Source organism: Durio zibethinus, chromosome 12 (assembly GCF_047325235.1).
Source record: "Durio zibethinus cultivar Kanyao isolate XHJ-2024 chromosome 12, ASM4732523v1, whole genome shotgun sequence".
NCBI classification, from domain to species: domain Eukaryota; kingdom Viridiplantae; phylum Streptophyta; class Magnoliopsida; order Malvales; family Malvaceae; genus Durio; species Durio zibethinus.
This window is the reverse complement of record NC_143173.1, coordinates 488023-721911: the sequence shown is the minus strand read 5'-3', so window position 1 is coordinate 721911 and position 233889 is coordinate 488023. Positions and strand designations below refer to the sequence as shown.

The window sequence follows — 233889 nt, the reverse complement described above, 5'->3', positions numbered from 1 at the left end:
GGGTGACTACATGAACCAATTGAGTCAGATTGCAAGTTTAGTTGGATTAAGCCTTTGCTGAATGATTGATGATTGATTAGCATGAACACCTAAGAAAACAATATCTGCCAAATTTCACTCCCCAGAAGATAATTTTGAGACAACAGAATGAGGAATAAAAAACGTGCAACCATTTCATCCATTAAATCCAGCCAGGGCAAAAGGGTATCCAGGACACTTTGATAAATGATTGGAAGAAAATTCTGCTAGTCTATTTTTTGCCCATGGATTGAAATTGATTTTGATGCATTCTTGTCATTTCTTGAATGCTTGTAATGGAGGAGTAATTTGAAGCTTGAAGCTGAAGAAAGTACAGAAATTGGCTTGTTTTTAAAGGGGAAAACTTGTATCGTATAAATGGTGGTTGCAATTTGGATGCATATAAGGGGGACCACCTTGAGAAGCACATTCCGTCCTTTTTGTAAGCTGTTAGGATTTGCTTTCATAATGCTAAAAGAATATTAGCACAATGTTAAGGAACAGCTAACTTTTGATAAAGACACAAGCCTTGTCTAATTGACTTTTGATGAAGACTAGCTAGCATAAATTACTCGGCTGGAACTGAACTTGGTTTTGTTTTGTCCACAATTTGTTATATGTTCTGCATTTTTCTTAATCTATTCTCATTTTTTCTCACAAATTCAACCATTTGCTCTGACTAGGATTGCATCTGCAGCATGTGAATTTCAGCTGATAAATTTTCAACTCGATTGTTGATGGTTTAAGAGTTAAATCTTCAAGTTTTAGGATTTGAATCTCGAATGTATTAGATGTTACGGTTTCAACTAATTGAGATAACTTTGGGTTAAAAACCCTTTTTTTTTTTTTTCCAACTTGAAACATTTTAAAAACTTGCTCAACATTCAAAAGTTTTTTCACCTCTTTACCTGGAAGATACCATACCATGTATCAGAATATAAAAATGTTAGATCTTCAGGATAATAATCTCCATTCCCATTCCCAAATTGCATTTTTCACTGTTTACATTGAGAGATTTACAGAACTATGGTTTTGAATCTGAAAAAAATGAAAGGATTGACTGCTGGATGATGTCCAGTCAAATTATTACAGAATTATGCCTTTATGATGGCCATAGAAGAAATTGAAATGAAAAGAAAAAAAAAAAAAACTATAGCAATGCACATGAATCAGATGGCATTTGTGGCAGTGGCTTTTGCAGGATAGCTGCATTTTCTCTCCTTTTTAAGATATAGATGGCATCTTTTGAGATTGCTGCAAAAAAAAAAGGGTGTTGGATAAAATCAGAATTCCACCAACTTTCTATTTGAAATCAATGTTACCACCAGAACTTACCTGCCATTTTTCAATATCCAGCTTATTCAAACAAATTTATATATATATGATCGATTCAAACAGATTTATTTACGAGAAATACAACGTAACATCCGATGATACACATGACTTGTTTTGAATGGCTGTACTCAGTCCTGTATTTTAGGCATCATTTGTTATAGCCAGAAAATGAAATAACAGCTACAATCTGCTCTGCAAATCATAAATTTGCATTTATTTTTAAACCAGATGGAATATTGGAATACGTGAAGCAATGTACAGAGGCAAGTTCATGAACCTTGAAATATTGAAATGAGAAGAAATGAAGTGAAAGATTGTTGTCTTCTATCTAATCAAATAGTTGAAACATCAGGGTTCAAAATTTGAGCACAATTAACAACTAAGTATTCTCTCCTTTGATCATAAAAATGAATCCATAAAATCCTAACTATAGATTCAGCATCAATTCCCCAGAAAAAGTTTTAACTACTTAGATGAACTATGAATAAATAAGATAATGAGTGTCGAGGCAATGAATGTTTTGTTCAAGTAGTAAAAAGAATGTGTTACTTTTTTAATTATTTCGGTTCAAATTTCTTTGGTTGCTTAGCTTTGATATCAACTAATGAGGATCGGTTGCCTTTCTCAAGGAGATAATAAATATAAACAGTTCATAGTTCATACATAAAATTAAGAACTTCTTTGGTATGATGTTGAGTTAATATCTTAATTTTTATGAAATTATATTTTTTTTATAATAACTTACTTTAAAAAATAAATTTTTATGAATTGATATAAATAAATTTATTTAAATTGGCTTGGAGAAATACTGAGCAAAATCTGAGAATCCGTTATAACTGCTGTGGCTTAAATTGTTCTTCCAGAGGGCGTTGAAACCTTATACAGCAGTTCAATTAGAGATTGCTGTAATGGCCTAAAGAGAACTAGCATTACTAAATACCAAATTATGGGAACTCATTAAAATTGCTGCTTAATTTTATTTTCCCCATTTGAAACAAATTTATACATATGATTTAGGTCATCTGTCTTGCCATATGATTGTCAAATACAATAATACTGGACCCTGGCGAAGAAGTTAATTAGAACAACTCATCAGGTTAGCAATTAGGTTGGTTTAAGGGCTGATGCTGGGGACCCTCTATGGCAAACTCAGTAGCCCATTCAAAGTGTGTTGGATTAAGACAATTCAAAGTTCAAGCCCTTAAAATGACAAAAAATGGACCCTCTCCAGGTGGACTGGACACAAAAAATGGCCCCAACCTCCATAGTTACAGGGGGCCTAAGTAGCTTGATGGTTGCCTTGTTGCTGAGAGCTGTGCAGAGTATCCAAAAACTTGCTTGATCTTGTTTGTTCAAAGCTTGTATAAAAGCAAATTCTTTTTCCCTGGAAAACCAAATGGATGATTGATGAAAACCTGCAGAATTTCTGCAACAGCAAGGCATGTAAGGAATATAGTGGCATCAACTGGTTTATAGAAACAGAATTTAAACAAAAAGAACTCACAGTATAGTATTTCATTTTCGTTTTTTTTTAATTACTTTTTCTTTTTCTTTGATGAATGAATAATGTTACACAGAATAGAAAGAACATGACCTCACAAATCATTTTTTGTATTTATCAGTATCAATTTACAACATGTACATTAAGAGTGAAGACACCAGAGATTTGCCCTGGTGGCACAGTGAGCCAGTAGTTATATTTGCTTGAATCAGTCAGGCAGTAGCTTTTTCACTTCAATTAGTAACAAGGGAACCTGAGGTTGACAATACAAAAAGTACATGAAGGTGGCAAGCGAGCATGAGGAAAGAAACACAAGATGACACAACTCAACCTGCCATAAAAGGAAATGATGATTTCAGCAAGGTTTTAGTCTAAATAGATGATACAGATTCTCAAGTTTCCAGATTAGTTTGCATCATATGTATGCAACATGGACAATTAAATAACACCTTCAGATACTTGCCCTCCTCAGAGAAGGCAAAAACAACCCCATCCTTGTCACCTTCTTCCTAGGATTTTTCTCTATCACAAGGACTGCTGCTGCGGTCAACATCGGTAACAACCTCTGCCGGTTCATGACATGCACTTAAGGGCAATGCTTTACAGTATTTCTAGAAAAAATTGCTCAAAATCCGGTGAGTCATTTACTTGTCCCTCATCTATCATGTTCATACTCAAGTCAGATCGGATAGAACTTGTGCTTGAAACATCACTGGTTCCACTAGATAGAGAGCCATATGTTAATGATGCAGACTATTAGTAGAGTTACTATCTTCATTGTAACGAACACCCACTTAGATTGATTAAAAGAAACTGAATAAGTATCTTTGTTAATGGTGCTCTGATTAAGCATGGGTGATGCCAAAACAGAGCTCTTTCCTTTTACAGATTGACTGCTAGATGGATAAGAATTCCTTGATGATCCTGGTAAAAACAGCAAGCATCAGATGAGTTAAATGAACATTCTATTTTGTTGAAAATTTTTCTTGCAAGTTTCACTCCAAACCTTACATGTACATTACAAACCAAGAGAAGTAACTTGGATACATAACAAAGGAAACAACTGTTGGGAATATTGACTCAAATCCCATAAGAGATTTGTTTGAGATTTGTTTGAGATTTGTCAGATATTGCTTGATGGACAAGAAGACTTGCAAACGAAAAATTCCAAGAGAAAGATGATTCTTAATAGGTAAGTTTGACTTGCAAGAGAAGAATTCTAAAAGGAAAAAGATTCTTAATAGGCAAGTTTGATTTACAGGAGAAGAATTCTAAGAAGAGAGGGATTCTTAATGGGCAAGTTTGTATGGTTATAAATAGGTGAAGTCTCTACAGGGTTAGGTATGAGAAAAAAGATGTAAGAGAGTTGTAGGATTTTGTGGGATAGACACCCCATAGGAGTATTGGGACTCTACGTCTTATGGGTGTGTATGTTTGTTTGTGAGTGGACTAGAGGAGACTGAGAGGGTCCACATAGGTATGATGTATGGGAGCATATGGGTATGTGTTTGGTTATGTTGAAAGAGAACACAAGGGTTTAGGTTTGTGTTTGTTTGGGTAGAGAATACTTTATAAGACTAGAGGAGATTGAGAATGTCTTATGAGTATTGATTATAGAGTGAGGTTGATGATATGATGTATGTTTGTAATTCTCTACAACTAGTGGATCTTGTTTCTCATCCGTGAATGTAGGTTAGTTAGATCGAACCACGTTAAATTGTTGTCTCTTGTGTGTTTGATTTATTATTTGATTTCGCTTCCACTGGTGTGATTGGATTGGAGGCTTTTAGCCCAACAAATGGTATCAGAGCTGTGGTGTTTCTCAACAAGTGATATCAGAGTTAAAGGTTCGAAACGTGAGAAGAATTGAAGATTCAAGATGTGGGAAGAGCCGATGATTCGAGACATGGGAAGAGTTGACAGTTCGAGATATAAGAAGAGTTTGGTTTGAGACATGGGAAGAAGTAAGCTTAGAGGAGCTCGATTCAAGAAAAGAGTTCGAGTTAGAATTTTGAAGATTGAAGATTGGTTTGTATGAAGCGTGAAAATACAAGAGAAGAGAAGATGATTGTAAGACTTTCATTGCAGGTGAAGCCAAGCATATCTAACATGAAGACAGATGATTGATGAAATTTGAGTCAAGGTGGAGATTGTTGGGAATATTGACTTAAATCTCATAAGAGATTTGTTAGAGATTTGTTTGAGATTTGTCAGATATTGCTTGATGGACAAGAAGACTTACAAAAAAAAAATTTTAAGAGAAAGAGGATTCTTAATAGGTAAGTTTGACTTGCAAGAGAAGAATTCTAAAAGGAAAGAGATTCTTAATAGGCAAGTTTGACTTACAGGAGAAGAATTTTAAGAGGAGAGGGATTCTTAATGGACAAGTTTGTGAAGAATTCTAAGAGGAGAGGGATTCTTAATGGGTAAGTTTGTATGGTTATAAATAAGTGAAGTCTCTACAGGGTTAGGTATGAGAAAAAAGATGTAAGAGAGTTGTAGGATTTTGTAGGATAGACACCCCATAGGAGTATTGAGACTCTACGTCTTATGGGTGTGTATGTTTGTTTGTTAATGGACTAGAGGAGACTGAGAGGGTTCACATAGGTATGATGTATGGGAACATATGGGTATGTGTTTGGTTATGTTGAAAGAGTGTACAAGGTTTGGGTTTGTGTTTGTTTGGGTAAAGAATACTTCATAGGACTAGAGGAGATTGAGAGTGTCTTATGAGTATTGATTGTTGAGTGAGGTTGATGATATGATGTATGTTTGTAATTCTCTACAACTAGTGGATCTTGTTTCTCATCCATGGATGTAGGTTAGTTGGACCGAACCACGTTAAATTGTTATCTCTTGTGTGTTTGATTTATTGTTTGATTTCGCTTCCGCTGGTGTGATTGGATTGGAGGCTTTTAGCCCAACAAATGGTATTAGAACTGTAGTGTTCTCCAACAAATAGTATCAGAGCTGTAGTGTTCTTTAACAAATGGTATCAGAGCTGAAGGTTCGAAACGTGAGAAGAGTTGAAGATTCAAGATGTGGAAAAAGTCGATGGTTCGAGACATGAAAAGAGTTGACAGTTCGAGATATAAGAAGAGCTTGGTTTGAGACATGAGAAGAAGTAAGCTTAGAGGAGCTCGATTCAAGAGAATAGTTCGAGTTCGAGTTTTAGTTTTGAAGATTGAGGATTGGTTTGTATGAAGCGTGAAAACACAAGAGAAGAGAAGATGATTATAAGACTTTCATTGCAGGTGGAGTCAAGCATATCTAACATGAAAATAGATGATTGATAGAATTTGAGTCAATGTGGAGATTGTTGGAAATATTGACTCAAATCTCATAAGAGATTTGTTAGAGATTTGTTTGAGATTTGTCAGATATTAGTTGATGGACAAGAAGACTTGCAAAAGAAGAATTCCAAGAGAAAGATGATTCTTAATAGGTAAGTTTGACTTGCAAGAGAAGAATTCTAAAAGAAAAGGGATTCTTAATAGGCAAGTTTGACTTACAGGAGAAGAATTCTAAGAAGAGAGGGATTCTTAATGGCCAAGTTTGTATGGTTATAAATAGGTGAAGTCTCTACAGGGTTAGGTATGAGAAAGTATGAAAAAAAAGATGTAAGAGAGTTTTAGGATTTTGTGGGATAGACACCCCATAGGAGTATTGAGACTCTACGTCTTATGGGTGTGTATGTTTGTTTGTGAGTGGATTAGAGGAGACTGAGAGGGTCCACATAGGTATGATGTATGTGAGCATATGGGTATGTGTTTGGTTATGTTGAAAGAGTGCACAAGGGTTTAGGTTTGTGTTTGTTTGGGTAGAGAATATTTCATAGGACTAGAGGAGATTGAGAGTGTCTTATGAGTATTGATTGTTGAGTGAGGTTGATGATATGATATATATTTGTAATTCTCTAAAACTAGTGGATCTTGTTTCTCATCCGTGGATGTAGGTTAGTTGGACCGAACTACGTTAAATTGTTGTCTCTTGTATATTTGATTTATTGTTTGATTTCGCTTCCGCTGATGTGATTGGATTGGAGGCTTTTAGCCCAACAACAACCTCATTTTGGAACACTGTTTCAATAGAAATTTGGAAGAACTTGGAAATGGTTTTGAAGGCAGTAGGAACCAATGCTTCTAAATGCCATCCACAACAGTATCGAATGGTTTTACTTCCATGACACTTCCAGCACACCTTCATACTCAAGTTAAGTAGCTTTCAAGAAGCTAAAGCAATCTTCCGAAGTCGATTGATATTGTTTAGATGTTTCGTTGAGTCTTGTGCGTCCAAGAGTTCGTTCGAGTAATGATCTCCTCTGGAAGGATCTACAAGCTCTTTAATATCATTCTCATCAAGCAGAGGCTTTGCCTACAAGAATTAAAAGGGTAATTAGGTAAGGATACTTTACAATTATGATCATATGGTCGGAGTGATCAAATTCTTCATGAGAAAATGAACCCATATTACAACGCTTTGCTGTTGATCATCTAAAGCTTTCCGTCCTTTAATGAGCTCCAAAAGAAGAACTCCAAAAGTCATTCTTTTATTAATTTCAATGAAAAGTTAAGGTTGAAGTTATGCTGTATTGTTGTTCAATGTCTATAACTCAGATTTGCAATGTCCCTATCTCAATCTCTATCCACTTTCTTTGCGTTAGTAACAGTTTTAACATTTTCTGAGATCAGTGTTTCAACCGCATATTGTCAAAAGATCTCAAATGAAATGGTTGGGAAGGCCTTTTGTCCATTAAACTTTGAGATCCTCCGAGCTGCAAGGCCTACATTTGCTAGCATTACCAGACAATGGCAAAACATTCTTAAAGGAATCCATTTGGTTCATTCTAAGTATCTCAGGACTAATGAGCACTTTATTCCACCTCCTGCCATTTCTGAGGCATGCTGGGAGTCCTACCAGGAGTTATAGGTGAGTTTGTACATGATTTTGATATCGAAACTTCTTATGGATACGATGCAGAATGGATTTCGAAAACCTGCATGAATATAACATCTAGAGCACACTTTTGTTTGTGGAATGTGTACTGATTAGTTGCTCAACTTGGGAAAATTTACCTTGATGACATCGATGGCATGGCCGGAATACGTCAGCCTGCCCAGGGTATCCTAGAATGTTAACCAGTTTGGTCCAACTGATTGAGCAATTACTTAGTGTTTGTTTTCCCTGGAATTTAAACCAGAGAATCCGGCGGTAGGCGACATCAAAGTATAATTGCTGTGGTTGTGGTTGGTTCTTTTGTTGGTCTACTTGGGGCCTTTTCTGCAATTTTATTCGTCCTGACGAGACGACACAAGAAAAATAAAAAAAGGAGAAGAGCAATGATTCTGTCAAAGATGACAATAGTTAATTTGGTTTTTGGAATTGGACTGTATAGTAGAAGCACTAGTTTCATTAAGTTCAAAACTGAGGAAATAAAAAATATTATTGGAAAGGGAGAATATGGGAATGTTTATAAGGGGGTATTACTAGATGGATCTGAAGTTACAATAAAAAGATTCAAAAATTGTTCTGTTGCTGGAGATGCAAGCTTTGTACATGAAGTAGAAGTCATTGCAAGCGTAAACCATATCAATCTTGTTGCGTTGAGAGGCTTCTGTACTGCAACACTTCCTTCGGAAGGTCATCAGAGAATCATTATTTGTAATTTGCTGCATAATGGAAGCCTTTACGATCATCTTTTCGGATCGGGGAGGAAGAAACTTAGCTGGCCTGTTCATCAGAAGAGTGCCCTTGGAAGTGCGAGAGGTTTAGCTTACTTGCATCACGATCTGCATCTTGCTATTATTCACAGTGACATCAAAGCTAGTAACCTACTTGCCAAAAGTTGCAGATTTTGGCCTGGCAAAGATCAAGTCAGAAGGAATGACACATTTAAGCACAAGGGTAGCTGGAACTCCAGGCTTTGTTGCTCCAGAATATGCCTTGTATGGTAAGTTAACCGAAAAAAGTGATGTTTACAGCTTTGGGGTTGTGCTTCTGGAGCTTTTGAGTGGCAAAAATGGATATGCCAACAAAGAGTGAAAGATTTTCCGGCTGAAAGATTTTGGGAGCTTGTGGAACAATGGAGGGCATTAGATGTTGTTGAACAAGACATGCCAAAGATTGAATTGCTAGAAATGATGGAGCAGTATGTTTTAATTGCTGTTCTTTGCACTCATCCGATATTACATGTTAGGCCAACAATGGATCGGACTCTGAAAATTTTGGAAACTGGTTTTCCAGCTCCTTCAGTTCCCGGGCCTTGCCTTGTCCCTTGTAACACTGAGGTTATTAGCGTATAACTCCTTCCAGAAAAAAGAAAATTCATTAGAGTTCAGAGCTTCTAGTGAAGACAGATTCTGCCCAAATCTTAGCCAGATTGTTTGGGGCTTGTTAGAACATACCATGGACATTTAGTTGTCAGGATGGGACAGGACAGGGCTAAAAGCCTCAACCACTACTGCATCGGTCCCTATCATTAGGCGAAGATCTGAACCCTGGCCCTGTTGCTCATGTTTTAGCTGCTTTTAATGTCTGAAGTCACCGAAATACAACATTGTTAGTGTTGGAGTTGATTTGGGCTACTACAAAACATGCCTAGAAGTAAACCTAATAATCAAATATTTTTTTAAAAAATGACATGAACCCAACTTTTCTTTGAGAACTACTAGCTTATGCCTCGTTGTTACCATAAATTTTCATGAAACTCGACGGTGCTGAGGTTGGGAGGATGGGAATGGTAATGGAGCTAAGACAGGGCCCCCCGTAAATAATGGTTGAAGATGACAACCACAAAGGATATTAGACGAGTTTATAATTCGATTTAATCGAATTAATCAACTGAGTTAATTCAATTTAATTAATTTATTGATTATTGAATTAATTTTGATTAATTAATAAAAATAATTTTTAAAAATTTTTTATTTTTAATTAATTTAGTTTAAAAATTAAATTAACTAAAATTTTAATCGAAATATAATAAAAATTAAATATAAAATAAAAAAATTGAAATGTATCATTTTATTTCATAAATTATTAGAGCTTTTAACATAATACATTGATATTTAAATATTTTGTTGGATTAATTTATTTAATTTATTTAAAATATGAAAATTTAAAAGTTAAAAATATAATTTAACTTAAATATATTTATTATTTAATTAATTAAAAAAATTAATTAAATCAAAATTTAATTGATTAATTTTTAAAATTAATAAATTTAATTCGATAAATAAAAATAAAATAAAATAAAATAAAATAATTTATTTATTTTTAAATAATTCAATTCAAAATTACCTAAATCAAATAAACAGCTTTAGTATCTATCATCAAATCCACCTCTGTAGATCCTTTGGAAATGGATAAAGGGAACAGAGGCATGGATTTTACATTGTCAACGAGTTGAGCCTAAAAGTGAGAATAAAAATCGAATTTTAATATTTGGTTCAGTTCGAATTTTTTTATTTATTTTAGATTAAATTTAAATATTAAATATATATATATATTAAATTTAAATGTAATTTTATATCAAAATGTGAAAAATAAAAAAAATCGACCTAAATTATATATTTTTATTAATTTTTATATATTTTTTAAATTTTTATAAAAGAAACATAATTATTTTATATATAAATTTATTCAAATATATTAAAAATTATATTAAAAAAATATATAAAAAATTAAAATTTAAAAATAAATGAATCAAATCGAATTTAAATCTGTAAAATTCAGTTTGAATTAAATTGATTTAAAAAATAATTAATTCGCTTCAAATTAAAATTTTAAATTTTTATAATATTATATATTATCTAAAAAATTAAATTTAATCTGAATATAAATTATTATCAACCTAACCAAATCTACCATTTATAATTTGGTTCTAGTTTAGATTCCGGTATGGGCCGAAAATCAGTGTGATGTTGTATTTGGTCCCAGTTTTCTTAAGGCAAAGTGAAATGGGGCACCCAAAGCAAAACCACAATTGAGAATGGGCTGCCCTGCCTCTGCCTTGCTACCATTTTCTAACCCCAAAAGCCACCACCTCTCTCTCCGTTGATTGGATCCCACATCGGTCTTGCAGTTATTATTATTAATTATCGTTGCATTCATATTAACTACTTTCTTTTTTCTTTAAGTTTATTTATTGCTAGCATTAATTAATAGCTATCCAAAAACAATAATTCCATTATTTCATATCTCCATTTGCAGGATTTTCTGGTTCGGTTCCATTAATTTCATTATTACATTTAAATATTTTGATTCAAATTTTATTTATTTAGTTCAATTTAATTTATTAATTTATTATTTTTATATATTATTTTAATAAAAATTTTAATATATTTAAATAAATTTATATATATAATAAATATTTTTATTTTATAAAATTTTAAAAAATATATAAAAATAGTAAAAATATATAATAAATTCGATTCATTTTTTTTTAAAATTTTTCATATTTTAATCTGAAATTCAATTCATACTTAATATATATCTCAATTTAAATCAAATAAGAAAAAAATTGATCCAATTTAAACTAATCAAATACTATAATTTTAAATCAATTTTTGATTTTTAAAATTTTTTTCACCTCTAATTTAAATAAAAAATATGTACCAGTCAATGAATTATATATGAGTGTTGCTAAATGCAACTCAATCTTTTTTCTTTATATCTCAATTCTTTTAGAAAATTTTTTATAAATTAAATTATTTTTTTATTTTTTTATTTATAAAAAATTAAAAAATACTGGAGCGTAAAAGAAAAAATGCGTGGGATGCATTTAGTTGGAGAATGGAATGATAGATTTATACTTATAGTGAACTTTTTTTTTTTTTTATTGGGAGCAACCAATTGATCCAGTTTAGACAGTAAGATTTCATTTCTTTTATCGAATGAAGCCACAGCCTGGTGATAGAATTGATTCAACAAACAATAAACAAATGTAGGAAGCCAATGAGAACATAACTGCCACTGTCACTCCTTGTTTTGGAAACCCAGACAGCTTATTTTATTATATTTTCACGTTGGGGGTTCAAATGGCCATGCCGCCAGGGCCATGTGAATTGTGTATCTATTATATTATTATTTTATGTTATCATGGTGGTCCGTGGTCCCTGGTAGCTGGTAATGGTAAAGTGATGTTAGTTCTTCAAGGCGGTGGTCGAGTTTTTTTTGGGTTTTCTTCTATAATGTAATTGGAGATGGATTCTGGGTTTACTTGCCGAGCTTGGGATTCTCATTTCCAAGCTCTTCTGCAAACTACTTCTTCTACTTGTCATTACAGTCACAGATAGCAGCTGCCCTTTTCCTTTCATCATCTCTTATCAAGAAAAGGTTAGTCCCTTTCTGAGTAAATTAAATGCTACTCTTTCAGGTTAACAGCCATGTGGATTAGTGTTTTACAATAGCTAGTTTGTTCTCTTACAATTTCACTACCATGTCTGATGAGTTATGATGATGGGAGCAATTCCTTTTAGCTTTGCAACTTTAATTTTTCCTTTCTTTAGGGAAGAGGGTGGGGGGGGGGGGGGGAGGTAATCATGATTAAGGTTACTGCAACTGCAAGTCTGGAACTTGAGTAATTGGTCTGCTTATATGCTGTAGTTATTGATAGCAAAGGACATAATTTCTATAGAACAAAATCCTTCATAGGGCTCTTCTTTGACTCTTTGAAATTTAATGCTATCCTACCCTTTCAAACACAAATGAAAAAAACATTGACGGGGCACCTTTCTTTCTCCAAGGCATTTAATGGCTCTGCTACAATTTCTATTGATAAAAGTAGCTATGAACTTATGATAATGTTCCTGATCACAATCACTAACAGTTGCAACCGTGTCAATATTTTTTTTTACTTTCCTAGTATAGAATTCTTTTCTGGTGGTTGTTGCTCATAGAGACCTCCTCCTTTGTTTTTTATTGATTGTCAGGAGAAAATGTCTTCATCAAGGCTAAGCCACTCATCTAACAACACTGGGAGATCAAGGCACAGTGCTCGGATTATTGCTCAAACCGCTGTAGATGCAAAACTCCATGCAGATTTCGAGGAGTCCGGTAGCTCCTTTGACTATTCAAGTTCAGTCCGTGTAAGTGGAGACCAGCAACCTAGGTCAGACAAGGTTACCACGGCGTATCTCCATAACATACAGAAAGGCAAGTTTATCCAACCCTTTGGGTGCTTGCTTGCCTTAGATGAGAAAACTTACAAGGTCATAGCATACAGTGAGAATGCCCCTGAAATGTTGACCATGGTTAGTCATGCAGTACCAAGTGTTGGGGACCACCCAGTTCTTGGCATTGGATCTGACATAAAAACTATTTTCACTGCCCCCAGTTCCTCTGCATTGCTAAAGGCCCTAGGAATTGGGGAGGTTTCTCTTTTGAATCCAATCTTGGTCCATTGCAAGACTTCCGGGAAGCCCTTTTATGCAGTAATCCATCGGGTAACAGGGAGCTTGATCGTTGATTGTGAACTTGTGAAGCCCTATGAAGTTCCCATGACTCCTGCTGGAGCCTTGCAGTCGTACAAGGTAGCAGCAAAGGCAATTACTCGCTTGCAGTCTCTGCCTAGTGGGAGCATGGAAAGGCTTTGTGATACAATGGTGCAGGAGGTTTTTGAACTCACTGGTTATGACAGGGTGATGACCTATAAATTCCACGATGATGACCATGGAGAAGTGGTTTCTGAGATAACAAAGCCAGGCCTAGAGCCATATTTAGGTTTGCATTATCCAGCCACTGATATCCCTCAGGCTGCTCGATTTTTGTTTATGAAAAATAAAGTCCGTATGATTGTTGATTGTCGAGCAAAACATGTAAAAGTAATTCAAGATGACAAGTTTCCTTTTGACCTAACCTTGTGTGGTTCAACCCTAAGGGCCCCGCTCAGCTGCCATTTACAATATATGAAGAACATGAATTCCATTGCTTCTCTGGTTATGGCTGTTATTGTCAATGACGGAGATGAAGAGGGTGATAGCACTGATTCTGCGCAGCCACAACAAAAGAGAAAGAGATTGTGGGGTTTGGTAGTATGCCACAACACCGCTTCTAGGTTTGTTCCATTCCCCCTCAGGTATGCCTGTGAGTTTCTAGCTCAAGTATTTGCCATCCATGTCAATAAAGAGTTAGAGTTGGAAAATCATATTATCGAGAAGAATATCCTGCGTACCCAGACCCTTTTGTGTGATATGCTTATTCGGGATGCACCTGTGGGTATTGTATCATAGAGCCCAAATATAATGAATTTGGTGAAATGTGATGGGGCTGCCTTATTATACAAGAGCAAAATATGGAAACTAGGAGTAACTCCAAGTGATTTCCAAATGCATGAGATAGCATCATGGCTTTATGAGTATCATATGGATTCCACAGGTCTGAGTACTGAGAGCTTGTATGGTGCTGGGTTCCCTCTGGCCTTGGATCTTGGTGATGTAGTATGTGGAATGGCAACTGTGAGGATAAACCCCAAGGACATGCTTTTCTGGTTCCGGTCTCATACTGCTGCAGAAATTCGATGGGGTGGTGCAAAGCATGAACCTGGTGAGAAGGATGATGATAGGAAGATGCACCCAAGGTCATCATTCAAGGCTTTCCTTGAAGTTGTCAAGACAGGGAGTTTGCCATGGAAAGACTATGAAATGGATGCAATCCATTCTTTACAGCTTATTCTAAGGAATGCGTTCAAAGATATTGAGCCCACAGATACTAACACCAATGCCATACATTCCAAGCTGAGTGACCTCAAAATAGAAGGGATGCAAGAGCTGGAGGCAGTGACAAGCGGGATGGTTCGTCTAATTGAAACAGCTACAGTTCCAATTTTGGCAGTTGATGCTGATGGCCTGGTTAATGGGTGGAATATGAAAATTGCCGAGTTGACCGGTCTGCATTGGAAAGCATTTACTCACACTTGTTGAAGATTCTTCAGTTGAAACAGTTAAGAAAATGTTAATCTTGGCTTTGCAGGGTATGTCATATTCCATTTCTTCTTATCTTCATGTACATGAGTGCTACAGCATGTTATTGCACTAATATTAATGCCAAATGCTGATCAGGCAAAGAAGAAAATAACATCCAATTTGAGATCAAAACTCATGGGTCGAGGACTGAGGCTGGCCCCATAAGTTTAGTTGTCAATGCTTGTGCAAACAGGGATCACCGTGAAAATGTTGTGGGTGTTTGTTTTGTGGCACAAGATATAACTGGTCAGAAGATTGTCATGGACAAGTTCACCCGGATCGAAGGTGATTACAAAGCAATTGTACATAATCCAAGACCGCTGATTCCTCCAATATTTGGTATGGATGAACTTGGCTGGTGCTCTGAGTGGAATCCAGCAATGACAAAGTTAACTGGGTGGAAGCGAGATGAAGTGGTAGATAAAATGCTGTTGGGGGAGGTTTTTGGGACCCACATTGCATTCTACCGTCTCAAGAATCAAGAATCTTTTGACAATCTTCGTGTTGTACTTAATAATGCAATGACTGGGCATGAGCCTGAAAACGTTCCTTTTGGTTTCTTTGCTCGCAGTGGAAAGTATGTGGAATGCTTGTTATGCGAGAATAAGAAATTGGACAGAGACGGTACTGTCTCTGGGGTCTTTTGTTTCTTGCAGCTTCCAAGCCATGAGCTGCAACAAGCACTTCATATCCAGCGATTGTCAGAGCGAACTGCCATGAAGAGATTGAAAGCATTAGCTTATCTGAAAAGGCAGATCCGTAATCCTCTCTCTGGTATTATTTTTTCTAGGAAAATGATGGAGGGCACAGAGTTGGGATCAGAACAAAAACGCCTTCTGTAGACTAGTACCCTGTGCCAGCGCCAGCTGAGCAAGATACTTGATGATTCTGACCTTCATAGCATGATTGATGCGCATGGAAACATCCTGCAAAAAATTACCTTTATTTTTTTAATCAGCGATAAACAGCGGCAGCATGCACTTTTGAAACATTATCTTACTCTAGAAGCCAGAGATAAGATCCTGTGTCAAAAAGCTTTATATAAAACTATTAACTTAAACCATGCATTTTATTAGCCTAGATTTTTTTTGCTTCTGGAATTAATTCTGCTTTGTCTCTTTAGGGGTTCTAAGCCCATGCATATAGTCTCATAATCCATTTGGTAATCCAAACTTCGCTACTGCTTTTCTAATATTCTAGACTTGTTCTTTCTTAATGCAGAATTTCTCTACATCTTTTCCCTTTTTTCCCTAGAGAACAATGATTCCTTCTAGCATAATGACATCACTTTCGTTTCACTTCTGAGCTATTGTTTCTCTCATCTTGCTCTCAGCCAGAATTGAAAACTGTATTGGAATTTCCTACGCTCTTTAGAACCCTCTCCATTTATATAAATCTTGGTTGTGTACCCCAATACCCCTCAATACTTTTGGTTGTGATATCTGTATTTTAGTGCTTTAACACTTCTCTTCTTTCTGTTTTCTAAATTCTTTACAGCTACTTGGATCTTGAAATGGTTGAATTCACCCTGCATGAAGTATTGGTTGCTTCTATTAGTCAAGTGATGATGAAGAGCAATGGGAAAGGTATCCGAATAGTCAATGATACAGCAGAAGAGGTCATGACTGAGACCTTGTATGGAGATAGTGTTAGACTGCAACAAGTCTTAGCTGATTTCTTGTTGATATCAGTTAATTTTACTCCAGATGGAGGCCAACTTCTTGTTGTAGCTAGCTTGACCAAAGATCAACTAGGACAGTCTGTTCATCTTGCACATTTGGAGCTCAGGTACTACATTCTTTTCATTAATATGCATTCATACTGATACTTGGCATACGTCATAAATATACATCAAAAAAGAGAAGAATGTGCCTGCACACCAATTTAAGAATCTTGTTTCCCTTTTAGATTGATTCATCAGTAGTAAGTATATGGAGCTGGTATATATGCCTTAGTTTTAGGCACAAGTGAACTCTTCCTTATGAAGTAAACCAAAAGTAAAAGGCTTTTGTATATATTTTGGGTCAGAATAATACATGCTGGTGGCGGAGCACCCGAATCATTGCTGAACCAAATGTTTGAAAGTGATGGAGACGCATCAGAGGAGGGTATCAGTTTGCTCATCGGCCGAAAGTTGCCAAAACTCATGAATGGAGATATCCAATATTTAAGGGAAGCAGGCAGGTCAGCTTTCATTGTCACGGTAGAACTTGCTGCAGCAAATAGGTCTAGAACCTAACTGATTTTCTTGGAAAGAATTAGCCAATGGTTTTGTACAGTTAACGAGAAATTTGGAGTTTAACAATGTATTTTGCCACAGCATGTGGTTTTTATTTGTTGATGAGTTGCACCGTAAAAAATGTCTGCTCTTCCGAAGCTGCATATACAGGTATTTTAATAAGTTTTGTAACCTTGTCATCCAAAGTTGCTGGGGGAGCTGTAGGAATTGTTTTCGCTTGTAGTAAGGGATTCAGTGCACAGTCACTGTAGGACTGAGATAGGATATTGTGACGGTTTCAATTTCACGGTGAAAAAGAATGTATGAATATGATATGAGATTTAAATCTAACTCTATAAAACGTTTATTGTGAGATAAAAATGTGAAACTTTTAAGTTAAAAGCGGATAATATTTCATATAATAGGTTGAATATAGGTTTCCACATATATTGCAGTACTTGGAAATTGTTATGTGATTGTTTCAGTAATGGCTGATATGTTATTCTGTTTTTTAAAGTAAAATATTGAGAATCATTAGAGATAGGCATGGGAATTATCATTTTTTCGGTATAGAAGGAGGCTAGCTAAAGTTAGGGGTGAGCAAAAATTGATTTGAATCGATTAGATCGATCGAAATTGAGTAAATTCGATTGATTTAAATTGATTTATTTGGTTTTGATTATAATTTATTTTTTTATTGATTAAATTAGTTAATTTGATCGATATATGATTTTTAAAATTAATAATCGAATTAATCGAATTAATTAATTTTTTAATAAATAATAATAAAAAAATTGATATAAGTATTTTTATTTTATTTTTATAAAATATTGTTAAAATTATTAAATTTTTTAGTGATTTAATTTAAATAATATTTGAGTTTAAATTTTACTAAATTAAATTTATAATTAAATAATTATTATTAATAGATAAAAAATATGATGAAAAGTTTATTTATTTAATCGAATCGATTGAATTAAATTGATTTTGATCAATTTGATTATAATCAATTATTTTAAAATTTTTAATCAATTCGATTATTTATTAAATAAAAATTAATTAATTAATTAATAATTTTTTCAAATCGCGTCAATTTGATTAGTCACTTTTAATTTGATTTGGTAGGAATTCGTGATTTATTATTTTTATTTTTAATAATTCGACAATAATGAAAGGTTGAAAATGTTTTAAATAAGAGAAATATCCGTTGAGAGTTGGAGCAATTCAAGCGCAGCATGAATTTGTCATCCCTTGCGTAAGCCCTTGTGATATATTTCCTGAAAGGTACTAGCTGGTCCAGATTTTTTTTTTTAACCAAAAGCCTGTTGTCCCATTATTGAAAGGATACTGTATAATCTCTTGTCTTCTTTCCTGAGTCCAGAGAATGAATGATTTCCTGTATCAGTCGCGGCCAATTATCAGTCTAGGCCAGAGAAATATCGAGTCAATCTTGGTCAACCTAATCCACTACTATTATTTTATGTCGTGATCTGAGAATAAAAGGGTTTGTAAAAATTACGGTTTAAAATTTAAATTTATTAGATATTAATACGAAATAATTGAATTAAATTTTAGGTTTAACTCGTGATTATTTTATAAACTTTATATAATTTACCTAAAACTTCATAAATCTACAGATTACATGGTTTAATTTTAATCTTTAGTGAATTGAAAATCTGAAATTTTTATTTTTGATAAATTTAAAATTTTAAAATAAGATTTTAAAGCATATAAATATTATTTTTTTAAAATTTTATTCGTCTTAATAAATGTAAAAAAAATTACAAACGATAAATGAGGATACAATGAAATCGAGTAGTTGATTGTGTTTTATATTAATAAAATTAATCTATTAAATATTTACTATATATTATAAGATCATCAAATTTTTATAATTTTTTTGCAACAAAATTTTACAAAAAAAAATGAAGTATAATGGGAGAGAGTTTCGAGAATTATTTTTATATATTTTTTAAAAAGATAAAAAAGTCTATATAAATAATTAAGTGTGTTTTTATCTTAAAAATATAATTATTTATTTTAAATAAATAAAAATTATTTGTTTTTGAACGATCATTTGATTTGAATAAATTTATCTATCTATTTTTGTACAAATTTAATTATATATATTTTTGAATAAACTTAATTAATTAGATATTTAATTAAACTTTAAATTAAAATAAATAATATTTTATTTACTAAAATTTAAATAAAATAATATTTTATTTACTAATATTTAATTAATGCAAGACCGACCACTATCATTAAGTGGACCTGAAAATTCTTACAAGCAGTTAAAGATGCTTGAAACGAGATTCCATCCAATCATTTACATGGTTTAACTTCCAAGCTGACCGACGAACAATCTATGGCGGAGCAAAGAAGGGCAGTAACTGAAACCTTGCTTCTCAGATCATTTTTAAGCAATGAAAATAATGGTGGTCTGACTGCTGCACCTTCAGAAGTCACCACCACTCTTGTTCTCAGTGCCTTTGTGACAGCTTGCATGGCCTTTGGTTTGGGAAATCTTGTAAACTGCATTTTTTATGACAAGTGAAAAGACTGGATCTCCTAACTTTTTGAAGGGCTCAACTTAGTTTCATGTGATTGTTTTGCAGATGGGTTATTCTTCACCTACGCAGTCTGGAATTATGGAAGACATGGATCTTTCTCTAAAAGAGGTAACATGGAATGCTCTACCATGTGAAAGAATTTAATTTTATTTGACAGTCCTTTTGAATTTGCGGTAAATACTCTTTGCTTTGCAGTTTTCCCTTTTTGGTTCAACACTAACAGTTGGAGCAATGCTAGGTGCAGCAATAGGTGGGAAGGTAACAGATCTCCTTGGTCGTAAAGGGGTAAGCTTTTGTTATTTGTCATGACTAAGAAAAATTCTGAAACCAACTGTTTTGTTCCAATTGCAAATTTTGACTAATACCATTTTTTTTTATGTCAGACTATGTGGATTTTGAATGTACTCTACATTGGTGGCTGGTTTGCCATAGCATTCGCTAAGGTTTCAACTCTTTCGCTAACTTTTCTGTATGACTTATGCTAGACTTAATTACTAAGCAATTTATATGATCAGGAAACTAGGAGTAAGACAGCTTAATTTATATGATCATGAAAGATATTAAAGAAGATTTTCGATAGTCTAACTAGCTATGGTTGAATTTTCATTTCTTTTCTTTCAGTTAATAAAAGTTAATTGCCTTGTGTTATGAAAAGGTTCCTTGGTTGCTGGACCTTGGAAGACTGTCATTGGGATCTGTAAGCGGGATAACTGGTTTTTTGGTAACATTTCTTAAGTTCCCAATGCAAATTTGATGCAGCTTTAGCCATTTGATGCTTTGGATGTCTGGAGATGGATAACATTATTTACGTTTCAATCTCAAACAGATGCCACTATACATTGCAGAAATAACACCCAAGGATCTCAGGGGAAGAATTTCCGCCATAGTACCGGTAAACTTAGATTAGAATGCACTTTATTTTACCTCACATTTCTGAATCCTACTTGTTTTGCAGTTGATGGTCTGTTGGGGCTTGTCATTCATATATCTGGTTGGTTCCTTTGTCAATTGGCGCACCTTGGCTCTAATAGGTATAACTTCTATGTCTTTCCATGCATAGGAAATTATGCTATCTAGGGGTTGTAACAATGTTGAATGATTTTACACACAGCAACTATTCCTGGTCTACTGCAACTTCCACTCCTCTACTTCATTCCAGAATCTCCTCGATGGCTGGTGATCCAACTTTTGAGATTCTTGAACCTTTGTCTACTAATATTCAAGAAAAGAAACAGCCATTGTCCTGCAGTTAATGAAAAAAGTTTCTCTGCAGGCAAAAGTTGGTCGAGAAAAAGAGGTCGAAGATGTCCTATTGTACCTCAGAGGAAAGAAAGTTGATATTTCTGAAGAAGCAACTGAAATCAAAGTAACTTTTCAACTTTAATTTATTAAAAAATAAAGCAAAGATTTTTAGTTTAACCCTCTTTTTGCTTCTTTTTCTTTTAATGTATTTAAATTAAACCTTAATTAATTTTCAGGATTACACTGAATCTCTTCGAAGTGTGTCAAAAGGTAGCACTTTAGATGTATTTCAGAGGACATATGCTCGTCCCTTGCTTGTAAGCCTTGTAACTTGGTTGAAAGTTTATTAATTTCTGTTTATATATATAAATGATTAATTCAATTCTGTTTATATATATATATATATATATATATATATGATTAATTCAATTCTATCACATTTGATATAGATAATGGCTGGACTAATGGCACTGCAGAGTTTGGGAGGGATTGGTGCATTTGCATTTTATTCTGGTGCTATTATAATTCAATCTGCTGGTAAATTACAGGCCATGATTCTCTTTATACAACTTTAAGGAAACCCCAAGAAAATTTATCTAATGAAACTCCTATCTATAACAGGTATATCAAGCTTGATTGGACTCATTACACTGGCTGCTGTTCAGGTTGTTTGCACTGTTATGTGAATTCAAAACCATATTTTTTATGGTATAGTATGTCGGAAAATAAAAAGCTTCTCTCTCTCGCTCTTTTTTTTTTTTTTGCAGACATTACTAGGCCTTTTGGGTGTGATGTTACTTGATAAAGCTGGAAGACGGCCACTTCTACTGGTTAGAAGATGTTCTTCGATTTTCTAATGGTTTGAAAGGTATTGCTTGGTTGAACAATGAGCCAATATTGGAATCTGTTTGCAGGTTTCTTTTGCTGGATTATGCTTTGGCAGCTTCCTCACAGGATTGTCATTCTTCTTAAAGGTTTTGAAAAGCTTACATTTCATAGCCTCCTTGATGTTGTTTGTTCATTAAAATGATAACCTGGAATCTCACTTGGATAAGCAGGACTTTAACTGGTGGGATGATGGTACTCCCATTTTGGCACTCATTGGCTTACTGGTAATACATTTTTGTTCAGAGTGAAAACCTTTGTGTTCTTTTTCAATTTTTATTTATTTTCGTTGTTTCTGTTTTCAGATGTATATGGGATCAAGTGTGTTAGGCGCAGGAATACCATGGCTTTTGATAGCAGAGGTCTGCGAAACTGTTGTCGCCTTCCTTTGCTTATTCATTCATCTGTTTTTGCAAAATTTGATCTGAAAAAGAGTTAACAATCCATACTGGGATTCTGTCTGTGACAGGTGTTTCCTGTAAATGTGAAGGGTTCAGCTGGAAGCATCTGTAATTTGATCAACAATGTTTTTGCTTGGGTTATTTCATACTACTTCAACTTCCTAATTCAATGGAGCTCAGCAGGTGATGCCCTCTCCTTCACTAATCATCCACAGTTTTCAAGCTCTTGACCTCAGAAATGATAATTTTTTGGGCACTCTTTCAGGGGTGTTCTTCATATTTTCAGCCTTTTGTGCTGCAAATTACATCCTGGTCGCAAAATTTATACCAGAAACTAAAGGGAAAAAGCTGGAAGAAATACAGGAATCAGTAACTCATTCTCTGCAATGAGGGAAATTTTACTAAGTAATTGCACATAATGTATTCTAATAATGAGTCAGGATCCCCTGTATGCTTCTGCAATTCTAATAATGAGTTATTATTTACCAGCATTGTTTATTCATTTCTTTTGATTCCATGTATCTTCATCAAATGTTACATCATTAAAATCATGGATTGAAAATGTGAAATGGATTAAAAAAGAACAGAAAATAAAAATGAGTGTGCTTTACTCATACCACATTTTCAAGGTGGAGCCATTTTTATTAGCAATTGATTGCCTTTTAACAAGCAAAGATTTTGTGGAACTGATGAATTTAGACCCTACATTAATACGTTAGATATTTAAAGTAGGTTCATGTCATCTATATTTTCAGTTTGATGAGACAATTATATAAAACAAAAAAAACATATTTGAGATTTATTCTAATTGATTCATGCTATTACCATTAAAAAGTGACATATGACCTGCTTAAGATTCTAACTTTTCGAATTTTGTAATTCTTTTCTTGATTATTTAAAAAAAAAAAAAAAAAAACAGAAGTGAAGAACATATGATACAATTGAGTTGTAACAGTATTTATGAGCTGGGATAGGCCAAGTTTAAGCCAGACTCATACTTAGTATTAAAAGCTTATATGTTTACTCAAATGACTTGACCCGAAATTTTAAGTTTTAAAATTTTTTCAAACCCGATCTAAATTAAAAAAAAAAATATCAAACTCACACATTAAATTTAATTTATATAATAAAAAATAAAAAATATGATTAAATTAAGTTTAATGAGATTATATTTAATTTATATATATATAAATTAAAAATAAAAATTAAGTTTAATAAAATATATATTTTTTTATTTTTAATTTATATATATGAATAAATAATTTATATATATATAAATAAATAATTTATATATATGCAAATTTGGGTTAAGTCAAACCCAACTTAAGATTTTAATCGTTTGTCTAAAACTCGATTTAAAATTTAAATGAATTTAAAAATTGTGTCTAAATCTATTTAATATATTTTAATTTTTTGTCTAAACACTCTCTAAACTTAGACGGACTTTTGGGCTTAGATAGATAGCCTGCCAATGAATATGTTTAGCTGTAGACTGCATTCTGCATAATCAAGAGCACTATGCAACTTGTTACCAAAAAAAAAAATAGCACCATGCAACTTGTTACCCTATGGACAGTAACCAACTACTAGTCTACTATTAATTTCTTATGAAATTACACGTACTTATAACTTAATTTTTGTTAATTTTAATCTTAATCCAAAGCTATCAGTGAAAAATTTCATGGTTTGCTATAAGTGAGGGGAGCCAACTACCTTCATGTGAAGTTCAAGGTCCTCTTTATGTTCTCATGTTAATATTCGCATATATTCTGTCCTTCAAGCTAACTATCTATGGCTAATCAGCAGGGCAGCATTAACTGAATCTTTTCTTTTTAGACAAAGACTTGATGACAACATTGTTTTCAGGAATGAAGATAGTAGCAGAAGTCGAAGTGGTGGTGCTGGTGGTGGAGGAGTTGTGCCTAATGTGGGCTGCTTCCAATGTTCTAACTCTTCAAGAGCTCAACTTACTTTTCTGTGATTGTTTGGCTGGTGGGATATTCATCACCTTCTCTGTTATGAATGAAATTCTAGGGAAGTCATTTCATCTAATGTATTCTGATCATTAATGTGTCAGGAAAACTGATGCACCCCTTCTCTTGTATGCTTCTTTATGGCAGTGGATTTCTATTGCAATTTATGATTACACATTACAAATTCAATCAAATTATAACAGTTTTTATGAAAGAAAGTTAGGTAATAGCCAGAGGACTTCTGTTTTACTGAACAACATTTTTTTCTTTTCAAAAACATTTTCATCAGAAATTGACTGACCTTGACCCCACTTCTTTTCTTGAACACTGATGGCAAAACCATCACCATAGAACTGGAACCAAGATTTGGTGTTTGCAATGTTCAAAGCCGGCTTGGAAGGTGTAGAAGCTTCAGCTAAAGATTCTGGAACTGGGTTTTGCAGGGCCAAAAAAATGAGGCAAAATGAAGTAGTATTAAGGATAAACAGTCTCGTCCATGTTTTAAAACTTACAGGAGGGCATTGTGGTCATTTTTCATGATTGAAAATGATATATGCCTCAGATAAGCTCTTTGGGATTAGTTCTGACAAACCATGAATAGACCAAGACACCCTTGTTCATCTACATGGCTGAGTGACTTTATCCTCCTGAAAAAATATGGCCAACCAATACAAAACAAGACAAAATCCTGACCACTCAAACATTCTCAACTCAACAGAAATCAGAAGCATATGGAAACGGCAATGAAAAAATTTTTCCTCTCTCTCTTTTGTTTCTTTCCAAAAATTTTCATTTCTCTCCTATCCACCAGCCGGTGAACAGTTAACATGGAAACTATTTTCTCTTCTCACTCTCTTTCTCCAATCTTGAATCCAAAAGCATACGCTTTTAAGAACCTTTTGTCGCCTTCACTTCAACCAAGATCAGCTTCTCTCTTTCTCTCAAAACCCTTTACCTGTAGCGTCAAGAAACACACTTCTCAGTCACTAAAACCATCTTTGGCAGAACCAAAAAACTGGTTTGTTCATGCACAGCAAGGGCTAGCAGCTCTAGCTATCTCTTTGGCACTCAATATTTCTCCTGTCTTGTACACTGGCAATGCATTGGCATCAGAGTTTGATGTAATTAATGAGGGGCCACCAAAGGATTCTTATGTAGTTGATGATGCTAATGTGCTTAGTAGAGTGACAAAATCTGATTTGAAGCAGCTTTTATCTGATGTGGAGTCAAGGAAGAACTTCCACATTAACTTTATTACTGTTAGAAAGCTCACCGTAAGATCCTATTTTCATGAATTGACTTGTTTACTTGCATAATTGTGAGTTTATCACTTCTATGAGATGCCCTTTTGCTGAATTTTAGGAATCTGGAATGAGAAGAAATAATAGAAACTTTAGTCATTAACTGTCTGTTGGGTCACTGGAAAACCAAGTAAAACGGAGATGATCAAATGAAAATTCTATGCAGTTTTGGATGTTTAGCATCATTAAATCTGAGTTTGTAGAGAAGCTGATTAATCAATGTGACATGGTTGTTACCGGGAACCATAATACAGAATATAGCTGAGGTCATAATGCCATTAATTCCTTTTCTTTTGCTTTAAGTTTCTCGGTGAACAGTGTGATAGGAAAATGGGGTTCAGTCCCATGTAAGTGGTTTTGGACGGACCAAGTAAAGGCCATGGGCCTTGATCTTTTATTTTACACAGAGCCCTAGCTACTTAATAAAAAAGGAGGTAGGGTTGTTTTATGTGTATGTCGAAAACCAAGCAGAGAAAGAAGAAAAGCCAGGAAAAGCAGAGAGAGAAAAAAGAGAAGGGAGAGTTGGTTGAACGGAAGTCGATCCGTGGTCGATTGAGTTGGAACCTTGTCAGGAGGTTTATGATTCAGAGTTCTACATTCTGAACGGTGAAAATCGGGTTTGAAGCTCTCTAGGAACAAATCCAGGGTGTATTTGTTGAGTCACTTATTTGATGAGATTTCTCCAATTGTTTCTCTAGTTGTTGATTAGCTCTAGTTTTAGCTAGAGAAGAACTTTATATAACTATTATTTGATAGTGAAGATTTTTCTGGTGGCCCGTGGTTCTTTTTTCCTCTACACTGGAGGGTTTTCCACGTAAATTTTGGTGTGCTTTATTTTTCCTACGTATTTGATTATTGATTGTTGTTTATTACTTCTGTATTGTTGTGATTATTGTTTCAGGCGCAACAAGTGGTATCAGAGCGAGGGTTATTTTGAGACATCGATACAGAAGCAACCCAGGATAGAAGTAAATTCTATTTGGGATCATGGAGGGTGATACAAGTTTCATGATAAAATTGACAGCATCGAATTATTCAATTTGGAAGCCTATGATGGAGGATCATCTATACTGCAAAGATTTGTATGAGCCAGTATTGGGTGATTTGACTAAACCAACAGATATGAAAGATGAAAGCTGGAAGAAGCTAGGTAGAAGGACGTTGGCTACAATCAGAAAATGGGTTGATATTAGCGTGTTCCATCATGTAGCACAGAAGTCAGATGCTCACATTGTTTGAGAAAAATTGGCAGCATTGTATGAGAGAAAAATAGGTATGAATAAAGTTATGCTTGTTAAAAAGCTTGCAACTTTACAGTACAGGGATTGACGATCTGTTACAGAGCACTTGAGTGATTTTCAAGATATATTTAATCGGATGACTACTATGGAGCTTAAATGGATGATGAAATGAAGGCATTATTTCTTTTGGGTTCATTGCCAAACAGCTGAAATACTCTAGTTGTGACGGTTCTTAATTCAGCTCCTGATTATAAGATGATATTGGAGATGACAAAGGACAGTATGCTTAATGAAGAAGCAAGGCGAAAATATGTAGACCTTGGGAATCAAGCTCTGGTTACAGAGAACAGGGGTAGAAACATCGATAGAGGTCAGGACCCAAAAGGTCGTGGTAAGTCTAAACATAGATCCAAGTCTAGAGGTAAAGTGAAGTGTTTCTATTGTGGTAAGGCAGGTCATATAAAACGAAATTATAAAATCCTGAAGCAAGAGCGAAAAGATGAGAAAGGCAAGAGTTCAGATGATGGCAATTTGCAGCAGTGAATTCAGATAGTGATTTGGTTACTTTGATTTATACACATGGTGATTGTAATCATGTTAGTGATCCCGGTATTGAGTGGATAGTTGACATAGGAGCGGCATATCATTGTATTCCTAAGAGAAAGTTATTTACAACTTACAAAATAGGAGACTTTGATTGTACCAAGATGAGAAACAAGAGTGTGTCGTAGATTGTTGGGATTGGTGATATTATTGTACAAACTAGTACCAGCTGCATGTTGACTTTGAAGGATGTCAGACACATTCCAGATATGAGAATGAACTTACTTGCTATTAATATCTTTGATAAGGAGGGATATGAAAGTCGATAAAAGAATGGACAGTGGAAGCTTCTCAAAAGATCTATGATAGTTGCAAGGAAAAAACTATGTTGCACAATGTATAAGACATGGATGCAATTGAATGGTAACCAGGTAAATACCATTGAAAATGATGCTTCAACAAATTTATGGCATAGGAGGCTGGCACACATGAGTGAAAAAAGGTTACGAGTTTTGGCAAGACAGTCTCTCATTCCTTTGATCAAATGTATGTCTCTCGATTCATGTGATTATTGTTTGTTTGGTAAGCATCATAGAGTTTCTTTTCGTAAAAATTCTGAGAGAAAAGAAAATAGATTGAAATTAATTTATTCTGACGTATGTGGTCTCATTGAAGTTGAGTCATTAGGTAGTAGCAGATATTTTATTACTTTTATTGATGATGCTTCACGTAAGACTTGGGTGTATATGTTGAAATACAAAAGTCAGGTACTATAGTATTTTTAAAAATTTCATGCCATGGTTGAAAAGATGATAGGGTTACCCTTGAAGTGTATTCGAACTGATAATGATGGGGAATACACATATAAAGGCTTTGAGGAGTATTGCTCAAAGCATGGGATTAGACATGAGAGGACAGAACTTGGAACACCGCAGCATAATGGTATAGCTGAAAGAATGAATCGCACCATTGTGAAAAAAGTCAAATGTATGTTGAGGATGGCAAAATTACCAAAACTATTCTAGGGTGAAGCAGTCAACACAACTTGTTATTTACTTAACAGGTCACCATCAGTTCTTTTGGGCTTTGACATTCCAGAAAGAGTGTGGACAGAAAAAGATACTTCATACTCTCATTTGAAAGTTTTTGGGTGTAAAGCATTCATGCATGTGTCGAAAAAGCAGAGATCAAAGCTTGATAGTAAAGCCACATAATGTGTGTTTGTAGGATATGGTGATGAAAAATTTGATTACAGGGTATAGGATCCAGTAAAGAGAAAGACAGTCAGAAGTAGAGATATGATCTTTCATAAAAAAAAACATAGCAGACCTTAAAAAAAATGAGAAGACTACATGAATTACAGTTGAGTGTGATGTTTCAACATCGATAGGGATTCCACAGGAAAGAGCCATGGATGGTGAAAATGAGCAAGAAACAGAACTTGGGGATATGAATGAGCCAGTCACAGTTGGTGATGAGCCAGATGCTATTAGTTTTGAGTAAGAGGATCAATCCTCTCTACCTGAGAGTGTTGAGCAGAGGGAGCTACCTTCGACATCAAGTGATATAGAGTCTCAGCTCAAGAGATCTATTAGAGAGCGCATGCCATTTACCAGGTATCCAAGTTCAGATTTTATTTTAGTTACCAGTGAAGGGGTGCCAGAAAGCTTTCAAGATGTGCAGGCTACTCCGGATAGAGAGCACTGGTTAAAAATAATAAAAAAAGAGATGGAGTCATTGCGAAAGAATTGTACTTATGATCTTGTTAAACTTTTAACAGGGAAGAGGCCATTAAAGAATAAATGGGTGTTTAAGTTGAAAAAGGATGGTGACAAACTAGTGAGATATAAAGCTCGATTGGTAGTAAAAGGTTTTTCTCAGAAACCAGGCATCGATTTTGATGAGATTTTTGCTCCAGTTGTAAAAATGAGTTCTATTTGAGTGGTACTGAGATTGGCAGCTAGTTTGAATCTTGAACTTGAGTAACTTGATGTTAAAACTGTATTTTTGCATGGTGATTTACAGGAGGACATTTATATGAATCAGCCTGAGGGTTTTGAAGTGAAAGGGAAAGAGCACTTAGTTTACAAATTAAAGAAAAGCTTGTATGGCTTGAAATAAGCTCCGCGACAGTGGTACAAAAAGTTTGATTCTTTTATGGTGAGTCATAACTATAAAAGAATAGTAGTGGATTCTTATGTGTATATTAAACAATTTCCTAATGGTAACTTTATTATCCTATTATTATATGTTGATGATATGTTGATTGTAGGACAAGATGCTAGTATGGTTTGCAGGTTGAAAGAATAATTATCTAAGTCTTTTGATATGAAGGATTTAGGTCCAGCAAAACAGATTCTTGGTATGGACATTATCCGGGATAGGAGAGCTAGAAAGCTGTGGTTGTCACAAGAAAAGTATGTTGAATGAGTGCTTGGTAGATTCAACATGTAACATGCTAAATTAGTTAGCAGTTCACTTGCCAACCATTTTCATCTAAGTAAGAAATCTTGTCCAGTATCTAAGGAAGAGCAACTAGCTATGTCTAGTATTCCTTATTCTTCTGCAGTCGGTTTTTTAATGTATCTTATAGTTTGTACAAGACCTGACATTGCTTATGCAGTTGGTGTAGTGAGCATATTTCTTTCTAATCCAGGGAAGGTTCACTGGAAAGCAGTGAAATGAATTTTTAGATATTTGAGGGGTACCTCAAAAATGTGCTTGACTTATGAAGTTTCACAACCAGTTCTAGAAGGGTTTACTGATGCTGACATGGCAGGCGATCTTGATGGTAGAAAATCTACTTCAGGGTATTTGTTTACTTTTGCAAGAGAAGTTGTATCTTGACAATCTAAGTTGCAGAAGTGTGTTGCTTTGTCAACTACAGAGGTTGAGTATATTACAGCAACTGAAGCATGTAAAGAAATGCTTTGGATGAAACGTTTTCTTCTTGAATTAGGGTTGAATCAGAAAGAGTATGTGATATTTTGTAATAGCTAGAGTGTTTTAGATTTGAGTAAGAATACCATGTACCATGCTAGAACAAAGCACATTGATGTTAGATATCATTGGTTACGTTTAGTGATTGAAGAACAGCAGATGTTATTGAAGAAAGTCTATACTGATAATAATGTAACAGATATGTTGACTAAGATACTTCCCAGGGAAAAGCTTGAGCTTTGCAGTAACTTGGCCGGAATGAGTTCCCTGGCCAAGGTAAGTTTCAAATGAAACTGCTATGGTGATGAATCTCCTACTAATGGGGCTGGAGGGGGAGATTGTTAGGAAAATGGGGTCCAGTCCTATGTAAGTAGTTTTGGACCAAGTAAAGGCCATGAGCCTTGATCTTTTATTTTACACAGAGCCCTAGCTACTTAATAAAAAAAGAGGTGGGGTTGTTTTAGGTGTGTGTCAAAAACCAAGCAGAGAAAGAAGAAAAGCCAAGAAAAGCAAAGAGAGAAAAAAGAGAAGGGAGAGTTGGTTGAATGAAAATCGATCCGTAGTCCGATTGAGTTGGAACCTTGTCAGGAGGTTTATGATTTAGAGTTCTACATTCTGAATGGTGAAGATCGGGTTTGAAGCTTTCTAAGAACAAATTCATGGTGTATTTGTTGAGTCACTTATTTGGTGAGATTTCTCCAATTGTTTCTCTAGTTGTTGATTAGCTCTAGTTTTAGCTAGAGAAGAACTTTGTATAACTATTATTTGATAGTGAAGATTTTTCTGGTGGCCCGTGGTTTTTTTTTCCTCTACACTGGAGGGTTTTTCACGTAAATCTTGGTGTGCTTTATTTTTCCTGCGTATTTGATTATTGATTATTGTCTATTGCTTCTGTGTTGTTGTGATTATTGCTTCAGGCGCAATACAGTGAGAGTTTAGGATTGGTTTTCACTTATGAAACAGATGCCAAGTTTGAGAATTATGGTTGAAGAAGAAAATTGAAGAAAAAAATCAACCAGGGTTTTTTCTATTTTTGATACCGAAGATAGATAAAATTTGACTGCAGAGCAAAGCTGATGCCTTCGAGTATGCTGACCAAGTTTTGGAGCGTTGGTATCCCACGCTTGAAGAGGGTAGTAATAGAGGTATTGTTGTGCTTGTTACAAGCCAAAAAGAAGGGGCAGTTACAGGTGGACCTGCATTTGTCGAAGCTGTCGGAGAAAATATTCTTGATGCTACTGTAACTGAGAACCTTCCTGGTAAGTATTCTTTTATTTTCTTGTGACTGAAACTGAAGTTGAAAACCTTCATATATTATTTAGTCCTGTACTTGGAAATGTTGAATATGATGGTTATTCGCAACCTGCAAATAAAGTTTTAGTAGAAACAATGACCCTAATAAGGACCTTGAAAACTTAAGAAACATAAGAAATCAAAGGTTATCGGGGAGAGGTTTCAAGGAATGAATCGTAAGTTCTTGCTGCAAAACCATCAATGGCATATCTTACAGTAAGAGATCAAACAACCAGAAGAAGAGAAAATAGCAGAAGTTTCATATGCTGGAACAATCTTTCTTTTCCTTTCATTTCTTTTGTTGCAGTTATACTTATCATACTATTCACTCAATTGCAGTTTTGGCTACGGAAGAGAAGTACAATGAAGCAATTTACAGCAGCGCCAAACGGCTAGTTGCTGCCATTGATGGACTTCCCGATCCTGGTGGCCCCAAATTTAAGGACAATAAGCGGGAGTCCAATTTTAAAACCAGGGAAGAGACAGAAGAGAAACGGGGACAATTCAGCCTTGTAGTTGGAGGTTTGTTGGTGATTGCTTTTGTTGTTCCCATGGCTCAATACTATGCTTATGTCTCCAAGAAGTAAAGGCTACCTGTACTATAGGATTTGTCTTTCAAATCCCTTCCCTTGGATGAGGAAACAGACATGCATAACACGTAGTTACACAATTGGTCATGTTAAAAGATGGTTGATGAGAAACTTACAATCCAAGCAATGGTACAGACTTTTTGTTCTTATTCAGAAAACCAGAACCGAATAATGTTTGATCTAATGTTATATGCTTGCTTGGCACCACACAAAGCTGTATTATAGCACATGATCTACTATAATCGGCATAATTAGAATGTAAATGGCCACAAATCAAATCAAGCAGTAATTATTCCAGTTTGAGAATGTAGCTACAATTTACTGCCTATGCCACGCATATACGGACACTTTACACAATATAATTTACCTTTGTGTCAATACAGTAATTAAACGGCAGCGTGCAATGTCTGGAAAACTTACTTCCAGTCACAAATTATAATTATTTACAGTAGGTTCTGATGAATAACACTTGCAATGACTGCTAGAAGTCAATAAAAAGAGTCGCAGCAATGAGTAAATTAGGCCTTCAGAACTTGATATTGAGAAGGAATGGCATTTTGTCTGAAAAGGGTGGATCAGAGTACTTTCCAGTTAGTAGTTGTGATGAAACATACTGATTTGCAGCCTCCGAGTAATGAATTCCATCCCAATTAACATATTCAGAACTATCATCGCATGCTTTGGCTGTCACTGAGGTTCCATTCAGGACTTTTGTTTTCCCACAAGAAATCCGGCTGTCATAATTCAAAGGCGGACCTCCATATCCACAGCAAGCCATTATAGGTTGCTCAAATCCTGCAAATCATAAGCATTCAAAATCATTTCTATTTCATACTTGTACCCCTCATTTATCTCTTAATGAAACATGACAATAGAGGGAAGGCATTAGTTTAATTCATTCTATTTGAAATCCCTGTAGGGCTAAAGAATGACAACCATGCTTATCCTGAAATTACTATATCATAACAAAAAGTACTACATCATACTTACCGAATTTAGAATAATTTGCTATAAGGTTAGATTTTATCGTGTAGATATCAACATATGTAAAATTCGAATCTGTATATTGGCCCTGCAATTTTTTAGAAAGTGCATGAAGCTGCAGATTGAAGACTTTAGTAGCTTGGTTATGCTTGCTGACACATCCTAGCTCATCAAGGCTAGATGGATCAGTTCCAAATTTGGCTACATTTTGAGCCAAGCATCCAAGAGGTCCTGTGTTATGTATCCAAAAATTCCTAGCTCCTTGATCATATAGTATCTACAAGGAAAACCAAAGAATTCAGTGATTAACATGCTCAATTGCTCATTCTGATAAAAAAAAATGTGTCTCTCAATATGGAGGAATTGCATGAGAAAACATGGAAACCTTGAAGACGAAAAAAACTAAGTGAATGAAGTCTTAATGTAATAAGTGTAGCGTTCTTGAAGCTGACCTTGATTCCATTTTCAAATTCTGTCAAGGCTGAAGGAATTAAGGCAAGTATTTGATCAAAAGTTTTAGAATAAAAGGCACCAGCAAGATCGTTCTGGCCTATATCGAACATGTGGAGTCCCTTCTGAAAATAATCTTCTGTTGGAAGGTACTTTTCAAGTTTTTTACCTGCAATTAAATGAAAAATGCTGTTATATATATTAAGATTTCTAACTGCTATTAGTTTAAGAATAATTTATGCTGTCAATGAAAATAATGCATCATTGCCAATGAAGATATATGCATTCTCTAGAAGATGATCTGTTTGTGCACCTTTTGCTAGCAATTCGAGAACGCGAGCTTTGAACCTTACAAACTGAGCCACTTGAATTCCAAAAGAAAATGGACTGACAGATTGTGCAGTAGCTGGTTGTATTGTTGATCCTGCAGCTGCAAAATTGCACCCTTTGCGGAAACTTGGAGTGCCAATTGAATCCAGATAAGCATTTAGAAATGGCAGATCCATTGCATCCACTACAACACATATCCCAATAAGCAAAGAACATATGAAAAAGATAGAAAAAAAATAGCCATAACATATGGAAAGAACAAGAAACAGAGAAGCTGGTTAACATGCAAATATGCAGAGATGAAGCAGAATCATGATGAACAAAACTGCATATGCAGAATTTGTAAATGCAATGCAAGTTGTGAAAACAGTTGGAAAGTTAACTGAGAAAATCAATGACGAGACGGCCATCACAGTATCTCCCGGCCGGTATTTGGAAGTAACTTTGACCATGAGGTGGCTCAAGGCTCTCAATTCCGGCAGCTACTAGCTCACCCGTATCAGAATTAGAATCACCAAAATTGAAAATAGCGGGAAATTGGAAGAGAATGGAGTTGGTTAGAGGCAAGAAGATGAACACCAAGGCAAAGATTTGGAGAATACAAGCCTTGGGAGCCATGGTTTACAGCAGGATCACCAGGGCTTGTAGCTTACACCTTTTTTATGTTGGTTGCGAACTATAAATAATAGTTGGTTTGGTGGATCACATATGTCCCAGCCAGTGGAAGTTTGCTTTCAATTGTGGTAAGCAAAAATTGCGTTTCTTTTTGTTCTCTCGTAAACTAGAGGGTTGGGAAATCGGGATGCCCCATTCGAACATGTTCCACACTTATTCACTTGTATCAAATAATCCATACCAGGAAATATAATGCAATTATTGTTAAGAATATAATGAATAGTAGTAGTTGTACCTATAAAGCCAACAAACTTTTGAAGATTGTATATAGCATTAGGGAATCAGTTATTTGTTATAAAGTAAGCCACAGTATGGAGATACAAGTTACATGTGTTGAGATTGAAATCCGGACTCCAGGATGCCACTTCTTAAAAGTGATCATTTAAGATTTAACCTGAGAAGGGTTCTTTAGAAATTGTTCATGGGCGCATGACCATTTAACCAATTGACATTGCCTGGTATTTCGTCAAGACTCAAGAATGCATTAGAAAGAGACAGCCTCCATATTATAATAGTACATGAAAATGCAAGTGCATAATATAGCATAATTATAGAATAGTTTGAAGTGGAGAAGAGAGATAGCATTACTTAGGAAATCAATGATAAGCCGACCATCACTAAATCTCCCTGATGGAGTCTTGAAGTAAGTCTGACCATTAGGAGGGTCCAGGATATCGCCCTTCGCAGCAACAAGTTCACCTGTGTCAGAGTTAGAGTCACCAAAGTTGAAAACAGCTGGGTAATTGAAGTCAACAGAATTTGCTAAAGAGAAAAGGATGGAAAACAAGGTTATACTTTGGATAAGAGAGGTGTTTTTGGCCATGGCAAATACTCAGAAAAAGGTTACAATGATGAGAGGAAAAACTTTTGATTGCTTTTATGGGCAATGGTTAGAGTTTGCTTTGAAGCCAAGAGGAGAGGGTCAAAAAGCAAAGTTTCAGCCCTGGTTTTGCTGTCCTCCCTGTAACCCTGTTGTCTTTTTATGTCAATCAAAGGACAAAAAGTGTTTTATCTTAAAAGAGCCCCGTGAACAGATTTTAACAGATTTAAACAAACAAAAAATAAAGTGATTATTCTGGTTTAAGACTATAATTTCAGTGCAAATTATGGGAATCCTGAGTTTGTTTCAGGGAAAAGATGTGGCAGGGAAATAAGCACCATTCTGTAAGCAAAGTGATGAATTTCCCTTCCACGGGTGGTTTTTAACATATTTACTTGATGACTCTTTTGTTGTGACTTGTATCCACGTTCTTACTCCATTAGTTTTCTTGTATTTCTAGCTCCAATATTCTTGATCAGCAAAACTTGTGTTGCTTTGGGGCAATTGAGGGGTCATCCTCATAAAGAACATGGGTTTGCCATAGATCTTCCATTTGAAGAACATCACCCATTGCAAGGTAGGACAAAAAAGAAATTAAAAAAAAAAACAAGTTGCAAAATCATGAGTTTTGCCAATATGGGATGGGGTGGGCCTTCTTTCCTCACACATTTCAAAGCTAGGCCTGGTTGGCTGACTCAAAACAAAACTCTGGTAGTGTTTTACTTCTACAACAACTGTGCATTTCACGGGTTGTGATCTTATCTTATCACAGGAATTCCAAGAATGGGATTTTAAGATCACTTTGGACACTTTCCTTGTTTGATGACAATCACAGAATAGCTCAGACCAAAATCAGAAACTCAATCAAGCTTAGGATAAATACAAGAAGTTTTAGATTGTTCACTATAGAGACCACCAATAACTCGACTTTTTTTTTTTGTCAACAATCATGTGATATGTAAATAGAGTATTAGATTCTTAATTTCAGTGATCAGAGATAAAATTCTAACAGCTTCAAATTGCAACAAAAAAAAAATTCAATATGACATATTAACATAGCAATTCAATTTCAACTACTAATGGAGCAACGGCAAGAGATTTCAGTATGAAATGCACATCTATCTTGTACACATGCAAGAGATTTTAGTATGAAATAGGCAGAGAAATTATCCTGGAAGGAAATCATTTAATATGATATAGAATTGCTTATACCAAAAAGTTGTACAACCTAAGAGATCAGAAACCAAGGAAAAGGGTTCATATTTCAGTTCTTACTCTGCATTTGATATCTCATGAACCTTACACCAAAACAAAGAGTGGACAGGCTTTTTTATGCATTTGAAGGACTTGGTTAGCAACAACAAAGCAATCTCCCCCTGGCAAAATCTATATGAAAACCAACGATCATCAAACTGTTTTGATGACAATACAGAGAGATGAAATTAGGAGGTAGAGAACTAAAACGAGCATCTTGCAAGATTGGAGTGAGCTTGTAATATGGTTTGCTTTGCCCGATGAACCGCAAGTCGGAGCTGGAAGGGACTTATTGATGGTTTTAGCTTCTTCAAGAACTCTTGCCCCAGTTCTCTGTAACCCTGCCAGGTTCACAAGAAATAACTTTTGAACATGGTAAGAGATGAGCTGCTACGAGTGAACCGCAACTCCAAATCCAACAACTAATAATATTTAAGGTGATACATGCCTGACTTTCTCCGTATAAATGTTTAGGGATTGCAAACGATACATCAGTGCTAGTAAGTTATTCCGTTCGACTCACATAAAACTCAAGTTTAGTTTGACCATTATTAAGTTAAGTTCAATTTATCCAATGAGTTAATTTTGAGTTTTTTGATATTACACTTGAGTAATTTACGAGTTTAACAAAATTTTTAAATTTTAATATATATTTTTATTATTTTAATTAATTTTTTTTTATTATAATATATATGAATTCAAACTCAAATTTAAATTTAAATACAAATAATTAAATTTAAAATTGAGTATCAAAATCAAGATTGATTTTTTATTTGATAAATAAATTTGATTGAATAAATTTAAGTAACTTAATTTTTATTTTAAATAGAATTTGAATTTAAAATTTATAGTTTGATCGATTTCAAATTAAATTTTAAAAAATGAATTTTGAATTTGACTCAAATTCGAATTTTTCATTATATCAACTTAATTCGATTCAATTATAGTCCTATAAAAATCTACCTATTCAAGAGCAAAAATTTTCATTACATGTTAAATCTTTTTAAAAAATAATTTTTTAAGTAAATCTTATAAGACATATAATAATTTGTTTCACTTGATACAATAACTATTAAATTATTAGTAGATCAATCGCTACGGATAAGGTTTTTTTTTTTAATTTTATATATAACATCATAATTTTTTAGTACAATTATCATTAGTCAATGATTTGTAAAAAATTTTGATTTTTTTTCATAACTATTTAAATTTATTTTTAATTCATCCATTCATCAAAATATAATTAAAATTTAATAAATTTTATGCAATTTAAACTTTAGTATAATATTATGGACATATAGATGAATTTAGAACAATAAACGATTGCACATGAAAAAATAATTTTTAAATTACGAATAAAATCCAAATATTAAATACAAATGATTGAAAGTGAAAAAAAAAATTGAAAAAATAAAAAGTTGAATTAAAATTTAAGTGCTCAATTCGTTTGTTTTATACAATTTGAATTAAATTTAAATATTAAATATAAATTAAAATTATATCAAATTTTAAATTAAAAAATTAAAAATTAAAAAAATTAAATCGAATTATATATATTTTAATTATATATTTTTTAAATTTTTATAAAATAAAATAATTATTTTATATATAAATTTATTTAAATATATTAAAAATAAAAATTTAAAATTTAATAAATCTAATCGAATTAATAAAATTTAATTTAAATTAAATTAAATGGTATGAAAATTGATTTGAATATAACTTAAATTTTAAAAATTAATTATTTTATACATTATTAAAAAATTTTAAATTAAATTCGGTCTTATCCATCATCCCGTTGATAAATATTAAAATCTGGTTTCATGAGACTTCCACAATTTCATTCTTTGGATCGTGTAGAAGCTTCGATCGGAGCCAAGACGACATGAGTGACGGTCCTAAATATGCAAATGTCATTTCTTACATCACAAATTTTTACGAGTCACCATTTTTTTTGGAACCTTCCTTCAGTATTTTCCGACGGAATGACTGACACCCAATCACATGTCTGAATTACGAAATTCCAACGAAATAAACTCCAACTATGGACCCCACTCTCAGTTTCTTCCTTTCTCCTTCCTCTCTCTTTTAACCCACCCCCACTTCCTTCGCTCTCTCATCCCTCCAAATGGTCCTTCTCTCGCCATGTCGTACGCCGCCAAGCATGGAATCATGTCTCTTCTTGTCTTCTTCTTGCTCCTCCTCTCTCCGCCTCCTTCCGCCGCCCAACCCACCGACCCAAACGACGAGCTTTACCCTTCCATGCGTTTTAGCCCTTCCATGGCCATAATCGTTGTCGTTTTGATAGCTGCTTTGTTCTTTATGGGTATTTTCGCAATTTACATTCGGAGCTGCTCCTCAGTCAACTCCAATGGAAGCAGCGTCATCCCTTTCACCGGCGGATTCATCCTTTCGAGTCGTGGGACCCGTGGACTCGAGGCGTCGGTGATCGAGACTTTCCCCACCATGGTTTACTCCGAAGTTAAGGTTCATAAGATCGGCAATGGAGCTCTGGAGTGCGCGGTTTGTTTAAATGAATTTCAAGACGACGAAACGCTGCGTTTAATACCCAAATGCGACCACGTTTTTCACCCTGAATGTATCGACATTTGGTTGGCTTCTCATACTACTTGCCCCGTTTGTAGAGCTAATCTCACTCCTCAACCAGGTGATCCTGTGAGTCAACTCACTGAGTTCAATAACAACGCCACCGAGTTGGACGTAGAGGCTCAGAACAACGGCGTTGACTCCGAAAGTCAAGAAGAAAGAAGAAACAATAATAATGTTAACTGTGACGTGGACGCTCGCGATGGTCCGGCGGTTGATGTAATTGATTTGAATCGAACTTTAAATAGGAATCGTACACGTGGATCAAGATCTAGCCGTACACGCAAACTCTCTTTCACACGGTCTCAATCAACCGGACATTCTTTGGTCCAGCCAGGTGAGAACACGGACCGTTTCACTTTGCGGTTACCAGATGGGGTTCGGAAGCAGTTAATGAACCGGAAATTGAACCGAGCAACAAGCTTGGTGATATTGCCTAGAGAAAGGAGTTCACGGCGGGGATACCGAGCCGAGGAAGATGGGGGGAGCAGTAGAGGGAAGTCCCTTGGGCAGCTCGAGAAGTCGGACCGGAGAGTTAAGTCCGACCGGTGGGTGTTTAGTATGACACGGTCATTTTTTAGTAGAGCATCTTCCATAAAGTCACCAAAGGTGGCGGCAAATGATGGTGAAGGGACCTCATCAAGTTTGCCGGTTGGACCGGTGGGTGACTCAAGCCGCCTTCCGGTTTAGTGGCTCTTGAATTTTTTTTTTTCAACAATTTAACCAAATTTTCGATCTAGGCTTCCGATTTTATGATTGAACCGATGTGGGATCATAAAAGCTAAGGCATTTTTGTAAATATGTACGTTAATCAAAGAAACGTTTTTTTCCTATTAATATTTGGTTTCTTGATTTTAATTTGGTCTTAGAGACCAATGTGTGCTAGAATCTTAAAATTCGGGTTTTCAATCCTTTTTATTCAATTCAGAATGAAATCAAATTCAATCTTAAATTGAACTGAACAATTTTTTAAATTTGATCAAATTTTATCATTTTTATTAGGAAAATTACAACCATGATACATCGAAGTCAATTGGAAAATGATATTTTCAAAAGTTGGTATTCATAAGGGTGCAATTTTTTTTTTTTGTTTTATTATTAAAATAATTATAAAATTTTTTAAAATAAAATATATCATATCCGATAACTTTAAAATAATAATTAAAATTATTCATTCAAAAAACTTCAATAAAATATTATCAATTGAATTTAAATCTAAGAGTTTTACATAAATATAAATAATTTGTTGCCAATTGAATCAACCCCTTAATAACAATTTTTTGTTTTATTATTAGGTCTTGATAATGCTAGCTCAAAAAATGGAAATGTTGTGAAGGAGACAAAGTCTTAAAAATAATTAGCCGAAGTGGAATTCCTTATTAAATTTGTATAGCCAGCTCTTAAATTGGATAATTGGAAGTTATATTTTCTATCAACGAGATCATTTTTTTTTAGTACAAAAGGAGATCGTAAAATTATAAGTATTAAGATGTAAATTTTAAATTTATTAAATATTATTTTTTAAAATAATTATATAAATTAATTGAATTAAAATTTGAATTTATCTTAAAAGTTAGATTGATTTTCATGATTTTGTATTTTAATCTAATCAAGATAGTGAAATGGTCAGATATTAAATAGTTATAAATTCAATCTTAAATTAAACTAAATAATTTTTCAAATTTCGATTAGATTTGACCATTTTTATTAGGAAAATCACAATCATGGTAGACCCGAATTGGAAAATGATATTTTCCTAAGTTTGTATTCATAAGGGTGTAAAATAATTTTTATTTTATTATCTAACTCCAAGTGGAAATGTTAGTGTATTAGTTTAGTGGCTAAAAATATTTTGAAAGACGTACAAAATGTGAATTCAAACTTTACCATCTCCTATCTTTTATGTAATGAAAAAAAAAAATTGTGAAAGAAACAAAGTCTTAAGAATGATTAACCGATATTGGATTACTTATTAAATTTGTAAGGTTAGTTCTTAAATGTTGAGTTAAAAGCTTCTAATTTAATCACATCAACGGAAGTAAAATCAAATAATAAATTAATCACATAAGAGACAATAATTTAACGTGATTCGATTCAATTAATCTACGTCTACGGATGAGAAACAAGATCCACTAGTTGTAGAAAATTACAAATATACATCAAATCATCAACCTCACGTAACAATCAATACTCATAAGACACTCTCAATATCCTCTAGTCTTATAGAGTATTCTCAATCCAAACAAACACAAACTCAAACCCTTGTGCACCCTTTTCAACATAACCAAACACATATCCATATGCTACCTTACATCATACCTATATGGATCCTCTCAGTCTCCTCTAGTTCACTCACAAACAAACATACATACCCATAAGTCGTAGAGCCCAAATACTCTTATGAGGTGTCTATCCCACAAAACTCTACAACTCTCTTACATCTTTTTCTCATACATAACTCTGTAGAGACTTCACATATTTATAATCATACAAACTTGCCCATTAAAAATCTCTTTCCTCTTAAAATTATTTTCTTGTAAGTCAAACTTACCTATTAAGAATCTATTCCCTCTTAGAATTCTTCTCTTGCAAATTAAACTTACCTATTAAGAATCTCATTTGTCTTAGAATTCTTCTTTTATAAGTCTTCTTGTACATCAAATAATCTTAAATAAATCTCTTATGAGATTTGAGTTAATATTCTCAACATTAAATTAGATCATTGGATTTTTTTTTATCATCTATAACATTTTTTTAATACAAAAAAATCATAAGATGTAAATTTTAAATTTATTAAATATCACATTTTGAAAAACAGTTATATAAAATTAATTGAATTATTAAGTTATGAATTCATCTTGAAAATTAGATGGATTTTCATGACGAGAACAATTTTTTTAATACAAAAGGAATTATAAAATTATAAATGTTAAGATATAAATTTGAAATTTATTAAATATTATATTTTAAAAATGATTATAGAAATTAAATGAATTAAGCTTTGGGATTGACTTGAAAATGATATTGATTTTTATGATTTTGTATTTTAGTCTAATTAAGGTAGTGAAATGGTCAGGTGTTAAATAGTTGTGAATATGACAGAAAAAGAAATCAAGATGTTTAAGATAAGTATTTTCTTGTATGGATTTTTCTTTGGTGATGGATCTGATTTGAATGATCAAAGGACTGTCACCTTATTTCTTTAATGTGTTTTGAAAATTTCCTTCAAATTCCTGAACACAGCAAAGGGAGCAATAGTCAAATTTTAATTGTAGGCAAAGGTTCTGATAGAGATCTCCATTAAAATTACCAATGGGATTGCAGTTGATGATTTTAGAATTGGATAAGAATCAAAAGAATGGAAATAGTGGTGAATAATTGTTGCTGGCAATTCTTGAATTTTGAATTCTAGATAGTACTTGTTGACAGAAATATTGATTAATCCACATGTTAAAAAATATGGAAATAGGACACTTTTAAAGATTAAAAAAATGAAAATAGGAAGAAAATTTTTTACTTAAATACTCCAAAAAAAAATTTTATATCATTTTTGTTTATAAAATTGATAAATTTATGAATAATTTTTATATATATTATAAATAGATATTTTAAAAAATAAAAATATTAAACTCTAATTTCATATCAAAATATTTTTAAAATCTATTATAATATATAAAGTTTCGTTTGTTTAATGAAAAATGACTTTCAAAAAATGATTTTTAAAAATTAATTTTTATATTTTCATATATTTGTTCGACAAAAAATTAACTGATCAATAGAAAATAAAGTCGTATTTTTAAAAATTACCTTATGAATTTGAAAAAGAAAGATATTTTTCGAAAAAAAATATTTATTAATACTTTTGTGCATAATTTTATTTATAAATAATATTATATGAATAAATAATATATTATCAATATAATATATTAATAAATAATATTAATAAATAATATTAGAATATATTAATAAATAATATAATAATAAATATTATTAATTTAATTAATAAATATTATTAATAAATAATACTATAATATATTAATAAATAATATAAAGAATAATAAATAGTTTTATTAGAAGTATTTTTTATATTAACTTAATATTTTAATTATTAAATATTATTATTAAAATATAATTATTTTTTAATATTAATAATTTTAATAATAAATAATTTCAATATATTTTAATAATAAATACTTTTTAATATTTTAATAGTTATATTAATATTATTTTAAAAAATAAATTTTTCAAAAAGCAATAGAACAATGAAAAATATTTTTTTAACTCATTCAAATAATAAAAATTTTCTTTCAATGCAAAAAATATAAATATTTTTCAAAAATTAGTTTACGAAATTTTTTTTTGTGAAATATATGAAGCTTAATTAGAAGTTTAAATTTAAACTTATAAAATGTTTTTATGAAATGAAATTATAAAAATTTTAAATTAAATAGATAATATTTCATAAATTAAATATAAATTTTCACGCAATTCAAAGAGATCGCTTTCGTAATTGAAAAAAATTGGATTTTCTTTGAAAATCCATTAACTTACAAAAGTTGTAATAAACTTGCTAGTGTGTAAGGCATCTATACATTCCAAACTTTAAAGTCTTTCACATGCTTTGACACGACAACTCGGTAGAAAAATTCTGATCTCATTGAAGAACAGCTTGCGTACATGAACTTCATGCAATAAAGGTGGCATTCGGAGTAAGGCAGTTACTGTTGGTATTTTGGAATGTTGTAACCTTCATTTCCTCCCCGATGAGTCTCCCTTGAAAGTGAGAGTTATGTCGAGTTTGAATAAATTTGATTATTTTGTAAAAAATTAAAATTTATATATTTATATTATATTTTATATTAAAATTACGTATTATAAATTATATCGATATAAAAATATAAAATATAAATTTTTATTTTATTAAATTTATATAATTATTGTTATAATTTTAAATTATATTATTTACATATTTTATTTTTATATTATATTTATATCATATTATTATATTATATTTTAAATTATTAGTCTACTTAATCATTTGTCTCTTCTTCTTGAATTGTAAAAGAGATTTATAATTTAAGATTTAAGATTTAAGATTTTGAAAAATTTAAAAGTCTTTTTATCTCTTTCAGCATCTTTCAAAGCATGAAAAAGCTACGAAATCCAGCCATCTTTTATAATACTATTCTTAGATCTCAACACTCAAGACTTCGTCTGAAACCCTGTTCTAAAATACGATCTAATCACATGCTATTGTTATCTCGTTAAATAGAAATGTAGACGAATTAAACAATTGACAAATAGTTCATAATAATTTTTATATTTTAGTATGAGTCATAGTGCTTAGTCACTGTATTTTAAGTAATGAGTCACTATATCATAATAATGGACCTTTGTATCCGAAGAACCCAGAATTAAAGTCGTGTCAGTTGCCAGAGTCTTGACCGTATTACTTGCAGTTGAAACTTTAATAAAATAAAATTTTAATTAAGTATTTAAATTTAATTTTCATATATTAAATTACTACAATCCTTTAACATCGTTAGAATAATACTTATTTAATATTTAAATATTGACATAAATAATATGTGATTGTCATGCGATTTAAAATATGATTATCATATAATATTTTTAAAAATAAAAAAATTTTAAAATAAATTTTTTTTATTTTTTAATTCTTTAAAAATAGCATGTAATGGCTACATCATTGTCATATAGTAGCCATATATCATTCGCGTTAGTATTAAAATATCATGTCGGTGTTATTTTAAAAGTATTAAGAGTTGTAACAATTTAATATACGAAATTAAAGTTTGGATTTGATTAAAAAAAATTTTTAATTTAGATATCATATTAAAAAATTATAATAATTTAAAGATTAAATGAGGTATTATCCTATTTATTTGTGTGCAGTTCGTGTATCACTTCAAAGTGTAAACGAAGATAAAATGTAATGAACAATTTGTGACCATGCTCAATTAATATTTATTTATTAAATTTAATAAATAATATTAAATAATATTTTAAAATTTATTAATTAAATGATAGATCACAAATATATAGGATTATCCCAAATAAAATATTTGGGTCATTGATTTACAGGCAAATTAGACTTAGGCCTAATACCCATATTCTACTGAGTGTTTGGTTAATGAGCTTTTTTTCTTCGGTCTAGAAACCTTAAACTGGTTGGATACATGGGCTCTTTCTATTGGGGCTAAACGAAAATCATAACCCATTTTCATAAACAGAAAGAACTCTGGTTTTATTTTTCACTTCATTCATCAATCAAAATTCAACGGGGGAAAGAGGCAGAAGAAGAAGAAGAAAATGGAGGAAGAAAGAGAAAACCAAGCGGAACAAAACCAAAGCAAGAAAAAAACACCAATAGTAATAGGAATTCCATCATACAAAGAAGTAATAGAAAGCTCACAAATGAAATCAACCCCACCTTCCCTTTTCACTCCTTCTCATTCTTTTTCTCAAGCCTTCAGTTTTATTAAATCCTCTGAGTTTTACTCTCCACCTCCCCAACCTCCTCCGGCCACCACCTCCACTGTTTCAACCCCAAGGTAATTGATTTTTGGTTGATTTTAACTGAAACCCAAGTTTCATTCGCTTTTCTTTTTCAGTTTTGATGTGGTTTTGTTGTGTTTGACTATAAAGTTTTGTTCTTTCTATCGAAATTGGCTGTATTTTTTGTGGGTTTCTTTTTTCTTTTATTTTGGTTGAACCCTTTTGATCAAAGCTTCAATTTTTCCACTTTTGATTTAGCTTGTTGAGTTTGTCATGATCAGGAAATGGAGTTCATAAAAGATTATTCTCTGAATTGAAATACCTTGTAATTTTTGTTTGTAACTTTGGTTTATTTTAGGCCAATTGGTGAGGCCAATGTGCCTTCTTCTTCTTCTTCAGCTGCTTCTACCTCAGCTTCACCTGCTGCTGCTGTTGCTTCATCATCATCAAATTCTGCTCAGAATCGCAATGCTATCCTTGTCAGCCATAGACAGGTGATGCTCTTTAATTTTGGCGGCATTAATAGTTACATTGTTTTTACTAATCTTTTTTTTTCTAAGTTTTTCATGAGGAAATTATCAGACATCCCCTTTTTATATTGTGACAACCTTTGCTAGGCAATATGGCGTAGTAGTTTAGCCTGCTTTGATTCAGGGAAATGTAAAGGGTGGCATGTGGTCTTGAAATTTTAGATGTCATGTACTGTCTCTTCGGTTTTGTTATTGTCATGCACTTTTGATTCATTTTAAATTTTAATATATCTTCATGTTCTTTTTTGAAAGTTTTCAATTCATTATCGACTTCGAAGATATGTGAACTGCTAAGACTGTCCTGAACTGTAGTACAGAGAAACCTATAATCCCAAACCTCCTAAGGAAGAATCTAGCTTCACCCAAAATCTGTTTTTTGGACTGAGATAGTTAGTCTTTAACAGATATAACTTTGATTCCTTTCATCTAACTTTTCTGAAGTAGCCTAAATATAGATGTACTTTCACCTCATGCAGAAGGGTAATCCCTTGCTCAAACATATCAGGAATGTGAGATGGGCTTTTGCAGATATTATTTGTGACTACTTGCTCGGTCAAAACTCATGTGCTCTCTATTTAAGGTTAGACTACTATCATAAGGCTTAATAGCTCAATATAACAGTTTGCGTGAGTTCAACAAGAAATGGTTATTTATTTGAATTTTTAACATTTCATGCTTATTTATGTGCCTCCTACATACTCTTCCAAGCTCTTGGTATATTTAATAAACTATAGGTTTTAAGGGACAAAGGTAATTTTTTTGTTTTCTAGTGAAGGGTATTTTTGGTCTTTTGTTTCATGGCCAATGTGCTCTTACACTTCCATTTCATTGAGTTGACTATTGATGCAGTCTTCGATATCATTTGCTGCACCCAGACTACCTATATTACCGCATCAGGGAACTGCAGAAAAACTTCAAGCTTCGTGTTGTGTTATGCCATGTTGATGTGGTAAAACTCCCTTCATTATGACAACATTTTTATGCCTTTCTAATTGCTTCCTATGATTTAAGATTTCAAACAAAGCTTGGGTGCATGCTGACATTATAAATACAGCAGTTAATTCCTTTCTGGCTTTGTGTGACAAAGGAACAATTACTCATCGTTACTTGCCCCTTTCTTTCTCACCCAAACAAACAAAAAACGGAAACTGGTTGCTCATTGTTCTGAGTTCTCTTTTATTGCAGGAGGATGTTGTTAAGCCTTTGCTTGAAGTTACTAAAACAGCTCTGCTTCATGATTGTACTTTATTATGTGGTTGGAGGTAAGGTGAAGATTGTTTGATGTATTAAATAATAAATGCTAAATGTTCTTTATGAATCTATATGGCAATCTGCGACTGCTTCCATTTGTTACAGTCTTCCAATCATTCTAAGTTCTGACCTTGTTAAATCATATCTATTCTGTAATGTTTATGTCAAAAGATAAGTTGCTGTGCTTTCTTTACCCTTTTTTTTAGATTCTAGCTTTGCATTTTTTTTTCTATTGAGTTGGAATAGTGCTATAGATGATTTAGTTGGAAATGATGGATACGATAGTTGCCTCAATATGGTTTTCTTGATAAAGCTTGCTATTATTTGCTGTAGCTTGGAGGAATGTGGTCGCTACTTGGAGACCATAAAAGTATATGAAAACAAACCTGCAGACCTCATCCAAGGCCAAATGGATACAGACTACCTATCAAGGGTATCATTTTGTATCTCTTTCAAAGCTTCAGTCTATGAATAAATGTACTTACTATGTCACACAGACCATTATGGTTCTTTTATAGACTAATTTACGAAATCCAAATGTGATGTGCAATTTTATTTCCGTTCTATTTGGTGTGATTGAGCTGAGACTAGTTTTCTTGTGATTATAGCTAAATCATGCTCTTACAACTATTCGACATGTTAACAAGACTGATGTGGTCACACTTGGTTCTACATTTGGGGTGCGTAAGCTGTTTTACACCTAAAATGTCAGTGTTTTATTTGTTGGTTTATCTGACCTAGTTATCATGTTTTGGCAGTCTCTGTCTAGTATCATGGATGCATCCATGGAAGATCTTGCTCGATGTCCGGGAATAGGAGAGCGGAAGGTAAAAATACTTTTTATTTTTATATTTTCAACAAGCCATTTTATAGGTGTTTGTTGTACTATTTGTTGACCCAAATTATTGCATACAAGATTATAAGCCTTTAATTTCCGTTTAACATCTCTGTTTAATATTGTTGTTGGATTCTTGATGGATCAGGTAAAACGCTTGTATGATGCTTTTCATGAACCATTCAAGCGTGTAGTTTCCAGCAACCCTCATGTTCCAGAAACTCTGGTCTGCAATGATGCTGAACCTTGCTCAGCAAGTGAAGTCATAGAAGCTGAAAATGATACTGAAAATACTAGCAAGCGTAGGAAAAAAGAACCTGAAATGAACGTTAAATCAGCTCTGACTGCTGCTTTTGCCAAGTATTCTGGTAAAATTAGTAAAAAGAACAATAAATCAGAGGGTAGTAAGGGAGGAGGAACCAGTGCTACTGTGGCATCCGAAGCTGCTACTAAGAATTCGAAGGAAGGGGTTTAAACTTGATCTAGTTTTGCTACTTCAATCGATCTCCAACATGCAATCCTGGTGAGATGCAAATGCTTGATGATTTGTTGAACTTATACAACCAGATAAGCAGTGCACACAGGATCTGAAGAAGTTGAAGTTTAAATTGCACATGGAATTCTGAATTCTCGGCGATCTTTTAGCAGAGGTTAGAGATTCATGTAGTCAAGAGCGTAATGTTCTAGCACGTATGTATTGCTTTGAAACAGGATGTAATTTTAGTCTGTCAATCTTGTTCTATAAGTAATACAGGAAGTTTAGAAAGCTACAGAATGAAATGCAGTGATAATTCCCCCTTGTATTTATTCTTTATGTAGCACATGCAACATATATACGTGTGCTACTTAATATCTTGTTCCTTTGTTCTTTGTCATTCTCCACATCTTGCTTTCAGACATTAATGTTCATGCCCTAAGCTATCTGTTTCATCCTTCCGGGCCAATATTGGATCAGTCTATACCATTCAAGTGATAATGATTTTGGTCGGATTTGATTTAATTTTTTTCAGATATTATATAATATTATGAAATTTTAAAATTTGATTAAAATTCGAATTAAATTCATTTGGTTTAGATTGAATTTTATTGGTATTTAATTTTTTAAAAAAAGTTTTATATATTATTTTAATATAAAATTTTAACATATTTAAGATTATATTGATATAAATTATTATTTTTATTTTAAAAAATTTAAAAAAATATATATAAAATAAGATATATAATTTGGTTCGATATAATTTTATTTTATTTTTCATCTTTTGATTCAAAATTTGATTTAAATTTAATATATATATATTTAATATTTAAATTTGATCTTACTCGAATAAAAAAAATTAAATCGAATCAAATTAAATATTATAATTTCGAATCATTTTTCGGATTTTTTTATTTTTTTTCTAACCAACATGATGTATGAAATGTTAAACATGGAAAGAAGCATAGAAAGAGAAAATTATCCATAGAACTATTCCCCAACAACTTGGTGTTGGCTAGTGGCTGTCAAATAATGTTTACTGATTCACTCTTATCTTTTTGTATGGGAGAGTAAATGCTATTGTTCTAAGGTTTTCTTGCCATGTCCCAGATTTACCATCGTTGAGACAAGCTAAAACAAAACCCAAGATTTCAGAATCAGAAAAATGGTGAATTACCGTGGGACACTTTGTTGTATTTTCGTGGCTTGTAAACTAAATTTCTCCATCAAAATTCTGTATGTTTTGGCACAGTCCTTTTTGCCGTCTCAGGTCTTGTCCTTTTCGAACAGAAGACTGGCTTGATTCACCAGCACTACATTCAAACATCAATAATTGGTCCCTATCTTCAGCAATCTGCAATCCTCCACTAACCCTCGTTTTGTCTCTTCCCTACGAGTCTTCTGGGCCGTCTAGATTCCCACTTTACTGGTTTCTCCACTGGCTTCACAGTGGCTGATAGGTAGCAATATTCTCTTTTCCAAGCTGTCATTCTCACTGAGAAAAAAAATCGAAAAAATAAAAAATTAATTCAAAATCTTATTGTTTGATTCAATATAAATCATTTTTTTTTTACTCATTTAAATTCAAATATTAAATATATATATTAAGTTTGATTTAAATTTCGGGTTAAAAAGTGAAAATAAAAAAATTTATTTTTTATTAATTTTTTTATATTTTAAATTCTTATAAAATACTAATTATTTTATATTTAAATTTATTTAAATATTTAAAATTATATTAAAATATTATATAAAAGTTGTAAAAAATTAAATTTAAAAAATCGATAAATCAAATCAAACTAAATCAATGAAATTTGATTTAAATCAATTCAAATTGTAAAAAAAAAATTAATTTAGATTCAGATAAAATTTTAAAAATTTATAATTCTATTCATCATTCAAAAAATTAAATTAAATCCGATTTAAACCATATCACTCTTAATTCTCACTTTATTTAAAAGAACTGTTAAGTTCTGCTCCTGTCAACCTACATAAAGGAAGATAGAAATTCATGATCCTAATCCTTTCATTGGACACATCTAGGATCAGAAGAAGTTACTCTCTCTGGCCTACATATCTAGGAAAAGAAACCTACAAGTAGTTACAATGCATCAGACAAATTGTACTGGTCTAAGATTCTGGTTTTTATGTGGAGCCAAGAAGGCATTGATGAACCTAGTATTATGCTGCATTTTTTTTTTCTTTCAATTCTTTTTATCTTTTAATAATATTCAAGCGAGTTTGATTTTGAGGTCAGGGTCACAACTCACTGAGTTCCTTGCCATTGCACCATGCATTGTTTGAGTACAATAAAGGTCCAGGTCACATTTACTTGCTTCCTAAGAAATCATATACTATTGCACTAACAAATGTTTTCCATAACAGAAGAAAAGCATCACTAATTTCCAAGACAAACTTTTGATTTCTGAAAAGAGAAAAATAATGTTGCATTTATTTATCCTTTGGCAACAAATTTATAGAAGAATATGATTGGAAAGAAGCTTGTCTGTGGCTGAAGCCAAAATCACAGTTATATGCCAGATATGAGCCCATCATTGCCTTCTGATTTGATTGCACAAGCATCAGCTGTTGTCTGAAATGCTTCTACTTTTAATGCATGGAAGCAACCGCAGTTGGTAACGCTGCTTTGTACATTGTAACAAGGTTGATTTTTTTTTTTTTATGCAATCAGAAGAGCAGGAAAGGAAATACTTGGATCTGCAATTCTCAAATGTATTACTAGTACTTGGAACTGGAGGTTTGACGATGAAATCTAGAGGAACCAGAGGAACTTATGGAATTGAAATTTTTAACTAAAGGGACCAGTGACTGTACAACATCTACCATTAAAGGTCGATAATTGGCTTCTGGTTGCACACACATAGCAGCAATAGCAGCTACCTGTGGAGCAAAGGGAGATAAATATAAGTTTAGTCACCAGCTGATGATATATTGATATGTGTCAAGCACAAAACTAATATCATAGAAGCAAACTTCACCTGAATTAGATCCTTCTTTGAATATTGTCCTTGTATAGCTGGATCAACCATTTCTTCTACTTTATCTCTGTTAGTTAGCCTTGGAAGTGCCTGTTAAAGTATCAAAAGTTGGAACATCATTAAACAATGTCCAAGCCAGTACTTGTATAGCTTATTGCTGGCATCTAGGAAAGAGAATAGTCGCTTTTGGCCACTAACCCATGAAACAAGGACATGTTCTCCAGGAGGCCTCTTGATATCAACTGGGACACGGCCTGTTAAAATCTGTAAAAGCACCACACCATAACTGAAGACATCTGATTTTGTGGTAAGTTTGCCTGTTGAAGCATATCTGCAGTGCCAAAATTCAAGGACAAAGAAAAATTCAGAAAACAGCTTACTCATTCTTGCCAATGCTGTACATATTTCACTAGACTCAACTATTGTTGTTTATTAAGATTTTTTGAATTTTGTTACTGGAAAGACATGTAATGTTTATTAAATGGGAAAATGACAGCAGCCTAATAAGGCCTTGGTAAATGCCCCATGTGCAAGTTTGTGCATAATATTGCATATTCATCGGTATGGCAGTGATAATCTGATAATGAAGTAGAGATGCATGAGCATGACACATGATGGAGAACTCACTCTGGAGCTAGATATCCCGTGGTTCCCAACACGCGTGTCGAAATCTGAGAGTTGATTTTGTCCGATCTCATTTTGGCCAATCCAAAATCAGACACCTTGGCTCGGAAGTTTTCATCTACTAATACATTGGTGCACTTAAAGTCACGGTGGATAACAGTAGGGATAGCATGCTCGTGGAGGAACTCAAGGGCTCTAGCACAATCAAGGGCTATCCTCAACCGGGTTCCCCAATCCAACACCCTATGTTGACTGCTGGGATGATGAAGATACTGATGGAGAGTACCATTGGGCATGAATTCAAATATTAGAAGCCTATGATGCTGGTCAGCACAGTAGCCTAATAGCTCCACCAAATAAGGAGAGTTCAAGCGGCTTAACAGATCCACCTGCAGAATAAAACGTGATACTACATTTCAACCCCATGTACAAGATTGAATAGAATTTATAAGTTTGAGTGTATTAAAGAAAGATATGAATATCAATGAGAGAAAACAAGTTGGTGACAAAAGCTAATAAATGAAGTAATTCACCTCCATCCTGAAAGCACGCTCCCATTGCTTTCCATCTCTGCGAAGCCTCTTAATTGCTGTCACAGTACCATCAGCAAGGACTCCTTTATACACCACACCAAAAGTTCCATTGCCTATCACATTTACCTCACTGAAGTTATCAGTTGCCAATTCCAGCTCCCTGTAAGTGAAAACTTGGACCCCTCTATTTCTACTTGGAGGTGCACGGATACTTCCTCCATTTAAACACCTTGCCTTCACATCTACTCCATTTTCAGCCATCCCAATATCAGATTTTGTATAAATTCCAGAAACACAATAATCAAATAAATAAGAAAAGGACAAAGATAAACTAAATGATGTGACAAATGTCAGGTTTGAGTCTAAACCATCATATACTCCATTTCAAAATACCAAATCGCCTTAAGGGTATGTTTCTTTATTCAAATTTGAAATGAGATGACAGCCAAAGAAACAATATTCAATTTTCTAAAAAAAAAATGAAATGATAATGAACTGTACTAGGAAAGTTAAATTTATTAAAATTACTTGAGTTTTGAAAATGGATACTTACCAGGACTAGAATTGAAGTCTATAGTAGTATGAGCAATGAACCTGCCGTTTGTGTTTTTGATGCCACTACTTTCTTTGCAACTGCCATGCTTTCTGAAATATTTAAGTCTACGGAGCATCACTATAATTAGAAATATGGCGAAAACTACGACAATTGAGATGATGGATACGATGATTATGATAATGGAGTTTAATTTAAGAAAAGGTTGTTGCTATGTTGATGGTTTTGAGATTTAGAATGGAAATGATGATGCTAGAGATGAGTATGGTTTATTGCAGTACGTACTAGGCCCCGGTGGCATTGCATGTGATGGTGCAGAAGCAGTAGTGTTGCTATCTTCCAAGAACAGAAAATGCAACGGTAACAAACAAGAAAGAAAAGGAGTGGAGAGACAAAAGAGAGAGGAGAGGATGGAGACTCGCAACCAACTTGCGAGTTACTATTTATTTTGATTCAAAAGTTTTATTATATATTTTTAGAAAAATAATCTCACAAATATAGATTCAAGTATTTAAATATATACTTTTACAGATATTCTGAGTATCCTAACATGAGATTAAATATTATAAATCACTTAACATCCCATCAAACTTAATACAAAAAACAAAATCAATATCACACAAGTGTTAGAAGTGATTCTTATTATATAATACTTAATTCTCACTTTTTGAGATTTTAAAATTGACTTTACGATATTACAACAGTTAGTTTCCTTAACATAAATTATGGAGATTTGCTCTTATCATATAAGATATTATTTACTTTAATTCGAATGTTTTATGATTTTATCTCATATAAAATATTTTACAAAAATGAATTCAAATCTTTATATATATATATATATATATATATATTGGACGTGAGATTGAGATGTCAAGCTGAGATTTATGGAGAAAGGAATATGTTGGGTAAGGGAGGGATGAGTTTTCCTTCTATGAGGTAAGATTAATCCGTACGGCCAAAAAAACAGCTCTTTATCTTCTCTTTTCTCTTTCCCACTCGTGATAAAACAAGTGTTATGTACTTCATTCGTCCATTCTTTTGTAATTTTCAAAGGAGTTGTTATTCTCTTTGTATCAGAAAACCTTGGAAGTTTTTGTTACCATTTCACATCAATTACTTATATTCCAATTATCTGCCAATAATTTACCAGTATTTGGCAAAATTTGTGTCATCCACGTCCTTAACTTTGGGCCCAAAATTCCTTCCTTTGATAAACCTTCCAAGTTCCAATTATAAGGAACAAGCCTTGCATAATCCGAGCCCAAACAATTTACTTTAATGCAACCAACCACAAGAAAAAATCATGGCTATATAGTGTAGAATGTGTCTCACTTTTTGTCCTTGGGTGGATTTTCTGATAAGTTGGAAAATGACTTGTTGGCCCTCAAGAAGGAGAGGCTATGGTGGAATTTGTCAGCACCAAACAAATTGTTGCTTGACCTATCTGTAGGAAAATTAACTGAGCCTTCTTTCCTAAATGGTCCTGTCAGATTGGACAGTGTCCAACTAAAGGTTATTACTAGGAACCTGAAATGGAACTGTTGGCTATCTTGCTGATATGATTTTTTTCCCCTTTGGGAACTGTAGAAGGAAAATGATACAAGATCACATAGCTTGTTTTTCATACATAATCCCAAGTTGCCTAATTGTTTCGTCTACAGTAAATAGTTATTGCATTGTCTTTTTGATGGGCTTCTCACTGACTCACATGTGCAAAACACCGAAACAAATCAGCAATGGCCGCATAGAATTCAGGGAAACCAGGATTCTAGCTTCCTCAGGTTGAAAACTCCAATCACAGATTCATGATTTTTATCTCAATTCTACATGCATTATATGAATCGCAAGTTATTATTGAATAATCATGACATGCTCAATTATCTTTAACAGTTCTCTAATGAATATTTTTCATACATTTTGCAAGTGAAATGCTACGATTACGATGCACCGTTTCATCATCTACTTTGCTTGGCTTTCTAGTACTCTCCAATGCCAACTTTAATTGCCAAGTTGTTATAATGTTCCAATTTCATTTCTTTGTTTGGTGGTTAATGTAATAGTACATGTTTTAGACAAACTACGACTTAGGTGACAATTTGTAAGAATATATGATATCGATCTATTGAAACTCAAGAGCCATTATTCTGCCAGGGAAGAAATATTGCAATATAAATCTGCCCATAGGGTATATATATTCAATGGAACACCAAAATGCCCATAACTGCATTGTTGGAACATAAAGTGCAGGCAAGAAGTTTCTCCAAGGCCTGCTAAACTTTCTTATATCACTCATCAATCTTGTGGAAAACCAAGAAACCTATTTATGGGTTTGGCGATGGTGTGGCATCTCCTGCAGTGTATGGAAGGAGAGACTTCAAATCCATACCAGCTTTTGTTTGGTGAAGTGTCTGAGGACAAGCACAACACATATGTTTTCTCTCTGCCAGTTCTTCTGCTAACTCACTCTGATGATTATCCATCAAGTCTTCATTGACTACCCCAATTAGAGGCTTGCCAAGCCTCAAGTTCTCAAATATGCTCCCAGAACCTGCACAATATTTGGAAGCAGCTCCTCATCATTTCGATAATTTACTGAATTAAGGTTTTTATGAATGGAAACAATAGCTGTTAATTCAATTTTTTATGAATCATTAAAGGGATTCTTGCTGGTGAAGATTAAGGTTTTCAAAGAATTAACATTTTGCTTTTGTTTATAGCTGAAATTTTGGTATAGTTTCACGTTGTTGGTACAGTTACATACACTGGCAAAGCAAAGAAAAACCATAGTTTTTATTTTGCTAGGAATTATACAAGAGTTGAATGTTTCCTACAAATATTGTCATATCACTTTAGAAGGAATACAAGCCTGTTGAGTTAAACCTGTAATATTTGTCTCATACTCTTTCTCCAGCGTTTTTATCTATCACCCTCTCTCTCAGGCTTGTGGAACAGAAAAGGCAGAGGGAATATTTGCTGTACAAGTAATCAACAAAAAGTTAAAAGATGTTGGAATGGCAAAGTTTAATTGAAGATTGTTTGTGTTGTGAAAAGAGGAAGGACAAGTTCCCAAGACTATGACCTAGTGGTTAAGGTGCTTTAAGGGGGACATAAAGGGCTTGATTTCTAACCAAATTCTCCCTTTTCTCAATGTATCCTTGAGAAAAAAAAAGGGATAAAAGTGAGGTCTCCTTCTTTGAATAGTACCTTAAAGTGAAAAAAGAATGGGTTTGTGCTTATTGTTTGAAGGATTTGAGTCTTTATTGGGATTATTCTTTACAGCAAAATGTTGGCCTCGATTTTCATGTCAGCTGCAGCATTTGAATGACATCCAAAAGTGAATAGAGGAACTAATGTATTATTTCTTTATTCCCATGCTTATTGCCCTTTAGATTGGAATGGTCCATGTTTAAGTTGCACTAGCTAGCAGAATTCCGCTTCCACCTAATATAATCCACGGTAAAAAGAACCCCAGTCAAGTGTCACGGATAAGGAGAAGTCTTGAATTTCACATCGAACATAATAAGAAGATTGTTGGGGTATAAAAGGGTTTATATCACTTCTGCCTCGTGAGATACCTTTTGTAGGATAAAACTGTGAGATCGGGGAGACCAGAACGAACAATACCTTATAAGGGTGTAAACCGTGACAAGAAGGCTGATTTGGGACGCCGGAAGGGTGAATGCCCGGATCTCGAAGCCGTGCGGGTGCGGAGCTTAAGTCATGACCCGTGACAAGTGATATCAGAGCCAGTCCTAAACCGTTCGATCTACGTCGAGCGCCTCAAGGGAGGTAGGCAGGGTGGCCAGCCTCCGTGATGAGGACGTCACGAGGTTGGGTGGGGGAGAATGTCACAGACCTAAGGAGGAATCATAAATCTCACATCGAACATAATAGGAAGGCACCTTTTGTAGGACAAAACTGTGAGGTCGGGAGGCTAGAGCGGAGAAAACTGTGAGGTCGAGAGGCTAGAGTGGACAATATCTCACAAGAGTGTAAATTGTGGCAAGAAGGCTAATCTGAGATCCTGAAAGGATGAATACTCAGGTCTTGAAGTCGCGCGAGTTCGAAACTTAAATTTCGACCCGTAACACAAGTACCAAGCTTTTGGCATTTGATTTTCAAATATATTTTGATGGGAGAATTTTTGGATTCAAATAAAATGATCTCTTTTTTTTACATTAGAGACTATCAATATACAGTTAAAGACATTTAAGATTTTTGAGCCTACTTAATATGTTAGTTCGATCTAACATATATGTTGTCTTATAAGCTTGAATGTTTCATCAACTTATGCAACGGATTTTTTTATATTGACTTGTCATTTCTTACGTAAATGATCAATGTCTGGATCAATTTTATCAAATCATTCTAACCTTAAGACTAACTATTGATTTAGCTAAAAATCTTTTTACCTTTAAATATAAATAAGATCATCCAAAGATATCTCTCATATTTTTCTACCTTCTTATTTCTTTTTCTTACTTTCTTTCTTAATTGACCTTTAATTTGAGTGTCCAAACGTAAACATTAAAAAAATTCCAATCTCTGGATTTAACCCTTTTTTTTTTATTTCTCATTCTCTTGTATTTTCATTTTTTTACCGCTCGGAACTCGTCACCTTAACAAATTTTGTACTTAAATGAAACTCAAAGTAGTGACTTCGGTGAGGTGGGTTTGAGCTTTTGTCCGATCCGCTTTTATTTCCGTTTTATATTGTGTTTGTGACTTTGCGAGCTTTCGATTAATTCTAAGGACATCAAGCTTCTGTTTCATCCTCAAGGTTTAACTTTCTTTCATGGCATGTCCTAATCTGCATGCATCACCAAAAGTCTTAGGTGTTGAAAACCTTCAAAATCAAAAACAAGTTGGTGTATGTGGTGTTGGTTTTAATAGTTTTAGTTTGAACATTTTGGCTAAGAAATTACTTATAAACTTGAAAGATTTGATTCAATATCGAAACTAAAACCTGTAGAAGTAACTCTTTCTTCATCTATAAATAAGTTTCTGAGTTCTGACTGTTAAACTAGTGGTGGTCTAGTGAGATTAATTGAGGTTTGATTAATATTTTATCTAACCAGACAAAATCCTGTTTATTAGCCTTGGTTTGACATGGTTCATGGTCATGGGTCCAATACAGGGCAGAACCACTGAACCACATCAGTTATCTGGTCAATTACTCACATTAGGCTGTCACGAGACCAACCATACCACAAATTATCAGATCTGAAACAAAACAGAGAGCCTGTGTCCTGAGGAGCTTGGGCTGACTGCCCAACAAAAAGGGTACTAGTATTGGCTCCTGTCTGGGGGGTTGGGGACCTTCCAGAGCTTGTCCAATAAGCCCATAAAGGCCACTGGCCTAAGTTGTTTCTCCCTGATTTAAGGGCTACTAGACGGTTATGTTGGGCAATTATCAGCCAGCTTGATTTCATGTCACTATCCTCTCAGTGCTCTTTTTTTTTTTTTTTTGAGCCCTTCTCCTTTTTTATGTGCAATAAAAATATCTTTGCCTTTGTTCTTGCTTGCTTTGCTCAAATTCCCTTTCTTTTTCCTTTTGTTTCATAGAGAAGCTGAAAATAAATTTGTTTCACATATGAAACCATAGTAAAAGTATTCAAATGAACCATCATAATTTATATATACCGAGCTCTAATTAAATAATAACTAATTTCAAATTACTTTGTTATTAAATTATAAAATAAAAAAAATTCAATTGATATATACAATTATTTTTAAGAGATAATATCTAATTTACTTAAGATTCAAATTTTAATATTTAAAACCTTTCTCTTATCTTCGAGTTGCGTTATTCTCTTTTATTCTAAAACAAAACAACATGTACTTTGATTAGTTCGAGAACAACTTAAAGTTTTGTCGACAAACTAAAACTATTGCTTTTTAATATCACATTAATATCACATCATCTGTCTAAAACAAGTTCTAATTAAGATTAATAAGAATGAAAATTTAGGGATTAATCATAGAGTTTGGGTGCCTTAAAGTTTTGCAATTGAATAATTGTTTATGGCCTTAACCTAACTTTAACCCTAATAAAGAATTTTGACAAAAAAAAAAAAAAAGAAACAGCTATATGCTACTAATTATGAGTATTTATTGTAGTCTATTGTTGCTTTATGAAATGACAATAACATTTAACTTACAAATTTTCTAGAAAGAGTTTCATAAGCTATTATCACGTGGGTTTTTTTTTTTTTTTTTTGTATAATTAGCAAAACACTATATGAATGCACTTGAATGCATTTTTTTTTTTTTTTTTGTAGATTTACTCCCCAATGACACAAGAAGTTAATTACCTTACTTTTCAATAAAGTATCAAATATTACTATTGCAACATCATTATTTATTTATATAACTTGAGCTAAAATTATAGTTTTTATATAATAAATTTTGTTTGAATCTAATTTTTTTTATTTATACGAATATTGTTATATCTCAATCTTATATTAAGAGATTTTGAATATCTGTTATAATATATAAATAAAAATTTAAGTTAAAACTTGTAAGATACCTTTTGTGAGATAAAATTATAAGACTTTTGGATCAAAATGAAAATGTCAGAGCAATTACCAATTAAATATGAACAAAATGCTATTCCGTAAGTGATATCTCTAAAATTTTACGAGAGCTAAGTGCTACATAATAAAAGTTACTTTTAGAATCCTCATCTCTTTTATGATTTTGTGATTTGTGTATTTTGTGTTGAGTTTGATAGAAACGTTAAAATTTAACGAGAGAGTTTGTAACACACTAAACCTATATTAGTAGATTTTGAATATCTATTATGATATATAAATAAAAGCTTAAATATAAATTTATGAGATAATTTTTGTAAAATAAAATTATAAAATTTTCGGATGAAAATGGATAATATCTAATAAATTAAGTGCGAATTTTCACAAATACGTAAATATAAAATTAAACAGCCTAACTTGCCTTGTGGAAATAATTTCAACGTCAACAACGTAAACTGCATTTTCTCTTTTATGTTTTCTACCGTTCACACAAATGAAAAAGTAGAAGTGACAAAAGCTTGTTATAAAGCTCTTGCTGATCACTTTTATCAGGTGAATAGCAAAATCCCACTGTTATTTTACCCCATCTCCGATCAACTTAAGTTAACTGTTATATGCAATCTGTGCAAATATCAGTCATGCTTTCCTTTGGTCTGCCATTTTTTTTCTTCAAAAAGCTTCCCAAAGCTCATATCACACTCTAGATATTGCCCAATAGTTACTCTTATGTAACAATTTTTTTACATGAAAGCTGCTATATGTACTCATTAGAAGTACCTAAGCCACTATATTCACAATATTTGGCATTTATTATTACTTTTTTAATATAATAAAGTATCTCAAATTTTATCTCAGATCTATTTTTTTTCGAACGATTACATCTATTTAATATATTTAAGATTTTATTTTCAAAATATTTTCAATAATAAATCCTTAGAACTGTTTAATTGTACATGAATTTCACTAATTGCCTAAAAGACTATTGAGATAAGATGTAAAAGTGAATTTACAATTGGAATGATTGAAAAGCATTTTATTTTAATCATGATATGAAAGCTCTCAAACCAACCTCTAATATGCTGATTTGTGTGGTAATCATGAAATTTGAGGTGTTGTAGGAATTAATATCCCTTTCTTTTACTAATAAATAAAACTTTATCCCCATCTTTTCAATGTAGAAAATACATCAAAATCCTATGTTTGCATAGATTAAATCTATTTAGATCAGACAAAAAAAAAAGAGACAAATCTATGCATTGTGCTGTTTAAATATTAAAAAAAAAGTGCTTAGAATGATTTTTTTTAAAACTAAAGCAATTTTTGTTTTAGTGCATATATGATCCAAAAGCATTTAATCATATGGCTAAAGTTATAAAACCAACTTTAGAAGAATATTTGCCACTTTGATAATGACAATCATGGATCATGGGGATTTGATCTGATCCAATTACTAAAGATATACCCTATATTGCTTTCAAGCTAGGTTTTCTTCAAAATCAAACACTGACATGAGAGATTTGCACAATTTACAAGTAAGATTGAAACATTTTTATGACCCATTTTTTCAAATAAATAAAGAAGGCTGATCAGTCAAAAGATTTAGAGTAGAAAAGCCATTTTTTAAGCTTAACCCCATGTCCAAAAAAGCATTTTGTTAAGGGTTATTTAGATTTTTTTTAGGGTATATATGTACCCTATGGTGGGGGAGATGGGTCTTTTTTGTCACCATATTCACACACCTTTCACAGAGTAAAGAAAATATAAAGAAGGCATGGGGACAGCACTTTTTTTTCTCTCATGGGTTAGGCTTTTAAGGTGGACAAAACTATTATTTTGGTTGCTAAAGAAGGCTCCAAACTCAGAGAAAATCATTGTTAGAACAACTTTAAATTGCTTTATGTAGTTTCTGACTCTAGTGCTTGTCTGTATCTAAGATCAACTTGATTTAAATTTCAGATTCTTTTGATCATCCCCTTGACCAAAATACAAAACCTTAAAAAATAACAATAATCTTGCTTGGATTTATTATTATTATTATTATTACTTCTTGTGTCTAATCTTTTTTCATCAAGAACTGTATGAACAATGCAGTTGATAAATCTCGCAATCAAAGTTAAATTTCTTTGTATATGTATCTTTCTGCATTTAAAAATATTTATTATTTTGAAAATCTAGTTATTTCCAAAAGAATGTTAATGTTTTATGGTTATTTCTTTTTATTTTGCTTTTATAAATGATGGCACTCTTGATCTTATCATATAGTTTTCTGATAAGATCATTTTTCTTTAATCTTTCGTACCACACATGCATTTCCCTGTGCTTTCCCATTTTTCAAAAGGTCAAACAAGCAAAGAATCACTGTAAAATTGTGAAACAAAAGCCTGCAGCATAAGCTCTGATCATGCCCTTTTGCCTACATTCATGTTTAAAAAAAAAAAAATCATATTTTAAAGATAAAAAAAAAAATTATAAATATTAAAATTTAAACTTTAAATTTATTAAATGTTATATATATAAATCAATTTAATTAAGTCTCGAACTCTATAATAATCAAAACCCGAGGCTCAATTAACCAGAAAGGTTACACAAAAACAATATATTACATATTTTCATAATTATTTCAATGGGAAATCTTAAGGATGATTAACATTGTTATACATATGGTTTCACCTACTGCTACAGGGAAAAAATGATTGTGTTTATGAAAAACATTGAAAACATATAATATGTCTTATAAATCTAATATTAGAAATAAGAATACAATGTCATTAGTCAAATCAAGCCAATGTCTAGTTGTTGTATTCATCATTTCACATCCTTTGAGGCAATGTTTTCTTCGTTAAACTTGCACGTCATATATTAATAATTAACAATTAATTATGTTAAGTTATAAAAAAAAAAATTAATTTATGTAATGAACTAATTGTTTTGTCCTACACTTCTATTTTCTCCTTTTGCTTCAATTGGGTAAAATTATAAAGGCAAGACATTAAGAGAGAAAGAAAAATGAAAAATGTGAGATGTAATGAAGAAAAAGAAAAAATAAATTTTAAATCCAACACTTAAAAATTTGATACATTAATTTTAAATAAAAATAATAAAATTTATAGAATAAGAAAGAGTTGTTTTTAATTATACAATTAAGTAAAGTTATTCATAATTTGATTTTAATCTAATTAATTAATCCAATCAATTTAATTTAATTAATTGATTGATCATCAAATTTATTTTGATCGGTTACCAAAAATAATTTTTAAAAAATTTTTATTTTTAATTAATTCGATTCAAAAATCGAATTAATCGAAATATAATATAATTCAAATATAAAATAAAAAATACATGAAATTCATCATTTTATTTAATAAGTTGTTAAAAGTTTAACATAATACTGTAATATTTGAATATGTTGTTATATAATTTAATTTAATTTATTTAAAATATAAAAAATTAAGAATTTAAAATATAATTTAATTTAAATATATTTATTATTTGATTTATCGAATTAATTGAATTAAATTTGATCTGTTAATTTTTAAAATTAATAAATTTTATTTGATTAACGAAAATAAAATAATATATATTAATAAATATATTTATTATTCGATTAACCGAAAAAATTAATCGAATTAATTGAATTAAATTTGGTCTATTAATTTTTTAAATTTATAAATTTTATTCGATTAACGAAAATAAAATAATATAATTTAGTAAATTTAATTTTAAATAATTCAATTCGAAATTAATTAAACTAATTGAATTAACACCCTACAATCAAGAAGTAGGAATCTTGGTTACAACATGTCTTTTATTGATTATTAATTTTTTTTCTTTTTCTTTCAAATGATTTAATTAAATATTTTTAAATTTGGCTAATAGTTTGTAACAAATTCAAGGGTGGCATTGACCTTATAAAGAAAAAACTTTTATCAATTCAAATAAATTTTAAGAAAATTTTATCTATTCAAATATCTGCTTACAAATTCAATTCTTTCAATATTATATAGAATATGTGCATGTGCAAAAAAATAGCACCATCTCAAACTCCAACATTTACAATGATTTGTTAAAAAAAAAAATTGTATCTTCTTTTAATCTATTAATCTATCGTTATAGATTTCATGAAATATAGCTGTAAATCACTTGGGAAGCTCCAAATGGTATAAAACCAAGTGATCCAGCTTAGCTCGTACTATCAGCAGGTTGATGAGACCCCCTCCCGCCCTCCCTCCCAATCCCAGCTGTTCTTCATTTCTTTATTTAAATCTTTCCCAAAGCTTAAAGAAAAGTGTTTCATTGTCCAACAACCGCCCTTAAACCAAGTGGTTTTTCTTTTTTTTCTCACAAACTAAGAAGCAAAAGTTTCAACTTCTCTCTCTGTCTGTCTGTCTCTGTTCAGTTTCTTAGATTTCTTCTGTTCCTTGAAGGATGAATAAACAAGAAGTTATGAAGATGCAGGTAGCCTAATCATCTTACTTAGCTCTTTTTTCAATAGTAGTATAACCTTCTTCTTGTGTTGATTTGATTTGAACACTGTTTCTGGTTGTTTGGGGTTGCTTTTCTGTTTCAGACATGGGTTCTCAAAGTGAATATACAGTGTAGTTGTGATGGCTGTAAGCAGAAAATCAAGAAACTATTGCAGAAAATTGATGGTAACTATGTTAATTATATATATGGTTATTTCATTTCATTTCTAGCTAGATGGTTGAATTTCTTTTGCTTGCTTCTTTGGTTTTTTTTTTTGTTTTTTGGGTCAGGAGTGTATACTACTAGCATAAATGCAGAACAAGGGAAGGTAACAGTTACAGGAAATGTTGATCCAGCTATACTCATCAAGAAACTTGAGAAGTCAGGGAAACATGCACAGCTATGGGGATCAGCTCAAAAGGGTTCAAACAATTTCCCAAACCAACTCACCAACCAGTTCAAGAACATGCATATGGGTGGTGGCAAAGGTGGGAAGGACAACAAATCTCAAAAGGGTGGAGGAAATAATAACCAGCAAAAAGGTGGGCAGCAATTTGCACCGCAGCATATGCAGCAAATGACGGAAGGGTCTAATGATTTTAAGGTACCCTCTAAAGTCCAGAAATCTGTGAAGTTCCAGTTGCCTGAGGATGATTTAGATGAAGATGATGATGATTATGATGAGTTTGATGATGAATTTGGTGATGAGTTTGATGATGATAAGGAGGAGGAGGAATTTGGTCATGGACATGGCCACGGGCATCAAATGGAAAACAAGACGGGAAAGGGCCATGGGCCATATGGGCCCAATGGCATGATTAATGGCCCTGTCATGAACGGTAAAAAAGGAGGAGGCGGTGAGGATAATGGCAAGAAAGGCATGGTTGGGAAGCACGGTAATGAAGGAAAGAAAAGAGCTGGTGAAAAGAACAAAGGAGGGAAGCAAAACAAAGGGAGAGGAGATAAAAATGGTGGCAAAAAAGTAGGTGGTGGTTTACTAGGATGTTTTAAGAAAGTAGGTGGTAAAAAAGAATGTAGTCATAAGAAAGGTAAAATTGAATGGGATGGTAAAAATAATGGAGGCAATGGAGCTAAAAAGGGTGGGGGCAAAAATGAGGGTGGGGGCCATGAGATGAACAAAATTAAAAATGGTGGGTTTCATGACATTGATGTTATTAATCATGACAAAGGAGGTAGGAGAGGTGGTGGTGGTGGCGGCGGCGGCGGCGGCGGCGGCAGTAAAAATATGGGGCAGATGGGCCAAATGGGTGGTCAGATGGGTCAAATGGGTTATAATATGAACCAAATGGGACACTATCCAATGAGCCAGATGGGTAATTTTCCTGCAGTGCAAGGACTACCAGCAGCTGCAGCAATGAATGGTGGGTACTACCAAGGGATGGGGCCAGGAAATCCCTATAATCAACATCAATACATGACCATGATGATGAATCAACAGCGTGCAAATGGGAATGGGGGGATGTATCAACCCATGATGTATGCACAACCATATCACCATGCATTTTATGGTCCCCCTCCAATGCATGCTGCAAATTCTGAATCTTATGTGCATTTCTTTAGCGATGAGAACCCAAACAGCTGCACTATCATGTAAAATTTTTGCTTCTCTAGAGTGTTTAATACAAGCTTGCAAGGTTAAAGAAGACATTGCTTATGTTTCTTGCCAATGGGAAAATTTTGTTTTTCCTAGAAAATCAACACCTCAAACTATGTAGAAGAAAATGTAGGTAAAGCTTGAGGGATACAGGAGGAGTAGTCAGAAAAGAAGGGGGTTTATAGTTCAGTTGCTTTCTCAAAAGATGTATCAAATGTAATTTTATATGATGTTGGTTTCAAATATACATATATATATATATATATAAAATACTAGGTATCGATCTTAGACATGATGATTTTTATATTTATATTGAGTAAAATATTAAAATTTGTGAATTCATATTTAATTTTATATAAAAATTATGTATTATAATTTATATCGATATGAAAATATATAATATATAATTTTTAATTTTATTAAATTTATATATAATTATTATTAAAATTTTAAATTATATTATTTTTATAATTTTATTTTTATATCTTATTTACAAAATGATATCGTATTTTAAATTGTAAACTGCAACGTTAGAAAATGAGCCTATTCGGCTTCGTCTTTTGGCTACAAAATTTTTAACTACAGCTTTGTGAAAGTGATTGTTTTTTCATACTTGTTCACTATTGATTTGTTCCAGGTTTGTGGCCTGCCCCATTAGGCCATGTGTTTGTGTTTGACGATTTGGGTAGAAGGAGCCATGAGCCCATGACCCAACTGCCACTACTTTATGCATTTGTGCCATGAACCAGTGACCAAATGCCATTACTTTAGCCATTTATGTTGCAAATCAAAGCACTTGGTCACTCATAACGTTTTTTTAAAATTTTCAGACTAACTCTATTGTATGAAAAAAAAAAAAAAAACGGACAATGGGTTCAGTCCTTGGATATTTGGGCCGACAAGAATGTTAGAGGGCTATCTAGTCGGTCCTTCTAACCATTGTTGTGGACCTAATTGTCAGGGTTTGCTTTAGAGTTGATTTTAGCCACCTTCTGGGCGATTTCATTGCCCACCTCAGGACCCATCTTCCCAGCAGCCGAACTGGCCGTAGCTCTCCTTCAGACCTACACTGTAATTCCTATGCACCCTTTTCAGTTTTTTTTTTTTTTTAATTTGTTGGAATATAACAATTTTGCAGTTGAAAATTTAAAAAAAAAATAAAAATACTAAGATCCGACCTGTATATTTAATAAATACTAAATTTTAAAAATAATTATATAAATCAACCAAATAAAATTTCATGTTTTTAATTTTATCGTTTTGTTTTGATTCATGCAAACACAATCCGACATTTGAAAAAAAAAAAAAAGTCAGCCCAATAGTTCAAACCTGAACAAACCAAACTTACATCAGTAGGTAATTTGATGAAAAGGGTAATTTCGTCACAAAACAAAAAGATAAAAAGGAAACAGGAAGACCGTACGAGAAGTAGTTTCCAAATCATTTGTCAACACCGAACGGAAAACTCACGATAACAACAGCCGTTTCCAATCTCAGGTTAGCTTGTACGAGAAAAAAATATAAAAGAAAAACATTAATAACTGCCAAAAAAATTACTTTTTCTTCAACGTTCATTCTCTCTTTCTCTTTCTCAACCCTAAAAATTTCCAAAATTGGATCTTTTTAACCATACGGAAACTTACCCAATTTTACCCTTTTGATCTTGGAAGCTTCTTATTCTCTTTTTGACATTTTTTTTTATTTGTCTCAGGTTCTTCTCAATATCAATCTTTCAATTAAGATACAATTTTTCCCTAAAGGTATAAGCTTTTTGTGAACTTTCTTTTATACGTATAAAATACAAGCGTATGCGTATCTGGTTTGGTTTATGTTTTATTGGCTTTGTTTGATTGAATAAGCTGCTGATCAGTTACCATCTTTTGGTTCTTTGTTGTTTTTGTTTTTTCGATTTGCGAGAATTTTGTTAGGCAAATCATCATCAAAGTATCAGGAATTGTTTTTTATTTAAATTGGAGCAACATGTTTTTGTTTTACAGTTTTTATATTATGTTGGCTGTCATGGTCCTCCTGCAAATGCTGGTAATTTCTGTGCTTGATTCTCCATAGCAAGAAATTAGTGAGTTCGGGAAATTACAAAGAAACAAGGAAAATGATGGATGATATTCTAATTTGGATGTTTTAAATGCCATTAAACCTCCTATTGCAGGCTTTAGGATTGGGGCTAATCTATTTATCATGAATATCAATTCTGTCTATTACAGAAGCTTGAATCATCATGTTCATCTGACTATTCTATTATTGATTTCATCGGGGATGATAATTGTCATATTCGACTTTATGAGTGCAGGAGACTTCATTTGTGACATTGAGTGTGATACTAATGTACTAATAAAGGGGATAACAACGGCTGGTGAGAAAATAATATGCAAGAACTTTCAAATCTTTCATACGCTGGCACAAAATCTATGCCCGCCTTCTCATTCCAGCTACCAGGTCCTGTTAATCCCCAAGAAGTTACTAGTTGTTTGGCTGATGGAATGCTTGAAGCCATTGTGAAATTGAGAAGTCTCTGATGCCCTGATAATGACTTTTCTTCCCCTGCATCCAAGTAATAGGGTCAGTTTAGAAAATATTTGGAGACCTAATATGAACTTGGTGTTTAACCTAATCAAATAGTTGGCAGTGATATCAATCATTTGAGAGCCCATTGTAAACAGCCTGTTGAACATTTTCGCTTGAAAGTTGAAACAGTAAGAATCAAACTTAGTTGCAAGGATGGTAGAACTTCTCTCAAACTTGTTTTATCTTCAGAAATAAATCTTCATTTCCAAACTCCATTTATGGATATATTCATAAATTTTCAATTTATCTATTGTGTCTTTCCAATCACATACATTTGGACTGATGAGAACTCATTCCTTTCATATCTGCTTATCATTTTACAATGTATAGTTGAATGTTAGTTCCAATCAAAGAGCTGAGGACTTGCATGCAGTGCAACCATAATCAAAGGGGCATAAAAGCAATAATCCCAAACAAATAAATGTAGAATAACAAATTTTGCTAAACTCAATTGAACAATTCTGGAATTAATGATCGCCTTTACTCTCACAATGCCCATCTACCTCTTCTTTTCCCTCTTCTTACGATCTCAATCGAAGAATAAGAAGAAGAAGAAGAAGAAGAAGAAGAAGAAGAAACCCTAATGTCTTTAATCCATTTCATTGCTTCGTTTTTCCTTAACCCTAATCCTACAAAAATCCCAACACAACAAAACCCAAAAACCCAATTTTTATGCCCTCTTCTCCACTCCTTAATCAAAGCAAACACAAAAAAAATAAACCCAATAACTCCAAAAAGTAATTCACTTCTTAATTCTTTTCCAAACAACAAACACATAAAACAAGACCCTAAAAAAGCTAAGAATCCTAAAATTTTCTTCCCATTTCTTCTTTTTGTTGTTGGTCTTCTCCATCCATTAAACCCTATTCCTTTAAAGCCATTCAAAAACGCGAGCTCTCTTCCATCTCCACTGACCAAATTTTGAACGATCAGATCCAACGGTTGTGGTAAGATCTTGAGATTTGAAGCCAGAATTGAGATCAATTCAAGCACGAACTTAGTTGATCTTGCAGAACCATGTCTGCTTTTGCCTTTCCTTGCACAAATAATAGGTTTTTGGATCTGGGTTTTGCGTGAAAGCAAAGGAGAAGCGGTAAAAATGGGAGATTTCGATGAACAATTGAAACTTTGAAGAGAAATGCTCGTTTCAATAAATGGGTTTAAGAAAATATTGTTTCTGAAGTGAAGAAATTGGGATTTGAATTGAAGGCTCTTCTGCATTGTTAGATTTTTAGTTCTTGGAAACCAATGGGTGGGAGAAGAAAACAACGGAAAATTGAAGAAGTGAACGTTATAAGTTAATCCTTGATCTTTCTTTTTTAAATTTTTTGGGAGGAAACTGGGAACAATTTGTGATGGGTGAGGTTTCCTAAGCAGGCTTATGGTCCTATATTTGGGCCTATAAATCATCCACAACTTTTGATAAAGATTGAGGCTTTTGGCTATATCTTAATTGGGTTCATTTTGTTCAAAACCTGATCCACTACAGCCATCAATGGTCAACACCTATACTGATATCAGCCTTTTGAAACACGTGATAATAGAGTAAAGTTGAATTGATATAATAAAAAATTTGAGTTTGTTTTTAATTTAAAATTTATTATTTGATATTTAATTTTAATTTTTAAATTTAAATTTGATTTGAGATAAAAATTAAATTATTTAAATATGTATAATTAAAATTATTTATTAAAATAAATTTGATTTTAATACTTAATTTTAAATTTAATTATATGTTTCAACTTAAAATTATACTTAAATTAATATATATATGTAAAGATAAAATAATAAATTTTAATTAAAATAACAAAAATATATTAAAGTTCAAATATTCACTTAGCTCTCGAATTATTTCAATTAAATATTAAAATATTTAAATTCAATTTATTCAATAAATCAAATTATTTAAATTCAAATAATACAATAATAGATAAATCCAATTTAAATTTTATCCTAATTCAACTCAATTAACTTGCGCAGATATTTCATTTAAGCCCCTAAGTGGGCCTTATGGCCCATTAACACCGTAACGGCGTCTAAAACACAAAGCCAGAGCTTTGGAGGAGCAGAGGAGATCATAACGAAAATTCCCAATGAACCAGGAAGACGAAGTTGACGAAGCCGGGTCTTGCCCATCACAACAAGACTCGAACCCGTGTCCAATCTGCCTCGGGCCCTTGGTTCAGGAATCCTATCTCGATACGTGTTTCCGTACGTCTTTCTTTCTTCCTCTATGTTTCTCTCTATGCAATTTGAATTCTTGATCTTTTTAGTGAAATCACGCTCCAATTTTCATTTAGATATTCCTTTTTTGCTTGTGTATGAGTTCTGAATAGATAAAGTTGTGGTTTTGGTTGAGTTTTATGAGTTGGGTGCTTTAGTATTTTGATATGGGAGGAACCCTTTGCACAAAGGATTAATCTTTGGTTTGCTGAAAGCTAATAGATTGATAAAGAGAAAATCTTTTACATATTTCTATCTCAATTGAAAGTAGACTGGGTAGAGATTTGTGGGTGTTGAATAAAATTTGAAGTTGGCATTGTTTTTGGTTAATTGAAGAGCTCGTATATATGTATGTTGAACTAGTGAATTATGGTGGTTCACCGTTCTCAATCTTGTGTGTCAGATAAGTTCTGTTACAATTGTATTCTACATTGGAGTAGGGTGGTTGCTAGCAAGCGGTCTCGCCCATCTGCCTCTGTAAAATGTCCTCTATGCAAGGTTTGTTTTCATTCAAAACATTCTTCTATTCACGTCCCGGCCACTCATTTTGATGAATGTTGGGGGGTGTTGCTCTCCTCTTCAATTGTGTTCATTCTTCAGACGTGATTTTCATGTAAAATTTTGTCTCTCTCGGTGCTATGGTTTGACAAATTTGCAGACAGAGAACTTTTCAATAATCAGTGGGTTTGATGGAACTTGTTTTCAACGGCATTATATAAATCAAGATTTGGGGGATAGGTATCTTATTTTGTCTATTGGTTTTCTCAAGTTCCATTTCATATTGTTAGATGTCTTATGTGGCCTACCTTTATTGGTATGTGCAGATTTACCTTTTCAAAACAACACAAGTATAGATTGCAATGCTATTACAATGAACCAGGTTTGGTATTATTTTGTCATTTTCATTAACTTTGTTTTATTTATTTTTCTCTGCTTTGTTTGATTTTCCCCAGGAAACCCACTAGGTTTTATGTGTATCAGTTTTTCATTAAATTGTGTTTCAATCAGGTATCTTAAATGACATATTTAATGTATTGCGGTTTTGGAAAACTCGGAAGTATCTTCAGTCAAATATGTGGCTCCAAAGTTGGTTGAGAAGGGAACTTCAAGCTTTAATGCAGGTCTGTATGTTTGCCATATGCATTTCCTTGCATGCTTCAAAATTCCAGAACAATTATTTTCTTTATTTATGTTAATATATATTTTTGAACATGCTGCATGATCAATAATTAGTCAAACAGAAATTCCTACAAGAAATATATCATCTGGCCGGGAATATGTTGTGACTTGCTCTTACTGGGTAAAACTTTTATGTGCTGAACTAATTAAACTTCCTTTGGCACTTAATTCCTAGGAGGAAGATGTTGATATTGTTGTGCATCACATACATGGTGTGATTGATTCATTCTTGAGAAGGTAATAATCATTACTACTTACTCATTCAGTTGTTTGAAGTACAATTTTATGGAAACCAATTGACTGGTTCAATCATTGAAGTCTAACCTGGTTTTTTGCATTTTCCAGAATTGAACAGTCACGTCTATTAAAGAAACCTACTGAAGCAACACAAGACGACTTCAGGATTGCTGTCTCTGATGCAGCAAAGCCATTTCTACTAGCAAGAACAGATCGGTTTGTGAATGAGCTAGAATTATTTCTTGCTTCAGGGTTGAACATTGAAGCCTATGATGCAGTTTACATGCAACGCTTGGGTTGGAATGCTCCGGGAGGAAGCATTAGCAGTAAGCCTGCAGAAGAATCTAGTCAACATTTAGGAATAGTACCATACCTGTATATCTTTGATGTGGATTCTGATAAAGATGAATGAAATTTCCATTTGTAACGTAAATAGATTTTGAAATGTTTTCTACTCAGGTAATATCCGTGTACATACATGGCAGAAAGCTTAGAGTACAGAGCTTTCATGGGGAAATTTACTCTCCATCCAAGCACGTCACCTCACGGTCATCACCAACTTCCCTTGAGTAGCCTAACCTTTGTTTCAAAGACATGTTAATGCATGTTCTTATAAATTAGAAGTATTGTCTTTTGCAACTTTTCCTCATGAAATTGAAATCACTCTTTCTGACCATGGAGGCCAGATATTGGCTAACTCAAGCAAGAACAGGCCGATTTGTGAATAAGTTAGAATTATTCAAGTCTATGGTGCAATGATGCAAATCTTCGGTTGAATTATTTGAACCTGAAGAATAAGAACATCTTCTAACATTGGGCTGCAGCCCCGTGATTTCTTATCTTTGATTGTTCCAAATTGATCAATCTAGCCATTGCATCTAGCTTATCATGACTAGCAATGTGAAACCATTGAAATGGTCTTAGAAATTTTCAACTGTACAAACTTCCAAAAGCCACCTACTTTCTACTCTACAAAAACAAAAGGGTAGAAGAGTCATCGCACTGAGAAATAATGCTGTGCTGACAAGCCATCCTAAGATGGCACTTTTTATCTTCAAACTGGCAGTTCTTGCCCTGGCAACCTCACTTCGCTGACTGAAATACTTGAGAACGTGGAGAAGAACAGTTATAGACATGGCAAAAAACTTCGAATTTGGAGCCTTCATGGAGAAATTTATTCTCCAACAAAGTTCTTCTCCTCGACAACTTCCACTCAGTGGCCTCACTTTTGCTGTTAAAGACATGTGAGTCATTCTCTTCTATCATCTTTTGTATGTTATGGTTACTGGGTAACTCAAAGCATGCTCCTTGGTTTCATGTTTTTTAATGCTTTTATACCATTTTTTTTTACTTTTTGAGTCCTCAATGTTATTGTATCTATAAAAGCTTATCGGTCTAGGTAATTGTTATTGAATTGAATGCCAGTGTCTACGAGCTAAACTTAAGATTGCAGCAGTTTGAGCACTTGGGTCATTATATTATGCTGAAAATCTGTATATTTGCAAACTTATAAATCAATTTCAGCTTTTAAGTATTGGTCTCTTGGTGCTTGAAACTAATTATTTAAGTAAAAATTGGAGACAGATTTGATGTGGATGGATATGTCACTGGGTTTGGAAACCCTGACTGGAAAAGGACTCATTCAGCTGCCATAACAACGGCACCAGCTGTATTGGATGTCTTAGAGGGAGGTGCCACTTGTGTTGGCAAGACTATCATGGATGAAATGGCATACAGGTTAGAAATTTTTAGTCTTTTTTCCTTTTTTTTTTACAGCATTTAAATTTCTTTTCATAATTTCACCATATTTACCGGCCATATATGTGAACAACTGTTTCCTTTTTTCAGCATAAATGGGGAAAATATACATTATGGCACTCCCACTAATCCATGTGCACCAGATAGGGTACCTGGAGGATCTTCCAGCGGCTCTGCTGTTGCAGTGGGTGCAAGGCTCGTGAACTTCTCCCTAGGTTTGTATTCCTTCTTAAGTGAGGACTGTGTTTTTTTTTTTTTTTTCCATAGTGTTTTTTAACTGATTTTTGTCTATAATATAGGAACTGACACTGGAGGAAGTGTTAGAGTTCCTGCATCATATTGTGGGATTCTTGGGTTTCGGCCTTCACATGATGCTGTCTCAACTTCTGGAGTTATTCCTATGGCACAGAGTTTTGATACCGTGGGTAAGGATCGATGGCACCATCTTAATATCTGTTCTTTTAGAGAAATGCATAAAAGAACTTTTGGTTCTGATTAATTATACAAGTACATCTGAAAAGCCTAATGTGAACATATGGTTTAATTTATAGAGCTTCTTGATTTGATGAGTCATTCTTCTAACATCAGTTCTAATGTAGGATGGTTTGCTCAAGATCCTGTGGTTTTGAAACAAGTTGGATGCGTCCTGCTGCATTTACCTAATGTGAATCCTGTCACACCTAGTCAGATTATCATTCCAGAAGATTGTTTCAGCTTGTCAAGCATTCCAAGTGATCGAACAATTCAAGTTCTTGTAAAATCAGTGGAGAAGCTCTTTGGAGGTAATAATCACACTATTGGCTTCTGTTATTGGTGAAATTCAACAAGTGAACTTGTGAAAATTCATTTATGGCATGGAGACGATAGAATTTGTTCAGGCTTAGAAGTTGGAGGGCATCCTGAGTCACACGTAAAAGTGATTATGAGATAGAACTTGGCTCAGTAAAAATGGGATAAGGAAGTATTGTGTAATATTTTGTGGTCCAATTCATTTCAATACCGAAATCAGTTTGTTTCTGCAATTTATCTATTTGTCAGTGCAGGTCAAATTCTAAAGCATGTAGTTCTCGGAGATTATGTGAAGGCAAAAGTACCGAGTTTGCAGAATTTCATGACCAAGGGGAATGAAGAACATGCGTATAATATTCCATCTTTGGCCGCCCTTTCAAGTGCAATGCGATTGCTTCAAAGGTGCAAAGCATCTTGGGACTTCTAACTGATTCAGTCAACCTGAATGCTAGTTCTCATATCGTTCAGGATCATGCTAGACGAAGAGCCTTCTGACTATTGACTCCTGAACTTGATTTCTGTTTCATAGGTATGAATTCAAGAATAGCCATGCTGAGTGGGTCACAACAGTGAATCCTAATTTTGGTCCAGGACTATCTGAGAGGATATGGGATGCCATTAGAACACCAGAGCAAAACATTGATGTCTGCCACTCTGTGCGGACTGAATTACAGGCTGCTCTTACAAGTCTTCTTGAGGTACTCACTCTTTCTTCATAACTAGCTAAATACTCCACTATTCAAGCCTGTGATGATTGCAGTAGCCTGGCTTGATGAATGCTGATATGACTATCTGAGAGGACATGAATGCTGTATAACTATGATTTATACATGAATCCATGTGGTGGATTACTCTTTTCAGCTAACCATGAGAAACTGAATTTACTACATACTATTGTTTCTGCTTTGAAAGGAGGACAAAGCGATATAGGATTATTTTAATCCCATTGATTCGATTCTCCTTTAGGCAAGCCTTTCAGTTGATCAAAATTAGAAAAAGAAATGTCATGCTACTGATATATAATTTTTTTTCAGGATCAAGGCATCCTTGCTCTCCCTACTGTTCCAGGGGATCCACCAAAACTACAAACAAATCCAGCCACGCTGGAAGTATTTCGTGCTAGAGCTTTTAGCTTGCTATCCATTGCTGGAGTATCTGGATTCTGTCAGGTTCTTTTTCACTCTCACTCTCCCCCCCAAACACATTCACTCTGAAATTTCCTGTCTTCAATTAATCATCTTGTTTACAGGTCAGCATTCCATTGGGGATGCATAATAATCTTCCTGTGTCAATCTCCTTGCTGGCAAAACATGGTTCAGATGCTTTTCTGCTTAATCTGGTTGAGACTTTATATGACACCATCCAAGAGGAGGCTGGAATTGCTGAGAGAATGAGTAACTGAATTCTGCCCAATTCAGCCCTTTTGAAAGCTTTTTTCCTTTTCCTTTTCCTTTTCCTTTTCACTACATTTGGCATTAACTGCCATCTTCATTAATCATATATGTTCAACTGGTGATGCATATAGCTCAGTTCTGTTAATGATTGGCTAGCAATAAGATTTAATCTCCAAATCAGTTGAAAGATACGAGAATTAAAAATTTAAAACTCAATCAAACTCGCCCTTGAATACATCATGGAAGATAATCACTTCCGGTTTCAAGATTGGAACTCGGAACCTTAAAAATCTCAACTTTCGGGATTCGAACTCAAAACTTTCAAACTTTCAAAATCCCAAAGTTTTAATTGTTTGAATGTTTGGTATCCTCTCAAGGACAAACCATGAGGATTTCATTTTTGTTTCGAGTCATATCCATGTGAATGCTTTGAACCAACCTACAAGATTTTCAAGCAACCCAAAATTGACCTATGGTTTCGCAGGTAGACTGCCACTTCTGAAGTTCTCCATGTCAACTTTATTTGCAGCAAACTGAATTCTTCATTCAAACATGTTGCTGAAAATTGACGAATGAATTCACTACCTTTAATATATAGTCTTAAAAGAACGGTCACTTTCTTTTGTAGATAAAATTATAAAAATTTATTTAATTCCTAATAAATTAGTCTTATGAAATATGAAAAAAAAAAAAAAAAAAAGGGGTTAGGTGGCCCTAATCAAGGGCTTTTGACTTAAAAAATTGTAGTAATAAGTTTTCAGGACAGGCCCACGCGCCTCAGGTAAGTGCATCTACGGCCCATATTATATTATAAATAAATAAAAATTCCTTGCATTTTTATTATTTACAATATTAAAATTTTATCAAACTCAGTTCTTTGAATTAAATAATACATGCACATATTATTCAACATAACATTCATATAAAAAACCATAAATTTGCCTTTTAACTTTTATGAACTTTTATACATAATGTTTAAAGACCTTTTCTAGGTTATATGAAAAATAATTAAATAAAATATATTTTAAAAATAAATAGTTAATGTCGATACAAGATAATTTACGATAAATATTAATGATTTAAATAATAAATCAATAATTTTTTGAATTTTATTATGTTATACTAAAAGTTCGATAAAAATTTAGAGACTTGCATAAATCATATAAAGTAAATTAAAGATTAAATAATTTAACTAACTTTAAGTAAATATTTTTTTATTATTTTTCTAACACATTGTAGGTGATGGCATGTGACACGTACAATCATTTATTATTCAATGCTATATTTAATAGTTTAAAATTTATTTTTAATTTAAAATTTAATTCAATTTGATTTATAAAATTATTCTTAAAAGATGACATTCAATAAATTTAAATTTAAATTTTAATATTTATAATTTTTTTATTTTCAAATTATAATCTCTTTTATAAAAGAATTAAAACTTATTTTAAATAGTAAAAAATTACATAAAATAATTTTGAAAATTACTTAAAATTTCTATTTTTATATTTTACCTAATAAGAATAAATTTGTTACAATGTAATACCAAACTCTAACACTATAATTAAAATATCTGAATCTTATTTTCTTCAAACATGTTTTTTTATAAAAAAATTTTAACTACAATAAGAAATTTAAAACTTTAGAACCCTTTCAAAAAAAAAAAAAAAAACAAAAATAAGAATAAAATACCTCTATGTGATGTGAGTATCGTAATGGTAATTTTTGATAATATCTAATGGTAATTAAAAAATAAAAAAATTACTAAATTTAGAGTTGAGAAGTTAACGCGCCAGCGAGTCGAGTGGGCATGACATCAATCTCACGTAACAAAAACAGGAACAAAACGAGCAAGACAAGAACGGGAATCAAGGCTGCTTTGGTTGGCGCGGAAAGTACCATATCTTTAACTCAGCCTCCTTCCCCATCAAATCTCGGTCTTCCCCTTAGATTTAGTTGAGCATCCTCCGCCGGTGGCGTTGCCTTTACAGCCTCCAAGGCAAAGCCCAGGCCTCAACATACTCCCTCTTTTCCTTTTCAATCACTGATCCAACCTTTGACACCAACTGCTTCCAAATTGTAACTCAAAATCTCTTTGTTTGAGAAAAGAGTTGATTTTGACAAAACCCAATAATCATCATCAACTAAGAAACTCAAATTTAACATTTTGGATTAAAAAAATGGAAAGAGAAAGAGCTGGAAAGATGGAGATAACTACCAGAGCTCCAGGAAAGATCATTCTCGCCGGTGAACATGCTGTGGTTCATGGATATACTGCTGTTGCTTCCTCCATTGATCTCTATACTGTTGTCTCTCTTCGTCTTAGTACTGGTAGCTATCGCTTTCTCGTGTTTTATTTATTTACATGTTACGTAAGTTTTGATCCTTTGATTTTGGGGTGTTATGATGATGTTTTTGGTGATTTTCGGGTTGAATTGGATGGAATGAAGTTTTATTTTGAGTTGGGTTGTTTTTAGATTATGTAAAATGTTGATTGGCAGATACCCTTTTGAGATTATGTTAAGTTTTACAAGTTTGCTTTTATGAATTTGTTGCTCATTATTATTTGCTTTTGGTGATTTTTAGGTTGAATTTGATGTTATTTTAGTTTTTGATTATGTTAAATGCTATTGGAAGATTCACCTTTTGAGATTATGTGAGGCTTTATTGTGCTTCTGCATATTTTGGTGCTGACTATTATTTGTTTGTCTTCAGTCCTATCGTTTTTGTGATTGAATGAAATAGTGATTAGGATTTGGGGGACAACCGTTTAAAACTATGTGAAGATATGTTTCATTTTTGTAGATGTTGCTTTGGCTGTGTTTGTTGGTTGTTATGTTTTGAGCAAGATAAGTGTGTAGGAACAAAGTTTCTGAGATTGAGCTGATTATGCCTTGCTTTTAATGAGGATCCGATAAGGAATGCAGATTATTAGATGGGGGCATGTCGGATTTGGTTTTAATCCATGTTAGAGGTAGAACGTTTGGTAACTTTCTAGTTTGATGTGTGCATATGGTTGGCTGCTAACTTGTTCACTTGCATGAACTAATTTGCAAACAGTCACCTCTTGCCTCTTCTGATATTTTTGCTTCTGCATCTAAATTTAGTCTCAACATGAGCTCTATTGCTAATCTTCCGTTTTTGTTTCACTATTAATCGCAATATGTTTTGGCAAGTGTTGCCAGGAGAATAAAAGCATTTAAAGGAAATTTGAAGTTTCCATGCAAGGGTAGAATAAAAAATCTTCTCTTTAAGACATTTATTTCTATGATTATCTACAGTCAAACTAATATCATTATAATTACATGCTATCAAGCTTAGCTTGGTTGAAGTATCCTCTCTGGACTTTCCTCGGTTTTACTTGAAATTATTAGTTTAAAAGTCAAAATTTGATTCTCTCATAAACGTTCTTGGTCAACTGATCCAATTTGGTATGGAGATAAAAGGATTGATCTAACTTGGTTTTTTATTTGGATAATCTTTTGGCACTTAGATCAGATTTGTAACTTTGTTTTGCAATCTAATAATTTTTTCTTTTTTTTATTTGTTTTTCTTGAAATTGTTTGGTGATGATGAGATCTCCATTGACTTTATTTCATTTAATCCTGTTTACTCTTTCCATAGAGGATGAAGATACGATAAAACTTCAGCTCAATGACATTGGATTAGACTTTTCATGGCCAATTGAAAGAATCAAAGAAGTGCTATCTCACTTAGGTTCTCCATTTTCCTCAACACCTACAACATGCTCGCTGGAGACTGTTAAATCTCTCACTGCTCTAGTTGACGAGCAAAGTTTCCCCGAGACAAGGATTGGACTTGCATCCGGGGTTTGTGCATTTCTTTGGTTGTACACCTCTATCTTAGGGTATGTATGTGGCTTGGTTTTCTAACTAACTTTTTTTCTCTCAATGGTCTAGTTTCTGACATATTGACCCTATGAGTCAGGTTTAAGCCAGCTACAGTTATTGTTTCTTCTGACCTTCCGGTGGGTGCTGGCCTGGGTTCATCAGCTGCATACTGCGTTGCACTTTCAGCAGCTCTGTTAGCTTTTTCCGATTCTGTGAAATTGGACGTAAACCAAAAAGGATGGTTAATGTTTGAGGAGACTGAGGTTGAATTGTTGAATAAGTGGGCATTTGAAGGGGAGAAGATAATTCATGGACGGCCCTCTGGAGTTGACAACTCGGTGAGCACATTCGGTATGCAACTTGTTCTAATAGATCATAAATACGCATTTTTTCCTTCAAATTCTTTTAACTATTAATTTATTTTCCCTCTATCATTGCATCACTATCCTGGTCTGACCAGGATTGGGACAAAATTGAGTTTTAGAACCAATTTGGTAACATCAGAAATCTAAAAAGAAGGTTAGACAGAGTAAACACCCTCATTATACTAGCCTAAACAAGGTGTGCTAGATCATTGTAGCCAACCCCCTATTTCACAAAAAAGTGATAATGATTTTGTTATTCCTTCTGCTTGTAATGATTTTCTTTGTGAACTTTCTTTTTCATACACTTAATGCATCTTCTGCTATAATTAGACGAATAAGACTGGCAAGCATCATTTTTGCATTGATGTGGGTTCATATATCCTCAATGTCATTGAAGGTTATTTTATTACCTCATAAATGCAAGATACGTTTATCTATGTGATTAATTTATCTTTTTCACGGAACAGGCAATGTGATAAAATTCAAGTCAGGTAATATGACCCGAATCAATTGCAATATGCCACTGAGAATGCTCATTACCAACACAAAAGTTGGGAGAGATACGAAGGCATTGGTTGCCAATGTTTCAGCAAGGAAATCAAGACATCCTGATGCCATGTGTTCTGTGTTAAATGCCATTGAATCTATCAGTGACGAATGGTCTACCATCATCCAGTCACATGCTGTGGATGATCTATCTTTATCCACAAATGAAGAGAAGCTGGGAGAGTTGATGGAAATGAATCAGGGTTTGCTCCTTTCTTTAGGTGTTAGCCATGCATCTATAGAAATTGTTCTCCAGACGACAATGAAGTATAAGCTAGCTTCCAAGCTGACTGGAGCCGGCGGAGGAGGCTGTGTGCTAACACTCTTACCAACCCGTATCCTCTTTCTTATTCTTTTTAACTTGTTTATTTATACCTGTGCCAACTATCATTTTTGTCTTCTCTATGATGAAACCTACAATTTAAAGGCTTACACGGATTGATAAGTTCGTACTCTTTTGCAATAAAATGCTTTCCCTTGCCTTTCTCTGCCCATTGAAATGAATTTATTTTTCTACTCATCTCTGTTCGATTTGTTTTCCGTGTGAAAAGGCAGAGGATCAAAATAAGATAGGCTTTGATAAATACTGCTTGTTGATGTTTCTTTTTGATTTGCATAAATCATGATTACTTACATTTTTGTTTACAGTGGTATAGTTTGCTGCTTGAATCTCCTATTCTTTCACTTGTTCCCTTGATAACATGAATCAGAACTATCAGGAGCAGTGGTGGATAAACTAGTGGAGGAGCTCGAATCATACGGGTATCAGTGTTTCACAGCTGGAATTGGTGGTAAAGGTGTCCAAATTTCCTTTGATGGTTCTTCCTGATTCCCCTCCCCATGTCTCAGTTGTAATAAGTTCTCTCTTCAAATAACAACAAAGCAGATGATCACAATGTTATAGCTATCTCTGTTCACTTCTTTTTCCCGTACCCTACTTTAGATGAGCTGGTTCCTAGTTATCGAAAAGAAAACTACTGCTACAGAAAACAATCTTGTAGGCTGTTTCTGTTAACCTCTCTACATTGGTTTGTTGTTGAAACTACTGCTACAGAAAACAATCTTTGCTGTTGAATGTTGCAAGCTAGTGCAGTTTTTGCCATTATAACATCGATGCTTTCTGTCCTGTTTAAAAAATTTCACAGGCACCAATTGAGATCTATGGTTTTTGCATTGGCAGCATTGGCTGTAAAATGTTGCATATTCAAGCCATTTTCCTTCGAAGTGAGGCAGCTTCTTAGTCAAATCTTTGTTGGAATTATTGATCTTTGCTTTGATTTGTGAACAATATTTAACACTGACTCATAATTTTGATCATTGTAGCCAATATATGATATATATTCCTAAGATTTTGCAGATATGCAGCTGCACATACAAGTATCGTACAAACCAAAGATTCATTTCTTAGAAATCCAAGAAAGAACTATGAGTATATAAATCCAAAAATATATTGAAAAAAAAAAAGTCTCCAGGTTTTGTGTGTGGGAGACTAAGAGCTATAATCAACAGCATGTATATATGCAGCTTCTCAAGGATACAGAAATATATTTATATATCAGTTGCCTGCAATTTGCATTGCTACCTGTTGTGCAGTGGATCAGGACTAGAGGGTACTTTTCTGTCAATGGTTGAAAAAAAGCCATCGGTCCTGCTGTCAGGATTTTCCTTCCAAGTTATCTGAGGCTTCTCTTGGTCTTCCAACTTCTCTGTTAGAAATCTTGCTTCCAAGACCCCATGGTTTAGAGCTGAAATACTCAGCAATGTCAATAAAAGATACCCTACTAAACCCCTTGGGAACATGGTCTCTCTTATAGAACAAGCTAAAGGTGGAGAACAAAGATAGAGAGAGTTTAAGTTGGTAGAATCAATATATAGGGGAAGAAAAGCCAAATATTCAGATGGTGTTTTGTGCGTGTAACAGTGAAAACTTTTTTGGTCAGATTGCTTTGCATTGACAATGAGAGGGTTCTTTTGACTTTTGCTTGGGTAACTTTCCATTAGAGGAGCCCATTGAAGCAGGTAGCACTTGTCTAATAATTCTGATTACCAAGTTGACCCCATTGATAACAGTGTAAGAAGAAAACCCACTACAAACTATGTTTCAAAATAAATTTGTCCTGGGAAGTTAACCAAGTTACCTAGTACACTTTCCAAATTGCTAATACAATTTGTCAGTCAATGTACCATGTATTGTATACGCTCGTGATCTCTATTATTCGGATTTAGAAACAAAATACTTGATACGAATATGTATTCGACTTGAATACGTTTAAGTTTTTAAATTTCTTTGTATATTTAGAAGATCGGTTTCTATATTCATGTTAATCGAATATGTATTGAGTACAAATTTTTTTAAAGAAAATGAAAATTGGAAATCAAATAATTCAAGGAAAATGAAGGGCTCATGTGATTAAAATTAAAGGGTAATTTAGAGCTTTCGAGAAATGGTCAAGTCATTTACACCGACTTGGTCAATTCCAGTCCAAAATCCCAGACCATTCCAGCCAATGACACTCAATTTCCAACAGATGAACAATAATTTAAAACCAAACCTAACTTAAATATTGTCTCCCAAGGGACCTCATTTTCAGGATCTTACATTGGACTCTTACTTGGGTTGTTTTCCCCTTTCTTCCTTTTCCTCTTCTAAAGATTAGATTTTTTATATGTCCATATTATAATGCAGTTTTCAAGGGCTGCTAAGGCTCACTTCCCATTTTTTATTGTATTTTTTCATTTGTTTATACGTTTTTGTGTTTCAAAAACAAAGGTCTTGCCTTTTGAAAAAAACAAATACAATATTTTTTTATTTAAAATTATCAAGATTTAAATTTTAATTACTAAAATTAAGAGTTCAACATTTTAACTATCTACATATTATTATCATACGAGTTAATGCAATTTTAGTCATTATAACATTAAAGTTTTCTATTTAATACTATAATCGAACTAAACTGAATCGATGTAATAAAAAATTCGAGCTCAACTTGAAATTCAATACTCAAAACTTGATTCAAGCTAAATTGAGTTTTAATTTTTAAAACCAAATTTTAAATTTTAAATTCGAATTCAACTCGAAATAAAAATCTTGTTACTTGAACTCATTTGATTAAACTTGTTTATAAAATAAAAAAATAAATTTGATTTTTATATTCAACTTTAAACTCGATTATTTGTATTCAAACTCAAGCTCAAATTCATATATATATATATATATAATAAATTTTAATTAAAATAATAAAAAAATATATTAAAACATAAAAATTTAATTATGTTAACGAGCTACTTAAACCAAATATTAAAATGCTCAAACTTAATTCGTTCAATAAATTGAGCTGCTCAAGTTCATCTCGACAATAATCAAGTTAAATTCGAGTTTTATTTAAATTGAGTTCAAATAACTTGTGACTATTACTGTATCATTTAACCCTGTATTTCTATCCTCTTTTAAAAAATTCAAAGGCGCCAATTGAGATCAATGGTTTGACCTTTGTTTGATGCACACGAGGCGTAGTCAATAAGAGCTTCAATATCATGATCATAGCTAGCTTTGGTCTTTCTATCTAAGATGCATATATTTACAAAGGAACAACTCTAAAATCAAGTTTGAAGAGAAAGTGATGAAAAAATGAAATTACACCGGAACAGTCACTTGTATTTATATTGCCACAGCATTACAAATGAATGAATACAAGATGTTTTACTTGATCAAAAATAATATTTCCGCAAAAGATTGTAAACGATTAAAAGCCAAAGGACCAAAATTCTCTTTCTTTCTGATCTACAACTAACTGAATTTGCTTTATAAAATAACAGTTTATTCTTACACTGTGACGGTGAACAAATAGAGCTTGAGCACAACAGCCAGCGCCAGCTGCAACAGGAAGATGCTAGCAACGATCAAGAACCATCTTTCTCCAGCTGACTTAATATGAGCTTTGAGATTAAGTGCCACAAAAGTTGCTGACATGAACCCGGCTACACCAGCTATTACCCATCTGAAAATTTCCAAGGGGACAACAGATAGACACTGCAACCAAGTACAAACAACGATTTTAGCTAAAAATGAAGTTATAGCACATTGCTGAAAGCTTCTTATATCTCACATCTAAACTTTATATAAAAAAGTTGTGTTGTTAAATGTTAAAATGTTCAGATGTTAAGCCACAGCATAAAGAAATCACTAAAGGTCCAGGCGTTAGCTTAACAGTGAAAAGTTTCCACACCGAAAACTTAAAGCATTAAGGTATTTTTTCTTCAGACAGTTTTCTCACATTTTTTAATGCTTGGAATCTCTTTAGAATTTGGGGATAAAGGAGGTGGGGCTGGAGGGGATCAACTTAGACCTTTAGAAAAATACTTCCAATGAAAGTTTATCCAAGTCCAAAAATTAAAATGCAGAAAGACGGACAATCAATCTTATCTTGTCATTCAAAGAACAACATTCAAAAACCAAAGAACTTACCAGTGCTGGAATATAGACAAATAAGGAGTATCCATACAGACAAAACAACTGGACAAGGCCTGATGGTGCTGAGAAGTACTTGAGAATAACATACAAGGCAAGAGGAACCACAGTTACATAGCCATAGAACACACCAGCAGACCATGTCACCAGATTTATGTCATAATTCCATTCTTTTTTCTCGAGTTTGTGTGCTATATATGTCACAAATGTCCCAATAGATGCTGCTACAAATATAAGAGTGGTGCATATCCAGAATGGTCCATATCTGCACAAAATTTAGCATTTTCAATCATGCATGTTCATACTCATAGGAAGGGACAAAGATTGGTGCAGAAGAGGACTATTTCCATCACATGAAAGTTAAAGTTATTAAATTATAGTGACAACAAGGCAAAATCAGATTTTCTAAAACGCACACTTGTATTTCATGTCTAAGAATTATCCAGAACCAAGAAACTAAAGCCTGCCAATGATCAACTCTTTTTTCTCTTTTTTCCAGTGTTTTTGGCACCCATACCTAAATAAGCGTTTTCTAATCATGTGAAATAGAAAAGAAACTTAAAGTCTCAAGCTTAAATAATTTCCCATTATATAGATTGAACAATTATTCAATGCTTAGCTCACAGCTCTATTTAAACATAAATGAGTCACATGGAGAAAACTCACAAATCTGGGTTGGTAGATGTTTTTTCTGTAAATGTTCCTCTAAATGGAAAGAGTGACTCCTTAAGTCTATCCAAAACATCTACGGTATCAACATCAAAGTATGGCTTGTATGCAGCAACTGTGAATGTACGAAACCAGCCACTTCCTTGAGGTTCATCAGAGCCACCAGCAGGTCCAGAAAATGAATCTGCCTCAGGTAGAAATGCCATCATTGTCACCAACATAATAACAAATATTGTTCATTTGACAAGCTAATTAGATTTGTCATTTTAACTGCAACATAGCGGAAATTACATTTAATCTATTCAATCTATTTACTTTGGCTCAAATATTTGATCTATTTATTCCTATAGTAGCTATTTCAAATGTGCCATCAATGTTACGCATGATCCTTCCCACTGCAAAAACTTTATAAAACCTAATCACGCAATCACAAATTCATTCACATAAAGCTAACGTAATTAGCATACAAAATGCGACTGATATCATGAATTGTAGATATGCTACACCAGAATAAACAAATCAAAGCATAATCACCATAAAAAAAATAAAAGTAAAACGTAAGGCTTTCAAATCAAATAGAATAAAATATACCATCGGCATCACGAGGAGGTTGAATTCCACCAGAGATCTTCCCCTGTGCACCTGATGGTGGAAACGTATGAAGGCTCGAATCTATGAATTTAAATAAATAAATTAATTAATTAATTAATTAAAAAATCAACTATATCAACAAATTAGCTACTTTAAAGCTATAACAAGTTAACAACACTAAAACACTTCATTATCCATTAGAACACACATCCAATTTTCCTTTCCTTTCCTAAATTTTCCTGCAACCAAACAAAAAAAAAACTACAAAAATACAAGAATTCAAATTCAGATTCATAATCTGACAATTAAAAGGAAAAAAAAAAAAAGAAAAGGAAAAGAGCAAGCACCAGTGAATTTGACGGCGACGTGGCCGGGATCTGAAACCGCCTGAGAAATTAAGGATTGAAAGAAGAATCAGCGAACGAGATCTGATTAATTTTAGCAAAAGAAACAAAATTTGAATCCTAATTAAGAATAACTAAAAAAAAAAAACAATAATTTTGTAAAGGTCAAACTTACGGGAACAGACCCAGAAACCTTCTGATTATCAATACTGGTATAACCTCCTGACATCATCTTTTCTTCTCCTTTCTGATTCTCTTTGCTCTCGCCGATCTCTCCGTGTTGAAGTCGAGAGGTTTTGTTTTATTTGTTTTATTTTTCTTTTTTATGGATTATTATTTTGTTTGTTTTCGTCTTTCTTTGAAGAGCGAAAAGTTTGGATTAAGACAGAACTCTCAACCATGGGTTGAGGGGAACTGGCCCATTAAACAAATATATAATATTTATGTATGGTTTGGGTCTGCAGACCGCGTTGGGCTGGCCTCCAACTCTGACTATCAATGTTATGAACTTTTATTTCGATCTAATATTATATAAAATATTAATAATTTATATATTTATATCATATTTTATATAAAAATTATTTATTATAATTCATGTTAATAAGATAATATAAAATATATTTTGTATTTTTTTAATCCCATCTGCAGGTTTTGCTAAAATTTTAAATAATATAAATTTTTAATTTATTATATATATATATATCATTTTATCATATTTTAAATTATCAAATAATTTTTACTAAATATTTGATTTTTTTATAAAATAAAGGAAACATAAAATAAAAACTTTTGTTTGAGCAACAAAATGTCAACCTCTTTCCACTAAGGGAACGCTTTCACCATTGAAAATTTGATATTTTATTTCAAAATGTTAAAAATTATATTTGTTGATTCTCATATATGCTTAAAGTTTACACAATATTTTATTACTTTATATCATATAATTTTTTAAATGATAGTTGAAATTTAAATTTTAAATTTTATATTTTGAAAACGATTTTAGTATTTTTAAACTAATAATTCACTCATTTTAAGAAAATAGAATTGAATTTGTGAATGGATGGTTAATATATTTTAATGGTAAAATCAAGTTATTCACATAAAAATATTATTTTGATTTAAACTTCACATGAAAAGCCAAAAATGAAAAAAAAAATAATATACAAATTGCAAATCAAGGTTAAATGAAATCTTATACAAGTAGACTCAATTAGATTTTATTGGTTTGTTTTACTTTTTTTGTAAGCTTGAGTTTCATGTTCAAGCCACTAAATCTAATTAATAAAATAAATACACATGTATTTAATATATTTCATGATATTCTATTGATATGTTTGTTTGATATACTTTTGTTGAGGAAAACAATAAAAAATATTTCAATGATCAAAAGGATCTTGCATATTGGACCAAAATGGGGTTCTAAATCAAATCATGGCCGTCCAGAAACCATCTTAGTATCAACGGCCACGATCGTCACAACAAAATAAGGCGCCTCTTCAACCCAAAACAAAGACAAATTAAATTAAACAAAATACTTAAAAAAAATTAACAAACATATTTTTTCGTCCTGGAAGCTTCTTGAACTTTCCCAAAACGAGCGCTTCCACCCCACCGCTGCCCCCTCCTAGGCTTTTCGGCGGCCTCCCTCCGCAACCAAAACGAAAAGCCTCTCTCTCTCTCTCTTTCTTATCCATCTCAATCTTCAGGTTATTTACCTTCCATGCGACTCCCTTACCCATTAGTTCCATTTATTGTTTCTCAAATCCAATTTTTTTACATTTTTGACACTGCACCTTAGCTATTTCCACTTCACTTTCTTAAATCTCAGATCGAATAAGGTTTATTTATTTACCTATTTATTATTTACTCTTTTTTGTAGTTTTTTTTTTTTTAATTTTTAATGGCTAAATCTCCGAATCCGGAAGGGAAGACCGGGGTTCGAATCGTGGTAGCCGGAGACCGAGGCACTGGAAAGTCGAGCTTGATTGTAACAGCCGCTGCCGACACTTTCCCGACGAATGTGCCCCGGTTGTTGCCGCCTACTCGGTTGCCGGAAGATTTCTACCCCGACCGTGTTCCAATCACCATCATCGACACCTCCTCGAAGTATATTTATATTCAATACTCTCTTCATTACTTTATTCATTAATTTGGAGCCCTAATTTTAACTGTTAAAATGAATTTATAATTGTAAATTTCAGTGTAATATTTTTAGCTGCGACTTAGCTTAGACTTGGTTTAACGCAATAAAGAAGAGGAATGTGATAACATGATTTCTTGTTTGTTTTGATTCTTGGCGTGTTTTTGGCTTAAGTTTTGAAGCTCTTTTGTTTTTGTGTGTGGATTTGTTAGTCCGGAGGATAGAGGTAAACTGGCAGAAGAGCTGAAGCGAGCTGATGCGGTTGTGCTTACTTATGCGTGTGATCAGCCTGAAACTCTTAACAGATTGAGTACTTTCTGGCTTCCGGAGCTTCGCCAAGTAGAGGTTTCTATCTTAGTTTGCATTTGTACCTGTATATTTGTGCTAGTTTATTCTTTTGATGGAAAACATGTTAAGGGGAAGTTAAGTTCTTAAAAACCTTTTTAACAATGTTCTTCCAGCTCTTAATTCTACTTCATGTGCCTGTGTTGGACTCGTATCAAACTCTACAAGGTTGACATGGGTATGAGGGAAATGACATTATGAATATAAGGAAAAACTCACAAAAAAATCATATCTGATGTTGTTACATTTTCAAATTTCCAGCATTTGAACCTGTGTCTGAGCAACTTAAATCTGCTTTCAGCAGCTAATTGGCTTACTTGAGATTTCACCATAGTTGAGTATAGACCATTACCTTTGCTTAGTTTACCTTGTAGATCATGTTGACTATTTTTTCCTGCATGAATCAACTTTTGCAGAAACTGAGGTAAATTTTTGTCAAGCAGGTGAAGGTGCCTGTCATAGTAGTAGGCTGTAAGCTGGATTTAAGAGATGACCAACAGCAAGTGAGCTTGGAACAGGTGATGTCACCGATAATGCAACAGTTTCGGGAGATTGAAACTTGTATTGAGTGTTCAGCATATAAACACATTCAGGTATTGATCTAGGCCCTCTTTTGTTTCTTTTTGCGGTTAATATGAAATGTTGATGTTGTAATCATGCTGGTAAAGTGTAGCTTGGTTTTAGCACCGATACCTCTTTTATTTACTTCTTGAATGTATTTGGGTCTTATTTACACATATTTGACTATTGGCATCATTATAGTTTGTTGTATGACACAAATTGATATTTTTAGAACACATTGGTACTATCAGGAATTGAACTTTTAAAGTATCTCCTTTTTGGTAGATCCCTGAGGTTTTCTACTATGCACAAAAGGCAGTGCTTCATCCAACAGGCCCACTATTTGATCAGGAATCACAAACACTGAAGCCACGGTGTGTGAGAGCCTTGAAGCGGATTTTTATTCTCTGTGATCACGACAGGGATGGTGCTCTTAGCGATGCAGAATTGAACGATTTTCAGGTTTCTCTTTTGTTCCTTGATTTGTTATTGTATTTTTCTTTTTAGGTGGTTGGGATGTGGTAGGGAGATGGGTTCAGTGTTTCATGAATAAGGGTTGTCCTATTCACTGCTTGATGTATTGAATGCTGATCTTTTTAAACTTGAAACAAACATTTTGTAAATGTTAACTTAAGATTTCTTGTGCTTGAGCAACTTGAAGAATCTAATAATTTGTTGCAAAATCAGGTCAAATGTTTCAATGCTCCATTACAACCTTCGGAAATAGTTGGTGTGAAACGGGTTGTTCAAGATAAATTGGTTGAAGGAGTCAATGAACGCGGTCTTACGTTGACTGGTTTTCTATTTCTTCATGCACTATTCATTGAAAAAGGACGCCTTGAGACAACATGGACTGTCCTGAGGAAATTTGGATATAACAATGATATCAAACTTTCAGATGATCTAATTCCATATTCTTCATTTAAACGAGCTCCTGATCAGGTGATGCTTTATGTAAATAAACATTCTCTTTTATATGAAAACACTGAAATAAGCATTTAAAGCTGTTATTTCTTTGTTGTTCATTTTCAATTAGCATTGTCTGACAAATCATTGTTTGCTTACAATATTGTCCATTCGAGCATTAGTAAGAATTGGTAATAATTCTGTCAGCTATAGAGTGAATTTTTTATAAGCATTAGGCTTGGATATGCCTATTCTTATTAATTCTATATTCTGTTGCCAATGGAATGCCTAGCTGTGGTTTAAGTTAAGCTGTGCCTAAATTGCCTAATATTAGACCAATTAGTATTGTCCTGTTTCAAATTGGCATAACATACAACAATTTCATTACATTTGCTCTGCTGTGGTATTATTTGAACTTCCATTATGACTGTTTGCCCTGCTCTGTTTTCATTTGTGTAGAGTGTTGAGCTGACAAATGAAGCTATCGAATTCCTGAGGGGAGTCTATGAATTGTTTGACAATGACTTAGTATGTATTAGTCTTGCCTGCATTTATTTTAATTTTATTTGCCTTACCTTTGACATTGTCCAGTCTACAAATATTTAATATTTGTAACTTTTTCTTAAAGTTTTTGGAGTTCTAACAATTGGAGTATTGTTCTTTTCAGGACAATAACCTTCGGCCAATTGAAATTGAGGATGTTTTCTCAACTGCTCCAGAAAAGTATTATGGTTTCCAATTTGAAATATATTAGTTCAATTTCTTTTGCTAAATTGCAATATGTGCCCTATTGAGAAAGCAAATTTAAGTGCCAGGATGTCTTTTCTGTCTCAACTTTTTCCCCTCTTTTTTCTTTTGTCTAAGAGGGGGTGGGGTGGGGTGGGTGGGGAGCATACCAATTTGTTGTCCCAAAAAATGCAGGATAACAGGCTACTGCTGACTAAAAATATTAGTAGAAAATCTCCATGCACTGAAAATGAGGGGATTTTATTTTCAAAAAACTGTTGGAATAAGTTGTTTGTAACTATGAATTTTGCATATATAGATGATCTCTATTATTATATGTTGTGAATAGGACATTGTTGTGGAAAATGCTTGACATTTTTCTGTTTAACTTCAGCCCTTGGAATGATGTTCCATATAAGGATGCTGCAGAAAAAACTGCATTGGGAGGGCTATCACTTGATGCCTTTTTGTCGGAGGTATTTGTGGTTTTCTCTCTCTCTTGAAACTGGGAATACCATACTTTATTCAATCCATTAGAATTAACTTATTATTGATTAAGTGAAGTCATGGGAAACTTTTATGCATATTGGCTTATGAAAACCTTGACTTTATCTTGTTTGGAGTTTTGCAGTTCAACCATTAATGCATTATGGGAATAGTGCATAGCACCTTTGTAAACATTTGTGGCAGCTTATGAAAATGTAGTACTGCACTTTTTATTGCATGTGTGTGGATGGGCTATTTGGGTTGATCATTGCTTTATAATTGTGCTACTATAGATCAGCATATTGTGTTATTATAGATCAGCATGTGCTCATGAGTTTTGTTGTGTACTGTAGTGGGCCCTTATGACACTCCTAGACCCAGCTTGTAGCTTGGAGAATTTGATATACATTGGATATCCTGGTGATACATCCTCTGCCATCCGCGTGACTAAGAGAAGGCGTCTAGATCGAAAGAAGCAACAATCAGAAAGAAACATTTACCAGTGCTTTGTTTTCGGTCCAGCAAATGCTGGGAAGTCTACATTAATGAATTCTTTTCTTGGCAGGTATTCATTAGAATTTCTTGTCCTGATAGCTAATTCTCTTTTCCCCAATTTTTTAAAACTTTATTTACTGTAATGTAGGCCCTATTCTGATTCATATTCTCCAACTGCTGATGAGCGATATGCTGTGAATGTTGTGGAACTACCTGGGGTAAGTGCCGTTAAATTATGCACCATGTCTTGTGATTGTATGTTGAAAGCCAGCCCCCAACTCAAAACACAGGGATGTGCTTTTTTGTGTTTTCAGGGGATTGGGTACTGCAGCAGAAGTGATGTGAACTTTCATGTATATGCATTTCGTGTTGTTTTAGAGTCTAGGCCATAAAGTGGGTTGTAATGGGTACACTAGAAAGATGTTGCATAAGGTTCAGGTAAAATAGTATTCGAAGACTTTACTTTCTTGGAGATGAAAAGCCGTCAAAATCCACATTCTCCTTGAAGTGTCAAAGCGATACCTTTCTGGAACTTTTGCATATGACAACTTATCATTTCCACGGCATATATTCCTGAGAACTTAGTTAGAATAGCAATTACTCAGATATATCTAGGTTGATAAAATTTCAAGCCTCTGTTAACTTTGTTGTTGCTTTGTGTGTTGATATTTCAGCTCTTGGGCTTAGTGTATTTTTTTTTCATTTGCAGGGAATAAAAAAATATTTAGTCATGCGAGAAATCCCTGAAGATGGAGTTGCCAAACTGCTGTCTAATAAAGAGTCATTGGCTGCCTGCGACATAGCAGTATTTGTTCATGACAGGTAAATTGAGGGCATGATTTATTTCGAAGTAGGATTTTAAATTTAGAGATAGCTGCCATTATTAGTTAAACATTTTCAGTTATGTGATCATATTTGTGCAAAAGGTTGTTCTCTCATTTGCTTTGTATGCACTGATTTTTATGGCAACTATATATAATTTTTTTTTTTTGGTTGAATTTTGTAAAAATTCATTTAGGTGCATATGCGCATGTGCTATGTCATGATTGTCTGGCCTTTGCAGTTCTGATGAGTCTTCATGGAAGAGAGCAACTGAATTGCTTGTGGATGTCGCTGGTCATGGTGAAGATAATGGTTATGAGTTGCCTTGCCTCATTGTTGCTGCTAAAGATGATCTGGATTCATTTCCAATGGCAATTCAGGAATCTACCAGGGTATTATTGTGCTTTAGTTGTTTTTTAATAATTTAATTTTCTTGCATAGTTAAGTGGATAGGTAGAATGTCAAACTTTTCGTTCAAGTTATTGAAGAGATACCATGTATGTTCATGTCACTGCTGGTCTCACTGTGATAGGATAATTGTAGAGCAAGTGCTTTAGGTTTTGCTTGATAGGAACAATGGAAATGGATGATGATGAGAAATTAGTTAATCTAGTGGTTAACCTACAAAGTAGGAATATCATTATGAATTTTAATCATTAGATTAACAAGTTTTCCATCTTTTTTACCTAACAAAGCTTTAGAGTTTTCATCTTGAAGAGCTGGACCAAAAACGTATTGTGTTGCAAATTTTGCTTTTGCAGGTTAGCCAGGATATGGGGATAGAGGCACCTATACCTATCAGCTCAAAATTGAGTGATTTCAATAACATATTCAGAAGGATAGTAAACGCAGCTGAGCATCCTCATTTGAGCATTCCTGAAACTGAGGCTGGGAGAAGCCGGAAGCAGTACTATAGGCTCATAAACCGTTCTCTCATGTTTGTTTCGGGTACGCTGATTAGGCTGGCATCCCACGACTGTTCTATTCTCAATGCACTTTAAGCTTGTGGTTCTTGAAAATATTTTTTACATGGTTAGATATACAGTTATGATCTGTATAAGCCTTATCTAAGATATTCAGATACTTTGACTTGAATGACATTGCTCTTTCTTTTTTCCAACTCCGCATTTTTGGAATTTCTCTCTGTATTTTTATACCGATAGTCACTGTGCCGAATTGTTAATCATTTTTAATGCTGTGTTTCACCTTTTGCAGTTGGAGCCGCTGTAGCCATTGTTGGATTGGCAGCTTACCGTGTATATGCTGCAAGGAAGACTGCCTCCAGTTGAGGGTTGAAGATTCATCCATCTCCAAGACAGACACAGACCATGCTTTCTCACATTTTAGCGACCCGGTAATATATGCTTTGTCAAATCTGTCTGTAGAAAAAAAAAGCTGCAAAATTCTACTGTCATTTTAGGGGTGGAAGAGTTTGATCTGTAGAATATTAAGAGAGAAAAATGGTTGGACAGAGTTGTTGTGCAAGGCTTGTGCAATAAAAAATTTTGCTACAGATTTTAAACCATTTTGTTGCAATGCTTATTGCTTCGCTGTGTACTTTTTGTCAAACAACTTTGGGTCTTTGTTGTACATGATTAGATCTTTAGATCTGATAATTTAGAATAGAATATGATGATACGAGATAAATATAATTAAAAAATCAGATACGATTATGATAAAATTTAAAATTTTAATAATAATTATATAGATTTAACAAAATTATAAAGATATATTTTATGTTTTCGTTTTAAAATAAATTATTATATGTAATTTTTATATAAAATATAATAAAAATATAAGAATTTTATTATTTTATATTATATAAATATACGAATTTGTTAGGTATAATATTGTTGAACTACGATAGAACTTTGGGTATTTGATCTCTTAAGGTGACAGAGTTACAATGTTTATATGGTTCTGCCTCTGCGACCGGCGATTCTCGGTCGTCTTCTGGTTTCATCTTTCTTCGCCCAACCTCCTGGCCGATAGCCTTGAATTTGCTGCCCAGTTTGGTAGTCTAAACCACCTTCTCTTTCTATCTTGGAGCAATACGTCTTGAAGGTCCCAGTCGTAACATAAAGTCTGAAATCCAAACTGAATAAGAACTTCATCTCCAATCTGTTCATTTCTTCTGTGCTTACTCCTCCCACTCTGGCGTAATACGCATTGTTATGACACCTGCAGACAGCCTGAATCACTGGGTATACACAATTTAAAGTAAAACATCAACATGTAAAATCAAGTTAAGCCGAATTTGGGTTTAGTTCATTTCATTCGTGTAATTACTTTTAAGATGTATCGTTCTATAATTGCAACTTTTTTTTTTAATTTCAATTTACAGTCTCTTTTGTATAAATCAAGTTAAACGGTGACAACCAGGAAACTTTTGATATTTATATATCACAGTTCTTCTTTTTCAAGAAATGAAGAAAGTTACATCAAATATGGGGATGAAAGAAACGCAGAAACACAAAATTCTAGATTTTTCATGTTTAGACAGAATTCAATGCATTAAAAGCATCTTAATCTCAGGAAATTGTACTACAAGATTAGAACATGTTTTTATTCAAGTGTAATAACTGTACTTACTGGTAATCCATAAATTTTGCAGCTACCATGACACTTGTAATCAGGAGACGATGAACGTTGAGTGATGTCAGGCAAGCATCCATTAGTTGCGTGAACCTGTCAATGTATATAAGGGCAACAACAAAGCAAGAATTGCTGCATTTAGAGTATTTGAAGATGCGTTCGATGTACTGTCTAATGCTCAAGGCGGGTGCTTTTGAACCATGGAATATGGTAATAACATCCTTATTATTCGATCCCTCTTGTAATTTTTCATTCCTTTGAATGGACTTTTCAATAACAGAAGACACCAGTGATAAAACTCTGGGAGCTCCAGGAACCAAATCACCAGACTCATCTAATCCTAAAGCAACATAAGGATCAGTCCCAACAGCCTTGCCTTTAGCCATCAATGTTCCCATGTTCAATCAAAGCTGCAAATGGCACAAACAGAAATAAGCTTATGTTTCATCTCAGCTTTATCGGTTTTGTTCTTTTCTTTCAGGGGAAGTCACAATGGAACATACTTATATTACTTTGGAAATAAAGGAAAGAACTTCATTCCTGGTGTGGGCCACTTGTGTTTGCGATTATTCAGGCCTTTACCTCATTCCTTTCCCTCAGAGAATAGAAGCACCCAGGAATAGTATATGAGCAGCACAGGAAGTATATCTGCAGCACATTTAGGAAAAGAAAGAAACATACGCTTATTAGAAAGAAAAAATGGAAGGCAGAGCACTCAAGTTGTCGAACCCGAGCTTTAGCTCAGTTAGTTCATTCAGGCACCATTAAGAGGAATCATCCTGCATATTTAAATTCAAATCTTGGCACCTGCAACCTCTTTTTGTATTCTTGCAATGCGGTCTCCTTTGTTAGAAAAAAAAAGCACCCAAGTTGTCCTTTCAAATCTTCAATAAAGAGTCTGCTGGCTGATAATAAACCAATCCTGAAACTAAAGTTTCCACCTTCCATTACATCTCAGGAAGGTATAGAACCATTGAAGAATCATTAGCAGAAGTAGAATAAAAGGTTTAAAAATTGTACCTGAATCCTGATGATCAGTTCAACTTAAGATTTCGAACTCTGATAAATTCAAAGAATTCTGTGTCAATTTGTTCTAACATGAACCCCTTCTCCTTCAGGTGGAACAATAACATAAGTACATAAGTGGCTTTCTAGTGAGATTCCACTATGTAAGATGACAAATTAAAAAAAAAAAAAAGAACATTAATACCTTTCTTGAACCAAATTGAAGTAGCATTTGCTTCAATTGATAATCATGATATTCCAAATTTGTGGAGTACTTAAATTCTCTTTGCATAGTCATGGTTCAACCAAATTGAAGGAATCTTGTAGGCCTAAAAGGATGAAAGTGATTTCCCAATTGTAATCTTAGATTAATTATTACCATTTTATAGTCCTCCAAATGTTGGAACCTTTCATGGTGGCCATATCTTTTCTTTTCACACACAACATTTGCTCTCTAGAAATGGTTGAAAAGGTGGTCAAATTTGGGAATTGGGATAATGTAACTTATGTAAGATCCCAAATTCCTCAGCTGTCGGCTTTGAGATAAGGAATTTCATTGGTTTCTATTTCATTCCAAGCCAAAAGGCAAAGATTGGTGTGAATCTTAAAGAAATTAAGTAGGCAATTGCATGTAGATATATGATGATACAACATAAATACAGAAAAAAAAGATACAAAATTGTTACAATTTAAAATTTTAAAAATAATTATGGATTAACAAAATAAAAAAATGTATTTCATATTTTTGTATCGATACGAATTATGACATATAATTTTTGTGTAAAATATAATACAAATATATAAATTTTAATATTTTACACAATATAAATACATAAATCGTCAAATCTAATTGCATGTGACTTTTATAACTATTGATAAATTGTATAACAGTTTTTTTTTTTTTTTTGCTTTCCAAATGTTTATCATTATAATAAAATTCATCAGATTGCAAGAAACCTTTTTTTTTATTATTATTAACTCAATTAATCTGAATGAATAAATTATCAGTAATTTATTAAATGGAATAATCATGTACAACATTGGTCATGGGGCCATAATTCCACATCACATTCCTAATTTAAATTTTTTTTTAAACAAAAAAATATATAATTACCAACTTTAAATTAATTTATTAATGTTAATATGGAGCAAATATGAGAGTTAAAAAAAAATTATTCAAGATCCCTTCACATTTTCCACCCATCATTATTGTAATCATATAATTATGGTATATATCATAAATTTGCCTAGGAAAAAAAAGGAAGATTTGGATTTATAAATCCTTATTTAATGAATATCTGTCATATTTGTTTATCATTATATATAAAAGTAAGAATAATTAATGAATATCCCAAAATTAGTGAAAAACAGTGGCTGTTTCCATGTAATGCTATGAAAATCCCCCTCTCATTCTCTCATTCTGATTGATTTCATACTCAATTCAGATGAAAATTACCATTTTTTTCTATAAAAAAATAATTTTCCATTTGTGATTAATATTGTTCAATCTTTGAACTTTGCTGGCCCCCATAGCCACAATATGGCTTAATATTAATCTTTTTTATCAAATTAACAAGAGGATGTTGAATTTTTTTTTGTCTTATATTAGAATTTACAAATTTTTTTTATTTTCTGAATTACAACTAAAGTTTAAATTCAAGACTTAACTTTGAAATCGATATCAATATCATTATATTAGTAGAATATTATAATTTCTCTTAGAAATAAAAACATATATTATAATGAAATTCTTGTCATTTTTTGGAAAAAGATTAAGATATATTCAAATTTTGTCTAATTTTATTTTTTTTCCCAATCAATTTACATAATTAGAGAATTTTTTTAATATCATTTTCTTTCACAACAAATTTTCAATCATAATTTTCCAAACTCCAAATTTGGTAGTCCAACTAACCCTTTCCACATTTATTTCCTTAATTATATAAATAATTTTTCCTTGGAAGTCTCTTCTTTTCTTTTTCATTGAATGTCAAGAGCTCAACCCAAGTTCCAAAAATGGCTTCCAAATCCCTCAATTCCAACAAAAAACTCTTCATTCTCTCCCTAATACTTCTCTCTTCATCATTGATAATTCTTGTTATATTTTTCGGATCAAAATATAATGTTGTCGATATACTTAAACTCGAGACAGATCAGCCTCAAGTGTTCAAAAATCCTAGGTGGTTTGATCTTATTGAAGAAGAGATTAATGGTAAGAAGAAGATTAAGGTTGGTTTAGTTAATTTTAATGATGAAGAGAGTGAATATAAAATGCATGGTTCAGTTGTTAGTACTGTTCACGTGCACTTTAGTCATGTGTCTAAGGCAAGAAAATGGGAGGATTTTTTCCCGGAATGGATTAATGAAGACCAGAACTATGACCTGCCGACGTGTCCGGAGATCCCCATGCCACGGCTGAGGGATTACCGGGACCTCAACATCGTGGTGGCTAGGGTACCATGTGAAGGGTGGACAGGTAAGGCAGGGTTGAGGGATGTGTTTAGGTTACAAGTTAATTTGGTGGTGGCTAATCTTTTGGTAGAGAGTGGTTGGCTCACGCCTGATGTTCACCAGACTGTGTATGCGGTGTTCATCGGCGATTGTGGGCCTATGCCGGAGCTATTCAGATGTGATGATCTGTTGGGGAAGGTTGGGGACCACTGGGTGTATAAGCCTGAGCTGAGAAGGCTGAAACAAAAGGTGCTCATGCCTCTAGGGTCATGCCAAATTGCTCAGCCATATGGAAAAACAGGTGAGTTCGAGTTTGCTTTTACTTCTGCTTATGTTTTTCTTCAAACAAAATTGTTTATGTTTAGGTTATTACTAATTAACGACGAAAATTAGCAATGATTCATGAAACCAAGGATACTTACATGTTTTAATAGTTTTAGGGGAATGGGTTGGTGGCTTTCAAGTTTTACCAAATTTTGATATTTTACATTGTGTTTACTTTTGGTAACGTCTTGATTACATTACTTATAACGAGAATTCATCTAATGAAGGACAACTTTTGGTAAGGTGGCATAATCAAGTTTAACCTTGCAATGTATTTTTTTGGTAAAAAAAATTTGGACTAAATAAATTATTTAATTTTTAAGTAAAATGTGTCGTATTCGATAATTTAAGAATAATAGTTATAAATCGTATATTCAAAATAATCATAATAAAATATTATCAGTTAAATTTAAACCTAAAATCTTTACATTAAAAAAAATTACTATTATCGATTCAGCCAACGTCTTGTTATTGATCTAGTCATGTTCGGATCTCAAACTTTGGCATAGAATGTAATGTGCAAGCTCAGCAAAAATATTCATATCCAATCTCCACGATCTTCATATGGTGTTTTTGGATTTTGTTTGAGTCTAATTTTTTTTTAATCAAGTGATCATTTTAACAAATTCTAACGTCAAAATTATTTTTTATGAACATTTTCGGTTTTTATTTGTTGGTATTTTAGGTAAAGAGGCTTGGAGATATTATTCCGCAGACCATGCAAGGCTAAAAAAGCTGAAATACAGCTCATTCCATCAAAGGGAGGCCTATGTAACAGTTCTCCACTCCTCCGAAGCTTATGTTTGCGGTGCAATAGCTTTGGCACAAAGTATTATCCAGTCAAATTCTACCAGAGACTTGCTTCTTCTCCATGATGAAAACATATCCCCCAAGTCCTTAACAGGGCTAAGATTTGCAGGGTGGAAAACAAGGCAAATCGAACGTATCCGAAGCCACTTTGCCATGAAAGATTCATACAATGAATGGAATTACAGCAAGCTTAGAATATGGATGCTAACATGGTATGACAAAGTGATTTTTATTGATTCAGATGTTCTGGTTTTTGAAAACATGGATAGTCTATTCGTTTATCCTCAATTATCAGCTGCTGCCAATGATAAAACTTTGTTCAATTCGGGGGTCATGGTGATTGAGCCATCATTGTGTATGTTTGAAGACTTGATGCTGAAAAGTTTCAAGGTGGAGTCGTACAATGGAGGGGATCAAGGATTTCTCAATGAAGTTTTTACCTGGTGGCACAGGTTGCCGTCCAAGGTGAATTTCCTCAAGATTTTTAATGGGAACAAAAGTGAAAAGATCCCTGATGATCTTTCTGCAATACATTATCTGGGGCTGAAGCCATGGATGTGTTACAGGGATTATGATTGTAACTGGGACATGAAAGCAAGACAGGTTTTTGCTAACGATAAAGCCCATGAGAAATGGTGGCAAGTCTATGATGCAATGCCAGAGAAATTGCAGCAATATTGTGGGCTGACTGAGCACATGAATTGGAGGATAAACAAGTGGAGAAGGATTGCTAGAAATCTCAGGCTCCCTGATGAACATTGGAACATTGCTGTAACAGATCCTAGACAGTACAATCTTGTTCAATAAAAAGGGTGCCAAATTCTTGAAGGGAATATCAGAATTTATGTCATTTTGTAATGTAATAGACAGTCAGTCCTCTTTTCTCTCTTCAAATTCCTTTGTTTTGATTTTAGAAATTATATGTAATGTAAGATTCAAAGTTTGGAACAAGGATTTAACTGATCCCTCCATCTCTTTGAAAAAACAAAAAAAAAAGAGTTTTAGAATTTTTTTTTTTCAATATAAAAAGCTAAAGATTTTGGAGAGCAAAGACATGCTGTCATCATTGAAGCAGCAGCATCTCTATGCTACCATCAAATACTTTCTCCCCTTCAATTACTATTATTATTTGGTGGTGGTGTTCACACAGTTATTAAAAGCGACATATAAGTATATTTGAAGTTTAAATTTTAATATATATATATATTTAATTAAAAAATTATATTAAAAAACTAATGATAGTATAATATGAATTATAAAAGTGATAATAATTAAAATTGAATCGGATTTGATTAATTTTTTTGAATATTATGTAGTATTATAAAATTTTAAAATTTAATTTCAACTTTCATTTGATTTGAATCGAATTATATTAAATTTTATCGATTCAGTTTGATTTAGTTTATCAATTCTTAAAATTTAAATTTTTTTATATATTATTTTACTATAAAATTTTGATATATTTAAGTAAATTTTAATATAAAATAATTATTTTTATTTTATAAAAATTTAAAATATATATAAATATTAAAAATATAAATAATTCGATTCGATTCACTTTTTAATTTTTTACCTCTTGATTCGTAATTCAATCCAAATTCAATTTATACATTTAACATTCGAATTAATTTGAATTGAATAAAAAATTTAATCAAAACTAAATAAAATATTATAATTTTAAATAAATTTTCACTTTTTTTCACTCCTAATGAATTATTATTATAAACGACAATCATGATTATAATATTTTATTATTTAAAAATCTCAGTTTTTCATAATTATAAAGCGATTTTAAAATAAAAGATTTTATTTAGTAATTCCACTCTTTTTTTTCAAAATTTTGAACAAAATAAAAGACTTTTTTTACTATTTTCTTAAAATAAAAAATTCATGGTATTTTTGAAAAGAAAACCAACCCCACCTCTTCCCTCCTCTCTTTCTCTCTCCAAGTTCAAAGTTCCAACTTTTTTTCTCAATTACTTTTGCCGACCTAAATGAAAGATTGAAACTTTGAAGATTTAACTCACTCCAAACTCGCTGTTTCTCTTCCTCAACTGTTTTCAAATGCAAGACCTCTTTGTATCAGTTCGCCGTTCACTGGTCTTCTCCAAGCCTTCCTCTCCATCGCCTTCTCCTCCTCCGATCCGATGGCGCAAAGGGGAGTTGATTGGTTCTGGTGCCTTTGGCAGGGTTTATATGGGCATGAATCTTGATTCTGGAGAGCTTCTTGTTGTCAAAGAGGTTTTTTTCCCTTAGATTTTTGGATTCTTTTTGTGCTTTCTTTAATGGGTCTCAGTTTAATTTTGGGTTTAAAATTGAAACTTTGAAATGGGTTTGCATTGGTTTTCTATTTGGGGGTTTATTTTGAGCTTTTGTTTTTGGTGTCATTGATTTTAATGTGATCTCAAGTTAGTGGATATGAATTTGATCTCATTCGTTTCTTTGCTTTTGTTTTTGCAGGTTCTAATTGCAGCAAACAGTGCTTCTAAGGAAAAAGCACAGGTTTGATATTTAAACTTGGTTCTTTTGTATTTTTAGGTGAAAAATCAATAAAAACCTTATCTAAAAGTAGACCCAGCAATCTAAAACACGATATAGTGATGCGACACTAACACAATATGAAAAAAGGACACGAAGGTAATAACTTTAAAATTTTAGTAATGACTGTATACGAGTTTAACAAAAAAGATGTATTTCATGTTTTTTTGTGGACACGAATTATAAAATGTAATTTTCATGTAAAATACGATATGAATACATGAATTTTAATATTTTACATGATACGAATACACAAATAACTAGATCTATCTAAGAATAAATAATTTCTTTTTTCATATGTAAATGCTGAAATTTTCGGAGAATGACAGAAGCTTTGTGATTCTGAATTTAGTTTCACTTATTTCATTAGCTGCCAATGAAAAGTATGATTATGTAGGTGTATTAACTATGAAGTTTCAGTTCTTAAATCATAGAAAAGAAGTTTCCACTTATGTAAATGCTGAATGTAGGTGTATGAACTATGAAGTTTCACTTATTTTATTAACTGCCAATGAAAAGCATGGTATTAATTTAGCTTCTCATTGTTAATTTAATGAGGAATTGCCATAACATGACTGACCTTGACTTGCTTATTGTTATGTAAGTTTGCTCATGTCAGGGAGCTTGAGGAAAAAGTAAAGCTTCTCAAGAATCTTTCACATCCAAACATTGTTGCGAGTAATGATTGTGATGTTTTATATATTGATTGAATGGATGGACGATATTATCTTTTTTTTTTTTTCATTGGGACATTACTTTCCATCTTCAGAGATATTTGGGAACGGTGAGGGAGGTGGAAACTTTAAATATTTTGCTCGAATTTGTCCTTGGTGGATCAATATCATCACTTTTGGGAAAATTTGGACCCTTCCTTGAAGCTGTAAGTCTTGGATGGCAGAAGGTTTTGAATTTAGTTGTTTTTAATCCTAAGCTTATGTACTAATTTGTCTAACAGGTTATAAGAACATTTACAAAGCAGTTACTATTGGGCCTTGAGTATTTACACAACAATGGAATTATGCACAGGGACATTAAGGTGCCTTTTTCCTTTCAGCCATTAATATTATAAATTGAAAAAGGTCCTTGGTTTCTTCTGTCTTCTCTTTTTCTTATGAATAAATAATTTGTTCATTCTATCCATTGGCAGGGGTCAACATCCTGGTAGATATTAAAGGAAGCATTAAACTTGCAGATTTTGGTGCATCCAAACAGGTCGTTGAGCTGGTAATTATGCAACTGGTCAACCTTATCTTCACATCAACAATTTCTCCATTGTAGAATGTATTTTTCTCCAAATCAATAATTTATAAAATCCCTTTTATTTTAACAGAGATGGTGTTTCTATCGGCTACTGTTTCATGTGCCAAGTCTATGAAGGGTACTCCACACTGGATGGCTCCTGAAGTCATTTTGCAGACAGGGCATAGTTTGTAAGAATAACTAGATCACTAAAAGAATCTAACTGTTTACATCTGTGGCAGTTCTCTTTGACATAATTAGAATTGGTTGCCTTTCTGTGAATTTGATTATGGTAGATCTCTGAAGTCCCCACTTTATATTCCTTGAAGCATTTAAATGAAATTAGAGCTATCTTTTGCCAGTCTTTACATGTGCTTCACATTCTGATCATTGTTAATCAGCTATGTTTGCAGTATAGTGTGACTCTGTAGATTACAATGATTGGTATGTGATATAGTTATTCATAGTATATTGATGCACTAAAATTTACTGATAGTTTATGGATATAATTTTCAAGTTCTGCTGATATATGGAGTGTTGGCTGTACGGTGATTGAGATGGCCACTCGAAAGCCTCCTTGGAGCCCACAGTACCAAGAGGTACGGCATCTCTTTACATTTTAAAGATTTGTTCGATGAGGTGTTCTTCATCATTGTTTGACTTGTTTGTTCAGGTTACTGCACTCTTCTATGTAGGGACAACAACGTGTCATCCTCCTATCCCTGAGCATCCGTCTACTGAGGCAAAAGATTTTCTGCTGACATGTTTGCAAAAGTATGTTATATTATTTTATTGGTTCTTGACGTAAATATCATGGGATATATTTTCTGTCCTTTTTTCTCTTCAAACCTGTGATGTATTAGTTATATAATTTTAGGGAACCAGAGTTGAGGCCAGCGGCATCTGAACTACTAAAGGTGATTGTGGTTTGACCAGCATTTTCCTTTGTCATTTTGAAATTATATTCTGTCATTTCTGTGGGCTTAATATTCTCCATTTGTCTACTACGTGCAGCATCCATTTGTCACTGGAGGATCCCAGGACTCTAATCCTGTTTTGCATGCTTCAGTCGCAGTCATTGCGCTTGAACTGTATTGTATTGTATTTATGTGGTTTGTTTTTCATTTCCCCCTCAAGACTTCTTCTGAAATATATCTGTTTCATCAGGAGAATTCTGAAATCTCTTCATCATTACATGCCACTGACCATGAAGGCTTGTAAGTATTGCACTGTGCTTTTGCTTGAACCTGTAAAGTAATTGCATTGTCAATTGTCAAGCTGGAAAGGGTCTTTAACAATGGCATCAATTTTCTTTCCAGTCAAGTTTCAGCATGCCCTGACTTGGAAGATATCTGTAATTTGGGTAGTCTAAACGGCTCAAACACATTTGTTGAGAAGTTTTCAGAAAGCAAAGACTTGTGGAGAATGAACTGCAGTGTAAGATGATATGTGTCAGATTGACAAAGATGATTCTATAGTAAGTGAAGTAAGGTTTTGTTCTGCATCAGTGCTTGATAATGTTAACAAGGTAACTACGTCTATGCTTTTCTCAAGGCTCAGATACTTTAATCATTTGAGTGTTACCGGTGCTAATTCATCAATCATCTTATTGTACTTAGAGTTCTGATCCCAATTGTGAAACTTCTCATGACCGGAAGAGCAAATTTGGTAAAGATCCTGAAACAATGCCAGTTGGTTGCCCTACAATTTGCAGTGAAGGGGAAAGATTTTTCATTTACTTGTGGTCCATCACTCTCTGAAGATGATGATGAACTCACTGAATCTAAAATTAGAGCCTTTTTTTATGAGAAGGTACTACTTTTAGCCCTTGTGTAGTCAGATTCTTTTAAATTTGACCTCACAGACTGTTGTGACAATGAAGTGTTAACTAATTTCTCAGGCTTTGGAACTAAAGAAGCTGCAAACACCATTATATGAAGAGTTCTACAACAGCTTGAATTTAGCAAGCTCCCCAAGTTTTGTTGAGAATAAACGTGATGAGACACCTCCAAATTACTTGAAATTACCTCCTAAAAGAGGATCCGCAGTCATGGTCCCATTGGGACCCCATTTTCAACAGCTGATGCTATTAGTATAGGAAGTCCAGGGAGTAAAAACAGCAGGCATGGGTCAAATATTGGCAATGCTAGTGACCAAACTCCACAGAACAATTCATCACCTCAGCATAGTGATTGGAAAGGGATTCTAGTTGATGGCCAGCCAGAACCGAGCAACCCAAGATTAGCCCAAGTTGATTGGTTTGTTGCCTGCCCTCATGTTGAATCTCTGTTGTGGAGTAATCTGAAATGCAATCATTTGCTACGTATAGTGTAATCTTCTCTGAGAGAGAGAGGAAGTGGAAAGAAGAGCTTGACCAAGAGCTTGAGAGAAAGCGAGGTAGATATAATTGATTCCTCTGTCCCTCTTCCTTTCTTCCACTCTTTTTTCTTTAAAATATTGCCTTCTACATGGTTGAGTATGGTGATTGTTTCATTGAATGTACAATTATTTTATTTAGATTACTCAAGAACCCTTATGCATTCCCAAAATTTCACTGATGTCATGCTCAAACCAAATTCTGAAGCTACTGCTGCCCATGCCTGATAATTCCTTGAGCAACATAGCTTAGGGTTTTCTTCCATAGATGGCAGCTTATCTGAATTAGTCTCTAATTCATGTTTTTACAGTTGTATTGCCATAAGATTGTAGGAGAAATGTCTTTTCAACTAGCAAGATTTTCATGGTCCATTTTAGTTTAAGCAAATAATAGTGAAATGTTTGCAGAGATGCTGCGCCAAGCAGGTGTGGGGGGAAAACCTTCATCGCCTAAGGATCAGGCCTTGAATAGGCAGAGAGATTGAACAAGGTTTGCATCTCCAGGCAAATGAGTGCATGTTAGAGGAATGGTGCCTCCTGAGAAGTTTTGTTTTCCTATCAAGAGTTCATCATAACATTTACAGTTTCATTTGAAGTGAGCTACTTCTGCCTCCCTTGAAAGCGGCAGTGACATCTCTTGCTCTCATCCAATTTCTCATTGTTCAACCAGGAAAATTTGTCCTTAGAGGTGATGTTTGTTACTCAAAATATAAATAGGTGACTATATATTTGTTTTTCCTCTTTTCCCCCTTTCTGGGTTGTTTGAGGGGGTTTTATATGTTTCCTCAAGTATCCGGTGCATATTTGTTTTACTGATGTAGAATAATAATGATGAAATTTTATGATTGAGATATTGCAATTTAGCCAAAAGCTTTTTTTTTTTCTTTTTCTTCCCTTATTTTTCTGGCCAAATGGATGTAGAATACCTTGAAGTTTTGCTTTATTAATACTCACTCAGGCCAATTCAACCAAAGAATCAGACTCTTATCTCCCAAAATTTTACATCAATCAATAAAATGGAGAGATAAAATTCACAACCATGTCAAGAAAGTCCACTATGGGCATTGTTGAAAGAAAGAATATCTCCCAACAAATGTTTGCCTCAACTTTCAAAGCCCATCATGATAATCAACCAACAAAATGGGGAAATAAAATTGGGAAACCATGTAAGGAAATCAACTATTGACATTGTGAAAGCCACACTGATAAATCAAAGAAATGGACCCTTAAAATCTTACAGTTGAAAATCGAATAGGCATTAAAACTGGACGCTGTTTCAGTCCACTCATCGATCCATCACTTTTTTGCAAGCTTTTTCTTCTCTTCAATGGAGAGACCAATCTGTTTGCAAATTGGGAGGGCGAAAATGATCTAGCATCACTACTTTGCAAACTTTTTCTGCTCTTCAATGGGGACACCAATCTGTTTGCCAATCGAGAAGGCGAAAATGATCTACGTAGCTTGGAAGCAGCTGACACCTTTGGTGACTTCTTGCTCATGTTTGTTGATCTTGTGGGGGATAGAGAAACAACGGGTGGGCTCTTGATCTTGACTTGAAACTTCGAAGCTGATGGAGGAGACTTGATCAAGAACTTATGTGGAGTTTGCCTATTTCTTGCAATTACAGGAGACCTTGTCTTGGTGAACTGTTGTTGATGTGAAGCTGGTGTTGAGCTGAACAAAGGATTTGGGAATAAAACAGTCTTTTTATTCCATGGCCTATTCCTTGGTGACACCCTATTGACCATATGTCTATTGTTTTCCTTATCCAATTCCCTGAATTTGGGAGGAGAAACCTTGAAGTTGATCCTGGAACGAGCCCTTTGAAGAGATGGAGAGTCGGATTCTGTTCGAATTAGTTGCAGTTTGTTCTGTTTCTCCCTCTTTCTTCTGGCTCTGAGTTCAGTGTTTTCAGGCTGTGGTCTTTGCTTTCTATGCTCAGTCAGCGGAGTTTTAGGATCCTCAGCAGTTGTCTTGTTCTTGGTTTTATTATCAACTGCTGCTAGTATCTCTCTTGCAAATTGACTTGCTTGAAGGATTTCACCCACTGTTTCTCCTACTAGCATTGCTGGCAATGACATTCTCCTCCATTCACCTGCATTAAAAGCTCGAACAATCAAATTATCTATCTTCTTAGCTTGCTGACAGAAACTGAACTTTGAAAAGAAATTAAAAAAAAAAAAAGCTTTTAATGCAGTTAAGAAGAATATTTCATCAAATGAATGGGAACTTCAAACAACAATTCTCAAAAGAGGAAAATAATGAAAGAAACCCATTTGTTGTATCTGATCAGATTGAGAGATACCTCCTGCAGTGGCTGGAAACTTCCCAACTGGTGATTTCCTTGGAGTAGCATTCTTCATCCTGGAAATGGAAAAGCACCCAAATTTAGTATGCAAAACAAAAAAGTTGAGGCTTTTGCCAATGGTTAAAGGCAAACAAAAAGCAAACCCAAATCAAAGCATACCTCAAAGACTCTTGCTTGCACCTGAGACTAGTCCTTAAGTAACCCCTAGTACTCCTTGGACTTAGATTCACTCCTGATATTACCTTTGTCCCTCCTGCCACTGTATACTGCAACTCTTGCAATCTTGCCATACATTTCTCCACCTTCACAATCCCAAACAAAAACCCCATAAGCCTAAATGAAAAACAAAGCAAAAAAAAAAACCCTTTTTCTCCTTAGTTGGTCAGAAAATGAAGTGCCCAACTTTACCTTCTTTACAGTTTCTCTGAGTAGGACAGGATTAAGAGGAGCCACCACAATTTTCCTTTGCTTTGGTGGGGTTCTTGCAACCATTATTGCCAGAAAGAAAAGAAACTTCAGCAGCCAATAAAAAGAAGGAAAAAGAAAATAAATGTGGGTCTTTCTCCAATGAATTGTTCCTGTTGGCTCCTCCGCTCCTCCTTTCTTTGTTTCTCTAAATACCCATCAAGGAGAGTTGATCTCAAATCTTGGGTTCGTTTCAGTTACTGTTTTCCTCTTCAAAACTCAAAAGATTTGTCACACACTCTCTCTCTCTCTCCCTCTCTTTGGAGTTTATCTGTGTAGTGAAAAAGTCAAAAGCTTTTGGTTTAAGATTTGAGTACTGGCTAACGGGTCTCTTTTTCGCTTGTCCCAACGGTCTAACGCTATCTTCATTAGAAACAAGGTACATGCCAACGGCTACTTGTATATGGTTTTTTCTCTTATTTTTTCAAAACATTAAAATATTAGGAGTGTTGTAGCAGAGGACCCTTGATTTATGGAATCAAAACTGCTCCATCTACTCTTTTTCAAGACATGTTTATCTCACGTAATAGAATGGACGAGAAATTGAATTTGAAAGCCAACAAAGTAAATTCACTTTTGTTATATCTTAATGATGACATTAACAATTACTCAGATGGATCCATATCACTTCTAATTCTTTATTATAATACGAATTATAATAAAAAATTACTTACGACTACTTCTCAATTAATAATTAACTTTGGGATTAAGATTAATTTATGTTAAATTTATTATTATGTGTTCTGCATGTTATATTGTAGGCTTTTTATGTTGACATATAAAGTAATGGGAGTGGATTTTTTTTTCCTGTTTAAAAGAAAATAGAGAGTAATTCTTTGACTTTTCTATCTGTTTCAATTTTGATATACGAGGCATTAATGGAAGCCTAGAAATCAAGGACAAATTGACCATATAATATAAGAATCAATGTACAAAGGAACAGCATGTGCTCTTTTGGTAATCTGTTAATAGGTGATCGAACGTTGAGATTCATTCCCTCTCAGCTGACGGTCGTAAGGGCAAAAATGAGGATTTTCTGTAACTTTGCATGCCTCTTAACTTGAGTGGACTCCACACCAAAGATTTCCGTTGTAAAGCAACAACGGTTGGATGCCTTGGCTTCCATGAACCTGCCTGTAGGGGACTCCCCATGAATTTGCTACTGCTTTTCATGGCTGCAGGTGTTGTCTCTGATGAGTTTCTAAACTCTGGAAATGGAGAAAACAATCTTGCCTTCCTGGGATCCCGCAATAATGATAGTCTATCCATTGTACCACCATTTTTTAAACCAGAAGCAGAGCTGTGGAGTGGTGTTGTCATGTGTGAATCTGGCCGGAGGGTGGCGATGGATATTCGCCTTTTAGGCTGAAAAACTTGTGTCGTAGTTGTTGGAGGTCTGACAGCAATGGAAGTTCGTCTCGGTTTCAAAAGGTTCTTTATGTTAGTTGGTGCCATCACAGGTTTGGAGTTGTTTTCTTTGTCATCTGATGCTGCCATGGACATTCTAGTTGTCTTTCTGTTTGTGGGCATAGATGATGCTGGGGGCATGAAATTGGTGATTCTTCGCAATGGTAACCTTAGTTTTGATGGACCCAGTGGTGGCTTTTTCTCCATTTTGGTCTTCTCTGCTGCTTGTTTAAGAGGTGGTCTAGTGGAAGCGGCAGCAGCAAAAGCTCTAGTTGCCTGCTTTAATCTGGTTTTCCGTTCCCCTGCTAATTGATTTTCAAGGTCACGAACCTGTCAACGAAGCAGGAAAAACATAAGAATCTTGATGGCTGATAAAAGTTCATGTTCTGAAAACGCTGTCCTACAACCCAACAGAGAAGCTCACAATAGTTACAACCAAGGAAGAACTGCTTTGGTTTGTTTAATTTAATGATAAGCACCTTTTCTTGGAGACTTTTGCATATATGTTCTCTGGCAGCCAGTCTCAACTGCAAGGACTGAACATTATCTTGCAACTTCTTTGTTTCCTTCTCATCATGTTTGAGCTTTTCTGCCTGTTAATTAATCAATAAACAGAGATAAAACAAATAGAATCCATACCCCAAAAGTTGGAGAGAAAAATTTTAAATTTCATCAATTTGCCATACCATTTGCTTGTACTTGTAAAGCTCATTGAGGTCCACCTGTTTGCGGGCAGGACCACTTTCAATCCCCCTGACTCGGCTAGCAAAATTCAATGAACAGAGGGTCTCCCCAAGGTCTGCATTACTTGGGCTGATCTGTACAAACATCACGGTTTTACAATCTCCCCCTGCATTTCATGATTCAGTTAGCAATAGCCTCGGATTGAAAGTTTGCCATTAGGCCACTAAACATGAATATATATCCTTCATGGGCAATCTTTCCAGATTAACTAGCTTCAGAGTTCAGATCAAGGGGTTCAACTTCCAGTGAGTCAAAAGCTTACCTAGAGAGCTCTGTAGCATATGTGTGAGCTTTGAGTTCCTGGTTTTCCATGGAAAAGTATAAAGAATTAAAGTGTTAATGTTAGATATACATATTTTTTATGTGTTGTGCGCATGTATCGTGTGTGTATGCATGAGAGAGAGAGAGAGAGAGAGAGAGAGAGAGAGAGAAACCTGTAAGGAATATGGCCTGTTTTTGATGCAAGGGCAGAAATCACGTCACCAAGTGCCGAGAGAGATTTATTTATAAACTGGGATTCCTTCAACCTTTCACCTTCAACTTCAATCTTTCCCACACGCTCACTGCCAGCCAAATCTACCAGCCATAGGTGACTCCTAGTCTTTTGGCCATTTATCAAATTAGTTCCCCTTACAGTTACACGCAACAAGCTGCAAAGAGACAATTTTTTGGTCATTATAGTAAAACAGATATGTTTAGATGCACCATTGTTTCTCAGCCAATGTTGTTGAATAACAAAATTTTCGGATTTATTAGATCACAAAAAGTCTACCCTCTTAAACACAATTCAGAAACAAAACAAATAGAAAGCAATATATCACCAGTGAGAACGACTGCTCAATTCATTGGCGTTGGTGGCTCCCACTGATCTGACCCGGCTTCCAGACTTTAGCAGCTCCCACACTTCCTCTGTACTGTAAACACCAGCTTCAACAAGCCCTGGAACTTCTTGTGTCCCTTCTGCTGCTTGCTTGATCTCCAACCTTTATCAACATAATTAAGGACTTCAATTCGGACTTCAAGCTCTCTAAAACTGGGGTTTCTTAAATTACTCTTTATGAAACATTTTAACTGGAGAACGGTTAGAAATTATTAGATTTATTTTATTTTCCAATATTAAGGGTGTCATCTTCTCAACAGATTGCCAATAAGAGTAGATATTAAAGTTTGTGCCAATAGATTTCTTTCTTCACGAAGAGAAAAGTAAACCAATTGCCCGTTAAGTGTTTGTTTTGCAACGAGACTTTAATAAGTGGCCAACCATATTCAAATTAATGTTAGGAACTAACCCTTTAGTAGGATGGTTGGAGTTGTCTCCTAGCAGGTCCCTTATCTTTTCATTGTAGACCTCCATCATACTGACGAATAGCTCATATTTCATTACACCACCTCTCTCTGCTGAAACTCGAAACAACTCCTCCAATGTTCTGTAGTTAACTCCCCTATTTTCTGGTGTTCCCTCCATAGTAAATGTCTTCCCAGTTCCAGTTTGCCCATAAGCAAATATGCAGACATTATAGCCATCCAATACAGAAGTGACAATGGGTTTAGTTCGTGCAAATACAACCTCTGCATAATTTTAAAAATTAAAAAAAAAAAAAAAACAGGATTAAAAACATATATAGTAAACTCAGTCAAGAGATCTCAGGTTAGGAAACTCAATCAAGAGATCTCTGGTTACCTTGGCCATCCTCAGGCCTAAATACATGGTCAAACTTGAATTGCTTCTTGGAAGAATCAGAAGAAATTATCTGTAGCTCATTATCTAGGGATGAATCAAATTCAATTACAGAAGAGGACCCGTTCGCAATTTCAACTTGGTTTAGCGGTCTACATCTACAAAAAACCCTGATGTTTCCTTTAAGCTCAATCACTTCATTGTAAAGGCGCTTCCTCTCTGATGACTCATCCAGGTATTTCTTCTTCATAAGTTCATATTCATTATCTACACCAAACAAGAAAGAGAAAAGCAGTTCAAACCAAAATGAAAAACACACATCCAATACACTGGTTTCTTTAATCTATTGGGTACTTACTCAGAAGCTGAAGAGTTCCTACAATGTCATGGCCAGGAAAAGACTTAACTTGATTAGACAGATTCTCATGCACTTTCTTCAAATTCTATAACATTAAGTCATGGAAGTAATCAAACTCAATTTGTTGAACCACTAATGAGAACATAAACAAGAAAAAAAAATGAAAAACAATGGCCTATTCTGTTTTACCTGAACACTGTTACTCAAATTAATAACTTTCTGCAATATTTGAAGAGTTGGCCCCTGAGTTGAAGAAATTTCTTGGTTCACATCGGATATGGTATCTTCATCCATGGAATCTGTATTTTCTTCCAATAATTCTAAAGAAACAGCCAAAATTCTTCACATTAGTATTCTAATTATTCAAATATATAATAAACAACGTAATTTTGTCCCAAAGATTAGCATTTGAAGCATACAAATGTACCAATAAATTACAACACATATTCTAGGCAATGCAAAGGGATCATGAACTGTAACCAACAGTTGTTAATTAATTGAAGAAAAAGCTTAAAATCAACTTGATTCGTGCCACATATTCTAAGTTATGAACTAAACAAGCAAATCACAAGAATTATCTTACAAGTACAATCGAAGTAGAAATTTTACAGGGTTTAGAACATTAAAAAAATCCCACATTTCTTTTTTTTTTTCTCCAATTTAGACAATACTTCATAGAAATTTGCCTAAATGATTTCTTTAAAGTAAAGAAAAGAAAAAGAACTAATCAGTGTCAGAGTTCGGAGAAGTTTTTGAGTCGCAATTCTCCACCGTTTGATCTAAAAAAAAATCACAGATTTGTTTTCATAAAATTGAAGAAGAAAAACAAAGAACATGAAAGCACTAACCTTTATCAAGAACGATCTGATTGCAACTCTCCAAGCACATTTCCACCGTTTGATAAAAAAACAAGATCTTAATTACCACAAAGGAAAAGTTGATGGACAAAATTTGCGATCTGGGAAGATAAATTGGAAGATCAAAGAGATGAGATCGAGAAATTGGCGAGAGAGCTAAGAGCGTTGAGTTTAAACCGAGGGGGCAGGGTTTTCCTTTTTGATTTGATTCAATTTGAATTCAAACGAATGAATGTGAGCCGTTCGATTTATATAGCTGTCTCTAACGGCTATTTCATCTCTTTTTTAAAGGAGCGTGTGCTCGGCATTTTTCAAGTTTGGGTTCGGGTAATTCTAACCTGATTAAATTATAAACCAAGATTACGAGGGTTTTTTTAGCGGAAAGAATGATATGATAACTTTTGTATTTATATCATATAAAATATAAAAAATTTATGTATTTATGTCATATTTTATATGAAAATTATATATTATAATTTATATAAACACAAAAATATAAATATATTTTTTTAATTTTGTTAAATTCATATATAATTATTGTTAAATTTTTAAACTATATGACATTTATATTCTTTATTCGAATCGTATTTATGTTGTATCATTATATGACATTTCATAATGTATAGATCCGTAGAGTTTTCCTTAAATTTAATTTTAAGAAATCACCACTAATCTTTTTTATTAAGATATGATTGATCGTCTAATTGAATTTTATTTTATTTTTTTTACTTTTAAACTTAACTTAGGTATTTTTAAAATGTAGGTTTTATGTCTATAAAATAAAGACTAAATTTAAAAGTACAATTATGTGTGAAAAAGATTATAACACCCTCAAAACGTTTATCAAATGATGATACTAATTTAATTTTATATTATCAAACCTTCAAAATGTGTTTGTAAATTTAATATTAAAAATTATTCTTAAAATTACTCTAATCATTTAGTAGTAATTTAAAATAATTTTCTCACCTCATGAGTATTTATGAAAAAGTTTCATTTTCTTATTCATTAACATATTTTTGAAAAAATCATTTTTTTGAAATCAATTAATACAATCTTTCAATCATTTTATAAGATTTTATATCAATGCATATTTTTCAATCATTTAATGAAAATTTTTTTTGTCGAAAATCTTTTTATAAAAATAAAGGTCATTAAATTCTCTAATAATTTGATAAAAAATTAACAAAAATTTGAATCTTCAAATTATTTGATAAGATTTTTATTTTTTTTCAAAAATTTATTATGAAATTCTTTCTTTTGGTAGAATTCACAATTGAAAATTAAAATAGAATCATCCAATCATTTGATAAGATTAAAAAAAATATTTTTTTAAATAAATAAAATTTACAAATCAAATAAAAAATCAAATTAAAAATTAAAAATAAATTAAAATTTAAATAAATAACATAAGCTAAAAATACTAAAGAAAAAAATTTATGAAATAAAATAAAACAAGAAAATAATAGATAAATAAACAAATAATTATTTACCAACAAACGGCTCAGCTTGGGCAGCTGAGGGATAACGGCTCAAGACACAACAAACGGCTCAGCAAGTGTGGCTACAAGCTTGGTTTGATGGTTCAGTTAACTGAGCGGGGAACCAGTTTAGGCACGTAAGTCAGGCGCAGCACTGATCGGATTGCCCAATTGAAATTGCACGAGTTTCTTTTTTTTTTTTTAACAGTTGCAACAACTTCGTTTTACGCCTCTATAAAAGGCAAAAAAAAATTTTTCCCCTTAAAACTTCTCTTGTTCTCTCTCCCCTTTTCTTTCTCTCTCTCTCTTTAAAACCTTCGTTGGATTCTGGAGAATGATGCCGAAATGTAGATTTGTGTAAAAAAAGTCATCGGATACTGAAAAACTTCACCGAAATGTGACCCAAAAATTCAATCAATTTCTAGATTTTCCAAACAATTAAAAGAAAAACTTATAAAATTCTTAAATCCCTTCTGTCTTCTAAAATTCCCCTGCTGCAACACTAGAGACTAATTTGAACTCTCTTTTCATTTCTACCTATTACTTGATTTTTTTTGTATCGCTCTCTATTTTTTATTTTTTCTGTATTTTCTCTACTAATTCATATTCCCTATGTATTGATTTTGAGTTTGTATTTATAAGGCTTCAAATTATGAGAACCTTATACCAAAAAAATTTTTGATTTCTCTTTAATTCCAATGTCAAATTTTGATTTTAACTTAAATATTAAAATCTCAAAAGAAACAATCCAGGACAAACTCAACCACCTTTGATTTTTTTTATTATTTTTTTATATTTAATAAATCAAATAATAAAATTAACTCCGAACAAAATAAAAAGTGTCATACTTAGAATGTTAAATTTAAAAAAGATAGTGAATTTTATTATTTATCATGCAATTAATAAACAATACATACATTGCCGGTATATATGTATATATTAATTTTGCAAAAAAATATTTAATTATTTTAATAAAAATAAAAATTATCTTTAATTGCGGTATAATTATGTTTTAATTTTTTGCTATTTATACACCTGATAAAAAGAATCCCTAAAGGATTCTAAATATGCCACCTGTCCCCTTTTTTTCTTTTATTACTCGTTTATTAGTTGTTTTATTTTTGACTTTGATGGAGGATAAAGTAATTTTTTGAACAACAGTTGGTTTTCTTGTTTTTGTTTTTTACAGGTGTTTGTGTTGTTTATTTTCGAAACTTCTTTTTGTTGTCTATCTTTGTGTTTGTAGCAGACTTCTTCTGGCGTGTAAGGTACCTTTCCTTTTTCTTTTTCTTTTTTTATGAGTTTTTACTTTCTAGATTAATTGGTTTTTGGTTCTTTTTTTTTTTAAGCTATTTTTAGGTATGAATTTTTTCTTCTTTTGTTCTGCCATTGAATGTGAGTTTTGCTTTTCTTTTGGGTTTTATTGTCATTATTTTCGTTCTATACATTATAATTTTTTTTAACGGAGTTTCATTGTTCAACGGGTTTTAGGGTTTTGTGATTGGAAGTTTGTATGTTATTGTGGATGTGTTTTATTGCAAGATTTTATTTTTGCATGTTGTTATCTTCAATGAAAATGAATTTTTGTTTTCTGTTCTTGACAGGTGTTTGTGTTGTTTATTTTCGAAACTTCTTTTAGTTGTGTATTTTTGTGTTTGTAGTAGACTTCTTCTATCGTGTAAGATATCCTTCTTTTTCCTGTGAGTTTTTATTTTCTTTTTTCTTTGGTTTTTGGTTTTTTTAGATATTTTCAAGTATGATTTTTTTCTCTTTTATTTTGTCATTGAGTGTGGGTTTCTTTTTCTTTTAGATTTTTATTGTCATTATTTTCGTTTTATACATTATAATTCTTTTTAATAGAGTTTTATTGTTGAATGGGTTTTGGATTTTTGTGGTTGGAGGTTTTGCATGATGTTTTGGATGTGTTTCTTTGTATGATTTTCCTTTTGCATGTTGTCATATTGGATGAAATTGAGTTTTTGTTGTTTTTATTAGTTCTGTTTTTTAGTTTTGACCATTTTTTTTTTATGAATTTAAACAAGTTAGAAACTGCCTATTGGGTTTTGATGTTATTAGGAATTGTTCATAGTTATAGCAAGAAGTATATAGGTTTGATATATTTTTGTTATGTGATGTTGTTGATCATTGTAGTTGTACTTGAAAATTTCGGTTTATTATCTTTTTTGTAATGTGATTTATGTTTATAGCTAATGGAGAATAGTTGTTTTTAATCAAAAAATCAAGTTCAAGATGTTGAAGATGGTTTAAGAAAGGTGGCCATGAACATATTGTTATGGATATTGATTCCTATACCCAGGAAAAGCCTCCCTTTTATTTTATTTTTTGCAATGTCTGAACACCTATTTGGTTTTTGATTGCTTTGCTTCTATTTGTACCTGAGAATCACCCATCAAAAGAAAAACTAAAAGCTTTTTGAAAGGTTTTTAATCAAATAACTCAGCTGTAAATTTCAAAACTTTTTGATGAATGAAGCTTAAAAATCATAGTTTTTGTTTAGATAAATGAAAAGAATGTGCTAGATATATATCGTAGAGTCGTTGGATGAAGAGAAGATCTGAGGAGAAAGAGGAAAGAGTTTTCGGTTGGATAATTTTCCTTTCCCTGCATGCAATTCTTATAAGAAAAAGAATCAGTTTTCCCATATCGTGAACTTCTAATAAAACTTTTTTAGGGTTTAATCAGAATCATAATTACTGATAGTTTCTTATTTTGCATAAATAAGAAACTATCAAGACTCGATTTATTTTTTTCTTACTACAGTTGTCAGAGGAGAAAAAACTTGGAAAGAATTTGCTATTTTACTGCAAAGATATAGAGCTGCTGTTGTTATACAAAAGCAGATTAAAGACAGGAATGCGAGGAAAACATTCAAGAACATTAATGACGCTTGATGCAATCAGGTAAGTATTTATTTATTTATTTATTTTTCGATGAGTTTTAATAATAAACATGCAAAGCAATATAATGCCTCTTAGTGTTTTCTTGAAACTTAAGTTCAAGAGAATTGAAAATGGCTCGGACTTCTGGCTGCCATGGTCGGGTCAATTTGAGGACAGAGATGTTTTGTATTTCAATAACTGGATTCTTTACGTTAAAGATATTCATATACATCAAAGTGCATTTCTAATACAAGTCCTGAAATTTTAAAAAGGATAGTTGGCAAACATTTAAGTATGTATGAAATTAACTACCATCCATAAGTGAATGTTATAAATTTGGTTTTGGCTACCAAAATTTAGAAAGACAACAAAGTAGGTTTAGATTAGATATTTTCTTATGTAACTAAATTTATATCTCTATTTTACAATTGTTGAAGCTTTTGTTTTGAGCAGAGATGAGAAGGAAAGGGAGTGGATGGTTCTCAACAGTGAAGAAAGTGTTCAAATCATCTTCTGAGGACTTCCATGTGAAAAAGGTAACTAATTTTTATTGGTTTTTGGATTTTTCCCTATTTGAGAGTTAATAGGTAGAATGGTAGAGTTATTTGCAGTTCAGTTGAAGATTTTTCAAAATGAATGGTTCGAATAAGTTGCTTTTGAACAAACATAATCATCATACTATAATTTTTCTATATTAGGTTGATGTTTGTAACTAGATAATCATAGCTAGAATTCTGCAGAAATAGTATTATCAAGTTAAGTTTGACAAGTTTGATTATTAATCCTCTAAAATGTATTTTATATGTTAATAAGTAGATATTTTTAGCTATATGTATAAGCTAATCTATGGAATGGATATCTTTATATTAGTTTGGTTTTTTCTTTTCCATTTTTCCCGTCACACCAATTTTCATATAGAGGATATAAAATTCTATCATTATCCTCGATCCATTTTCACTCCACTCCCTTTTCCTAGAAACTTACGAGATAGGAGTTGTCTCTTTTTGATAAGGATGATTGTTTATATTTTGCAATTGACGAACTTGACTGACATACAAATAGCTGTTATGGGAGCATAAGAGGTTAAAAAAGACATGGATATCAGTAGTTGGCCTTCAGATTTGACCTATGAACAATGGGTAGCACTCCCAGTTTCTGGTGCATGACCATCAGCACGATATAAAGTATTTTGCTTTTAAATTGTAAAGCATGCACAAAATCATTGTGTCATTTTATATTTCTGTTTTGGGTTGTTGAATCATGTTTGTTAACCATTAATAAGGTTGTAGTAGTCGAATTTCTTTTAAGCCCTTAGCTTTTTCTGCCTTTTCTATTATTCCATAGCTAGATGCTTATCATTTTTATTTTTTTTGGGCTTTCATTGTAGCATGCTGCAACAGTGGTTGATGATAAATTATATATCACCGGAGGCAATTGTAAAGGTCGATTCCTATCTTATATCCAGGTTTTTCCACAGACCTTAATTTATACATATTGAAGTACTTTTTGTTTTTTATGGTTTTTGTTTTATTTTTATAGAAATATGTTGATTTTGAAGTTGTTTAAGAATCTTTGCTACAACAAACATAGTAAGTTTTATTTCCTAGCATCGCACAAGGCTTTCCACTAGTATATGTAAGAAGCATTTGTTTTTTCCAAATTATAATGAATAAGAAAAAAAATATATTTATTTTTTAAAAGTAAATGATAAAACTATATATATTGATTTTTATTTATATTCTTTCACATATTATACTTATTTTTTTAATTTTTTAAATATATTTTTTTATTAAAATAAATGATAAAATTCAATATTTTAATTTTTATTGAGTATGTGAAAAACGGTGTAAAAAATTAGATCGATCTGAAATAAATCAATTTTGAACTTGATCAGATTCGTTTTGGGAGATAAAGAGAATCATGAGGGAGAGAGAGAGAAAAGAGAGAACGGAGAGAGGAAAAAAATAATTTTTTAATTTTCAAAAATAAAATCTTCTCTATTTTTAATGCATTAGGAATTATTGACAAATAGCTTCCACAGCTAGCAAAGCTGAGGTAGTCACTTTCTTCTTTGTCAAGTTTCCTACCTTGAAGAAGCTGGTTAAGAATGCTTGCAGAAATATCAACAAAATATCTTTGTAATCTAGAATCATTGCACTTAACCGTTTATTAAACATGAACAAAATAGTGTTGCTAGTTAGAAGGTTTGGTTTCATTTACCTTCAATGTCTTTCCCTAGTAAACAACAAAAAAACTGACGTGTAAAGTGAAACAAGAAGCTAGGAATAAAATGAAACTAAAGAGGAATGCCCATGAATCAAACCTGCTCTCCATGGAGATTATTCGCATTCGGATTTTGGAACCACTTTCATGCACATACCAGATGGGAGATGCATACTAGGTCAAAGAACAGTGTGCCCCCCATGATGGTAGTTCCAGCCTTTAAGTGTTACTCTTGGAGTGACACCTCGAGGGACCTGGAAAGAGATCTTAATCGACATCTCCTCACCAGGCACTAGTGAAAAATAGTTATCTGAGTAGTGAACTGGGAGTATTCTAGTGTCTTCTCCTTCCTTGTGATCCGTGTTTGAAGCATGAATCGAGAAATTAAGGAAGAAAGCAACTCCGGCATCAGATCCGTTTATCTCTGCAACTCTCAAACCATTAGTTTCCCTTGAAAATTGTCTGCAAAGTCTCTGAAACAAACCTGCCTTTTGTTGCTCCTCAGTTTCATCATGAATAGGTTCAAGTGAAGCCATATCAAAGTTATCATCATCATCATGTCTGCTAGCATAATTGTTCTTGTAGGTTAAAATTTTGGGATCAGGCTTCTTTGATTTGTTTTGCACGTTCATTTCAATTTCATAAGAGGAGCCTTTGATAAATATCTTTGATGATATCTTAAGAGGTATTCTCTTGTTCCGGTACGGTTCCAGCAGCTTGTAATCTCCACCAGAAAGATGCAACCAGTAAAAGTTCCGGGATATAATGCTATAATCTGATACGTGGTATAGTTTGAGAAGGAGAAAGTAAACTGGCTTTGGGTTTTTAGACTTCGGATACTTCATCTCACTAATTGAAACTACTTTCTTTGGAGGCAAGGAAAGCTTATTGAAAACTTTATAATACGGACAAGCTCCTTCAAGATCCCACACTGATGCTTCTATGGCGACGTCCGACAATTCCTCTGACATGGTATTGACCGCCTGTTCATGACAAAGGAAGATCTAGTAAGAATCCAAACTAAACAACTAGAATATTATTGCCATGGCACTTACCTCTATAAAATATGTAGCAAGATTTAGCTGAACATGAATTGGCTCAGCAGCACAGCGACAACCATAAAAACCTGCTGTCTGGTCTAGGAGGTAATCATAAAATTGACCTCGAAGACCTGACCATGGATTCTGAGTCTTCCAAATCAAAACCCCAGTGTATTTGCTCCACATACGGGAAGTCCAACCCTCTAATAGAGCTCTATACTGAACGTAGTTAACAAGTTGAGCCTGAGATAATCATTTAAGGAAGTCAGATTAAAAACAAAGAGAACATCAAATGCATTCCCCATAAAAAGCAAAGGAAATTCAGGTAATACCTTCAAGCAAAAATCATCCAGATCCTTTGGGATCCCATACAGTTCGATCTGGTCATGAACCTTTCCAGGTTTTGAATAAGGAATGTATTTATGGTATACCCAAATGGGATTTGGTACTTCTTCTGTGTAACCATTGGGAAGCTTCTTAAACAATGGAATTTGCCAACCCTCTGGAGGCATGGTTGCTCTGATTGTAGCTGCAACTGGCATTCCTACAGAACCAACCTCAGGGTTGAAACCATATTTGTAGTAATCATCCTTAAAGAAGTCTTCAGGGTTTTGGATTTCATAAGGGCCATCAGTGAAGTCTCCCTTTCCATTAGCAAAGCCATCCCACATGGATCCTTGGATATAAACACGTGTACCATCCAGATATTGGCTAGGGTCCTTGAACTCTGTGGACAATTCTTCCACAGATGTTGCATTTTCACTGCGGTTCTCAAAAAATGGATGCAGTTTCAGGTCATCCTTTAAAGCTGTGTTGATGTCAGCTGGTGGAACTTGTTCGTTTCCACCAACCCAGAGAGCGAGACTAGGATGGTTCCTTAAAAGCTTGACAGTATCTCTGGCACATAGCATGAAAAGATCATGGTCGAGTGGGCCGCTTGGATTTGATACTGGGATACCTCTTCCATCAACATCACCCGTAATCCAAAACTCCTGCCATACCTACAAAATTTTAAATTGGTTATTTCCAGGTTAATCATGTGCACTTAACATTTGAACAACAACATGCACAATGAAGCAAGGGGAGTTACACACAAGCTTGAAGGAGTCATGATGCCCCCCACTTACTGCAAATCCCTAGTTTATTTCCTTTAAGAAGAATTTTTAAACTCACATACAAGCAGCTCATCCCTTCCAAAAATTTTCACATTTACAGGCATCCCACAAAATGAGCAGATGCACAAGCATATACACATTGAGAGATAAAGAGAGTTCAGAGCTTACCAGCAAACCATAAACATCACAGTAATGATAAAATTCTGGCCTCTCAGCCAATCCACCACCCCAACAACGAATCATGTTTAGATTCATATCTGCATGAAATTTTATGTCTGTTTTGTAACGCTCCTTAGAAAGCCGTAGCAAACAATCTGACAATATCCAGTTACCACCACGGATAAAAGTAGTCTGTCCATTTACCTTGAACAACCTATCAAAAGATGTGCAGAAATGAAACATATTATAGAAATTCTTGATTCCTTGCTTTAATATTAGTGAAAATTCGATTTCTAAAGTATACCTCCCTCCAGTAGTACTGTCAATATGAGACTCAATTTTGCGAAAACCAAAAAGATGGCGCCATTTATCAGACTCTCCGTATCCCTTCACATCAACAGTAATATTGACATTATACAGAGATTGCTTTCCCATGCCATTTGGCCACCATAAATTGGGTTTGTAGAAGAAAAGCTGCAATTAACATCACAAGCATTTGAAATAGTGTTATAGGTAAATGAAAAGAAACTTGCAGTAAATGAATGCCTTGCACCTACAACAACAGATATCCAATTTCAGACTGCAAAGAAAGAAAGAATGTTATTGCAGAGGAATTACCACTAGTTTCCTCTAAATAATCAAATTTGCTCTTAATGACAAAATAAAAAGGATAGTTGAAGTTTCTCCAAAAATGAGATCCAATTCAGTCAAATGTTGCTTCATATTCTCTCAAATGTATCCCTCCTCTTTGTATCAAAATTTAAAAACTCTCACAAATACTAATAAACAATAAAGAAGAAACTATTCATCTAAGACAAAGAACTACCTTTAGTGTAAAGAAGGAAGCTATAAACACATCTAAAAATCAATGAGACAGACAACACCACTGACCTGAGGAAATGTATACTGTATACGTGCTCCAGGAGGGACTGAAACTTGTTGAGTATGAAGATGCTCCATTAAGCAAATGCTTCCTTCAAGTTCTGTTGTCACTTGGATATTCAAAGAACACTCAGCAACCCAAGCAGTTCTGTTTTCCAATTCAGTTGTTGCATGCAAGTATACCCTCGTGTAATGGTCAAAAAATGATGAAACCAAGTGTGGATCAATTATTTTTACCGGCTGCATCCAAAGCAAATGCATCAACAAATGGCATTCAGATTAATCACCGAGTATCATAAAACAATGATAGTGAAGAAATAAGGGCACCATCAACTACTGATATTTAGGTTTAACAGAAATGAGTCTTTACCAGATAACATAACTACAAATGAAGGTACTTATAATAAACCCTGAGAAATTAGATGGCAAAATCTCCATAAACCAGGTAGAAAGGGTTTAAAAGCAAGATAAAGGAAAAAAAAGTAGTATAACACCTTAGATTTATGGCTTTGTGCAGTATTATACGTGCTCGATACCACTAGGAAATAAACACATGGTACTGGTTACGAGAAAGAAGTTTAAGTCTTATGCATGAATCTTACCCCAGTAACAGAAATTGAGACTTCATCCCAAATACCAGTGTTCCTATCCCTGAGACAAGTAGAGGTCAGATATGTAAGATATCAAGTTTTTTATTGTTCAGAAAACAACAGTGGACGCTAGCTACTAGTTGAAAAACCTTTAAACCGATACACTTTTAGAAGAAAAGATCATAGAATACCAAAAACTGTAATCTAATCATGTTGATTTATCTCCTCACGCTTTAAAATTGCATTATTTTTCTCCCTGTATTACAAAGATTTTGCTCTTATGCACTATAGTCTATATAATAAAAGTAAAACTGACCAGAGGATTATCATTCATAACTCTATTTTGCTCACAGAAGTTTCATGGGACCTTTATCTATATGCTTTCGATACTTTGCTGCTCTGTTCAATGTACCCCAAATAAAATTGTCTGGCAACTGAATCTATCCTCTTTCATATCCATTTCAACTGATGAACAAACCTTTAGCTCATAATTCAGTCTACCCAAAATAATACAAAAATTTACAGTGCCACTCCTAAAAGGAGACTTCCAAAATGCCAAACTAATGGATTTTGGGGTAAAAATTACAATAGCAATAGGCAATTATATATGCAGGGTCAACTGCATTCACGATTACATGAACTACACAAATAAAACTCTAAATATCAAGAGAAATTAGTTGAAGAACATATAAGGAATGTAAATTTTGTTCTTATTTTTTGTGCTTTAGGTTGACAATGGTACTATGAGGAGACAGAGTTACAGTTATGGTACACTGCCACAAGTCACATTATTCATTCAAAAATGAAGTATCAGCATAGAATCAAAAACCAAAAATGAAACCCTGAAGTTTCAAAAGTTAAAAAAAATTCACCTCACTGGAGCTATCCAATCCCAACCCTCAACATATTGTGCGGCAACATCTTTTCCAATCTAAAAGGATAAAAAGGGAGTTAGCCATTAGGTTGCAATTTTGCCTTATATTAATTTAATACTAAAGTTAAAACTTAAACCACATTTTGTGAGATCAAATAAATTAATGAGATTCTTTTGGACAAAGATATGTACCTCATGATCCCCACCTTGCCCACCCTCAGGGGGAATGCTCCCTGGATGGTCTGGAGGGTGAACAAGAACAGCCAACAAGTTTGCACCATCAGGATTTAGGATGTCAGTGACTTGAAGGGAATGCCTCCGAAACATCCCTTTAGGCAGGACCTTTTTGTGACCATTTAAGTACACCTCTGCAGAGTAATTGATCGCACGAAAATTCAGATCTAAATGCTGAGTTCCTGACTGCAAAATATAAAGTAATTAGAAACATAGGAATACCTACAAAAAGAATAATCAGGGTATTTGTTAGTTGGATATAAGATTTGCAAGATATAACCAAAATAGGTGCAATCAGTTGAACATCCAGTGGGAATACAAACCGCAACCATAATTTTATTGTTTTCAAGTCATACTTAACCTCACAGAGTGTTCCATGTGAAAACATTGCATACCAGCTTACACTGGAATTTTGTGAAAAACCAGAATGTGTAGTATTCCCTTCCAGAATCAGCTATATCAATGATTGTCTCATTCTTCAAACCATGGAAAGGATCAGCAACAACTTCGTTCTTTACTAGAGTTGCCAGAACACTGTCAATAAAACACAATTAATCCAGAGCATTACGATGAGAACTCACATACTAGCTCCACTAAAGGCAAACGAACTCGCGTGCAAATGGAACTATAATATTTGCCATGACAAGAGCACAATTACTTTTGCAATTACAGGTCCATAGGAGCAGATGTAATATCATCAAATGTTTCAATTATTAAGGTAAAACCAATATTTGTAGTCCAAAATTTAAAATAACACATGCCAAATTTCAACCTGAAACAATAATAAACAATTAAAAGGCTTAAGAAATCTTCAAGCACATTGATCTGAAAAACGAAGACTCTGTCGGATCAGTTCTTTTGCTACTTGCCTTTAGCCTCCTAAAAAGTTGCTATAAAGAAAGAGAAATAGTAAAAGTAAATCATATTAAACTGAAAAAAAAAAAAAAGTAGCTAAAATTAAGCCTTTCTATCAACAAAACTTTAATATTTAATTTTCAATCCATTCAAAAATATTACTACTACTTAGTACTACTCGTTTTCAAAACAAAAAAGCAAGTTGCCAAAACTAACAACCAAACAGAACCTAAGGAATCTGAAATGTGATTATTATCCTAAAAATTTAACAAAATTTTACTAATGATTAACGCTTTCTTTTTCCTTCAAAATTAAATGAAATGTAGCTAGCATTAGGCTTAAGAATCTAAAACACGACATGATAACACGATTTGTACACAATATATCTTATGTTTTCACGTTGATACGAATAGTGATACTCAATTTTCATATAAAATATGATATAAACATAAATATTTTAATATTTTATATGACAGGAATACATGAATCATCTAGCATTTTCTCATAAATCCAATCTCACCCAAACCTTCTCATTTTTTTCTTATCATCATACAAATAAATCCTTTTCCACATTAAAACCAGAAAAAATTCGATTCAATCAAGAAAAACTCAGCATAAATTTCAACAAAATCAGAACATTGATTGCTATATATGCAAAATAACTGATTAATTTCTGGTGTATATACAAAATCAGAACCAAATTGATTGCTATATATACAAAAGCCAAAGGATTATTACGTTCCGGGAACGACAGCTTCCATCCAAGGAGAGGTTGGGCCAGTCGGGGGATGAGTGGTGGTAAGCTGCGTTCCGGTGAGTTCAACCTCCGTGGATCTCGCGGCGAGCCATCCAGAGTCAAGCATAGTCTTCCCTATCTCCGGCATTGTTGAGTTTTCGACTCGGATCTCTCAACTCTGTATTCACAGTGAGTCAACTGAAGTGAAAAGATTTTGACAAATCTTTTCTTCGCCAAGAGACTTATGAAAGTCGTCACCGCGTGAAAATGAAAATGCAGAATAGAGTGTCCGTACTTAATGCCACGTGGGATTGTCGATTTGTTTTTAACGGCCGGCATTTCTACGCGGATCTGTTTAAAATCCGCCGTTTTTATCCTTTTTTTTTAATTATTACTATGAATTTTGATTTACTGCTAATTCCTTAAACGACAACGTTTTCTATTTGTATGAGAATGACATTTTAATTAATAGAGATTCTCCTCAAAAAGGTGATTTAAAAACAAATTAAAAACTTCATAATTGAGACTATTTATCAATCATTTTAATTAATAAGTTCGTTTTGCTTTATTAAATTATTTTATTTTATTTAGTTGATATTTTATAAACTTGTTTCTTTTAATTTATGAGGGATTTTTTTCTGAAATTTATGAGGAAAATTTTAAATTTTATAAAATATGAATAACAAAATCCTATTAATCCTTACATGCAATAAAACTATTAATCTTAATTATAATTTTTTTTTATATTTTATTATGTATAAAAAATTTAATTTTAATTCAAGATATCTGAATTCAATTTTTAATATTAATTAATGTATAGTGATATTGATTAATGTGACATTTAAAGAAATAAATATATAATAAATGTATTTTTTAAATTTAATGAAAATAATGCATTAAATACAAAAAATAAAATCTTTAAATAATAATGTACTTATCCTTAACTAGTGTTGATAAGCATCCGCCAATCGATTTTTTTATATTATCTTTTAAGAAACTTATTAAAGATTAATATCCAATGATCTTAGCTTATTGAGTTTATCAAAGCATATCAATAATGACGTTGGAAATAGTAGCCAAAGCCATTTTAAAATTGAAAATACATGGGAAAATAATTATCATTATTATTTTAAAATTATGTCATTTTTTAATTGATTGAACAAATTTTCATAATATTGCCCAAGCTTCTTTTTTTTTTTTTGTATTGATTGCACAAATTATTGCAAATTTTATTTTATTTTTACAATTAAATCATCAATCAATAATAAATAATAAACGTATTCTTCTTTTATATATGCATAAACGTATTGATCTCAATGATTCATTTCTGTCAACAAGATTTTAATAAAAATATAATAATTTTATATAAATTTAATAAAAAAATGATAATGAAAAAAAAATAATTTTCAAAACTCACGGCTTAGGTACGCATCATTTTCTAGCTAGGAATAACAATCAATTTAGGACCAACTCTCATTTGATTCTTTTAATGGGTTTGAGGCTTAGGTTTTTCATAAAGGTGAATGGAGTTTTTTCAATGTTTAGTATAATAAATTTATTAATTTTCAAGACGTTACATAAATAAAAATTATGTTTTTTTTAATTTATATAAGATATTTATTTCATTAACTTCAATCCATTTATCAACATGAAGTGTTAGATTTTTTTTTTTTTACTTGTCCATATATAATCATGTATCATACAATAAAAAAATTTTCAAATTCCAATAATATAATATAGAGGGTTCTATTATTGATTTCGGGCTAACTTGTGAATTCAACAAATTTATAATAATTTATAAATTTAGGTAAATATTTTATAAACATATGTATAAATGAACCTCCTTCTTACCTGCTATAATTAGTTATTTCGAAAAAAAAATCGTAGTTGAAAAATTTTGTGTTAATTATTGGTACATTTTCTTTTTGAAAATTGAGACATGTATTTTACTACATTATGTGTTGAATTTGAATTCCTTTCTCCCCAATCCAAAAGAAAAAAAAAAAAATGCAATATCTATAACCTAATTGGCTCAACTAATAAATTATAGCATAAAATTATGGTTATAGTCAAACATGACATGTTTTCACTTACTAAATCTTTCATACAAATTATAAAAAAATTAAATTAATAATTAAATATAATTACTAATAAAATAATTTAAAATACGATATGATAATATGATACAAATACGAAATCAAAATAAAATACGAATATGAAACGATTTAAAATTATAATTATAACATATATAAATTTAATAAAATAAAAAATTTATATTTTATAATTTTATATTAACATAAATTATAACATATAATTTTATATAAAACATAATATAAATATATAAATTTTAATATTTTATATAATATAAATATATAAATCATCAAATTTACTTCTAAGCAAAATGAATTAAGGTATATTAGTGTGAGGAGCTAGATTTTTTTAAATTATTGGTCGAAGCATTTAAGGGGTACCACATGGCCTGTTGACATGTGTCTAATCCAACTACTGTAAGCTATTTTCTTTCATAATTTTACTTATTTGCTACATACCAAACTCATTTAGCTTAGGTTGACATTTTCTAATCCATCTACTTGCTCCCCTCAATAATGATCCTTAATTCATTTGATTTGAAGTAGTTGAGTGTATATATGATTTTGACATATCAAAATTTTTATTATTTTTATTTGAGGAAAAAGGATTTGAAGTTTTGAACTACCCTTTTTAAGCAATTAAAGAGATCATTTTATTTATTTTATCATAATAACAAGATAAATAAAAAAATTATAAGTATTAAAATTAAAATTTAAAATTCATTAAGCATTATCCCTTAATAATAATTACATAAACCAACTAATAGTATAAATAAACAAAATTTTAATGAATAATTCATGAATAAATTTGATTTTTATTCATTTATATCGATTTATTAAGTTTAATAATTGACTATGAACAATATTTTAGAATTTATTAATTAAATGAATAAATTATAAGGTAAAATTTATTTTTGTTCAATTAAAAAAAGAGCATTTGACTAACAGTTTGTAAATATATTTAATTTTTATTTTATTTTATTAAATTTAACAAATAATTATAAATAAAGTTTCAAGATTCATTAATTAAATTAACAAATAAAAATATAATAAAATTTTTTTATATTTGATTTATTTATATTTTTAAATTTAATTAAATCAAGTCTCAAAATTATATTTTTTAAAATTTAAAATTTACATATAAAATTTATTAATTTAATGTTGGAAATTTATTTTTGGATTTAATAATATATATTATTTTGAATTATCCTACCTAACTATCTAAGTTTGTTTTCTTAGATAATATATTATTTTAATTGTTTTATGCATAAGAATAAATAAAGTAAAACCAAATTATAATTCAAATAATAAAAAAAAAAGAACAAAGAATCAAAACCACAAAAAGAAAGAGATAAGGTTTTCTTGGTTGGACTCCATCAAACGTACGCAATGACCATTGAACACGTTAGCAAATTAAATTAAATACTATATTTATCAAGTTTTGACTTTCAACATCTTACGTCTTTCAAAATGCTGCGTTGCATGGATGATGTTAATGTAGATTTCAGCCATCTAGCTTATATTAAAATAAAAAATTTAATTCGGATTGAACAGATTTTTTTTATTCGTACATATTTGAATTGAATATTGCATATTAAAATATTACAAGTATCAAGTTTTGACTTTCCTTGTTTCATGGTCTTCAAAAGGCTGCATTTCACGCATGATGTTAACGTATATTTCAACCATCCAGCTATTAAAATAAAAAATTTAATTGGGATTGAATATACTTTTTTATTCGTATTTATTGAAATTCAATATAAAATATTAAATTCACTTTAAATTTATTTTCAAATTATGAAATAAAAAAATAAAAAAATAAAAAATTCAATCAAACTTAATTCCATTCCAAAAAATTTAATTTTAAAATGGGATAATATTTTATTTGATTTCTAAATTATTATATTTTTTAATGTAATATTTAAATAAAAAAATTTAATTAAATATTTAAACTTTATTTTTATGTATAAATTATTTAAATAATTAATATTATTAATATAATATTAATATAATATTTAAATACTGATGATATGGAATTGTCACATGCATTATATGTAGCTATCATATATTACTTAAAAAATAAAAAATTTAAAATATTATTTCTAAAATAAGCTTTTTATTTTTAATTTTTAAAAATTACACCTATATTGTTATCACATAATAATTGTGTCATGATAATATTTTAATATTATATTAATATTACTCTAATGAGACTAGAAGATTCAAGTAACTTAATATAAAAAAAATATAATTTAAGCACCTAATTAAAAATTTTATAATTTAAAAATCATATTAAAAAAATTAAAAAAAAATATTATCCCCTTTGAAAACTACACACAAATCCGATCGGTTATGACCGCGTACTGGCGCTTCCCTCTTTGCTTCTTGCTTACGCTTTTCCTTTTTTTTTAAATAAAACCCGAAAATCTCAAAAAATAAAAAAATGAAAACTTTATCCTAAAGTTGCCACGTCACAATCGGGCGTCACGTCTTGGAAGTGTGCTCATCCGTTTTTGCGTCGCGTGTTTACTATTTAAATTTCCGATTATTTTAAATCCCCCCCCCCAAAAAAAAAAAAAAACGCAAATCATTTTGTCAACCGTCCCTCTCGTTAAGTAACCAACTCTCCACATTTTCATTTGCCGTGAAAAAGAAAATTCGGACCGGAAATGGAATTTCCAGCTCAACGCCGCCTTCACGCTATCCAATCTCACCTCCTCCCTTCCTCCGCCGCCGAGGATGCCGCTAAGGACGAATCCTTTATCTGCCGTAATCTCACCTCCTCTTCAGCCTTCTTTCTCTGTACGTACTCTCTAAATCATTATACGTATATTCATAAAAAACTATACGTATAAATGTATCGTACGCTTGTTGACTGATAATTCGTGGTTTTATGTATTTCGAAGTTAAATACTCAGAAAATGGAAGTGTTTTTATGTATTTGTTTTTGATTGATTGCTTATTATGATCTGATCATCATTGAACATGATTTGATTAATCTCACTTTTTTTTTTGGCTTATAATTATTGATAGAAAAAAGTAAGCATATGAAGATTCAAATTATGACTTAACATGATTTCCTTTTTTGTTTTTTCATACAGTTGACCCTGTAATGAGATATAAAGGCTTAGTTTGTTGTTATTTTTTTCTGGCTTATAATTGTTTTTATAGGTCAAACGTACAGTGTGGTTCTTCCAGAGAAATTGCAAACGGGAAAATGGAATGTTTATAGGTCTCTGTTTCTTGCTGCACTCTGCTGTTCAATCCTTTTTTTTTTTTTTTGAATTTTTTTAACGTTGATTTTGCTTACGCAGATCAGTTCGTTCTCCGATGAAGCTTTTGAGTCGGTTTGATGATCATCCTGAAATAGGAACATTGCATGATAACTTTGTGTGAGAATCTTGTTTTTCTCTTCTTTTTTTTTTTTTTGGTTCCTTTTAAATGTTAAAGTAATTATATGCTTATTATATGTTTTTCAATGTTTGGTTACTTAGACATGCTGTTGAGACTTATAAAGATCATAAATACTTGGGAACGCGAATTCGGGTGGATGGAACAGTTGGGGAGTGAGTTATATGAGATTTATTTTAAAAAGTTTAAAATTCAAGTTTATTGAGAATTAATATGGGAATTTAATTGTGAGATTGTGTTAACTATGCTTTGAAAGGTATAAGTGGATGACATTTGGAGAAGCAGCCACAGCTCGGGAGGCAATAGGTTCTGGTCTTAGGTATTATGGGTTAGAACAAGTAAGTTGCTTTGAAGAGTTTGGATTCCCATGTTTTAGGACGCCAGCTTTCCTACACCTAGAATTTCTGCCTGTTTGAATGTTTGTTGAATGATATTGTTAAGGCATTTTTGACTTTTTGTTCTTCTGGAACAGGGAGCTTGTGTTGGACTTTATTTTATAAACCGACCTGAGTGGCAGGTGGTTGATCATGCTTGTTCAGCATATTCATATATCTCAGTTCCATTATATGACACTTTAGGTGTGCTTTTGACTGGTTAATTAATTTCTTTTAGTCCCTTGTAGCCCGATTCTAACTGTGTTTTGCTTATTTGCAGGTCCTGATGCAGTTAAGTTTGTTGTGAATCATTCTAGCATACAGGCTATTTTTTGTGTCCCGGAAACTTTGAACACTGTGAGTTTCATTTTTGCTCCTATAAAGTTGTGGATCTATGTTTTGCCCCTTATTAGTTTTTAACTTGCTGCAAAACCTTGCAAAATTTCTTGTTTTAACTTCTGATTTAAAATTTACTTCATGTCTCATTTTTCTCTTCTTAAAATCGCAGCTGTTTAGCTTCATATCTCTGATTCCATCTGTACGTCTTATAGTGGTATGTACTTGTAGAATCTCGTTATAAAATCATAACAAAACCATATGTATGCTAGTTGTTTATTCCCACTAAGCTTATGTTTTCTCCTGGCACCTTTTACTATGCAGGTGGTGGGAGGAGCTGATGAACACTTACCTTCCCTTCCCTCAACATCTGGTGTGAAGCTCATATCATATTTAAAATTACATGGTCAGGTATAAATTTACTTCTTTGTGTGTATTTTTAGTTATCCATGTTGGATACTTAATTTTAACCATGTGATTCCATTTTCAGTATGCTGCTAATAATTCAAGTTACTCCATATGCTTCATGTTGTATAAGTGCTGATTATAGGATTTAGTTGTTTTGCTGAACTTACATTTTTTCCTAGAATTATTTAGAATGATGATAGTTGAGTAGACACTTCTCCTGATTACTGTCTAAACAGTTCTATCATAACACAGGATTTATAATTAGTTTTGCAAATCCTCTAACTGAAATGCAATTGAAATTGCAGATCTGCCTATTTAATCTGGCTTCTATTTTATATCAACTTACTTTAAATGATTTTCTTTTAGGGCCGCGGTAACCTGCATCCATTTTGTCCTCCTAATCCTGAAGATGTTGCAACGATATGCTACACCAGTGGTACTACTGGAACACCAAAGGTAAGATTCTTATGATATTTGAACTTTGATGCTGGGCTTGTCCAGCTACTTTCATGCCTTTTTTTCCTTTGTTGCTGCCTAACATGTACTGCTATTTCTTGTTTTCTCTGGAAAGGGAGTTGTCTTGACACATGGAAATTTAATTGCAAGTGTTTCTGGTTTCTGCCGAGCTGTGAAATTCTATCCCTCAGACATGTGAGTTTGGTGTTTGATTATCACCAAATATAATGCAAACTTTATGAATTTTTTGTTAAGATACATTGCTTTATGTTTTTCTATTGATTAATGTTCTCATTTAATAGTTATATATCCTATCTTCCTTTGGCTCACATCTATGAACGAACAAGCCAAATAATCTGCATTTACAATGGCGTTGGGGTTGGCTTCTACCAAGGGGTATGTAACTCTATCTGTGGAAAAATATTTATTTACAGCTGGTTGTAATCTTGTAATCTGTGTATTTATATTTGTATTTCTAGAATTAAGTATTTGTATCCCTAGAATTAAGGACAAAAAATTAGGATAGACAATCCCTCAATTATAGGATTAGTTTTTTAGGAAGATTTAGTTTCCTGGTTTAACCCTTATTTAGTTGTATATAAACCTAAGGTTCTTGTATAATTCTTAATGAGCAGTTTTTCAATATACATTCAGTTTTACTTTTAGTTTTTCACACAGTTTTATTTATTAGTTTTTCCACATGGTATCAGAGCTTTAGGCTCTTCTAGGGAAGCGAATTTTTTAGCGTTCATTGTTGATTTCTATTTTAAGCCTTCATTGTCGAACCCTGTTTAGACCTTCATTGTCGAACCCTGCTAAGGCCTTTATAGCCATTCTATTTTTTCCTTCGTTAGCCTTCATTACTAAAAGTCATTTCTGGTTATATCTTAAGACTTGTTTCAATTCAAAGACAGATATCACTACCATCCAATTTGAGGAAGTGTCAACTGAAAAAATCATTGGAGTACTACAGATATCTCGAAAACAAGGAGATTTTGACAGAGAAGAGATTGAAAAGCTGAGAAACTTATTGAAAACCCCTGAAAAGCCTTCTGTGGTATGTTCCTTGGGTAAGGTCTCTAGTTCAGGTAAAGCTTCTAGTTCTCATGAATTAAATGTCTTAGTTAAGCCTATTACGAGTTCTTGGGTCATTGACTCAGGAGTCACAGACCATATGACATATTCCTCACAGAAGTTTAGTACATATACCATGTGTCCTAGTAATAAGAAAATTGTTGTTGCAGATGGTTCACTTATTACAGTGGCAGGATTAGGAGATGTTCAAGTTAATCCCTCATTTGTTCTCAAAAATGTTCTTCATGTTCTTGGATTGTCTACTAATCTGATATCCATACAAAAACTTACCAAAGATATGAATTGCAAAGTGACTTTTATCCCTCTTATTGTGAATCTCAGGACCAGAGTTAAGGGAAGAGGATTAGACTTGCTAGGGAGAAGGATCGACTATACTATCTTGAGACATCAAATAACACAAGTAATATCAAGAATAATTTACCTTTGTCATTTCTTTCTGAAAAATCTTTCAATAAAGACAAAATCTGGCTTTATCATTTTTGTCTTGGACATTTTTTTTTTTGGAACTTTGAGAAACATGTTTCCTTCTTTGTTCAAAGGATTAAATGTCGAAGATTTTCATTGTGATGTTTGTGAACTTGCAAAGCACAGACGTGTGTCTTTTTCAATTAGTAACAAAAGAAGTTCTACTCCCTTTTACTTGATTCATAGTGACATTTGGGGTCCCTTTACAATTCATAATATTTTTGGTGCAAGATGTTTTGTTTCATTCATAGATGATTGTACAAGAGTCTCTTGGGTTTTTTTATTTAAATCTAAATCATATGTGAATAGTGTGTTTTGAAGCTTCCAAAACATGATCCAGAATCAATTTGGAGCGAGAATCAAGAGATTTAGGTTTGATAATGCAAAATACTATTTCAACTAGAGTCTATCCACCTTTTTTCAAAAGGAGGGGATTATCCATGAGTCATCTTGTGTTAATACTCCACAACAAAATGGAATGGCAGAGAGAAAAAACAGCCATTTACTAGCCACAACCGAGCCTTCATTTTTCAAGCAAATGTACCCAAATCTTACTGGGGGAAAATTGTTCTCACTGTTACACACATTATAAATAGATTACCTTCAAGGGTTTTAGGATTTAAAACTCCTATGAAATTACTGTCACAATTCTATCCCAACCTTAATACCACAAACAACCTCACACCTAGGATATTTGGTTGTACATCATGTCACAATTCTATCACAACTTTAATACCACAAACAATCTCACACCTAGGATATTTGGTTGTACATCATTTGTTCATGTTCATAGTCATAATAGGGAAAAGTTGGATCCAAGAGCAATTAAGTGTATCTTTGTGGGATATTTGGTTGTACATCATTTGTTCATGTTCATAGTCATAATAGGGAAAAGTTGGATCCAAGAGCAATTAAGTGTATCTTTGTGGGGTATTCATCAACTCAGAAAGGGTATAAGTGCTATCATCCTTCTACCAAAAAATTTTATGTGTCTGCAGATGTCACTTTTGAAGAAAATAAATCATTTTTTATTCAATCTTATCTTCAGGGGAAGACTTCATTCATGGAAGATAAGGATAAAGATTTCTTTTTGCTTGATTTGTCCCCTTCTTCAACATTTTCACCAATTAATTCTTTTGAGTCGAAACTTGTTTCTGCTAAGCTCAATTCAAACACTGTATTTGAGTTTGAACCCATTCCAAATACAGAAGATGTGACAAAGGATAATATTTTTCTTGATTCTATGAAGGAATTACAGGTGTACTCAAGAAGGAAAGTTTCAGATCCTGAACCAGTGCCAGTCCAAGAACTTGATCCTAACTTTGAAAATGAAGTAACTACAATTTTTGACTCTGTTTCTCAAAATGAGCATGAATCTCCTAAACTATAACTAGTAATTATGATCTACCTATTGCCAATAGGAAAGGAACCAGAGAATGTACTAAGCATCCACTATACTCAATCTCTAATTTTGTGTCATTTGAAAAATTCTCACCATCCCGCAAAAATTTTCTTGTGAGCCTAAGCACTATTTCTATTCCAACTACATTATCCGAGGCATTATCTAATGAGAAATGGCGGCAAGCCATGAAAGTAGAAATGGAGGCTTTAGAGAAAAATAAGACATGGGAATTGGTAGAGTTGCCTAAAGGAAAAAATCCAGTGGGGTGTAAATGGGTTTTCACTGTAAAATACAAGGCCAATGGTACTGTTGAAAAGTATAAAGCAAGGTTAGTGACTAAGGGCTACACTCAAACCTATGGAGTGGATTATCAGGAAATCTTTGCTCCAGTTGCCAAGATGAATACAGTTAGAATTTTGTTATCATTGGCTGCAAATTACAATTGGCGGCTTCAATAATTTAATGTAAATAATGCTTTTCTACATGGTGATTTGGAAGAAGAAATATAGGTTCCATCGGATTTGGAGGTCATCTAGAAGCAAACAAAGTATGCAAGCTGAAAAAGGTTTTATATGGCCTTAAACAGTCTCCTAGTGCTTGGTTCGGGAGATTTGTCAAAGTGATGCTAGCAGTGAGATATAAACAGAGTCAAAGAGATCACACATTGTTTATCAAGCACTCTGATTCAGGGAGAGTCACAGTTCTATTAGTGTATGTTGATGATATAATTATAACTGGAGATGATAAAAAAGAGAGAGAATCTCTAAAACAGTGTTTGGCTAGAGAATTTGAGATAAAAGAGCTAGGGAGATTGAAGTACTTCCTAGGAATTGAAGTAGCTCACTCATGGCATGGTATTTTCATTTTACAACAGAAATATGTGATAGATCTTCTGAAGGAAATTGGGAAGCTCGCATGTAAACTTGCAAATACCCCTATAGATCCTAATTATAAAATTAAAAAAGCTAATAAAGATGCTGCTGTAGATAAAGAGATGTATCAAAGATTAGTTGGAAGACTCATTTATCTCTCACATACTAAATCTAATATAGCATATGCTGTTAGTATAGTAAGTCAATTTATGCATAATCTTAAAGAAGTGCACCTACAGGCTGTCTACCGTATATTGCACTATTTGAAGGCCAATCTTGGGAGAGGTATCTTATTCAAAAGAAATTCGGGGCTAATTTTAGAAGCGTATATAGATGCTAATTATGCAGTTCAGTAACTGATAGAAGATCTACCTCAGGCTACTGCACTTTCTTAGGTGGTAATCTTGTGACTTGTAGGAGTAAAAAACAGAATGTGGTGGGAAGATCAAGTGCTGAAGCAGAGTTCAGAGCAATGGCTCAAGGAAATTGTGAACTACTACGGTTAAAGATTATCCTATAAGACTTGAAGATCAAGTGGGATGAACAAATGAGACTCTACTGTGATAACAAGTCTGCAATAAGCATTGTGCACAATCCTGTGCAACATGACAGAACAAAACACATTGAAGTAGACCGGCATTTCATAAAGGAGAAACTAGACAATGGGTTAATTTGTACACCTTATGTATCAACCAAGGGTCAACTTGCAGTTATGTTGACTAAAGGTCTCAGTGGTGCAACATTTCAAGAAATTATTTCCAAGTTGGGAATGGAAAACACCTATTCAGCAGCTTGAGGGGGAGGGTGGGAAAACATTTATTTACAGCTGGTTGTAATCTTGTAATTTGTGTATTTATATTTGTATCTCTAGAATTAAGTATTTGTATCCATAGAATTAAGGACAAAAAATTAGGATAGACGATCCCTCAATTATAGGATTAATTTTTAGGAAGATTTAGTTTCATAGTTTAACCCCTATTTAGTTGTATATAAACCTAAGGTTCTTGTATAATTCTTAATGAGCAATTTTTTAATATACATTCAGTTTTACTTTTAGTTTTTCACACAATTTTATTTCTTAATTTTTCCACACTATCAAATCTGTAATAACTCTTGTGTTGGATGTTGAGGTAGCTATCTATCTAATTGATCTTCTGTAAATTTATAAGTTTCAATACATTATGCACAATACCAGGGAAACCGTTTTAATATATGCCAAGGCATGCTAAAAATATAAGTGCATCCATCTTAGTTATAGTACTAACAGTTTGATTGAACTTTGTTGGTGCTTGTGTCACGGGTCGAGATTTAAGCTCCGAACCCGCGCGGCTCCGGGACCCGGGCATTCACCTTTCCGGTGTCCCGAATCAGCCTAACCGCCACGGTTCACACCCTTGTGAGGTATTGTCCCCTGGCCTCACGATTTTGTCCTACAAAAGGCGCCTCACAAGGCGGAGATGGTGTGAACCCTTTTATACCCCAGTGACCTTCCTATTATGTTCGATGTGGGATTTAGGACTCCCCCTTAGGTCCGTGACATTCTCCCGCACCCAACCTCGTGACCCCTTCGTCACGGAGGCCGGCCACCCTGCCTACCTCCCTCGAGGTGCTCGGCGTGGATCGAACGGTTTAGGGTTGGCTCTGATACCACTTGTCACGGGTCGAGACTCAAGCTCCGAACCCGCGCGGCTCCGGGACCCGGGCATTCACCCTTCCGGCGTCCCAGATCAGCGTTCCTGTCATGGTTCACACCCTTGTGAGGTATTGTCCGCTCTGGCCCTCCTGGCCTCACGGTTTTATCCTACAAAAGGCGCCTCACAAGGCAGAGATGGTGTTAACCCTTTTATACCCCAGGGACCCTCCTATTATGTTTGATGTGGGATTCAGGACTCCCCCTTAGGTCTGTGACATTCTCCCGCACCCAACCTCGTGACGCCCTCGTCACGGAGGCTGGCCACCCTGCCTATCTCCCTCGAGGTGCTTGGCGTGGATCGAACGGTTTAGGGCTGGCTCTGATACCACTTGTCACGGGTCGAGACTTAAGCTCCGAACCCGCGCGGCTCCGGGACCCGGGCATTCACCCTCCGGCGTCCCAGATCAGCCTGATCGTCACGGTTCACACCCTTGTGAGGTATTGTCCGCTCTGGCCCTCCTGGCCTCACAGTTTTGTCCTACAAAAGGCGCCTCACAAGGCGGAGATGGTGTGAACCCTTTTATACCCCAGTGACCTTCCTATTATGTTCGATGTGGGATTTAGGACTCCCCCTTAGGTCCGTGACATTCTCCCGCACCCAACCTCGTGACGCCCTCGTCACGGAGGCTCCCTCGAGGTGCTCGGCGTGGATCGAACGGTTTAGGGTTGGCTCTGATACCACTTGTCACGGATCAAGACTCAAGCTCCGAACCCGCGCGGCTCCGGGACCCGGGCATTCACCCTTCTGGCGTCCCAGATCAGCCTTCCTGCCACAGTTCACACCCTTGTGAGGTATTGTCCGCTCTGGCCCCCCTGGCCTCACGGTTTTGTCCTACAAAAGGCGCCTCACAAGGCGGAGATGGTGTGAACCCTTTTATACCCCAGGGACCCTCCTATTATGTTCGATGTGGGATTCAGGACTCCCCCTTAGGTCCGTGACATTCTCCCGCACCCAACCTCGTGACGCCCTCGTCACGGAGGCCGGCCACCCTGCCTACCTCCCTCGAGGCGCTCAGCGTGGATCGAATGGTTTAGGGCTGGCTCTGATTCTACTTGTCACGGGTCGAGACTTAAGCTCCGAACCCGCGCGGCTCCGGGACCCGGGCATTCACCTTTCTGGCGTCCCGAATCAGCCTAACCGCCACGGTTCACACCCTTGTGAGGTATTGTCCGCTCTGGCCTCCCTGGCCTCACGGTTTTGTCCTACAAAAGGCGCCTCACAAAGCGGAGATGGTGTGAACTCTTATATACCCCAGTGACCTTCCTATTATGTTCGATGTGGGATTCAGGACTCGCCCTTAGGTCCGTGATATTCTCCCGCACCCAACCTCGTGACGCCCTCGTCACGGAGGCTGACCACCCTACCTGCCTCCCTCGAGGTGCTCGGCATGGATCGAACGGTTTAGGGTTGGCTTTGATACCACTTGTCACGGGTCGAGACTCAAGCTCCGAAACCGTGCGGCTCCGGGACCCGGGCATTTACCCTTCCGGCGTCCCGAATCAGCCTGACCGCCACGGTTCACACCCTTGTGAGGTATTGTCTGCTCTGGCTCCCCTGGCCTCACGGTTTTGTCCTACAAAAGGCGCCTCACAAGGCGGAGATGGTGTGAACCCTTTTATACCCCAGGGACCCTCCTATTATGTTCGATGTGGGATTCAGGACTCCCCCTTAGGTCCGTGACATTCTCCCGCACCCAACCTCGTGACGCCCTCGTCACGGAGGCTGGCCACCCTGCCTACCTCCCTCGAGGTGCTTGGCGTGGATCGAACGGTTTAGGGCGGGCTCTGATACCATTTGTTACGGGTCGAGACTTAAGCTCTGAACCCGCGCGGCTCCGGGACCTGGGCATTCACCTTTCCGGCGTCCTGAATCAGCCTAACCGCCACGGTTCACACCCTTGTGAGGTATTGTCCGCTCTGGCCCCCCTGGCCTCACTGTTTTGTCCTACAAAAGACGCCTCATAAGGCGGAGATGGTGTGAACCCTTTTATACCCCAGCGATCTTCCTATTATGTTCGATGTGGGATTTAGGACTCTCCCTTAGGTCCGTGACATTCTCCCGCACCCAACCTCGTGACGCCCTCGTCACGGAGGCCGGCCACCCTGCCTACCTCCCTCGAGGTGCTCGGCGTGGATCGAACGGTTTAGGGTTGGCTCTGATACCACTTGTCACAGGTCGAGGCTCAAGCTTCGAACCCGCGCGGCTCCGGGACCCGGGCATTCACCCTTCCGGCGTCCCAGATCAGCCTTCCTGCCACAGTTCACATCCTTGTGAGGTATTGTCCGCTCTGGCCCCCCTGGCCTCACGGTTTTGTCCTACAAAAGGCGCCTCACAAGACGGAGATGGTGTGAACCCTTTTATACCCCAAGGACTCTCCTATTATGTTCGATGTGGGATTCAGGACTCCCCCTTAAGTCCGTGACATTTGCCCTTGTGCTGGCTTATTGAATCCTGTTCTCTACTTCATTACAGACCTGGAAGCTTGTTTTCCGGATAGAGTAGAAAGTGTTACTTTACTGTTATTTTAAAAGACTGATAGAGTGATAGTTCAGAAAGTTTTTGCTTGATTTGATACATTGTTATTATGTTATCTTCACTTGTAAGCTTTTTGCTTGATGATTATTTCCTTTTCAATGTATTATCATTCAGAAATAACAGATAATGAAATAACAATTTAGATCTGCAATTTTGTTGAATGAATATAAAAGACAAGATAGCCGGCTTTTTTTTTTCCTTATAAATTGAGTGCATTTTGATTGTTGTTCAATTCAAAACTTGGTCCATGGTAAAACATATATTTGTTTCTTCCCAATCCTCTACAGTTCTCAACTGATTAGAAATCTATTACTATTCTGATTTTGTCTTCATTCAAGTTTTATGAATGTCTATGCCCCTCTTGTTTCAGGACAATTTGAAACTGATGGATGATTTAGCTACTCTTAGACCAACAATATTTAGCAGTGTGCCTCGACTATATAATCGAATTTATACTGGGTATGATAATGGTGGAGAGTCGCTTAAAATAAATTGATTGCAAATTTTATGTTTATCAATTCTTATTTAGTTCATTTCGCTGCCATAGAATCACCAATGCTGTAAAGACTTCTGGTGCTCTTAGGGAGAGGCTATTTAGAGCTGCCTACAATTCCAAGAAGCAAGCCATCATGAATGGTATGCATGCTAATAATTGAAATTTCTTTTTCTTTATAGTGTAAATTTTCTTATTAATTTGCTGGCACATTATATTGTTGATGACGCAAGAGCATGCTTATACAGTTATGATAAGAGAATGTGAAGTATAAAGTGGTAAATACTATCAATATGCTAGCCTCATGTTTTGCTTTCCAATTGCTTGAGCTTCCTAAAATTGTTTCAGGAAGGAAAGCATCGCCAATTTGGGACAGATTGGTCTTTAATAAAATAAGGGAAAAGCTTGGAGGACGAGTACGTATTATGGGATCTGGTGCTTCCCCTCTGTCTCCTGATGTAGCAGACTTCTTGAAAGTGTAAGTTGATTTTCTTAGATGAGGCAATTATATATGATTGCTGTATCTGAGAACTTTGTTAGCACTGTAGCAGACTCCAAAGGCCATGTCCATCCAAATGAGCAACACTGGTCTGATGTGGTTATGTTATTGTAAACTGAAGAGCTGAAGTAGCATAGCTTTATATTCCCGAGTCTTTGATACGAGTGTATTTTACAGGTGCTTTGGCTGTTTACTACTTGAGGGGTATGGCATGACAGAGACTTCTTGTATCATAACCTTGATGGATGTAGGGGACAACTTAACTGGTCATGTTGGGTCTCCAAAAACTGGCTGTGGTGAGTAGTCTTGCTTTCTTTCAGGTGAATTAAACTTTTCAAGTATATTGAAATATTTCATTTGCTAGGTGGATACAGATGGACACGCTAATTGCCAAGATAAAATCAAAACCCAATTAAAACCAAAATTCAATTACATTAACTAGAAAAAATACAATTATATGTCAAACTTTAGGAACAGCTGAATCACTAGCTATAAATTCTATGGATCTGAATGCTAGTCATTTTAAAGTGAAGAACTTATCGAATATAATTCATCTGATATTGGAAAATTTTGATTGTCATGTACCTTGTTTCGTTTGTGTATCTGAACATCAATTATAATTTTTGATAATTCATTTTTCTCTTTTCAGAAGTAAAACTTGTGGATGTTCCTGAAATGAATTACACCTCTGAGGATGAGCCATATCCCCGTGGGGAAATTTGTGTCAGAGGTCCTACTGTTTTTCAAGGCTACTACAAGGATGAAGTCCAAACGTAATCATTTTTCAGAAGTTAGATTTTGTTGCCCCATTTATCTGCAAACCTTTAATCAATCTGACTGCCTAGTTGGTTGAACAGGAAAGAAGTATTTGATGATGATGGTTGGCTACATACAGGAGACATTGGTTTGTGGTTACCTGGAGGCCGTCTCAAGATTATTGATAGGTCATATTTGTTTAACCCTATTCTCATATTGTTCAGTGGACCAGATACTCATATCCACCTTGTGATCTGTTATCTAGATATCACTGTCTTTTTATATGCGAAAGAACTTGTCCTTGACGAGTGGTCTTACTTGTGTGTGCGTTTTTGGGGCGTGTGTTGGCTACATTTGGAATCTTTTCAAACATTTGAGAATGATGTGCTGATTTTTTTGTTGTCATGATCTTTGGTGATGAATCATCTGCACGGATCATATTCATCCATATTGTTAAAACTTTCTGCTGAACCTTTTTATGACCATGGTTGTTAATTCATTACAGGAAAAAGAACATATTTAAGTTGGCACAGGGTGAGTACATAGCACCTGAGAAGGTTGAGAATGTATATGCAAAATGCAAATTTATTTCGCAGTGTTTTATATATGGTAAGGAAATAGATTATAAATACTTTGGTTGAACTTCACCAGTGTTTATTATCCTGACTGCTTAATATGTTTATAGGTGATAGTTTGAATTCATCTTTAGTAGCGATAGTTGTTGTGGAACCTGATGTGTTGACAGACTGGGCCGTATCTGAGGGTATCCAGGTTTGTTTTCTTCTCTTTGTTTGCCCTTGGTCATATTTAATTCGGGAAATTCAAAATTCCAAAACTTTTAGGCCATGATGTTGCCATTAATGTCTATAATTTAGTTCATCAACAATGACAAAGGATAGCTCAAACAATTTAAGTCAGCTGGAAACTTTGATCCTGGGGATTTTATGATTTATAAACCCCATCATTCAGTTTTTGAGTTCATTGATGTGATTGTATTCACTTCTGTTCCACTACTCTTTCTGTCCATGCTATGTTGTGGAAATTAGGGGCACAAAAAAATGTTTTTCACCATTTCAATGTTCTCTTTAACGCGTTTGTACAGTATGAGGATTTAGGACAACTGTGCAATGATCCAAGAGCGAGGAATGCTGTTCTTGCTGAGATGGATAATGTCGGAAGGGAAGCGCAGGTAAATTATTTTAACCAGTGATTTTTAACCATTCCATCTATTAGTGAGGCCCGTTAATTTATTTGAAGTCCTTTTCATTTTTGCAGCTAAGAGGCTTTGAATTTGCAAAAGCTGTAACTTTGGTGGCAGAACCATTCACCGTGGAGAATGGCCTTCTCACTCCAACATTCAAGGTAAGCTGCCATTCTTTGTTTACCGGCCATATTGCTTGAGCAACAATACCTACTGAATGTAATACGAAATCGGAACAAAACTTGAGGCCTGAATAATCTTATCATCATGTCAAAAAATAGCATGAATGAAACTTTTAATCCATGTGATCTTAATCAGAAATCACGTAAAAATTTCTCATTTTGAGCTTATTGTTATTGTCCAGGTCAAGCGGCCTCAAGCAAAGGCATACTTCGCAAAAGCCATATCCACCATGTACGCTGAACTTTCAACGTCGGATCCAACACCCCAGAAACTATAATGAGCCAACTGCCATTTCTTGCAACAAGTTAAAAAAAAAAAAAAAGAAAAGAAAGGAAGGGAATTGCCCTTTCCATTGATTCGATAATATTCCTGGTGGATGATTGTTGTAGTTTACATGCTCAATGGCTCAACATTGTCATGTTTAGAATTGATGCTTTCAATTCTCTGTTGTATTGTATATTTATATTCAATAAAATTGTTTTTATTAATTTAATAAAAATAATGGATTAAAATAAAAATATTTTTAAAACTATAATTCAACTACCCAAACACCTTCTTTTAATATACAAAAAGGAAAAAAATTATGATGTCATGTGATAATTTGAATTTTTTTCTGTTTTTTCTTATCAATTTTATTCGCGGCTATTGGGTGTATCTTGATTCAACCACCGTTCAAACTCATCACCTGACCGTTAGCTAATAAAGAAAAAGGCGAAAAATTTTCATCTCTTTGTCTGCAAAATTAAGCTACTGCTGTGATGAAAACGACATCGTTAACGATTCAACGGCCACCATCTCCCCAATGAACTCACAGTTCTCAGCTCTCACGTGCCGCGACACTCTCCGTCTCATCTTCGAGAAGCTCTCTGTCACTGACTTGGCACGTGCCTGCTGCGTTTGCAAGGCCTGGAACGCCGTCGCCTCCGATGACGAGATAGTGGTGGAGGCATTCAAGGCTCCTTGGAAGCCTCTGGAAGTGATGGGGAAGCCGAGTTCTAGAAGTTTCTGGAGAGATAATGGCATTGGGAAGTTCGCTATCTCGCATCGGATTGTGAGAGGGGAAAGTGTTGCCAGTCTAGCTGTTAAGTACTCAGTTCAGGTAAAAAAAAAGGGGCGGTACTTTTGTTTGATGAGAAAGTGAAGGAATTTGCTTGGAAAAATCAGAAATTTGTGATTCTTTTTTGGTGAATCTTTTGGGTCATGGCATTAAATGGTAAAGCCTGAATCAAATTATATGATATGAACAGTATATAACAATGAATTTACTTGACATTCATTCTTTTTCCTGTATTCCTCTTGAAATTTGGGTGTTTCTGGTAGTGGGAGATTTAAGATTTGGGTGGATATGGGGATTGGGGAGGCTTAAGCCTCAAGGCAAAAGCAGTAGGATTAGACAGGGTTTGATTTGTGTTATGTTGGTTCAGAGTTTCTGGTTTTGGTTACTACGGTATCTGAAATAACTTGATCAGTGATTGGCATTTGGACTGCATAAATGAAACTAGAATTTGGTTGAAATGAGAGATGCAACAAAAATTTTCTGCTTCAGGGGCTACTGTACCTGGAGTTTGTCTTCAGGATTTCCAATTCCCTTTTCCTTTTCTGTTGCAAACCTTTTCTTTTAGCACTCAAACATCAAGTTTGTACTTAACTCACTGATGAGTTAATTAATGTTTATGATATGCCTTGTGTTTGCAGGTTATGGATATAAAGCGCCTGAATAACATGATAAGTGACCATGGGATTTACTCAAGAGAGAGGTTATTAATCCCTATAAGCAATCAAGACATTCTTATAAATGGGACATGCTATATAGAGTTGGATACCTACGCAAAGCGAGAAGTGGCAGTCATGTATCTTGATGGCAAGCCTGACAGAAAGCCTGGAACATTGTTGAATAGAGTGACCTCTGATTGGGGCAACAGAAGGGTGATTGAGTCCTTAAAGAGAAGCATGCAAGTTGATGATGGAACTGCTCAATACTATTTGTCCATTTCAAATGGTGATCCCCGAGCTGCACTATCTCATTTCTCTTCGGACCTCAGGTGGGAGAACCAGACAGGCTTGGCCTAGTTGGAAATGTATATCAAACTGATGGTTGATAATGGACCAATAATTTTTGCTTCAATAAAATTCCCTAATTAGCATAGACTGTCAACTGTTTTTCCATGCAAAGTTATTACGATGAATCATAATGGTTTGTAATTTCAATTTTTCTTTGTACATAAAAAGGTCGTAGCTTGGAAATAGGGGAAGGACTTGTAGGTGCTTGGATTCTAATCCTGGACTTGCTAGATGCGCGCTAAAAATCCAATGTAATTTCAGTTTAATCCTAGACTGCTTCAATAAAATTTAGCGTAGACTGTTAACTGTTTATCATGTAAAGTTATTACGATGAAGCATAATTGTCTGTAATTTTATTATTTTATTTTTTAAGTACGTAAGAAGTCACAAATTAAAAATAAGAAAAAAAATTGTAAGTGCTGAAATTCGAACTTCAGACTAAGATGTGATTGTGGTGATTACATGAAACAATTGAATTAAGCCTCGAGTACTTTGTAATTTCATTTCACTCCATAAGGTAGTGTCTATTCGACTATGAATGTTTCTTGCTGCTGTAAATCATTCGACACAAAAGCAATAATGCAGCACTCTATGTTTACTTTCATGCTCGAAGTGAATGTATCCAAACTGCAGCATTGAGATCACAGATTTGTCTATGTTCTAAACAAAATTTTCATTGCTTTCTTCAGCAGTCGAGTAAGATCTGGAACTTAATTTATATAGCTGCGGTTTGACAACATAGCTGATATCACAATGTCCAAAATCCAATAACAAAAATGAAGTATAGAACTTGCTTTTTCCCTTCTGTTCCCTCAAGCTTTCTGTACAATTTAAAAACAAAAATGCGTATGGTGTCGAAAAACTTTAATTGTGACAGATTAAAATCATGACTCACGAGGCATGATGCAAAGGATGAACCTAAGCAGGAACAGAACCACTAATAACCACATTGAATGCCTAAATGGATTTAGAAGCTGAAGGATTCAATTCAGAAGAGTTGTTTGACAATGTTATCATCTCCTTTTCCTGTTGTTCCTTGAGAAAGTTCTGAGCAGTTGCTGTTGCTATGTTAAAGAAGAAGTTTAGAAGCATGAGCCATACAACAGCGTTCCAAATTGAAGCAACTGATAAATCCCAGCTCTTGACCTGAAGAGAAAGTACAGAAGCATAAATTAGTTCCTGGCAAAAGTAGCATGCAATACTGCCAGAGACGCGATGCATCCTGCCAGAGACGCAATGCATCCTGCATAGGTATACTAATCACTCTAATCTGTTATATATTACCTTAATATTCGAGGAGACTGAAGGAGAGGATGACATATATTTGTCTCTAATAGTATGTAGTTTCATGATAAGGTTTGGCAGGATGGCGGCTAGTCCTGGGATAAAGCTAAGCGCTCTAATCAACTCATTTTCGATGAAGTCGACAAGCTGATAGTTGCAAACTGAGATGATGAAAACTGTCTGTGATGACAAATAGGAAATTACAAACATAAGTTAGAAAATAACATCAAAGATCAGTATAAATGTTCCCATCACTCAGCAGCAGGATTTACTTTCATGCTTAAGCCTTCTGTGCCCCCTTCGCATACAAGGTTTTATTTTTCTTTTTACTTACATTTTACGATTTTAGAGACATATAACAACTCTAAAGCAATAAAGTAGCCCAAACACATCCTGGTATGAAATCTAGCACTTCTCAAACCTGAATGTGAGTTTAATGATCGCCTTTCCAAGTAATGTTCCGAGTAATGTTGCTAGAAAGAATATCCAAAATGGAATGCCAAATTGTCCACACATAATACCAGCAAGGTCGAATAGAGGATTTGGAACCTGAAAATATACCCCTCTAATTAGAAAATTACAAATTCAAATAGGTTACTAACAGAATTTATAAAGAAACTTGAACGACAACAACCCTTTGCTTCAGTATAACACAATTACCACAAATCACCTTCTAATTTTTTGGTTAGCAACATTCATAAAACCACCTTTCACTCATTAAGCAGATATTTTCACTCCAGGCAATTTGGACAAATTAGCTGTAGCTACTATGATAAGTACTCTTTCATACCATTGATCCAAGTTACAATAAAAATCGAAAGTACAACTAAAATTGTGAAGAAAAGAAGAAAGAAAAAGTTCCCAGATTACCGAAGCAAGAACTAAAATTGTGAAGAAGTTCAAGTGTTGGGAGTGTGAAAGGAGCCGATATTTTATCGGTTTCAGATGATTGCCTGTGTTGCTACCATCTTCCATTGAAGAAGAATCAAAATCATTCATGATATCCAATTTGCTACCAGATATGCGAGCTGCCAAAGCATTTAAGCAGGAAAATCAAGATCATAAACCATAATCCATTTTAAAACAAAAAAGAGTCAGGCTATAATGGAATAGTATTTGATGTGCCCTTACAACCTGCTCTAGATATGAAGAATGGAGGGAGCTCTCCAAGTGCAGTTCCAATACCCCATAAGATGGCCTCTAGTTGAACCTGAGGTAATATGCTACTGAGTGGAACTCTTGATCCATGTCCTAATGGGAACAGCGGAAGCCCATATTCACTGCAATTTTTATTCATCCATGAAGGACGGGTATTCAGTTGAATTGTGTCATATAAAGCACTTTTTAAATCAACACGGCCACACTGCACAGCTTTTATAGTAAAAAAGGCAATATGGGGACCCAAATACAGCACAAATGTGTGCAAACCAGATCCTGGGAGAAACAGAATGGATTGAGTCCCATTGAAAAAAATCCATGTGTTTAGAAGGTATCAAAGGAAGTAGATTACAGTTAATTTAGTCAAGTGATGATCTGAATTTTAGTAATACACTATAGTTTCTCATCATCTAATCGAACAATTAAAAAGCCAATGGGCAATCAATCAGGAAAGGACAAGTCAATAATTGTAAGAGGGTAAAATTTGCAGGGAAACTATGAATGGAATCCTTGACAAGCAAATGGTACAAGCAACTAGAATATCATAGAAGTAGTAGCAAAAATCTGATAGTGACAAACTAGAACTGCCCTTACCAAGACCAATTGATGATGCTACCCCAAGTGCCAACCACCAAATTCCAAATCGAACATAATGAACATGCTCTTGAATCTGCCAAAGTATCATTATTCATGAGAACATGGAAATAAATCAAAACATAATTGAAGCTTCCAAGTATGAACTGAAATAAAATTGAGAAATCACAGCCATAAATGCAAAAATTCTTTATCAAACCAACACAATAGTAAAAAACTATGATCACATTCCATTGCTTTGCACTTCCAACTCAAATGACAAAAGAGTAAGACTCAACTACTATTAATTCTCTAAAAAATGTAACACCCAAATTCTACATAGGGATATTGTGAGGATCTGCTAGGTCTATATGTAAAGATTTTAACCCATACTTGTGAGTTGTTTCTTGTGAAATAAAACCGTGAAACTTTTGAGTCAAAACGGTTATTACCTCGCAGGTTGGATACACGTTTGCACAGAAAATAGGAATCACATCACCTTATCTAAGGCTACCACCCAAAACACTGGCAGCCATTTATAATCTTTCTATAATTTAGATTGAAGTATCCACTACAAGCAATACAGCACAATATCATACAATTTCATGAGGCCCACCAATGGTCATGAGCACAATTCCAAAAATTCCAGCCAGAATGCTTGAAAACATGAACCAACCAGCACGATGTCGAATTGTCTGATGAATTCATTGAAAAACAGCAAAGACAAAAAGCTTTAGAGTTCTTAAGGGCTGAGTTGTTAATGTAAGATTTTCCAATTCTTCACGGTGCTTCTCACAAATTCCTATAAGATAAAATACCAGATGATTAGTTATAACAAAACGAACGTAGGATTACTGCCATCCAAGCTAATGCTCCAAAAATAATAGAAAATCCACAAATAAAGAAGTAAATGAGAAATATATATTATAATGAAATTAATTTTAATGCAAGTATACATGCTGGTTTTGCAAATTACTGATCCTATATTTATAAATAGCAAGAAAAAAAAAGTGAGATCTTTTTAAAATCTGTAAATTTCATTACTTTAACCATTAAAAATAGAAAAACTCCAATAATTTGAGCTTAAGAGAACTCCTATACAAAACAGAATTAATCCCAATTCAAGTATACAGTAATTGAGCTCATTTTCTATTTCTAAAAGCCAAATAAAAACAAAGGACATACAGATGTTACCAGACGGAACTCCAAGAAAACAAAAACTTAATTCAGAACCAAATGATTTTCCCGAGAAACAAACAGAAAGTGGACAAACCAAATGTTTTTGGAATTGGAATAAAACAGTGTCAGTGACTCACCAGCAAGAGAGTGACTCAGCTCGTGGGTGGTTGCCATCGAAAAGAATAAAAAAAATAGAGATTGGATTCTAAATTGTAGCTCTAGCTGGATTGTATAGTATTTATATAATATAAAAATTGATGCTTTGGAATTTGCAAAGATTAAATTATTTCTGGGAATATTGGGTGTTTGAAAGAGAAAGAGCCTCGAAATGTGGGAATTAGAGTTTGTATTGGGAATTCAGATTGCAACAGAGGAAGAGCACCATCGGCGTGAAACAAAGGAGACAGAGACAGAGTAAAACAGAGAGATCTAAAGTGGAGTGAGAGATCCATTAAACTGTTCTATCAGGCAGCCATCTCAACATGTTTGCCAGATCAGCAGAAAAGGCTTGGCCCATTGGTGATCCTTGTGTTATGGCCCATAAGCCCGTTTTACCTTGCAATTTGGGCTTTAAATTGGCCCAAATGAATCTAATGGGCTCCTGAAATGACTCAAAGCAGTTTATAAGGGTTGAAATTTTATCGAACAGTCACCCTGTTACGGCCTACATTAATTTGTGAGGAATTGTCGATTTTAGTCTATTGATGTTGACTGTGATTTTTGATATCAAAACCAAGAAGATGTTAAAGATGTATCACTGGGGATGGTGGATTTTTATTAGGGAAAAAGTGATATTATGATAAAAAATTATAATCTCATATTGATTATATATTAAAATTGATATTAAAATATAAATGTTTACATTATTTTTAATTTATGAAACATGCGAGATTTAATGGAATAAAATAAATAATATCTTATGAGTTAATGTAAATGTTAACATTTGGTATCACAAAACAAGAAAGATTGGATCAAAAACTATTGCTCTTTCCACTACAAGTCTAATGCAATGGTTCAACAAGACCGCGAACTTCAAGCCTGGTGGAAAAGAACTTATAGGGGAAGGTCATGGTGATATGAAAGACCAGCCATGGTGGCCTAAAATGCAAACTCTTAAGAGACCTGATACATTCTTGCACTCTAATTATATGGGTGCTTCAGCTCTCCATGCAGCTGTCAACTTTGGACAATACCCTTATGCAGGCTACCTCTCGTACCGCCCAACCCTCAGCCGCAGGTTCATGCCACAAGAAGGCAGTCCTGAATATGCTGAGCTCGAATCCTACCCTGAAAGAGCATTCCTTAGCATAATTACTTCTCAGCTATTAACTCTCCTTGGTGTTTCCCTGATAGAAATTCTGTCAAAGCATTCATCAGATGAGGTATATCTGTGGAAAAGAAACGACCCTGATCAGTGGACAACGGATGCAGTACCATTGAAAGCTTTCAATGATTTCGGAAATAGGCTTTATCAAATCGAGCAAACAATTACTCAGATGAACAGTAACAAAAACATTTGAACAATCGTTCTGGTCCAGTCAACATGCCATACACTCTGTTGTATCTTACCAGTAACCCTGGACTAACTGTCATGGGAATTTGCAAGGGTTACTCATTAGTATAATTTGTAGTTAGATTTATGTACCTACTTTACTTAAGTTTCTAAGTGCAAGTCCAAAATTGAACATAAAGTTACAACTTAAAGGAAGGTACGGGTTAATAACTATTATTTAAAAAATTATTATCTATGATTTGAGTAATTCTAGATAGGCATGTTTGTTTAGTGAGATTAATGAGTATTGCATAGGGTTGGTAATTCAACCCGAATTTATCGAGTTCCAATATGACTTGATTTTATGAGGTTAATTTTTTTTTAATAAAGTTTCAGGTTGAATAGGAATAGAGTTTAAAGTGAAAAAGTCGGAGTTGAGTTTTAAGTAAATTAGTTTCAACCCGACTTGATATATATAATATATATTTTTATTATTTATTTGATTTTATAATTATATTAAAAATAATATTTTATCAATTTTGAATTGAGTCAATTTTGGTATTATATATATGCAAACCGGATCAAATATAAAAATAATATTTTATTATAAAATTAAGTCAGATTTAAATATTAGATATATAAAATTGAATCAAGTTAAAAAAGAATAAAAAATAACTCGATTTGATCTGTTACAATATTTAATATTGCATTAGTTTTTATGGATTGGTTCTTCAAGTAAGTTGTATAATAAAATTTTCATTTAGATATTTTGATTAAATTTAAATATTGTTAGTGTAATTTTTAAAAACGAACATAAAAAAAAAGTTTAAAAACTAAAGTTAAATATAATTATCAAGCATCATCGGGATCTTTAATCTCTATAAAAGATAATTTATGAATTATATAAGATTTTTTACTTAAAAATTATGTTATTTAATTTAATATGATAATATTTAAAAAATTCATTTAAAAAAAAAAGAAAATGTTTATAAGATACACTAATAATTGTTTTATTAGTAAAGTGATAAATTCTTAATTTTAATGATTAAAATTTAATTTTTATAATCTCAAATATCGAAAAAATTTATGGGATGAAACAACTTAAATAAATGTAATATATCGACCTTTAAATTCTACAATTTGGTGAAAATTTTGATGAAACAATTTCATGTGGGGCTTTTCAAACAAAAAAATCGATGACTTTAATTTTAAAAATCTCAAAGGGAGCTAAACAAATTTACTCATAAAAGTAGGGACCAATTTGACAATTAATCTAAAAAAATTCAAACTTAATCCGCTATTATCATCGACAAAAATCCCAACCTATAACATCAAGATCAGACCACCCAAAATTCAGAATCCTTCAACTTGCCACGTGTACAGTGATTAGCACCCCATTCTGTGCCTTCAAATCATCCCGTGAAAGCAAAAAAGATACAAAGAGAAAAAGCCAAAAAAAAAAAAAAACATAAATAAATAAAATAAAACAAAATAATCTCATTGGCCAAACGACCTTTATATTCAAGTTTCGCGGCAACGCCACCTTCTTTCTCTCTCAAAAATTTATCTTTCTCTAAAGTTTTGTTTTTGTTTTTCCCTTTTTGAAAATCTCTCTTTTTTCTTTCCTTCTTTCTGTAAAACCCTTTGTTTATCTTCATGGTTTATACTCAGATAGAACAAGGCCGGAAATTGGTAAGTGGGGTTGCCTTCGATCTGTGAATTAGGGTTTAAAAAGTTGAGATCTTGAAACTAGGCTTTTGTTTTTGTTTTTTTTTCTGGGAATTTTTTTGAGGAATTTTCGGTGAAAATTTTAAATTTTTATTGCTTCTTTAGAAGTATTTTTTGTTTTTCTTTACTGGGTTTGAAGCAGTTTCAAGTGACTTTATGGGTTAAACCAAATTGGCTTTGCCTTTTTTCTTTTTTTCTACTGAATTATAAATTTCGGTTTTTGAATTCCTGCATTTTTGGGGGTTTTTTTTTTTTTTGGATTTTTTAAAATTCTGTGGTGGTTTTGCAGCAGTGTTTTAATGGATTCTTTTGGAGTTTTTTTTTTTTAATATGTAAAAAAAGTTTAAAAATTTAGAACTTTCTTTTTTTAAATCATTGCTGACATCGATTTTAAAGTTGTTTATATTTATCAACAAAGTAAATTACATTTCAAACTGTATTGAATTCTGCTCTTGTTTTGCTGCAGGGGTCTTTGATTTATGTCCAATTTATCTGCTTTTTCACTTGTTGATTGGCTGAGAATCATGCTGAAAAGCTTATTTGGCTAGTTCATTCAAGTTATAGATAACGCATTTTATTTTGGGTTTATGTTTGTTGATGGAATGTTTCAGATAGATAAAGTTGTTGATGGCCCCAACAAGAAAATCTGTACTTGTTTTGCTGCTGGGGTCTTTGATTTGTGTCCAATTTATCAGCTTTTTCACTTGTTGATTGGCTGAGAATCATATTGAAGATGTTGGCTAGTTCATTCAAGCTATAGATAACATTTTTTGGGTTTATGTTTGTTGATGGAATGTTTCAGATAGAGAAAGTTGTTGATGGCCCCAACAAGAAAATCTAAAAGTGTGAACAAACAATATTGGAGTATATATGAAGTCTCTCCTGATAAAGATGTTGGGAATTCAAGAAAAAGTAAGCCAAAGGTAAGTGCTTGGGTCATTTCTAAATGATTACTTGGTCTAGGATCAAATTATTCTCTTGCCTTTGGCTGTTTGGTGAATACTTGGTTTCTTATGGTTATTGTTCACATTTTAATGTGGACGACATCATTTGCTAATTGTGTGTTGTTTTGATGCATGGACCGTTGTATTCTATGCTATAGAAGAAATTAGCTGACAAGTTAGGATCTCAATGGAGCAAGGCAGAGATTGAGCGTTTTTATAAAGCTTATAGAGAGTATGGGAAAGATTGGAAGAAGGTATAGCAACTATCTGCTGCTGTTGCTATGAGAAATATCAAAAGAAAACATTAAGTTTTCTCTGTAATTTAATGCATTCTTTTATATTGGGATGTTGTTCCATCCAAGAATTGTACAAACATAATTAACATGTTTCTTTTTTTTTCTCAACTTTGTGATTTCTTATTTATAGGTGGCTGCTGCTGTGCGTAATAGATCCACTGAAATGGTGGAGGCCCTTTACAGTATGAATCAGGTATGTTTAGGCCTCAATTGTAGCTTTTAAGCACTAATCAGTTACCAACTCCTCTTTGATTGCTTAGTTCTATTATTGGGTGCTTCTGGGCTTGAAGCTGATTGTTTCTACACTACCCAAGAAAGTGCGTAAGATAGCTTACCAATTCTAAAAGATTAAAAAGTTGAAAAAGAAACAATAGAACTTCTGTCTTAGTTAACTTGCCATTTTTTTAACTTTAATATGGCTTCTCAAGATGTATCCAGTTGACAGTGGATGAGGGTTGTCCATGCACCACTTTAATGGGGATAAACAGTTTGTCTTCGTTACTTAAGTCTTCAAGAGGTTATGTGGAGTCATGTGCTTCAAGGGCTGTGAATATAGTTTCATTCGTGCCTTCATGTGTTGGATGAAGTCTGAGAGTTGCTGTAGTTTGACTCTATTTGCTTACAAATATTGTTACATTAATGTTTTTTTTTTTTAAAATTTTTTTCAGGCATATTTATCCCTGCCAGATGGAATAGCTTCTGTGATTGGCCTTACAGCCATGATGACTGATCACTATAGTGCCCTGGTGAGATTGGTTGGACATTTTGAAATAATTATCTCTGAGATTTGCAGTCTTCCTTATGATTGCTCATCTTTTAGTTTCAATAAATCTTGTTTCCTCCTCTTCTTTGCTGTTAATTACTATAATTTCTAAAGCTATACCACAAACTTAATTCTGGAGCCAGCATTCATATCGATCAAAGCTGTTTGTTACAGTTTATTCTTTGGAAATATATTTCTCTCTTTTATGAAGAAAATTACTTCCTCATTGCACTGTATTTTTGCAAATTATATCTTTTCCATTTTAGGCTCTCAAGATAAATTGAACTCATAATGTTCTTTCTCTATCTACTGACTAAAATTTTGTACTGTGTCAACTAACAGGGTGGGAGTGATGGTGAAAGAGAGAGCAATGAGCCTTCTGAAATACCCCAGAAAGTTCAAAAGCGCAAGCGGGCAAGGGTTCCTCTTGGGTCCTCAAAAGAGGGTGTTGTTCAGCCCCAATCGATTGTATCTAGTCAGGGATGCCTGTCTCTGTTGAAAAGGGCAGGCCTTAACGGTAAGATACATTGTTCTTGTTAGAACTCAATTGCATTTATGCTTTTTCTTTAATTCGGTTCCTTTGTTTATCACACGTGTCTTTAATTTTTCCCTCCCTTAGTTCTATCTCTTATTTGCAATAAATGCAACTAAGAGAATGAAAAGGAAAAGAGTTAAAATAGTAGAATTTGTCAAAATTTGGGGGGAAGAAAAACAAACAATAGTGCTTAAAGTTATTTTTGATCTGTCATAGAGATGAGAAGTATAATAATATCATGAAGAAATGTTATCAATCAGAAAGGGAAGGTGCCACCAATGATTGTTTGATCCACAGAAATGAGATGGGAAGAGAAAACAAAAGCTTTACTTGTTGGCCAATTATAATAACTGGAAGATGTGCAGATGCTTTGATGAATCAAAATTCTTTTAGGAGGATCTCCCATGTGGGTGATAAACTGACAAGCCAATATTGGAGCTTTCTTTCCTCTTTTTCATATTTTAAAACTCTTTCAGTTATCATTAATGTTTTCTTTTGTAATCAATTTTCTCTTGCCTGTCTATAGGGAAGCCAATTGTTTGCATTTAGCATCATTAGTTCAAAGAGCAGTGGAGGCAGTTTATTCACTACCTAGGAAAGTTCTTCAGTGTCCATGAGACCAATTGAAATTTGGTATAATATTTGGCTGTGTTTATGCAATCATAATTTTTCTTAAGTGTTTGGTGTTTCGATGGGAAGAATGCCAAGTTACAATTATGTTTACTAAGCATGAACTGTCAATGCAGTCAAAAGTTAGTTGTAATAACCTCCATAACTGTGATTGAGGTCCTCATTTTGTTTGAATTCCTTTTAGGTATTCCTACTCATGCAGTTCGGAAAAGGACCCCTCGGGTGCCTGTTTCATGTTCAAATAGGAGAGATGACACTGAAAGTTACATTCCACCAAACAAAAGGGTTATGAAGTCTGAGGCTGATGGTAATGATGATGAACATGTTGCTGCATTGACATTGACATTGACGTTGACTGGGGCATTGCAAAGGGGAGGCTCCCCTGATGTTTCTCAGACACCTTATAAAAGAGCTGAATGCAGAAGATCCTCACCTATTCAGAGCTATGATAGGATGGTATATGGCCTCTGATTTAAGTTTATAACCTTTTTTTTTATCGCCTTGCCCTCGTTATCTGCGTAATAATTTTATGTTTATTCTTTCTATTGACATGCAATTAGTTGCCACAATTGGAGACAACTAAGGCCAAGCTTCATGATTCTTCCTATGAATGCCGGATGGAAGGCAGGCCTGGGGGCACAAAACCTGTAAGTGGAACTTATGCCAGAGGTACAGGCGCCTTGATGGATATGGAAGGTGTTGGTTCTGTTGAAGTTCATCAAAAGGGGAAAAAATTTTACAGGAAGAAAATCAAAGTTGAAGAGATCAAGAACAATCTGTCTGATGATGGTGGAGAAGAGTGTAGCAGCACTGAAGAAGGAATTATAGGTAGTGCTCTCGAAGGGAAAGATGATATGGAGATTTCCAGTGCTAAAAATGAACTTTCACCATGGAGTCAGGGGAAGAGAAGTAAGAAGCATGTCTTTGGAGGTATGAACTTGAGATCTTAGGTTGAATGATGTCATAATTCTACCTAATCAAGGCACAAAAAGTAGCAGGAAAAAGAAAAAGGAACAAGAAAATACAAAAGGAATTTGATGTTGTGTCATTGTTCAAAGCATAATGGTCTTCTTGCAACCTTTTTTTTTAGATTTGATAGCACATACAAGCTCAACATCGGATTTTTATTCTTTTTCTATATGTAGATGAAAGCTCTTCCCTAGATGCTCTGCTGACATTAGCCAATTTGTCTACATCAATGTTGCCAACATCAATAATGGCATCTGGTAGGTGTCAATTGCTTCTAGTTCAGCTTTTTCTGCTTGAATGTGCTATAGGATATAAGGTTTCCTGTCAGTTATGCTTTAGTTATTCATATATGTTTTTTCAGTCAATTTACTTCATGCATGCTGGGAGGATACTTTTTTCTTATTCCTTTTGTTGTTGTTTCCATGTTTTCCTGGAATCATCTGTCAAATTGAAAGAGGATAGAATTACACTTGAAGCTGATGACAAGTTTATTGTACCTGAAGCTATATCTATAAGTCAAAGTGGAGATAAAACTAAGCACCTTGGGCCAAATGAAAAGGTGCTCAACTTAATCAATGGAGCTGAAGATGCTACCTCTAGAAAATCTAAAGTTGGGAGGTATTCTGCTGCGGATGACAATGTTGTTTCTGATCCAAAACAACAGCCTGAACCTACCAACAACACGTGGAAAAGAAAACACAAATCCTTAAGTTCAAAGGTAACTATTGAATATTCTTTGTTTGTTGTAACTACTTCACTTCTAATTACTTGGGTTGATGTTGTTTTATGTCTTGTAGGACATGGCTGAAGAAGAGAAAAAATATCTCAGTAAAGGTAAATGTGGCACTCAATCTTTTGTTCATTCAAGACAATGGAAATCATTCAGAGAGCCAGAGGATTCCCCCACTAATAGTGATCCAAAAATGGCTGGAATTGATTCAGTGGTGTCAACTTCGCAAGTTTCTGCTCCAAACCCTGTTAGCTTACCAACTAAGCCTCAAAGTAGACGTAAGATGAACCTGAAGAGAGCTTTACTTTCAACGGATATAAATTCTTCCAAGTACACATTGAAAAGTCAACCAAACAAGCATTCTCTTTCACAAGACAGACTAAAGGTAGAATCTAATCTTGCTTCATTCATTTCCCTTCTGCAAAAGAGTTCTCAAAATTTTGAGCATAATTTATTGATGTTATTGAATTTCAGGAAAAGCTCTCTTCCTGCCTATCATCTAATCTGTCACGAAGATGGTGCTCTTTTGAATGGTTTTACAGTGCTATTGATTATGCTTGGTTTGCTAAAAGGGAGTTTGCGGAGTACTTAAATCATGTCGGATTGGGTCACATTCCAAGGCTTACTCGTGTTGAGTGGGGTGTCATAAGAAGGTAAGCTTGTCAGTATCCCTACTATTGAGAAATATGGAAAAACAGAGATTTTACAAATGCAATTGCTTTTTAATACAGTTCCCTTGGCAAACCGCGGAGGTTTTCTGAATGCTTTTTACATGAAGAGAGGGAAAAACTTAGAAAGTATCGGGAGTCTGTGAGACAATATTATAGTCAACTTCGCATTGGCTCTAGGGAAGGACTTGCAACGGATTTGGCACATCCTTTATCAGTTGGACAACGAGTAATTGCCATTCATCCAAAAACAAGGGAAGCTAATGATGGAAAAGTACTTACTGTTGATCATGACAGGTGCAGGGTTCAGTTTGACAGTCATGAACTAGGAGTTGAATTTGTCACGGTAATTGCCTTTTTTGTTATTCTTTTTTTTTTTAACCTTTTGGAATTTCAGTTCATTTATCATCTGTTTATTTGGAAGTCACAGAGACATGTTATTGCAGGATATTGATTGTATGCCACTAAATCCATTGGAAAATATGCCAGAAACTCTTAGGAGACAAAATTTTGCTTTTGATAAATTCTCTGTGACACCTAAAGAGTCTCAAGGGAATGGAAATTTAGATTCTGTTGGGTCTGTGGTATTCACTTCAAGTGGGCATCTGGAGAATGCAACCAGCCCTGTGAACATGTTGGCAAACCCGATAAAGGTTAGGATGCTTTGGAATTGCTAACACTATGTACTTTTGTTAATTCCAGATTTTTGCTTGTTTGATTTAACATGTTTTTTGTTTATCTCTTTGTGTTATGATTTGAAAATTCAACTTAAATAGGCTGATGATGCTATATCCTGTTGGACTGCTTTTTCTATGGTTCAAATGTATCATTTACTTATCCTTTTTTTCTGATTCCTAATGGCACTTGGGAAATATTGGTGTATTTCAGAGTTAACACATCACATTTGAGGGCGGTTTTCTTCTTTTTCTTCCTTTCTCCCCCCTCCCCCTCCTCCCAAATTCTGCCTTTTGATCAAATACTCTGGGAGTTTATAATTGGTTCTAGAATTAGAATTTCTGTAGCAATAATTTTAAATATTAACCAATAACCAATACAATATATTTGGTTTTGGCCAGGTTGATACAAACCATACCATTTTGCATACTAACGCAGCTGTTTCAAATGTTGTTACTGCACATCAAGCGGCACATGGTAAACCCCTTTCCATGGCACACATTCGAGGGAGGGAAGCTGATCTACGAGCTATGTCTGAATTGAACTGTGCTCTGGACAGAAAGGTTATCATGCAATTTGATATGATTTGTTTTCTAATGTTGCTTTGGTGATTTCGCATAATATATTCAATGAAATTTGCCAAAAATCCTTTATTATATTCTTAGAATTGGACTTTGTGCTTTATGTTTACCATGTTATTTGGCTTCTAAATTCATAAAATTATTTTATTTGTGCAATTTATGTCATATAGTTCATGTTATCTTGCGATGTAAGTTAGCAGAATTACATTAATGTGGTTGATCTTTTTCACATATATAAAATATTGCAGGAAGCTTTGCTGACAGAGCTCAGAAATACTAACAATGAAATATTGGAAAACCAAAATGGAAGGAGTTGTTTAAAGGTTTCTGAACCTTTCAAGAATCACATAGCCACGGTACTTGTACAGCTAAAGGAAGCCAGTGGCCAGGCATGGGGCTTCCTTAAATACAAGTGGTTTATTCTTTTCTTCAATACCAAATTCTCTTCTTGATGACTTTGGATTGATCATTTTCCATGCAGGCTTCTTCTGCTTTACGTAACTTGGGACAACGTAATGCTTGCCCAGCAAACCCCCTGTCAACATGGCAGAAACTCCCAACTGATCCCAATTTCTTTGGTGGATGGACAAGTTCTGTTGATAGTTCTCTTGTTGCACCTGAAGCAGGATCTGTTGTGGGTGAAATTGTCGAAGGCTCAAGATTAAAAGCGCATGCCATGGTGGATGCTGCTATCAAGGTACAAGTATCTCTTCATCTTTTTTATATAATTTACCTAAAGTCCAAGGTTATGGTTTAATGACACTTATAATGCACTATTATTCAGGCCGTTGCATCCAAGAAGGAAGGTGAAGATGCATTTATGAGGATTGCAGAAGCATTGGACTCTGTAGATAAAAAGCAATTTGCATCTGACATTAGGATGCCTGTAATCAAGTCACAGGAGCAGTACAATGGTTGTATGGATTATCACAATCACTTGGTTTCCAGTGCATCAAAACCAACGCTCACTGGTTGGACCCCTGATCCCAAGTTGCGGGAGGCTTCTGGCAGAAACGAGGAACAAGTTCCATCGGAGCTTATCACAGCATGTGTTGCTACTTTGCTCATGATACAGGTAATTTGGGAATTCTTTTTTGATGTGATTGCTGCTCTCCCCAGCCTGAGGACCGACCAGAACACTGCTTCATACCTGTTTCTTTATTGCAATCTTGTGCTGATTACTGTTTTCTTCATACATGCAGACATGTACAGAACGACAATTTCCACCAGCCTATGTGGCTCATATCATTGATTCCGCTGTTACAAGCTTGCACCCATGCTGTTCCCCGAACCTGCCTGTTTACCAGGAAATACAAACATGCATGGGCAAAATAAAGACTCAAATATTAGCTTTGATCCCAACTTCAACATGATGCTTTGTTTTCTTTACATTTTTTATAGATAAAAGACTGTAATCTGAGGATAAAAGAAAGAATTACAATTGTTGAAATTTGAATCTTGAATTTCATAGATCTAACAAGAAAATTTTGTTCTCTCATTTCACCATGTAAATATGTTGGAATCCATGTTCCTAATATAATTCCTTTCAAGTCTTTTCTTCCTCGTTTAGCAGTTTTTGTTAGCATGGATCAATAATTATACAAATCTCAATGATCCTAATTTGACCTTTTTTTTCCTTCACTTCTGGTTCTTAAGTAGAATGCAAAGTAGTCTAATTGTTCTGCCGTTATCTATAATTTATCTTCATAACAAATCAAGTTTAATCATAGATCAGAGAACAAAGCAGGAAGCGGTAATGCTGGGCCATGGTCATTGGGTTTTTGAGCCATACCCTTGGTCTTGGTGGATTGGTCATGAACAGATGTAATAGAAAATCATATGCAGAAATAGATCAGATTTTTCAAATTGCTCCAAACAAATGCACAGATAGTATCAATTGGCATTACAAGATATCTGAAATGAACCCAAGAAATGCAAAATAGTCCACATGGAAGCATCAAGTAGCCATCGAAAATGAACTCGAGAACTAGAAAGGGAGTTGAAAATGGGCATCTGATTATACATAAAGGATCTTATCTAGTTACCTATCAGCTAACACAAAAAATAGACATCACATCGAAAAACAAATCATTTTCATTGCAGCAAAAACCATCCACTACAAGAAAATCCATACAAAAACCATGAAGTAACAAGCTTAGAATCAAATCCTGAAAACTTACTACAAAAAATAACTTACATATGTCATAATTGAAACAAAAAGATGACCCATAATCAGATCAATTGAAACTCTTGTCAATCATATATATGTCATAATTGAAACAAAAATATGACCCATATATTCAGACCAATTGAAACTCTTGTCAATCATACATAATAGCAAATCAGTCCCCCTTTTTCCTGAAAGAGCATCCCTCGGTGAGTCTAGCTCTACCTCCTGTCGGCTGGCAAAGAACAGTCTGGCAGTTACCACACACCACCACAGTTTGAGAATGGCTAAACACAGTTGTTCTGCCAAAAAGAAGCATAATCCAGAATGAAATGAACTCCATACATATTTCAAAAAGCATAAGTTTAAAGATTAAAAGACAATTCAGACAATCTAAGAACTTACATGTTGAAGCAGCCTTGGCATTTCACATCCTATACGAAAAGCAAAATAACAAAGTGAATCCCAACAAACATATATATATATATATATATTTATATGAAAGAAAAGTCTTAATAAATTACCATGAAGAAAGAATTGGGAGACTGAACGAGACGCTTGAGTTTGTGCTTCTTCTTCTCAAGCTCTGCTGGAGGATTCAACAAATCGATATCGTTTTGTAGAACCTAATAATCCCAAGTTTTAAATCAGGTTCAATTATGAACAACACCAACAACAACATAACAAAAAAGAAAAAAGAAGAAACGAAAGAGAAGCTTGAACAGACCATTTTTTGGTTGGCTGCTAGAAGTTTCAAGAGCAACCTTGAAACTATCCAAGCTTGGTAGGCGGCAGAGCTGGAGGAGGAAGGAAGAGTTGAAGAAATGCCAACGTGACCGTTATACTGAATGACAAGACTGGTTACCCTAGCAGGGTCGTGTGACGTAAAATCAAGGAATTCATATATTTATAATATATTTTACGTAAAAATGATGTATTATAATTAGAATGAATATAATAATATTAAATATAATTTATTAATTAATTAAAATTTTAAATCATATTATTTTTATTATATTATCATACTATATTTTAAATTATCAAATTTACCTTAAACTTACCCAGTAGAGCCCAAGGTTTAAAACACCACTTTTGCAATACGAATTTGGGTAATTGTGAGAGACAGATTGGATAAATTTTTTGTTCACCCACCATTTTCATTTCTTTTTTCTACCCCAACCTTAAAAACAAATCCAGAAAGAAGCATCCCATTTTAAGTTTAGCCATTCAATCCTTCGTTTTCCCATTTTTTTTCCTAGCTTTAGCTTTTATATATGATTATTATATTGTTTCTAATTATCTTTTTGAGATTTCCAATTTGAGTATCGAGACCGGTGAAATGATACCAATGAAGTGAAATTTGTGAAAATATAATATCAATATCACATATGTTGAACAACATAATTATATCCGAGTTCGAATATTTAGGATCCCTTGCTTGGAAGGGGATGGCGTAAAGATAAATTTGGTTATCTAAAATATCACATGGTAAACCAATATAAAAAAAAAATGATATAATTTAAAATTTCCACATGAATTATAACATAACTTTTAAATAAAATATAATATATACAAATTTTAATGTTTTATATGATATATATATATATACACATATATATATATATATATATGAATCGTCAGATCTACATAAAAAATAAGTTTTTACTTATAAGATTAATCACATTAAAGATAATTAAATTTAAAGTTCGTTTTTGTACTCTTATTAGTAACAATTTTTAACTTCACGAATTGAGTTAAGAAAAGGAAAAACTCTTAACAATAGATTGAAATAATATTTTAAGATAAAAATTTACATGGTATAGAGCTTATCAATGATATAGAAAGAGTAGATGACATTATATGGTAATGACAATTGTTATTCACATAGTTTGTAATTTGTACTTTGTACCACATAATATTATAGAATTATTGATTGAAATCAAACAAACATATTAAAGCATATAAACAAGCAAGTAAAATTCAGCATCACCTAAATCTTGAAACTCTCCAGGGAAAGACTATGGAACCAAAAAGATATAATAAGCTAAAGATAACCACCCACTTTGTAAATATCCCAACAACAGTCTAGGGTACCCATCCATTCAGTTCAGCCCTTCTTTTTTCCTTTTTTCCTGCCTCATTTTTTTTTCTGTTAGCATAGAAACAGACAGGGGAGCAGCTGCTCCAGCAGCATGGTTGACTGGTTGAGTTAATAATTAGGCTATTGAAATGAAGAGGAAAATTTGAATTCTCACAATTATGTTGTGCTTTTAAAATAGTCACTAAACTATTAAATATTTTTAATAATAAAAAAATTATTACAAATTTTTAACGATATTTTGACGTAACAATAATATATCAAGTGTCAAACGTTATGGATGGTCATACTCAATTTATGAGATCTTATCTATTTTAACTAAAAAATTTTATAATTTTATCTCATAAAAAATATTTCATAAATATGATTTTAAATATTTACATATATATATATATATCACATTACATCTTATATTTTTTTTCAATATGGGATTAAAAATATTACAGTCGAACCAAACAAATTTGGAAGAAATAATTTCTCATAGCCTTCCGTTAGATTCAAACATAGACAACGAAAATATTAGCACAGGCTATTTGAATATTCAGCTAGGGGTTAAACAATAAAATTTGAATAAACACGTTTTCTTCCAACCCAACCAAACAAAAGTGAATAAAACGTAGACAAATATGATAGAGGGGGCCAACAATTTACCTTAGTATGGCCAATAAAGATCAAAGTAAAAGGTGGTGCAAGTGCATAGAAAGATTCATCAGATTTTTGCAGCTTGCCAACAAATACACCAAGGACAGTATCGATGCACTGGTAAAAGAAATGTGAACACTGAAAGTCAAAAGCTGAACTCAATAAAATTGCCAATAACTAAGTAGATTTAATGATTTGTATATTTGTATATATAAAATATTAAAATTTATTTATTTATATCGTATATTTTACATAAGATTTATATGTTATAATTAAAACTTTAAGTAATATTATTTTCGTGTCTTATATTTATATCATATTTATGTCTAAAAGCTGAATTCAATAAAATTGATAAAGATTAAATAGATTTAACGATTTGTGTATTTGTGTTATATAAAATACTAAAATTTATTTATCTGTATCGTATGTTTTATAAAAAAATTATATATCATAATTAAAATTTTAAATTATATCATTTTCGTGTCTTATATTTGTATTATATTTGTATCGTATTATTATATCGTATTTTAAATTATTAAGTATAGAAAATTCTAGTTTGAACTTTCCGTAATTCAATTCAGCAGCAATAGCATATTCCAGGCCTCAAAATCAAATAGCAAAGCACCTTGTTTTTGGCCAAAGAAAACCCCTCGTTTGACTAGGGGTTTAAGGTAAGATATATAATTCCATATATATATATAGACAACAAAGAAATTTATGTGAAGGGCAATGTTTTGCTTTGCATTTGGAGTTTTGAGGGTGGATGACATTTTTGGTTTTTGAAGAAAATGTATGAAGAAGAATTTGAGAAATGAAAGTGTACACACAAATTTTGTGTCAAAAATATGACAAAAAAAAAATGAAGATAAGTAATAAATTTATTTATCAAACTTATGGAAATTACAATCTCTAGAAATTTTTATTACAAAGAAAATCCTTTTATTCTTTTTTTTCAACAAAAATTTGCTTCAAGGGTTAGGCAGACTTGATCTTGAATTCTTCAAGGGTCGTTGAAATTTATTTTTGAATGCTTGAAGAGTTTTGTTGACTTAATCTTGAATGTAAAATCCGCTTCAATAGTTAAGTAGATTTGTTCTTGAATACTTCAAGGGTCTTGTTGACTTGATATTGAATAAACGGAATTGATCTCTTTACTTTAGAGGAAATAAGATTGGAGAGTAATATCTTAACAATTCTTGAAATCTAAATGCTTTGTTCTTCAAGTTCTTCAGAGTTTGTTTAATGAGATTTTGAAAAATTTTTAGGCTTTTAAAATCATCTTTTTCTCTTTAAAATTGTGAATTGTGAATTGTGATTGGGAAAGGCACTGTATTTATAGTACCAGCTTATCAAATGAGAGAGAATTTTAGGGAAACTCAACCTCTTTGATTTTATTTCTAACAAACTGTAGTTTAATTAGAGATAAAAAATTGATTACTCATTGAAGAAATCTAATTGGTCAAACCAAGTGTTTATCTTCAATTAACTAGTGACATATTTAATTAATCATAAAATTAATTAATTATATGATTAAATTAAATAATATCATTAATCCATATGACGATAACCCATTTGTCACTTGAAAAATTTTTAATTAATTAATTAAAGAAAGTTTACTGGACATATGACACTTTGTGATTTGACGAAAATTTTCTTCTTATATAAGGAAAGATAAAAAAGCAATCAGAATCTAGCTTTGTAGCTTGATGTTTAGTGCATAAGATGATATATATAATAAAATAAAAATAATCTTATGTATTTCATGTTTGATTTGTATATATATAAAAAAAGATAGAATTACAACGAGAATTAATCATTCTCTTACCATAAAATAATTGGATCCTCTTATTATATGCTAAGAGGATGATGAAGCTAAGCCATGTTAAAATGGAGTATCAGCGCACAAGCCAATGACTTAATTTTGTATAAAATAGTAAAATGTCATTGATATAGAAAGGTGATCACACAATCAAATGCTAGCATTTTAATGCTTCAATGAGCAGCCAAACATCTGACTAAAATGATTGATTCATGTTCTCTTGCTCAAACAGCAAGGTGTTCCTCCCCAAATCAAAATAAATAGTGCAACAGAGGAAGAAGCCTAGAAAGGGGTCTAATTTTCTTCTGATACTGTAATTTTCTAGCTCTTGTCATCCTAGAACTACTTTTCACTCTTGGATGGATGCTGAACTATATATGTTACCAAATTTTTGTTTTAATTTTCTTCTGATACTGCAGTTTGCTAGCTGATCTTACCATCCTTGAACTACTTTCCATTCTTGCATGGAAACTGAACTGTGTTAATTTTTTTTTTTTTTTTAATTTTCATCTGAGACTGCAGTTTGCTAGCTGATCTTGTCATTCTAGGATTACTTTCCATTCTTGCATGGAAACTGAACCGTGTTACCAAATTTTTGTTTTAATTTTCTTGGCTAAAATACTAAAAAATCCCTTGAACTATTCCTCTTTTCTTAAATAAGCCCCTATGCTTTTATTGTCTAAATAAGTCTTTATACTTTGATTTGTATTCAAATAAACCCTTATTTCAAATTAAACAATTATTTATGTTAAGGGCTTATTTAAATAGAAATTCAAAATTTAAGAATTTATTTAGATACAAATTAAAAGTTAAGGATTTTTTTGAATGCCATAAAAATATAAATATATATTGAAATAAAGTCGTAAAGTTCAATGGCTTTTTTATTTTAGCATTATACTGCAATTCGCTAGCTGATCTTGCCATCCTAGAACTATTTTCAACTCTTGCGTGGATATTGAATTGTGTTACCAATTTTTTGTTTTAATTTCTTCTGACACTGCAATTTCCGGCTGAACTTGCCATTCTAGAACCACTTCCCACTCTTGCATGGTAATCAAGATCACTTCCAGCAGCTATGGCCCTGGCAATCAAGATCCTCATTTGTCTATTTCTATCCCCAATAGGGTTAGGAGGATTTGGTGGAGTGTTATAGATAGTGGTGCAACTAGCATGTGCTCTAGATGCTGGTCTCTCTGACATTAACATGCTGCTATAATCTTTGTCAAAGAAAGCCACTTCCGCTTGTTGGAAACTACCCATCACTAGGTGATAAGCATTTTCACAGGTTGTAAGATCGTTCTTCTTCGCTGGATCGTTCGTCTTTTCCAGGAGTCCAGTGATGAAACTATGGGTGTTGGTTGCATTGCTGGTGGCTTGCTCGATGGTTATTTGGGTTAAAGCTACAATATCAGCACTTGAACCTTTAATATTTTGCCTGAAAGTGTTGTCACAAAATGCATATTCCTCCATTTGTCGACAGATTTGGTCGATCAGCTTTTGAGTTTCTTCATCACTTAAGGCAGGGTTGATGAAGAGGGAGGTGGCTAGGAAAGCAGGAAGAAAATAGTTGAAGTAACACTTGGGGGAAGCCATGTTTTTGTTTTTTCGAGTTGGAATGGTGAGGCCTACTGCCAAGAACCAAGAGACATTTATATAGCTAATTCACATAGAGAAGAGGCAAGGAAATAAATAAATAGATGGCAAGAGTTAAAATTTTATAGTAATACAGGTGGATTCTTCTTGCTATAAAATACATGCATATATAATGGCCTGAAATATGTGACAATCTCTTAATATCTCTTATGAAATTAAAAAATTTCATTTCAATGTCAAAATCGAACTTGAAACAAGAAACATAAACATAAACACAAGAAATGCATGCAATAATATTTCAATTTTTTCTAATTGACATTTCAAGGGAGAGTGGGACAAGGCAGCACACTATCATCACCTAGGGACATTTGCTTTTTCATATTCAGGTTTTCATGTTATTATAGAAGATGGTTCTTCGTATACTGAAGGTATTGTTATTGTCTGAGATACAAAGGTTCTTATTCTTTTTTTCTCTGAGAAAAAGTATCTTATTAGGGGTATTTTTGGATCCAAATCACATATTGATCATTCTTTTTATTATGTATTATCAACATATAATCAAAAATATTTTAAATTTTTAGATCTATCAGACATATATAATATTACGTCAACTCAATTACATCATTATTTTACTTTATAAATCTTTTACGAGACATTTAAATACTATCATTCTATTATTATTTTACCCTTCCATTTTTATTTTTTTTTTTCTTTTTTTTTTTCAATCTCTTATTTAAGTGTTAAAGAACAAATATAAGAAACATTCTCTCTTTTGTCTTTAATCGCTTTCTTTTCTTTCTTATTTTTTCAAGATTTGGACTCTCATTTCAAAACTCAAACACCAACGCATCCTAAAATAAAAAATTCTTTGAAACACTCATTTGTGATAGGATGGCAATAGGGCTGACACATGCATGGACGCTCATTGTCATACTTCTTCACAAAAATTGGAAGGTCTGGCCTTTAGAGAGCCTTTGTACGATTAATTGATAACCAGCACCTACCCCAGGCGTCTATCAAAGCTGTTTCGAAGAGAAATGACGGATAAATAGGACCCTATGGTTCAGTTTGATGTAGACCAGATCAATAAAAGCTAACAGAACATTGATGCTGCACCGGTAATTAATTAAGCACCCTGAATGTGTAGTTGGCAGTTGGTGTGTAAAATAGACATCAAGTTAAATGGGTTCGGCGGATAAAATTTAAATTTAATTTGATTATTTGTTAAATTGTGTTGAAATAATTTAATTTATTAAGTGAATCAAATTTAAATATTTTAATATCCAATCAAGTAGTTTATGAATTTAATTAAAATTTTAAATTTTAATTAAAAATTATTATTTTATTCATATATATATATATATAAATTCGAGTTCAAAATTGAATTCAAATATATAATTGATTCTAAAATTGAGTATGAGAATCGAATTAATTTTATTAATTAAGTTTTATTGTGTGAGTTTGAATAATTTAATTTTTATTTTGAATCGAATTTAAATTTAAAAATTAAAATTTAATCAAATTTAAATCAAAATTTGAAAAATAAATTTCGAATCAAATTCGAAATTTTCATTATATTATTTTAACTTGACTCAAATTTTATATCTTAATTGAAAGTTACTAGCAAATACCTTATGTGCAATTGTTTTCTCTGTCAATTGAGTGATTACAGCGCTAAGATGTCATTCTTTTTTTAATTTTATTATTTTCAAAAATTTTTAATATTTGTTTAAACAACGTAGTTTAGTCTCCCTCTCCTTTTCTTTTTCTTATATTTTTTTCCCTTTACTTAAATTATTATTATTATTATTATTTTTTCACATATTATATCTTCCTGCCTGCGAATGGACCGAAACTTCACCTCCCTCCTCCCATGCCTCCTCGTTGTGTTTTGACTACAGTCGGAACTATCCCCGGCAAAGCTTGCAGTGGTTGGCCGGCGCTTTATTTTCTCACTTTTCTCTCTCGACGTGGTGAAGATGGTAGAAATGAATTGTGCCCAAAAAATTTTCCATCGATGTCACGTTATTAAAGATAATGGCACGTTAACATGATCAGTAATTACGTTAATTAATTTAATAAAGATCAAGTATCATTGTTATCCATTAGATTAATATTATTAAATTAAACTAATATAAAAAATAATTTTTATAAATTATTGTGTAGGGATTAAAATCCAAGTTTCATATAAATACAAGGATTAATTACATAATTTGACGTTTTTTTTAATATGTCAAACTTGATTAGAATATATACCATTTAAGTAGCGCAAGAGCACCGTTGAGAATGAAGCAAAAGATTATTTTCCTTTGAAGAATGAGATGTCGATAGGGGACAAAGCTTATATGAAGTTTTTAAGACGAAGTTTGTGAATTTTTTATTAAAAATAAGTAAATAAAAATTTAAATAAAAAATTCAAATCAATAGACGAATAAAATTTAATGTGAAGATTAATAATATATAAAAAAATTATTAAAAAAATTACTTATAATTTAAATTTAAGGGATACTTATTTAACGGTAAAAATTTTGTCAATATTTTTATTAAAAATATCTATTAATAAATTTAAGGGATACAGTAAAGAGAGACTTTAAAACCGCAAACCTTAACTCTCTGGAGCCAACAACCACTAGATTTGTGTTTATATGACATTAAGACATTATTGATTTCTTCTCTGACTACATGTGTTTAGGCTGCATTAAAATTACTGTGGCCAGAGGTAAGAGTAGTTCCAGCAGCTATGGCCATGGCAATCAAGATCCTCATTTGCCTATTTCTATCCCCAATAGGGTTAGGAGGATTTGGTGGAGTGTTGTAGATAGTGGTGCAACTAGCTTGTGCTCTTGGTGCTCGACTTTCTGACTGTAACATGCTGTTATAATCTTTGTGAAAGAAAGCCACTGATGCTTGTTGGAAACTACCCATCACTAGGTGATAAGCATTTTCACAGGTTATAAGAGCGTTCTTCTCCGCTGGATCGTTCTTCTTTTGGAGGAGTCCAGTGATGAAACTATGGGTGTTGGCTGCATTGCCGCTGACTAGCTCTATAGTTATTTGGGTTAGAGCTACAATATCAGCACTTGAACCTTTAATATTTTGCTTGAAAGTGTTGTCACAAAATGCATAATCCTCCATTTGATGACAGATTTTGTCGATCAGCTTTTGAGTTTCTTCATCACTTAAGGCAGGGTTGATGAAGAGGGAGGTGGCTAGGAAAGCAAGAAGAAAATAGTTGCAGTAACACTTGAGGGAAGCCATGTTTTTGTTTTTTCGAGCTGGGATGGTGAGGCCTATTGCAAAGAACCAAGAGACATTTATATAGCTAATTCACATAGAGAAGAGGCAAGGAAGTCAGTAAATATATGGCAAGAGTTATAATTTTATAGTAATACAGATGGATTTTTCTTGCTATTAAATGCATGCGTATAATAATACGAGTGGATTATTCTTGCCATAAAATACATACTATATAATGCTGTGGAATATGCGAGCGTCTCTTAATCCTTCTTAAGAAATTAAAAAATTTCATTTGGGTGTAACAAAATCGAACTCGAACAAAAGACAGTAAACATAAACATAAACACAAGAAATACTTGTAATACTATTTCAATTTTTTCTAGTTCCATTTCAGTTTCAGGTTTTCATGTTATTATAGAAGATGGTCCTTAGTGTACTGAAGGTATTGTTATTGTTTGATATACAAAGGTTCTTATATTTTGTTCTCCAAGAAGCATCCTAAAGTAAAACATTCTTTTGAACACTCATTTGTGATCGGATGGCAATAGGGCTGACTCATGCCTGGACGCTCACTGTCATACTTCTTCACAAAAATTGGAAGGCCTGGCCTTTAAAGAGCCTTTATACAATTAATTGATAATCAGCATCTACCCCGGAAGTCTATCATTGTTTCTTTTCCCGTTTGGTCAGTGAGAAAATGTAAGGAAAAATAAAAAATTTCCATTCAATCCGTTTATTTTTCACTATTTATATTGATTACAAGCTTCTGGTGCTAATATTTTTGCTTAATTTTCTTCTCGGTTGCTTGATTTTATTGTTTTCTCAAAGTTAAGTAGTAATTAATTGTACAATTAATAGAGAACTTTCCCAAGTTCAAATTAGATTTCTTTTGTGTCTTTTTTGGTAAAATTATTCTTGTTTTATTATTATATAGATCGATAAATACAAGGCTGCTAATCAAAGAGCAATACAAACACAGAAGAAGGTATGGCAGAGTCTTTGCTTTTCAATTGTGTGTGTACGGATGCTTATTATTTTTCTAGATTAGATGGAATTGATGTTGAACTCCATTTGTTACTTTCCATTTGCAGCATTTAAATTTTGTCAATTGCAAATGTCTGCTACTGAAAGCATCCCTTGTCGATTTTTCTTTGCATTGTTCACTTTATAGAAGCTGACTCGCTTATTAGTCTTGAGGTATGGAAAAACATAAATGGAAGTTGATGCTGATGGTTCACTTTTCGTACCCTGAACCTGTTGCAAGAGATGATGGGAAATACCTTTTGTTTTTCTTCTTCCATTTATTATGAGGTGCTTATTTTAGAAGGGGAGCCTTGATGCAATCAGCAAGATTGCTGCCATGTGACGTGGTGATTACGGGTTCTAATCGTAGAAACAGCCTCTTGCAAAAATGCAAGGAAAGACTGTGTACAATAGACTTTTCTCCCGACCCGCCTATAGTGGGAGCGTTTTACGCATTGGGCTGTCATTTTTTTTTATTATGAGGTGCTTAGTTTGATATACACAAAGCATACCATGTGATATTTTGATTGTTCAATTACTTGTTACTTTTTTTAAAATAACAGTTATACTAATGAACAATTATGAGGTCATAATCGGAATGCTTTTAATATGCACTTCTGTTTCTGATTCATGTTTTGCACGCAACAGCTCTAATTTATTTCAAAAGGTTTTACCTGTAATGGTCGGTCATGGAACATCATCCAAAACATATAATGTATGGTTCTTCTATATCTCTGTCTGTTTTATGCTCTAATGCTTGCTAACTCCTCACGTAATGTGTTGTATGACCCATTTTGATATGCACTTAAAGAGTATGTAAGAAAAATGCATCATGAGCTAGTGTACCCGTCCCTAATTCTGTTGAAGTGAAAGTTGTGTGTCCTTGGAATTTGTCTCTTTTCATTAATTTTGTAATTTGATATATGATGCTGGATAACATGTTCTTTTGACAAATGATTACCCTCGAGTTCAAATTTTCTATAGAGAATATTGTAAATGTTAAATTGAAAAAGTTTCTTTATATCTGTAGGTTAACCTGTATGTATGCAGCCTGTAAGAAGAAAATCGTGTCTTAGCAGAGGAGCTTGGTAAGGGGATTTCACAGGATCATCAAATGATTCTTGATTGCGAGATGATTGTGTATCAGGCATGGCTACCTTTCTTCTTTATAGTTATATGTACCAAAAAGAAAAGCTTGCTACATTTATGAACTTCTTGCCTTTGTGGTATGCTAACTGCTAATCATCTTCACATTTGCACTTGTCACATCTGGATGATAGGTCTGATGTTTCTGTGCATCTTCCTCTAATATGCTTTCTAATGGCATGGCTTGTCTATTGCTATGTTACAGTCCACACCGGCTGCTTTACGCAGTGCAAATGGAATACATAGAGTTCTCGACTTTGAAAGGTATGAGCTGCATCATAATGCATGAAATTCTCTTAGGATTATGATAAATTATTGTTCTGCAATTCAGCAATAAGAATATGCAAGGTTTTACTGATTTACTGATATATTTTTTTCTGGCAACATCTACAGGTTCGGACGTACAAATTCCCCACAGAAAAGTATATGAAGCACATCAACAGGAAACTGAAATCTTGTTGGGGGCATAGCTTGCATGATGAGTATGTTCCATACAATTTGTTCCTTGTTAGTTTTTATACTCTGCTTTTTATGTAGATTCATGGTTCTGAGCATTGATTTTGTAACGGCAGTAAGAAGCAGGAGAAGAAAAGGCACAAATCCCATAAGAGTTCAAATGAAAATCAGAAATTCAGAATGGACCCTTTATTAGCGATTTTCATTATTCGATTTTAATTGAATTAATCGATTGAATCAATTTAATTTGATTAATTAATTAATTATTAAATTAATTTTAATCGATTAATGAAAATGATTTTAAAAAATTTAAATTTTAATCAAAATATAATAATATTCAAATATAAAATAAAAAAATACATGAAATGAATTATTTAATTTCATAAGTTGTTGAAATTTTTAATATAATATTTTGATATTTAAATATTTTGTTAGAAATTTTAATTTAATTTATTTAAAATATGAAAAATTAAAATTTTAATTTAATTTAAATATATTTATTATTTAATTAATAAAAAAATTAATCGAATCGATCAAATGAAATACGATTGATTAATTTTAAAAATTTATAAATTTAATTCGATTAACGAAAATAAAATTATGTTATTTAATTAATTTAATTTTAAAAAATTTAATTCAAAATTAATCGAATCAATTAAATAAATAATTTAATCGTTAGTTGCTATTTATTTTGATGAAACATAGGTTTTTCGCTATTTGAAAGTGGATTTTGACAACATAGGACTTATTTATGTTTTGTTTAGCATTGTCTCTTTACGATATTCATGTTGTAAGTGTTAATGAATTTATAATATTGAAAAGGAAATTTGTGTTCAAGTTTCTTTACCAAGAAAATTCTAGACATGAATTTATTTTTCATTCATAAATTAAATTTGGAGAAATCATTTAAGCATTTTAGGTTCAAATTATTATAAGCGATAAAATTTATATTTTTTAATAATAAATGATATTAAAATCGATTCTGAAAGCTTTAAATTTAAATTTAAATTTTAATCGAAAACTCAAAATTATATATATATATATATTTTATGTTTTCTTTATTTAGGATAAATGAGAAAAGCCATTAATCAAAATTTTCCGATGCTTGTCCAAAAACAAAATTGATTGAAGCAAAAAAAAAACAAAATTAAAAAAAAAAAAACTTTAAAGCATGAACATTAAAGCAACGGCGTCGTTTACAAACCTTTTTCCTTGGAGACATCACTTTTCTTCCGTGTTCTTAAACCCTGAAACCTCTCTTGTTCTTCAACTGGAGCTTCAATGGCGTGCCTCGTTAACATAAGCTTCTCAGTTCCTCTCTGTTCTCTTCAAAACCCACCTAAGGTAACTCCCTCCTCGAAACCCCAAACCCATGTCTTTCTCCAAATTCTCTCCCTCAAAAAATTGTTGTAAAAAGTAAAAATCTCGCAGTCCAGCTAAATTCTCTAACAAAACATTTTATTGCTTTCCTTAGTTAAATTTCTGATTTTTGTTTGAACCTTTATCCAGGATAGATATCCAAAGAAACCAGGTTCTTGTAGACTTCCAGGCCTGACAACCACCAAAACAGGTTATTATTTCTACTTATATATGTATTTTTTTGTCAGGAACCTTGAAAGCATGATTCATTTATATAATTCTCAATCATTTTGATTAGAGTAAACTAGTAGTGAAAACATAACATGTGAATTAAGTGAATTCAGATGATGGGTTTAGGCTAGAATTTAGTCAGGCCTGGAAATGAAGCTAATTTATTGACTGGTTTTTCTTTGATTGCTGGAAATCTTTGTTTGATGAAGCTTAAGATTTTGTTTGTATTTTTAGCTATTTCTTTGCCTTGTTTATTGAATTAAAGCTTGAGGCCTTGAGCTCAATGGATTTGGCTTGATTTTCTAAACTTTCCAACTGCTGAGGTTCATGTAGATTGGGATAGAGTCCTGAAATTAAGGTCAAGTTTTATCAATCATTAATTTACTCTCTTCATCTCATCATCATTAGCCCATTTTAAAATGCATATTACATTTTTACAAGTATTTTCATTGCAAGCTGTAACTCTGCCTAGAGAATTTCAGAATATTGACTGAAGGGTTATATAGGAAGGTGAAAGATGAAATCAAAACCCATAAGATGAATGCGAATTGATCTGTTCAAGTGATTAAATAGGTGTGATGTCCAAGATTAACATTGTGTCACTGGAATAACCACTTTGATTTGCAAGAATAATTGTTTCAAGAACAAAATAAAAATAGGTGTAATATCCGAGATTAACATTGTAAATCAATTTCTGATTGTTGATATGTTGAGAATGGTATATTTGGTTATATGTTGGGTGTTTGTTTTGGCCATCCCCTTGCTAGTGTGTGCCTTTGTAATCTAATATTACATATTTCTACTTGCAGCATCCTATTTTCTGGCCCCCTGCAGCTCAAATAAAGGCATATTTTCTGTCCATGGTCAACGTTATCTGACCACCCTTTCAAAGCATTTTGATGAAATTATTTCATGTAGTTTGAATGTAAGTCCTTGTACTCGTATTTTTATAACGGGTTATTGGGTAGGACCAGATATTGATGATGGTTGGGGATTTGTAGAAGCTTCTATTGATAGGAGTAGTTGATTCTTTTCAAAATTGCATGAATGATTTTTTGCATCCTCCTGGTGATAGTTGGAATATTAGAGGTAAAAAAGATAAGGTATCCATTGTTAGTAGATGGATCTAGTGATATCCAAATTGTTCTTTTAAGGAGACCTATTCTGTACAGAGAAATTTCTTCACTCTTGGAAGACATTGTTAGCGCCAATGTTTATGAAATGCTTGACGTATGGTTTTGTTTTTCAACAGCCTGGCTATGTCATTTAGTCATTACCATATTGAATGTAAGAAAAATTGTTGTGGAAGGGAAGGATTCATCATTCACTCATGATTTATGAAACAAAATTTGTAAAGGAATGTGTTGTGTTCTCTGGAGTTTCATTCTCTTCTCAGGGTGCTCTATGCAACCCAAAAGCAATTGGGCTGCACAAAGGCATTGGCTCGAATAAGCCAAGAATTGGTTACCTACAATTCCTGTTTTGGGCTCTCTAGTGCCATAGTTTGTTTAAGGTTGGGCCACCTTTCTATTATACAATGGCTTAGGTGGGTGGGTCATGGTTACTCATGGGTTTGGATAAAGTGTTGGCCTAATGGCCTTAATAGGCATTAGCTTATGCACCTTTGCTTTTATAAATAAAGGGAAATTAGTTAAACAAACATCACCAAACAAAATCAGTTAAACACATAATAGCATATCATAATTTTTATATTACATATCAAAACAACACAAAATAAAAATTAATAGGAAAAAAAGAAAGAAAATATATTATAATATTTAAATATTAATATTTCAGAAAAAAAAAAAAAAAAGGAAAAGAAGCACTCATTGTTCAACACAATGAATTAAATATTGCAATGCAACTTATATACTTAGAAAAGGGTGATTACTATTTTTTATACTTGTTATATATTGAGCTTAGAATTGAAAAATCTAAATGCGTATTATCGGTCAATGATAATTTTTTAGTAACTTACCGGATTAACTAATTTTCTCAATGGTGTTATAATACCTTTATATTTTCATATTCTTTTAAGTTACTGAGCAATCAGTTTTTAAGGAACCAGGACATAGTTAAATTAGCAGCCAGCTATTATTCACCAAGCGATATTGTTGGTGGTAAAAAAAGATTCAAACTGTTCTTAATTTGCCTTAACCAATGTAGAAGCAAGGTAAAGAATATTGCTCGTCTTTGATTAGTTTTTGACTGAAAGTTGCAGATATATATTGTTTTCTGTTGATTCAAATGCTATAGTAGATTTGGGGGGAGATAAAAGTTATTTTGATAAAATTCAAAGGAAAAAAAAAGATTCAAGAATTTGAACAAAGACATTCTTTTCCTAGTACCCTAGAAATGCCCATGTTGTGAATGGAGCAAATCAATATCCATGCATGCACATTCTCAAACCATTCTTATATCATTACATGCATAAACTTTGTTCCGGACCATCAGCATTTTTAGTTGATAACAAAGATCATGCATATGTCGCACTTGATTAGCTGAGTTAGCTCACATGGACAATTCATAATTCTCTTGCCTTCTGTCCTGGAAAATGGGCGCACCAAACGCCATTACAAGATTGCTTTAGTTAATCGGCATTCACCATTGCCAAAGCTCCAGCTGGCACTCGCAGACAAGGGATGCAGGCTGTTCAGGTTATGAAACTCAATACTGCAATTCCATGGTAAGAGCCAGTGGCAGCAGCTTTATCTTTTAAATCATTCTATCAAGAAAACCTCCCATAATACTTCATTGATATAGTTGGTTCCAGAGTTTTGAGGTTTCCAAAATCATCCTGTCAAGAATACCACTGCAGATTAGTACATTAATATAGTTACTCAAAATTTTAAGGCTTTCAAAATTAATATATGAAGAAACCATCACACAGAATTCTGGAATATTGTTTATGGTTCGTGCAAAAAGTGTGAGGTTTTATCAGCTTTTCTCTTGTACATACTACCTCATTCATGTATTATTCTTTCTCCTTTGAAGGCGAAACATTTTGAATTGGAATTTCTTTCACCCCTTCTGTGTGAAGTGCGGCTCATTGTTCTAATGGATGAAAAGCGAGGGCAACGTGCTAACATGCCAGAGTTGAGAAGTGGTCCCCTAGGAGATAATTTACAGCAACCCTAGGTTTGATGCCCTACCCTTTGACTGATATTTTCTAGGTTTATTAATAAGGATTCAAGCAATATCTTTAATGGAAAGATTGCCTGAACCATTGGATATATAGTTAAAAAAAGGCATGCCTGCAGATTTAAATTGCAGTTTCACGATTTTTCACGTAATGTGAAGCAACAGTTTCAGTGGTTTCTGTTTCTAGGGTTCAGGAAACTCTTAACCTAGTGTAGTTTAACCTAACACAGATCCAGAAAGGGTATTTATAGTTTCAAGGCAGGATATACTGAAAACTTTCTGGAAAAGTTTAGAAAGGGAAAGGAAATGGGAATGAGTGCTAGGGCATGGTTGTTTTCAACAGGGGATTGAAATAGGCGCCAAAGAACTGATATGAAGTATGCAGCAATTTGAGTTTGATTGTTGACCCTTTTGGTGAAGAATGCTTAATGTATAGCCACATTCTCCACCTCAAGAGCCTTGGCTAGATTAATCAGTGAATTATACGACTACGCGTGATCATACAACACGACTGAATACAACTGTAAATGGTTCATGTAAATACCTCTGTATCAACAGTTAACTTTTATCTTTCAAATGATACTGAATTTATCATCTTTTATGCACTATTGATCAGAACAACAGAAGTTGGAAAATCAGCATCCTTGTTAGAGTTTAATATTGGGTTATACAGTTTGTAAGAAAATAATATCTGATAAATTCTACTCTTGTCAAGATTATATATGATCATGTACATACATTAATTACATTGTCAACTGGGTTCTCATGTGTCTATAGCTTTCTTACTGATCTGATTTCATTTCATCTCATCTGATCTGTCTATATATCTGATTGTGTAGCATGTAACATGTTAATCTGCAGTCCAATGACTTATACTATAGTGAATCTGTCGCCTCTTCTCTAAGCATGCATACAGTTCAAACTTTAGTTGCACCAAACGATAAGTTCAGAAAAATACCATTAAACTCCTCTAAAGTATCATTTCCAGCTAGATAAAATTAATGGACAAGGAGATTGAATACTGATATAGTGATTAACATCACAGAAGTTTCCATCTGAAGCAAAATCTGGGGAATAAGAGAGAGAATGGGGGAGGAAAGAGTGAAAAGGAGAAAAACATCATGACAGTGAATCAAAGAAATTAAGATACAAAATTACCTGAGTATACAGTGATTACTCAGTTCACACAACAAAAGGAAGAGAGATCGAAATCTTTCATATACAACCTGTCCTTGTTCTTGCTCATTCACATCTCACCAATTCACCATAGCAAATCTTCACCTAGTAGTACTATATGTGTACTCTAAACTCTAGTACTGGACTTGGAGCTTCATAATCAGTTTGTTGATGAGCTGGTTGGCGACTGTTATCCTCTGATGATTCTTCATCGTCTTTGTCTTGAGAGCTGGTTGCTTTGTTTTGGCTGCTAGCTTTCTCTCTTTCAGCCTCCCTATATTTATGTAAATACCTAACTGTGGCCTCAGCATAGTTGTCAAACCCTAGAGCAGTTAAAGCCCAACAGATGTCATCTCCATTCAGAGTCTTTCGATTCTCTTTGTGACACTTGTCAGATGCCTCGCTAGTGACAAAGCTTATAAACTCTGTTACACATTCTTGCATTGTTTGTTTAGCCTCTTTTGAAATCTTGGCACTTGGTGGCAGGATGTGTTTCATAATCCTAACCACGTTGGCAATCGGAAGCAATCGATATTGTTCATCAGCCATCGTTTGGAGCTGATCAGATGATGAACTCGATGTTCTCAAGCTTAGACATGTAGCTCTTTCAGATCCACAAGCTTCCCTATATTATATAAATGTGTATATGCATATGCATATGAAGATATAACATATCATTCAATGATATGCGAGATTCATAAATGATCATATACGAGACATCCACTTGATTATAGTTGAATAAACATCCACTTGATCATTAAATAATTTAATAATTAATCGAGATTTCGGTATTTGTATCATTTTATTAATCTCAAACGTCTCAATTTTGACATGTTAACTGTCGCAATTTTATTCTTTTTATACATATATTATAATATAATATATGCATAATAAGAATGAAGAATGTATCGTACAATGAAATTTAAATGCTTAACTAAAATGGTCACCAAATCACCATCACAACAACTATTTTGATGGGAGAATATAATTAATTATATACCTAACCTATCCTAATCAATTTTGAGAGAGTTTTTAAACTAGTCCCCAATAGTACTGTTTAACAAGAAATACTTACCTTGGGTTAAAATTGTAGACTATTTGAATCATTGTTCTCCGATATGATGACAAAAACAAGTCTCGGGTTAAAATCTCAATACATGTGGCTGCAAATTCTTTTTGTATCTCAAAACTACGAACGCTTTTGCACTAAAAAATCTTATTAACCTTACCAATGACATTTGAGTTCAGCATTAATTATATATCCTTCTTTATCAATCTGGATTATATATGCGACTAAAGTTCCAAAAGTTCAGGCTATTTGAGCTATACACTGACCAAGCAATGTTGAAGCAAAAGTAACCAAGAGGGCTTTTTCGACATAGAATCTTGCTATATATGTCAACAGACTTGCTGGTTCTCCGATAAAAACAAAACCACAAACCCTAAAAAGACTTAACTATGGTCCCCCCCCTCCGCCACTATCACCATAAATTTCTTCAATTCTAGCTTCCCAGATAATCTGCATTTATATGCTAATCTTTAGCTTAAAATATTATTTATACTATTCAAAACAAGTGGAGGATATTTGTGCACGTCTGCATGTTTTAGAATTGACCTAAAAAGAAACTGATATCATAAACTTAGTGTTTGATTACCTCACATTATAGTCTAGGTTATTAACCCTGAAGACAACATGATGAGGCCATACTCCATTTAGAAAACTATTTGGGTTTGGACAGATATTTACATTTAAAAGACTAATTATGGCAATGTGGGAATTCTTGTGGGGTGTCTACAGCAGCATCAAGCTTAGTGTTGTAGTATAGCTATAGGCTATGGCAAGCTCCACTAGCCGATGCTGCAAACTTATTCCATGTCTGCTACCTTGAGAAATGATATTTTGCTGCATCATTTGCCACTTTTGTTTGATAAACTATACAAATCAATTATATTACATGGTAGATTTTTTGGTCTATGCCAATAAATTATTACCAGGGATTTGTAGAGTTTGAGATGGAGGAATTATTCAATACAGAAGTATGCTAAAGAACAGATTTTCAGTATGGGGGAACAAATTACTATACAACATTTGAAGGTATTACATTCATCTAAAAAGTTCTCTGCAACATAAAATATACTATATATTATGGATGTTTATTAGAAGACACATTCTAGTTGAGGATTACTTTTTTCATCATATGCCTTACCAAAATTAGTTGGGGTCAGCCAGAAAGAATAAAAATTTTCCTTTTTGGGCATATGTCAGCATGAATTGTTGAGCTCCAGTCTCAGACTTCAGAGTTTGATTTTGGATATTAATGCTACCATACATCTTAACCTTTCCCACTCAACAAAGGATCACATCATTTGCGTTAAGATTCTGCTTTTTCAATATTTATGCAATCAAGAAGAAGAACACTACAACTTATTGAAATATCTAACATTCATAGGATGACACATAAACCTTACTCAAGAAGCATAACTTAAAATCATTTTACTTTTCTTGAACTTTCTTGGATACAGTTAAAGAATTATACTTGCATCAAGGTTTTAAAACTTCACCATTAGCCAGGGATATCAATATAGGGATTAAACAAAAGGGCATGGGCACTGACTACTTGTATATGGTATACCATGGAACCTGTAAAATTAAACCCTAGATGGTTAGAACTTTTTTGAGGTCTTTAATTTGAAGAGTATAAAAGTAATATACATTTCCATAGTTTCCTCTTTTTAATTAGACCATAGCCTAACTTTGGTAAGATATATTCCTTTCATTATTTGTGTAAATCACTCATCCTGGAATCTGATTTTGATTTAGTGTTTGTCTGAAAGTGAGCGTGTCTAGAACAATGGTTAGCCTTGGCCAAATTGGATAGCTCAGAATTTGCTTTCCATGATGCTTTTCCTAAATTTTTATGTTCAGAACTAACTTAATTATCTGACCAAAGGTCAATATCTATGGCTTTATATCATAATCATAAGGGAGTTTAGCTATTGGTAACTTCAGCAGAAATTTTTGGCAGGTGGCTGTTGGAAATTTTGTCAGATGGGTTAATTTTATGGGCCATTTTTCCTGAGTAAACAGCCTGCAGCATTCGATGTTCATGTCACATTGGTTTAATCCTTTTTTCTTAAAAAAAAAAAAGAAAAAAAACATGAAAACTTCTTGTAAGCACAAATATATATGCATTTGCTAAGCCATTTTAGAGAGATTTGAACATCTAATAGAATCAATACTTCATCAAGCTGATGTATGTCAAACGCTTTGGTCTACTGTCCTTTTCGTTTTTAGAAAAATGAAAAAAATTACTTCCATATGCCTGCATGAATGGAACGTATAGCAGCTTGGTAACTACTAAGGTTCATAAAAATACAATGGCAGATTGGCAAGGTTGTAATGATGCTTTAAGGGGATCACAAAATTGTTTAGAATTATCATTCTTGTGCTTAAAATTTTGGTTTACTATTTTGTTTCTTCTTTTAAGCAACCTTTCATCATTGTTATGGTTGTCATTTCATAACTGCAAACCAGTATGCTGTGGTTTCATTGCATGAAAAGGCCCATTGCTCGATTTTGAGGAAATTCTCCTTTGTTTTGAGTCAAAATTGATTTAGAGTGGTGACCCAGGTCCTGACACTGGCTTCTTTGTGAAAATTTAAAGCTGTTGATTTAATTTCAATTGACCCAATTGAAAAAACTATAAGCTATGGGCCTAAAAGGCCGAAGCCTTCTTTTAGTTGCTGATTAAGTGGGCAAGTTTGAGGCCCTTGAGGGTAATTGGCAAGAAGAATAAGAAAACCTGGAAAAAGAAGCCTGAACTGAAAAGCTGAGACCCAGTTCTCCTTAAATTGACGAGCCTAAAGTGAGGATTTTCTCAAAGAAAAATGGAATGGGCTAAGAACTGGCTTGTGCCCAAGGTAAACCATAGCCATTACGACCCAAAAAAAGGAACCACGAGCTCAAAGACCTTTATGATATTGATATGATGATAGAGAAGATAATGAGGTAATCCCCTATATAAAGCAGGCACCAGTATTCTAACTAGGAGAAGAATTTATGGTATTCATCATCTCCTGCACTGCCCATTTACTACATGGAAGGCTCCTTTAACAGCTTGTCACTGTAGCTATTCATGGTATATTTGATCCTTCGTTACTCATGAATTATGAAAGCTGTTCAAGGCTTCATGTTAACTAATATAGCACTGATCTATATAATTTCCTTCGATGAGTGCTTAACGTTTTATTTCTTTGTGATTGATCAAAGTTTCTTGGTAGTTTTATTGTTTGGTCTCTTCGACAGCATTATGCTTTGCAACACATCTTTAAATATTTGTCAATCACAACTAAGATTAAAAATATTGTAGAAACCCCAATCTATTTGGGATTTTAATTATTTTTGTTAATAAAAAAACGAAAAAATGGAAAAAATCAAGTGGTTGAGTTTGTGTGAAACTGTTTGATTGGATTGTAAAATTTTGAGTTAGATTGTAAAGTTTGAGTTGAATTAAAAATTTGAAGTTAAAATTTAAAGGAAATTAGAATTCTTTTCTAGTTTAGGGTTTTCATCGTTTGAGCCTTATAAATATAGACTCACATTAAACAACAAAACACACAAAAAAATTAGTAGATAAATCAGTAGATTATTAGAAAAGAAATTAGTAGAAAAATAAAAAAATTAGTGCATGAAATTTTTTTGTTTTTTGGAAAAATTTTAAAAATTTTAAGATTTCGACAAAATTTTTCAGTTTATGATGAAGATTTTGGCGAAGTTTGAAATTTTTAGTAAAGATTTCGATGAAAGTTAAAGCTTTTGGTAAGTTTTTCGATTTTCGATGAACTTTGAATTTTTCAATGAGATTCCTAAATTTTGGCAAGCAACTCCATAACATACCAATTGACATTCATGGTTTCTATAGAGAGAGAAATAAAAAAGAAGAGGAGAGAAAGTAGAAAGAAAAAATTTGAGGAAAAAAAAGAATTTGATTTTTTATACTTCTGTTAAACGACGTCGTTTTGACATTTAACTCAGCCTAGGATTCGCATGTTTCTATTCAAGTTGACTTGACTTGTAATGTTGACCCGTCCTTTGATTTGTGCCCCCAACCTTGGCTCAAGCTGAGCCGAGCCGCAAGCTGCACCATTCAAATCGCTTCCTCTGCCTACAACCAAGCCCGCCAGTCAGTGAAATCGAATTGTTCCTATTTTGGAATATTTTTTATTTATTTACTTTATTTTTTTATTTTTAATGTATTTTTGCATGATTAAATTTTAAGAAAAATTAGAGAAAAAATTAAAAAATAAAATTTTTAAGAATAAATAATAATTATCCAATGATAAAATTTTTAGAAATTGTAAAAGATTAATTTCTATAAAATTTCTAGTTGAGAAATTTTTTTAAATTTATCACAAATGATGAAATAATTTAGATAAAATTTTAATAGTAACAATTAATATTTATTTTTAATTTAAAAAAATAAAAAACACAAATTTAATAAAAATTTTTGGAATTTAAATACTAATTACCCAATGATGAGATTTTTAAAAATTTTAAATGGTGAGTTTTCTAAGAAATCTTTAGGTAAAAAATTTCTCTAAACATGTCCCAATGGTAGAATAATTTGAATGAAATTTCAATAAAAATAATTATATTTTTTTTCAATTAAAAATATTAACAATATAACTTCAATTTTTTGGTTGAAAATATTTGATAATTATCAAAGAATGAGAATATTAAAAATTTCAAATGATAAATTTTTTAAGAAACTCTAGGTGATGAATTTATTTAAATTTGTCCCAAAAGGTTGAAGAATTTAAATGAAACTTAAAAAAAAATCATTATCATATTATTTTCTTTCCAAAGATAAAATTTTTTTAAATAGACCCAAATAGTAAAAATTTAGAAATAAAAAAAATTTCTAAATAGGCTTAAATGGTGAAAAATTTAGAAATGAAAATAAAAAATAAAAATAAATTTCGAGGATGAAATTCTTAGTAATCGCAAATGGTTGATTATTTAAGAAATTTTTAAGTAAGAAGATATTTCTAATTTTGGCCTAAATGGTGGATGAATTATATATATTTTCAATTAAAAAATCAAACAAAAATAAAATATGATTAAATCTTTTTCGATGACGAAGCCTTTTCGAGAAAACAAATGAGATTCTTGAATATTCTTGAAGTGAAAAAATATTTTTAAGAATTCTATCCGATTGATGGAGAATTTTAAAATTTATTTTCAATATTCAACATTAAAATTTAAGACTATTAGAATTAAGACTTTAGGATAATTTAAAATAAAATAGTACCGTCCTTTGGATGTGTATGTAGGATACTATAACCTTCCTTATATGTAATCAAACTCTCAAACCTTGTTCTAATTAGTAGATCATAACTTATTCTTTTAAGAAACTTTAGTCAAGTTTAAGAGCTCCTTCAAATGATAGATTCATTAAGTGGCCAATCACACTTAGTTAAAAAAATTGGTGGTGACTCTTCTTGTTAAATCTAGCTATAGATTTACGGATCTATATGTTATGACAATTTGGCGACTTCACTAGAGATAAAGAGCCAGGTTATAACATTTTAAATTTATCCTATCCTTTGGTTTAATAGTTTTAAAGTGTAATGATTATGGTATTTGTTCACTAATGTTTTTCCTTTTTTGTCTCTTATTTGATTTATGGGGGTTGACAATTATATGTTCCTTCATACATATTATCACATGCATTTGCATTACATAAGCTTTATACTCGGGTTTCGTTCCTCTTAGGAGGGAGTAAAGTATCTACATTCTCGTGAGATGATAATCTTCACAATAGCTAGCGAAATACTTCTACTCAAATTAAATCCTTTTCATTGGTAGCCTATGATGAGTGAGGATTAGAATGCCTTATTAGTTTGTGATGGACAACAATGTAAAAAATAATCTGAAAACCTTTAGTGGTCAAAATCACTTAGCCCAGCATATAATCTACATTTAAGAGGTTAGCCTTAAAAAAGAGTCATTTTTACTCGTTGATAAACCTAACCCAAAGTTAGGACATAAGAAGAAATAATTTGTGTGATATATTGATTATCTAACCATTTTATTTGTTTGACTTTGTGCATTTATGTCATTTCAATTAATGCTTGCATTAGCATTTAATTTCATGCATAATTTTCATTGTCATGTGTAATATTGTGCATTTGCATCATTTTCATATAGGAAATATTTGTAACATATTAGTTATTGATAAATCAGCTCTCATACCTACATCCATGTAAAATAATAGTTATGCGACAAATATTAGCACATTCATTCATGCATTAAAATATTAAACATAAAGTATAGTATTTCTAATAATGATACAATTATGGTACTGAAAGTTCAAGGTTAATTCCACCAAGTAAAAACCCCAAATAATCAAATCATCAATATAATACGAGAGCTTGAGCTAGATGGATGAAACAAAAAAATTTCAATCATTTTGAGAAGATAGAGAAAGCTCAATAGAAGCTTGAAGAATAGTTGAGTAAAATTTTAAAGGCTTTGAATAAGTTAAACAAGGCGAAGGGTATAGAAAAAAATACTAGCCAATAAGACTCTTTATTACAAGAGATGGCTGACCTTCTGTACCCTTCTGGTTTTGGGCTGCATCAAGCCTAGTCCACACAGAATGTATTACCATATCAGTTCATATATCTTGTAGAGTATACATACCTTGAAATGCTATCAACTTCAAATTCAAGGCATTACCAGAGCTCTATAAATCTTATCTTTACTGAAAAGATAGACTAATCCAAATCCATGATTTGAATGATCCAAAAAAAAAAAAATTAAAACCAAAAGGGATCGAGTCATTAGGGACTCAATAGCTGACAGAAAGATGACTATACTCGAGGAAAGGCTATGAGTAGTAGAGAAAATTGGTTTTTATGATTTTATGGATGCTGCTGGACTCTATTTAATCCCAAATATAATTATTTTTCTAAAGTTCAAAGTATCAAAATTAAAAAAATATGATGATACAAAATATCTAAAGACCTATATTACCATTTACTATAAAAAAATGACTGCTCATACTTATAATGAAAATCTACTAATGCATGTATTTCAAGACAATTTTATTGGTTTTGCTACTATATGGTATGTCCAATTGATAGGATCTGCATTAAATCTTGACATATCATAGATCTAGCTATTGATTGTTTTTTTTTACAGAATTTGAAAAAAAAAAGTAATTGAATCATTCAAAAAATATATCTAGCGGTGAAGAGACATAGCTATTCAAGTTCAACCTCCTCTAATTGAGAAATAGATCATAGTATTATTTGTGAGTATTTTAAAATCTTCATATTATGAAGAAATGATCGGGAATGCAACAAAAATTTCATTGACATAGTGATCTCGGGCAAAATCATTAAGAATGCCATTAAAAATAGCAATTAGAACCATTAGTGGCAATCTATTGCCTAATTATAATGTTAATACTTTGAGTAAGGATTGAGAGCGAGTTTTATCCAAAAAGGCTTGGTGAGTTTCAATGAATCAAGGGGGTCAGATATCAATAAAAATCATTCATTTGATCACATGAAGGCATAATTTTGATAAGGATAAGATAATTAAGGTTGGTTGAAAGTTGCTTGTCATTTTGAAATTTCTTTTAAAGTAATGTTAGGACTTTTTTTTTATGTAATAAGATTTCATTTTTTATCATTTTAATAAAAGATGGGTTAATGCATTTCATTACATTTTCTTTTTCATCCAAGCTATTATTTCATGCTTTGTTATTTCTCATATCTTTTAATTCTTATTCTTAAATTTCAAATGATAAATGTTTAGACAATGATAACAATAATTTTAAGATTTAATTTTGAAAACTTATTCACATTGATAAAGTTTAATTTGTAAAGATTATTTGAGCAAAAAAAATAAGCTGCTAGCAGATATGAAATAGATATTTCTTGAAGATATATAATCCTTTATAATAATCCATAAGTCTGTCTTTATTCAATAAGATGATTTTCAAAAAAAGCATTCAAGTTATTGATGAAAAATGATCGTTTTTTTTACCATTCATAAAACCATCTATTACTACCCTTTTTAAGCCTATTATGATTTTTTCTTAGAAGAACCACAATCAAGGATCATCCTCTATACTATGGGACAAAATTTGAAAGAACTTAATTAAAAAAAGAAATAGATAAAATATCACAAAAGGTTTAAAGATTAAAACAAAACTAAGGAAAAGAAAAACCCCTTACAAGGAAAAAAGAAAAAGAAAAATGAATGCCATAAATGAGTTGGGACAAAGTAATAAAATCCTTTTGGGAGGAATAAGATGAATGAACAAAGAAAAACATAGTGAAATGATGTGGAATGGGGAAAATGTCAAATTACATCAAATGATGAGAAATGATCTTTTAGTTTTGAACTCTTTAAACATATATTTTGAGCCTATTTTATCCATTTCTTTCATGACCCCTCACCATAGCCTATATTATAACCTTCAAAAGTATATTTTGATCATATGTAAATGCTCGAATTGAATGATCATATGTTAGGTTAAGGCATACTTGTGATGGAATAATGGAATCATACTATGTTGTTTTAAAGATTGATGTGTGGGAGATATCAATAATGGATGAAAAAAAAATATAAAAAAATAAAAAAATATAAAATAAGAGAAAATGAAGACTCAAATTGAAAACCTAAAAAGATAATTTGGGTAGAAAAATATTTGAGCTGAAGTTGGATGGACAGTTCAAATATATGAAAGATCAAAGCTATCTGAAGATCCTTCAAAGTTGGGGCAAAGTTCAATAGGCTCAAAATGATTTTAAAAATCAATAATGAGTTTTTTAAAAAGAATTTGGATTAATATTAAGAATTGTCTAAGTATGCATTGTTTGGACATTGTGGTACCATTCAATACCATTTATAGCAATATGTTTTGAATTTGTTTTTTTGCCTATTTATTTTTGTATCAGACTCATTATTGTATTAATTATCTTTCTCTCAATTCACCTTGTAGTCTTTTATTTTTGTATTCTCAGAATAAATTGAAAAAATATATGATTGTATTATATTTGTCATGATTTAAAATGATAATTAATTAATGATAAAATTCATAGAATATTCACGCATTCCTTTAAAAAAAATTCATGATGATAGAGACAAAAAAATTAAGAAATGATGGATAAATATGGTGATGTATTGGTCGACAAAACCTATGAGTTGTGATCAAATGATGAAAATAATATAGATCATTGATATAATTTATTTTGAAATGGCTAGTGCTGAGAAGCTAAAAAAGAAAATATGATATGGTGGATCTTGAAAACCATATTACTACAATTGATTAAAATTTTATGATATTAATATTAGTGACATTTGTATTATATGCATTGTGTTTGCTTTGTTATTTAAACAATATATGTATATAATTTGGTGAATATTTAAATCTTGGCTAGCCATGCATTTGCCTCATTTAGTGAACATTTGAATCATGGCTTAAAGTATGGTATTTGCATTATTGTGAGAATTTAGATTATTGCATTTGTATTATTAAGAAAGCATTTACGTCATTATCATGACATTCATTACATATAAAATTTTGACTTTGATGAAAGGTTAAGAATTTTCATAACAAAAAATTTTAAACTTTTTGAGAAAAGCTTTTTAAGATAAGGTTAGAAATCCTCAAATTGAAAAATGTTTTATGAAGACAACATTTAAAATTCTAAAGTTATGAAGCCTTTTAAAAGAGAATTTTAATGATGAGAATCTTTGTCTTTAAGAAGTTTTGAATGAGAATATTTATCTTTGAGTTTTAAACATGAATCTTGAGAATTTGTGTGAATCTTCAAAGTTTTTTTGAATTCAAATCTTTAAAGAATCGAAAGTGAATCACCAAAAATTTTTGAATGAGAAGCTTTAAAATTTTGGATGTGAACCCCTAAATTTTTTGAATGAGAACCTTTGAATTTAGATGTAAAACTCTAAAATTTATCAAATGTGAATCTTTGGACTTGGTTGAGAACTAAGTCAATTTGTTCAAAGTTGGAAGAGTTCAAGATCTAAAAGAAAGAGTCTTGAAAACTTAAGTGCCATGATTGAAAAGAAACTAATTAATTGACATTTTTTATAGCATGCATTACATTTAAAAATATCTAGTGCATCAATTTAGGAAGCAAGGATAGTTAAACTTACATGAAAAAGATAGATATGAAAACTTTCCAATGAAAGAATTTTAAATTCTCATTTGAAAAAAGAAAACCTCTGAGGTAAGATTCTGATCTTAAAAAATGATATTTCACAATATTATGAATGATTTATAAGACCTTCGATCATAATCTCTTATAATTTCTTTTGATGATCTATAAGACCTCTAGACATGATTGTCGATGGGCCTTATTTATTTTTTAAAAGTTATTGAGCCTCTACTTAAATGAGCTTTATTTATTTTTCAAAGTCATTAAGCCTTTGCTTAAATAAGCCTTATTTATTTTTCAAAGTTATTAAGCTTCTATTTAGAGAAGTTTTATTTATTTTTTTAAAATCATTGAGCTCTGTTTAGAGAAGTTTTATTTTTTAAAGTCATTGAATCTCTACTTAGAAGAGCTTTTATTTACTTTTTCAAAGTTTTTAAGCCTTGTTAAGAGGGGCTTTTCTGTTTTTCAAAGTGTTAAACCTTTGGTTATAGGAGTTTTTATGTTATTCAAAAAGTTTGAGTATGCTTAAAAAGAAAAAAAAAGAAGTAAACGTGTTAAATTGATTCCTGATTAGATGTTTGCGTCTTTGCACAATTTTTATTTCATAGAAAGTGCACAAAAATGGGCAACTGTAGACTCCCCAATCGTTTGGGGTTCTAATTGTTTTTGTTAATAAAAATAAAAATACAAAGCAAAAAAGTTAAAAAAATAAAGTGGTTGAGTGTGTGTGAAATTATTTGATTGGATTGTAAAATTTAAGTTGAATTGTAAAGTTTGAGTTAGATTTAAAGTTTGAAGTTAAAATTTAAAGAAAATTGAAATTCTTTTCTAGTTTAGGGCTTTTATCATTTAAGCCCTATAAATATAGACTCACATCAAATAGCAAAATACACAAAGAGATTAGTAGATAAATCAGCAGATTATCAAAGAAAAAATTAGTAGAAAAATAAAAAAATCGGTGCAAAATCGTTATAAAAATTTGAAAGAGTTTTCTTTTTTTTTGGTTTTTGGAAAAATCTAAAAAAATTTTAGATTCTGACGAAATTTTTTAGTTTTCGATAAAATTTGCAATTTTCGATGAAGATTCCAGTGAAGATTGAAGTTTTCAGTGAGTTTTCTAGTTTTTTATGAAGTTTTCGATGAACGTTGAATTTTTTGATAAAATTCTTAGAGTTCGACGAGCAATTCTAAAACATGGCGATTGGCATTCATGGCTTCTAGAAAGAGAGTGAGAGAAAAAAAAAGATGAGAGAGAGGAAAAAGGAAAAATCCGAGGAAAGAAAAAATTTAGTCTTTTATACTTCTGTTAAATGGCCCCACTTTAATGTTTAACTTAGCCTAATATCCATACGTTTCTATTCAAGTTGACCCGACCTGTAGCATTGATCAGTCCTTTGACCTGTGTCCCCAACCTCGACTGGAGCTGTGTCGTTCCGGCAGCCTCCTTACTTACAACTAAACCTGCCAACCGTTGAAGCCGAGCCATTCATGTTTTATTTTTTTTTTAATTTATTTACTTTATTTTTTTATTTATTTTTAAAGTATTTTTACATGATTAAATTTTAGAAAAATTGAAGAAAAAATTAAAAAAATTTAAGAATAAATAATAATTATCCAATAACGAAATTTTTAGAAACTGCAAAAGGTTAATTTCTATAAAATTTCTAGGTGAAATTTTTTTTTAAATTTGTCTCAAATAGTGAAATAATTTAGATAAAATTTTAATAGTAATAATTAATATTTATTTTTAATTTTAAAAAAATATATAAAAAATATAAATTTAATAAAAAATTTTGGAATCTAAATACTAATTACCCAATGATGAGATTATTAGAAATTTTAAATGATAAATTTTGTAAGAAATCTTTAGGTGAAAAATTTCTTTAAATTTGTCCCAAATGATGAAATAATGTAAATAAAATTTCAATAAAAGTAATTATATTTTTTTCTGAATAAAAATGTTAACAATATAGCTTAGAAATTTCGGTTACAAGTATTTGACAATTAGAATCTTAAAAATTTAAAATGGTAAATTTTTTAAGAAATCTTTAGGTGAGAAATTTATTTAAATTTGTCTCAAATAGTGAAAGAATTTAAATGAAACTTAAAAAAAGTAATTATCATGTTATTTTCTTTCCATAGATAAAAAAAATTCTAAATGAACCTAAATGGTGAAAAACTTTGAAATAAAAAAAAAATTATAAATAAGCCCAAAAGGTAAAAAATTTAGAAATAAAAATAAATCTCGATGATGAAATTCTTAGTAATCATAAATGGTTGATTATCTAAAATCTTTTTATGTGATAAGATATTTTTAATTTTGGCTCAAATAATGGATGAATTAGATATATTTTCAATAAAAAAACAAAAATAAAATATGATTAAATTTTTTTCTGACAACAGAACATCTTCAAAAAAATAAATGAGATTCTTGAATATTCTTGAGGTAAAAATGTATTTTTAAGAATTTTATCACATTAATGGAGAATCTTAAAAGTTATTTCTAATATTCAATATTAAAATTTAAAACCATAAAATCAAGACCTTAGGATAATTTAAAATAAAATAGTATTATCCTTTAGATGGATATTCGAGGTGTTATAATTTTTTTCATATGTAATCAAACTTTCGAATTTGATTATGAAGTAGATCAGAACCTATTTTTTTAGAGATCTTTAATCAAGCTTAAGAGCTCATTCAAAAGATAGATTCATTAAGTGGTCAATCACACATAATTAAAAAAGATTGATAGTAATTTATCTTATTAAATCTAATTATAAATTTATAAATTTATATATTATGACAAATATTATATGATATTCATTGTTATTTTTAATCTTATCAGCATTGTTATATGATTATATGACATCCCATTTCAACGAGTCTTGGAATCTTATTTTTACATTGTTAATGAACCAATATAATAATCTCCAATACAAAGGCCATCATACCTCAAATGATTGTTATTTGAAAGAATTTGGCACAGCAAATAATGCAAGGTGGGATACACACACCGACCATGCAAACCTTTTTTTACTTTATTTCATTATTCACTCTTTTCCTTTTGTCTCCATGAATCTTTTTGACAAGCTATCAAACTTCCCCGTCTGTTCAATAAGTTATTTTTTCCATTATGAAAAAAAAAAGAAGATAAATTAGAAGTAAAAAGAAAAAAGAAACAAAGTGTCACTATCACATGCTTCCTTCAATTTAAACCAAAAAAAAAAAAAAAAAAGGTGATTAAAAAAACCAAAATTTTTGTACTAGTATTATTATTTTGTCAAATCAAACTCAACAGTTTGATTTTTTATTTTTGAATTTGGTAGGATGTCTTTAGATTTCTTTTTTGCAACTTTAATTAATCTTTATTGTCAGCATTATGTACTTTTTTTTCATCAATGAGTATTAATTTTCACAAAAAATTCAAATGAGAAAAAGAAATCATATAATCATTATATATATATATATTTTTTTTTTTTTTCACTTCGATGCTTATTAATTGTTATATTTTAATGATCACGTTAATAATAATTTTACCACATTATCATAATTTATATATCAAGAAAAATAGTTACCTGAATTAAAAAAAAAAAAAAGTCCAATTTGACGGTCCAAACTTTCAAATTAAAATCCCTCAAAGTGATCAAACTAAAGTTTTGACTAAATATATAGATTGACTGGTTGATGATTCGCAACTTAAAGTCATCAAATTGATATGTTGACTATTAGTTAAAGTTTTCATACTATAATCTTAATTAAACCAAAACAGTTTCTCCCAAATGAACCTTTCTCTTTAATCAACCCTCTAAAGGAAGAATTTCTTCTTTTTTTTTAATTTTTTCCACAATATAGTGCATGAAGGATCCAAGGTAATCATTCATTTGCAGGCCAATTAAAACCAATGGTTAATGCTTGTTGATGACCTTTTTTTTTATTATTTTTATATTTCTTGCTTCTCGGGTCAGATGGTAAAAGGTAAGTGATTTTAGTAAGAGCCTTTAGCAAAGCATTGGATCGAGAGACAAGAGAATCTTTGAGTTCTGCTTCAAAGTAGCTTTTTCACAACTAGCTTTGCAATATCTATTAGAGGCCAAAAGTTACTTCATTTTATTTTCACAAAAGAAAGTTGATGGGGGGGATTTTTTTTTTTAAAAGGATTTTTGAAATAAAAGCGGGCAAGTGAAAGCTCATTGTCAACTTAAGCTCTATCCAGATGAACAGCGAGATTAATTATGTGTGATTGAAAATAGTAAGAAAAATTACTATAGTTGTCATTTAAAAAAGTTATTGTAATTACGATTGAAAAAAAAATAATAAAAAATTTATACTAATTTGATTTTAATAGAATTAACGTTTAAATTTAATTGATGGTGTAATAAATTTAATCATATCGCACTGAAGTGCAATGAAATCTAAATTGGAACTTAATAAATTTATAAGGATCTATCATTAAGTATTTTAGGATTTATTTTCATGATCGATGAAAAAAAATTTAAATTTAGTCTTAAAATAACATAATGATATGATAAAATCTATTTTTACTTACCACACCAATGAAGAATTACTCATCTTATTCATCAAAAATCTCTTTTTGTCACTAAACCACGTCGAGGGGCATAATTAATAGTATTAGGCAAGGGCTTAGTTAAGGTCAATCTTATTTTATTATTTTTTTATCTTGTAACTCTTATATCTGAAAATCATAGTTCGGACTATATGTGATGTATGTTTGCCTTCTTCACTCCTAGACAAGGCTTGATTAATTAAGACAAGTGACATATTTGTGATGTTTTTGAAGTTCATCTAACTTAAACACTTTCCCTTTATAATTACCATAGGTTAGCTGCCACTTGTTTTAAATTTTTTTTCTCTTTTCTTTTCCTTTTAATTTTTTTTTAATTGCATGAGCTAATCTACATAAATAGGACATATTAAAGAAACTTTAATTAAAGCTAAACAAAATTTGCAAGGCCCTAGTAATCAAAGTGTTGATAAAAAGATGACATACAAAAAGGAAAAAGCAAAATAGGATTAGTGGATTTGTCAACACGTTAATCTTTATAGACATTAGGTAGGTAGAAGAAATCCCAATCAAATTACTATTGTTAAGTGATTAATTATAAATTTGGGGGTAGATTGATTAATTTATTAATACATAATTTTTTATGCAAATTTAAAATGCATTATTTGCATCGGATGAATTTTGGATATGACTTTGAAAATGTCAATAAAACTTACATGAAGTTTTTAAGGTGAAATTTGTATAATTCTTTTTTAAAAATTATTTAATGAAAACTTTAATAAACAAATCTAAATTGATATATTGATAAAATTAAATATGAAAATCAATATTATGTAAAAAAATTATTAAAAATGTTATTTATAATTCAAATTTAATCGACACTTATTTAAAGATAAAAATTCTATTAACATTTTTACTAAAAATATTTATTTAAAAATATATATCAAAATTTATTAAAAATTTTTCAAATTTTGCACACTTAATTTATGTAATGAGATTTTTCAATCTTTGGCTTTGATTTTTTATTTTATTTTTGATTTAATCATTTTTAATAGAAAACTTCACAAATTTTACCTAAAGAATTTCATTTAAGTCTTTCCCTGAAAATATTTAGAATTATCTATTTTTTTTACCAACTTGTTAATAAGATTAAAATGATATTTTTAAAAAATGACAATTAAGGTAGTCTTTTTTTAATTTCGTAAAAATAATATATTAAATATAATTTATTTTTAAAATAATATTTTAATTAATTTTTACCAGTGTCTATAAGCACAAATTGAGGAAACCTTTTTAATGTGGATTTCAATATTGTTAAATTGAAAAGGCTAAAAATAAAATAAAAATTAAAGCAAAAGAAGAGAGAACAATTGATATATTGGGCCATCAGATTGCCCACAAGATTGTGATAAAAAAGGGGACTGAAATGATGTATTGAAGTTAAGAAAACCCTATGGTTCAATAAATAAATGAAAAAAATTATATATGCTTTTTATGTTGGCAAATAATAATAAAATAAATGCTTTCCTATGCAGAGACCATTATCAAAAAAGATCTTTTCCATTTGCTATATCTTTTATTTGAGATTAGCCACTGACAAAGCAAAGATAAACTCAATGTCTATATCATTAATTTATGGTAATTAAATATTTCAAAATAATAATAATAATAATAATAATATAATTAGCCGTAAGTTACTCAATCATCAATTGGATTAATTATGTTTGACAAAGATATGACACAAAAATTCACTTTAAAATAACCATAGGAAACATGTTAATATCAAATTACTTCTAACTAATTTTATCTTCCTTGTATATGTATTTGTTTGTACAACTTATTAAATACCAAAAGTTAGTATGTCACCTTATTCTAAGTTAAACTTTTGAAATAATCAATTGTTCAACGTAACACATTGTTAATTTTATTTCGAGTCAAAAGTTTTCAAATGCTTTGTTGACCTTTTGAGCTCAACAAAAATTTTTAAAAAAAAAGGCGTATATGTTAAGTTATATGAAACTTAATTATTATCTTAACGTGATTGTTTTTATGCAAAATTAATATGTAGATCGAGGTGATATAATCTTGTTTCATTATCTTCCTTTTAATATAATGAAAATCTACAATAACTATAAGTGAATATAATTCTCTCATTAAAAATAAATCATTATAAATTTCATGTGCTCTTTATATTTTACTAATTATATTGTTAGAAGTATTTTTTGGTTCGAAGTGTAAATTGATTTTTTTTTTTATTAGAGATTGTCAGTAGATAATTAAAGATATTTTCGACCTTTGAAGCTACTTGACATGTTCAATGTCACATCAACTCGATTATATCATTATATTGTCTCACAAACCCCTCATCTTTTATTTATAAACAAAGTCATTCAAATACTATCTATTTAATTTTATTTTTTCTTATATTCTTATTTTTTTGTTTTTATGATCTATCTAATCCTAACTTTTTATTCGAGTGTCGAAATACGAATATAAAATATATATTTATTTTTATCTTAACCCTTTTTCTGTCCTTGTGATTTGAAAACTTTTACTCTAAACTCGGAGCTTGACAGCATCATATACATATTCCTTGATATCATGCCCTAATTGTATCACGCAATTGAAGGGTCTTTGTCAGTCTTTAAACATATCATTATTGTATATATTCCAACACATATAATCACTTTGTATGTGTATTTATCATGGACATGATAATTGCAGCCAGCTTCGAAGATGTAGCCATGCAGACAAGTCCCATCACCTTCACCCAATATGCATACATGTTTTAATTAGTCACGTACGTTAGAAAGCCAGAGGGGAAACAGAAAAGGTTTGATAGATAAGTAATTAAGAGCCATTGGAACTTTTTCATTGAAACGGGAGAGCACAAGGAAAGTGACGGAGCTAAGCTTGGACTTTCAACTATATATGTTTTTTCTCATAGTACAGTCTTAGTTGCTTATCGATCTAACACCTGAGATTCTGTCTCTAAAGTACAATCCTATTTTCACTTTCATGCAATATTGGAGAATCAGCTTTCAAAGATACTATGGTATGATGCATATATGGTTTTAAACTTTCCACTAATGAACTAAAAATTTTATTTTGTTAAGTGATTAGGGTTTTTGACTTTTACTTTGTCCATTTTTTTAATTCATTTAGATAAGAGTGATAATGATTCAAATCAAATTGAATTTGATTTAGTTTTTTGGGATAATATATAATATTATAAATTTTTAAAATTTGAATTGATTTTCTCTTAAATTTAATTTTATCTAAACAAAATTTTATTAGTTCGATTCAATTCATTGATTTTTAAAATTTAATTTTTTGTTTTTATATATAATTTTAATATAATTTTTAATATTTTTAAATAGATTTATATATAAAATAATTATTTTTATTTTATAAAAATTTAATATATATAAACTAATAAAATTATATAATTTGATTTGTTTTAATTTTTTTTTATTTTTTACATCTTTATTTGAAATTTGATTCAAATTTAATATATACATTTAATATTTAAACTTAATTCTAACCGAATAAGAAAAAAATCGATTCGAACTAAACTAAACACTACAATTTTGAATCGATTTTTGGATTTCTTAATTTTTTTTTCTTATTCTTACATTCAGGGATATTTATGTACGTCGAACAATAATACAATTTATGAAAAATTATTTTTTTTATAATCTTTCAATGAATTTGAATTCAGATAATAAAAAGAAGAGTACATTTTTATTACCACTTAATTTTTATTAAAATGAGCTAATATTGTTAGTACAAAGAAAAATCACATGTTTAATTAATCAAATTTTGATTTTTGTGAGAAACATTACTAAAATGAAAATTTTTTTGTCCAACGTTCTAGTTGGAATTTGATAGATTATTAATTGGATTTCTGTACTATATATGCATATATAATATTTATTTATTACTTTTAACTTTTTTTTGTAATTTTAAAAGAAAAAGTATAAAAATATAATTTAGATATAAAAATAAAACAACATTTTAAAGAATTAATAATTACAACTATGAGTTTAATTTTAAAAAAATAATTAAATAGATCTAATAATTTAAAATATGATATAATAACATAATATAAATATAACATAAAAATAAAATATAAAAATAATATGATTTAAAATTTTAATAATAATTATATATAAATTTAATATAATCAAAAAATATATTTTATATTTTTATATCGATACAAATTATAATACATAATTTTTATATAAAATATAATATTAATATATAAATTTTAATATTTTATATAACATAAACAATCTAATTTACAACTAAACAACCTATAAATTTTGCTAGGACATGTACAGGAAATGACTATTGATCAGAACCTTGGGAGACAGATTTTCTTGCAGGCCAATTTAAGTATAGATTAATAATAAATCATAATAATTTTTGTTATGTCCCTCTCATTTCTTCTTTTTCGTAATTTTTTTAATAAAAAAGTTATCTATGAAAAATATTTTCATGGCTGATTATGACACATCGCCATCACATCATCATTCAACATAGTCATGAAAGGACCAATTTACCCCTACTTTTCTGCAAAATATTGGAAATACCCTTGGGAGATCTGCACCTTGGGAAGTACCCGTAGGTGCACGTGAACGTGAGAATTTTTGCATTATTGTCGGGTCCTTTTCGAGAAGGATTCGATCAGTGAACCCGTGACGGGTGAGGCTATTTTCGTCACTTCACCAGCTCACGGCGGCTGCAAGTTTAGTGGCTGATGGCTGTTTGGTAGTTTCGGGTCAAAAGCAGGGGCGTTTCGGGAATAAAGTTGCTTTTGTAGAATTTTCACCGGAAAACGACAAAGGCCTCAATTTGAAGCTCTTGTCCGCCAGCAATGTTTGAAACAAACGCGTTTGGGAGGGCTCTTTAACAAATGAAATGTCTATAATACCCCCAATCAGGGACGGATCCAGTTACTGAAATCCTGAAAATTAAATTTAACTATTAGTAAGTTTTTCAAATTTTTAATGATTTTTGTATTTTACCCCACTAAAATATTAAAAAAATAAGTAAAATTATTAAAAATAAGTCCAAATTTTCTTTTTTTGGGTTTTAGAGCTCATTAATTGTAAAAGAAATACTTAAATATGAGTCTTTATAATATTGAAAGGTATATGATTGTATTAACAAATTTTAATAAAAAATTAAATAAAATAATGATTCATAATGTAAATATAAAATTATTATACTAATATTATTGGTAATTAATATAATATATTTTCCTTCATTGAATATAAATCCTACATCCGACCCTCACCCTAATGTCCATATAATATTACTAATCTGTTCAATAAAAATAAAAAAAATAAAATCCTTATAATGAAGCCATTCTTTGGCGAATATAAAGTTAAATGTTTAGAGTTCACCCTTCATACACATTTATATTGTCTTTTTTTTTAATTTGATTTTTTCAGGGATGAAATTGAATTAAAAAAGAATGAATTTTGATATATTCATATTTTATTTATTTTATTAATAAATTTTAAAATATTATTCATAATCATTCGTTGAGCTTAATAAAAAAATATAAACAAATAAAAATAAAGTCTATTTACCAATTGTTTATTTTAATCCAATTACATCTTATTCTTCAATTCTATTCATGAACTAATTGTTAAAAGTTTAATTCTTTTACACTCAATTTTTAATTATCTTTTAATAAATTAAATTAGTTAAAATTATTGTGCAACATTAATTCAAATCAATCCAAGTTGAGTTTAATGAAGTTAAAATCTTTTTAAAAATCAAATTTTCAAAGAAAAAATTTTACCCATTTACAAACACAAGTTAAGCTTAATTAAAGTGGGTTTTTTTTTTTTATATAGTTTTCAGTATTACTTGAATTTAAGATTAAATTCCTTTATAAAGAGTACTAATATATGAGTTTATTTAACATGAATATACCAAAAGTGAATTTTGGATAAGGGCAATTTATTAATACCAAAGAAACCTAGGGGCAATTCAACATAGCATTAGCCAACAGTCTTGGACTTGAATAATCTACACTACCTGGCTAGTAGTAATATTTATTTATTTATTTCTAAGACACAGCCAAAGAAGAACTGGTTGGTTCATATATGTGCTTTACTTGTGCTAGCAAAAGACTTCACCACCAGAAATGAAGGAGAATTTTCTGGTTTTTGTCTTGCTCTAGCTACAACAAAATCCCAAGTTTGGTGTTTGTGTTTTGTTGTTTTGTTTATAAAATAAACAAGTAAATCTTCTGCTTTTGTGTGGTGAGCACCAAGAACAAGGGATAAGAGAGAAAGAAACAAGGGAGTCATTTGGAAGGAAGAGAAAGAAAGACAAAAAGTTGTTTTTATTTTGAATAAAAGATCTCTCTTTTTTTTTATCTTTTTTTTCCCTTCTTCAATGTCAAATATCACAGCAGGTGATGGAGGGAGCCTCTCATCAGGCAATACTGCTGGAGAAGTTCAACAAGAGCAAGTAAATCACTTTCATGGCTCAAACTCTTTGCTTTCAACTAACAGCAATGGCTCCAACACTCCAGAGGATCACCAGCCTCCACCAGCTAAGAAGAAAAGAAACCTTCCAGGAACTCCTGGTATAATAAAAAAGCTTTTTGAAGTTTCAATTCATCACCTCTTCTTATTGTTTTTTCTGAAAATCATCCATTTGAATAACTATACTTGTTTCAGTCAACTGATCAGTTATCAGAATCTAAGCAAAATGAATTTTACTATATAGACAATTCAACTTAGTTATCTTGGGTTTACATGCTGGATATAGAAAGTTTTTGACATCTCATGTTTATGCCTGCAGCATATTTTTGGATCAAAACAGTAAGGAAAACATTTTGTATGCAGATTTAATTCCAAAGAGCTGTTATGAAGAAGATTTTCTGAATTGTTTGAGTATTTTTTTATGAAGAACAGTTTGCAGCCCAATCTGGGTCATAAAAATGGTGAATTATTGAAGTTTTTAAGCTGCTGAAGGGGTTTCAATTATTGGTTGGGTATCACAATCATTGCATAGCAAACTGTTGGCTTGCCTTCACTCCTTTTTCCTTTATTTTGTTTTTAACTGTTTCAAGTAAAGGAACCTGCCAATGGAATATCTGTACTTTCCTCTCTCTCCCTTTTTCACATTTCATTTTGATCTACTGATTATAAATTACTTGAGTGTCTAACTGCATGTTTATATCTTTTTCATTTAAGATTGTAGTCAAGTAAGTAAAAGAACTCAAAATTACCATATAATAGCCATCTAACAACATGAAAAATGAACAATTTGTTGTTTTGTTCCAAAATTTCTTTCAAATTTCTGAAGTTTTGATGTTAAGATTTTCATAAGAATTGGTGCAGCACTAAAGCTTGGAATAACAGAAAATTGCTATAGAAAAAGTGAATGATATATATGTATCTTTGCATGGGCTTTATGTGCAGATCCCAATGCAGAAGTCATTGCTCTATCACCAAGGACCCTTTTGGCCACAAACCGTTTTGTGTGTGAAATTTGCAGCAAAGGGTTCCAGAGGGACCAAAACCTTCAACTCCACCGTCGAGGCCATAATCTGCCATGGAAACTCAGGCAAAGAACAAGCACTGAAATCCGGAAAAGGGTCTATGTCTGCCCTGAACCTTCATGCGTGCACCATAACCCGAGTCGTGCTCTAGGCGATCTTACAGGGATCAAGAAGCATTTTTGTCGAAAACATGGAGAGAAAAAGTGGAAATGTGATAAGTGCTCCAAGAAATATGCTGTGAAATCTGATTGGAAAGCTCATTCAAAGACCTGTGGCACTAAGGAATACAAATGTGACTGTGGCACCATTTTCTCCAGGTTTTATATTCATCAAAAGTTTCTTTATCTACATTGGAATATGAGTTCATCTATCTAGAATATACTACAGATAGTCATATAAGAGTAGTTGATAGTGCATGAACTAAGACTTGAATGGTGTATTTCTCTTTCATACAAAAAGATGATTGGATCATTTCTCAGAATATATTTTTTTGGGTCGATGATCAGAAGTTTAATTAATTTCCTTAATACCCAATTGCCGGCTTTTCTTGTTTGACCACAGATTCTTATAAGTTGAATTGTTATTTTATTATAAGTTCTTAGTCTCTTCTTTTATTATATAGATGTTAAAAGCATTTTAAAATATGATATTCTTTTCATTTTAATAATCGTCATCACAGCAATAATGTTGGTCAATGTTCAATGTCTTAACAATTGAATAATTGACCCTTTTGCTCAATAATTGTTCTTTCTCTTAAGATTAAATGATTAACTAATCAGATTGTTTTTCATTTTTTTGCAGAAGAGACAGTTTCATTACCCACAGAGCTTTCTGTGATGCCCTAACTGAAGAAAACAAAAAAGCAAGCCAAGGCCTTGTAGCCAACTTGGGTTCAAACTTACAAGGCCAAGTCCCTGATCAGCTCATTCCTGCAATTCCCATCAACGACAATCTCAACACATCTTCCATGAATGTTTCTGATCCATTCAGCCATGACACCAAAAGCCCTTTACAGCCCTTAAGCATGGCAGGAAGCATGTTTTCCATTAGTCCTGGAAACCTGTTTGCTGGAGCAAAAACTCATGTTTCAAATTATTCCTCCTCTTGCCTGCAACTGAATGCGAATTCGTCGACATTGTTCGAAGGAAATGGACACCTGTTTTCTGGATCAGCCTCCATGTCTGCCACTGCATTATTACAGAAAGCAGCTCAAATGGGTGCAGCTGCTAGTACTGGTAGCCTGAATTCTCCCTTGATGGGGAAAAGTTTCACTACAACTATGGCACCAGCACCATCTTTTGTTTCAATGCAAACTCAGAATAATCAATCAGAAATACTAGGAGGTGATGCGGGATTCACCAACCAGTTCATGCAGAAAAGCCAACAAGAAATACAGTCAGAGCTTTTCAATGCAAATACGGGGGTTGATCAAAGTTCAGCTGTGAACAATATGCGGATGTTTTCAGGGGATTTTGATAAAAACAATGCATTGTTGAAAAGTTTAGAGAACGACCAGCCTGGTGCAAGTTCAAATTCAGGGTTGAGTACCCCAAGAACTACTGGTTTATCAGCCTTCAGTGGGGATACGATGACCGTTGATTTCTTGGGGATTGGAGGATCAAGGTCCAGGAGTCTGCTTGAAAAACAGCACCATCATCGCCAACAGCAAGATTTAGATCAGTTTCGAGGAATTGAGCAGGCAAGACTGCAAGGCTTGAGCCATTATCAGCAATATGCAGCCTTGGAGAAACCAATGTGGAAAGTTTAAAATTAAAGTAGCTAGCTAGCTTCAAATAGAACTCCGTTGCTATATTACTTCCTGCGTAACTTTTCCTTTTCCTTTTCCCTCTCTTCATTTTGAAGTATATTTATATTCTTGTAGCCATGGATTAATATTTAAGAAAATCAAAATGGTCTTGTTAAAGAGCAAGGCATTGAGCATTTTGGCTAAATTCAAGAAACTTAGGCCTCTGAACAATTAGTAGAGCAATGCATACGAACTTCCGCCATTCGCATGCATGATTTGCATTAATTATTTCCCAAAGAGATTGGTCGAAAAGAAAACTTTTTCAGGTTTTGCCTTTGTAATCATTGCTACAATTTTTCTTCACATCACATGCACGAGCAAGTGCAACATATCACATCCCTGGATGAATGAACCATTCATGCTTCATGGGATCATCTCGCACAAATTTGGCCCGTATAATGGCCATCAAACCCAAATCTGAAAATCTAGAAGTACCCATGAGGCCTAAAAGTTATCAGATCAAAAGTGGCCCAGAAGAAAAAACAGTGGCTCTTTGGAGATCTGAGCACCTAACGAAGCCGAAAAAAACTTTGTATTGCTTATTGTTTTGTTCATGGAAATGAAACATTTGGAGAGCGAAGAGAGGTGGGAGAAACTGTGGTTCGGACGATTACAGGGCAATGCCCAGATGTGAAAGGGACTCTGGTTGAATCAACTGTTAGAGAGGATTCACTCCTACTAGGAATCCAAAGTACCATGAGCTGGAATTCAGAGTTGAAATTCCCTCATTCCAGCGGCATAATGATGCCAATTGTTGTGCTCGTGGGGGTAGGCTATTCATTCTAAATGTACAAGCAGCCAGAGTTCAAGTTGGCCTTTTATAGAATTGCCTGATTCATTTAATCCTACCATTTGATATGGGGTTTCACTTTAGCTTCTTCTGGACCTCTGGACAGCGAAGGGTTAGAAGATTATATATAATGTACCTTTATACATCGAAATTCCATCAGACACCCACAATGGCGCTGGAGAAACTATATTTCTATCTAAAATACAATTACCATACAGAAATTCAGCACAAGTTTTTTGTCTTTGCTTGGAGCCCTCCACATTCTTGGAAACCGCTGCGGTTAAATTAGGATCCTCAAATCCAAGCTCAGCAACACCTAGCCTGCAATGGGGTAGGACTAGAGTGAGAGGACTCAGCAGAAGAGAGAGCAGCAGAAGGGAAAATGGAAAAGGAAATGGGTTGGAGAAGCATTTTCAGGGTAAGCTCAACAATGCCCTTGTCTTTCCCCTTGACCCCCATACTTTGGCAAGACCAAATCACTAACTCAATACGCACTTATATCTAAAAGGACAATGTTCAAATGGTCATTCTTGCTTCTCAGTCTACCATAAGATTAAAGTGAAATGCTAACGGAAAGACCAAGACAAAATTGAGGTTAAATTTACTTACTTTGGATCGAGCACCAATTTCTGGGCCTCTTTAATAGCTGAACTAGCTGCATATAATCATATATTTCCCACCTGCTCGAACACGATTGTATAGTTAGTAAACTCATATAATTTAAACAGACTCTAGGAACTCAACAAGCACAAGGAAAAAAAGAAACACTGAATATTTTTTGGGAGAATTTTATTAGCCTGACCTTCAAAATTTGAAGTTTTCTGTCATGGTCAGTTGGAAGACAGCAGATATCTTCAGCCAATTACAGCCTCCCCCACACTTTCCAGAAATAAGAAGTCTAGTCCTAACTGAACAGTAGACTGAAAATTCAACAACAAGCATATCAGTCAATTTAAATATAGCTATATAAGCAAAATAAGAAACTTCTATCATAAACCTAAATACACAAAAGTTGAGTTTATCAAGTTTCACCAGTCCTGCGTAAATTCAAAAAGGTACAGACACATTCACCACATAAAATCTGACTGCATGTTTTTCCGTTTACATTTCATAATGATGCACCTCCCATGGAAAAACTTGATTTGTACCATAATTTCAAATTAATTACTGCAAAAATTTTGTCCCGAGTTTATGAATCATCTGATCGTTCTTTTATACAACACAAGGCAAGAATTGTGTCTCCCTCAAGAGGATTTTAAACTCAAAGTTCCATACCAACAAATATCATTTTATCCAACAAGGTAAAAGATTATTATATTGGATATACTCAACGACATCAAACATCACCTTCCTTGCAAGATTTACAATAAAATCACAAAACTTGTCCAAGCATTGAAGGTTATTGATCAGAGAGAGACCCACCTGGGATTCCTCACTTGAAAATGCCATCCAGTAGGGATAAAGACAGCTTGCCCCAAATGCTGTTCAAATGACCATGGCACCACTCCTGTAAAAGAAAAGGAATAACAGTTGACACTTAATCATCTACTATATTAATGATTCAATACTACCAATACAAAGAGAATATTGAAATTTTCACTGGATCAAAAATTACAATAAGATTTTCCAAGAAAACTTGTTTTGACCCAGACTACAATTTCATCTACTAGAAAATGGGATTCTAAACTTTTTACAGTAGAAGGTTGTTATCTTATCCAGCTTCTAGTCAGCAACCATGAGGGTTTCCTTCTTTTTTCTGGATGACTTGGTTGGCTTGCAGAAATTTTCATAATCACAACCATATTTTCAGTCAATTAGGAATAGCGAAATCAGAACAGTTCCTGGACAAAGTGGATATTAGTCTGTAAATCTGCAAGATTTCATCCATGTGCTGCAAAAGGACAGTGGAACAAACTCCAAGACACACAATCTGGATTGATGTCAATTATCCTTAACAAATTCTTGCCTCAGTTTTCTCTTATGATGCTCATTCAGGTACACCACTTCATCATACAGAGGACATGTCACCTGAAAATAAAAGTATAATCATCAACATGTACTTTTACACAATGTATTAAAAAGCAGCTTCTAGAACAAAGAGCATAAACTTACAGAATCACTTATTGCACTTTCAGGCTTCCCAAAATCCTTCCAGTGCATTCGCAAATTCTATTAACTTTGGAACATCCCGTTGGCAGAAGACATCCCAACAAGCTGCCGCATGAGGCTTTCCCGGTATAATCCCATTTAACTGTTCAAAATTCACATATTTCTCCGTAATTATGGTAGTTTCAGCTTCTTGATCCTCCATTTTCTCATCCTCATGTCCAGCGGATGTGCTATCATATTCATCATTCATATCAGGTCCATAAATTGATAAATCAGGTAACCTTTTCTCATCTGACCTTGCTTCAGGATTCCCCAAGGTCTCATACCACATTGGATTTTTGTATGTCCTCCATTTCTGTCCTCAGACCTTTTGCCTTCACTTCACATGTATGCACCAACAAGTAGACCTAACAAACTCCTCAACTCTCAATTCATACACTTTACCACAGAAGATACAGATTTAATTTTAATAATTAAGAAAAAGCCATGGAGGTTATCCAGACTTTCTTCATGAGTCAACAGATAATTGGATTCATTGTCTCTTTCAGCTTAAAATTTCTGTACTGGTATTACAAACAACAAGTCTTAATCTTGCATGTATAACAAAGTAATAGACTAGAAATTGCAAAACATGACGCAAAGAATGCAAACTTAAATCCTATTCAAGCATTAAATTCCAGTATAGGACACGGAGATTTAATCCTTTGATATACTTTTTAAGAGATAAGAATAATATACACATTGAAGGCTACAGTTGCAAAGTGTCCTTAGATTAAGAAAGTAATAAGCAATATTGACCACAATAATTAAAGATAAAGGAATTTTTTTTAATTTATGCACGAAAATTTTAGTCAAGGACGGGGAGAAAGCAATTACCATGTCTCGCATTTTGATATGGAGATTATTTACTGAATCCCCTCTACAAAGTTCTTCATAGGTCCCATAAGATATATAAATCTTAGGTCCTACATCATTTTGCAAGGAATAATGGGGCAATTTTGCAGCAACATTTAGAAGCCCCAAACTGGAATGAATGTATTTAAGTAAAGGAAGTTTACTGATAAACTCAGGTCTCTGGTGCATTAAAAACACTTCAGAAGCACCGGGAGAAGGCCAATCTTTCAACTTCAACATTTCCGGCCAACCGTTTTCATGTGCCGTCCCTCTGAGTATCCTTTGATGAATTGACCAAGTTCAATATCAACCTGACATCATATCAAACCAGACACGCAGATATAAGAGCATGTAATAAATAATATCAATTAAATTACTGTGAAATCAAGATCACACACATATAAGCAGTAGCACTGACTGCTAAGAGCTCACCTCAGACCAGTCTAAGCAATCTATGGCCTTCATCTATTATTTTCTCATCCGCTATCTCCTGAATTCCCCTCCATATAGCCACTGGATCCCAACTTGAAATGGATGAGCTGTCACATACCTCTTTAACAATCACAGGTTCACCCTTGCCCCAATGCTTTCTAAAATCTGCAATCCCTTCTGCTTTAATATCTTGAGATGATGGGCAGTATAAAAGATTATCATCGCTACCCTCTCTGTCAGCAAATTGACAAAGTCTGGGATTATTCAATTCAGTCTTTTCCAGACTTTCAACATCATAAACCTTACAGCTACCACTGTAATGCCTTAATCTCATGTTGAAAGAATGTGTGGATAAAGAATAATATATATATAAAAATCTAAATCCAAACTTGTAAGGCATCTTTTATAAAATAAAACCGTGAGACCTTCGGATCAAAGCAGACAATACCTTGCAGGTTAAGTGCAGGTCTCCACATCCACCATTTCCTCCACACTCTTAACCTGTTTTGCAACCCAATTGATCTTAAAAATACTGTTTAGGTTCAACGAGTGATGACCACAACCACCACATTCCTTTGGAGGACACGGAATACTGCCATCACTGTTTGCTTTCCAGCCAGAGAACTTATCCAAGAAATTCAGTTTCAATTTGGATATTTTTTCCATAGCAGTTTCTCTGTCTTGAGTTCCCTCACCAGTCTCATTTCCTACTTCAACACCAATAGAAGATGCTCTCCGAAGATTTTGACAGCAATGGAGGCACAGATCATATGAGCAATATGCACAATGCCGATGGTAATCAACAATTGTTATCCTACAGAAATTGCTGCAAAAAAGACAGTTATGAACTATATGCCCTTAGAACAGCGGGCATGAGAATACATCAGCCGTACTTTTGCACATCTAATTAGTGAACCTCACCAAAAGAACAGAAAATCAACTTATTAAACTAACCGCACTAAGTGGAACTATTTTAAAATAGCTAGTAAATGTTGTTAGGTACCAGCACATCTGCTCATCTGCATTCAACTTTGCCCTAACAAGATCTATTTCGGTTCCTGAAAAACATATGTGAATAACAATGGTTACATAATGACATATATTCTCTACAGAAACTTGGGATCAAACACCATACATCAACAAGCATCTTACCATGAAGTTTTCTTTCCAATTCCGCTTCAGAACACTGTTCCTGATGGATCTTTTAACAACGGGAAGCACTGAAGTTAACAGACAGTAGTGATAATGTAGCTTATCCAGGACAGGTATTTCCTGTATCCTTACCTGCACTTAGCGAAAGCAAATTATTCTTCAACTAATTAGACAATTACGCCATACAAAAGTAATAGCTATTATTTAGATATGCAAACCATTTAAAAGAGAGGAAAATACCTTTATCATGTTACCATCTCGTAAGCAAGCCTTGCAATTACAGGAACCACGACATGCAGGACAAACCTTCTCAATTTCTTCCAAAGGGATGTTTGAGTAAGTAGGAAAATTCTTATTTACCGTTAATTGTAATCTTATAATCTGTATATTTATATTCATATATCTGAAATTAAATATTTGTATCTTTAAAATTAAAGACAAAAAATAAGGATAAATAATTTCTCAATTATAAGATTAGTTTTAAAAAGATTTAGTTTCCTTAGGTAGTTGTATATAGATTTAAGATGCTTGTATAATTCTTTATGAATAATTTTTTAATATACATTCAGTTTTACTCTTAATTTTTTATATAGTTTTATTTTTTAATTTTTTCACATGGCATCAAAGCTTTACCCTATGTTTGAATTGAAGGGAAAGAAAGAAAAGGAAAGGAAAATAAAGTAAAGTAATGGAAACAAAAAAATCAGTCTTTTGTTTGGATAAACTTTTAATTTAAAAGAAATGAAAGAGTTAAAAACTCAATAACTTTTGATTTTTCTCGTAATCCTTATTTTTTTAATACTCCAATTTGAGGAAAAAGTTAAGGAAAAGAAAATTGAAAAATTTTTATTTTTATAAAAAAAATAATTATATCCATATTTTTATTATGACATTAGATGTGATTATATGACTGACACTCCTACAAAAATAATTTCTTTTTATGAGTATTTTATATAACATATCAGTTTATAAATATTTTATGATTTTTCAAGTCTTAACAATAAAACAAGCTAAATTATTATCATAATAAATTAAAATACTGAATTAAACACAAAATTAAGAGTAAATCAATAATTAGCTAGTACATTTTATCATATTAAATATGCTCAATTTTGTTTAAAAATATTTATTTATACAAGCTAGGTAGTATAAAGATATATTTGTATATTATATGTTATTTTATAAAAAGAGGTTATAATTGAAAAAAATATTATAATGAATTTTTTCCTTTCCTTTTCAATTTTTTTTAAACGACGATTATTAGAATTCCTTTCTTTTTTTTTTATTAATTTTAACTATCCAAACAAGGGGTACATATACCATTTTTTTTAAAAAAAAAACTTTTCTTTTTTTTTTCCTTTCTTTTTCTTTATTTATATATCCAAACATAGCGTTAGACTCTTCTTGGGAAGAAAATTTTTTTCAACCTTTATTGCTGAATTTTATTTCAAGCCTTCGTAACCAAATTTTGTTACTTATTTTTTCCTTCTTTGGCCTTCATTGCCTAGAATCGTTTCTGGTTAAACTTTTATTATCAAGACTTGTTTTAGTCTTGAGAAAGATAACCATGTCGAGATAGCAAAATTTGTCACTACTACCCTATTTGAGGAAGTGACAACTGGTAAAACCATCAAAATACTACAAAAGTCTCGGGAACAAAGAGAATTGGACAAAGAAGAGATTGAAAAACTAATAAGCCTATTGAAAATTCTCGAAAAGCCTACTAAGGTATATTTTTTTGGTAAGGTTTCAGGTTCAGGTAAAGCTTTTGGATCTCATTAATTAAATGTCTTAGTTAAACATATTACGAGTTCTTAGGTTATTGACTCAGAAGCCATAGACCATATGACACATTCCTCATAAAAGTTTATTGCATATATCTCGCGTCCTAGTAATAAAAAAATTATTATTGTAGATAATTCACTTACTACAATGATAGGATTAGGAGATGTTAAAATTAATCTCTCGTTTGTTTTTAAAAATATTTTTCATGTTCTTGGATTATCTATTAATCTAATATCTATATAAAAACTTACTAGAGACATAAACTGTAAAGTAACTTTTTATTCCTCTTATTGTGAATTTTAAAATCAGAGTTCGAGAAAGAGGATTGATCTTGCTAAGGAGAATGATAAACTATATAATCTTGACGCATTAAATAACACAAGTAATATCAAGAATAGTTTACCTTTGTCATTTCTTTCTGAAAAATCTTTCAATAAAAATAAATTTTGGTTTTATCATTTTCGTCTTGGACATTATTCTTTTGAAATTTTGAAAAACATGTTTCCTTCTTTGTTCAAATGATTAAATATAGAAAAATTTTATTGTGATGTTTGTGAACTTGTAAAGCATAAACGTGTTTTTTTCAATTAGCAATAAAAGAAGTTCTACTATTTTTACTTGATTTATAATGACATATGGGTCCTTATACAATTTTTAATATTTTTAGTGCAACATAATTTTGTTTCTTTCATAGATGATTGTATCATAATCTCTTGGATATTTTTACTTAAATCCAAAACAAATGTGCATAGTGTATTTTTAAGCTTCCAAAATATTATCCAAAATCAATTTAAAGTGAAAATCAAGAGGTTTAGGTTTGATAATACAATAGACTATTTCAACAAAAGTTTATCTACCTATTTTTAAAAGAAGAGAATTATCCATAAGTCATCTTGTGTAATACTCTATAGCAGAATGAAATTGCAGAGAGAAAAAATAATCATTTACTAGCCACAACCTAAGCTTTACTTTTTCAAGCAAACACACTTAAATCTTCTTGGAAGAAGCTGTTCTTACTGTTACACATATGATAAATAGGTTACCTTTAAAGATTTTGAGATTTAAAACTTCTATGAAACTACTCTCACAATTCTATCTCAATTTTAATACCACAAACAATCTTACACCTAAGATATTTGGTTGTATATCATTTATTCATATTCCCAATCATAATATGCGAAAGTTGGATCCTAGAGTAATTAAGTGCATTTTTGTAAAGTATTCATTAACTCATAAATGATATAAGTGTTATCATCCTCCTTTCAAAAAATTATATATATCTGTAAATGTTACTTTTGAAGAAAGTAAACCATTTTTCACTCAACCTTATATTTAGAGAGAGATTTCATTCATAAAAAATAAGAATAAAGATTTTTTTTTTGCTTGATTTGTCCTCTTTTTCAACATTTTTACCCATTAATTCTTTTGAGTCGAAACTTATTTCTTTTAAGTCTAAGTCTAAGAACCTGATCCCAACTCTATAAATGAGGTAACTACAGTCTTTGACTCTGTTTTTCAAAATGAGCATGATTCTCCTAAAACTATAACTAATGATTATAATCTATCTATTACCATTAGGAAAGGAACCAGAGAATGTATTAAGCATCCACTATACCTAATCTCTAATTTTGTATTATTTGAAAAATTCTCACCCCATAAAAATTTTCTTATGAGCCTAACACTATTTTTATTCCAACTACATTATCCAAGACATTATCTAGTGAGAAATAGAAGAAAGCCATAAAAATAGAAATATAACACATGAGAACTGGTAGAGTTGCCTAAAAAAAATTCAGTTGAGTGTAAATGAATTTTCATTGTAAAATATAAGGCGAACGGTACTGTTGAAAGATATAAAACCAAGTTGATAGCTAAAGGTTACATTCAAACTTATGGAGTGAATTATCAAAAAAAATTTTGCTTCAATTACCAAGATGAATACAGTTAGAATTTTGTTATCATTAGTTACAAATTATAAATGGCAGCTTTAATAATTTGATGTAAAGAATGCTTTTTTACATAATGATTTGAAAGAAAAAATATAGATAAAGGTTCTATCAGGATTTGAAGGTTATCCAAAAGCAAACAAAGTAATAGTCTCCTAGGGCTTGGTTCGAGAGATTTGCTAAAGTGATACTAGTAATAAGATATAAGTAGAGTCAAAAAGATCACACATTGTTTATCATGCACTTTGATTCAAGAAGAGTCATAGTTCTATTAGTGTGTGTTGATGATTAATTATAACTGGATATGATAAAAAAGAGAGAATCTCTAAAACAGTATTTGGTTAAAAAATTTAAGATAAAAGAGCTAAAGAGATTGAAGTACTTCCTAGGAATTGAAGTAGCTCATTCACGACATGGTATTTTCATCTCACAACATAAATATATGATAAATCTTTTGAAGGAAACTGAGAAGCTCGCATGTAAATCTGTAAATACTCTTATAGATAATAATTATAAACTTGGAGACACTAATAAAGATACTACTGTAAATAGAAAGATGTACTAGAGATTAGTTGAAAGACTCATTTATCTCTCACATACTGGATCTGATAAAAGTATATGTTATGAGTGTGATAAATCAATTTATGCATAATCTTAAAAAAGTGCACCTACAGGCTATCTACCGTGTATTGTACTATTTGAAGGTCAATTTTAAGAAATGTATCTTATTTAAAAAAAATTCAGGGTTAGTTTTAGAGGTATATATAGATACTAATTATGCAAGTTTAGTAACTGATAGAAAATTCAGCTAAGACTATTACACTTTTCTATGTGGTAATCTTGTGACTTTGAGGAGTAAAAAATAGAATATGAAGATAAGATCAATACTAAAGCAGAGTTCAGAGTAATAACTCAAGAAATTTGTGAACTACTATGATTAAAAATTATCTTTAAAAATCAAGTGGGATGAACTAATGAGACTCTACTATGATAAAAATTATTAATCATTATATCTATGTGGTATATTAGTTTACTCGTTATTTTGAAAAATGTTGATTTGGCATTTTAAATAAATAAATCTTTTAAAGTTTTAAACAATACTTAAGTGGACAAGCATTTTCAAATTTTGGCATCTTGACATGATCTTCAAAATATTATAATTTCATTTGTAGAATTTATAAAATTTAATGATAATGCATAGAATATTACCCTTATTATTATTGTTATAATATATATTTTCAATTTGAAAATTGTACATTTAAAATTGATTCGTGCTATTGCAAATACCATTTTTCATTTAATAATGCATCATAAAATATTGGATTTGTGGTTTCAAAATTAATATTTCACATTCGAGTTAAGAAAATTATAATTTTGGGTGTGAAGATTAATGCAATGCATAAGTATAAGTTTCATTATTAAATAACTTGTGACAAAAAATTAAGTATTCTTGTATAAATCGTGAGAAAATAATTTATCTTGTGAATCTTTTTTTTTTATATATTTTAAGATTTACGAATATTTATCTTTTTACCTTTAATAAAATGTTATATTAAATGGATTAATGAAATATTTTGAAAATCTCTATATATAATTTATGGTGAAAATTTTATATTTTTTTTATAAAAAAAGTTATAATCTAAAAATAAAATAAATAATTATAAATATTAAAATTTGAATTTTAAATTTTACATTAATTTGAAACCTAATTGTAAGAACAGAAACTTTTAGGATTATTTTGCAATTAACAAATTCTTCAAGGGATATAAGTGCAATTATGTTTTTACAAATTTCCCCCCATTCTAACCTTTTTTAATAATGGCAAGGCTCGATCCAAACTTTGAAACCCAACAGCCCAATAGCCAAACACCTCCTTTAAGACTACCTTATATTGTTTCAATTTTTTGTCACAAATCTGATGCATATATAAATCTCAGATCAAATCTAAATCTGCGAGAAACACAGAGGAAAAGGGAAAAAGAATGGCGACGATGGCGAGGGCAAGCTCTGGCCTCGCGTACCCTGAGCGATTCTACGCGGCGGCTTCTTACGCTGGCTTCGACGAATCTCCCAATTCGAACAGCAAAGACATCGGCTCCAGGTTCTCAAACGACGTCGCTTTGATCCTCTACGCCTTATACCAGCAGGTGATTTCACCATTCTCATTGCTCTCTCTCTATTTCATTGGATCCGGCGTTTTCCTATACGACACCGTTTATTGCATTTCCAGCAATGTCGTGTTTATCCTATTTTAGCTAAGGATTTCGTATATTAGATTGCTTTTGTATATAATTTGCATTTCTTTGGAACATTTTAAGTGTAATTTTGATAGATCTGAATTTAGGATAATGCGAATGTCCATCTCTCGAATAATCGAATAAGTATTTGTTTATTTTTTGAAATAAGAAGCTCTTGTTTTGTTAGGTTATTAATTTTCTGCATTATTATGTGATTTACAGGCTACTATAGGTCCTTGTAATGTTCCAAAACCGAGTTCGTGGAGTCCTGTCGAACAAGGCAAATGGAAAAGGTCTGCAAGCTCATTTACCTTTCTGGTGCTTCTTGTTGTATGTAATGGATAATTTCATATATATGTTTGTGTTTGTTTACACTCATCTTGTTTAGTTTGGTAAGGTTATGCTTAGGGCAGTAGCATTTGGTTCCATTCACTGTTGATGCTACCAATGTTGATTCAGAGAGATGTGAATGGATAGGTCACATATGCGGGTTGGATTTTTTTAGTTGTTTCAATATTTGGTGACATTGGGGCACTGTTCTGTGTAGTTTATATTGCTCAATTCTGTGGAAAAAGAATGGAGTAGTACTTCCATGTTAGTTTATTTTATCTAATTTAGATTGGTCCAATTCTCTGTCGGCTATATATTCATGCTTTTTATGTATTTGTAACACAAGGATTTAGATGGTTAAAAGTAATTTATTATATGTCACATGAATGTTGTCTATAATATTTCTTTTTTTTTTCCTTCTTCCTTTTTGATAATTGTCCTTCTTGTAAAGCTTTTTGTTATTTATACAGCTGGCAGCAGCTTGGAAACATGGTTTCTACAGAAGCTATGCGTCTCTTCGTGAAAATATTGGAGGTATAGGCCAGAAACATTTTCTGGATTTTTTGTATGTATACAACTTAGTTTAGTTTGATATAATTATTTTCTATTTTGTTCCTGGTTTTCTTTGACTTCTTGTTCAGGAAGAAGAACCAGGATGGTATTCAAGGGCATCTAGCTCTGTTTTGGAGCCTGTTATAGATGTACAAATGAATGTAAGTAAGCTGTTTTTTCACAGTTTTGGTTATGTGATTTTGGAGCCTGTTATAGATGTACAAATGAATGTAAGTAAGCTGTTTTTTTCACAGTTTTGGTTGTGTGACTTTACCATTTCAAGGGAATTTAATTCTACTTCAAAGCTTGTTCTCAACTTCTGAAGAAATTTTGCACTATAATTTTCAAATACTTTAATTTGATTTTTCATTTGATGCACATATAATTGTTTTTTTATAAGTCTATACTTAATATTGGAAGGAGAGAAGCCAAGTTGCTTAATTGGAGGGGCTTTTATTTGATAGGCTTGTTGTTCTATGTACTTACTTCTACCTACTTAATGTTCATAGCATAATTCAAATGTTGAGCCTATCACTGAGAATGGGAATCCTTTTGCTGAGACAAAGACCATTTCTGCTGAAAATGGAAGCCTGATGGAAACTCAGGACAAAGATGTTGTATCAGAAGGACTTGGTTCGGTTGTCGTATATGATCAGTGGATTTCACCTCCAATAACTGGTCAATGTCCCAAAGCCCGATATGAGGTATTGGCATCTCTATCATTTAAATACCAGTCCATTCTTCTTCTTGCCTTTGTTTTCATCTAAAGAACATTTACTCTTATCTGTCAGCATGGAGCAGCAGTTGTGCAGGACAAGATGTATATATATGGTGGAAACCACAATGGTCGTTACCTAAGTGACCTTCATGTCAGTAAATCTTGTACCTCAACATGCAATATACATGCTTTCTGCCATGTAGTTATTTTTGTAATATCCTAATAAAAATTCAGTTTGCTGTATCATTTTGGACTGGAAGTGAAATATTACCAAATTGTAATTTTCAGTTTCCAGGCCATTACTGGAAAACTCTAACCTAATTCTGTAGTCCTGATAACCTCTGGATTCTTGTTTGTATACTCATGCATCAGTATAATTGCACACAACAGCTTTCCCCCTAATTTGAGGATTGATGCAGGTTCTAGATTTGAGAAGTTGGACTTGGTCAAAGGTTGATGCTAAGGTTGGATCTAAGTCAGTGGAATCACCATCTCCTGTAAACATAGGCCCATGTGCTGGCCATTCATTGGTTAGTAGAGAATTGAGTTTCTTTTTTATTTTCCTTTGACTTCTCAAAAGCAAAGTTCTCTAATGGGAATATGTACATTTCTTTAGAATCTGTTTGCTGAAAATTCTTTTATCTGCTATTGTCTGTCTACAGTTATAGCATTTAACTCTCTCTCTTTCTCCCTATCCCTTCCATTCTTTCCCCATAGATACCATGGGAGAACAAGCTTCTTTCAATTGCAGGTCATACAAAGGATCCTTCTGAAACTATCCAGGGTACTTGTGTCTGCCCCTTGTAATAATTTTTAAAAAGTTGAGGGTTTGATTGTTATTCGCCTCCTTTCTCTTGATGACTTATTCTATTCCTCCGTGTTCTTATGGCAGTGAAGGCATTTGATCTGCAAACTGGTGCATGGTCAATGTTAAAGACTTTTGGCAAAGCACCGGTATTTATCTGTTCTTCCTCTTAACTACCTCTCTTCCCCCTGTTTCAACTCAAAAATTTCAGCAAACTAAACTCAGAAAATTTTGCGGGATCATGGTTTGTCGTGCACTTCACAAAGAATTAGACCAGCCATGGGTTTTTGAATGTTTCTGAAATATTGACCGGGCTTGATCTTCCTTGCTTAATTCAATATGGTATTTAAGAAATTGAAAATCAAATGCATTACTAAGATTGATTGCTGGGCAATGTTTAGCTGAAAGTTTTTAAACATTTTGGTATGCTTGAACAAAAGCTGGAGGTAAACTTGTGAAAGCAAAAATGTCTGTTGCATATGTTGCTTATATACACCTGATTCCCATTATTTTCCCAATAGCTGAAAGGTTTTCTGAAATTCTTTTCCTGATATGTTATGAGTTTTTTTCCTAATTTATGTAGTTCCTTGTAGGTCTCTCGCGGAGGTCAATCTGTAGCCCTTGTTGGAACAACCTTAGTGATATTTGGTGGACAGGATGCAAAGCAAACACTCTTGAATGATCTACATATACTTGACCTAGAAACCATGACCTGGGATGAATTTGATGCTGTGTAAGATTGTTTTTGGCAATTTTATTCCTGCATTACCCCTCCTCACATGTTATTGGATGTCTGAATTCTTTTGTTAAATATGTGCTACTGGCCCTTCCGTAGCCTTTAACATTAAGATTTGTAATTGAAAGCAAATTTGCTGTCTTCCAAATCTCAACAGCTGCCTTTGAACTAGGGTCTTGTTGCATGGCACCAGTGACCTGATCCATTGTTAATTTTGACCTGATTAAGGTTCAATATCATACCTGCTAAGACTGCTGTTTGAATTTGACCTGATTATATTATAGATTAAAAGTGTCATTTGAAATTTATGTTCCTTTGGTCCCTCTTAATATTTGTTTATCTTCATTGTCATGCAGGGGGGTACCTCCATCACCGAGATCTGATCATGCTGCTGCAGTACATGCAGAGCGATACCTCCTTATTTTTGGAGGGGGTTCACATGCTACTTGCTTCAATGATTTGCATGTCCTTGATTTGCAAGCTGTAAGACAATTACTCTTTTGGGCTTTTGCATGTGCTTGTCTGAGGAATTATTATCTCTATCTTTTTTGTATTTGAATTTGTAGATGGAATGGTCAAGACCCACTCAACAAGGTGAGATGCCAGCCCCTAGGGCTGGTCATGCAGGTGTGACTGTTGGGGAGAACTGGTTTATTGTTGGCGGTGGAGACAATAAAAGCGGTAAATGTCTCACTTCCAAAATCAAATAGAAGATTATTTGTGCCTCCGACCTAAACCTCCCAATACATGCTTAGTTTTAGCGTTATTATACTCTCAGCATTTGATATGAAGATAGGAAAAAGCTTGGTGGAATCTGTTGGTTGTTTGAAAATGTTTACTTTTATTGCTCCTAAATCTGTGTTGTTTATCCTATTCTCTTCTTGCAGGGGCATCAGAAACTGTTGTCCTTAACATGTCTACACTTGTTTGGTCGGTTGTAACATCAGTTCAAGGACGTGTTCCACTTGCTAGTGAGGTATTTTACATTTTACAAAAGCTTGTTGCATCCAAAATGCAATGCATGTGGCAAATCTCTATTTACATTGCTTAATGCAATGCAATGGTTTTTAAACGTAAAAACTTGTTGCATGGAGAATAGTTGAAACTTTTGGATGTTGTGCTTCTCTGCAAGAGGAATGTTAACATTTTTATTTTATTTTTTTTGACGAAAATGTTAATATTTTATTAAGTCATGGAAAAAGGAGTTTTTTCTTTCCTTTCTTTTGTTAGTTGTATGTAAAGCTCATGTGTTAACATTGAACGGTTTATATAGTTGTCGTATATTGGTCATGACAGATAGCAGATGACTTCCACCGTCAGTGATTGAAGTCGTAAAATTACTATCTGATTGTCTCTTATTGTAGGGCTTGAGTCTAGTAGTGGGCTCCTTCAATGGTGAAGATATACTTGTATCTTTTGGAGGATATAATGGGCGATACAACAGTGAGGTAGAGACAGTTTTAGCCTCTTTGTATATGACTTTCTTGACCTTTTAGTTTCTATTTGATCCTTTATGTTTTGCTTCCAGGTTAACGTTCTCAAGCCAAGTCACAAGTCAACCTTGCAATCAAAGATAATGGAGTCTCATGTCCCTGATAGTGTTTCTGCGGTGCATAATGCCACAAATCCTACCAGAGATTTGGAGTCTGAGTTTGAAGTTGGTCAAGAAGGAAAAATACGAGAAATTGTTATGGATAATGTTGACTCGGAGCCTATGGTATGTAATATTTTGTTAGTGCATTCAACATTAATTCCATTGAAGTTCATTGGAAATCTGCTGGTTGAAATCTTCTGATATAAAGTACATACGTGCTTGATGTACGACTTGAATGCTTCTATTTAATATATCTGATATAGTGGATTTTGAATACTTCATAACATTCATAAGCAACATCAGAATTTTGCCTCTGACCTCTGCAAAACTTTTATCTAGTCTTGAAGTTGCCAATTTATAGCAAATAGTTAGTTTATTTATAATTTATTTCCATTTCTACATACGACAACTTGTTCAGATTATCATATGTACTGTATTTTCAATTTATTTCTTCTGCTTAAGTTTTAGATTATGTGCAGAAACCAAAGGGTGAGGAGACTAGTGAGCGCATTATTGCAACACTCAAGGCGGAGAAGGAAGAACTGGAATCATCACTCAACAAGGAGAAGTTGCAGTCCCTCCAGATAAAGCAAGAACTAACAGAAGCCGAGACTCGAAACACAGACTTGTACAAGGTAATTTCTTTATATATGACGGCAGGTTATGGAAACTGTGGTGTGCATTAGCTTGAACATTTTTTCACTAAATTCTGTTTACATCTTAGGAGCTCCAATCTGTACGTGGCCAACTTGCCGCTGAGCAGTCTAGATGTTTCAAATTAGAGGTATATTCAAATCAAAAGAACAATGGCAACCATTCCTCTGGTGCTTTAAAATGCGAATTTAAAAGCCTCTAATTGTCTTATAATACTCTTGAATAATCAACAGGTTGATGTTGCTGAACTGCGACAGAAGCTTCAGACGATGGAAACACTACAGAAAGAAGTTGAACTCCTGCAGCGACAAAAAGCCGCCTCTGAGCAAGCTGCCTTGAATGCAAAGCAGAGGCAGGGCTCAGGTGGCGTATGGGGTTGGCTTGCAGGAAGCCCTCCACAAAATGCTGACGATGCCTGAAATTCATGGAAAAAACCTAATTAAACAGTGATTTCTGGGTTTTTTTTTTTGTTTTCTTCAATTGATCAATTTTTGGGGTCAAATATTTTTTTGGTTCTTTGCTATGATGGGAATAAGATATCTAGTTAGCCTAAATGAACCCATTCGGGGTTTTCGCATGAATACGTAGTTTCAGCTTATTATATAGTTACATATGGCTTTTGAAGCAATATTTTTCCTTTTGCCGAAGTTTTTGTCAGAATTTGTATTCAATTTTTTTGCTAGCAAATTTTGTGAGGATGGTTTTATGTGATATTAATTTGATAAATATGATGATGTTTGGTTTTTATATATACTACTAAACGGGCAAAATGGTTGATAAGTATTTAACTTATATTAAATATTCAAAATAGTCAATCCATTCCATTGTAATCTTCGCATGATAAAATATTGTGACAAAGCTTACCAAGATTAAAGGTATAAATAATATATTGATATTTATAAATTATATAAATTTAATTTAAATAAAATTTTAATTTGATTCGATTTAATTATTATTAAATTAAGTTTGAGTAATTTAATTTATTAAATAAGTTGAGTTTGAATATTTTAATATTTTATTAAAATAATTCATGAATTTTAATTGAATTTTTAAATTTTAATATATTTTTATTATTTTAATTATAAAATTATTATTTTATATTTATATATTAATTCAAATTTTAATACAAAATTGAATTTAAATTCAAGTATGAAAATCAAACTCATTTTTATAAAATGGATCTAATTGAATGAATTAGATTAATTCAATTTTTATTTCAAATTAGATTCAAATTTTAATATTAAAATTTGATTGAATTCAAATTAAAATTTGAATAACAAATTTCAAATCAAACTTGAACTTAAAATTTTTATTATATTGATTTAATTTGATTCATGATCAACTAGTGTTATTTTGATAAAAACTTTTAAAAGTAATTCATCAAATTGCTTAGATATAAAATCATCCTTTTTATATGGTCTTCTATTAAAATTTATCAGATATATAAATTTTAATTTCATACATTCATCCGATACCGATTCACTTGCTATAATTTATTTATCTTTATATCATGATATTTAATCATCTAAACAATCATATGCTTCAAACCGCATTAAATAATGAGTCACTTATTGAAAATAAAAATACATTGAACTCATATGAAATTTTACCATAAACAAATTAGATCTATGGGGTAAATATGGGTTAATTTATCCGGAGTACCAAAAGCAAGCATGGCATCATTATGGATATTATTATAGGGGTTTTGGGTATCGATTTATACGGTTCTAATGAACCAACGTTAAATTTTGAAATATTAGCTAATCAATTGTATCCTGTTTTTCATTTTGAACCTTTGTGTGCATTTAAGAAAGTGAAACGTCAAACGTGAATGTCTAATCCTAAACGCTAAAATAAAGCTAATAACAAAACATTGGTTTATCTTCTTCTCGAATCAAATGCTATTACATTACATTACATTACATGTATAAGTTCCGAACCATTTGCCTCGCCTCCTATCCTACGCGGTTCCCCCACATCACAACTCACAATTGAAACGCTTTTGACCCTCAGACATTGTTCTCCACCCTTCAAATTTTTATAATTTGAGCCAATTATTATAATTAACTAAACCCAAAACAAAATTTATTCTTTTTCAAACTGATTCTTTTAGTTTGGATTTAAAGAGATAATATTTTGAACATCTATTTTTTCCATCAAACTCTCTCCTATTCCTATATTTATAACATTTTCCTTTGTCTCTTTCTCGATCAATCCAAATCCAAATTCCAATACCCATCCCTCTGTTATCGTCTCAATCCCCTAATTAGAATTTTTTTTTCTTTTGATATAGAAGAAAACATGGAGTTTAGGCCTTTAGAGATCAATGGCATCTCGGCCAGTGACCTCAAAGATGTTAATCTTTTCACCAAGATGCACGTATATGTGGTAGTTTCAATCAATGGAGATCATCGTACATCGCAGAAAACTCCTGTTGATAATGAATGTGGCTCCCATCCGGAGTGGAATTACACCATGAAATTCACCATAGATGAAGCTGCTGCCCGTCAGAACCTCCTCAACCTCGTATTCCGTCTGAAATCTGATCGTCAGCTTGGAGACAAAGACATCGGTACGGTCCAAGTCCCCATTAAGGTACTGCTTGATCACAACAATGGAAACGAGAAAGTTGAACAGAACGTAAGCTACAGCGTCAGGTTGCCTAATGGCAAGGCAAAAGGTATCCTGAATTTCTCTTACAGGTTTGGGGAGAAGTTTAACAAGCCTGTTCCGCAACCTCCAGTTCCAGGGGCTGGTGCCACGGACAAACATGGGGAGAAGCCAGCTATGGCGTATCTACCACCACCAACAGGTTATCCAGGGCCAAGCTCAGGACACCCCCCTCCGCCTCCAGTAGCATATCTACCACCTTCCCAGATGGCAGGTTATCCTTATCCTCCACCTGGTGGATATCCGCCATATGGATACCAACAGGCTCCTGCTCCAGGTTACGGATATCCAGGATACCCGCCTCAAGGTGGATATGGCTACCCTCCCGTGCAGAAACGGCAAAAGCCTAAGAAAAGTGGCAAGGGAGCAGGGTTAGGATTGGGGTTGGCAGGTGCATTGTTGGGTGGAATATTGATTGGTGATATGGCTGGAGATGCTTATGAGGCTGGTGTTGAAGATGACCTTGATTTTGATTTCTAATAGCTATTTCTTTTGTTTTCAATCATTTGTTTGAGTTTTTCTTCTTAAGGTTGTTGAGAAAATAAATGGGGATGTTTGGGTTTGAGTTGAAATGCAACTTTTTTGCAATGTTATTGCCTTCACTGATTTTGTTGCCTTTTGGATTTGATAGAGATTGAATTTATTTTTCCATATATGGAATGATCACCAAAATTAAATGGATTCTCCTACTGCTGCTCTAATAAAATCATAAAATATTGTTGTTTTTGTCATTAACAAATGGTTTTGAGCCATGTCATTATTCCCAATACTAAAATAAAACAGGCCGTCTTAATACAAAAACAAAGAATCATTTCAGGTTCAAACATGGAAGGGCTTGTTCAATGTGTCTAACAATGTTGATACCAAATCAACCATCATTGTTCAATGTTTTCACCATATTCAACCTATTCCACATTTGCTATTTCTTTTCTGGATAATCATGTTAGAATCTTAACATTTAGATGACATATATAAAGGAATAATAAAGGGTTAATTACAATAAATTCTAAAAAACCAGCCAAGATATAAAGTTTTTATTCTTTTTCTTCATTTAATTAATCTCCCTTTAATTTCAAATGATGGGAAATTAAATTATTTCGTTACTTACATATAAACCTGACAATTCGCATATCCATATCGTATCTATTTTGTGTTAAACGAGAAGATTATCATGTCAAAATTCAATACACCAAACATGAAACATATTTCTAGTTTTTTTCCAAATACAATTTTTACTAAAATTTTAAATCATATCATTTGTATTTAGATATATACAAAAAGATGTTAAATTTCATAACATGCTCGAATCTGGATTCAAGGAAAATCATTAACAAATACAGTTGATTAAAAAGACGAAGTTAAATTTGATAATCAATTATTCTATATATACACAAGGAAAATAATTATCGAGGAAAACTTTTCAAGCTGTTAGTAACAGCATTAAGACAAGCAAATAGTTATTCTTATGGGCAGTGCAGTGCAGTTAAGACCCAAACTGAAGCCTAACTTGACCCTTCATTTACATTGATATATGCAACCTATATATGTTCTTCACAGATGAAATTTTTAATCTTAATATGAATCTTCATTCTGACTTCGAAAATGTTTCTTCTGGCTTTAAGAAATTGTATTCTTCAAGTTGAGTCATCTGTCCACCATTCACTGAGTCAAACTGACATCGATGGTAGCTGCATTAACAAGATAACAGAACCAAGGGATATATCTTAGACTCTTCTGACCAATCAAGAAGTTTCATGAATTAAGGATGACTCAAGTGGCCTTTAGAGCCACCTAAGTAACATGTGAAAAGTAAAAAATAACAAGAAACATATTTAAGATGTAATAAAAATCTGGACATCATCATTGAAATTCAGACAAATGACCGTTAAAATATCATAGGCTGGGTAACAATCTATCTCGTTAGCCCAGCCTGCTAATACAATGAATTAAACAAGCATCTGTCACATGTACACACAAACAAAAGAGATCCTAACAGCAGATATTTTAATTACCTTCCATCCATGCCAACAATTATGACTGTGTTCTTTTGTTGTCCAAAAGCAACAATGTAGCACGAACCTTCAGGCAACCGAAATTGAGCCACAGACCACTCTGAGCTGAAATATTTTGGCAACACACCTACAAAATAACAAATCTCAAATGAGCTTGAGCTTGACAGATAAAACAGCAATTCTCAGTCACATGAAGTAGGAGTAGTTGAGGGATAATAGGCTTGTATCTCAAGCCATCCCTTCATGCAGGTCTAGATCTATGAAATTCAGTAATCCAAAAAACAAAAGTTCAAAACCAGATCTAAGCTAGTTTCTGCTCATCCTAGTTGCAATCATAGAACAAACAACTTATAAAACAAAAAGATGAAGCATGAAGCAGAGGGATGGTACCTTTCAAAATAGAAAGGGATGATAAAGCCGATTGATTAGAAAGAGGTGATTCAGATGCACTGCTTGACCTATCATCCCCCAAAACTACTGAATCAACCTTGAGGCTGAAGACATGGACAGTTCCTTTGTCACTTGAGACAGCTAGCCACTGTGCAGTGGGGGAGAAAGCAAGGCTGTATATCTCTGCTCGGTCTACCCCTCTCCTTACCTGCACCAAGCATTGATCTCAATGTATAGATTGCCCAAAAACCACTAGTCACCAGAAATTGCCTCAATTAAAATCATATATAACTTCCAAGCAGGAAATTAACAAACACTTAAAAGAATCTCAAAGAACAACCTACAAAATACCAACAAACTATTCCTCACTTGCTAAAAACTCTTAAAATAGGGTGATTGAAACATTCTTCAGAAGATTCATGGATCTTAACAAAAGGTAAAAGAAAGAACAAAATAAGACTAGCCTTAATAGTTGCCAAAGGTTATCAAAATAAGTCAACCAGGAAGAAGACTATATGACATACTTATAGTTTAGCCAAGTCTAACGGTCTTGAAGCATAAGCTAAAACTCAATAATACTCCTTCTGCAATTAATAACAGAACCCCCACCGCCCTTCTATACAAGATACTCACATTCATTCTCATTTTCTTACTCAGACAGAAATCAATCATTCAGTTTGGAAGCTTGATTCGATGATGAGTTTACATCAAACAATATATTCATAACTCTTCTTGTCGCTTGAAAACTAAGAAGTCCATTAACCCTCCATTGGAACCAACCTTTTTATTTTCAGAGTTGAATAGCACCCAAAAGTAGAGCTAACAATTTAAATCACGACTCGATGACACGACACCAACACAATATGAAAATAGGACACAATGGTGACCCTGCTTAAAATTTAGATTTAACAAAATAAAAAAAATTGTATTTCATGTTTTCCTGAATTATGACATGTAATTTTTGTATAAAACACGATATGAATTTCAGCATTTTCCACAACACGAAAACACAAATCCTCAGTCTACCCAAAAGATTATACTTTTTAGAAAAAAAAAGAAAGAGTTAATAAATCATAGTAATACAGTAGTAATTATCTCGTTTGATACCTCTTGAATCAATGTGCCATCCAAAGTATTAAAAACTCTAATCAAAGTTCCTTTACTACTTGCCGTAGCCAAGACCCTGCCATCATAAGTCAAAGCCAAGCACGTGACATTCGAGGTATGAGCATTTATGAATTTCCTCCTTTTATTCCCATAATTCTCTACTCTCACTGATCCCTTGTGCAATCCTGGGCAAACCAACACCATGGGTCCCGACACCTGCGAGACCTCGCATAAGCCCTTCGGATTCGATGTCGTTTCCAGCTGGTGTAACAGTTTCAAATCAGAGAAGTTGTAGACGTAGATTTTGTGGAGGAGAGTAACAACGATGGTGTCGCGTCGGAGGCGGATGGAGCGGATCGGGGAACGGAAGGAGAGCTCCCCGACAAGGCGGGAGGCATGATCGTCCCAAAGGAGAGCTTTACTGTCGGTGGCGGCGGAGGGGGACGGGGAAGGGGAGGAACCGACGAGGGCGAATACTTCGAACCGGAAGAGCATAGAGAGAAGGGAAAGACCGGTGTCGAAGTCGCGGCGGATGAGAGGGCGGTAAGGGTCGGTGTTAAAGACGAGGAAGCCGTGGTCGGTAGCGGCGTAGAAGCAAGTGTTGTCTTGGTTGAAGGAGAGGTAGTGGATGGTTGGTGGAATTTGGGTTTCGGTTGGACCCGGAGGTGAATCCGGGTCGGGTTGAGTAAGGGTTTCTTCGGAGGACATAAGGAAGGGAAGGGATTCGAAGGGCTTATCAAAAGAGAGTAAAATGGACAGAAGTTGGCGTCCGGGATATTTCTTTATAGTCATAATAATTTGTTATCCGTACAATATGGATTATTTTACTTTATTAATTTACTTTTAATTATTATTCAATCAATTATTTTTCAATTGTAATTGATTTTTTTTAAAATTTTTGAAGAGATTTAATTTGTGATGTAGTAAGTTAAAAATTATTTATCATTTAATTTAGTTATTTGTTATCTATTTAATAAGGTAATTATAAATAATTTATGTGTGTAAAAAAAATTATCTTTATGATGACACATAAGATCATTTTTAATTTTATATTATTTATTAAATAAATATATTTTAAAAAATTATTAGTTATTCAAATTTTTAAAATTTAAAAGAAAGAAAAAATCATGTATATCTAATTATTTTATGCTTGAAATTAATTTATAATTAAAATACAATAGAAAAAATCATATAAACTATGGTTAATTATAAGGTTAAGGTTTTTTTAAAAAATCACAAATTAATTTTTTAATTTCAAATTTTTTTTTACCAAATAATCTCATACACTTTAAGTGTGATAATATTATTTATCATAAGAAATATATATAATTTTATATCAATTAAATATTAGAAAATTAGTTAAATAAATTAAATTAAATTAAATTAATTAAAATAAATTAAGAAAATACGTATTTTTAAATTCATATTGATGTTTGATTAATGAATGTTTTTCAAAATTCAAGCAAAGACAAAAAAAACACAAATAGACCATAATTGAATATAATTTTAACTTTATTAGGAAGTAAACATATTCATTACTTAAATTAAAGGTTGAATTTATAATTTTTTACATAACTTTTTAAGTATAGATTTAAAATATTATTATATTAAAAAATTAATTAATTTAAATTTTAAAATCTATTTAATATTATAAAATTTTAACATTTTAATAATAAATATAAATTAAATAGGTGATTTGAGTCAAATTTGAAATAAAATCTAAAATTTAGAAATGTTTACAACTGAATGCCACCAATTTTATTAACACTTCTTAATTTTTTAAATTTATAATCAAGTGCTTACTAAATGAGATTTGATTTAAAAAATAAAAAAAATAGAATGAAATCAAATTGGATTTCAATTTATCTTAATTTTTTTTATAAATAAAAATAGTGTTATGACTTTTAAGAGGAAGAAGTATAGTAGATTATAAATTTTTATACAAAATCCTAATTGATGCACTAATTATATTACATACATAAAATATAATTTCAAAAGCCAATTAGTTATTGTTATTTGTAACAATATTTTGATATAAATAGTAGGTTCAAATTAATGTAATCAAGAAAACTATTAATGAAAGTATTTTTGCATATGGTAAGAAAGCTAAATTAAAAGAAAAAAATACTACCTATTGAGTGAAGAGTCAAATATTAAAAAAAAAAAGTTTATAGATAGTACTTACAAAAAGAAAAAATATTTTCTATAACTTTGCATTTTGTAATATATAGAAAAAGAAAGCCAATTAAAAGAAAAAATATTACTTAATTAAGTGAAAAGTTAAAAGTAAGAAAAAAATATCTATAGACAACATTTACAAAATATAAGAACATATGTGTTTATGTAACTTTACATCTTATAATATATATATATATATATATATATATATATATAAAGTCAAAGTTAAAGATAATGTACTTACTATAAGTATCTAAAAAAAATAAATAAATGTTTTTATAACTTTCACTTTTTAATATAAAAAGAAAATAAGGTAATACAAAAATGGGGAACAATGACAAAAAAAAAAAAATCAAATTGATGTTAAAGAATGATATTAAACAATCATTTATAAATTATTAAGAGATTAAATTTGATCTTTTTACATAATAAAAGATTATCGTGAAATTTATTAAGATAAAATTATATTTGATATTTTTAAAATTTAAGATATATATAAAAAATTAATTTTAAAAAATAAAAAATATATATTATTATCCTAATTGAAAATGGTAGTTGAAGTTTTTTATATTTCATGGGCAAACTTTATAATTATTAAAATTACAAATTTAATTGTAAATGCAACAAAAATATAAACATTCTAAAATGTAACATTAGATTACAAATCAAGAACAATTGTGCTTTTCCAGTTGCTATTTGGCCATTTAGGACTAATCCCATATCCAGACCCATACATATAACTAATTATTAAAAAATTAAATTTTTAAAATAAAAAAATATATTTAAAGGTGTATTTGATAAATAAAAATGATTTTTTTTAGTAAAAAGAAAAACTTTGGATAATTTAAAATTTTCAAATAAATATATCTTAAAAAGATTTGGATAACCAATAATTTTTTAAATAAATTTATTTAATCCATAAATTAAAATTAAAATTTAATTTTATTTATTTAAATAAAATCTTACCAAAATAAAAAATAATAATTTTATCCCTTTAATTATTTTAAATCTAAATTGATTTTTCATTTAAATTTTAAAAATTTTGGATAATTAAATAAATTTTGAAATTTATTTTTTGAAAAAGAGTCTAAAATTAAAAAATATCTTATATATCATTAAAAAGAGAAATTTTAGTAATTTTTTGAAGTATCAAAGAAAAATTATCCATATAAATATCCACATCAACAAATCTTATATGGTAATCATATACATTGTAATATAATATATATATATATATATTAGATTTTAGGTATTTATTTCCTTCTTTTGTAAAAATAAATCACCTTTTCTCAATTAAAACATCAAAGTACACCCAAAAAATATTAAAA

General features: G+C 32.6%; 29 protein-coding genes, 1 long non-coding RNA gene and 7 pseudogenes across 74 annotated transcripts; 23 read left to right on the top strand and 14 right to left on the bottom strand.

Annotated features, from left to right (window-relative positions):
• The first annotated feature begins 7900 nt into the window (after nt 1-7900).
• On the top strand, nt 7901-9540 carry LOC111296278 (putative LRR receptor-like serine/threonine-protein kinase RKF3 pseudogene; annotated as a pseudogene).
• Nucleotides 9541-12061: 2521 nt separating this feature from the next.
• Nucleotides 12062-17194, top strand: LOC111297896 (phytochrome A-like). Its single transcript, XM_022892488.2, is given in 6 exon segments — nt 12062-12187; nt 12784-14741; nt 14743-14822; nt 14911-15727; nt 16312-16602; nt 16843-17194. Coding segments are annotated over 5 exon segments (3351 nt in total). The 5' UTR covers nt 12062-12187; nt 12784-12789; the 3' UTR covers nt 17054-17194.
• Nucleotides 17195-19285: 2091 nt separating this feature from the next.
• On the top strand, nt 19286-22635 carry LOC111296569 (sugar transporter ERD6-like 15). Of its 5 annotated transcripts, none has more exons than XM_022890945.2 (18): nt 19286-19562; nt 19651-19713; nt 19801-19890; nt 19989-20048; nt 20261-20326; nt 20432-20497; nt 20561-20636; nt 20717-20781; nt 20879-20971; nt 21084-21164; nt 21297-21384; nt 21469-21512; nt 21615-21677; nt 21762-21821; nt 21906-21959; nt 22038-22094; nt 22202-22316; nt 22399-22635. In XM_022890945.2, exons 1-18 carry the CDS (start codon nt 19401-19403, stop codon nt 22521-22523), a joined length of 1428 nt encoding a protein of 475 aa, XP_022746680.2. In that variant the 5' UTR covers nt 19286-19400; the 3' UTR covers nt 22524-22635. The 5 variants fall into 5 exon arrangements, with proteins under 5 accessions (XP_022746680.2, XP_022746683.2, XP_022746682.2 ...); XM_022890948.2 differs by having other exon boundaries at nt 19296-19548; nt 19850-19890; XM_022890947.2 differs by having other exon boundaries at nt 19296-19548; nt 19844-19890.
• Nucleotides 22636-24831: 2196 nt separating this feature from the next.
• Nucleotides 24832-32133, top strand: LOC111296275 (UPF0603 protein At1g54780, chloroplastic-like). Its single transcript, XM_089768911.1, has 3 exons — nt 24832-25380; nt 31198-31390; nt 31764-32133. The coding sequence occupies exons 1-3, from the start codon at nt 24934-24936 to the stop codon at nt 32009-32011; spliced, it is 888 nt and encodes a 295-aa protein (XP_089625037.1). The 5' UTR covers nt 24832-24933; the 3' UTR covers nt 32012-32133.
• Nucleotides 32134-32277: 144 nt separating this feature from the next.
• Nucleotides 32278-36966, bottom strand: LOC111297151 (GDSL-like Lipase/Acylhydrolase superfamily protein). Of its 4 annotated transcripts, XM_089768910.1 has the most exons (6): nt 36549-36932; nt 35042-35152; nt 33762-33962; nt 33451-33617; nt 33005-33275; nt 32278-32809 (listed from the first exon to the last, which is right to left on the bottom strand). In XM_089768910.1, exons 1-6 carry the CDS (start codon nt 36565-36567, stop codon nt 32541-32543), a joined length of 1038 nt encoding a protein of 345 aa, XP_089625036.1. In that variant the 5' UTR covers nt 36568-36932; the 3' UTR covers nt 32278-32540. The 4 variants fall into 4 exon arrangements, with proteins under 4 accessions (XP_089625036.1, XP_022747512.2, XP_089625035.1 ...); XM_022891777.2 differs by lacking the exon at nt 35042-35152 and having other exon boundaries at nt 36549-36966; XM_089768909.1 differs by lacking the exon at nt 36549-36932 and having other exon boundaries at nt 35042-35373.
• A 1436-nt stretch (nt 36967-38402) lies between these two features.
• Nucleotides 38403-39971, top strand: LOC111296955 (E3 ubiquitin-protein ligase ATL6 pseudogene; annotated as a pseudogene). The gene has a single exon (XR_016346791.1). The product of XR_016346791.1 is annotated as an E3 ubiquitin-protein ligase ATL6 pseudogene (transcript).
• A 5265-nt stretch (nt 39972-45236) lies between these two features.
• On the top strand, nt 45237-49134 carry ERCC1 (nucleotide repair protein). Of its 3 annotated transcripts, XM_022891741.2 has the most exons (9): nt 45238-45706; nt 46009-46144; nt 46657-46760; nt 47030-47129; nt 47366-47442; nt 47765-47864; nt 48040-48111; nt 48190-48258; nt 48415-49134. In XM_022891741.2, exons 1-9 carry the CDS (start codon nt 45465-45467, stop codon nt 48739-48741), a joined length of 1227 nt encoding a protein of 408 aa, XP_022747476.2. In that variant the 5' UTR covers nt 45238-45464; the 3' UTR covers nt 48742-49134. The 3 variants fall into 3 exon arrangements, with proteins under 3 accessions (XP_022747477.2, XP_022747478.2, XP_022747476.2); XM_022891742.2 differs by lacking the exon at nt 48040-48111 and having other exon boundaries at nt 45237-45706; XM_022891743.2 differs by lacking the exons at nt 46657-46760; nt 47030-47129 and having other exon boundaries at nt 45237-45706.
• Nucleotides 49135-50997: 1863 nt separating this feature from the next.
• LOC111296273 (putative serine/threonine-protein kinase PBL7) lies at nt 50998-53733 on the bottom strand. The gene is made up of 6 exons (XM_089741572.1): nt 53451-53733; nt 52898-53139; nt 52368-52753; nt 51939-52071; nt 51741-51830; nt 50998-51642 (listed from the first exon to the last, which is right to left on the bottom strand). The coding sequence occupies exons 1-6, from the start codon at nt 53566-53568 to the stop codon at nt 51481-51483; spliced, it is 1131 nt and encodes a 376-aa protein (XP_089597698.1). The 5' UTR covers nt 53569-53733; the 3' UTR covers nt 50998-51480.
• Nucleotides 53734-63913: 10180 nt separating this feature from the next.
• LOC111296267 (Heavy metal transport/detoxification superfamily protein) lies at nt 63914-66348 on the top strand. Its single transcript, XM_022890471.2, has 3 exons — nt 63914-64441; nt 64554-64635; nt 64741-66348. The coding sequence occupies exons 1-3, from the start codon at nt 64412-64414 to the stop codon at nt 66063-66065; spliced, it is 1437 nt and encodes a 478-aa protein (XP_022746206.2). The 5' UTR covers nt 63914-64411; the 3' UTR covers nt 66066-66348.
• Nucleotides 66349-69052: 2704 nt separating this feature from the next.
• Nucleotides 69053-69982, bottom strand: LOC111297315 (uncharacterized). The gene has a single exon (XM_022892016.2). It carries the CDS (start codon nt 69867-69869, stop codon nt 69135-69137), a length of 735 nt encoding a protein of 244 aa, XP_022747751.1. The 5' UTR covers nt 69870-69982; the 3' UTR covers nt 69053-69134.
• Nucleotides 69983-70658: 676 nt separating this feature from the next.
• Nucleotides 70659-72720, top strand: LOC111297199 (RING/U-box superfamily protein). Its single transcript, XM_022891837.2, has 7 exons — nt 70659-70859; nt 71275-71369; nt 71530-71609; nt 71696-71751; nt 71880-71992; nt 72226-72287; nt 72396-72720. The coding sequence occupies exons 1-7, from the start codon at nt 70742-70744 to the stop codon at nt 72697-72699; spliced, it is 828 nt and encodes a 275-aa protein (XP_022747572.2). The 5' UTR covers nt 70659-70741; the 3' UTR covers nt 72700-72720.
• A 563-nt stretch (nt 72721-73283) lies between these two features.
• On the top strand, nt 73284-76373 carry LOC111297198 (amidase 1). The gene is made up of 9 exons (XM_022891836.2): nt 73284-73531; nt 73872-74024; nt 74136-74260; nt 74345-74470; nt 74645-74827; nt 75089-75236; nt 75364-75532; nt 75869-76003; nt 76084-76373. The coding sequence occupies exons 1-9, from the start codon at nt 73422-73424 to the stop codon at nt 76234-76236; spliced, it is 1302 nt and encodes a 433-aa protein (XP_022747571.2). The 5' UTR covers nt 73284-73421; the 3' UTR covers nt 76237-76373.
• Nucleotides 76374-78091: 1718 nt separating this feature from the next.
• LOC111296455 (mevalonate kinase-like) lies at nt 78092-82098 on the top strand. The gene is made up of 5 exons (XM_022890769.2): nt 78092-78559; nt 79853-80096; nt 80177-80430; nt 80912-81325; nt 81701-82098. The coding sequence occupies exons 1-5, from the start codon at nt 78409-78411 to the stop codon at nt 81817-81819; spliced, it is 1182 nt and encodes a 393-aa protein (XP_022746504.1). The 5' UTR covers nt 78092-78408; the 3' UTR covers nt 81820-82098.
• Nucleotides 82099-84611: 2513 nt separating this feature from the next.
• Nucleotides 84612-87463, bottom strand: LOC111297062 (uncharacterized). 2 transcript variants are annotated; one of them, XM_022891653.2, is made up of 6 exons: nt 87238-87463; nt 87066-87105; nt 86719-86799; nt 86125-86311; nt 85456-85723; nt 84612-85020 (listed from the first exon to the last, which is right to left on the bottom strand). In XM_022891653.2, the coding sequence occupies exons 1-6, from the start codon at nt 87292-87294 to the stop codon at nt 84814-84816; spliced, it is 840 nt and encodes a 279-aa protein (XP_022747388.1). In that variant the 5' UTR covers nt 87295-87463; the 3' UTR covers nt 84612-84813. The 2 variants fall into 2 exon arrangements, with proteins under 2 accessions (XP_022747388.1, XP_089625034.1); XM_089768908.1 differs by lacking the exon at nt 86719-86799.
• A 1146-nt stretch (nt 87464-88609) lies between these two features.
• On the top strand, nt 88610-96691 carry LOC111296281 (mitochondrial Rho GTPase 1-like). 8 transcript variants are annotated; one of them, XR_016346787.1, is made up of 17 exons: nt 88610-88768; nt 88942-89168; nt 89415-89547; nt 89991-90140; nt 90394-90570; nt 90796-91050; nt 91474-91542; nt 91682-91737; nt 92135-92216; nt 92580-92791; nt 92870-92939; nt 93431-93543; nt 93785-93935; nt 94305-94491; nt 94759-94897; nt 96158-96348; nt 96620-96691. XR_016346787.1 is itself a non-coding variant. In XM_022890487.2 (15 exons), exons 2-15 carry the CDS (start codon nt 88963-88965, stop codon nt 94830-94832), a joined length of 1929 nt encoding a protein of 642 aa, XP_022746222.2. In that variant the 5' UTR covers nt 88610-88768; nt 88942-88962; the 3' UTR covers nt 94833-95068. The 8 variants fall into 8 exon arrangements, 2 of the variants coding, with proteins under 2 accessions (XP_022746222.2, XP_022746220.2); XR_016346786.1 differs by having other exon boundaries at nt 96419-96691; XR_016346785.1 differs by adding an exon at nt 95436-95747 and having other exon boundaries at nt 96158-96691.
• On the bottom strand, nt 95314-96780 carry LOC111296283 (cyclin-P3-1-like). 2 transcript variants are annotated; one of them, XM_089768906.1, is made up of 3 exons: nt 96642-96780; nt 96136-96548; nt 95314-95724 (listed from the first exon to the last, which is right to left on the bottom strand). In XM_089768906.1, exons 2-3 carry the CDS (start codon nt 96534-96536, stop codon nt 95454-95456), a joined length of 672 nt encoding a protein of 223 aa, XP_089625032.1. In that variant the 5' UTR covers nt 96537-96548; nt 96642-96780; the 3' UTR covers nt 95314-95453. The 2 variants fall into 2 exon arrangements, with proteins under 2 accessions (XP_089625032.1, XP_089625033.1); XM_089768907.1 differs by having other exon boundaries at nt 96651-96774.
• Nucleotides 96781-99120: 2340 nt separating this feature from the next.
• Nucleotides 99121-101588, top strand: LOC111297375 (putative UDP-glucuronate:xylan alpha-glucuronosyltransferase 4). Its single transcript, XM_022892125.2, has 2 exons — nt 99121-99895; nt 100604-101588. Exons 1-2 carry the CDS (start codon nt 99160-99162, stop codon nt 101533-101535), a joined length of 1668 nt encoding a protein of 555 aa, XP_022747860.2. The 5' UTR covers nt 99121-99159; the 3' UTR covers nt 101536-101588.
• A 1064-nt stretch (nt 101589-102652) lies between these two features.
• LOC111296256 (mitogen-activated protein kinase kinase kinase ANP1-like) lies at nt 102653-107733 on the top strand (annotated as a pseudogene). The gene is made up of 15 exons (XR_016346784.1): nt 102653-102969; nt 103189-103230; nt 103872-103940; nt 104036-104146; nt 104222-104301; nt 104412-104490; nt 104599-104696; nt 105023-105104; nt 105179-105279; nt 105383-105422; nt 105520-105722; nt 105825-106033; nt 106125-106317; nt 106406-106902; nt 107290-107733. The product of XR_016346784.1 is annotated as a mitogen-activated protein kinase kinase kinase ANP1-like (transcript).
• A 73-nt stretch (nt 107734-107806) lies between these two features.
• ATN (cyclin family) lies at nt 107807-110090 on the bottom strand. The gene is made up of 4 exons (XM_022892499.2): nt 109598-110090; nt 109349-109491; nt 109187-109245; nt 107807-108976 (listed from the first exon to the last, which is right to left on the bottom strand). Exons 1-4 carry the CDS (start codon nt 109679-109681, stop codon nt 108108-108110), a joined length of 1155 nt encoding a protein of 384 aa, XP_022748234.2. The 5' UTR covers nt 109682-110090; the 3' UTR covers nt 107807-108107.
• A 457-nt stretch (nt 110091-110547) lies between these two features.
• Nucleotides 110548-114914, bottom strand: LOC111295938 (kinesin-like protein KIN-14S). Of its 2 annotated transcripts, XM_089768905.1 has the most exons (12): nt 114690-114901; nt 114571-114620; nt 114031-114162; nt 113842-113926; nt 113487-113750; nt 113095-113374; nt 112627-112788; nt 112240-112455; nt 112068-112105; nt 111748-111911; nt 111541-111654; nt 110548-111391 (listed from the first exon to the last, which is right to left on the bottom strand). In XM_089768905.1, the coding sequence occupies exons 1-12, from the start codon at nt 114727-114729 to the stop codon at nt 110645-110647; spliced, it is 2292 nt and encodes a 763-aa protein (XP_089625031.1). In that variant the 5' UTR covers nt 114730-114901; the 3' UTR covers nt 110548-110644. The 2 variants fall into 2 exon arrangements, with proteins under 2 accessions (XP_089625031.1, XP_089625030.1); XM_089768904.1 differs by lacking the exon at nt 114571-114620 and having other exon boundaries at nt 114031-114161; nt 114690-114914.
• A 4048-nt stretch (nt 114915-118962) lies between these two features.
• LOC111295939 (uncharacterized) lies at nt 118963-120688 on the top strand. The gene is made up of 3 exons (XR_002690891.2): nt 118963-119100; nt 119533-119615; nt 120467-120688. It is a non-coding gene; the product is annotated as an uncharacterized LOC111295939 (long non-coding RNA).
• Nucleotides 120689-121214: 526 nt separating this feature from the next.
• Nucleotides 121215-128031, bottom strand: LOC111295937 (mannosylglycoprotein endo-beta-mannosidase-like). The gene is made up of 11 exons (XM_022889790.2): nt 127790-128031; nt 126592-126730; nt 126155-126382; nt 125961-126019; nt 125101-125149; nt 124508-124738; nt 123921-124090; nt 123626-123830; nt 122675-123343; nt 122358-122585; nt 121215-122285 (listed from the first exon to the last, which is right to left on the bottom strand). Exons 1-11 carry the CDS (start codon nt 127933-127935, stop codon nt 121482-121484), a joined length of 2928 nt encoding a protein of 975 aa, XP_022745525.2. The 5' UTR covers nt 127936-128031; the 3' UTR covers nt 121215-121481.
• A 4422-nt stretch (nt 128032-132453) lies between these two features.
• LOC111295835 (long chain acyl-CoA synthetase 7, peroxisomal-like) lies at nt 132454-146545 on the top strand. Of its 4 annotated transcripts, none has more exons than XM_022889590.2 (23): nt 132454-132679; nt 133049-133109; nt 133197-133269; nt 133372-133443; nt 133545-133626; nt 133761-133866; nt 133943-134019; nt 134171-134215; nt 134323-134409; nt 134773-134862; nt 134978-135057; nt 135165-135258; nt 143296-143384; nt 143473-143561; nt 143767-143896; nt 144095-144213; nt 144567-144690; nt 144775-144861; nt 145179-145282; nt 145359-145444; nt 145776-145862; nt 145949-146035; nt 146239-146545. In XM_022889590.2, exons 1-23 carry the CDS (start codon nt 132617-132619, stop codon nt 146332-146334), a joined length of 2028 nt encoding a protein of 675 aa, XP_022745325.2. In that variant the 5' UTR covers nt 132454-132616; the 3' UTR covers nt 146335-146545. The 4 variants fall into 4 exon arrangements, with proteins under 4 accessions (XP_022745325.2, XP_022745323.2, XP_089625029.1 ...); XM_022889588.2 differs by having other exon boundaries at nt 133192-133269; XM_089768903.1 differs by lacking the exon at nt 134171-134215.
• A 193-nt stretch (nt 146546-146738) lies between these two features.
• On the top strand, nt 146739-148427 carry LOC111295837 (F-box protein At1g55000-like). Its single transcript, XM_022889592.2, has 2 exons — nt 146739-147156; nt 147753-148427. The coding sequence occupies exons 1-2, from the start codon at nt 146860-146862 to the stop codon at nt 148125-148127; spliced, it is 672 nt and encodes a 223-aa protein (XP_022745327.1). The 5' UTR covers nt 146739-146859; the 3' UTR covers nt 148128-148427.
• A 393-nt stretch (nt 148428-148820) lies between these two features.
• On the bottom strand, nt 148821-151930 carry LOC111296398 (vacuole membrane protein KMS1-like; annotated as a pseudogene). Its single transcript, XR_016346783.1, has 7 exons — nt 151750-151930; nt 151155-151230; nt 150537-150682; nt 150273-150430; nt 149824-149951; nt 149403-149582; nt 148821-149264 (listed from the first exon to the last, which is right to left on the bottom strand). The product of XR_016346783.1 is annotated as a vacuole membrane protein KMS1-like (transcript).
• Nucleotides 151931-152320: 390 nt separating this feature from the next.
• Nucleotides 152321-156251, top strand: LOC111296255 (putative linoleate 9S-lipoxygenase 5; annotated as a pseudogene).
• LOC111295882 (protein ALWAYS EARLY 2-like) lies at nt 155327-163892 on the top strand. 11 transcript variants are annotated; one of them, XM_089768893.1, is made up of 20 exons: nt 155333-155496; nt 155999-156089; nt 156335-156455; nt 156635-156730; nt 156903-156965; nt 157441-157518; nt 157878-158052; nt 158885-159156; nt 159261-159630; nt 159846-159926; nt 160125-160387; nt 160467-160784; nt 160874-161052; nt 161131-161413; nt 161514-161720; nt 162144-162305; nt 162572-162712; nt 162805-163020; nt 163108-163398; nt 163526-163892. In XM_089768893.1, exons 3-20 carry the CDS (start codon nt 156351-156353, stop codon nt 163694-163696), a joined length of 3471 nt encoding a protein of 1156 aa, XP_089625019.1. In that variant the 5' UTR covers nt 155333-155496; nt 155999-156089; nt 156335-156350; the 3' UTR covers nt 163697-163892. The 11 variants fall into 11 exon arrangements, with proteins under 11 accessions (XP_089625020.1, XP_089625025.1, XP_089625019.1 ...); XM_089768898.1 differs by having other exon boundaries at nt 155999-156455; nt 160467-160503; nt 160612-160784; XM_089768895.1 differs by having other exon boundaries at nt 155336-155496; nt 162572-162679.
• Nucleotides 163893-164004: 112 nt separating this feature from the next.
• LOC111297016 (small ribosomal subunit protein eS27y-like) lies at nt 164005-165378 on the bottom strand (annotated as a pseudogene). Its single transcript, XR_016346782.1, has 4 exons — nt 165218-165378; nt 165015-165116; nt 164896-164924; nt 164005-164792 (listed from the first exon to the last, which is right to left on the bottom strand). The product of XR_016346782.1 is annotated as a small ribosomal subunit protein eS27y-like (transcript).
• A 4652-nt stretch (nt 165379-170030) lies between these two features.
• LOC149515493 (uncharacterized) lies at nt 170031-173294 on the bottom strand. The gene is made up of 3 exons (XM_089741565.1): nt 173247-173294; nt 171647-171698; nt 170031-170677 (listed from the first exon to the last, which is right to left on the bottom strand). Exons 1-3 carry the CDS (start codon nt 173292-173294, stop codon nt 170031-170033), a joined length of 747 nt encoding a protein of 248 aa, XP_089597691.1.
• A 28-nt stretch (nt 173295-173322) lies between these two features.
• On the bottom strand, nt 173323-174084 carry LOC149515492 (uncharacterized). The gene has a single exon (XM_089741571.1). The coding sequence runs from the start codon at nt 173898-173900 to the stop codon at nt 173331-173333; it is 570 nt and encodes a 189-aa protein (XP_089597697.1). The 5' UTR covers nt 173901-174084; the 3' UTR covers nt 173323-173330.
• A 1859-nt stretch (nt 174085-175943) lies between these two features.
• LOC149515491 (uncharacterized) lies at nt 175944-176723 on the top strand. Its single transcript, XM_089741564.1, has 5 exons — nt 175944-176099; nt 176254-176312; nt 176380-176396; nt 176442-176534; nt 176625-176723. The coding sequence occupies exons 1-5, from the start codon at nt 176017-176019 to the stop codon at nt 176721-176723; spliced, it is 351 nt and encodes a 116-aa protein (XP_089597690.1). The 5' UTR covers nt 175944-176016.
• Nucleotides 176724-177629: 906 nt separating this feature from the next.
• LOC111297073 (uncharacterized) lies at nt 177630-183159 on the top strand. 4 transcript variants are annotated; one of them, XM_089768888.1, is made up of 5 exons: nt 177630-177848; nt 178014-178074; nt 178904-179019; nt 180675-180780; nt 182898-183159. In XM_089768888.1, exons 1-4 carry the CDS (start codon nt 177786-177788, stop codon nt 180756-180758), a joined length of 324 nt encoding a protein of 107 aa, XP_089625014.1. In that variant the 5' UTR covers nt 177630-177785; the 3' UTR covers nt 180759-180780; nt 182898-183159. The 4 variants fall into 4 exon arrangements, with proteins under 4 accessions (XP_089625014.1, XP_089625016.1, XP_089625013.1 ...); XM_089768890.1 differs by lacking the exon at nt 180675-180780 and having other exon boundaries at nt 182898-183148; XM_089768887.1 differs by lacking the exon at nt 182898-183159 and having other exon boundaries at nt 180675-182386.
• A 21076-nt stretch (nt 183160-204235) lies between these two features.
• LOC111297888 (zinc finger protein GAI-ASSOCIATED FACTOR 1-like) lies at nt 204236-207604 on the top strand. The gene is made up of 3 exons (XM_022892474.2): nt 204236-204742; nt 205584-205980; nt 206465-207604. The coding sequence occupies exons 1-3, from the start codon at nt 204550-204552 to the stop codon at nt 207429-207431; spliced, it is 1557 nt and encodes a 518-aa protein (XP_022748209.2). The 5' UTR covers nt 204236-204549; the 3' UTR covers nt 207432-207604.
• Nucleotides 207605-207752: 148 nt separating this feature from the next.
• LOC111296250 (E3 ubiquitin-protein ligase JMJ24-like) lies at nt 207753-213246 on the bottom strand (annotated as a pseudogene). Its single transcript, XR_016326238.1, has 12 exons — nt 213088-213246; nt 212848-212979; nt 212699-212753; nt 212169-212521; nt 211696-212004; nt 211246-211574; nt 210373-210776; nt 210217-210288; nt 209687-209768; nt 209063-209185; nt 208870-208940; nt 207753-208581 (listed from the first exon to the last, which is right to left on the bottom strand). The product of XR_016326238.1 is annotated as an E3 ubiquitin-protein ligase JMJ24-like (transcript).
• Nucleotides 213247-218484: 5238 nt separating this feature from the next.
• On the top strand, nt 218485-224955 carry LOC111296434 (acyl-CoA-binding domain-containing protein 4-like). 5 transcript variants are annotated; one of them, XM_022890731.2, is made up of 18 exons: nt 218485-218725; nt 219038-219108; nt 219616-219679; nt 219787-219858; nt 220207-220401; nt 220489-220566; nt 220835-220945; nt 221133-221199; nt 221308-221369; nt 221814-221953; nt 222313-222439; nt 222523-222637; nt 222844-222932; nt 223321-223404; nt 223485-223673; nt 224030-224185; nt 224275-224334; nt 224438-224955. In XM_022890731.2, the coding sequence occupies exons 1-18, from the start codon at nt 218561-218563 to the stop codon at nt 224621-224623; spliced, it is 2031 nt and encodes a 676-aa protein (XP_022746466.2). In that variant the 5' UTR covers nt 218485-218560; the 3' UTR covers nt 224624-224955. The 5 variants fall into 5 exon arrangements, with proteins under 5 accessions (XP_022746466.2, XP_089625010.1, XP_089625012.1 ...); XM_089768884.1 differs by having other exon boundaries at nt 219787-219927; XM_089768886.1 differs by having other exon boundaries at nt 219597-219679.
• A 1186-nt stretch (nt 224956-226141) lies between these two features.
• LOC111296632 (protein SRC2 homolog) lies at nt 226142-227446 on the top strand. Its single transcript, XM_089768883.1, has one exon. The coding sequence runs from the start codon at nt 226506-226508 to the stop codon at nt 227352-227354; it is 849 nt and encodes a 282-aa protein (XP_089625009.1). The 5' UTR covers nt 226142-226505; the 3' UTR covers nt 227355-227446.
• Nucleotides 227447-228882: 1436 nt separating this feature from the next.
• Nucleotides 228883-231147, bottom strand: LOC111296628 (autophagy-related protein 18a-like). Its single transcript, XM_022891029.2, has 3 exons — nt 230384-231147; nt 229277-229484; nt 228883-229013 (listed from the first exon to the last, which is right to left on the bottom strand). Exons 1-3 carry the CDS (start codon nt 231089-231091, stop codon nt 228883-228885), a joined length of 1047 nt encoding a protein of 348 aa, XP_022746764.2. The 5' UTR covers nt 231092-231147.
• Nucleotides 231148-233889: the final 2742 nt, after the last annotated feature.

Coding starts and splice junctions, on each gene's coding strand:
- LOC111296569 (XM_022890945.2), top strand. CDS start 19,401: ATGGCGGAGCAAAGAAGGGCAGTAACTGAAACCTTGCTTCTCAGATCA. Junction 20,972..21,083: donor AAGAAGCAACTGAAATCAAA/GTAACTTTTCAA, acceptor ATTAATTTTCAG/GATTACACTGAATCTCTTCG. Junction 22,317..22,398: donor AATTCAATGGAGCTCAGCAG/GTGATGCCCTCT, acceptor GCACTCTTTCAG/GGGTGTTCTTCATATTTTCA.
- LOC111296275 (XM_089768911.1), top strand. CDS start 24,934: ATGGAAACTATTTTCTCTTCTCACTCTCTTTCTCCAATCTTGAATCCA. Junction 25,381..31,197: donor TTACTGTTAGAAAGCTCACC/GTAAGATCCTAT, acceptor ATTTGACTGCAG/AGCAAAGCTGATGCCTTCGA. Junction 31,391..31,763: donor TGTAACTGAGAACCTTCCTG/GTAAGTATTCTT, acceptor ACTCAATTGCAG/TTTTGGCTACGGAAGAGAAG.
- LOC111297151 (XM_089768909.1), bottom strand. CDS start 35,276: ATGGCCAAAAACACCTCTCTTATCCAAAGTATAACCTTGTTTTCCATC. Junction 33,963..35,041: donor GCTTATCATTGATTTCCTAA/GTAATGCTATCT, acceptor TATGTGTTGTAG/TGGATGCAATGGATCTGCCA. Junction 33,618..33,761: donor TCTCGAATTGCTAGCAAAAG/GTGCACAAACAG, acceptor ATTTAATTGCAG/GTAAAAAACTTGAAAAGTAC.
- ERCC1 (XM_022891741.2), top strand. CDS start 45,465: ATGGAGGAAGAAAGAGAAAACCAAGCGGAACAAAACCAAAGCAAGAAA. Junction 47,443..47,764: donor ACTTTATTATGTGGTTGGAG/GTAAGGTGAAGA, acceptor TATTTGCTGTAG/CTTGGAGGAATGTGGTCGCT. Junction 48,259..48,414: donor CGGGAATAGGAGAGCGGAAG/GTAAAAATACTT, acceptor TTGATGGATCAG/GTAAAACGCTTGTATGATGC.
- LOC111296273 (XM_089741572.1), bottom strand. CDS start 53,568: ATGCTCCGTAGACTTAAATATTTCAGAAAGCATGGCAGTTGCAAAGAA. Junction 52,754..52,897: donor AGCGTGCTTTCAGGATGGAG/GTGAATTACTTC, acceptor TTTATTCTGCAG/GTGGATCTGTTAAGCCGCTT. Junction 52,072..52,367: donor ACGGGATATCTAGCTCCAGA/GTGAGTTCTCCA, acceptor TTGGCACTGCAG/ATATGCTTCAACAGGCAAAC.
- LOC111296267 (XM_022890471.2), top strand. CDS start 64,412: ATGAATAAACAAGAAGTTATGAAGATGCAG. Junction 64,442..64,553: donor AAGAAGTTATGAAGATGCAG/GTAGCCTAATCA, acceptor TTTCTGTTTCAG/ACATGGGTTCTCAAAGTGAA. Junction 64,636..64,740: donor ACTATTGCAGAAAATTGATG/GTAACTATGTTA, acceptor TTTTTGGGTCAG/GAGTGTATACTACTAGCATA.
- LOC111297315 (XM_022892016.2), bottom strand. CDS start 69,869: ATGCAGAAGAGCCTTCAATTCAAATCCCAATTTCTTCACTTCAGAAAC.
- LOC111297199 (XM_022891837.2), top strand. CDS start 70,742: ATGAACCAGGAAGACGAAGTTGACGAAGCCGGGTCTTGCCCATCACAA. Junction 71,610..71,695: donor AATCAAGATTTGGGGGATAG/GTATCTTATTTT, acceptor TGGTATGTGCAG/ATTTACCTTTTCAAAACAAC. Junction 71,993..72,225: donor AACTTCAAGCTTTAATGCAG/GTCTGTATGTTT, acceptor CTTAATTCCTAG/GAGGAAGATGTTGATATTGT.
- LOC111297198 (XM_022891836.2), top strand. CDS start 73,422: ATGGCAAAAAACTTCGAATTTGGAGCCTTCATGGAGAAATTTATTCTC. Junction 74,828..75,088: donor AGTGGAGAAGCTCTTTGGAG/GTAATAATCACA, acceptor TTGTCAGTGCAG/GTCAAATTCTAAAGCATGTA. Junction 75,237..75,363: donor GCAATGCGATTGCTTCAAAG/GTGCAAAGCATC, acceptor TCTGTTTCATAG/GTATGAATTCAAGAATAGCC.
- LOC111296455 (XM_022890769.2), top strand. CDS start 78,409: ATGGAAAGAGAAAGAGCTGGAAAGATGGAGATAACTACCAGAGCTCCA. Junction 80,431..80,911: donor CAACTCGGTGAGCACATTCG/GTATGCAACTTG, acceptor TTCACGGAACAG/GCAATGTGATAAAATTCAAG. Junction 81,326..81,700: donor GCTAACACTCTTACCAACCC/GTATCCTCTTTC, acceptor AACATGAATCAG/AACTATCAGGAGCAGTGGTG.
- LOC111297062 (XM_022891653.2), bottom strand. CDS start 87,294: ATGATGTCAGGAGGTTATACCAGTATTGATAATCAGAAGGTTTCTGGG. Junction 87,106..87,237: donor AGGTTTCTGGGTCTGTTCCC/GTAAGTTTGACC, acceptor TTAATTTCTCAG/GCGGTTTCAGATCCCGGCCA. Junction 85,021..85,455: donor TTGTCTATATTCCAGCACTG/GTAAGTTCTTTG, acceptor ACTTGGTTGCAG/TGTCTATCTGTTGTCCCCTT.
- LOC111296281 (XM_022890485.2), top strand. CDS start 88,963: ATGGCTAAATCTCCGAATCCGGAAGGGAAGACCGGGGTTCGAATCGTG. Junction 89,548..89,990: donor CGGAGCTTCGCCAAGTAGAG/GTTTCTATCTTA, acceptor TTTGTCAAGCAG/GTGAAGGTGCCTGTCATAGT. Junction 90,571..90,795: donor CAGAATTGAACGATTTTCAG/GTTTCTCTTTTG, acceptor TTGCAAAATCAG/GTCAAATGTTTCAATGCTCC.
- LOC111296283 (XM_089768906.1), bottom strand. CDS start 96,536: ATGGGAACATTGATGGCTAAAGGCAAGGCTGTTGGGACTGATCCTTAT. Junction 95,725..96,135: donor GCAAAATTTATGGATTACCA/GTAAGTACAGTT, acceptor GGCTGTCTGCAG/GTGTCATAACAATGCGTATT.
- LOC111297375 (XM_022892125.2), top strand. CDS start 99,160: ATGGCTTCCAAATCCCTCAATTCCAACAAAAAACTCTTCATTCTCTCC. Junction 99,896..100,603: donor TCAGCCATATGGAAAAACAG/GTGAGTTCGAGT, acceptor TTGGTATTTTAG/GTAAAGAGGCTTGGAGATAT.
- ATN (XM_022892499.2), bottom strand. CDS start 109,681: ATGGTTGCAAGAACCCCACCAAAGCAAAGGAAAATTGTGGTGGCTCCT. Junction 109,246..109,348: donor TGCAAGCAAGAGTCTTTGAG/GTATGCTTTGAT, acceptor TTCCATTTCCAG/GATGAAGAATGCTACTCCAA. Junction 108,977..109,186: donor GTTTCCAGCCACTGCAGGAG/GTATCTCTCAAT, acceptor CTTTTAATGCAG/GTGAATGGAGGAGAATGTCA.
- LOC111295938 (XM_089768905.1), bottom strand. CDS start 114,729: ATGTGCTTGGAGAGTTGCAATCAGATCGTTCTTGATAAAG. Junction 113,375..113,486: donor TAGGCCTGAGGATGGCCAAG/GTAACCAGAGAT, acceptor AAAATTATGCAG/AGGTTGTATTTGCACGAACT. Junction 112,106..112,239: donor ACAGGCCATATTCCTTACAG/GTTTCTCTCTCT, acceptor ATGGAAAACCAG/GAACTCAAAGCTCACACATA.
- LOC111295937 (XM_022889790.2), bottom strand. CDS start 127,935: ATGCCGGAGATAGGGAAGACTATGCTTGACTCTGGATGGCTCGCCGCG. Junction 126,383..126,591: donor CAAAATTCCAGTGTAAGCTG/GTATGCAATGTT, acceptor TATATTTTGCAG/TCAGGAACTCAGCATTTAGA. Junction 125,150..125,960: donor GATTGGATAGCTCCAGTGAG/GTGAATTTTTTT, acceptor TACTTGTCTCAG/GGATAGGAACACTGGTATTT.
- LOC111295835 (XM_022889588.2), top strand. CDS start 132,547: ATGGAATTTCCAGCTCAACGCCGCCTTCACGCTATCCAATCTCACCTC. Junction 133,444..133,544: donor GTGGATGGAACAGTTGGGGA/GTGAGTTATATG, acceptor ATGCTTTGAAAG/GTATAAGTGGATGACATTTG. Junction 143,562..143,766: donor GAAGCAAGCCATCATGAATG/GTATGCATGCTA, acceptor AAATTGTTTCAG/GAAGGAAAGCATCGCCAATT.
- LOC111295837 (XM_022889592.2), top strand. CDS start 146,860: ATGAACTCACAGTTCTCAGCTCTCACGTGCCGCGACACTCTCCGTCTC. Junction 147,157..147,752: donor CTGTTAAGTACTCAGTTCAG/GTAAAAAAAAAG, acceptor TTGTGTTTGCAG/GTTATGGATATAAAGCGCCT.
- LOC111295882 (XM_089768891.1), top strand. CDS start 156,351: ATGGCCCCAACAAGAAAATCTAAAAGTGTGAACAAACAATATTGGAGT. Junction 157,519..157,877: donor CTGATCACTATAGTGCCCTG/GTGAGATTGGTT, acceptor GTCAACTAACAG/GGTGGGAGTGATGGTGAAAG. Junction 160,785..160,873: donor TTTCACAAGACAGACTAAAG/GTAGAATCTAAT, acceptor ATTGAATTTCAG/GAAAAGCTCTCTTCCTGCCT.
- LOC149515493 (XM_089741565.1), bottom strand. CDS start 173,294: ATGTCATATAAACACAAATCTAGTGGTTGTTGGCTCCAGAGAGTTAAG. Junction 171,699..173,246: donor GTTGGCTCCAGAGAGTTAAG/GTTTGCGGTTTT, acceptor ACTGAACCATAG/GGTCCTATTTATCCGTCATT. Junction 170,678..171,646: donor AGCTTTGATAGACGCCTGGG/GTAGGTGCTGGT, acceptor GGTTCTTGGCAG/TAGGCCTCACCATTCCAACT.
- LOC149515492 (XM_089741571.1), bottom strand. CDS start 173,900: ATGGCTTCCCTCAAGTGTTACTGCAACTATTTTCTTCTTGCTTTCCTA.
- LOC149515491 (XM_089741564.1), top strand. CDS start 176,017: ATGATTCTTGATTGCGAGATGATTGTGTATCAGGCATGGCTACCTTTC. Junction 176,100..176,253: donor TGTACCAAAAAGAAAAGCTT/GCTACATTTATG, acceptor GCTATGTTACAG/TCCACACCGGCTGCTTTACG. Junction 176,535..176,624: donor ATAGCTTGCATGATGAGTAT/GTTCCATACAAT, acceptor AACGGCAGTAAG/AAGCAGGAGAAGAAAAGGCA.
- LOC111297073 (XM_022891669.2), top strand. CDS start 177,786: ATGGCGTGCCTCGTTAACATAAGCTTCTCAGTTCCTCTCTGTTCTCTT. Junction 177,849..178,013: donor CTCTTCAAAACCCACCTAAG/GTAACTCCCTCC, acceptor ACCTTTATCCAG/GATAGATATCCAAAGAAACC. Junction 178,075..178,903: donor CCTGACAACCACCAAAACAG/GTTATTATTTCT, acceptor TTCTACTTGCAG/CATCCTATTTTCTGGCCCCC.
- LOC111297888 (XM_022892474.2), top strand. CDS start 204,550: ATGTCAAATATCACAGCAGGTGATGGAGGGAGCCTCTCATCAGGCAAT. Junction 204,743..205,583: donor AAACCTTCCAGGAACTCCTG/GTATAATAAAAA, acceptor CTTTATGTGCAG/ATCCCAATGCAGAAGTCATT. Junction 205,981..206,464: donor TGTGGCACCATTTTCTCCAG/GTTTTATATTCA, acceptor ATTTTTTTGCAG/AAGAGACAGTTTCATTACCC.
- LOC111296434 (XM_089768884.1), top strand. CDS start 218,561: ATGGCGACGATGGCGAGGGCAAGCTCTGGCCTCGCGTACCCTGAGCGA. Junction 219,109..219,615: donor GAACAAGGCAAATGGAAAAG/GTCTGCAAGCTC, acceptor TTATTTATACAG/CTGGCAGCAGCTTGGAAACA. Junction 219,928..220,206: donor TTATAGATGTACAAATGAAT/GTAAGTAAGCTG, acceptor TAATGTTCATAG/CATAATTCAAATGTTGAGCC.
- LOC111296632 (XM_089768883.1), top strand. CDS start 226,506: ATGGAGTTTAGGCCTTTAGAGATCAATGGCATCTCGGCCAGTGACCTC.
- LOC111296628 (XM_022891029.2), bottom strand. CDS start 231,091: ATGTCCTCCGAAGAAACCCTTACTCAACCCGACCCGGATTCACCTCCG. Junction 229,485..230,383: donor ATGGCACATTGATTCAAGAG/GTATCAAACGAG, acceptor TGCTTGGTGCAG/GTAAGGAGAGGGGTAGACCG. Junction 229,014..229,276: donor ATCCCTTTCTATTTTGAAAG/GTACCATCCCTC, acceptor GTTATTTTGTAG/GTGTGTTGCCAAAATATTTC.